The 288,358-nt window shown below is 42.5% G+C and overlaps 3 protein-coding genes across 4 annotated transcripts; 1 reads left to right on the forward strand and 2 right to left on the reverse strand.

The window, feature by feature from the left end:
• Nucleotides 1-18,148: 18,148 nt before the first annotated feature.
• NOB1 (NIN1 (RPN12) binding protein 1 homolog) lies at nucleotides 18,149-27,404 on the reverse strand. Its single transcript, XM_043599550.1, has 9 exons — nucleotides 27,204-27,404; nucleotides 26,950-27,082; nucleotides 25,602-25,732; nucleotides 23,830-23,901; nucleotides 23,504-23,632; nucleotides 23,208-23,411; nucleotides 22,567-22,664; nucleotides 19,702-19,846; nucleotides 18,149-18,903 (listed from the first exon to the last, which is right to left on the reverse strand). Exons 1-9 carry the CDS (start codon nucleotides 27,264-27,266, stop codon nucleotides 18,634-18,636), a joined length of 1,245 nt encoding a protein of 414 aa, XP_043455485.1. The 5' UTR covers nucleotides 27,267-27,404; the 3' UTR covers nucleotides 18,149-18,633.
• A 4,452-nt stretch (nucleotides 27,405-31,856) lies between these two features.
• WWP2 (WW domain containing E3 ubiquitin protein ligase 2) lies at nucleotides 31,857-180,107 on the forward strand. 2 transcript variants are annotated; one of them, XM_043599552.1, is made up of 24 exons: nucleotides 31,857-31,952; nucleotides 56,587-56,671; nucleotides 63,449-63,596; nucleotides 63,941-64,062; nucleotides 96,220-96,357; nucleotides 98,189-98,285; nucleotides 122,264-122,391; nucleotides 134,215-134,425; nucleotides 147,983-148,072; nucleotides 158,989-159,163; nucleotides 165,838-165,892; nucleotides 169,388-169,469; nucleotides 170,016-170,144; nucleotides 170,568-170,643; nucleotides 170,955-171,026; nucleotides 171,248-171,336; nucleotides 173,179-173,338; nucleotides 174,591-174,724; nucleotides 175,051-175,191; nucleotides 175,786-175,906; nucleotides 176,253-176,357; nucleotides 177,277-177,373; nucleotides 177,566-177,638; nucleotides 178,127-180,107. In XM_043599552.1, exons 2-24 carry the CDS (start codon nucleotides 56,602-56,604, stop codon nucleotides 178,224-178,226), a joined length of 2,613 nt encoding a protein of 870 aa, XP_043455487.1. In that variant the 5' UTR covers nucleotides 31,857-31,952; nucleotides 56,587-56,601; the 3' UTR covers nucleotides 178,227-180,107. The 2 variants fall into 2 exon arrangements, with proteins under 2 accessions (XP_043455487.1, XP_043455488.1); XM_043599553.1 differs by lacking the exons at nucleotides 31,857-31,952; nucleotides 56,587-56,671; nucleotides 63,449-63,596; nucleotides 63,941-64,062 and adding an exon at nucleotides 96,022-96,130.
• A 12,946-nt stretch (nucleotides 180,108-193,053) lies between these two features.
• PSMD7 (proteasome 26S subunit, non-ATPase 7) lies at nucleotides 193,054-202,073 on the reverse strand. Its single transcript, XM_043599554.1, has 7 exons — nucleotides 201,851-202,073; nucleotides 199,431-199,522; nucleotides 198,274-198,366; nucleotides 197,448-197,545; nucleotides 196,630-196,710; nucleotides 194,706-194,797; nucleotides 193,054-194,018 (listed from the first exon to the last, which is right to left on the reverse strand). Exons 1-7 carry the CDS (start codon nucleotides 201,922-201,924, stop codon nucleotides 193,574-193,576), a joined length of 975 nt encoding a protein of 324 aa, XP_043455489.1. The 5' UTR covers nucleotides 201,925-202,073; the 3' UTR covers nucleotides 193,054-193,573.
• Between the last annotated feature and the right edge of the window lie 86,285 nt (nucleotides 202,074-288,358).

The following is a 288,358-nucleotide window of genomic DNA, read 5'->3' on the forward strand; positions in this document are numbered from 1 at the left end:
CACTGTGTTTTACAGGTACTGCATTTTTTTATACATTGAAAGTTTGTATAAACTTTGAACAAATCCACATCATCCCCTTTCCCACAGCATTTGCCCATGTTGTGTCTCTGTCACGTGTTGGCAATTTCCTGAAATGTTTGGAACCTTTTCATTAAATTTGGTATGATGATCTGTGATTAGTGATTATAACTCACTGAAAATTCGGATGATGAGCATTTTTTTTTTAACGTTTATTCATTTTTGAGCCAGAGAGAGACAGAGCATGAATGGGGGAGGGTCAGAAAGAGAGGGAGGCACAGAATCTGAAACAGGCTCCAGGCTCTGAGCTGTCAGCACAGAGCCCTACGCGGGGCTGGAACTCGCGGACCACGAGATCATGACCTGAGCCGAAGTCAGACGCCCAACCGACTGAGCCACCCAGGCGCCCCTGATGAGCATTTTTAAACAAGGAAGTATTTTTATTAAAAAATTTTTTAGGGGCGCCTGGGTGGCGCAGTCGGATAAGCGTCCGACTTCAGCCAGGTCACGATCTCGCGGTCCGTGAGTTCGAGCCCCGCATCGGGCTCTGGGCTGATGGCTCAGAGCCTGGAGCCTGTTTCCGATTCTGTGTCTCCCTCTCTCTCTGCCCCTCCCCCGTTCATGCTCTGTCTCTCTCTGTCCCAAAAATAAATAAACGTTGAAAAAAAAAACTTAAAAAAAAATTTTTTTTTTAATGTTTATTCATTTTTGAGAGAGAGAGAGAGGGCACGCAAACAGGGAAAGGGCAAAGAGGGAGGGAGACACAGAACCCAAAGCAGGCTCCAGGCCCTGAGCTGTCAGCACAGAACCCAATGCAGGGCTCGAACCCATGAGCTGTGAGATCATGACCTGAGCCCAAGTCAGATGCTTACCCAACTGAGCCACCTGGGCACGCCAACAATGAAGTATTTTTAAATTAAGGTATGTACATTGTTAGTGCTATTGCGCACTTAATAGACTAAGTATGGCGTAAACATAATTTTTATATGTGTGGGGAAACCAAAAAATTAATTTGACTTGCTTTATTGCATTTTTTGCTCCCAGACCTGTCAAATCTCTGAGATATGCCCTTGCTGTCAAAGGGGAAGGAAAAAGAAAAAGAAGTTTAAAGTGTAACCGTCAAAAAAATTAGAAATGGTAACTAAGAAAATTTAGAAGGTGGGAAGTACACTCTTAAAGTGAGGTTTGCAAAATTTAAGGGATTGCAAAAAACCCCAACAACTCAGTAATCAAGATAAATAACTGTTAAGTCATTATTTTTAAAGATTTGGGGGGGTGGTTAGGCAAAGAATTCTTACTATGATACCAAAAGCATAATTATTAATTGAACTTGATCAAAATTACATAACTTTGCTCTGTAAAGATAGCGTTAAGACAATAAAAAGACAAGGCAAAGACTGGGGAAAATACTTAAAAATCCTATATCCAATGAAAACTATATGCAGAATGCATAAAGAACTCTAAAAACTCAACACTGGAAAACAAACAGACAAAAAATTCGGAAGGATTTTAACAGACACTTTACCAGAGAGGATATACAGGAGACAGGTGCATGAAATAACGTGCATTGTCATTAGGAACATGCAAAGTAAAACCACGATGAGATAACACTAAGACATTAGAACAGCTAAGACATTTTTCAAATGACAATACCAAGCATGTTGGCAGGGATTCTGAGAAATGGAAACTCTTAAATCATTGCCAGTGGGAATGCAAAAGGGTACAGTGACTCTGAGGACAGTTTATTAATCTTTTGTAAAGTTAAACATGGACCGACCAGGTGACCAAAAATTCCAACAACCCAACAACACCCAGCAATAAAAAGGAATTACTCTTTTTTTTAATTTAATTTATTTTTTTAATTTACATCCAAGTGAGTTAGCATATAGTGCAACAGTGATTTCAAGAGTAGATTCCTTAATGTCCATTATCCCTTTGGCCCATCCCCCCTCCCACAACCCCTCCAGTAACCCTCTGTTTGTTCTCCATATTTAAGAGTCTGCTTGTTTTTATATTATTTTTGCTTCCCTTGTGTTCATCTGTTCTGTATCTTAAAGTCTTCATGTGAGTGAAGTCATATGATATTTGTCTTTCTCTGACTGACTAATTTCGCTTGGCATAATACCCTCTAGTTCCATTCATGTAGTTGCATATGGCAAGATTTTATTCTTTTTGAGTGCCGAGTAACACTCCATTGTCTATACACACCACATCTTCTTTATCCATTCATCCATCGATGGACACTTGGGCTCTTTCCATACTTTGGCTATCGTTGATGGTGCTTCTATAAACGTTGGGGTGCATGTGTCCCTTCGAAACAGCATACCTGCATCCCTTGGATACATGCCTAGTAGTGCAATTGCTGGGTCATAGGGTAGTTCTATTTTTAATTTTTTGAGGCGTCTCCATACTTTTTCCAGAGTGGCTGCCCCAGTTTGCATTCCCACCAGTAGGGCAAAAGAGATCCTCTTTCCCCGCATCGTCACCAACATCTGTGGTTGCCTGAGTTGTTCATGTTAGCCATTCTAACAAGTGTGACGTGGTATCTCATTGTGGTTTTGATTTGTATTTCCCTGATAATGAGTGACATTGAGCATTTTTTCATGTGTCTGTCGGCCATCTGGATGTCTTCTTTGGAGAAGTGTCTATTCATGTCTTTTGCCCCTTTCTTCACTGAATTATTTGTTTTTTGGGTGTTGAGTTTGATAAATTCTTTATAGATTTTGGATACTAGCCCTTTATCTGATATGTCGTTTGCAAATATGCTTTTCCCATTCCGTTGGTTGTCTTTTAGTTTTGCTGATTGTTTCCTTTGCTGTGCAGAAGCTTTTTATTTTGATGAGGTCCCAGTAGTTCATTTTTGCTTTTGTTTCCCTTGCCTCCAAAGACATGTTGAGTAAGAAGTTGCTGCAGCCAAGGTCAAAGAGGTTTTTGTCTGCTTTCTCCTCTAGGATTTTTATGGCTTCCTGTCTTACATTTAAGTCTTTGATCCATTTTGAGTTTATTTTTGTGTGTGGTATAAGAAAGTGGTCCAGGTTCATTTTTCTGCATGTCACTGTCCAGTTTTCCCAGCACTACTTGCTGAAGAGACTGTCTTTATTCCGTTGGATGCTCTTTCCTGCTTTGTCAAAGATTAGTTGGCCATATGTTTGTGGGTCCATTTCTGGGTTCTCTATTCTGTTCCATTGATCTGAGCATCTTTTTATGCCAGTACCATACTGTCTTGATGATTACAGCTTTGTAATACAGCTTGAAGTCCGAAAAGGAATTACTCTTGATGCACATAGCAACAGGGATGAATTTCTAAAGCATTTTGCTATGTGAAAGAAACCAGAGTCAAAGCTATATGACTTTATGTATATGACATTCTGAAGAAGGCAAAACTATAGATTGGAGAATAGACCAGTGGTCGCTGAGGGTTAAGATCTTATTTTTTTAAGATTTTTAAAAAAGTAATCTCTACCCCCAATGTGGGGTTCAAATTCCCAACCCCAAGATCAAGAGTCACATGCTCTACAGACTAAGCCAGCCAGATGCCCCCATAAATAACTGTTTAACAGAATATTTTTGAAAATCAATTTGCAGAAAGGAAAGTCATGATAAACAAAATATAAAAATGTTAAGATCAGTACCAGTGCCAAACCAAGCCATATTGAGCCTAAAGAAAAATGAGGACTCACTTAATACTGATTCATTCTTTATGTTGTTAAAAAAACAAAATTCAACTAAGTACATTTTAAAGATCTTATTGACTTTATTCAATGATTGACGAATCAGGCAGCATCTGATCTAGCAGGTAGAACAGAGCTCTGAGGAGCTATGCAAAATGAAAAGAATTTTATAGACAGAAAGGAATGGGAAGTTAAATTTGGTGAAAACTGAATTTTTTTTTAATTTTTAATTTATTTTGAGAGCGAGAGCATAGGAGGGGCAGAGAGAGAGAACCCCAAGCAGGCTCTGTGATGTCAGCACAGAACCCAACACGAGGCTCCATCCCACATACCATGAGATCATGACCTGAGCTGAAATCAAGAGTTCGACACTTAACTGACTGAGCCACCCAGGCACCCCTGTTTGTTTTGTTTTGTTTTGTTTTATTTTGGTTTTTTTGAGGTTTCTTTCCTTTAGGGAATGGTGGGAGTCTATCAGGTAGATTACCTACCTAGTGCTGATCAGGCCATTCCTGACTGATTCATTTAAGATTCCAGTTCAAGGTGAGCTGAAACTGTAATTAAGTCTGTTTGGTGACATTGAGGCTAAGCATAAGTGACTCCATTTTGGGCCAGTTGTCTTTTTATTATTATTATCATTTTTTTTAATGCTTGTTTATTTTTGAGAGAGAAAGAGAGAGAGAGAGACAGAGCACAAGTAGAGGAGGGGCAGAGAGAGATGGAGACATAGAATCTGAAGCAGGCTCTAGGCTCTAAGCTGTCAGCACAGAGCCTGACGCAGGGCTGGAACCCACGAACCGTGAAATCATGACCTGAGCCCAAGTAGGTCACTTAACAGACTGAGCCACCCAGGTGTTCCCCGGTTGTCTTTTAATCATTTATACCCTTTAACAGTTATACCCTTTGGTCAGACTCAGCCTGAGTGATAGGGTAAAAAATGCAAAAATTGCTGAATCTGTGCGATTCACAGGTCCTACAGCAGTGGGTTCACATTCTTTAAGTTAGTCATGCTCTTGGATTCTTTTCTGATACTCTAGTCTTAAGGAGATCATTTGCTCGGTGATAGATGACGGCAAGTGTACATTTAAAGCTTTCGAGAGAGGGGCACCTGGGTGGCTCAGTCCATTAACTGTCGGACTTTGGCTCAGGTCATGATCTCATGGCTCCTGAGTTCGAGCCCCACATTGGGCTCTGTGCTACCAGCTCAGAGCCTCGACCCTGCTTCGGATTCTGTGTGTGTCTCTCTCTCTGCCCTTCTCCCACGCATGCTCTGTCTCTCTCTAAAAGATAAATAAAAGAACATTAAAAAATTAACAACAACAACAACCAAAAAAACCCAACTTTGTCCAGAGAGTCTAGGGATTTTTACTGGGCAGCTTATGCTTCAGCAGCAGACTGTGCAATGCCTTCAAGAGTTAAGGGCAGGTTCCAAACCATACCCTTAACCAAGGCAGTAGGGATCTGTCAAAGGAAGTGAATTTTTAAAAAATGTTTATTTTGAGAGAGAGCACACACAAGTGGGGGAGGGGCAGTGAGCGAGAGAGAGAAAAAGAATCCCAAGCAGGCTCTGCGATTTCAGCACAAAGCCCGACTCAGGGCTGGCTCTCATGAACCTCCACATGGTGACCTGAGCTGAAATCAATACTTGGATGCCTAAGCAACTGAGTCACGTAGGTGCCCCTTATGTCTGAATAATAGTCTATTGTGTATGTGTTTATCTTCTTCATCTACTCATCTGTTGACAGACACATTGTTTGCATATCTTAGCTACTGTGAATACTGCAATGAACATGGGTGTGCAGAGATCCCTTTGAGAAACTGGGTTCAAATCCTTCAGATATATACCTAGAAGTGGGATTGCCAGATTATATGGTGGTTCCATTTTTTTTTTTAATTTTTTTTAACGTTTATTTATTTTTGAGACAGAGACAGAGCATGAACGGGGGAGGGTCAGAGAGAGAGGGAGACACAGAATCTGAAACAGGCTCCAGGCTCTGAGCGGTCAGCACAGAGCCCGGCGTGGGGCTCAAACTCACAGACCGCGAGATCATGACCTGAGCCAAAGTCGGACGCTTAACCAACTGAGCCACCCAGGCGCCCCTATGGTGGTTCCGTTTTTAATTTTTTGAGCAATCACCATACTGTTTGCCATAACAGCTATAGTAAACGGTTTTAATTACATAAATTACATAATTTATTTAATACATATTTCATTTATGTATATATTTAATACATATTTAATTCCATAAACCTATTTTATAAATCTATTACATACATTTGTGTAGTAAATTTTATTACATAAATTACATAAATTAGAATTCTTTATTCCTAGTGAAAACTAAGAAGGAAGCAACCATGGACTTATCTGTTACACTAGCATCCAGTGTATCTTCATGAATAAACATGAAGATCCAGTGATTGGATTGGTACATTTGTACATGCATTTTACAATTTCTAATAGTAGATTCTTCCTCACAGTAAAGTTTTCAATGTGGCACAAAACATAGCTACTATTAGATGTAAATATCTTCAGTTCATCTGTAAAAGGAAGCCAAAAGTCAATAAACTTAAATTGAGTAATTCATGTTTGCGTATTTTATCCTACTTGAAAATGATTTAGATGCTTGATAAATATCCATCATTTAACTTATCTCCGGGTTGGGGATTTGAAGTGTTTTACAGCGTAGGGCACCTGGATGACTCAGTCGGTTAAGCGTCCAACTCTCAATTTCTGCTCAGGTCATGGTCTCACTGTGCATGAGATCGAGCCCTGTGTCAGGCTCTGTGGGGACAGTGTGGAGCCTACTTAGGATTCTCTCTCTCCTTCTATCTGCCCCTCCCCCACCCATTCTCTCCACCCCCCCCAAATAAATATTTTTTTTTTAAATTTTTTTTTTCAACGTTTATTTATTTTTGGGACAGAGAGAGACAGAGCATGAACGGGGGAGGGGCAGAGAGAGAGGGAGACACAGAGTCGGAAACAGGCTCCAGGCTCTGAGCCATCAGCCCAGAGCCCGACGCGGGGCTCGAACTCACAGACTGCGAGATCGTGACCTGGCTGAAGTTAGACGCTTAACCGACTGCGCCACCCAGGCGCCCCCCAAATAAATATTTTTAAAAAACATTTACAGTGTGTGTTGTCACCAGGAAATTTTCTTGAGGTTGGTGGATGACCTAGTGTCAATCCAACCAATTCCATGACCACCTTGTCCTAGCACAGGATTCTTACAGTTAGGGAAAGAGTACTCCAGGTGCTTTTCAGCGCTCCACCCATGGCCAACAATTCTGTGGCTTTCGCTTCCAAGGTTCCCACGACAGAGCTGTTTTTCTTTTACCCCATCTGTACATGAACAGAAGCCAACAAGAACCACAGAAATGGAAGTGTGGACTCCAGCAGTAACCAGAAACTCTGCTTTCCACAGTACCAGTTTCTGGACTCCACAGTTCCAGAAAAAGATGGTACTGTAGACTGGCCAAGAGAAGACCTTAAGTACACACCACCAGCAGCTTCCTGAGTGGAACTCTGGACTGAACCAGCAGACCCCAATACATAGGGACTGAACTCACCGGGCTAGGGACTCAGATTCTGGGTGGAATCATCTGCCTGCTCAAGCTGACCTGCCATGGACTGGGACCATGAGCTACCCAAGAGCTAAGGACTGGCATTTTGCAAGAACTGCCTCTCTGACCTGTTAACCCCGGACTGGAAAGCCACTCAGATCAGGAATTCAGGGCAAAGAGAGCGGAACTCAGATCCAAGAGGAACTTGGTCATGAACCTCAGAAATGGCAAGAAAGAAGACTCCCAGAGTTGGCAGGTACCAACACCTGTGTTTCTTGTTCCTGAAGATGTCAGCAGATTCCCTTTGTTCCCACCACTACCACCAAAACTGTCAAAAAAAACAAAATTCAGGGGCACCTGGGTGGCTCCGTCGGTTGAGCGTCCGACTTCGGCTAAGGTCATGATCTCATGGTTTGTGGGTTCGGGCCCTGCATCGGGCTCTATGCTGTCAGCTCGGAGCCTGGAGCCTGCTTCAGATTCTGTGTCTTCCTCTCTCTCTCTGCCCCTCCCCTGCTCACACTCTGTCGATCTCTCTCTCAGAAAATAAATAAACATTAAAAAATTTTTTTTTATAAAATTCAGGGGCACGTGGGTAGCTCAGTTGGTTAAGTGTCCAGTTTTGGCTCAGGTCATGATCTCGCGGTTTGTGGGTTAGAGCCCCATGTAGGGCTCTGTGCTGACAGTGTGGAGCCTGAAGCCTGCCTCCAGTTCTGTGTCTCCCTCTCTCTCTGCCTCTCCTCAACTCATGCTCTGTCTCTGTCTCTCTCTTAAAAATGAATAAACATTTTTTTAAAAGTTTCCTTTTTTAATTTTTAAAAAATGTTTGTTTACTTTTGAGAGAGAGACAAAGTGCAAATGGAGGAGGATCAGAGAGAGGGAGACACAGAATCCAAATCAGGCTCTGGCCTCCAAGCTGCCAGCACAGAGCCCGATGTGGGGCTAGAACTCATGGATCTTGAGATCATGACCTGAGCCAAAGTCAGATGCTTAACTGACTGAGCCACCCAGGTGTCCCCCACCCCCCCCAAAAAAAAGAGTTCAGAAAACAAAATTCAGCTGGGGATGCTTTAAAGCGCTTACTGGCTTTATTCACCTGGATTTATTCATGAATTGGGCACCATCCAAGCTAGCAGATAAAAGCTCTGAAGAACTGTATAAAATGAAAGACTTTTGTGGGCAGAAGGGAGCAGGAACCAGGAAGTTATATGAAGCAAATACTGCACAGGATATTAACAAACTAAAATTTAAATAAAAAACAAAGTGGGTTGGTTATTGTTAGGCAACTTTCCTTCAGGCTCTAACAGGCAGATCATCTTAGAAGCGCTAACATGGCATTTCCTGATTGTCTGGTTTAAGATTTCATTTCCGGGATAAATAATGAATTAAGTCTAGGTTTAGAGGCAAGGAACTTAGCATAAACCATTCCATTTGGGGCCTGTTGTCTTATTTTTAACATTTTAATGTATTTTTTTTCATCGTAGACATTTTTCATTAATTTGACCTCTAAAATGTTGTATTGAAACCTTTTGATTCCTGAGTTTTCTGGCATTTTAAATTTTGTGCCAGAGGCAAGTGCTTCTGGTCCTTGCCTTGACTGTAAATAAACCAGATTTTCTATTATTTTAAAATACAAAGTGTACGGATACTGTGTAAAGTTGATAAATGAAGAAATAGGCAAAAGCATATAATTAGAAGGTAATAGTAGCCCCTGGAACCATGACACATAATGGTTTTAAGCATTTTTTTCTAGGAATGGAAAATGACAGGAGAGGACTAGTGTTTAATATATGTTTAAGAGTTAAGGGAGGCTTGGGGGCTCAGTTGATTAAGCTTCCAACTCGTGATTTCACCTCAGGTCATGATCGCACGGCACGGTTCGTGGGATCCGGCACAGAGCCTGCTTGGGATTCTCTCTCCTCTCCCTCTCAATAAATAAATCAACTTTAAGGAAAAAAGACAAAAGGATTGCTGATGACGTTATGTTTAACACATGAGAAACTGCCAAAGTGCTTTCCAAGGTGGCTGCACTCTTCTATGCTGCTCCCAGCGAAGTGTGAGTGTTAGAATTTCTCCTCACCAACATTTGTATTGTCTCATTCATTGTAGCTGTGTGTGTGTGTGTGTGTGTGTGTGTGTGTGTGTGAAATGGTAACTCATTGTGGTTTTGAGTTAGGTTTTCCCAATGACTAATGACACTGCACATCTTTTCTTATTGTTGGACATTTATATATCTTCTTTGGAGAAATGTTTAATTGCTTTGCACATTTTTATTTTTAAAAATTTTTTTTAACGTTTATTTATTTTTGAGACAGAGAGAGACAGAGCATGAATAGGGGAGGGGCAGAGAGAGAGGGAGACACATAATCTGAAGCAGGCTCCAGGCTCTGCGCTGTCAGCACAGAGCCTGACGCGGGGCTCAAACTCAAGGACTGCGAGATGAAGACCTGAGCGGAAGTCGGATGCTCAACCGACTGAGCCACCCAGGCGCCCCGGTTTGCACATTTTTAAATTGGGGTGTCTTTTTTATTGGGTTGTAAGGGTTCTTTATACAAGTTCCTTTTTTTTTTTAAAGTAATCTCTGCACGCAACGTGGGGCTTGAATTCACCCTGAGATCAAAAGTCGCATGATCAAAAGAGATCAAAAAGACAGACTGAGGCAGACAGGTGTCCCTTTATACAAGTTCCTGATCAGATACGTGATTTGCAAATATGTTCTCCCATTGTTTGGATTGTCTTTTTATTTTCTCAGTGGTGTCTTTTAATTCGATGACGTCTAACTTAGGATCCTTTTAGCACATGTTCTTTGTGTCTTATCTAAGAAATCATTGCCTAACCGAAGATTTATACCTATGGGTTTTTGTTTTTTTCTGTGAGTTTTATAATTTTAGCCCTTCTATTTAAATCAGTGATCTAGGGGCGCCTGGGTGGCGCAGTCGGTTAAGCGTCCGACTTCAGCCAGGTCACGATCTCGCAGTCCGGGAGTTCGAGCCCTGCCCCGTGTCAGGCTCTGGGCTGATGGCTCAGAGCCTGGAGCCTGTTTCTGATTCTGTGTCTCCCTCTCTCTCTGCCCCTCCCCCGTTCATGCTCTGTCTCTCTCTGTCCAAAAAATAAATAAACGTTGAAAAAAAAATAAATCTGTGATCTACTTTGCAGTAATTTTTGTGTATGATGTCAGGGAATAAAACCCCCGTTTTGGGGATAAGAGATAAGGGAACTAATGTACCAAGTGCTAATATGGCGTGTCTGCGGCCATACAGCTGCTCAGTGGTGCCTTGCAGAATTTGAGCTCAGGGCGCTCCGACTCAGAGTCAGGATTCTTGAGTGTAACTCAAGCCCCATATACTCTTCTAGGTGAGCTCTGGTTGCAACTGAAACAATATAGGATTCAGCTGCATTACCTAAAAGGTCCCTCCAGCTTTAATTGGCTGTCGGTTCAGAATTGTGCAATTCCCATGCAGTTCTCTGAGCAGGCTTGTCCCTGGAGGCTTGTGTGTCTACTGAAAACCATGTCCTCAAGGTCTCTGCCACATCATCAGGGAGCAGCCGGCACCCTGGAGCTGTAGAAAGCTTTGTGATGGTCTTCATTATCTAGAGATAAAAAGCAGAGGTAGGAGAAACCTCAGGAGTCCCTCATTTTCCTCCTGATGAAAGAACACAAACAGCCTAATTAGTTACCTGCTAAGGCACTGCCTCTGCACTTGGGTGCCTCGTTTTTTGCAAAATAAATCCCCAAAGCCCCCTTGCTGTGGATGATGGACTTTGTGCAATAGCTCAGAGCCACATGGGCCTTTCTGGACACCTGGGCATCTGTTGTCCTCAGTGGTTCCCGTGGCTACTGCCAAGCATCCCTGGAGGGAACAGGTCTTTGGTATTAGGGGAGAAATAATTCTTCTTCTGTAAACATCATCCCTTCCTGCTCTCCTGTCTCACTGCCAGGATCACTGTTGTACAGGACACGCACTGTTAGGATGGACTTCTGTGTCCCCGTGTGCTCTGCCAGAACTCTGTCCGGTTATATATTGTGTCAAATAGGTCATATTCTGTTGGGCTTTGACAACTCTGGTTAGACTGACATTTCTCTTGAGATGACATGCATCATGCACTTGTGAAGAGATTTCATCTGATACAGTAAACTGAGCTCTGGGATCCGATCACAGAATTTGAGTGCTTGATCCTTTTTGTCCCACGTCCCATTAGTAATTCTTCAGCTTGTGCACAAACACCTTCGGGGATAGGGGACTCACTTGTAATTTCCAAGAGCAAACTACAGCAGAAGTTAGGGGAAAGCATTCCCTGTCTCTTGATTCTTTATTTTGTCTAGATTGGTCTGAGTCAAGCATTCAGTCCCACAAGCATTTATTAAACATCATTCAAGATCCAGGCAATGAGCTTCGTGAAGGGTGTAGAAAGACAAATGTCACCTAGTTCCCAAGACATCTGAGCAGTTACTAGGAAATGTGCGCCACACTTCCTTGTCATCATAGATCTCAGAATTACAGTCTCAATAATGTCTTAGGAGCACCTGGATGGCTCAGTCAGTTAGGCATCCGACTGCGGCTCAGGTCATGATCTTGCGGTTCATGAGTTCAAACCCCGCATCAGGCTCTGTGCTGACAGCTTAGAGCCTGGAGCCTGATTCAGATTCTGTATCTCCCTGTCTCTCCGCCCCTCCCCTGCTTGCTCTCTGTCTCTAGAAAATAAATAAATATTAACATATTTTAAAAAATAATGTCTTAATAAGGCAAAACGGTTGCATTTATGACAACTGACCTCCATACATGTGAACACACAAACACAGTGATCTAAACACAGCATATGTTTCCACTCTCTCTCTGTCTGTGCATACTGGGGTAAAAATAACAAGTAAATTTGGGGATCCTCTTCGTGATGTGCCAGAGTTAACGCATATACTGCTTGATTGTGGATTACAGGGGTACTGCTTCCCTGGGGGATGTTTTGGAAATGTCACTAACAACGTACTATTAACTATATCTTGTTACTAAAGAAGACGGTAATAGAGAATGATGCTGGTGAACTGGGTCCAGGGACCCGGAGGGAATCCCACAGGATCAGCCAAGAGGGTCCTTGGCTTCATGCAGGATGGAAATGAAAGGTGAGCCAGCACAGCTTAAAGATCTAGAGAGAACAGATACAGACGGAGCATCTGGGAGACTCAGAAAAGAAAGGAGCATGAGTCTCAGGTTTGTTCGGAGCCTGGGGGTTTTTATTGAGGATTGTGGTCTGGTGTACGTGTCCTCTCCGACATCGCTGAATCAGGTAGAACAAAGAGCAGGGGAGGAGGCTGGGTGGTTCTGTTGGTTGAGTGTCCAACTTCAGCTCAGGTCACGATCTCAAGGTTTGTGAGTTGGGCTCCACATCAGACTCTCCACTGTCATCGCAGAGCCTGGTTCGGATCCTTTGTGCCCCCACTCTCTCTACCCTTCCCCTGCTTGCACGCACTTTCTCTCTCTCTCTCTCTCTCTCTCTCTCTCTCTCTCTCTCTCTCTCCAAAAATGAACATTAAAACAAATGTATTGAAAGACCAGTGGGGCGCCTGGGTGGCTCAGTTGGCTAAACATCCCACTTCTGCTCAGGTCATGATCACATGGTTCACGAGTTTGAGCCCCATATCATGCTCTGAGCTGAAGCTTAGAGCCTGCTTCAGATTCTGTGTCTCCCTCTCTCTCTGCCCCTCCCCTGCTCATACTCTGTCTCTATCTCAGAAATGAAACATTAAAAAAAAAAAAAAAAAAAAAAAGGACCAGGTCCCAGGTTTTATTCCTTGGAACCAGAGGGTGTTTGTTGGCTTTGAGATATCTAGAGTCTGGATCTGGAATGCACATATGCTGGCTTCCTCATGTCCTTCTCACCTGGCCCTTCCTTAGGTGTCATCTATTCTAGAGGAATCATGAACTCCTTGACCCTTACCATGAGCACATTCTGAGGCATATGTAAAGTGGGGTGGGGGCACAGGTCCTGGCAAGAACAGAACCAGGGACAGGAAGAAAACTCAGATTTTTATGGAGTCCTTCAGTTTTCCTATCTCTAACTTATCACCTTATTAAAAGTGTCAGTCAAGGATGCCAGTAGGATTTCGGTTAAATACAAGTTTCAAATGTTCTGAACTAGCAGTCAAGATTACCAGATACAACTTCTATAAACAAGCATTCCCTACGTTGATATTCTGGAAATCAAATAAAATATAGAATCTGATTGGAGTTTCATTCTTTGTACTCTTAAACTCCAAACCAAAGATTTCATTTCAGCCGAGTAATATCATTTCAGCCAAATATCTATCATTTGATTATTGTAATATCACATTTAATTATTGTGTGTTAGAATTGTGAACTTTTTAGTCAAAAGGTTATATAAACAATCCATTTATTTCTATGTGGTCATTCCTTTTAGGTGTTTTTTCGTTTGTTGGTTTGTTTGTTTGGTGGGGACAGGCAGATTAGCATCCCTTATGATGCAAAATTTACCTTCTTACCATTTGTTCTCATTTTGTGTCTCATGTAGGCCAGAGGACTTGAATCTGCCTGTGTCCTTTGGTATTAAGGCTAGCTCAGTTTCAGCATATGTATAAACAAAACTTCCTGTAGTTTGCCTTTTTTTTTTTTTTTAATCCTCTTGCGGGGCTCGAACTCATAACCCAAGATTAAGAGTCACATGCTCCATCAAATGAGCCATGCGGGTGCCCCCAAACTTTGCTTTTTAACAATATTTACTCCATTCTAGCGTGAGTTTGGTTTCTCTGTATGTAAGTGAAGTGGATGAGTTGTCTGGGGGAACTGACTTCAAGTGAATGAGTTTGGGGATATGTGGATCATTGGTCTCTTCTGTGACTATTCTACTATTGTATGATGTTGCCATCATTGGGGAGTTTCTGATTTCCTTGTGTTCCTGAGGCAGACTCCAGAGGCCACTTCGTTCCTCGCATCTTTTTAAAAATTCTCTTCTGTGTTTCTTTTGTTTCGGGGGCTCTTATTCTTTCTGTGCTAGATTTGCTTTGCCTTAGAGCTCATTCCCAATGAGTAAAAATGAACCCTGCATCCTGGTTCTGGGTTACAGTTGTGGGGGACTAGGAGGCCACTCCTTCCCATCTGCAAATGAGAAGCTATCAGTGGTGAAAGAAAGCAGTTATTTAGATGTTCTTTAGTTTTTAAAACTTGTAGTCCTAAGGGCCTAACTGCTGGGGTTAACAATTTGCTGTGCATGCATTTACAACCCCTTTAATCATATTTTTTTCTACTCAAAAATTTATTTCAAAGCCATTGGTATGCATCTCTAAATTGTGGTTGTAACGAATGCCATTTACCAAGTATTTCTAGCATCCTACCTTCCAGACACTGATTGGGATGGCATTTCGTGGTCCTATCTGGTTGGGTGGGACCACAGGACTGGCTCTGGCCACGGAACTAAGAGAAGCATCCTTTTGAGATTTGCTTTGTTGAGTGGGACTAGAGCAGTCTTTGGTTCTAGAGAGAAGTTTCTGGCTCCTGAGTGCCCACAGATCATGAAGTTTTCCACTCTGCGTGGTGAGTAGATGGCTAGTCCTCATCTTTGGGTGCTCCGGAGATTATTTCTTGTGCTTCTTTTCTGGTAAGTCTCTCCCTTGCCTCAGGAAGCTCTTCACACCATGTGCTGATTGATACTTAGTTGACTTAGCAGGGCCCTCGGTAGATCTCTGGAGCTCCTTTCACAATACTCTATCTTGCTGGATGGTTCCAACAAATTTTTGTCTTAGAAATCAGAAGTTTTTTGTGACATGAGATTTTTTTTTTGTTTTTTTAAGTATTTTTTATTTTGAGAGAGCACACACACACAAACACACATATGTACACGTGTGCATGCACTGGGGAGGGATAGACAGAGAGGGAGAGAGGGAGAATCTCAAGTAGGCTCCCCACTCTCAGCACTGAGCCTGACTCGGGGCTCGAACTCACAAACTGTGAGACCATGACCTGAGCCAAAATCAAGAGCTGGATGCTTCACTGACTGAGCCACCCGGGCGCCCCTGAAATGTTTTCTTAATTGGAAGGAATAGAGTGAAAAGTTAAGACTTGACAAGGCTGGCTGTTGGGGGTGGGGGTAATGTGGGGCCACTGGATTGGGTGCAGGCCGTGAAAGAATTCACCAAGGGCAGAACAAAGGAGGTAGTTAACTGAATACACCGCAAGGGGAGGCAGGCTGGACAGCAAATGAGAGACTGCTAAGAAGCCATGGTTAGGGACTTAGTTCAAGCTTATTTATTTATTTTGAGAGAGAGAGAGATAGAAAAAGAGAGAGTGTGTGCGAGTAAACACGTGGGGCAGAGAGAGAGGGAGAGATAGAATCCCAAGCAGGCTCCATGCTGTCAGTGCAGAGCCCAGCTCAGGGCTAGATCTCACAAACCTCAAGATCATGACCTGAACTGAAATCAAGAGTCAGACGCTTAACCAACTGAGCAACCCAGGCACCCCGGTGGGGGCTGTAGTTAAAGGGGGAAGGTGGGGAGGTAAGGGAACATAAGGAATTTTCCTTTTTTGGTACTTGTGTCTGTGTAAATAACTCATTGGTCAGCTAGGGCTTAGGGATATTTTGAGTTCGGTCATCTCATGGGCCTGTTTGTATTCAGCCAGGCTGGTACTGTGGGCCCTTTTACCTTACTCAGGTTTCCATTGTCCAAGTTGGTTGACTAAAAGTGCCATCTATATTGGGTACATGGGTGTTATATCATCCCCTACTTTTCTGGAACTTTGACAGTGTGAGGAGGAGAAAGAGAAAAGGATTCTTACAGGCCCTTGCCCCTACTCACCTCTCCTCCCGCACCCCCAGACTCCTGTTGTGTCAGCCAGCCCATCAGCTTGCACCCAGTTTCACACAGATGGAGGGCAAGGGAGCCAGTATTCGCCCTGTTTCCTATGGACTCCACTGGTCTATTTGTTGCAGAAAGGTAGATGGACTAAGCTGAAACCTTGACCTGGACACTCAGAAGCTACGTGACTTTAAGTCACGTAACCTCTCATAGATGGGGACCGCTGGAGATAATAGCACCCATACCTTGTTAAGTGTCCTGCTGATTAAATGGACTAACATAGATGATGTACTTAACACAGCCTGTAACATGAAATAAATCCTCGGATTGGTAGCTTTTCACCACCGATGAAAATAAGGAAGATCTCTTTGAACTGATATGGAGTGATTTCCAGTAAGGAAAGATATATATACTACTATACTGCTTAAAAAGAATTTTAAGTAGTATACTAATTTAACTTTTTAAAAAATGTGTATTTATTTATTTTGAGAGAGAGTGGGGGGGTGGGTAGAGAGGGAGAGAGAGAGAATTCCAAGCAGGCTCCACACTGTCAGCACAGAGCCTGACACAGGGCTACATCTCACGAACCAGGAGATCATGACCCGAGCCGAAGTCAAATGCTTAAGTGACTGAGCCACCCAGGCACCCCTACCTTTTATTTAAAAAGATTAAAAAAAAATTTTTTTACATTTATTTATTTTTGGCAGGCAGAGAGAGATAGAGCGTGAGCAGGGGAGGGGAAGAGTGAGGAGATACAGAACCTGAAGCAGGCTCCGGGCTCTGAGCGGTCAGCACAGAACGCGATGTGGGGCTTGAACCCATGAACCATGAGATCATGACCTGAGCTGAACTCAGATGCTTAACCAACTGAGCCACCCAGGAGCCCTAGGCGCCCCTACCTTTTAAATTTTTTTAATATTTTATTTGTAAGTAATCTCTACATCCAAGGTTAGGCTCAAACCTACAACCTTGAGATTGAGTCCCACGCCTCACTGACCCAGGTAGCCAGGCGCCCCTACTAGTTGTAGTGTAAGAAAAACGTTGGGGCACCTGGATGTCTTGGTTGGTAGAGTATGCAATTCTTGGAGTTGTGAGTTTGAGTTGGGTGTAGAGATTACTTAAAATCTTTTTAAAAAAATGTAAAACATATGCTCTTATTTTGCTATTTTGCAGAATAAAACAAGGGTAAATTAGGAACACATGAAACTGATGCTCTATATGGAGTAAGATGAAACAGAAGGGGAGAAAATGGCATCTAGCTGGAAGTATACTTTTATTATTAAAAAAAAATTTTTTTTTTGAATGTTTATTTTTGAGAGAGCGCGAACAAGGGAGACACAGAGGGAGACACAGAATCCAAATCAGGCTCCAGCTTCTGAGCTGTCAGCACAGAGCCTGACACAGGGCTTGAACCCACGAACTGTGAGATCATGACCTGAGCCGAAGTTGGACACTTAACTGACTGAGCCACCCAGGCGCCCCTTTTTATTTTAGAACTGTGTTTACTTATTTAAAAAAATTAGGGTGGGAAAAACTTTAGTTAATGTTTTTGGTTTGAATTCAATTTAACTATATGCCAAATGGGTAAGTTAACCATACAAGAAAAAACCTAAGTAAGGAGCTTTTAAAGATAGTACTTTGCACATACACTGTCAATATAAAGAACTTGGAAAACATCTTATATTCAGTACCAAGTAATCAAAGTGAACGTGATTTAGCATGATGCCCTGGGTACCTATTGCTCGTGGAACATTCCTGCCCAAAGTGCATCCCCTCAGACAAATTTAGGAGACGACAATCTGTCCAACTCAAATGGAGGGACATTTTAAAACCTAGTTTGTATTATTAAAAATGTCAACAACTGGGGAGAAATGATATGGACAGTGGGACAATTGGAAAAATGTGAGTTATGTTTCACATCAGTAATAGTAATTTATCAGTGGTAAAGTTCTTGAATTTATGCAAAAGAACATCCTTTCCCTGGGAGATACTCGGTGTACTCGAAGAGCAAAAGTAAACAAGGCAAAGTAAGTGAATGTGGGTGTTAGCTTCTAGCAGCTCACTGTACTGAATTTTCTTGAATGACTACAGTGCTTCCGAGTAAGAGAAAGCTCTTAGTTTTATTGTAGCAAATTTAGTACATTTTCTTGCAAAAAAATAAATCTAAATGTTTGATACTGGGTATACAGCTTAAGTGTTAGCCTTCAAATTACCTAAGAAGCAAACATTTGGCCTACTTAATCAAAGGCACCAAAGCTTGTAACCATGTTTATTAGAGAAATACTTTCACTTGGAAGTTCCTTTCTTTGGAAGTTGAAGATGTGCTCCATGGCACCGTTGCTTGTGTTTTCATCAAACTCCCCTCAGCACAGCAGGAATCCCAGCTCTCCGGATGCTCACAGGCCAAGGGACAGCCCAGTGTCACCACAAACCCGACCCATCCCCGAGGGTCAGGAAACAACACTGTGGAGGTCAGTCCCGCTGTTTGCATCCAGATGGTTCTGGAGCTGGACAGCCAGGGAAATGAGGCACCTGAGCGCCTCAGCAGCTGCAGCGGCGATCCTGTTTGCCCCAGGAACTTGCACTTCACCTCTTCTTCACAAACTTCTTTCTGGAAGCATTGGGATTTAACCGTCTCCTCCCGGCTCCCAAGGTGCTGTCTCGGATCTGCAGGGTCGCTGACCGGCTGGAGATGTCATTTTCTGCAAAGGGAGATACCCCAGCTACGTAGTCAGGGGCAAACACGTCGGTTTTCTGCCTGGCCTTTCGGGAGAGTCTCAGCTGAGGGAAGCGCTGGTCCTCGGTCAGATGGGGGTTGACGGCGTATTTGCCCCCTTTGGGCATGGGAAGTGAATACTGTGAACAAGAAGAGGAAAGGCCATTAGAAGGACAGGGAACCATATGCAAACACGTCTGATCCTGTTAAGGTCAAGTTTACTGACAGCTCTGGAGTGTACCGTTCACTGCTACTATGTACTATGCACATGACCTGAATCTTCCCACCTCACCCCGACCTCAACTCCCAGGGGGAAAAACCCAATGCAGTATTTGGACTACATACCCTCCGCTAGTGACGGGAAGAACTGCCTATAAACACAGAACTCTAGTTAGCAGCTACCATTTTCCTAGTGGTGTGGGTTAGTAATTCTGAAACCGTATTTTAGAATTGAGCAAATAAATTATTATACTAAAATGGTGTAAGGATAAGAGGGAGGGCTAGAATGAACTCTGTGGGGTTGAAACTGAAGTTTATAAACTTATTTTATAATACAGACAGGTAATAGTAAATACTCATGTGTACCTTTATATACACATATGGAGACCTACAATCTCGGTCCAGTGTGGGCTGAGAAATCTATGATCCCCTAGCGCAATGAGCCCGCCCCGTGCTCGGTCAGCTCTTTGTCTCTAAAAACCATCCTTCAACAAGAATCAGAGTTCCGTAGAGAAATGGCTGACTCCGGAGCAGGGACAGCATGAGACAAGGGCCAGAGCATCTTATGCCAAAAAGTAACAAAGTGGTCAGAGAATAATTGGGACACTGAAATGCTGAGGTTTTCTTGGTCTTCTCTGTTCATTTGGATCCTCGTGCTTAAGAGATCTTGGTTTTCCAACCGCAGGCCCTGCTGCTGGGGGAGGAGACAGGCCACTCACCCGGAGGCCCCGAGGATTCAGCACCTTGGGGTTGCGGGAAAAATGCATATGCAGGGTTCCATCGTCGCTGACGGTCACAGACACCTTCTTCAGGGTCTTGTTTCCACAATGTGAACAGAACACTCGGCTCATGTCAGACGTCGTCCTGAAGACATAAAAGGAAAGGCTGCGTGCTAAAGCCACAAGCAGCAAACCCCTTCCCCAGAGCACAAGGTGAGTCACGGGGGTCAGAGGAGGAGGAAACAAAAAAACATGGGGCAAAGCTGAGCAGCACCCTATACACCACAGCCCATGGCCGCTTGGCCTCCTGCTGCTGCTGCCAGTAGACTGCTGCTGCACGACCCGAGGAAAAGGGAATGAAAGGACACACGCAGCAAGTGAGTAAACACGGAAAGGGACAGAATGTTTTTATGTTTCTACATTAATACTGAAGTCTTACTCAACTGCCAGGCGTTATTCTACAAGTTGAACTTCACAACAATCCTATGAAGTTGACATTCTCTCCATTTTATAGATGGGGAAACTGAAGCAAGATAAGGAGCTTGCTCAAGGTCAGAGCTAGTAAGTGGCAGATAGTAAGCCCAGGGAACCTGGCTTCACAATCAGTGCTCTTAATATCACCACACTTAGGTTTGTTTAAGTTTATGTAGAGAGACAGAGAGAGAGCATGTGAGTTGGGGGAGGGGGCAGAGAAAGGGAATCCCAAGCAGGCCCTGCACGGTGAGCATGGAGCCTGATGTGGGGCTTGAACACATGAACCTGTGAGATCAGGACCTGATCCCAAACCAAGAGCTGGATCCTTGGGACTGAGCCACCCAGGCTCCTATTTTTTAATGTTTATTTTTGAGAGAGAGAATGCATGCAATAGGGGCAGAAAAGGAGACAGAGAATCCAAAGCAGGCTCCGCACTAACAGTGCAAAGCCGGACGTGGGGCTTGAACCCACGAACCATGAGACCATGACCTGAGATGAAGTCAGATGCTCAGCAGACTGAAGCACCCAGGCACCCCCACATCAGCGTACTTTGTAAAGGGGTGAGTTGCCGCAGCTCTTTGTACCTTGCCCCGAAGTGTTAGCCTGGGTTTTAAGCCAGGAAGTGGCTCCAGAGGTGCCAAGGACGTATTAATGAATTCCACAGGAAACCCTGGAAAGCTGCTACAGTTGGTTAGGTGTGGATGGCAGACCCTGAGGCCCTGCCTCTCCCCTATCCACTCACGCCCCAACAGGGGACCTTGGCAAGAGAAGTTGATGCTGTCAAGGACCAGATGGCAGTGCTCGTACCTGTCCTTGAGGAATTCCCCCTCAGTTCCCCAAGGTCAGGAGACAAACTGTGTGACTCTCCTGAGACACCGAATCCCTTACCTGCAAGTCTCCGAGAGTAAACCAAGTACCTCTCAACAGGTGCTGGGAACTAATTATTCTGAGTAAGAAACTATCCAGTCACTGGGGCTAACCTCACAAGAATGGAGAACATTTCTAAAAGCTGCTAAGAATTCACCTGGAGGAACATGGGGTTTTGTAACAAAGGGCAATGGGAGAAATAAGGTTTCATGAAGCAACGAGCTTTACCCTGTCCTGAGCCTGGTACGTCTTCAAACTAAAGATTCAGAAGAATACACAAGCAGCTTTGAGGAGTAGCTCACCACGCCATAGGCAAGCCTACACACAGTGGTGGCAGGGCAGGGCCCCTAAGCCATGAGTTTTGAAGCCTGCAGGCGAGCAAGGGTCTCTCCAGGTAACTTTACTCTCAGCTGAACAGCACTAGGGACCCAATGAGACACCCGGCTGCTTCAGAAACCTTCCATGCAGGCCTCAGCACTGAAGGGCTCCAGCAGATGATGGCCACCACATCTAAGTGAATCTATGAAAGGGCTGTAAGAAACCACAGTGTAAGATCCCAGGGCCACACTTCTCCAGCCAGGCTGCAGTACAGTCTCTTCCACTCCAACCAGGTCTCTGGGATCCTGAGAGAGAACACTGGCCACCCCACCACCCCCAAGAGCCAAATCAAGAGCCAGAAAAGAAATGGAGAGAAGAGCATGGCCAGTGAACTAACAGCTCACCCGAGTGGACTTCCTCACACGTTCTAGATACCACACTCTTACATGACAATCAGCTTTTTCAATGTTATGTAAGAATCTGAAGCATCAACTTTTACAAAGCTAGTGCGAGATAAAACCTGGATCTGAACCTGTATAATCTTAGTCTATTCCCTTTTTAAAAACAGAATATCTAAAGTAGACCAAAAAGTACAATGACCCTCCCCCCCATGTACCCCTCACCCAGCTTCAACAACTATCAGTTCATGGCCATCCTGTCCCATTCTACCCCCAGCCACTCTTCCACTTGTGTATTATTTTAAGGCAAATCCCAAACATCCTTCCATCCATAAACATTTTAGTACTTATTATAAAAGAAGGAGAGCTCTTTGCTCCAGAATCCACACCCTTAATCCTACGACTAAAATATTAAAATGGGAGGTCACAGGTGCCCTCTGTCCCATGGGTGCTCTGATGGAGACTGAACCAAGCCCACATAGGAATGACAAGGTAGAGGAAAAACCTATACACAAGGGTGTCCTTCAGAAAATCAGTAGAAAGGACAGGAAGAGGGGTGCTTGGATGGCTTAGTAGGTTAAGCATCCGACCCTTCATTTCAGCTCAGGTCATGATCTTGCGGCTGTGCGACGGAGCGCAAAGTCAGCACTGAGCCTGGAGCCTGCCTGGAAGTCTCTCTCCGCCCCGCCCCCACTCACGTAGGTACACACCTGTGTGCGTGTTCTCTGTCTCAAATGTTAGAAAAAAAGAAAAAAAAAGGGCAGGAAGAAAAGAGTTCAGGCAGTGGGTCCAGGTTCTCAGCACGTACTTGAAACAGCCATGGCAGCGTAAGATGTAGCTCCGGGCCTCGCGGACCAGCATGCCGTTCACCGCCAGCACGTGCAGCCCCATCTGAAGCAGGACGTTCTGCAACCAACAAGTTAGAGCAGCACTCAACTCTGCAAAGCCAAATTTTCTTTTAACTTGTGTATAATTACAGTTACAGTCTGGTTTGGTTCACAAAGGGCTTTTGCTAAGGAAAAGCAAGCTTAGAATGCCTCTCAAGACATAGAAACTAGGACAAAGATTTAGATTTCTCTTGTACGTCAATGGCCCCTCATTAGCAATCGCTCTTAACAGAGGCATTTATCTTGTCAAAGGCAAATATACCCTCTTTTCATAGCTGGAAATCTCTTTTTCCAAGTACCTAACTGAATGTGTAATATTTAACATACTGGAAGAGAGCCATCAACATATCATGAATAGTAAACACTAAAAAAACTTTGTTGTTATACTGATTCTCTAGCCTCCAAACAAAACTAAATAATTAAAGAGCACAGGTAACGTTTCTAGAACCAGGAAAAGAAGCATTACAGACTAGATGTGTACATGTCCCCGAACCTCCAGAGACCCCTGCCCAAATCAGGTTATGCAGTAAAGCCTAGGGCCAGCCAACGCCCATCCACCCACCTGCATGGCAAAGTCTGTAGTGACACAGCCGACCCGCACGTCCTTGGGGACAGCACACTGCTCCAACTCCCGCTGGATCTGCTTGATGTTGCTGGGAGTTATCCATCCACCCCCATCGTCATCACTGTCCTCGTCTTTCCTTTCTTCAAATCCATTCGCTTCCTCCTCGTCCTCCTCACTCGGAACATTATCACCTTTGTCAATCTGAAACAAAAGAATTCACAAATTCCCAGTTCATGGGAGCAGCAGGGAGGAGTTGGCAGGTTGTCATCAGAGATCATAAATCGGGGTCTTACCAGGAGCTCCTGCAGTTCACGATCGATATTAGGCAAAGGGTTTCTCCAGAACATGAAGGAAGTGAATTCCAGGTTCTCAGGCTCACCGGCTGTGTGTCCATGTTGGAGTGTTTCTCGTGGGGGTTTAGGCTGAGGTTAAAGAGTAATAATGTTAAAACCTGAAAACTGAGAAGTTTACAGATGAAATGACAGATGACTCAAATCAGATAAGGCAGGGCCGGACAAACCAGGATATTAGTCTAGGGAAGTCTGGCTCACTGTAAACGATTTGTGGAAATAGGACATGTAGAGGAGGGCACGAGAAGGTGGCCTGTCTAAGGAATCACCTTTGAGGGCAGATGGAAACCAGAAATGTGTAGAGGAGTTTCTGGGTGCTGACTCGATGAGCTCACTTTAACCTTTAAAAAGAAAAGAAATTAAGTGACAGCTCTAAGCAGAGAAATACAGTTTGAAAATTCAACATGGAAGAGAAGGTAAAATAAACAGAACAAAATATTTTTCCCCATAATTATTGAAAAATTGGAAAACAAAATAATTATTCAGCGATCCCACTAGTACCAAATAATCACTTTAGAACATTTCTTTTTTATCCTTATAAAAAGAGCTGTAATGAACACCATTATTTAAAAAAAAACTTGCATGTATCTTTAGTTATATACTTATGAGAAATGCCTAAGAGTAGAATTGCTGGGTCAAAATATACTGTTTTACTTTTTTAAAGAGACACGGTTTTAAAGCTTCTGATACAAAATATCTAACTCTTGGGGCACCTGGCTGGCTCAGTCAGCAGAGCATGAGATTTGATCTCAGGGCTGTGAGTTCAAGCCCCCACATTGGGCACAGAGCTTACTTTAAAAAAAAAAAAAAAAAAAATCTAACTCCTGCTGAAGGTTGCAGGAAAAGAACAATTTTTATGAATCATGAATTGATGGATGCCACATGGAAACCCAGCTAACACATCACACTGTGCTCAGTTACAAAGTCAAGCTTTATGTAAAACTATTCCCTTCACCCCCATCTTCCCCAAACATCCTGGTGACATACACAAATCTGTTTTACACATCATTTTTAGACTTTGGATTAGAGGACTCTAAACCTGGTTGAAAACAAGTGACGGCAGTTCTAACTAGTACAGTAATAGGAGTTCAAAGCAGCTCTGATGATTTTAGGCACAGAATACCAAGAAATTCTTAGGGGTGCCTGCTGGCTCAGTTGGTGGAGCATGTGACTCTTGATATCAGGGTCGTGAGTTCGAGCCCCACGTTGGGAAGAGAGTTTACTTAAAAATTAAAAAACAAAGAAACAAAAAAAAAAAAAACAAAAAAAAAACCAAAGAAACAATTCGTAGTCAACACTACATGAAATTAATTATTATAGTATTCTTTAGCTTCTAAAATCTTCTGGTCTGGGAAAAGCAAATAGGGCCCAGGCACAAATCCATTAGTCTCTTCAACCTTAACCAATGCAAATTAAGTCCCTAAAAGCACAACAGGAACCTAGAATTTGAAGGTGGCAAGAGCTTAAAAAAAAAAAAAAAAAAAAAAAAAAAAGGCAAGCACACTACTTCTTTCTTGCTTCTGGAAAGAAATCTATTTAAAACAACAGCAAGAATACAGTTGACTTTCACTCTATTCCTGCATTTTTCAAATTTAACCATCCCTCGCTAAAAACTACAGGTAAAAGAAACTGAGATAGATTTGCTAACTGTAATACAGGAATCTTATTTGGATCCTAAGCCAAACAAACTTTGAAAAAAAATTATAAAATAATTGGGAAATGTAAACACTATTAATTTCGTGTAGGTGTAAGGATTTTGTAGGGTTTTTTTGTTTCTTTGTTTTTAAATAGACACACTTTATATTTATCTTTAAAGACACACCGTGAAATGTCTATTGATAAATACAATGTCTGAGTTCAAAATACTCAGGCCTGGGGGTCAGTAGAAATGAAATGATAGATCATGACTTGGTTAAGTGCAGAGACAACTGATGGGGACACTGGGTCCACCATACTATTCCCTCTACTTCTGTTATATGGGATAGTTCCCAGAATAAAATTTAAAATAAAAGGAATAAAACCAATAATCCTTCTGATTTACCTTTTCTGGTTCTTGTTTTAGGTGAGATACCCCAACAAATTCTGCTTCTAACTGATAGGTGAGTGCCAGCACTTGGATATCTGTGGCAGAAAGGCTGGGATAGTCTCCGGTTTTCTTTGAAAACTCAGTCACTGTAAAGAGAGTCCCAACTTGCATTAGAAGCAACAAGCCATATGACCTTGAATAACAATACTGAAAGTAAGAAAAGAACTCAGAATCAGCATCCCAAGGAAACCCTCTTAGTACTTTCATCCATTTTCTTGTCTTATTCTACTCATTGTTGAGACATGTGTTCTCTATCACTAAAATTCATGCCAGTTAGATTTACTGTGACATCCTTATCTCATGCAGATGAAGGAACAGGAGAACAAAGTTAATACAAAGTCACTGAAAGCATAATGTTTGTAAATGATGAGTTCCCTCTCTAAACTTTATTATGTTGGAAGAGAGGATCTCTTCACTCTCAGCTCAAAAATTCTTTGATTCTAAGTATAACAATCCAGATTAATAGAGCAGGCATTCAGATTCCAAAATGGGATGAAAAATTAATTCAATCAACAACTGTTGTGGTCTATGAGGACACAAAATTATTGGATTGCTTTGTGACAACTCTGCTTTATAACAATACTGCTCATGTTTCCTAAAAAGCAGGTATTAACAGCAGCTAAAATTCACTGGGTACCTACTATGTAAGAGGCACTGTGCTAAAGGCTTTTCATTTCATTCTTAAGCGAAATCCTATGAAGTACTTCCTCAGAGAGACTAAGTAACTTATAAGGATTCCTATTTTGGGGGGCGTCTGGGTGGCTCAGTCCTTAAGCCTGAGACTTTGGCTCAGGTCATGATCTCACGATTGGGGAGTTGGAGCCCCAGCCCGCACAATCTCTGTGCTAACAGTTCAGAGCCTGAAGCCTGTTTCAGATTCCGTGGCTCCCTCTCTCTGCCCCTCCCCCACGTGCGCTCTCCCAAAAATGGATGTTAGAAAAAATTCTGATTTTTTAATCCAAACAAATTTGAATGTTTACAAAGTGTCAGATACGAAGTGACATATTCCTCACTGAATGCTCCCAGCACCCTCTGAGGTTGGTGCTATTATTTTCCCCATTTTACAGAGCAAGCAACTGAGGCCTAGACAGTCTGAGTGATACCAAGAGGTATATAGCTAGAAACTGGCAAGGCCTGACTGACTCTTGACCCAGAGAACCGCTCTCCCCCCATAATCCCCCCAAAAGTGCAATTCCTGAATCAAATGCTGATAAAACAGCCAGAGCTCAACTGGCACCTGAGTCGGTCCAGACTGTAGAGTGGGACCCAGCTTCGCTATCAACAGCGGGGCAGAGGCACTCACCCAGCCGCACGTATTCCGGGAAGGGCTCCTTGAAACGCAGCTCGTAGGGCAAGACGGCGAGCCGCCTGCGTGTGGCCTTGTCCCGAATCTCGTTCACTACATCCCGAATAGTGTAGATGTTCTTCCCGATGTCCTGCGGAGAGACAGGCCCAGCTCGCACGCGTCCACACCACGCAACGCGTCGCCCGGGTTCCCGCACTACTTTAGGGGCCGCCAGCCCCAAACCCCTTCGTCTCCTCTGTATCTCCCCGTACCTGCAGAGCCGCGTCGCGAAGGAAGGCCCCGGCGTCGGCCACAACGTGCTCCACGGGCGCCATTTTGACCGAAGGCGGCCTAAGCGCGCCTGCGCACGGAGCCTGCTCCACCCCTACATCCGTCAGGGCCTCTGGGAGCCCGGGGGAGCGGTTATGATTTAGCGGCGCCTCCTGGCTGCGGCATAGGAATACCCTGGGCTCAAGGCTACCCGCACGCAGGCGCGACGTCGCCAGCGGCCCAGCCAGGTGTGGGCGGGGTCAAACTTCGAGAGACCCCCCCCCCCCCCAGGAGATAGGTTTCTGCGTCCACCCTTTAGCGCCTCCTTTACTCTTAAATGGAAAACCTGTATATAGTCTCGTTGTTACAAGTAAGTCAATACAGATAAACTACAGATTATTTAATGATTACAACAAGCCTAAGAGATAGGTACTATTTTACAGCTAGGTCCACCTAACACGTCTAGTATTTGGTAACACCCGGGGCTGACTCTAGATCTCAGGGTTCTGAGCGTGGAGGCTACTTACCAAAAAACAAACGGACGAAAAACTACCACCACAACAAAAAGGACACCTGGACAAACCGACCCTGAGCCACTTTCTTATCCATTATGCTCTACTGACTGCTACTTACCTACCCCTGCTTCATTAGAGGGGTCTTTGCTGTCCTTGTCCACTTCCCTAAGTAAGGCATGTAATTTACTAGCGAAAAATTCCTTGCTGGACGGAACTGAAAGGGAGTATTAGATGACTTCTAAATTCCTTTTTAAATCGGAGATTGCATAATTAGGATATCTGGCCTGTTATAAATTCATGCTGGAGAATTTTGGCAGAATGTTGAAGTGGGACAGAAATGTCATTCATCTTCAGCGACATTGATTTATTCTAAGCTTTCTCTGTCAAGTCTTAAATCTTATTCCTTTTTTATAATTTATCCATCCTACCTCCGAAAATCCTTCAGTGCCCTGGAGGTCCCCTTCCTCAGGTGCCCAAATCCTCTTTCTTTCCCCAAACATCTGTCTCAATGTTTCTTAACATAAGTTCTCTTCAGTCTCCAGAGCCAGTGGCTTTTGTCCTACTTGCCCTGCCTGAAATAACATCGTGGAAGGCTGTTTCTAATGTTCATAAAAAAAGTTTGGTTTTATTTCTCAGCTTTCTATTTCTTTGCAGAATTTGACATCGCTGACCATCTTTTTCTGAATTGTCTCTCCTTCCCTGACTTTGGTGATACTTTAGTATCCTAGAGTTCCTTTGAACACTCTTGGCAGTGTCTCACAGACTTTTTGTCTCTGTCTTTGCTCATGTTTTGTCTTCTTCCAGAAAATTGTGCTGACCAATCATTACTTACTTAGTCTCTAAGAAGCAGGTCAGTGGACCCCTCTATAAAGCAGTCTCTGATCACTCAAATCAGATTTTTCCTCAAGGACAGATTTGAGCTTTTCTTTCTGATCACACTTAAGACATTTTATTTTGTATTTTTAAATTTTTTTTAAATTTTTTTTTCAAACGTTTATTTATTTTTGGGACAGAGAGAGACAGAGCATGAACGGGCGAGGGGCAGAGAGAGAGGGAGACACAGAATCGGAAACAGGCTCCAGGCTCTGAGCCATCAGCCCAGAGCCTGACGCGGGGCTGGAACTCACGGACTGCGAGATCGTGACCTGGCTGAAGTCGGACGCTTAACCGACTGCGCCACCCAGGCGCCCCTATTTTTTAATTTTTTTAATGTTTATTCATTTTTTGAGAGAAAGAGAGAGCGACAGAGTGCAAGTAGGGGAGCAGCAGAGTGGGAGGGAGACACAGCATCCAAAGCGGCTCCAGGCTTTGAGCTGTCAGCACAGAGCCCGACACAGGGCTTGAACCCACTAGGCGAGAAATCGTGACCTGAGCCAAAGTCGGCTGCTTAACTAACGGAGCCACCCGGGCACCCTTACACTTCAGGACGTTTTAGTTCTGTTGCTCCATAAGCAGTTGTTATTTCTCCTTTGCACTGTAATTAATTGTGTGTCTTTTTAATGTAGGTTGGAAGTCAGGGACTGTGTTTTGGGGTCTTTTTCCTCAAATGACCATTTCAATTCAATTTGTAACTTTTGAGGGACACTTTTATGAAAACATTTCAGAATTTATTGTATGTCTTTTCAAAAAAATCTCCTATACTGTAGGATCTACAGCAATGTGTTCAACAGCTCAATAAATGTTGATGAAATCTATTCATTCAGCAGTTTACTTAAAGAGACCTTCTGTGGGCCGAGCACTGCTTTAGGAGCTGGGATATGGCTCCTATCTTCACAATTCTTGTAGTAGGAAACATGGTACATACACACATATGCATATATTCATATATGTCAGATAGTGATAAGTATGGAGAAATATGAAGAAAAAAATAAAGCAGGAAGGAGGCTGGTAGGAGGGGGAGTAAGAGATGGGTTGCATATTTAAATAGGGTGATCAGGAAAGGCTTCACTGTGATAGTTGAGCAAACATTTGATGAGAGACGAAGGGGTCAGCCATCTGACTACCTGGGGAAAGAGCTTTCCAGGCAAAGGGAAAATCCAGTCCTAAAGCCCCAAGCCAGAGTGGGTGAAGCAGAGTACCGAGGGGAAGAGTAATTGGAGATGAGGTGAGGAGGGATCATGTAGGGCCCCATAGATCACCATACACTCATTAGGTTTTACTCCTTTAATTAAAAAAATTTTTTTTAACATTTATTTATTTTTGAGACAGAGAGAGACAGAGCATGAGCAGAGGAGGGTCAGAGAGAGAGGGAGACACAGAATCCGAAACAGGTTCCAGGCTCTGAGCTGTCAGCCCAGAGCCTGATGCGGGGCTTGAACTCACAGAGTGCGAGGTCATGACCTGAGCCGAAGTCGGACGCCCAACCGACTGAGCCACCCAGGCACCCCAGGTTTTACTCCTTTAATGCACAATTGTGAGCATGCTTGCCTGGTCTTTTCTGTCTTTTAGTGAACATCTACTCAAATACCACCAAGTCAAGGAATCCTTTCCCAATTCCTCTGGAATACAATTAGTATAACTCCCTTCAGTGGAACTAGAGAAGTTTTAAATAGTTTTATAGTTTTAATAGGAATTAATGTAGGGCTCAAGATAGGATGAGAGTGTTGGAGAACAAGAAGCCGGAGGCACCCTAAGAATGTCTTGAAGGAAAGAGAGAGAGAGCACCAAGAAACTGAAAGCAGTTTCATTACCAGGACAGAAGGTGGCCGGGACTGCTCGTTCTCTCTAGAAGGACACCATACAGGCGCCAGGCCTGGGATAAGAATGTTTTGTCTGGCACCAGATGTACTCATGACCCGGTATGGAATACACTGCAGGTGTAGGACCTGTCAGGATGTCAAATACTACGTTGTATGTGCTTGCTGTTATAAGACAATTTGCAAAAATAAAAGAGGCTTGAGCCAGGGGACCAATGCTTTGGCCCCTGGAGAATGTCAGCCCCCTGCTTTCCAATTCTCTCATCATCGCACCTTTAGAACCTGTGTCTCTACAAGAGAGGCCTGTATCTCCTTGAAATGCCATCTCCTGGATTTGGAATGGGAATAGGAACAGTAGAGACTAAGTACTCAACGAATTTAATGTGCATGCATAATAGGATCCATCTAAACTCAAAAACTCCAAAATAACAGGATAGTTTGCAGTGCTTAAGGCTAATTATGTGATTAGTATTTCATTTATTTATTTAAAGGTTTTTTTTTAAGTTTATTTATACACTTTGAGAGAGACAGAGACAGAGTGAATGAGGGAGGGGCAGAGAGCAAGGGAGAGAGAGAGAGAATCTCAAGCAGGCTCTGTACTGCCTGATGTGGGGCTGGAACTCACGAAACTCTAAGATCATGACCTGAACTGAAATCAAGAGTCAGACACTTAACTGACTGAGCCACCCAGGCACTCCAAATAGTATTAATTTTAAATAAATAGTGATTAAAAGTGAAGAATTAGAGTCTTCGTTAGTACAGACTGTTGATTTGAAATGTTCTTTATAATTAATAACATTCTATCTGTTTTGTAGATTAAGGAAACGGGGGCTCGTTTGGTGTGGTGAGGCACTTTATGGACCCAGCCTGGGGTTTTTGAAGCTTTCCTACCTTTGCTTTATGTCACAAAAATAGATGCTCCATAAAGACTACTTCTGTGTTTCTAGAGTCCAGAATGGTGCCTGGTACCTGGTAGGCATAGGGTTGCCAGATACAGCAAGTAAAAATACAAAATGCCCAACTAAAATTGTCAGATAAACAACAAATACTTTTTTGCTTTTTTAGTATAAATATGTCCCGTGGAGTATTTAGGGGATATCTATATATTGCATAGCAGTTTATCTGAAATTCAAATTTAACTGGGCGTCTGTATTTACTGCATAACCTTAAGGAGCTCAGTAAATATTTGTTGACTTGATTGGCCTCCTCTCACCTGTAAAATGGAACTAACGATAGACCCGCCTCCGAGGTTGACGGGAGTGAATGAAGCGCCTGGCACACAGTGAGCCTTCAACTTATTTGTTTGCTCCAGGATCAGCTAGCGAGTGGAAAGCCCTTCCACTTTCCAACACAGTAATGATAAGAAGGCCGACTCCGGGACAAATGTACCCAGGCCCTGCCTAGGTTGCCCACACCTGCAGCTCTGGCCAGCCTCTTCCGGGTCAGGTGACCGCGCGCGGTCACGTGACCCGGCCCGAGTGCGGGCGGTGGAAGGCGGAAGTGGGAGCGGAGTTGGGCGCCGCTTCTGTGGCCGCGGCAGGTAGCGAGCGCCGGCGCGATGGGCGCGGGGGGCTCGGCGCGCGGGCGGGCCGGGGGCGCGGGGTGGGCGGCGGGCGGCGGGCCGCGCGTGGTGGGCCGGGGCGGTGCAGCCCGGGCGCCGGGGGGCGGCGGCTTCCTGTGGGAGGGGCCTGGCGCGGCGGTTCCGGCCTCCGAGGAGGGGTGTCCCGGCTCCCGCCCGAGCGGGGTGGGCGCACCGCGGGCCGCGCGCGGGGGTTCTTAGAAGTGGACGCGGAGGCGGCCAGGGTTGCGGCGGGCGTCAGGTCCTGCCGGAAGGGGGAAAGGAGCTTTGGTGCCAGGGATGAAGAGGCGTGACCTTTGTGGAGGGATCGGGACTGGAGGAAGGGGCGACTTGGGACCGAGCTGGAAGGGGGCTCCTGAGAATATGACAAGGAGGGAAAGGAGAAATCAGGAAGAAGATGCGGTGTGAACCCCATCTGAGAGTCTCTTCCTTCCTTCTTCTTTGGGAATGATTGTTACACCAGACTTTGATTTGGGTCCCATTCAGTTTTTAAACTTCAGGAAGGATCACAGAATCTTGATCATTTTGCTTTCGTCACACCCACTTTGTCCTGGTTGGGTAGGGTTCCACTTCTTGGGAACCTAGCCCTTCAGATCATCTTTCTTTGAGATTTTCCCAGATCTGATCAACTTCGAGGCTTAAAAAAGGAGTGTGGGCACTTTACTCTGGCCATAAAATGGCTTTTAGCCTAAATTGTTGACCACGACCTAGCCCAGTATTACCTCAGCAACACTGCAGAAATCTTGGACACAGTGTCTCTACTGCTTTATGACTTTTCCTCTTTCTTCAGTTTAAATTATTCAGTTTCCCTTACCCTATGATTGCTTATCTTGACACACTGTAAGTAGGTAGGGTAACTGAGAGGTCTGGGTTGTGTTCCTTTGAATTGTGACCTGGATCATTATTTCGGTATTAAATACCTGTGTTAAAGCTGCTCATCCTTTTTTTCTGCATGCTTACTAAAATTTGCCGAAGTGAAATGAATTTCATGGATGTGATATAACTGGAGTGAATGTTCAAACTGGACAGTCACAGGAGCCAGAGTCGTTTTGGATTACAAGTAGGGGGAAAAAAATGACTATGCTTAACAGTTAAAGGGGTGCCTGGGTGACCCCATTGAGTGCCCGACTTCAGCTCAGGTCACAATCTTAGAGTTCTGAGTTCAAGCCTCCATCTGGCTCTCTGCTGTCAGTGCAGAGCCTGCTTTGGATCCTCTGGCTCTGTCTCTCTGCCCTTACCCTGCTAGCACTCTCACTCTCTCTCTCAAAAATAAGTAAACATTTACAAAATTATAAAAAAACAAAAAACGTGAGTTAAAGTTTTTGAAGTATTTGACAAACATTTACAGATTAATTTCTGTAGCAGCCTTTTGGGTTATGTTGGGAAGGTATTATTCCCATTTCATAATGAGCAAACAGACCTAAGAGAGAGTGGCTTGATTTTTAAAAACAATTTATTGTTTTCTTGTTTCCTCATCTCTTTCTTCCTCCTAGACTGCACATCCTTCAAGGGTAGGGTTCATATCTTGTTTGGCTGCTACCCTAGTGCCTGGCATGTTGTAGTCACTTGGTAAACGTTTGGTGAATGCATGACTTTCTAAAGGTCACATAGCTATAAGTGGAGGACAAGGCTTTTGAACTTGAGACCTAGCTCTTTTGTCAGACTGCCTTGCCATTTTTTGTATTATTGGTCTGTGTGGAAATGATAGGCATAGGAAAAAAGCTTGGGTTGGCTTTTTAGTCTCTTTTACTTAATGATGACTTTCTCAGTTACAAACAGGTTATATCAACATCTCATTTAATTTTCACCACGATCCTGTGAAGGTCAGTATTGTCCCTGTTCCACAGATGAAGAAACAGTTTTGGTGGAGTCCACAATTTAGATTCATCCCAGACTAGTGAATGAATGACTGAGCAGGGACTGAAGCCCAGGCCTGTTAGCTTTAGACCCATTCTCTCTCATTTATAGAAGCAATATCAAGTTGTATTTTAAAAGTATTTTTTCAAGTGTAAAAAGTATAATATTTTAAGGAAAAAATAGTATATATATCACACCAAAGATTGTGAATGTAGAATGCAGTTGACGTTTAAAAAACTATACCATAGATGCCTCTTCCTGGGAAAACTGTCTTTCATTCAAGGAATATGTGTGAGTGCTGCTCTGGGCCAGGCACTGTGCTACAGTTGTACTGTCCAATATAGTTGAGTACTAGAGAGATGCTATGAGTACAAAATACACACCAGATTTTCAAGAGTCAGTATGAAAAAAAAAAAAGGGTAAAAGATGTCATTGATTTTTTTTTAATGTTATAACAAGCATACTATTAATATAGTATCAATATGTACTATACGCAAAAACATTTTAAGTTTATTGGGTTAAATATAATAATGTAATTGGATTAATTTCACCTGTTTCTTTTTCTTTTTTTTTAATGCTTATTCTTGAGACAGAGACAGAGAGACAGAGAGACAGAGCATGAGCGGGGGAGGGGCAGAAAGAGAGGGAGACACAACCTGAAGCAGGCTCCAGGCTCTGAGCTGTCAGCACAGAGCCCAATGTGGGGCTGGAACTCACAAGCCACGAGATCATGGTCTGGGCTGAAGTTGGACGCTCAACCGACTGAGCCACCCAGGTGCCCCTCACCTGTTTCTTCTTACTTTTTAAAATGTGTTTCCTTGTGGGTCACCTGGATGGCTCAGTTGGTCTCACAGTTTGTGAGTTCAAGCCCCGTGTCGGGCTCTTTGCTGTGAGCGCAGAGCCTGCTTCGGATCCTCTGTCTCCCTCTCTTTCTGCACCTCCCCTGTGCTCTCTTGCTCTTTCTCTCTCTCTCTCAAAAGTAAATAAAAACTAAAAAAAAAAACCACCAAACCTTAAAAATGTGTTTTCTTGAAAATTAAAGATTATACTGGACAGTACTATTCTAAACACTGGGAATATAATACACAAGAAAAGCAAAAATCTGTGCCCTTGTGGATCTTACATTTTAGTGGGGGAAGGAACAATAAACAAGATAACCACATGAAGTGCATATTATATTGTAATGAAGGAGGGAAGTGGCATGTGGTGTGGAGTGTTGGCTGGGGTTGCAGTTTCCCTTAGAGTCTTTAGAGAGAAGCCTTCCTGGGAAGGTGACTGTTGGGAGCTGTGTCAGTGCTTCAGGCAGAGTTGAGTTGCCCTAAGAAGGAGCACCGCTGGTAGGTTTGTGGGCCAGCTAGGAGGCTACGGTGGCTGGAGGGGTGTGGGTGAGGGGGAGTAGAAGAGTGAGGTCAAAGAGGTGTTGGGGACAATGGGAGAGATGAGCAGGTCACGGAGGGCCTTTTGGCCTATTGTAAGGATGGTGGCTTTTACTCAGTGAGTTGGGGTCACTGGAGGGTTTTGAGCAGTGGAGTGCAGAAGACATATCTTGCTTTTTATCTCAGTCTGGTTATGGTGCAGAGAAAGCACAGAGGGGCAAAGCTAGAAGCGGGGAATCAAGTTCCGAGGCTATCACCATGATCCAAGCGAAGGAGGGCGGGGTGGGAGAGATGGAGGTGGTAGAGATGGTCAGGCCCTGGGTATATTTTGAAGTATAGTCCACAAGGGTTGTGGATATAGAATGTGGAATTATCATTAAACTGAAAAGGGGAAGACTGTAGGAGGAACAGGGGTTGGAGCTCAATTTTGTTGACATCGATTTTAACATGTCTAATAGAAATCCAGTGGAAAGTGTGTGGGGCAGTTAGGGCATTCTGGAGACAGGCCTGGGTGAAAGAGGTACTTGTGGAAGTGGTTAGCAGGTGGACAGTGTTGAGAATTAAGAGACTAGGCGAAGTCACTTATGGAGTAGTGTTGATACATATCCAAGAGGAGTGCTTCGTGCAGGAAGTTAAATTTTGTAATAAAATCTCAGGTTATACTGTTACACTACTAGGAATTTTAAACAGCAAAGCATTGTAGTATATCTTGGTGAACTTGATTTTCCTTCCTTTTCACTTTTCGTTTAAAGATCCTTTTGAAAACAACAAGCTATTTTCAAAAAATTATTATTATTATTTTTTTACATAGGCTCCATGCCCAAAGTGGGGCTTGAAGTCATGACCCTAAGATCAAGAATTGCAGGCTCTACATTTTGTCAGTAAAATACTTAAAGAGGGTTCTGAAAAAAAAAAAAAAAAAAAAAAAAAAAAAAAAGAATCGCATGCTTTACTGACTGAGCCAGCCAGGTGCCCCACTAATTTGTTTTTTTTTTTCCTTGAGGAGCCTACTCTTCAAGGCGTACATCTTTGTGGTGCCCCTGAAATCAATTTGAGTGCTAATTTCTGGAGTTAGTCTGCCTTTCTGGGTTGGTAACCAATTTAGAGACCTCCAAGAACGATGGGAAAGACACAGCCTGGAAGGATGGGTAATGAGTTTTTAATGTTTAAATATTAGTCTTAACTGACATGTATCGAATGCCTATTGTTTGTTGGCTATTCTGTTTTATAGATTTAAAATGGGACCCCACTGAGGTGAAGTGATGTGCGTGAGGTCTTGTAGCCAAGACATGAAAGAGCTGGGATTTGAATCTTGGTCTTCTGAGTTTAGATCTCATGCTTTCATTAGGAGATGTGTGGTAGTGGTTACACGACCATGAACTCCCATTGGAATCAAATTAGTGAGCTGGTTTGGAGTGATTTTGAGTCACTTTGGACTGTTACAGATTCTGGAATTTCTGAGAGGTGGGAATGAAAGGGAAGATCTTGTTTTCCTTAAAAAGAACTAACTGAATCTTTTTTAGAAAGTTCCTGTCCTAGGGCGTCTGGGTGGCTCAGTCCATTAAGTGTCCAACTTCGGCTCAGGTCATGATCTTACAGTTCGTAGGTTTGAGCCCCGGATCAGGCTCTATGCTGACAGCTTGGAGCCTGGAGCCTGCTTCAGATTCTGTCTCCCTCTCTCTCTGCCCCTCCCCGGCTTGCACTCTGTCTCTCAAAAATAAATAAACATTAAAAAAAATTGAGACAAAAGTTCTAGTCCCTTACCTTTCCCCACAAGCTTGTAAACACTCAATGATTTAAGTCAAGTGTTAATAACTACTTCTAGGAAAATGCCAAACACTAAGACTCAGCAGTCCTGACCTGGGGCAGGTGTCCCCTTCCTCTGGGTCACTCATGCCTTTTGCTTCCCGTTTTGTTGTGAGATCTGCTTTCCAGTGTCTTTTATTATTAGCCTATAATTCCACTGTTCTCCCAAAGATAGGCCCTCCCCTGTCTTTCCCTCTCTCTTTTTATGTACTTGGTCTTTGTACGGATGTCATTTGGCAAAGTTCCGTTCTGTTTGATTGTTTTTCAATATGGACCTTTGGAGAGTGGAAGGTAACTCAATGCTGGCTGCAGGAGAGAGGCCAAGAAAGAAGAATTAGTGTTGGAAATAACTGGAAAAGCATGAGAATGTGAAGGAAAGGAGGAATTGTTTTGAACAGACCCTTTTCTTCCACATTTTTCAAGAAGTGAATACCATGGGTGGATCTATAATTATAAATGAGAAGCTCTGCCTGTTTCCACAACTGGCTAATTAGAATTAAAATCTTGGTGCTGGTGAGTAGTTTTTGCTCTTCCCTGGCTCATCTGCTACCTTGAGATCAGTGTTCAGTGGTTTCTTCACTCAAGGCTGAGTCAAGAATTTGAGGAATTGCAGAGCTTAGAATTTTAGCATCAGGAACCAGCTTAGCGTGGGGGCGCCTGGGTGGCTCGGTCGGTTAAGTGTCCGACTTTGGCTCAGGTTCGTGGGTTCAAACCCCACATCGGGCTCTGTGCTGACGACTCAGAGCCTGGAGCCTGCTTCGGATTCTGTCTCCATCTCTCTCTCTGCTCCTCCCCCATTCACACTGTCTCTCTCTCTCTCTCTCATATAAATAAACATTAAAAAAAAAAATAAAAAAAAAAGGACTAGCTTAGTTTGTAGTCAATACTTGAAGCACTTACTGTGTGCTGTTTTACTTGACTGAGCTCATTTAATCCTTACAGTAATCTTATAAGGTAAGTAACATTATTAGCTTCATCTCACAGATAAAGAATTGAGATTTAGAGAGGGTAAGTAACTTGTCCAGTATCACTCAAAAGCTAGGGAGTGGTTAAACCTATTTACCTCTTCAAGATTGGCTGAAAGGCTTTTGTTGAAGTTGGGTGATAAAAAGGACCAGGTGCTTCAGATGTTCTAAGAGCTGTCGTTTGCTTGCTAAACCTGACGTGTGGTTGCTTTCTTTTGCCAAAAGCTTTTGGAAGACTTATTTCACGGGGGTCTCTCAGAGCAAGAAATCCGAGGTCCCAGAGGGACCCTGTGACATTCACCTTTGTATTTCCAGGACTTGGCACAGAGTGGGGTCTTAAGTATTATTGAAACAGTTACTGTGGCTCTGAACTGGGCAGGGTGAGTAAGAGGGTCTGGAAGAGGCTCAGTCAGAGGCTGGCTGCCTTCCTGCAGAAGGTGACCTTGACCATTATACTCTCCTGGCTTCAAGAATCAACCCATCCTAACAACCTAAATGTTGAGTTGTCCATCAACTGATGAAGGGGTAAACAAAATGTCATATATCCACATATTGTATAATTCCATGTATTGGAAATGTCCAGAATAGACATTGGAATAGACAATAGAGTCAGAAAGTCAGTCAGTGGTTGCCAGAGGCTCCGTGCAGAGATGAATGAGGGGTGACCGCTAACGGGTATGGAGTTTCTTTTGGGGTGATGAAAATGTTATGGAATTAGATAGTGGTGATGGTTGCACTACTTTGAATATACTAAATTGTATGCTTTAAAAGGGTGAATTTATGGTATGTGAATTATATTTCAACAATATTAAAAATAAAGAACCACCCAGTCCTGTTTTCATTGTACCGTCTCTGTTCTGTGGAGATCAAGTGACGATTTCAGTGCAGGTGACAGCAGCTACTGTCCTCCCATCTTCTGGTGTCACGGCACCACATGTTATTCAGCTCCCTCTGTTCCCAGGAGAATACATTGAAACATGTTCTCCCTGCTTTTTTGATCTCAGGTATTTCAAATATTTTAACTTAAAAGGACTATGATAGATCTTTGTTGTCTTTCTGGATATCTCTGGCAACTATGAACCTGTTGGTGGACCCTTGACGTGTTTAATTTTGCTAATGAGAAGAACTAAGCAGTTACTACCTTAACCAAGAGTTTCTTGTCTTTTAAACACTTGTGGATTATAGGCAAAGAAAGCTGGCTTTTTATTTATTTATTATCTTTTTTTTTTTAAGATTTTATTTTTAAGTAATCTTTATACCCGACGTGGGACTCGAACTTTCAACCCAAGATCAAGAGTCGCATGCTCTCTGGACTGAGCCAGCCAGGCACCCCTACTTATTTATTTAGTTTCTTATTTAAAATGGAAGGTGTAAGGGCTTTATTTGTTACCTTCAGTGTGGAGCTGATAACCCCCCCTGCAAGCTGGTAGTTCAGGTTGTACCACAGTCTAACTCTGAGCTGGAGTCCAGCCTCCTTTTTGGTTGTGAGCCCTCCAGAGATACCCTTGCAGGGCCTGAGGCGTGCCCCTGTCATTGCAGGGAAGAGGAAGAAATTGGCCGGTGGGGGAGGGGGGAGGGGCCTAGCCAAGCAGAAAAGGAAAGAGGTGGAAAGGAGGAGGGAGATCATAAAGCTTTCCTGGGAAGACTGGAGATAGGCTGTCTGCTACTCTTCCAGTGTAGCTCTCTTTGCTTCATCCTCTGACTTTTCATTAAAATAGTTAACCTTATTCTTTTTTTTTTTAATTTTTTTTAACGTTTATTTATTTTTGAGACAGAGAGAGGCAGAGCATGAACAGGGGAGGGGCAGAGAGAGAGAGAGGGAGACACAGAACCTGAAGCAGGCTCCAGGCTCTGAGCTGTCAGCACAGAGCCCGATGCGGGGCTCGAACTCACAGACTGTGAGATCATGACCTGAGCCGAAGTCGGACGCTTAACCGACCGAGCCACCCAGGCGCCCCTTAACCTTATTCTTAATTCTCTAAAGCTAATCAATCGCTGTGTCAGTAGTGGGATCAAAAATTGTTTTGAGACAGAGCGTGAAAAATACTCATTTTTTAAAAATAATGAGATAAAGCATAATATATTTAGGATTCTCTTTTGTGTCTGGAATCACAACAAAGAAACAGTTTGAGGAAGACCATGGCCCCTGTGACTATAGGGGCTTATTTTTGGGAGGAAGTTACTGTGGTCCTGGGGGAGTTGGGCCTCCAAAGGATGTGTTCTTAGAGGAGGACTTGCAGTTTCAGCTTGATGGCAGTTGAAGTTAACATCTTCCAAAGCCTTTGTTGCTAATTGTGTTAGTTTCCTTCTTATCTGTGTAACAAATTGCCACAAGCCTGATGGTTTAAAACTAAGTGAATGTATTTCTCTACAGTTCTGGAGGCCACAAGTTTGAAATTAAGGGGTCAGGATCAACAGTGCTTCATCCCTCTAGGCTGGGGTGGAGGTGGGGAGGTTGAGGGAAATTCTTTTTTTGCCTCTTTTAGTGGCTCCAGGTGTTTGTTAGCTTGGAGTTGTAGGATTCTGATTTCTGCTCAGTCTTCACATGGCCTCCTGTCCTGTGTCTATGTCTTTCCCCCTCTGTCTCTTAAAAGGATGCTGGACCCACTCTAAATGCAAGGTGATCTTATCTTGAGATCTGTAACTTAATTGCATCTGCAAAACCCTGTTTTCAAGCGAGGTCGCCTTCACAGGTTCCAGGGGGTTAGTGCTTAGACATGCCTTTTCGGGTGCTACAATTCAACCCACTACTCTAATTGAATGTAGACGGGATGTTCTTATTAAAATTAAACAAGGACATCATCCTATGACCTGATTTGAAGAGAAGTCTTTTCCTTTTCTGAATTTAAATTTTATTTATGACCAAAATAATACACGCACATAGTTTAAAAAGCCAAATAGTATTACAAGACTTGTAACGCAACAGCATTTCCTAGCTTCACCCCTCTTTGTTCTTGATTCTTGCTCTATAGAGTTCATGACTTTCAACGGGTTTTTGTTTTTTTTTTTATGGTATTCTGCATTTTTTTGTTTTGTTTTGTTTTGTTTTGGTTTTTAAGTAGCTCCACTCCCAACATGAGGCTTGAACTCATGACCCCAAGATCAAGAGTCACATGCTCTATTGACTGGGTCAGCCAGGCACCCCAACTTCTGCCTTTCTGAGTGACATCCTTATACTGTTATTTTTTAGCTTGTCAGTTTTATTTACTGTCTTTTAACTTACCGAAGGTGAGGATTTAGCTCTCTTTCTGGCCAGTCTCCACAAACACGTATTCTACCCTGATCTCCTGAGTATTCCCACATCACAAGTTTTGATTAAATGGTTTATGCTATTATAATTATAAATTTTATTCACAGCTGAGCCACATAGTTTATTAGGATTACATTTCCTTTCATACAACTTTTGTTGTTACTACTTCCTTATTTCCTGATTTTTTCATTTGCATAGTTTTCTGTGTTCCTGTCACTAATTCTGCACCAAACTTTTTCTTTTTAATGTTTGTTTATTTATTTACTTTGAGAGGGAGCGTGAGAGAGACAGAAAGAGAGAGAGAATGCAGGGCGCCTGGATGGCTCAGTTTGTTAAGCATCTGACTTTGGCTTGATCTCATGGTTTGTAAATTCCAGCCCCATGTCGCACTCTGTGCTGTCAGAGCCTGGAGCCTGCTTCGGATTCTGTGTCTCCCTCTCTCTCTGTCCCTCCCTGGTTCTCACTGTATCTCTCTCAAAAAAATAAACATTTAAAAAAAAAAAAAAAAAGAGACCCTTTCAACTCAGAGTCCTTTATAAGAAAGAGAGTGCCCAGCTGTGCACTTGCAGGTGGGGAGGGGCAGAGAGAGAGAGAGAGAGAGAGAGAGAGAGAGAGAGAATCCCAAGTAGGCGAGCCCATTGTGGGGCTCAAACTCATGAACTGTGAGATCATGACCTGAGAGAGAGAGAGAGAATCCCAAGTAGGCGAGCCCATTGTGGGGCTCAAACTCATGAACTGTGAGATCATGACCTGAGCTGAAATCAAGGATGCTTAACTGACTGAGCCACTCAGGCACCCCTGCAGCAAACATTGTGATAGAGCTAAAGTTCTCCTTTTTTAAGTGCATCAGATGCATCGTGTAATTTTTCTTCCGTTTTCATTCTTTCATCTAGAGATAACACTTCGTATAAACTCTCTGGTCTGGACTGATTGCTTTCTGGGCTGTTACACTGTAATACCTTGGGGTTTTTTCATCATTCATCTCAGAATTCCTTTTGTCTTTCCCCTGTGAATCCCCACTATCCATCCTCTTTCTTCTTTACTCTCCTGGAGCACATCTTTCAGTAGCTTCCTGAGGAAAGCAGTTTGGGAGGAATTTTTTTGAGATTACAAATCTGAAAACACCATTATTTTCCAGCCATATTTGACTGATGCCTTTTTTTGGTCATAGAATTCTAGATTGAAAATAATTTTATCTAAAATCTGAAAGCATTGCATTGGCTTCTTGCATTTAGTATTACTGTCTGGAAGTCTGATGCTGCTCCGATTCCTCTTGTTTGTAAATGTGACAGGAAGCTTGTTTACCCTTTGTTCTCCTGTTCTGAAATTTCATGGCATTGTGCATTAGAGTGGTTTGTTTTCTCATGCATTGTTCTGTGCACTCCTTGGGTTCTTTCTGTCTGGAACTGTATGTACTTCAACTTAAAAATCTTCTGTAACATTTCTGTGCTGATTTCTTTCCCCCTTTTCCCCCTTTTCTATTTCTGAACTTACTCTAAGTTGGACAGTGGACATTTAAAATAAATTCTCTATTTTAAAAAAGTTGTTTTTCTCCTCTTCTTTTTCTTTTGGTTCTACTTTTTAGCGTGTGTCTTCACTTTATCAGCTTTGTTTTTTTCTGTCAGCACTGTCCTTTCTAAGAGCAGTTTCTTATTCTCTGAATCAACCACCCAGCCAGCTTGTCTTCCCACCTTCCTGCCTGCTTGCCTTCCTTCCTTCCTTTATTTATTTATTTTTTTAATGTTTATTTATTTTTAAGACAGAGAGAGACAGAGCATGAACGGGGGAGGGTCAGAGAGAGGGAGACACAGAATCTGAAACAGGCTCCAGGCTCTGAGCTGTCAGCACAGAGCCTGACGCGGGGCTCGAACTCACGGACCGCGAAATCATGACCCGAGCCAAAGCTGGACGCTTAACCAACTGAGCCACCCAGGCACCCCTTCCTTCCTTCCTTCCTTTAAAATTACATTCTGTTCTTGTTTCCTAGGTGCAATATTTTATCTCTGAATTGTTTTGAGGCTATTTTTGATCTCTGTTTCATTTAACTATAAGCTTTTTAAAAAGAGATATAATTCATATACTTTACAATTCACCACTTTGAAGTGTTATTTCAGCGAATGTTAGCCTTTTCACAAAGTTTGTGTAGTTGTTACTTACTACTGTCTATTTGCAGAACATTTCATCACCTCAAGAGAAACTTTTTACCCATTAACAGTCACTCCACCCCCCTGACCCTCTCAGCCCTAGGCAACCACTGATCTCCTTTCTCTTTCCCCAGATTTGCCTATTCTAAGTATTTTGTATAAATGAAATCATATAATAATCGGGCCTTTTTGCCTGCTTCCTTTTTTTTTCTTTTCTTTTTTACTTAGTGTCAAGTTTTCATAGGTCATCCATATTGCAGAATGAAACAGCACTTCGTTCCTTTTTTCACCAAAGAATATTCTATTGTAAGGATATACTGCATTTTCTTATCCATTTCTCAGTTCATGAACATTTGGGTTGTTTCCCCTTTTTTAATTCTGAATAATCCTGCTGTGCACATTTGTTCTTTTGGGCATACACCTAGAAATGGAATTGCAGGGTCTTAAAATTCTGTTCAACTTTTTAAAAAATATTTTATCTTCGAGTAATCTTTAACCCAACGTGGGGCTCGAACTCACAATCCTGAGACCAAGAGTTACGTGCTCCACCGACTGAGCCAGCCAGGCGCCCTGATTCTGTTTCATTTTTTGAGGAACTGCCAAGATGTTTTCCAAAGTTGTTCACCATTTTTCATTTCTTGCTAGCATTATTTGAGGATTCTGATTTCTCCAAGTTCTTGCTGTCGTTTGTTCTTGTATACTTTCTGATTTTGGCCATTTTAGTTTGTGTGAAGGGGTATCTCAGTATGGTTTTAAAATGTTTGCGTTTCACTAGTGACCAGTGAGCTTGTGCATCCTTTCATATATTGTTTTTTTTTTAATCTCTTCTTTAGAGAAATGTCTGTTTAGATCCTTTGCCCATTAAAAAAAAAAGTTTGAGAGTGAGAGAGAGAGGGAAAGAGAGAGAGAATCCCAAGCAATCTCCACAGTCCGTGCAGAGCGGAATGTGGGCTCGAACTCACGAATTGTGACATCCTGACCTGAGCTGAAACCAAGAGGTGGACGCTTAACCAGCTGAGCCACCCATGTGCCCCTGCGCATTTCTTTTTAAGTTGTATTATTTGGCTTTTTATTACTGAGTTGTAAAAGTTCTTTATTCTAGATACGAGTCTTATCAGATACATGCTTTGCAAATATTTTCTCTCATTCTTTGGGTTGTCTTTTCACTTCCTTGATGGTCTGCTCTAAAACACAGAAAATTTTAATTTTGATGAAGACAAATTTATCTTGTTTTTATTTATTTGTGCTTTTCATAGCATGTCCAAGGAACCATTTCCTGACTTAAAGTCATGAAGATTTATGCCTTTCGTTTTTGTCTGAGTTTTAGAGTTTTTGCTCTTATATTTTGGTCTTTGATCCATTTTGAGTTCATTTTTGTATCAGGTGTGAGGCACAGGCCCACCTTCATTCGCGCACGCATACCCAGTTGTGCTAGCACCATTCGCTGAAAAGACTATTGCTCTTATTTCTGCTGAATTGTCTCGGCACCCTTGTCTAAAATCAATTGGACAAAAAAGTATGGGTTTGTCTGTGGATTCTCAATTTTCTTTACTTGCTCTGTAGGTCTGTCTTTATGCCTGTACTCCATGGTCTTGATTACTGTGGCTTGGTGGTAAGTTTAGAAATCAGGAAACGTGAATCCTCCAACTTTGTTTTTCTTTTTTTTTTTTTTCAGGATTATTTTGGCTATTCTGGATCCCTTGCATTTTCTTATGCATTTTAGGATCAGCTTGTCAGTTATTTTTTTTTCTCTGCCTGTTTTGATATCTGGCTTTTCTGTCTGAGGCTCTCCTCAAATTGTGTTCCTTTCTGCACGAAGTACCAGCAGGCTTAGCTGTGTGCTAGGACTCAAATGAGGGAAGGTGAGTGGGGTGGGGGGCCAGTGACTTGTCACAGTTCCTGATGTAGACTTCCACTTATCTTCCTGGATCCGCATGGTGCCTTATCACTACCCTCAGCTGTGCCTGAAATCCTCAGGTGTAGTCGAATCTATCCAGAGTCTAAAAATTAACTCTCCTGTTCAGGTTTAGGGAGGGTGACTGCCTAGCTGAATTGGTGGGGAAGGGGGTCCGGGAACTCTGTTTTCCATACACGCTTTCACTGGTCTCTCCTGTTTTTAGGCTCACTTAGGTTCTCACTTTCGGAGGTACCTGGTGACCCGGTTATTGACCCTCAGCGCCATCAGCCTGCTTCTCGGCAGCTCTGCCTCCCCAGCCGGTTCAGGCAGTTAGGCTTCAGTTTCAACTCGCTTTCCAGAATGTTGCCTCCCTCTTTAACTGTTGTTTCGTTTTCTATTCATTTTTAGTGGGTTTGTATTTTTGTATTTCTTTTTGTTTTAAATCTTATTTTTTTTTTTTTTTGAGAGAGAGACAGAGAGAGAGCGAACAGGGGAGGGGCAGAGAGAGGGAGAAAGAATCCCAAGCAGGATCCGTGCTGTCAGCACAGAGCTCCACGCGGGGCTCAAACTCACAAACCCGGAGATTGTGACGAGATTGTGATCGGAGCCGAGATCAAAGGTCACTTAACCGACTGAGCCACCCAGGTGCCCCTGTTTTTGTATTTCTTTTCTGTCTTTCTGATGGAGTTTGAGAAGGGGACAGACAGAGATAAATATACGTGTTTAATCTGTCATGTTTATTGAGAGCCCCTGGCAGGCTCTCCGGGGAAAAGTTGATATCATGGAAGGTGGTGTAATATGTGGTCTCCTTGGAACCACTACTGACACAGAGCTCCTTCGCCAGATTCTGTTCCTAGAGTTTTATATTCCCCCATTTTTTTCATCTGCATATTTTTCTGTGCAATTTTTCTGCATAATTTTAATAATTTTACTTACGAAGAATTTTTCAAATTCCACTGAATCTCTTACCGCTGTCATTTTCTTCCTCCTTCACTGCCCTTGACATGCGCTGGCCCCTTTTTGTTGTTTATCCTCCCAAGACTCACCAGCACCTCAAGAGCTTCTGCCCTTGCTCTTTTATCTGCCTGGAATGTTCTTCCACTGATATTCTCTATTCCGTCCGCCATCTTCAGGTCTTTGCTCAGAAGTCACCTTCCCAGCAAGACTTTCCTTGTCCACAATTTTCTCTGCTTTCGACTGCCGTCTCAAATTCCTGTCCTCCTAAACTGCTTTGTTTTCCTCCGACTGCTGGTCACCTCCACACATCTCTCATTTGGTTTCTGTCTGACATCCCTTGGGGCACATGTCCTCTCCCTAGGTTATCAGTCTTTTAGTGTTTGAAGAAGCCAATGGATGGAGCCTCATTTATTCTTAATCTCATGCTCTTCTTTTCTGTGGGTAGATATGAGTGACCTGTTTCATTTCTTTCTCCTGGAAAAACTTCTTTTAAAAATTTCTTTCAGAGCGTGTTTTTGTTTGAGGAAGTCTTTTGTTTATTCCTTTACTTTTGAAGAATAACTCCACTGGCCCCAAAATTCTAGGTTAGTGTGTTTTTTCTTTAAATACTTTAACGATTTCATTCTGCTATCTTGTTGCTTGTATCGTTTCCGGTAAGAAGCCTGCTGTAATTCTCATCCTTAATCCTGTATAGGTTTGCTGGTTTTTTTTTTCTCCTTTGGCTTCTTTCAAGATTTTCTCTTTGTTTTTGGCTTTGTCTAGATTAAATAAGGTAATGTTGTGTGTCCAGTTGTTTGTTTTGTTCTTGTTTTTGGTATTTATCCTACTTGATGTTCTCTGAGCTTCCTGGATTTGGGGCTTGTTCTTGGTTTTTAATTTTGGAAAATTCTTGGCCATTATTACCTAAGGTATTTCTTTTGCTCTGTTCTCTCTTCTTCTGCTATTCCAATTATGCATATTTTGCACATTTTGAAATCACCTCACAGTTCTTGGACATTTAAAAACATTCTTTCTTCTCTTTGCATTTTCATTTGGGAAGTTGCATCTGACGTATCTTCAAGCTCTGAGTCCACGGCCACGTTGTCTACCGATGAGCCCATCAAGGCATTCTACGTTTGTGTTACACTGTTTTAGATTTCTAGCATTTTCTTTTTTCTTTCTTGGAGTTTCCACATCTCTACTTACATTGTCCATCTGTTCTTGGGTGTTTTCTACTCTTTCCAGTAGAATCATTAACATATTCATCCATAGTTATTTTTGAGAGAGAGAGAGAGAGAGAGACAGAGTGTGAGCAGGGGAGGGGCAGAGGGAGAGGGAAACACAGAATCCTAGAATCCAGGCTCCGAGCTGTCAGCACAGAGCCTGACGGACATGGGGCTCGAAACCACGAACCATGGGACCATCACCTGAGCAGAACTCAGACCCTTAACCAAAGTCAGACATTCAGCTGATTGAGCCAGCCAGGCACCCCCAAAGTTATTTTAAATTCTGTCTGATAGTTTTAAAATCTCTGTTATCTCTGAGTCTGGTTCTGAGACTGCTTTGTCTCTTCACACTGTTATTCTTGCCTTTAGGCATTGCTTATAATTTTTTTTAAAGTTTACTTATTTATTTTTGAGACAGACAGAGAAAGCATGAGCCAGGGAGAGAGAGAGAGAGAGAGAGAGAGAGAGAGAGAGAGAGAGGAGAGGAAATCCCTAGCAGGCTCTGCAGGGTTAACATAGAACCCGAAGTGGGGCTTGAACTCATGAAACTGTGAGATCGTGACCTGAGCTGAAACCAAGAGTTGGATGCTTAACTGACTGAGCCACCAGGAGCCCCTAATTGTAATTTCTTTAAAAGTTTATTTATTTAGGGGCATCTGGGTGGCTCAGTCAGTTGGGCGTCTGACTTCAGCTCAGGTCATGATCTCACAGTCCGTGAGTTCAGACCCCGCATCAGGCTCTGTGCTTACAGCTCAGAGCCTGGAGCCTTCTTCGGATTCTGTGTCTCCCTCTCTCCCTCTGTGCCCCTCCCTTGCTCATGCTCTGTCTCTTGCTGTCTCAAAAATAAATAAAAATATTAAAAAATTTTTTAAAAAGTTTGAGACAGAGAGAGAGAGAGAGAGAGAGAGAGAGAGACAGCATGTGTGTGCATGCGTACTTGCAAGTGGGGGAGGGGCAGAGAGAAAAGGAAAGAGAATCTCAAGTAGGCTCCATACCGTCAGTGCAGAGCCTGATGTGGGGCTAGAACTCATGAACCATGAGATCAGAGCTGAAGTCAGCTGCTTAACCAACTAAGTCACCCAAGTGCCCCTTTCTTATAATAATTTTTAATTGAAGGCTGGACATGATGCATTGGGTAATAGGAACTGAGGTTAATAGGCCTTTCGTTTGGGATTTTATGTTAATCTGGCTAGGAGTTGGTTTGTATTTAATGATCACTAAAACTGTAAGTACCAGAAACTTCAAATTCATCTAGTGTTCTTGTTTTGGTCTCTTGGTTATCTTTGGTCTTCCCTAAGAAGTCCTTTTTTTTTTTTTTTTAAATAAAAAAATTTTAAATAAATTTATTTTAGAAAGAGAAAGAGAGCATGAGTGGGGGAGAGGAGCAGAGGGAGAGAGAGATACTCAAGCAAGCTCCATGCTCTTTGTGGAGCTGGACATGGGGCTCGATCCCACGAACCTGGGATTGTGACCTGAGCGAAATCAAGAGTCAGACTTTCTTTCTTTCTTTCTTTTTAATTAAAAAAAATATTTATTCATTTTTGAGAGAGAGAGTGAGAGCACGCGCAAGCTGGAGAGGTGCAAAGAAAGAGGGAAGGATACCAGATTCTGAAGCAGGCTCCAGGCTCTGAGCTGTCGCGGGACTCGAACCCGCAAACCGTGAGATCATGACCTGAGCTGGAGTCGGATGTGTAACCGATTGAGCCTCCCAGGCACGTCCCCCAGGAGCTCAAAGTGTGCACCTTTCATCTCTTTTAGGTGTAACCCACTCTTATGACCCATGATATGATAGGAAAGTATGGGGGAGGGGGAGTATTTTGCAATCTTATTAAATCTCAGTCTTTTAATGGGTCTTTGTCTCTTGGTTGTCACCTTCACAAGTGTTTATTAACTGTTTTCTCCCCCTTAGGTGAAACAAGAAGGCTAGAAAGGCCTTAGGGAAATTTCCTCCCCCTAGTTAGGATAAAGCTCTGGGTAAAGTCTTTTTCCCTAGAGATGGGCCATTCTTATGGAGAACATTTGGCGTATTTCACGGTGGTTACTTCTTCCATTTCTGAGCCAGGGCCAGGAGGGGATCTTTCTAGGTTCTTTACCAGGATTTTTTTTTTTTTTTCCTGTTTTATTCACTGATGTATCGCTAGCACCCAAAACAGTGCTTGGTGTATAAAAGATGCTCAGTAAATATTCGTTGAATGAGTAAATGAAAGCTTTCACCCAGGCCCGTGAGGTTCTTTTATGTAGATGTGGAAGAATTTCTCAGACCTAAAATGACAATAAACTGATGACATTTCTCTGAATGAGTAGTCCTCAAACCTAGTGTTTACTTATTGGGTTTTGTGGTGTTTGTGAGCGTCTCTCTAATCTGAACCCTGCATAAAATGGGTTTGTTTTAGAGCGGTTTTTTTTTTCATTTTTTTTTGACTGCACCCTTTAGAAAAAAAATGTATTTGATATGACCCAGTATGCATGTACATATAGTATACATTTATCTGAACAGACTTCTCAGGAAATAATACTTTTCCTTATGTTTGATGTACTCATATTTTCTACTCTGTTCTATTTCATTTTTAAAACATACTTTTCAAGATTTACATAGAGGATAGGTTCAGAGGACAATATATGTTTCATTTTTTAAAACAAATTTGGGTAAATCTACCAGAGTTAGTTTTGGCTTCCCCCTTCCCCTCCCAATAAATCCGTTACGTTCTCCAATAATGAAATTCTTTGTGTGTCTGTAATCTTTGGTGCTATTTTAAACATTGTTCTCTTTCTTCCTCCTTCCTGGCCCAGGCTTATGCTAAGTCAGTTTTTTTGGGGAGCAATTTGGATGCAAGCATTTCCAATTGCTTTTAGCAAGGGAAACAATTCCTTGAGTTCACCACAGTGTTGCTGAGACCGGTGGGCCTCAGGTTTCATGAGATTCCTGTAGTGCGTAGTGGGGATTTGAGACTCATGCCCATTAGGGGCCCTGAGGCAGAAGCTAATAGATTAAAAGTGCTTTTGGGATGGGATCTGACTTCTCTTCTCTAGGAATGGTTACTTTTTAAAATACATGGTTGGAAAGGTTTTACAGTTCAAAATACCTACCTACCTTGCGATGTCAAGGTGGTATTTTCCCTATTGGATCTGGAAAGACAGGCAGAGCCCTGCAGAATAACACTGATTATTGTTAAGAAACAATGGACTGTAATCACGAAAGACATTGGAGAAAGAAAATGTCTTGTCTGCTCTGTTTCTCCTCCTTTCCCGGTTGGCTTTCTTCCTTCTAAGCCTTCTTTGAAATTTATCTGACTGATTTTGTTTTGGGGCCACGAAGTATATAGAGGTTTGGGCTTCTTCCCATTTAACAGGCCGTGTGGAAGCTTCCAGTTTCATTCTCTCGAAGTCTCTGGAGTTCAAGCCACGGGCTAAAAAATACTAAAGCTAGTTTAAAACTACCCTATGTCGAGTTGCCTTAGGAAAGAGAGAGTCCCAATAGATGTAAAGATTTTTAAAATGTTCTTTTATTTTTAAAGTCTATGAATAATGGATTTCCAGCTTATAGTGTTTTAACCCCTGTTAGTGAAAGCCCTGAGGCTTAATTTATAATCATTAATCTTTCCTTCATTATTCAAGATACGATCTTTCCTCCCCCCTTAAAATTATCGTTAAACTACGGGAAAGATCAAACATGTAAAATGGTTCAGAGAATTAGATAAAAAATAGTCATAAAAACCACCATCTGGATTTAATGAATATTAACATTTTGCCATATTTGCTTCAGAACTTTTTCTTTAAAAGATAAAATGTTGCGGATACATTTGAAGTTCCCTTGGCCTCGCTCCTCACTCCAGTTCCCCTGCTGCCTTCTGTGCTACCCCAGGGGTAACTTCTGTTCTCACCTCTGTGTGGTTACTTTCCATCCACGTTTTTATGCTTTTATTCCATTTACGTTTGGCCGCAGCAATGTACAAGTGTTTTGTGTAAGTTCAAGTATACACCAATTGCATTATGCTACACTTAGGTTTCCCCTGGCTTTTTTTTTTTTTTCCTTTTAGCATTATAATTTGGGATTTGTACATGAAGATTGAATTCATATATTTCAAGCACTACATAGTATTCCATTTTATAAATGTATCACAGTTTACTCATTCCCCCATTGATGGACATTGTTTACAAATTTTTACTACTAGAAACGTTGTTGTGACGAATGTCTTTGAATATGGCTTCTTCAGCGTGTGTTAGAAGATTTTCTCTTGGCAGATAATGTAGGAATGGAATCTTGGGAGGTGCACTATATACGCATCTTTAACTTTATGGAGCTGGCAGGTACCATCTAATATGCCCCCCAAAGTGTATAAGGCTTCTCACCAGCACTTATTGTCAGACTTCCAATCTCTTGCTAATCTGCTAGGTAGAAAGAGACTTGATTTTTTTTTTTAAGTTTACTAATTTATTTTGAGAGAGAGAGAGAGAGAGCACACGCGCTAGCGAGCAGCAGAGGGACAGAGAGAGGAGAGATTCCCAAGCAGGCTCCACACTGTCAGTACAGAGCCCTGTGTGGGGCTCCAACTCACGAACTGTGAGATTGTGACTCCCGAACTGAAATCAAGAGTTGGAAGCTTAACCCACTGAGCCACTCAGCGCCCCAAAGAGTTGATCTTTTTATTGCTTTTCCCAAACAAATTCAGACTGGGGAATCACAACATCATCCTTTTAAATTTCAGAAAATGATGTTCAAATTCATTGATTCAGGAAACATTTCTGGAGTTCCAGTTATGGGGCAGGCACCATTCTGGATAGTCGGGCTACAGGGCTGACAGATGGGACACACATCTCAGCCTTCACGCAGCTTACATTCTGGGGTGGAGGGGGGCTGGGTAGAGAGAGACAATAAATACGATAAATCAATACGATATTAATCATGTCAGTGATAAATGCTAGGGAGGAAGAGTAAAATAAGGAAGGATGGGCCCAAATGTGTGTGGAGAGGTAGGGTTAATAGGGTGGTCTGGGAACACCTCTTAAGAAAGTAACATTTGAGGGCACCCGGTGGCGCAGTTGATTAAGCGTCCAACGTCAGCTCAGGTCATGATCTCACGGATCATGAGTTTGAGGCCCGCATTGAGCTCTCTGCTGTCAGCGCAGAACCCGCCTCTGATTTCTGTCTCGGTCCCTCTCTCTCCCCTCCCTGCTCGTGTGTGTGTGTGTGTGTGTGTGTGTGTGTGTGTGTGTGTGTGTGTGCTGTCTCTCAAAAAGAAATACTAAAAAAAAAAGTGACATTTGAGTAAATGCCTGAGGTAATGAAGGAATAAACCACGTATGTGGACTACTGGGGAAAGAACATTCTAGATGGAAAAGGTGGAAGTCTAAGAGGGGAGCATATCTGGCATGTTCAAGGAACAGTGAGGAGGCTTGTGTAGTAGCTTGAGAGGAGGGAATAAGTGGGGAGAGAAAAGGGATGAGGTCAGAGAGGGGTCTGGACTGTAGCACACAGGACCTCCATTTTCAGGACTTTGGCTTTTGCTCTGAGGTGGATGAGAAGCCGCTGGGTGGTTTTGAATAGCAGAGCGATATAATCTGACGTACATATTAAAAAAAAAAATCAATCTGCTGAGTGTAGAGATTAGATTGAAGGGGGTGAAGGGAGAAACAACAATCTGGGTAAGAGATCACCGGGCGGAGAGAAATATTTGAACCTGGGAATATTTTAATGGTAGAACCAACAGGCATTATTGACGGATTGATGTGGGGTGGGAGGGAGAAAGGAGAAGGAGGGATGAGCCCCAGGATTTTGGCCTGAGCCACTGGTTGGAAGGAGTTGTCATTAACTGAGATGCGAAAGGCTGAGAAGCACATTCGTGGGGGAAGGGGGGATATCAGAAGATCGGTTTTGCCAGTAGACAGAGGGTCTGAGGTTCGAGGGTCTGAGGTTTGTAGCAGACATACCGATATGGGACGCTCAACAAATAGATGGTATTTAAAGCCATGAGACCAGTGAAATAACCAGCAGATGGGTAACGCCTGAGCCATGGGACACCCTTATGTTAGAGGGTGAGGAGGGGAAAAGGAGCCTGCAAAGGGGCTGAGCAGGAGCAGCAAGCCAGGCGGGTGGAAAATCAGGCAGGTGTGACTTCTGGAACCAAGGGAAGGAAGCATGTCAAGGAAGAGAATGATGGATCCATCAGGTCACGTGAGACGAGGACTGAGAATTCACTACCAGATTTAATAACATGGAGCTCTTTTTTTTTTTTTTTTTAAATTTTTTTTTTCAACGTTTATTTATTTTTGGGACAGAGAGAGACAGAGCATGAACGGGGGAGGGGCAGAGAGAGGGAGACACAGAATCGGAAACAGGCTCCAGGCTCTGAGCCATCAGTCCAGAGCCCGACGCGGGGCTCGAACTCACGGACCGCGAGATCGTGACCTGGCTGAAGTCGGACGCTTAACCGACTGCGCCACCCAGGCGCCCCAACATGGAGCTCTAGTCTTGAGAACTCGATAAGGGTAGTTTCAGTATTGTATTCCCGTATTCCACCATTCCAGTATCATATTGCCATATGCTCCCTGGAACTTTTCAGGGGATTCCACTGCTGTTCCATATGTAAGATTGAAGTAAAATGCTTGTTACAGACCAGTCCAGAAAAAAAAACCCAAAAACAGAAAACTAATCACTTACAAATTTTTTGGACTAGATGTATCTTACAAATAAGGCAGATTATTTTGTTTTGGGCTAACATCTTGAGGCACAAAATGATTTGACCTTAGCTATGGAAAATGTCAAAATCATTGTGACTTCACAGTGGCCACATTCCATCCTCACGTAAAGGGCTTCCATTCTTGGAGTCATGCACTGTTTTAAGGCTGAAGAGCTCTTCAGGATTGGAAGTTCGGAGGAGAGATCAGAAACAAAAAAAATGAGAGAAGGTATTAATGATGTTGAATAGAATAGGAATTTCAGTGTTTTTGCAGTAGCAGTTCTCAGGGGTGGTCCTTCTACCTCTGGCGGCCCCTTGAGAGTTACAGGGTTTTGCAAGATCAAAATTGTTTTCATTGCAACTTTCTTTGCCTTTTTCCTCTGTGATCACATACGCACGGATGGTGCAAAAGCAAAGGTGGGTAGAGCTGTTGTTGCCGTAGCTTGAATCCGGGCAGTGGCAGGCCTCTCAGCTGTTGTCACCGTATTCCTCAGTGGGGCATACTGGGTGAAAGAGAAGAAAAAACAGTTAGTTGCACTTAAGAATGTACTTGATGGAGCAGTAAAAGTTACTAATTTTATTAAGTCTTGACTCGTATGCGTGTCTTTTTAAATATTCTCTTTGATGAAATGGAAACTATGCTCAAGGCGCTTCTGCGTTCTGAACCATAATGGTTGCCTTGAGAAAAAGCACTTTTGTGAGTGTTTGAATTGAGAGCTGAGTTCGTTGCTTTTTTTGTGAAATACTATTTTCACTTAACTGAAGTTACTAGATTTGGGTGTTTGGCAGACATTTTTGTGAAGATGAATGAAGTGAGCCTGTCACTTGAAGGAAAACAGCTCACAGCATTTGTTGCCAATGATAAAATATGAGTTTTGAAGTGAAAAGTAGAATTTTGGAACACATATCTACCACTAAGAGCTTGACAGTTTCCCAATACTTAAAGATCTGTCTGATGATATCACTGGTGACATTTCACAAATGTGCTGTTTTTGGATAGTGTATAATGAAATGTGTCAACATTTGGAATCTCTACATAGCTCAGTGAACCAATATTTTTCAAATGACAAAGGACGCTATTACAAAATCGTATACGATTAAGAGATCCATTCCAAATGCAAGATAGACTTATACCTCTAGCCAAGATGGAGTGAGGTAGTGAAGCACACCCCACATGTGCTTTTTGGCCATTTGTATATCCTTTTTTTTGAACACTTTTTTTTTTAATTGAAAATTTTTTTGATGTTTATTTTTGAGAGAGAGAGACATACAGTGCAAGTGGAGGAGGGGCAGAGAGAGGGAGACACAGAATCCGAAACAGGCTCCGGGCTCTGAGCTGTCAGCCCAGAGCCTGATGTGGGGCTCAGACTCACGAACCGTGAGATCATGACCCGAGCCAAAGCCGGACGCTCAACCAACTGAGCCACCCAGGCGCCCCAGGAGCCCCCTTTTTTGAACACTTTTAATGTTTATTTTTGAGCGAGCGAGAGAGAGCATGAACGGGTGCGTGTGTGCACGTGGGGGAGGGGCAGAGAGAGAGGGAGACCAAGGATCCAAAGTGGGCTCCTCGCTGACAGCAGAGACCCCCATGTGGGGCTTGAACTCAAGAACCATGAGATCATAACCTGAGCCAAAATTGGATACTCAACCGACTGAGCCACCCAGGTGCCCCTGTATATCTTTTTTGAAGAAATGTCTATTCACATCTTTTGCTGATTTAAAAAATTGGTTTACTTTGGGGCACCTCAGTTGGTTGAGCGTCTGACTTTGACTCAGGTCATGATCTTATGGTTTGTGAGTTTGAGCTCTGCATGGGGCTCTCTGCTGTCAGCACAGAGCCCACTTTGGATCCTTTATCCCCCCCTCTCTCTGCCCCTCACCTGCTTGTGCTCTCCCTCTCTCAAGAAATGAATAAACATTAAAAAATTAAAAATGGGTTAAAAAATTGGATTTTTAGAAAAACGTATTTATTGTGAAAGAGAGCGAGCATCCGTATGCACTTGTGAGTGAGTGGGAAAGGGGCAGAGGGAGAGGGAGAGAGAATCCCAAGTGGGCTCCACACTTGGCACATGAGCCCAGTGCGGGGCTCAATCCCACGATCCTGGGACCATGGTCTGAGCTGATGTTAAGAGTTGGATGCTCAACTGACTGAGCCACCCAGCCCCCCCCCCCCCCTTTTTTTTTATATTGCTGAACTGTGACTCTTTTTTTGAAGGTGTTACTTAGGCTGTCTCCTGTACGTGTTGGTTTAGTAGTCCTGTGTCCTTCCTGGGCTAGCCAAGATCCATCTAGGCCCGTAGTCGTTACAAGCCAAATGCCACCGTGACAGAAGTAACACCAAGTTGCTTGGATATTTATATTTTCTGGACTTCATATCTTTACATTCACATATTACAATTAATACAGTTCCCCAGTGTCTTACCAGGTACTCTGCAAACCTACTGCTGTGCTTGCCTTGCAGTTTTCTGGTGATGACATGGCATCTGCCAGTTCCAGCCGCGCAGGAGTGGCTCTGCCTTTTGAGAAGTCTCAACTTACTCTGAAAGGTGAGTGGCGCCGTGCGAGGGGTTTGCCCTTTGAGGTCTTAAACACGTCCGGGGCTCTCCATCTTGCCCGGTGGGAGCTGAAGACCCCTCATGATATGACCCCACCCCCACTCCCACTCCTCATCTCTTGTTACTTTTCCACATGTGCTCGGCTATAGCCACACGGGCCTCTTTGCTCTCTGTTGAAGGTGCTGGGCATGCTACCCCCTCTGAGTGTTTGTACCTGCTGTTCCCTCTGAGTGAAATACTTTGGGGCCAGATGTCTACCTGCTTTGCTTCCTTACTTTCTAGAGGTCTTTTTTTTGTTCTTAATGGGCCAAGTTCTTTTTTTTTTTTTTTTTTTTTAAGTTTATTTTTGAGAGAGACAGAGACAGCGCGCCTGGGGGAGGGGCAGAGAGAGATTGGAAGACAGAGAATCCCAAGCAGGCTCCACACTGTCAGCATGGAGCCTGATGCAGGGCTCGAGCCCATGAAACCGTGAGGTCAAGACCTGAGCCGAAAACCAGGAGTCAGACGCTTAACCATCTGAGCCACCCAAGTGCCCCTGTAGGTCTTTACTCAAAAGTCACCTTCTTCAAAAGGCCTTCCTGATTCCCCCAGATGCAGCCTCCCCCTCCCCCACCTCCCTCATATCTGTCCTCTTCACTACTGTAGATTTGTCTTCTTAGCTTTGTCACCATTTAACACAGTACATATATTTATTTCCTTCGTTAACTGTCTCCTTCAATAGAATATAAACACCACAAACACAGGGATATTTGTCTGTCTTGGTTACTTCTGATACCGCAGTGATTGGAACAGTGCTGGAAACATATTGGGTTGCCAGTGAATATTGCTTGAATGACAGAATGTAGCTTTGGTAGCCTTAGGTCTGCAGAAGAGCCCTGGGAGATGCCTGGGGACGGGGGAAACAGCACTTGGTATCAGCACTCAGGCCTCTCAGAGGCACAGTCATTTGGAGGCAAAATTGTGTCATCTTTTTTTTTTTTTTTTAATTTTTTTTTCAACGTTTATTTATTTGTGGGACAGAGAGAGACAGAGCATGAACGGGGGAGGGGCAGAGAGAGAGGGAGACACAGAATCGGAAACAGGCTCCAGGCTCTGAGCCATCAGCCCAGAGCCTCACGCGGGGCTCGAACCCACGGACCGCGAGATCGTGACCTGGCTGAAGTCGGACGCTTAACCGACTGCGCCACCCAGGCGCCCCATTGTGTCATCTTTTTTTTAATGATTATTTTTGAAATGTAAGTGTCACTCATTTATTTAATCTATTCACATACTTTAAAATTGTTTCCTTTCCTCCGGCTCCTCAGTGCCCCTGATTGGAGGAAACTAACATTACCAGTTTCTTGTGGTAGTATTACACATACAGACATATCAAAGGGGATGTAGTTTTGTGATTTTGAGAGCCGTGTTGCCTTCCTTGGAAGGAGTATTCTTCTCGCAGTGGATGAGAGTGGCTATTTCCCTACATCTTTACCAACACAATGTGTTGTCAGACCTTTTTTCTCTTTGCCAGTCTGATTGGTAAAGATAACTTTGTCAGCATAGTTTTATTTCACATTTCTTTAAGTTATAAATGATGTTTAGCATCTTACCATATATTTAAGGGAAACTTGTATTTCCTTTTCTGTGGATTGTGTGTTCATGTCCTCTGCCTGTTTCTTATTTACTTATGGATTAAAAAAAAAGTCTTGGGGCGCCTGGGTGGCGCAGTCGGTTGAGCGTCCGACTTCAGCCAGGTCACGATCTCGCGGTCTGTGAGTTCGAGCCCCGCGTCGGGCTCTGGGCTGATGGCTCAGAGCCTGGAGCCTGTTTCTGATTCTGTGTCTCCCTCTCTCTCTGCCCCTCCCCCGTTCACGCTCTGTCTCTCTCTGTCCGAAAAATAAATAAACATTGAAAAAAAAAATTAAAAAAAAAAAAAAAAAGTCTTGATACATTTTCATCATTTTTCTTGATGTCTCCATGGCTGTTCTAGGTCTTTGGAGGGGGGAGAAGCGATAGAGTGAACTTGATAGAGCTTTGAACTTGCGACTTTAGCTTTTACTACCTTGTCTAGTAATTAGCAAGCCTAGATTAAAACAGAAGTATGTCCATGGAGCCTGGTGACATAATGAAGTCCCTGTTTTGGGGCCTTATTATTCAGGAACACATAGTGACTTGTAAAGGTTTCTCTGTTTGCCTTTCCTCATTGTGAAATTTTTTGCTCGCGTGGAAAGAGCTAACTTGATAATACAGGTGCATCTCATTATATGTGCATTTAACCTATAGGGAGTCTATAATGCCACTTAGGCAAATGGTTAGGGAGAAAGAAAAAAAGAGAAATGACAAAATAAATGGTGTGGGTGGTTCCTCCTCTGTTGTGTTTCACTGATAGAGCCTCTAGTGTAATTTGGGAGATGTGACTATGCTGTTCCCTCCCTTGTGCATCTCTGTAATGCAGTCCTAGAGTTTTAAGATACATTTTAAAAATATATCAAGGCCCTTAACCATAAGCGACCTATTTTATCTGATATTTAACTTAAGAAGCACTGAGAAACTAAATACTAAAAAACAGCACAACATGGCTTCAACTGGCCTTTGGGAATCTACAGAAAGACCATCTATCACACTCTATTTTGTGCCTTCCTGAGAGCTTTTCAAGGGTATAATTTTGGCCACGTGTGATTTTCCCCCCTTGTTTGTTAACTTTAAAGGCTAAATCCCATGTGAAGATGTGAAATTGGCATTTATATTTCATCGAACAGTAAATAAATTTTCCAGATAAACCTGCTTGTATGTTGAGACCTTTATTTTGGCTTGTGTTTTAAGAACAAGAGACATTCAGAGGCACCTGGGTGGCTCAGTTGGTTGAGTGCCCAACTTTGGCATAGGTCATGATCTCGTGGTTGGTGAGTTCGAGCGCCACGTCAGGCTCACTGCTATCAGCATTGAGCCTGCTTTGGATCCTCTGTCCCCCTCTCTCTGCCCCTCCTCGGTTCATTCTCTCTCTCTCTCAAAAATAAAAATAAACATTAAAAAAAGAAACATTCAGGGGCGCCTGGGTGGTGCAGTCGGTTAGGCGTCTGACTTCAGCCAGGTCACCATCTCGCGGTCCGTGGGTTCGAGCCCCGCGTCGGGCTCTGGGCTGATGGCTCAGAGCCTGGAGCCTGTTTCCGATTCTGTGTCTCCCTCTCTCTCTGCCCCTCCCCCGTTCATGCTCTGTCTCTCTCTGTCCCACAAATAAATAAACGTTGAAAAAAAATTAAAAAAAAAAAAAAAAGAAACATTCAAAATATCACCCCCCTGATTAATTGTATGTTACAAAGGGGAAAATGTATCTTTACAGTGGAGTCACCTGACAGACCCCACATTAACCAAGGGATCAAACTTAGCATCCACAATAGGAGGACAACCTAGTGTGCATGGTGAGAAGTTTGCAATGTAACCTGTGTAGTATTCTTGACAAAAATGTTCAATGTGAATCTCACCACGAGGAAAACAATTTAAGAAATACAGGCTTTGGTGCATTCAATGAGAGAGCTGGTGGAAGTCTTTAAAAAGCATTGTCATGGACAAAGAAGGGGGAGCACTGTAGATTGTAAAAGATTAAGGAGCCAGCGACCAAATGCAATTTGCTCATCTCAGTTGGATCCTGGATTGGGGGAAACCAGCTATAACAACATGTTTGGAACAGTTGGGGAAATTTGGATATGTGACGAGTATCAAATGATAGGAGTGACTAAATTTGTTAAGGTATAATAATGGTGGTGTGGTTAGGTGGGAGAATGTCTTTTTCTCTTTCCTATGCCCAGCATGGGGCTCAAACTCATGACCTTGAGGTCAGGGGTTGCATGTTCTACCAACTGAGCCAGCCAGGAGACCCTCCTTATTATTGTTATTTTTTTAATTGAAGTATAGTTAACCTACTGTGTTCTGTTCGTTTCAGGTGTACAGCATATAGAACATCCTTACTTGTATGAATTGCGTTCTGGAAGTATTTAGGGCTGATCAGTCTTGATGTCTACAACTTACTTTCAAGTGGTTTACCAAAAAAGTTTGTGGATATATGCCCACTCATGCACATATATAGACATAGACGTCACATGTCTGTATCCCGTGCTGTCCAATGAGATAGCCACTACAGCCACATAGAAATTTTTACATTGATTAAAGTTAAATTTAAAATGCAAATCCTCAGTCATACTAGCCATGTTAATGGCTTTGTAGCCACATGTATCTCATGGCATTGCATTGGACTGTGCTGGCATAGAACTTTTTGCTTATCATTGAAGATTTTTTTTTTTTTAATGTTTATTTATTTAGTTTTGAGAGAGAGAGAGCAAGCACGAGTGGGGGAGGAGCAGAGAGAGAGGGAGACAGAGGATCTGAAGCAGGCTCTGCACTAACAGCAGAGAGCCCCATGTGGGGCTTGAACTCCTAAACCATGAGATCGTGACCTGAGCCGAAGTTGGACACTCAACCCACTGGGTCACCCAGGTGCCCCTTATCACTGATATTTTCTTGAATAGCACTGACACAGGCACACACATAGAAAGAGAAAGAAGCAAAGGTGGCCAGTTGGCAGTTGATGCACAGTATACAAGTATTAGTTGTCCTATTCTTTCACCTTTTCTGGAAACTGAAAACTTCAAGATAAAACTACCAATATGTGATCCGAGATTGGGTCCTGGACAGACCAGGGGGGAAAAAAAGTTTCTTTTCTCTTTTGCTATAATGGACACTGATAGGACATTTAACAAAATTTAAATAAGGTCTGTACATTAGATCCTAGTTTTAAAGGATGTTAAATTTCGCTATGTTGATAATTATACTGTGGTATTGTCAGAAAATGTCTTTGTTCTTGGAAATATGCACTGAAGTATTTAGAAGAAAGGGGGCACAGCATCTGAAACTCACTCTCAAAGTTTCAAAAACAAATGTGAATGTGTACGAGAGGGAGTCGGGGTAGAGAAAGAATAATAAATCAAATATAGTGAAAAGTTAATATTTGGTGACCCTTAGGTGAAGGGTTTATAGGAATTCTTGGTATTTTTGAAGACCAAAAACAAAACAAAAACAAAACAAACAAACAAAAATACTTAGGGAAAAAACTAGAGGGGCAAAAAAGGAAACACCATGGCAGAGTTCAGAGAATTGGCCGGGAGCTGGGAGACTTGGTTCCCAGCTTAGCTTTTGCCTCAGACTCCGTGATTTTGGATACGTTATTTCCCCTCTCTGAACCTTAGTTGCCCAACTTTTAAATGAAGGGCTTGAACTTGTTGATTTCAAAGAAACTGTCCAGCTCAAAATGATAGGACTAGAATTATAACTAGTCGGCCCCCTGCTCCACCACCTTAAGGGTCTGGGTGCAGAGCTATGCTCACACCACTAGGTGGCCTCAGTTAACCTTGGTCTGTGTGAAAAGTATTTCGGTTTTCTACTCTGGACCACATTTCCCGCCACCACAACCTGTTTTTTCCCAGTACCATCCCTTGTTGCTTCTGAATCTTAGCCACAGCTTTTGCTGTTGTTGTTGTTTGCCTTGCTCTCTCCTGTTCTTTTGGGCCGGGAGAAGACAGGCATTGTTAAAAGAATCCAGAGTTAGGTTTGTCCTTTGTCAAGTTGTGGACCCTTACAGGGCTCTGTAAGGGAATCTTGATGGAGGGGAGCTCAGTCTTGCCATCATAGGTAAGAAATGCCAGTCCTATGCTCTGATTTGGGGCATGGGATAGAGGACATCTTGGATGTGTTCCATCCCAGTGACCTGGAGTTTCCATTGTGGCTGATGTGTGCCATAAGAGACACCTGTCTGGCCCTGGGTGTATGGATACTTGTTTAGCCTGGCTTGCTGCTACCAAATAAACATCAGAAATGCTGCCACATCAAGGATACAAATAGAACAGGAAATGCAGATGGCTGACAAGCACATAGAAAAAACATTGACCCTCACTAGTAATCGAAGAACAGCAGTAGAACAGATACGCAGAATCTGGTAACGATGTATAGCATGGTGTGGTGTCAGGTTGCCTGGGTGCACATCCTGGTTTGAAGCTCCCTGGCTATGTTTTCTGGGGCAATGACCTAACTTCCCCAAGCCTGCTTCCTCTTGGTTGAGATGGGGGTGGTGATATATTCCCTGCCCCATGGGTTTGTTTAAAGGATGGAGTTAGATGATGTGTGCACAGCATCGTGTCTGTAACAAGTGCTCATTAAATTTTACGTAATTTATATGTTTTTTTTAATCTATCTGATTTGCAAAAAGCAAAAAAAAAAAAAAAACCTTAATACTCAATGCTATGGTGGTGAAATGAATATATTCATCTACGTGGGTTTATCCTTTTGGCAAAGGAATTAAACTGTTTTGGGAACTTTAAAAAATATTCAGATCATTTGGAGGAAATGCATGCAAATCTATATATTCATGATGATTTTTCCAGAGTGAAAAATTGAAAGCAGTCTTTTCAGCATTGAAAGAATAGTTAACTAAATTGTGGCATGTCTGTACAATGGGCTCGTATTGCAGCCATTTAAAATTGAGAAGAATTCTTAAAGAATTGGGGGCGTAAGAGATGAAAGTCTGGATTTGCCAACATCTTAATGATAATTATCCCAGAGTTTTCAGGTTAGGAGTGCTTCTTTTCTTAAGCTTCATTTTTAAAAAAAAAATTTGTTGAGCATCAGAAAGAAACCAAAACTTACTTTTTAAACGTAACAGCAGAAAAGAGCAAGAACATCTGCCACAGGGGGGCAGCTGGGAGCCCTCTGACTCATCTTTGACTTTTCTTTCCTGTCCAGTGGTGTCAGCAAAGCCCAAGGTGCATAATCGTCAACCTCGAATTAACTCATTTGTGGAGGTGGCAGTGGATGGACTCCCCAGTGAGACCAAGAAGACTGGGAAGCGAATTGGGAGCTCGGAGCTTCTCTGGAATGAGATCATCATTTTGTAAGAGAAAGTCCCTTCTCTTCTCAGTAACATGGGAGAAAGAGAGAAGGCTCTCCAAGGGGGTTGTGGGAGATCCAGGTTTCCTGTGAGGCCTCAAACTCTTCTGCCTTTGGTACCCAAGGCGCCTCTCTTCAGGTGTTTCTACATCATTGAGCTCACAGAGCACTCATTATTAGCTAGATGGTTACAGGGCCAGCTTTGTGGGGGAAAGGGTGTACGTGAACATCTTCCTGTTTGAGGTCCCCCCCCGCCAAGATGTCAGCAGTATAGTTGATCTGTTTTCTTCTCAGCTGTAGGAGTGACCAGTATGCTTGGATGTGATGAATCAAGTATTTGTTTTCCAGGAATGTCACGGCCCAGAGTCATTTAGATTTGAAGGTTTGGAGCTGCCATACTTTGAGAAATGAGCTGCTAGGCACCGCCTCTGTCAACCTCTCCAATGTCCTGAAGAACAATGGGGGCAAAAGTACGTATGATGACGGGGTGGCCGACATGATTCATCTGTGGGGGGTGGGAGAAGAATTCAGAAGGCTTGGATTTCTCTCACACACCACGGACAGACCCGGTGATGCGGTTTCCTCCAGGACCAGGGGCTGTGGGGACTCTGTTCCCCATAGACGCTGCCCGTGGAGTTTTAGGAAGGCGAGAGCTCTTCTCTGCCTTCACTGTGGGATTCAGCCTTTTTTGTCCTCGGGCTCTAGCGCTGGGATACAGTGATGTGTCGCCTTGATCCTTTCTCAAGGATGAATGCTTTCCCTCTGCCTCTGCCTCTCTTTTCCCAATCCCGGAGACATGTGACATTTTGAATCAAACTGTCAAATGCCTGCACCCCAAATCATTACTTTCCTAGTCTGAGTCCTTGAATGGAACAAAGAAGCTGCGTGTGTTTGTGTGTTTGTGTGTTTGTGTGGAGGGGGGAATGGTGTTACACGTAGTGCCTTGTGCTTAGTAGGCACTCAGTGAACGTTTACTGGATGTTGAAATGTGCTGGAAGCTGTGTCTTAATTATTCAGGGTGCCTCTGCTGCATGGAAATCTAAACCCTAACGTCTATTTATTGCTGCTTGTGGTCAGTGGCATAACCCGTGGCTGTGGTATCTGGACCCTCCCTCATAAAGGCCTCTATTGAGAGCGGTACCATATGTGGGGAGGGAACGCCATGGAAAGAAAGGCTCCTTTTTCTCTTGATGTCTGCTGTCTAGAAAATATTTTCTGAAAGTGGAGTTAGCTTAAGAGGGATGTGGGGGTGGGGAGTGTTGAGTCCCGGGTGAGCGCTGCGTGGATTCAAAAGTCTTTTCTTTCTGACAGGCCGCTCGAGTGGTGTTTGAGGTTCCCCTGGTCTTTCCCTTTCTGCCAGGCACCCAGAGATGTGGGGAGCCTGCCGCAGCTTCAGAAATTGCATAAAACCAGGAATACGCCTCTATTTTAGTTCTGCAGGGAGCTCCCTGATGGTTTCTCTTCTGAGTCTGTCTTTATTTTCTCAAACTCTAGCCTGCCTTTTATAATTTGATTATCGAGGAGGGTTATATTTATCATGTCTTTTGGAGATACACTTGTGGACATTGTCACGTTAGGATCAGCAGCCAATGAGTGTCCTTTCTTTTCTTCTTCGTTTGTTCTGTCAACATACCTTTGCTTTTGATTGTAAAAGTAATTGTAGCCAAACTGGAAATTACACACAAGCGCACAGACGTACAAAGAAAATAAAATTCTCCTGTAAACCACAGTGCTTAGTGATAATTGCTAACATTTTGATATGTATTTTTCTGAGCCTTTTTTTCCTGTTGCACATGTATATCTTTAAGGCATCCGTGAAACAAAATCGTGACCATACAACAGCATATTATTTTACAACATATTATTTTAGATTTTTTCTCTTTAAAATGTATTAGTATATCTTTTTTTATTTAAACATTTTTTTAATGTTTGTTTTTGAGAGAGGAAGAGAGCATGTGTGTGCTAGCAGGGGAGGGGGACAGAGAGAGGTAGAGAGAGGATCCCAAGCAGTTTCCGTGCTATCAGCGCAGAGCCGGACGTGGGGCTCGAACTCAAGAACCATGAAATCATGACCTGAGCCAAAGTCAGACACCCAACTGACTGAGCCACCCAGGTGCCCCTCTTTTTTTTGTTCTAAAGTTGTTTATTATTATTATTTTTTGGTAATCTCTATACTCAATGTGGGGCTCAAACCTATGACCACAGGATCAAGAGCCGCATGCTCTTCTGACTGAGCCAGTCAGGTGCCCCTCAGTAGATCTTTATTTACTTACTTATTTTTTTCTAATTGTGATAAAAGGCACGTAACATAAAATTTACCGTCTTAACCATTCGTAAGTGTGCCGTGTAGTGGCAATTGAGTACACGCTTGTTGTGCAAGCATCACTGCCATTCATTTTCAGAACTTTGTTTATAAATGTTTATTTTTGACAGAGAGCGAGTGCATACATGCACGCATGAGCAGCGGAGGGGCAGAGAGAGAGAGGGAGACAGAGGATCTGAAGCAGGCTCTGCGCTGAGAGCAGAGAGCCCACTAAGGGGCTTGAACCCCTGAACTGTGAAATCATGACCTGAGCCGAAGTCAGACACTTAACCTACTGAGCCACCCAGGTGCCTCATCTTCAGAACTTTAAACTCAAACTCTCTACCCACTGCACAGTTCATTTCTCCTCTTCCCTCCACCCCACCCACAGTTCTACTTTTTCTATGCATCTGACTAGCTACCTCAATTGGGTGAAAGCATACAGTATTTGCCCTTTTATATCTGGCTTACTGTACTCGGCATAAGGTCCTCAAGGCACCTCCAAGCTGTAGCATGTATTGGAATCTCGCTTCTTATTAAGGCCAAATAATATTCTGTCCTATGTGCATACCTCGTTTTGTTATCCATCCACCTGTCCAGAAACACTTGGGCTGCTCCCACCTTTTGCCTGTTGTAAATGGTGCTGTTATGAATCCGAGTGTACAAATACCTGTTCAAGTTCCTGCTTTCAGTTCTTTTGGATCTGTGCCTGAGAAGCAGAATTGATGTGTCATATGGTAATTCTTTGTTTAATTTTTTGAGGAACCGGTATACTGTTTTCCATAGCTGCTATACCGTAAAATATATTGATACGGCTTTAATTATTCTTCCAAAATGTACTTTTTTTTTTTTTTTAATTTTTTTTTTTTTTCCAACGTTTATTTATTTTTGGGACAGAGAGAGACAGAGCATGAACGGGGGAGGGGCAGAGAGAGAGGGAGACACAGAATCGGAAACAGGCTCCAGGCTCTGAGCCATCAGCCCAGAGCCTGACGCGGGGCTCGAACTCATGGACCGCGAGATCGTGACCTGGCTGAAGTCGGACGCTTAACTGACTGCGCCACCCAGGCGCCCCTCAAAATGTACTTTTTGATGACTGCCTAGTAGTAGTTTCTCAGGTGTTTGTGTGGAAATTTAGGTTTGGATACTGGGGTAGTTTTAAGTATCTTACAGTCATAAATAATGCTATGGTAAATATATGTAAGTATATATATATATATATATATATATGTAAGTGTACATATGTGTGTGTGTGTGTGTGTATATATATATATATATATATATATATATAAATCTTTGTGTCCATTGCTGATAGTTTACTTGTCATAAATTACTGAAGATGAGAGTGGCTGGGTGGTTCATTTCATTGAGCGTCCGACTCTTGATTTTGGCTCAGGTCATGATCCCAGGGTCACGGGATCGAGTCCCGCATTGGACTCTGCACGGAGCGTGGAGTCTGCTTAAGATTCTTTCTTTGTCTCCCTCTGTCCTTCTCCCTGGCTCTCTCTCACTCTGTCTGTTAAAAAAAAAATTATTAAAGATGGATTTGCAGGGTTTAAACATTTTTCACATATTTGTGACATTTGACACATTGCAAAATTACTCTTCAGAAAAGTTCTGCCAGTTTACCCTTCCATCAGCGGTGGCCAAGATTGCTAGTTTCTGTTGCATCTTGGCCTTTATTGGCTTGATTAAAAAAATATATATACACGCATGCACACACACACACACACACACACACGTATATTGTTTTCGCCTGTTTGATAATTAACGGTATGCCACATTTGCTTCATCTATTTCTCTTTTTGGTTGTAGTATTTCAAAGTAAATTACAGATGTTCCAGCGTTATCTTTTAGATTCTTCAGCCTGCCTCTCGTAAAACACGAGGATATTTTCCTTGTTTGTTATTCTATCGTGTTACATACGTGAACCCATTTATCGTAGACTAGTAGTGTTTGAAGAGGTGGAGCTTCTACTGCTCTTTCAGCTCCTTCAGGCTTCTGACGACCGACTCTGCTGTGACGGTGGAAGCCCTCTTGCAAGTCACCGGCTTCCGTTTTCATGTACGAACCACAGTGCCAGATCCCCACAGCTCATCTTTTCATCTTGGTTTTGCCACAGCACTCGGCGTGCTGGCTTATTTCAATCTTCTTCACCCTTTTCCTGTGGGAGGCACCATCACGGGTCCTCCATTTACTGAGGATTCTGACCTTCTTCGTGCGTTTAGCCGTGACTCTGCAAATTAGGGCTGAGCCCAGAGAGGAAACAGAAAGGATATTTTTGTCTGTGATTACCATACTATTATCACACCTTTCAATGTTGTCATGAATTCCTTATGATTGATCACCTGATGCGCAGTACCTGTTCAGTTTCACCTGTTTATCTCTAAGTGTCATTTGCTTTTTTCTTTTCTTTTTTTTTTAATGTTTTTATTTTCTTTTTGAGAGAGAGGGACAGAGTGCTAGTGGGGGAGGGTTAGAGAGAGAGGGAGACACAGAATCTGAAGCAGGCTCTGGGCTCTGAGCTGTCAGCACAGAGCCTGACGTGGGGCTCAAACCCACAGATCGTGAGATCATGACCTGAGCCAAAGTCAGAAATTCAACCGACTGAGCCACCCAGACGCCCCTCTAAGTGTCATTTTCAAGTTGGTTTGCTTGAACCTGAATTCGGACGAGGTCTCCTCATTGAATTTGGTTGTTATGTCTCTGAAGTTCCCCCAATATCACTCTACCTATATGATTCTGTGATTTATTGAAGGAGATTGAATATCTTTAGAGTGTGTTTATTGCCTTAGTAACGTCCTTTGTTCATTTTTATATCAAAGGGTGCATTTTTGTCTTTTAGTTTTGAAGGTGTTTTATATGTTAAGGCTGTTACTCTTTGTCTTATAATTTGTAAATATCTTTCCAGTTTTTCATTTGCATTTTAGTTTTGTAGATTTTTTTTTCCCTATTTTCCAAAGAGATGTTTTAAACTTGTAGTTGAATCTGTCACCCTTTTTATTTGTAGCCTTTTCCTTTATGAAAGGCTTTCTCCCATTCTGAGATCAGGTAAATAGTCACCTCTAGTTTTTACTAGTTCATTGTGATTTGTTTTTTACATTTAATTCTTTAAGTGATTTTATTTTTGTGTGCAGTGTGAATAGGGATCTAATTTTATTTTACTTTTTGAGTGTTTATTTTTGAGAGAAACAGATATTGTGAGTGGGGGAGGGGCAGAGAGAGAGAGGGGGAGAGAGAGAGAAGACAAGAGGGGAGGGGAGGGGAGGGGAGGGGAGGGGAGGGGAGGGAAGAGAAGAGAAGAGAAGAGAAGAGATATTGAGAAAATCCCAAGCAGGCTCCACGCTGCCAGCCTGACTTGGGGCTTGAACGCAGGAGATCATGACCTGAGCTGAAACCAAGAGTCAGATCCCAACTAACTGAGCCACCCAGGTGCCCCAGGATCTAATTTAATTTTTCCCAAATAGTTAACTGATTGATTTAGCACTACTTATTGAATAACCCATTTGTGATTATTATCCCCAATGATTTGGGTTGTTTATCTTCAGCTTATATTAAAACATGTCTACATATATATACATACACACTTGGGCCTCTTGGGGGATTTTCCATTTCATCTGTTGTTTTATTAGCCTTTTACAATCACTGTCTTAACTGTTGTAATATTACCATGTTTTAATATCTGACTATTTGAGTTTCTCTCCTTTTCAAAATCTTCCTCCCTCTTTTCTTTGCATATATGACAGTACCACCTGAAATTTATTTATTTATTTTTAAAGTTTATTTATTTAATTTGAGAGCAAGCGAGAGAGGAAAGGGCGGAGGGAGAGAGAGAGAGAGAGAGAGAGAGAGAGAGGAGGGAGAGAGAATCCCAAGTAGGCTCTGCACTGTCAGTGCAGAGCCTGACCAGGGGCTCGAACTCATGAACCATGAGATCACGATCTGAGCCAAAACCAAGAGGGGGACACTTAACCAAATGAGCCACCCAGGTGCCCCAGCACTACCTGAACTTTAATTATTTTGTCAGGTTCTCCTCTTCTTCCTACTTTCTTCCCCTCAAATCCCTTCAGATTTTATTGGAATTCCATCCTATGTAAAGTTCCTTTGTGGAGAATTTCTGTACCAATAATTCCTACCCAGGAACATAGAGTGTCTCTAAATTCACTCAGATCATTTTGAAGTTATCTTTAGATAGACTCTTCTAAATTAAAAAAAAAATTTTTTTTAATGTTTATCTTTGGGAGACAAAGACAGAGTGCGAGTGGGGGAGGGGCAGAAAGAGAGGGAGACCTAGAATCTGAAGCAAGCTGCAGGTTCTGAGCTGTCAGTGCAGGGCCAGATGCAGGGCTCGAGCTCACAAACCGTGAGATCGTGACCTGAGCCGAAGTCAGAAGCTTAACTGACTGAGCCATCCAGGCTCCCCAGACTTCTAAATTTAAAAAACCCTTTTGATTTTATTTTCAGTGGGATCTTTTCCTATTAGGTTTCCTAACTTAGTGTTGTTTGTATACGACTATTAGTTTCTGCATGTGTGGGTTTTGTTTTGTTTTGTTTTGTTTTTCATAATCATTCAATAGCTGAATTCTTAGTATATGTTTTCAATAGCTTCTTTTGGGTTTTCTTGGTAGACTTTGATGTGATTTCTAAGATTGATAATTTTGCTCATATTAGGAGATAATTATGCTTTTTTTTTTCTTGTTAGTTGCTTTGCATACAGCTTCCTCTTTTAGTGGTGATGGAGTGGACATCTTGCCTTTTCATAACCATGCTTCTAATGACTCTTCTCTGGATGTAAAGTTGGGTGTTAGTAAGCTCTTTTTCTTTTTTTTTTTTCCTCAGTTTAATTAATAATTAATCATTGTTTTTTTTGTTGTTGAATTGTTGTTGTCAGATATCTTTTAGGTAACTATTGGGATAGTTAAATGATTTTTCTTCTTTCTATTTCTTATATTGATTTCCTAATAGTAACAATCTTAAAATTTCTTGAATACACCCTGTTGCTCATGTTTGATTATTTTTTGAAACTTTTGTTAAGAATTGTTTGTTAGTATTTTATTTGGGGGTTTTCCACTTATATTCACAAGTGGCATTTGTCTGTAGTTTGTACTATTTTTGTCAGCTTTGGAATTGAGGCTTAGCTAATTTTATAAAGTAAATTAAAGCTCTTTCCAACTTCGGGAACAGACTCTATAACTTGGGAATTATCTGTTCCATGAATGCAGGAAAGAGCTCACCCGTAAAACCAACTAGGTCTGGCTGCTTTCTCTGAAATAATTCTTTGATGACTTTTTCAGTTTCTTACCCCATAATGATTGGTTTGTTCAGCTTTTCTGGTTCATCTTGCATCAGTTTTGTTAATTCATTATTTTCTGAGAAAAATTGTTTCATGAGATTTTTCAGATTTATTAGTGTAAAGATTTTAAGTAGCGTCCTCATTTTATTATTTATTTATTAAAATTTTTTTTTAATGTTTATTTTTGAGAGAGAGAGAGAGACAGCACGAGCGGGAGAGGGGCAGAGAGAGAGGGAGACACAGAATCTGAAGCAGGCTCCAGGCTCTGAGCTGTCAGCACAGAGCCCGATGTGGGGCTCAAACTCATGGACTGCAATATCATGACCTGAGCTGAAGTCAGATGCTCAACTGACTGAGCCACCCAGGTGCCCCAGTAGCATTCTCATTTTAAAAATGTTTCTAGGTGGGGTGCCTGGGTGGCTCAGTCGGTTGAGTGTCTGACTTTGGCTCAGGTCATGATCTCACGGTTCGTGGGTTCAAGCCCTGCATCAGGCTCTGTGCTGACAGCTTGGAGCCTGGAGCCTGCTTCGGATTCTGGGTCTCCCTCTCTTTCTGCCCCTCCCCCGCTTGTACACTGTCTCTCTCTGTCTCTCAAAACGGAATAAATGTAAAAAAAAAAAAATGTTTCTAGGGGCGCCTGGGTGGCTCAGTTGGTTAAGCGTCCAACTTCGGCTCAGGTCATGGGCTCACGGTTCGTGGGTTCGAGCCTGCATTGGGCTCTGTGCTGACAGCTCGGAGCCTAGAGCCTGCTTCAGATTCTGTGTCTCCCTCTCTCTGCCCCTCCCCTGTTTGCATTGTCTCTCAAAAATAAATGTGAAAAAAAAAATTAAAAGAAAAATGTTTCTAATTTTTCTCCCTTAAAAGTTTTTTCAAATTTGTTCCCAATTTTTTCTTGACTAGCATAAAAATTTTTGTTTTAACTTCTGTTTTTTAATTTATTTTTCATAGGACTACTTGGATTTTCAGTTATACCATGTTTTCTAATATTTTGAAAAGTTTACCTATTTATTTTGAGAGAGAACAGGCAAGGGGAGGTGCAGAGAGAGAGAGGGAGAGGGAGAGAATCTAGCAAGTTCCGCATTGCCAGCGCAGAGCTCGACACAGGGCTCAATCCCACAAACCGTGACATCATGACCTTAGCCGAAATCAGGAGTTGAATGGTCAACCAACGAAGCCACCCAGGCACCCCTAATTTCCATTTTTAAAAAATGTTTACTTTATTTTTGAGAGAGAGAGAGAGATAGAGAGAGAGAGAACAGGGGAGGGGCAGAGAGAGGGAGACACAGGATCTGAAGCAGGCTCCGTGCTGACAGCAGCAAGCCAATGTGAGGCTCGAGCTCATGAACCGTGAGATCATGACCTGAGCTGAAGTTGGACACTCAACCGACAGCCACCCAGGCATCCCTTTTTGTTTTTGTGTTTTTCATTTTTCACTTTAACTTTTTTCAACTAGTTGCCATAGATTTTTTTTTTTTTTAGTTCAGTCAGTGAGTTGGTCATTTATGGCTTTTTGAGTTGAAAGCTTATAGGGCATTTATTTTTGTCTTGTTGAATGATGAAAACATTCGTGCTTTAAACTTGGTTTTGATTTTTTTCCCGTGGGTATTCACATTTTTTTCTTTTAAGGAAAAGTGCACATACCTTAAGTGGTATAGTTCAGTGGATGTTTACATCTGTTCACATCTGTGTAATTGCTACTCAGATCAAGATACAGAACATTTCTAGGGCCCCAGGAGATTCCTGTGTCCCTGTCAATCAATAACCCTTTGCCTGAGATAACCACTATTCTGACTTCTGTCACTACTCGTTAGTTTTGCCTATTCTTGAATTTTTATCAGTGCAATCATACAGTACATTTTCTTGTGCCCGGCTCATTGTATCTGTGAGAGTCACACATGCTTTTGCAGGTAATACTAGTTTGGGTTTTTTTTATTGGGGTGAAGGTTCCTATTATATGACTGTACCACAGTTTATTTGGTTATTCTCCTGCTGGCAGACATTTGGGCTCTTTCCAATGTTGGACCATCATGAACAAAGCTGCTATGAACGTTCTTATACATGTATTTTGCAAGGCACATATATGCATGTATTGAGTGTGTGTGTGTGTGTGTGTGTGTGTGTGTATCTCTTAGCTCACCAAGTAGATGTATTTCAGCTTTAGTAGACACTGCCCAACAGTTTTCTACTGGTAAACCCATACCTGTTGCTGCGTTCTGCTCCTTGTTTGTAACTGCTGTTGTGATTTTTCTCTTTGAGCCCAGGGTGATTCAGGAGGGTGTTTTCTCTGTTGCCCAGGGCTTAGGTCATTCATGACGGTCACTGCCGTGCAGCCGCTTTTGCCAGCATCAACCTTAGCACCTCGAGTGTGTGGCTAGGTTGATGAGCAGTGAGGCACGTCAGATCCACATCTGATGGAAAATGTGGATTGTAGGAGGGCGGTGAGCTGTTTTTTTCTTAGGAAAACAAATCTGGAATGACAGTGGCTTAGACGAGTCACAAAACAAGGGCTGTGTTCATAAAGCCCTTTGTTTACAGCAACTCTTTTTCTGGTGATTCCAAATCTGTTGAATAGAGAAGTGGTTAAGAATATGTAGCCTCTGGAGTCCAACCACCTGGGTTTGAGTTCTGATTCCATTAGTTTTGTGATGTCGGACAGTCACTTCTCTGTGTGTGTGTTTCCTCACCTGTAAAACATTATTTTGAGATTCAGTAAGCTAACAGTAGTACCTTACACATGTAAGTACTCTATAAGTCATGGTAACAGCAGCAGTAGTAGTGGTAGTAATTCTGGCTCTCTGATACTTTTTTTTTTTAAGTTTATTCATTTATTTTGAGAGAGCGAGACAGAGTGAGCAGGGGAGGGCCAGAGAGAGAGAGCATCCCAAGCAGGCTCTGCGCTGTCAGTGTGGAGCCCGACGTGGGGCTCGAGCCCACGAACCACAAGATCATGACCTAATCCGAATCAAGAGCTGGATGCTCAACGGACCGAGTCACCCATGCGCCCCTCCTCTGCTACTTTTCTTCCCAAAGATTGGGAGGTTCAAGTCCTCAAGATGGTGACAGAGACCCTATTTCCTGGTGTAGGACCCCCTTGCCTAAATGCGAGGCAGCCCTGAGGTGGTTCCCAGGGGGAGTTCTAAGGTTCTAAGACTGAACAAGTATGAAAGCCCTGAGGGTGTGGAGCGGGGAGGCTGTCATTAGCATGAGACATTTTCAGCACCGGGGTCTTGGTGCCTGCATTCCTTGGGGAGCCGCTAGGCTGGGGACATGTCCAGATTGGTGTGATACTATGAACACGATTGCGTAGGGTGGTAGGTCACAGTATGTTAGGTGACTCCTCTTACTGTGGCCTAGTCTTCCCGAAACAGCTTTTTCTGGGAAAGGGCCTTGATGGGTAGCTCTTGTCCTGCCTGGTGTTTTTTTCCTCCACCAGACGCAGTTCCTTCCTCCATTCGTTGCCTGTTGTCCTCTGGGTGGATTTGGAAGTTGACTAGGAAACCTAGCTGGTGTTTTATGCCTCCCTCTGGCAGAAGGATGCTGTGGTCGAGGGCTTTACTCAAGTCCTGCAGTTGCATAAGGGTCAGCCTTGGCTGACTTTCTGCCAGGACGTTGACCTGGCTGTGGCTGCAGGGAGGACTTGACGCGAAGTACCGGTTTGGCTCGAAAGGACAGCTCTAGTCATCTCTGTGTGGAAGCCGGATGCTGGGGTTGAATAATGATTTTTAAAAACCTTTTTGTTAGAGGAATTTTCAAACATGATCCCCATCACCCAGCTTCGGTGGTTATTGGCATATGTTTCTTCTGCCCCTGTCCACTGGATGATCTCGATTTCTTTCCAAGTTGGTAGCAGGTAGTACATAAGACTCCATTTTCTCTTGTAGCTCTCCTGTCCCTCAGCTGGCCTTGTTAACACTGCAGAACTTGTCACTACCAGATTGTTCTCCTTTCAAGGAGGGAAATGTACTTTGAAGTAGAATTAAAAAAAAAACAAACTTGTTATTTTAAAATAATTTCAGGGGCACGTGGGTGGCTCAGTCGGTTAAGCGTCCAACTCTTGACTTCAACTCTGGTCATGATCTCGTGGTTCATGGGTTCGAGCCCTGCATTGGGCTCCGTGCTGGCAGTGTGGAGCCTGCTTGGGATTCTGTCTCCCTCTCTCTCTCTGCCCCTCCCCTGCTTGCTCTCTGTCTCCCTCAAAATAAATAAAACTCAAAAAAAAAAAAAAGTGAAAAATAATTTCAAATTCAGAGACAAGTTACAAGAATGGGACAAGGAATTCCCCTGTACTCTGCAGCCAGCTGTTAATATTTTGATACATTTGCTCTAACGTTGTCTCTGTCTATACATATGTCTATAATAATTTTGTGACTCATTTTAAATTATGAACCTCGTTGGTCCCTAAATACTTAGGTGTCTGTTTTTTTTTTAAATATTTTATTTTTAAAATTATTTTTAATGTTTTATTAATTTTTGAGACAGAGAGAGATAGAGCGTGAGCAGGGGAGGGGCAGAGAGAGAGCGAGACACAGAATCCGAAGCAGGCTCCAGGCTCTGAGCTGTCAGCACAGAGCCCGACGCGGGGCTCGAACTCACGAACCACGAGATCATGACCTGAGCCGAAGTCGGACGCTCAACCGACTGAGCCACCCAGGCGCCCCTAGGTGTCTGTTTTTTAAGAAGATGCTTTCTTACATTATCACTGTACAATTAAATCAAGAAAATAACATTTTTGCACTGCTGTCACCTAATTCATCTTTTCTAGTTGTTGCAAAAATGCACTTACAGTGACTTCCCCATGATCTGGGATCCCATGCAAAATTATACATTGCATTTGTTTGTCATGTCTCCTTAAATCTGGGATTAGTTCCCCAGCCTATTTTTGTCTCTCATGACACTGACATTGTTGAAGAGTTCAAACCAGTCTTTTTGTAGAATCCTCTCAACTTGGCTCTGTCTGGTTTTTCCTCAGGATTAGATTCAGGGTATGTATTTTTGGCAGGAACACTCCAGAAAAGATATCGTGTCCTTCTCAATGCATCATACCAGGAGGCTCATGACTCAGCTTGTTTCACTGTTAATGATGTTAACTGTGATCATTTGGTTGAAGTGGTGTCTGCCAGGTTCTCCACTGTAAAATTACTGTTTTCTTTTTATAACTAGAAAGTAATTTATGGGGAGATACGATACTTCGAGACTATGTAAATATCTGTCCTTTTTGCACCTTCACTTATTACTTTTTGCTTTCATTAATGATTTTTTTTTCTGAATCAGTTATTACTGTGATGGTTGCAAAAATCTTTTCCCCCAGTTTTTTTATTCCTTGTATATTTATTAGTTGGCATACTAGCGCAAAGAAGAGCGTTTCCTTTTCTTTTAGGCATGTAGGTATGTATTATCAGTCTTATGGATTCTTATTTCATTCAGTGGGTCATAATTTATTTCTGCCATTGTTTTGATGCTCACATTATCCCTGGTTTGGCCAGTGGGTGCCTTCTGTATCCTTTTGATGTGTCCTCCATCATATATTATTTCCCAGACATGATCCAGTGTAGATAGAATATACTGTATGATAAAGGTGGCGCTGAAAATCAGAATAGATGAACCAATGGCATTAGGACCATCAGCTAACCAAGTGGTTTTCAAAGTGTGGTCCCCAGATGAGCAACATGGGTGTATCGCCTGGAAACATGTTAGAAATGCAAATTCTGAGGCCCTATCCCAGACCTGCAGAACCAGAAACTCTGAGGGTGGGGCCCAGCAATCTGTTTTAACAGATTTTCTAGGGAATTCTGATGCACGCTCAAGTCTGAGGAACATAAAGGTAACCACTGGGGGGAAAGAAAATACAGCTAGATACCTTCCTTGTACCGATACTTGTGATAGTTTTCTTCCTTCCTTCCTCACTCCCTCTCTCCCTCTCTCTCTCTCTCTCTTTCTTTTTAGATTTTATTTTTAAGTAATCTCTGTACCCAACATGGGGCTCGAACTTACAACCTCGAGATCAAGAGCCACATGCTCCACCGACTGAGCCAGCCAGGCGCCCCGTGATAGTTTTCTTTATTTAGTTTTTTAAACATTTAGCTCTGTAATCAGTCTAGAGTTTATTTTGATAACAGGATGGGGGATAAGGATCTAGTTGTATTTTTTCCTAACTGGATTTACACGGTCTCACTGTTTTCTTCGGAGGGGATGTCAGAACAAGGTTGGACGTAGCTCTTATCACTGGTCTTCTTCTTCAAAACTTTTCTTGGCTCTTGAGCCTTCATTTTTTCTGACACACTTTATATTTATCTAGCTAGCTATCTAGGCAGCTGTCTGGCGCATGTATGTATACACACACACACACAGACACATCACATCACATATACACACAGATGTGTGGATATCTATTTCTGTGACTTTATATTGAGTTCATAATGAAACCTCTGTTTCTCGTTCAGTCCCATAGGGTTCCTTCCTAACCTTCCTTTCCATACGAGAGCTCTGGCTCTCCATGTCATCCGTATATTTACATGTTCCCTCTTTTCTCTAATGTGCACAAAGTTTGAGAATTGTCGAGAATTGTCGCACCCATGGAAGTAGACTTTGAAAAGCCCTTTGCTTATGTTCTCCATTTTCTTTGTCGGTCTCTTTGCCCATGTGTAGCTAAAAAAAAAAAAAGGAAGCAAACAGCTCCCTATTTATTTAAAAATCTTATAAGCAGAGGGTTGTTTCGGAACTTTACATTTTCAGAACAGATAGGCCAGTCATGAGGGGTACACCACCTCCCTCCCTGTTCCGTAGGGATGGAGCATTCTGGTGGGTGGGCTGCATGTCTCAAGGAAGCATGCCTGACAGACAGTGAATGCATTTATTTTAAAGTAAACACAGTGCTGTTTTTCCAGTTTTTCAACGGGAAGATAAATAAAACTACTGATCTTTGGAATCTACATCACGGGGAGAAGAGAGAAAATGAGAAGAAAAAAAAAATTTTTTTTTTTTTTTGCTCTACAGTTAAAAACAATTTTATATTTATCTTTTAAATTAATTTCTTGTTTTGTTTTGGTTCCCAAGTTTTATTCAAGAACTCGTACAGAATATTCCAGGTAAATGAGTTTTAATCCTCATCTTCCTCCTCTTCCTCGTCCTGGTTAATCTGGAGGTAACGCAGTTCCTAATTCTCTTTGCTGTTAGCAGCTATGTGCTGACAGTCACATAGATTATTCTTCTTCAAATATTTTTTGGCGAGATATTTCAAATACTTTTAGTAAAAGGCACCTCAGAAGTTACAGTAACCTTGCTCTCGCCCCTTTCAGTAGGTACGACCCTTCCATTGAGATTCCCACCTTTGCCACTCACTTCCATTCTGTCTTGAAGAAACTGCTCAAAAGTGGCAGCATCCATGATTCTGTCTTCTATGGGGGTGGGGTGTGTGCAGTCAAGTGTAAACTTCAGAACTCGCTTCTTTTTTGCTCCACTCTGCCACAAGCTTTCTCGTGGACTTGTTTCACAATTTCCGAGAAATTGCGTCTTGCTCCCCAGATTGAAAATGTTATTCATTTCTCTGCTTATAAAAATAATGCATGCCTCTAAACCTGAAAACATTATTGTTGTTTTTCCGATTATTATTATTTTCATGCTGATTGAAAAGAAAGCCAAAAACCATTCTGAATTGCTTTAGTATATATGAGGCATTGTTTTGAATTTGTGAGATATATATGGTAAAACTTAGTCCTCCTGCATGCCTGTGAGGTAGAGTGTATTGCCATCCCCTTAGCTGAGGAAGTAGGCACATGTTACATAACCTGCCCAAGGCCCCGCAGTGGATTTAACCCAGGCCTTTTGCTCCCACAGCCTCTCTGCATCTACTGCCTTCCAAGGTTAAATTCACTTAAAATTTTATTATTTAGAGCTAACCCCATAAATCGTTTGTTATATATCCACTAACCTTTTTTAGGGGGGGAGGTATGTATAACTTTTTTTTCCTGAAATGGGAACTCACTCTGCATATTCCTTTGTAACTTGCTTTTTTTCACCCATTTTTTTTTTTTAACCTTAATGAAACTGGACCATTTTTAATGACTATAGTATCAGTTTTTTGGGATGAACGCACCATAATTTAACCAATCTCCTATTGTTAGCCTTTTCTGTTCTTTTACTGGTACAAGCAAGAGGTTTTTTGGGGTCAATTCTTGTAAAGAGATCTCTGTGCTCCTGTCCTTTTTTTTTTTTTTTTTTTTTCTTCCCCTTAAGTCAGTAAGTTCCTAGGCATGCAATTGCTGGGCCTAAGGGCGGGCATGTTTCAAGGTTTTTGATGCTTGAAGCCTGGGCCTGCTGCAAAGCCTTGGCCATTTCACATGCTTGCTGAGCGTGTGCACCTGTACCTGGTTCCTGTCTCATGAGTGGTGCTGGGGCCTGTGAACGTTTTTAACTTCTGCCAGGTCTCTTAAGTGAAAAACAATTACCTTTCATCATTTTAATTTGTGTCTCTTTTCTTTCCTCCTCTCCCCTTTTCTTCTTGAGAAACTTCCAGGAAGTCTTTTGCCCTCCTTGCCCTGCTTCACACTGCTTCATTCACCTCCCAGGTGTGAAATCTGATGATCATTTCGCATCCTCATCTCACTTGCCCGACAGATTGGATGCAACGAGTCGATCCCTCCTCGGGACCTATGGCTTCTACTTGGTTTTCAGGACACCACACCTGACTGCTCTTCTGTCTTTCTGGCCACTCCTCTTCATTGATCTTTGTTGGTTTACTCGTCGCCAGTCTGGAAACATTGGGATACTCCAGGATGGCTTAGTCCTGCATCCATTTGTTTGTTCACACCACTGCCTTTCGTGATTTCACGTGGCATCGTGGCTTTAAATTCTGTCTGGACACCTGTGTTGTGCCGCTTGGGCCTCTCCCTTGCCACCCAAAGACTGTGTTTTCCAGATGTCTAATTAACATCTTCAAATTAATATGTTAAAAGCCAAGCTACTCACTTGCCCACAGCTTCCTCCAGCTCAGGCAATGGTGATTCGGTCTCACTCGGGCTAAGAACCTTGTGTCTTCCTTGATGTTACTCTTTCTGTTTCAACCCGCATCCGGTCAGTGTGTCCCGTCTGCATTACCCTTGAGATATGTTTGAGGACCTGGCCATTTCTCACCCTGAATGCTGCCATCACCCATGTCCAGATCCCTCTTTTCAGCTGTCAGGAGGCCTGTGTTTGTCTCCCCACATCTGCGTTTGTCTCCCTACAGTACACTTTTGAACCCAGCAGCCAGAACAACCCAGACTCAAGCCACATCATATCCCTCCTGCAGTGGTTGTCCCATGCACTACAAGTACAAACTAAAATCTTCCCCAGGTGACCTAAAAGGCCGTCCCTGATCCTCCTGTTAACTCTTCTGTTATCTCATTTCAACCATTCTCCCCTCTGCAAAGCCTCCTCCTGGTCCCCAAGCCTCCTCGCTCTTCTTCTAACCCATTGCTGTTCTTGCCCTAGGGCCTTGGCGCTGGCCTTCCCTTCTTCCTGGACTGCGCTTCCTCGTGTGGCCTCATGGCTTTACTCCCTCACCCGCTTCCAGTCTACTCACCTCAGTGAGGCTTTCCCTGGCCATTCTTTCTTTTTCGGAAGCATACAATTCAGTGCTTTTAAAAAATTTTACCAAGCTGTGCAACGTTACCATGAACTTTTCCATCACCCCAATAAGATTCCTTGTGCCCACTTACCATTAGTTTTTGTTCCCACCCCCTGGCCTCTGGCAACCATGAATCTACCTTCCGTGTCTGTAGATGTGCCTTTTCTGGACCTTTTGTAAAAATGGCATCGTACAATATGTGGTCTTCGCCAAACTGTCTTAGTTGCGATTCCTCTCTACCCAACATTCCCTGTTCCTTTCCCTGCTTTATTTTATTTTTAGCCACATCCCTGTATAATACTGTGTATTTGATCTCACTTCTTGTCCTCTATAGCTGCAGTGTAAGCTTCATGGGGCAGGCGTTGTTAGATTTTTGTTCACTATCTGTAGATAGATAGATCGACAGACAAAATATTATATGTACCCAGTTTGGTTAGTGAGGATATACGCCTTTTATTGTGACTTAGGTTTTTTGTGGTCAGCGTCATGGCTCCCCTCTGAGGGACCTGGGTCATACCGGGTGCCTGCTCTGGGGAGGCGTCAGGCTGAGTCCGCCTCCAGCCTCCAAATGCAAGCCTTTGTTTGATTTTGCCCCGATCTGCTTGCAGTTGCATCAGTGACTGACTACTGTTTTCCTGATTGGCACCAGATGCCAGGCACCGGGATTTAAAACCGCCTTTAATAGTCTCTGAAAAGCTCTCTGTATGTTGCTTTCCATCATCTGCACCTCGGGCAGATACGGCCAAGCCAGAACCTCAAGGAATTCCCGAAGAAGCCAGAAGCACCCCCCTCCCTCACCCCCACGTCCCTAGCTTCTCAAAGTTACAGCCGGGCCTAGTTCGTGGCTTTGGTGTCCGCGGAGAGCTGTTTGGAAGAAAAGGTCCTTTTAGCCAGGAGTCTCAAAAGTAAACACACAGGCCCCGGCAGTGAATGTTAAAACAGACCTGCTTTCTGTGTCACCGGCATTGAGGTTGCCTTGTGAAACCTCACTTGAAGAAAGAAGAAAAGCTTTCTGTCAGGAATCCCTTCCCCTGTACGTGGCTGCCTCGGCGTAGCCTGGGGTTTATTGCTGCATCTAGAGTGTTCTGTAAGCCTATCGGTTTTGGAAGTCGGTCAGTCTCCTGGGAACATGTATTTGAGCAAAGAGTGATTTTTTTTTTTTTTTCCCTTCGAAACATGAATGATGGCCAAGGCTGGTTCCCCCCCACCCCCCTTTTTTTTCCTGGAGGTATATTTGTGACCTTTTGCATTTTAGTCTGTAGTAGGTGGTCAGGACATTTTTTCCCCCCATTTTCGTTTTTTCCTTTTAGATATAACGATTTCTCAGTGTTGGAACAGGGGTTTGGAGGAGAGGAAATCTCTATAGGCATTTTCTTACGTTTGTGAGACCTGCTGGGAGCAGGGGGTGGGTATGAAGTTTACTTACAAGCATTCACATAGTCAATATTATTTAAAGTTTATTTATTTTTGAGGAGAGAGAGAGAGGAGACAGAGAATCCCAAGCAGGCTCTGTGCTGTCAGCACAGAGCCCAATGTGGGGCTCAAACTCATAAATGATGAGATAATGCCCTGAGCTGAAATTAAGAGTCCATTGCTTACAACTGAGCCACCCAGATGCCCCTCATATAGTAAATTTTATTTTTATTTTTATTTTTTTTTCACATAGTAAATTTTAAAAAAATATTTATTTTGAGAGAGCGAGTGAGCAAAAGAGGTGCAGAGAGAGGGAGAGAGAGAGAGAATCCCAAGCAGGTTCTGTGCTGTCAGGGCAGAGCGTAATACGGGGCTCAAGCCCATGAGCCGCAAGATCATTACCCGAACTGAAACCAAGAGTTGGACGCAAAACCGACTGGGCCACCTGGGTGCCCCTCACATAGTAAATTTTTACCTTGAGCTCTGGGCTGGATGCTAGAGATGTGGCAGTGAACAAGGCACGGTCCTGGAATTTAGGGTCTGGGGAGGAAAACAGACAGATGTTAAACAAGTACGGGTGCACACTAGCCCCGTTGTGGTGGACACGATGGAGGGAAATACAAGATGCTCTGGGACTGTTCCACTGAGCACTTAACCTGTCCTGGGAGAGGGGGTGTCAAGGAAGACTTCCCTGAGGAGGCAGCACTAGGACTCCAGAGGCTGAGAAGAGATGCCTCTGAGCATTCCAGGCTGAGGGAACAGCAAATGGGAAGCTTTGAGACAACAATGAACTTGGTGCAGTCGGGTCACACAGAGATGGCCCTTGGGGCCAGCAGGTCTGGTCACTGAGAGCTGCTCAAGGTTATGACCAAAAAATGGCAGGGAGGAGACACAGGAGCAGCTCTGGAAATACAATGTGAGCCGTGTATGGAATTTAACATTGTCTAGTAGCCACATTAAAAAAAGTGAAAACAGGGGTGCCTGGGTAAATCAATCTATTAAGTGTGCGATTCTTGATACTGGCTCAAGATGTGATCTCAAGGTTGTGAGATCGAGCCCCGAGGCGGGCTCTACGCTGAATGGGATTCCTGCTTGCGATTCTCTCTCCCTCTCTCTCTCTGCCCCTCACGTGCTTGCACTCTTTCTCTCAAAATAAATAAATTAAAAAAAAAATTAAAAAGTAAAAATGAGGGGTGCCTGGGTGGCTCAGTCGGTTAAGCGTCCGACTTCAGCTCAGGTCACGATCTCACGGTCTGTGAGTTCGAGCCCTGCATCAGGCTCTGGGCTGATGGCTCAGAGCCTGGAGCCTGCTTCCGGTACTGTGTCTCCCTCTCTCTCTGCCCTTCCCCGGCTCATGCTCTGTCTCTCTCTGTCTCAAAAATAAATAAACGTTAAAAAAAATTAAAAAAAAAATAAAAAGTAAAAATGAGAACAAATGTGAAATTAATTTTAATAATGTATCTTATTTAGTCCACTTGTCAACTGGGTGGCTCAATCGGTTAAGCATCCAACTTTGACTCAGGTCATGACCTTGCAATTTGTGGATTCGAGCCTCACGTGGGGGGCTCTGTGCTGACAGCTCTGAGCCTGGAGCCTCCTTTGGATTCTGTGTGTGTGTGTCTCTCTCTCTCTGCCCCTCCCCTGCTTGCACTCTGTCTCTGTCTCTGTCTCTGTCTCTCTCAAAAATAAATAAGCATTAAAAAAATATTTACCCTAATATATCCTTAATATTATCATTTTACTATATAATCAATATAAAGAAAGCTATTATTATTTACTATATAATCAATATAAAGAAAGCTATTATTATTGAGAAAGAAATCAATATAAAGAAAGACTATTTTGCATTGTGTGTGTGTGTGTGTGTGTGTGTGTGTGTGTGTGTGGTGTGTTTGAAATCTGGTGTGTTGTTTTACACTCCCAGCACATCTCAGTCTGGACTGGCCACATTTATAGTGCTCTGTGGCCACATGTGGCTCAGGGCTCTCCCCTTGGACAATGCAGGTCTAGAGGTTGTTACTCAAGGAAGACTTGAGAAACTTTTCTCCTAAATCAGGTTGTTGGTATAGGACTGTACTATTTGTACAGTTCTAGAAATGTCTCTCATTCCTCTTAAGCCTGCTCCACAGAGGCATAGTGCCACGTCCTAGAGGACCCACGCTGTTTCTCATCAGCCACGTAGCATTCCGCTCCTAAACTGACAGCTGTTATAGGCATGAAATGGTGGCCTTGCAGAGAGCCCAGAATCGATGATAGGAAAATGAGACTGTTGCCTCGATATGAGCTGTTTCCTTCCCCTTGCAAAAACAAACAAACAAACAAACAAACAAACAAACAAAAAACCCCTGAAACATTTCTTCTAGTGTTCAAGCCTCTACTTTGCAGTTATTTGAGAGCGGCTCCCGCCTGATTGTCCGTTCCGGTCTCCTAGGTTCTCCCAGGGGAGATGGTGTGGCTGCTGCAGCAGTGTTAGGGTTGAACCTCATTCATCTCGTTTGAGTGTATTATTTTCCCTTTTCCTTAAGTGTTCCAGGGCGCTACGAGTACTTTTCTTAGAGTGGGACGCTTATTCTTGTCGCAGAGTGGTATGTTGGAGGGGCAAATGATCCTGCACCAGAGCACAGATGGCACGGTTAGATGGGTGGCAGTCAGTGCCACTGTTAGGTACAGGGTGGGCACTTTCACACTGCTGTCAGGCCAGCACGGCACACATTTCTCAGATGATGTCTGTGCCTACCCTCCTTCCCTTTCTCCCTTCCTCCCTTCCTCCCTGCTTCCCTTAATTAATTAGTGTTTATGCATACATTACATACATTCACTTTCGTGGAGGGGGGCATTCCAGTCAAGGCTGAATTCACCTTGAACATGCCCCTCCCACATTCCTGAAACCCCACTGTGTGGATAGACTGCTTCTGTATACGTTTTTAAAGATTCACAGAACACATTAAGAGAAATCAAAGGGTACAACTTTTCTAGGATGAAGTCAGTTTTGCACATGTGGTTGTTATATGTATTTGTGCCGGTGTTTGCACGTACAGTGACTTCACACAAGGTTGACAATCATGAGTTATATCCTGGGGAAGCGATTTGGAATGTGCGTACTTATGGGGCAGGTGTCATATTTTGCCTGTCTGTATTGTTTTCAGGTTTTCATAGTAAGCATGCTGTTGTTATTTTTTATTTTTTAAGTTAATATTATTTATTGTGAAGGCAATATTACATAGTATACATGGGACTTTTAAAAACTTTTTATTATGGGAGGTTTCAAACATAAATGAAATAGGCAGAATAGTATAATTAAGTATCTTGTACTTGTTACCCACTTTTAAGAAGGATCAGCATGTCAGATTGCCTTTTGCCTCCAGACCCCACTTTTTGGGGGAATATTTGAAAGCAAATAATAGATAACATGTCATTTCATTTGTAAATACTTCCTGTATACATGTCTAAGTGATGTGGAAATTAAGAAAAAAATATATCCACTATGCAGATAATGGAAATTAAAAAATAAAACCTGTGTTTCATAATCTTACTCTTGAAGCACAACTTACAGTTTTTCTCTGCTTAATTTATTTCTTTGTCCCTTTACATATTTATTTTTATGGGATTTTAATAATAGGGTGCATTCTATAACATCATGTTCTTTTTTTTTTTTTTTTTTTCTTAAGTTTATTTATTTTGGGAGCGCCTAGGTGGCTCAGTTGGTTAAGCGCTGACTTCGGTTCAGGTCATGATCTCACGGTTCATGAGTTCCAGCCCCGCATTGGGCTCTCTGCTGTCAGGACGGAGTCCGCTTTGGATTGACTTAATTTTGAGAGAGAGTGAGAGCAAGCCAGAGAGAGAGAGAGGCAGAGAGAGAGGGAGAAAGAGAATCCCAAGCAGCCTCTGCACTGTCAGCACGGAGCCTGATGAGGGGTTGGAACTCAATGAATCGTAAGATTATGACCTGAGCTGAAACCAGGAGTTGGACACTTAAGCGACTGAACCCCCCATCATGTTCTTTCTTTGACTTAACATATGTAGTATGAATAATTTTCCAGGTTCTTGTACACTCTCGATCATCATTAATCCATATCTTCATTGTGGCATATTTCACTCATCTGAAATTATAATTTTTATTTATTTCATTATATTTTAAAGTTTTATTTATTTTGAGAGTGAGAGAGACATAGGGTGGAGGGGCAGAGAGAGAGAGAGAGACATAGAGACAGAGAGAATCCCAAGCAAGCTTTCTGCTGTCAGCACAGAGCCTGATGTGGGAGTTGAACCCACGAACTGTCAGATCATAACCTGAGCTGAAACCAAGAGTCAGACACTTAACTGACTGAACCACCCAGGCACCCAGAAATTGTAATTTTTAAAAAGCAGTTTTTTAAAAAGGAGATTTTTTAATTGTGAAGTGATTACCTCAAGTTTAGTTAACATACATCATCTCAGATACAGAAAGAAAAAAGAAAACATGTTTTTCTCCTTTTGATGAGAACTTTTAAGATTTACTGTCCTAGTAACTTTCAAATAGATCAGTATCAAGTATAGTCACCATGTTGTACATTACATCCCCAGTCCTTACTTATCTTGTAACTGGAAGTTTATAACTGCTGCATTTTTAAAAGCAGAATCTTAACCGTAAAAGTTCTCTTCTGGCCAGGCTCCTACATTTTGTATTTAAAGACCATTGAAAAGGAGGTTTGTTCACTGGAAGCCTGCCCCTGCCATGTTTATAAACATGGTTTTGATCCCGTGCCACAGGGAGAGGTGGTGTGGCTGCTGAGGTTCCTTGAGGGCACGGAGAATGGATGAGCTGTTAGGGTGGCTCCGATCTAGGAATCTAGGAATTGCCGTTCGTGGGTGTGAGGACTCTCCTTCCCGTTGGGGATGAGGAGCTCTGATGACAAAGCAGCAGTAACTCATGGATTGACAGTTTATTCTAAAGACTTTACTTCCCCATATCTGTATTTATTGCCCCTGAATCACTTAAAAAATTAAAGCATATGCTACAGCTTGACACATGGTGAGGTTTACCAAGACAGATGTATTCTGTGTTAAAAGGACCCTCAGTTGGTTCAAGAAAGACTCTGGCTCTAATGTACCTTACTCAGTGGATGGCTGTGATGAATAGCTCGTTCTGAAAAGTACATGCCGTGCGCTTTTTTTTTTTTTTTTTTTTGGTAAGTAAAGGAAAATGTCTGTTCCTGCATGGGCTTTGGCTTTTGGCATGAATCAAAAGAAATAAAGATGATCATGATCGATGGATCTGTCGTGTACCGAAATGAGGATGCGTGTGCCTAATGCCTCCTCTCTCTTTCCTCTGGTGGGGGAGCTGTCACTCTTCCTACTGTCTAAGGACGGATTCTCCATCCATGCTTCGGAGCCCATTTTTCCTGCCTTCTCAGGAATCCTTCCTTATTTTCCTGCTGCCTCTCTTGAGTGTTCTCTGTCTTTGCAAGGTCATCTTCATCTGTTTGACTGTTAACTGTTCCCTATCATTCCGTCTTCTGTGATCACATTCCCACCCATACCTCTTCTTTATGCATAACCACCACGTGCAGATGACCCATAGGTTTGAATCTCCAACTCAGATCTCTCCTCTGAGCTCCCTATTTATGTACCTGCCCACTTTCCTGCTGTCTCCTTGTGGATATGCCAGAAACATGTCCAAATCTGACCTCATCGCCACTTCCCCAGACTTGATCCCCTTCCATTGTTCCATATTTCAATATGTAGACCCACCATTTGTCCAGTTAGGTGACCTAGAAGCTTATGAGTCATCTTTGATACCTCTATCCTCCTTGCCCACTTACTTTGCTAATCTGTTTTCAGGTTCTCTTGGTTTTTACCTTTGCAAGTCTGCAAGTCTGCCTACCTCTTTTGTCTCCACCTCTGCTGTTTTCCTTTGGCCTCCTTACTTCTGTCCTTCTTCCAGTTTGTGTGCAGACAGAATGATTTTTGAAATCACAAAGCTGATCTTGTCACACCTTGATGAAAAACCCTTAAGTAACTTGCTGCTGCTCTTAAGGTAGAGAAGAACTTTTCAACATGGCGGACCCACAAGGCACTGCAGTGTATGGCCACCATCTGGATCTTCTACCCCATTTGGGTCACAATTCCATCTCTGTTTAGTTTCCTAAATTCATCCAGCTCATTGTGCCACAAGGCCTTTGCACCTGGTGTTTCCTCTGCCTGAAATGGTCTTCCTCTTCACTCCACCCCACCCTTCAACACGCTAATTGTATGCTTGAAACTTCAGAGCACAGTTGAGTTGTCAGTTCCTCAGGAAACTTCCTGATGCACTGATGAGGCCAGCTATCCAGTGCTCATGGGACACTGATGTCTTGCATGGAATCTGCTAATACAGTTGCAACTTTATATTTCTCTGCTAGATTATTTATTTGTTTCTCTCAACTGACTTGTGAGGTTCCTAAATGCAGAGACTTAGTCTATTTTCATTCTTCATTATAACCCAGCTTCTAGCACAGTGTCAGGCAGATAGTGGATGCCCAGAAAATGCTTCTTGAGTGAATGAACAAGAAAGAAAGAGAGAAAATAAAAATTAACAAATTGGCTTCGTAAAATGAAGCTAATTTCATTTCTAAAGGAGTTAATGGAACCCCCAGTAGACCAAAACTTTTACTTCGAGATCGTTGAGGGACTCCCAGCAGCAGCATACAGAAGAGTCTCAAGGCCAAAGTAGACTCTTCCTTGCACCCTGTGTTCTGGGAAGAGCCTGCCAAATCATCAGTGATGGGGGCCGAGGAGAGGTGGGGTGAAGCAGAGTCAACATTGTCACCCCAATAAGAATTCCAGTGTTTATGATCTGATGCTAGCTTGCTAGAAAAGACTTTCTCTTGTTAGGCTCTGGCTAAGTTTGGAAGCCAAAGAGACATCATAACAGTAAATCCTGGAAGCCTCTGGCTTCCTTTACTGCAAAGGGAATGTGAAAGAGTGTTCTCTTTAAATCTGGGGTACACTCCATCCTGTGTGTGTCTGAGTTACAGGGAGGCGGGGAATGGAAAGGAGACTATTTACTCTCTGCCCTTCTGGAATTTCCTCCTGTTCCGTTCCTCTGTGCACCAGTGTTTCACAGCTATGTGTAGAATGAACACTGACCTGTTAATGAATGCCCTGCTTATTTTCACTTTCTTTTGATGGGCCTATGGGATTGGGGGGCAGGAGGAGACAGGAAGAAGGTTGTTTGTTCCACTGAGCAGCTCTGTTAAGGCCAAATCAATCACATCTTCATCGGGCTTCCGAGATGCTTGACCTGAGAGTACTTAGCCTTCCTTAAAGGTATCCTACTTTTGTGTCTGGTTTTATTTTTCTCAAATTTCCAGGTAAATCCTTACATTTGTATTCAGTGTTAGGAGGAAAACAAAAAAACAAGATTCTTCCTTTTAAAAGATAATGTGTGTACGTGCACATAAGTTTTGGTGGTGTGGGAGCAGGAGGGAGCAGTGATGACAGAAGATTCTAAAGTAGAACGCTCCTTCATACACTGCAGTGAAACTGTCCAGGCAGGAGTTCTGGATTTCATAACTGAATCGCATTAATAGTGGCACATTTTGGCAGTTCTGGTTTACATAGTTTTTTCTTTTGTTGGAAAAAGGAAGGCAACTTCCATGCCCTATTTACCTATACTTATTGGTACCATATGCAAAAAGCATATTAACAAGTCCAAGTCAAGAAAGGGAAAAAGTCACTCTTAGAAAAATATTACTCATCTTTATTGCACATAACTGCTCTTCCCAGTAGGAAATTATTAACCTGAAGCCACTTGCAAATCTGAGGCTTTGAAGTAAAGGAAAAATAAAAGTTGGAGTTACTCCTGAAGCAGCTTGTTTGTACATTCCCTACCTTTTTGTATTTCAAACTGCACATGTGATATTGAATTCTTATAAGAATTTTAGTTGGTTTCATTCACTGTTTGTGCCTGAGGTATGCTGGCTTGAAAATAAAAACTGTTCTGGAAAGTGTCAGGCATACGTGAAAGTGGAAAGAACAGCCCGTGGACCCCTGTGAGCCTGTCAGTCAGCTCCACAGCCGCCTACCGACAGCCATCCCTGTTTCATCTTACTCCTTACCCCAGTCCCCGCTGGGTTGTTTTTCCTTAAACCCCAGGTGTGTTTCATCCGTAAGTATTTTACTTTGTAGTTCTAAAAGATAAGGGCTCCCGTAACCACAATGCCAATTTCATACCTAAAAAGCATACTGATAGTTATTGAAATATCATCAGATATCTAGCCCGGCTTTATGTTTCCCCAGTTGTCTTACAAAGTTTCTTTGCTACCATGGGTTTGTTTGAATCGGGATACAAGTAATGCTGATAGGTCTCTTCAGTCCCTTTTAACCAATATGTTCTCCTTCCTCTTTTTACCCCTCAGAGTTGATTGTTGAAGACAATTTTAAGGATTGTGCTGTTTATGTTCCTGAAGTGTGTTTTGACATGTTCCTCTGTCCCCCTGTGTCTCCTGTAAACTCATAGGCAGATCAAAATGCTTGATCTGGTTGGGTTCTTCTTTTTCCTTTCTGATGAGGTGGTGGTGCCCAATGTCTGCTGGTCTCCATTGGCATGCTAGCTTGCCCAGTGTTCTCCTGGCATGGTCCTTGAGAGTTTGCAAGTTCTCGTCCCCTAGATTCTAATGTCCGGCTCTCCTGCGGTCTGTTGACCTTCATAACACAGCATTATGTGGTATGGATAGCCAGTTAGTACTTAGAACGGAACAGAAGGGCACAGTCCCATAACCGAAGAAGTACATTTGCTGATTGCTGAAGTTATTAGCACGCGCTAACTGGGACCTTGGCTTTCTCAGAGAACTGAAGTCTCCTGCCAGCGGAATATTTTCATTATATATGTTCCATTTGGCCGTAACTGAATCAGACTTCCTCCGGCCATGCTCTCAGTTGGCGCTTTTTGCAGTGCCTGCCCATCCTCTTGCCCAAAGCTTTCATTCCAAGGGTCTGGGGGCCCCATGTGCTTGGTGGGAGTCATGGGTCTTTCCTAACACGAGCTAGGGAGGAGGCCAGGGTAGAGTCTTCGTTAACCACTGTGTTCCCAGAAGGTGTTGCCATGGCCTTGGCCCAACCCATCATCTGCTCCGGCCCAGAATATTGTACTGACTTCCTACCAGGTCTCATGTGCTTCTGCCCTTGCTCCTCCCGTGGCCTGAGTGATAGCACTACAGCACCAGTCACGTCCCTTCCTTGCTCACGATCCCCTAATGGCTCCCAATCTCACACGGAGTAAACTCCAGAGACCTTGCAAGAGCTCCAAGGGTCTCCTTGTGGCCTCTGGTTACCTACCTACTGCCCTCATGTCCTGCTCTTGTCTTCCCTCGGCCATTCCAGGCATACCAGCCTCCTTGCCATTCCTCACACATGCCAGGCATGCTCCCACGTGGGGCCTCTGCACTTCCTTTTCTCTCCACCTAGAAGATTCTTCCCCGGATACCTACGTGGCCTCCCCTGCCCCATCCTTCTTTTGGTCTCTGCTTAGTTGTTGCCTTCCCAGGGACACTTCCTCACGACTGCAGGGCCTCCTCCCGCCTCCAGCGCTCACCACCCGCTTTCCTCACTGGTGTTTCTCCTGCACTTGCCACCTTCTAACAGATTATGCAATTTTCTTAAAAAACAAAAAACAAAAAGCCTGCTTATTGTGCCTCCCAACTAGAATAGAAACAGCCAGGCACGGTGTTTTTGTCTGTTTTGTTTCTGTTTAATCTCAGGGACGAGACTAGGAGGTGCTCGCTCCACGTCCGTGAACTGCGTGACCACAGGTGGAGGGGGCCTGACGAGGTGCGCTTCCTAGGCGAAATCACTGTACCGTACCCGTTCTTCCATCAGTTTCCTGGTTTTTGAGCAGCGCCTCACAAGGCAGCAGGACGACATGCTGCAGGAGAAAGGCCCTTTGTGGAGTCGTCAGTGTGGCTGTAGTGAAACCCGAGGGCCCCGGAGACCAAGTGGCTAATGCTGCTATTTATAGCTGGGATTCCAGTATATGTTTTCCAGCCACACTTACTCCTTTCAGCCTCCCCGGTATGCTCAGGTCTGTCACTCAATTAACTAATGGTTTCTTTAGTCCCATTATGCATTGTAGGGCTCCCCTGGCTCAGGTATTTTTTTCAAAGAGAATAATGGGGAGTTCTGTTCTCAGAGGCTTAATTTTTTAATAGCCGTGCCAATTTAAAAAAGCCCTTTTCCAACTTTTTTATTATGAAAATTTCAAACCTACAGGAGAATGGAAAGAGTAATACAGCGCACACCCAGAGGCCCTCCACCTAGACCTTGCTAGCACGCTGCTGCCTTTGTTTTGCCGACACGTGTGAGCTTGTGGGTGTGTGCATTCTTTTTCCTGACCATTTGAAGGTAAACTGCAGATGCCATGGCACCTCATTCCTAAAAACTTCAGCGTATTCTCCTATAAAACCATCTGAGAATACTTGCATAATTTGCATCTCCCGAGAATGACATTCACGTTGAACCTCGGAAAATTAGCAGTCGTTTCATACATCATTTAATATCTAGTCTGGATGTAAATTTCTCCAGTTGCCCCAGGAATACTTTTCAAGCCGATGTTTGGTAAAACATTGCATGGCGTTTGGTGGTTATATTTCTTTAAATCTAGAAGAGTCTCCTTGCCTTTTTTTTTTTTTTTTTGTAAGTTTTTAAAGATTTTAGTTATTTTGAGAGACAGTGCATGGACCGGGGTGGGGCAGAGAGAGAGGGAGAGAGAGAGAATCCCAGGCTCCTCTGCGCTGTTAGCACAGAGCCCCACACGGGTCTCAATCCCATGAACCATGAGATCATGACCTGAGCCAAAATCAAGAGTTGGGTGCTTAACTGACTGAGCCACCTAGGTGTCCTTTTGCCCCTCTTTTTAGAAAAGAAGCAGTGTAATGACATTGTCTTTTTGAAGAGTCCAGGATATTATATATGTGTCCCATATTCTGGATTTGTCTGATTGCTTCCTCGTGGTATTGTGAATTTGTTTCTCTGTCCCTATATTTCCTGCAAATTGGGAAGGAGATTTAGTGGGTTAGTTGGATTCAGGCTAAATGCTTTTAGAAAGAAGACTTGAAAAATGATGTTGCGAGGTGCATGAGTGGCCCAGTCGGTTAGGTGTCTGACTCTTGACTTCAGCTCAGGTCACTATCTCACAGTTGGTGAGTTGGAGCCTCTCGTCAGGCTCTGCGCTGACAGCTTGGGGCCTGCTTGGGATTCTGTCTCCCTCTCTCTCTGCCCCTCCCCTGCTTGGTCTCTATCTCTCTCTCTCAAAATAAATAATAAACTTAAAAAAGTTACCTAAAAAAAGCGATGTTGTGTACCTCATCCTGTGTCACGTCATGAAGTTTGTGTGTCGGGTGGTCTTGCTGTTAGTGATGCTTCATTTGATCACTTGGCTCTGACAGTGATGGCCAGAGGTATCTCCGACTCTGTCTCTCTTTTTAGCGAATAGAACAGTGGAGCATTATCGTCTCCCAAGTTTTGTTGAAGGGGGAAAGACGTCCCTTCCCACTGGCTTTTTTTGAAGATAAAATGTATTTCAGGGCATCGCAAGGTAGCTTCTGAGCCTACTGGTATATAATGACTCTACTGGACATGATGAATGGGTAAACAGAAGAGAAGAGCTAAGTTGGAGCCTTGAGATGAGACCATGTAGAGAAAAAGTCAAGTTACGCCTGTGGCTTCTGTCAGAGGACCATGGCAGTGTGACTGTCAGGAGTTTGAAATCAGCAACAAGAGGCCTGGGCCGCCTCTGCCTTCCCGTTGAGCATTACCATCCCTCCAGAAAGGAGGGGAAGACATGCCCACACTACATTTGTAAAATAATGGCCTTTGAGGCACTAAGAAAGGAATCACGGAACCCTTCTGGAATACTCATCCCAGCACATTTCCAAGGCTGGTGTGCTGAATCCAAAAGGATGGGCATCTTTAGGAAGTGTCCTGGAAACAAGATGAGAAAACAGTTCATCTTCTAAGTAGCTCACCTTAGAAGACTTTTTGGAGTTTGTTGCTGCAACCCAGAAAAGGCTCCAAAAGGTCAAGAGAGGCGCAACTTTGCAGTGAACAAGGTAGACCAAGAGAACTGGGACTCTTCAGCCTAGAAACAGGAAAGTCAACAGGGAGATAATAAAAATGACAGCTTATTAGGAGCCCATGGGGTGCTCCTGTTTTCCAGATGGGGAGACTGGTGCTCATGTTAAGTAATTTGCACAACGCTACAAGCACCACGTAGTAAAAGTGAGATTTGAACCCAGTCTCCCTGGCACACGCCCCTCCTGAACTCTGTGCTCCACTTGGGCCCTGGATCTAGGCATAATAAGTAGGCAGACACCCTTGACTTTTCTTTTAAACAACAATAATAAACGTTTGTTTTCTCCTGGTTTCAGTGGGTCAAGATTTGTGAGTGGCTGAGCTGGGAAATCTGGCCAGGGATCTCTCATGAGGCTGTAGTCCATACATTGGCTGGACCATAGTCATCTGAAAGCAAGACTAGGGCTGGAGGCTTGACTTCCGAGGTGGCTCATTTGCATGGCTGGCAAAGGGTGCTGGTTGTCAATAGGCCTCAGTTCTTTCCTGACTGCTGGACTTTTGAAGAAACTAGTTTTCAGATTACAAGTGTTATTTTATATAAATATTTGGAACTCACCAAGTTCCTGAGTGAAAGTGACCGAAAATAGCAACAGACTCCAAAGGATTTGGAGAGATCCATTTCAGGGAAGAGAGATTAAGGTAAGGGAGAGATGCTTAGGAGAACTTGAAAACCCAAAGGGTAACTGGTTCCCACATTATTATAGTAGATCCTGATTTGATCCAGACTTTTCCTAAGTTCTTAAAGGACTGCGTCTGTATTTTGATTTGGGACAGGCTTTTTTAGTTGGGGGGAGAGGTGGTTTCTAGAAAGTGCTCACAGAGATACTTATTTATGCATACCCTGCCTTGTTCTAGAGGACCAGGGAGATAGCTTATAATAATCTAGTGGCAACTCAGAGATAAAATAAAGTGGCGGTTTGGTGGGCGGTGGGTGGGGAAGGAGGTTGGAGTATGTGGCTCTTTTGTAGTCTGGTTTTGTAAGATGTGGGAAGGCCCTTTGGAAATCCTCATAAACGCTGCTCTCTTGGTAATTACCGAATGGCTCCCGAGCAGTAACTGGGTGGAAGCTGTTCTGTGTGGCCGGGCCTGCTGGTGGGGAGTCGGGGGGCGCTTATGCCGCAGTTTCTAGCCCACGTAGGCTTTGGGGCATCTGCCTCGTGTCAGTTTGTTCCTTTTTTCTGCTGTGGTTCCGCGATTCTTCTTGTTTGCCCACAGGGCTGACTTTGCCTGGTGTCCCAGGGGCTGGGTGACTCCGAGGTGCCTTCCCACCTCGGTTGTAGACCCCCTTTTTGGCTGGTTTATCCTTACGGACTAACCCAGGGCCACGGGACGATTGTGGAGCTGACTCACCTTTATTAAACTTTCATTGCTTAACGTTTTTTCCTCATTTCAAAGTGAGACCTCCTCAGGAGTGAAAATTCAAAACAAGTAATACTTTCTAACACAAATAAGAGAAGAAGCCCCTGCAAATCCTTCATCTAGAGATGTCTCCTGGTGACACTGCCTCAGGGTCTCCTGACCTGTTTCTCTTTTTTTTTGCCACCATTGTCTGTCTATATGGGCAGGGGGGTTGCTGGCTTGTGACTCCTTCCTCCGGATGCCACAATTTCTCTTTGCTCTTCTCATGGTCCTTCGAGTACAAGCAGACAAAGAAGTCATGGAGAAATTAGGTAGCTAACCCAATGATACAAAATGTTTTGAAAAATAGGAGTACAGCCTTTTCCCACCCATCTAATACAACAGTGATGACGATTAGATTAGACCTCTTCCTTCCCATTCTTCTTTCCACGCCCCGAGGCAGATTTGAAGATGCAGGAACATGTTGCCGGGGACACCAGAGTAGGTTAAATGAGGGCTTACAACTTACCCAGTCTTAACGTGGGGTGCATTTGCTTTACTCCATCCCTGTTGCTTTTTGTGTTCAACAGTGGAGAACACGCAGCTGACCCTGAACCTGCAGACGGAGAACAAAGGCGGTGTTGTCTCGGGCGGTGAGCTGACAATTTTCCTGGACGGGCCAACTGTTGATCTGGGAAGCGTGCCTAATGGCAGTGCCGTGACAGACGGTGAGTGCCGCCCTGCTCCCCAGGGTTGTGCCGGGATGGGGCGGGGCAGGCCTGGGTGGGAGTAGGAGGAGGTGCCCGGGGCTTGGTTCTCTACCAGGTACCTGGGTTTGGGTGCCGCTCAGCCAGTCCTGGCCCCCTGATTCCTCTTAAGCAGTTCTTCGCATGATCAAAACTGTGACATGATTTTTTAAGGACAGCTTTCTGATAAAGGACCAAAATAAATGCCAGGTCTTTGTAAGTGTGTTGTACTTTGCTTTGAGAGCAGAGAAAATATCTTTTCATCCCACACGGGCTCTCGAAAATAAGATGTTTTTATTAAATGTTACTTGGGGCCCCTTTTTCTTCCCAATACAGTTAAACTTCCTGGAGGAGCTTGAAGGTGTCTTTTATAAGACAGTATTGGGTGAGAAAGGGGGCTGTGTGTCTTAGAGATTCACACTAGCAAAATAGAGACAGAGGCAGGAAAATTGGAGTATCTCCCACTCTGTCCTGAATGAGGGCAGTTTGTTTCTTTTGATCTACTCTGAAATTAGTCACCTTTGGATCTAGCAGGAAATTATTTCATGAAGTCTGAGGTCTGAGATGGGCTGGGTTTCTCCATAATTTTTCTCGTTAAATGTGATGTAACTGTGGCACTTTCCAGGCCCCAAACAGGCTTTCTGTAGCTTTGAGGGAGTGAGATTTGAATTCTAATGCAAGGGCAGTAGGATGGAATCTCAGTGATTGGATGGGCCTTGACTTGAGAAACCTCCCTGGACTGAGTGGTGCTTTGGGTACTTTTGGTGCATGGAGGAAACATGAATTATTCGCTCATTCTGCACGTATATCTGTAATTGAGCACCTGGTACGTACTAGGTCTTGGACCAGGTGCTAGCCAGATGGTGGGGGCAAAATTCATATGGTCTCTACTCCTAGGAGCTTCTGATTTACTTGGTGGAGGTGGGAATGTTAGACATGAAACAAGGAGGTGCAGAAATAATTGTGTAACTGTAATTGTGACCAAAGCGATGAAGGAAAAGTACTGGGTGATATGAGAGTCCCATACTTTCGGGAAGTCTCACTTCAGCTGGGGACCAGGGAGGGTTTCTTTGAGGAAGCTGAGACCCGCCAGAGCTGAAGAGATTAGACGGGCCGAGGGGGAGGTGTGGGGAGGTGCAGGAGTGGGGTAGCTGAGTGAGAGGTCGAGGGGTCCCTTGTGCAGAGGCTTCAAGGTGGGAGAGAGCTCGGCCTGCAGTGGGAACAGAGGCGGCCAGGTGGAACGTGGAGAGCAGGAAGGAGAGTGGTGGCTGGCGGGGCTGCAAGGGCAGCTCGGCTCAGACCACCCAGCCTCGAAGGCCTTGGTGAGGACTTTGGACCTCGTCCTAAGAAGCAGAAAGCTGTTGAGGGGGTTTTTAGCAAAACGGTGTCATAATTTGATTTGAATTGAATCTGATTTGGCTTTTTAAGAGCTTTCTGGTTGTGATATGGACGAGTGCAGTGCCCTAATTACTTGCTCCCACTTTGCACGGTCAGCATGGGTTCTGCGTCTCGTGTGGTGCAGCTGAAGTTTATTCAGTGCACAAGGCAAGTTGCTTGGAAGTGCTTGAGGTGTTCTTGAAGGTCTTGGAGAAGAAGAGCTGTTTCCCAGGTTTGAGCGCCTCTGTGTGGGGGCCCCAGTCAGATCTCATCTGGCTGTCCCTCTGCCTGTTCGAGCTGGAGGCTGTGGCTTGCTAGGTGTGGTGGATAACCCGAACGCATGGAGTGAACTTTGTTCCTGAGCCACAATCTCAAACAAACCAGGGCTGAGCTTCTCAATGTTTCTGTCTTTTCTTGTGATGGGTCCCCTGTCTAGGATCCCAGCCACCTTCAAGAGAATCCAGCGGGACAGCTGTCGCTCCAGACAACCGACACCAGCCCCCCAGCACAAACTGCTTTGGTGGGAGATCTCGGTAAGACAACCTCCCCTAACCCCCGCCCCCCCCCCCCCCCCCGCCCCGTTTGTGGACAAGGAGGAGCTGGGAAGGTGCTCAGAGCTATTGGAAAACATGTTGGGAGGTGGCGAGGAACAGTTTATGTTAGAAACTGTTGGAAATTTCCAGAGGGCTTATCCCTGACTCAGTGTGTTAAGGAGGTGCTGAGGGGGGAGTACAGAACTCAGGATTCTCAGAATGGTCATGGGTTCCTTGTCAGAGATTGGGACTGGCTAAACTGGTTATTTGGTTAAGAGCCACCAAACAGAGCTTGGCTAGTGTTTTGTGATTCAGGGTCAGCGACCATAGTTATCCTTTTAGGATGTACATGCAAATGTTTAGAGCAATGGTTCTTTGTATGTGAGATTTTCTGTCTGTGCATTTCTGTTTTTGGGGGGTGATCCATGGTTCCCTTTGGGCTATTGATTAAGACCTCCTGAACTGGAAGTCTGAATTATATTATACTTATTATACATATCGAGAGTGACTTAATTTACTGCATGCCTGTCTCATACCTGTATTAATGGTGCAAACTCATTTCCTTGGCAACTGAATTCCCAGACAGGAGAATAGTTTTAGGTATATTAGAGAGGTGGGGAGGAGGGAGTTGGGAACCTGTTTTTATTATTTATCACAGTGTATAAAACCCCCAAACACTTTAAGGAAATTATAAGGAAAAGAATCATATGAGTGCAGTTTGTAAATCGTTATTACCTGCAGAGAGTAGATAAAAAACTAGTAAAAATCTTCTGGAACAAATCCCAGGGATTGGGAATAATGCTTTGAGAAACACAGTATGATTTCAGCCAGTACCCACAGCGTCTCAAATGATCCCTCTTATGACAGCCATCAGCCTCACTGGATGTGGTGGTTTTGAGGGTCTGTACAGTTTCGGTGCCAGGCAGGTGTCAGGAGCAAGAGAGGGTCAGATGTTTAGATCTTTTGTCTGTGGCGTCACTACAAGCCAGGGTGCCATTTTCCTGTTCTCTTTTCTCCAAGCCTCTGCAAAGGTGTTACCTCCCACCCTGGAGACCATTCACTTTTTCTCGACTCACTAGATGAGTTATAAGTTGGGATAAACAGGCAAGTGTCACAGGGTAAAGACCAGTGATATAATTGGCAAATTTTGTGTCAACAGAGGCCTGAGGAGCACCCAGAACTAGAGAGAACAGAATCTCTTTGGTAGTGAGCAGCTGGCGGAGAAGAACACCTCAGCACATCACCCGCTGAGAGCGATGCCTTCTTAGCTTTGGCACTAGGAGCTGCCATCTTGGTCTTTCAGCTGACTCGGAAAGTTTGTGTCATATGTGACTGATGTCACTTATTTGGGGGCTGGAAGGCAGAGTCTGGCTCTTAGTAACTTTGGAATTAAGTTCTTGACCTATTTATTGCTCTCTGAAGTTCTCTAGTTAATCTTGAAATTCACATGTCCTAGTAGCCCTTCTTTGTCATTGTTAGTGCTGAGGATTACTGTCTTTTAAGGCAGCAAGCAGACTTCCAACAGAAAATTGGATGCATTTTTGCCCATCACACATGATAGACATTCTATTCTGGTTAATTATTGGTGGGCAGAGTGCCTTCCAAGTAGCTGGGGCCGTGTGGGCATCCACATTGGCCTGCTAAGCTCCTGTAGCCTTTTCTACACATGGCCTCTGAGTTTTCACAGGCCTCTGCCTTCTAAGTATTTATTCTGTGTTCACATGGAGCCTGCTGCCGTTCAATAGCAAACACTTGTGAAAGGATCATCTGAAGGCAGTGTCTTCTGTGTCCCTGAGAACTCCTTTCCCCCGTTGCTGCCGCACTTCAGGAGATGGTGTGCACGAGCAATGGTAGCGGGGTAGTTGACTGGACAAGGGTGCGGGGCTTTGAAATCAGAAAATACAGATTGAATCCTGGCCTCTCATTTACTTGCTGTGTGATATCGGACGAGCCGCTAAACCTCTCAGCACCTCAGTTTTTTTCACATGTGAAATGGGGATATCGCCTGCCTCAGAAGGTCATTGTAGGAAATAACGGAGATGGGCTATGTCAGTGTGAGGGCTTGCCTATGGGGCGTGCTCAGGGAGAGTGGTGGGAGGTTCCTTTGCTCTGGAGAGTCTGTTGTATGCCCCTCCTGACCCCCAAAGCTGGGAAGTGTGGCATGGCTGATTATTTTTGCATCAAGGACTGTAGTTAGGAGGGTGATGAATGAAACCTTCAGGATTCAAGGACAATCCTCCGCTGTCCTTGGTTTCCTGGGGCAGGGAGGATGGGCTTCTCCCTGCTGCCTCTGGACTAAATGTTTAGCCTTTGCTGTCTGATGGGTAGGTTTTTCCTGGACTTAGGGGCCACTCACCATGATCAAGGATGCTCTGATGTGCCCAGAAAGGTTAAGACTGCAGTGTCAAACAGCTGTTTCCTCTCCTTTCTCCTACTTTATTAAGGTTTAGAACCAGAACCATGTAAGGGTTTTACTTAGAGGTTCATCTACCCAAGTTCATCCAGCAAAGGGACCATTTGCTTGCCAAGCATGACCTCCAAGCTCTTTGAGTGGGATTTATCCACTCTTTAAGAATAATTGGGTGAAACATCTCTAGTTATTTTACCATCTGGTCTGCCACATGGCAGCCAGCATGGGATTGCCACCAACGACCCATGTGGCATAACTTGATTTATAGACACACCATATTAGTGTGCAGCGCGTGGGTCTGGTTGAATAAAGAATGCATTAATGTCATAAATTGTGTGTAGTCTTAGAATGAAATATTATCCCATAGTAAAAATGGGGTGAAAGATAGTTGCTTCAATATGGGGGAATCTCAGAAACATAGTGTTGAACAAGAGGAGCAGGCCACTGGGGGGCAAAATATAGTATGATGTAATTTATATAAAGTTAAAAAATGTCAAACTAAACCACATATATTTTTTAATGGATACCTCCATGGGGAGTAAAGCAATAAAAAAATGAAAAGGAATAATTAGCCCTGAATTCAGTAGAATGGTTATCGTTGTAGGGGCGGAGATGGGTAAAGTAAGGAAACTTGGAAACTTCATGGCACTGTGAATGTGGGGGGTGGGTCCTCGAGTGTTCATCTTCCTTTTCTTCTTAGAACCAAACATATATTTAATATATTCCTTTGTTTACCTGGCATATTTCACAATAAAAAAGTAAAAAGCAGCCTCTGTCACCCTGAGAAAACTGACCAGCGATGGTATTAGGTTGGAGAAACTGTTGTTTGCTGTTGAGGCAGACAGATTTCAGAATTTAGGATTTCTCCAGGCTCAGTAATGACCACTTACTTCTTCCGTGCAGTCTGGCTTTGTAACATTGGCCAATGATTCTAAGTCAGTGATCCACATTGGCCTCAGAGGTTATGCTCCTGTCCTGTTCCAACTCTCCCCCAGGCTTGAGAGCTGAGTTTGGGAGTTGGGGGAGTGGGTTCCAGATGAAGGCTGGCCACTGCCAGGTAACGTGTCAGAACGGCACTAATCTTGGTGGGCTGAGAGGGCTGGTCTAACACTCCTCGGCGTTTGACTGGAGTGGGGGTGATTACGTGGCTTACCCCGGATTCTGTCAGCGTGCCATGCTGCGCTGCATCCTCAGCCAGTGTTCCTCATTCCAGTCCGACAGTGGCGAGCGCCTGGTGTGCAAAGGAGCCCCCTGGGAGAGTGTGTGCTGGCTGGCACAGGGAGGGCCTACCACACCCTTTAATAATCCCCCAGCGTTTATTTTATTTTGCTGGAATGAGGGCTGGCTTTGGGAGCCATGCCTAAGTCAATTCAGGTTTTGAAGATGTGAGATGTGCCTGGTGCTGTGCACACATTGCACGCGACACGGCTTCTACTTTCCACGGCAAGGTCACAGTCTTTGTGATATACGTACGGGTTGTGTGGGAAACAAATAAACCATGAGCATCACGGGAAGTTCAGAGAGAGAGGTCCGTGTGTGGAGAGGGAAAGACCGAGGACCGAGTGGAGGGGGCATCTGCAGAGAGACTGTCATCTGTTGTCCGATGGTCCCGTGCAGTGTCTTGGGAACTATGGAAGGGGCGAACAGTGAACCACAGAAGCCAGCAGCGGGGCATACGTGCAGGGAAAGAAGGGGGTCCGCACCGGTAGTGGCAGCTGTCGTCAGAGTCACTGTTCGGTTAGAAATGGGCGTGAGATTCGAGACTGGAGGATAGACAGTCAGGATGTTTGAGTCCCTCCGTACTTGGCTAATGCGTCATCACCTGTGAGTTTTTCCCCGTGCCGCGGTTATATGAAGTCAGGGAGTTGAGGTGCATCCAGCTCCCGGATGACCCGCAGAGTGGTGTGTGAGCAATGCTGCTCCTCTAAGCACAGCCTGAGATTTCCTCCGACTTGGGTACCTAGCCAGGAGCCCCTCTAGATTTGCCACAGTTATGTAGGGAAATGGGGAGACCAAAAGGGAAGAATGCACTGAACTTTTTCATTAATAGGTCTGAAGACCGAAAGAGATCTTGTTGAAGGAGCTGTAAGGGGGCTTCGGCAATTAATTTTCCTTCATTCCGTGTGTACATGTCTGTTTTGTGTAAGAGCATGTGTGATCATGCACGAATGTATATGCATATGTGTGTTTGGCGTGAAGGGATAGAAGCCTTGAATTTGCTTATGTCCATCATCAGCTGTGAGTGTTGGCCAGCGTCGGTCAGAACCTGCATTTTAACGTGCTCCCCTGTGATTCTCTTACGTGCAAAAGTTTCAGAACCTCTTGTGATAGAATTTTAATCCTCCCTCCTTTCCTCTTTCTCTTTTTATCCTGCTTTGATAAAAATATATCAAATTTATGGATTCCCGTGCCTTGGCATTAATGACCTCTGAAGATTTAAAAGAGCTGTAGTCTCAGAGACTTACAAAGCCCCAAGGTCTCTGGTGAGCTCTAAATAGCTCATCAGCTGTGTCTGCAGACAGCCTAGCCCAGAAAGGAAAGAAAAATAAACTCAAGCAGGCGTGCATCTGCTGGGAACGCTGCTGGGAGTCCTGGGAGGACCAGGAGGGTTTGGGAAGCAAAGCTAATGGGGACAGAAGGATGGACAGGATGAGAGTTGAGTCTTTGGGCACTGGGCCATTCTCTCAGTTATCACTGGCCACTGTTAACCTCCCCTTCAGTTGAGATGACTAAAGGCTACTTGATTTGAAACCACGGTTATTTAGAGATGTCACCTTGTCGGCATGAAGCTCAACTGAACACCTTTACAATTTTCATTCAAGCCTCCCGCCCAACAGCTTTTACTTCCAATCCTCAGGATTGCTGAGGAAGCAAAAGGATTAAGCAGAGAAGTTAAGTGTGGGGCACCTGGGTGGTTCAGTTGGTTGAGAGTCCAATTCTTGATTTCGGCTCAGGTCATGATCTCACAGTTTATGAGATTGAGCCCTGCGTCGGGCTCTGCTCTCACAGCATGGAGCCTGCTTGGGGTTCTCTCTGTCTCTCCCTCTCTCTGTTCCTCCCCTGCTCCTACTCTCTCTCTCAAAATAAATAAATAAACATTAAAAAAAAAGAGAAATTAGTGTAATTCATTTATTCCTTCAGTGATAACTAAGACACAGTCCCTGCTTACAAGGGACTCTCTTCTGAGTAGTTGGTTTAGATAGAATAGGATTGAGACTGTGGACAGTAGTCTTACTGCATCGTCAAAGCAAGGCATTGAAAAGTAGTCATGGAGATTAATTACATTCATTTATACATTAATTTATTAATTTTATACCAATTAAAATTATGCACTATACAGTACTATATACTTATCTCTTCATTTTATAGCTAGTTATTGGGCATTTCTTTTCTGTGAGCCTAGAGAGGTGTGGTGTGTGCCAGAAAGCTGGTTGGGAACTTTTCGTGAGCTAGGAGAAAGTAAGGCAGCTATCTGCAATTAAAGGCAGTATTTGTTCCACACACAGGAATGCCAGGCTCTGAGCTATGTTGTGGTGATACAAAGATAGAAAGCCGTGGTCCCTGTCATCAAGGACTGTGGCATCTAGCAGGAGACAGACACATAGGTGATAATTAGGATAGGGCGATGGACCCCACCATGGTGGTGAGTTCACATGCAAGAGGAGGATAGTGGACGGTGTATCCAAATCCACCTGGGGGATTTAGGGGACACCTCCCACGTTGGAGCTGTACTTTGAAAGGAGCTTGCAGACCAGCGACATCAGGGAAAGGGAAGTCATTCCAGGAAGAGAGTGCAGCAGGGCAGAGACAAGGCGGAATAAAGAGAACTTAGCATATCCGAGGAAATGTTAGCTAGTTGGTAATGTCCATAGGTAAGATATTTGGGCTGATAGCTATAGCAAACTATGGTTCACAGGGCAGATCCAGGATGCCACCTGTTTTTTTGTTTTTGTTTTTTTACTTTTTTTTTTAATGTTTATTTTTGAGAGAGACACACACAGTGCGGGTCGGGAGGGGCAGAGAGAGGGGGAGACACAGAATCCAAAGCAGGCTCCAGGCTCGAGCTGTCAGCATAGAGCTCGATGTGGGGCTCAAACTCATGAACCGCAAGACCGTGACCTGAGCCAAAGCCAGACGCTTAAGGAACTGAGGCACCCAGGCGCCCCTATTTTTCTTTTTTTTTAAAGAGCGGTGTGAGGTTCACTGCAAAATTGAGCAGAAGGTACAGAGATTTCGATTTCCCATATGCCCTCAGCCCCCACATACACATGTCTCCCCTACTTTTAACATCCCGAACTAGCACAACACATTAAAAAAAAAATTTATTTTTGAGAGCGAGAGAGAGAGAGTGCGAGCAGGGAAGGGGTAGAAAGAGCGGGAGACACAGAATCTGAAGCAGGCTCCAGGCTCCAGGCTCTGAGCTGTCAGTACAGAGATCATTACCTGAGCTGAAGTCAGACACTTAACCGACTGAGCCACCTGGGTGCCCTTAGTGCGGCACATTTGTTAAACAGTCGATGAACCTACACTGACACATCTTCATCCCCCAAATCCGTGGTTTGCATTACATTTCACCCTCATTGTTGTACATTCTCTGGGTTTTGATGAATTTGTAGGGACGCTTATCCCCCATTATACTGTCATACAGAATAGTTCTACTGCCCTAAAAATCCTCTGTGCTCTACCTGTTCATCTTTCCCTCCCCCTCAACTCCTGCAACCAGTGATTCTTTTATAGTTTCCGAAAGACTCTCTGCCTTTTCTAGAATGTCATATCATTGGAATCATCAAGTATGTAGCTCAGATTGGCTTCTTTCGCTTAGTAGTAATGCATTTAGGTTTCCTCCATGTTATTTTATGGCTTGATAGTGCATTTCTTTTTAGTGCTGAATAGTATTCCATTGGATGTACACAGTTTATTCATCCATTCACCAACTGTAGGACAGGCTTGATTCTGTCCAAGTTTTGACAGTCATGAGTAAGGCTGCTAGAAACATCCGTGTGCAGGTTTTTTTGTAGACGTACTTTCAGCTCTTTGAGGTAAATGCCAAGGAGAGTGATTGCTGGAACATATGGTAAAAGTATGTGTAGTTTTTTTTTGTTTTTTTTTTTAAGTTTATTTACTTTGAGAGAAAGAGAGAGAGAGAGAGAAGAGAGAAAGAGAATGCACGTGAGCCGGGGAGGGGTAGAGAGAGAATCCCAAGCAGGCTCTGCTCTGTCAGCACTGAGCCCAATGCGGAGCTCGAAGTCAGAAACCATGACATCATTGACTTGAGCTGTAATCAAGAGTTGGATGCTTAACCGACTGAGCCACCCAGGCATCCCAAAGTATGTTTAGTTTTGTAAAAAATTACCAGGTTGTCTTCCATAGTAGCTGTACTATTTTATGTTCCCACCAACAATGAATGATAGTTCCTCTTGTTCTGTATCCTCACCAACATTTGGTGTTATCAGTGTTCTAGATTTTGGCCATTCTAATAACTTTGAAGTAGTATCTCATTGCTGTTTTAATTTGCATTTTCCTGATGATAGATGACATGGAGCATGTTTTCATAGCTTTATTTGTCACCTATGTTGTTGTTGTTTGGTGAAGTGTCTTTTCAGTTCCTTGGCCTATTTTTTAGTCGGGTGGTTTCTTTTCTTTTTTTAAAATATTTATTTATTTATTTATTTTGAGAGGGAGAGAGAGAGTGAACAAGAGTAGAGGAGAGGGCCAGAGGGAGATATATAGAGAGAAACCCAAGCAGACCCAATGTCCAACACAGAGCTTAATGTGGGGCTCAGTCTCACAATCGTGAGATCATGACCTGAGTGAAAATCGAGTCAGACGCTTAACCAACAGAGCCACCCAGACGCCCCTGAGCGGTTTCTGATGGTTGAGTTTTGTTTTTTTTTTTAATTTTTTTTTCAACGTTTATTTATTTTTGGGACAGAGAGAGACAGAGCATGAACGGGGGAGGGGCAGAGAGAGAGGGAGACACAGAATCGGAAACAGGCTCCAGGCTCTGAGCCATCAGCCCAGAGCCCGACGCGGGGCTCGAACTCACGGACCGCGAGATCGTGACCTGGCTGAAGTCGGATGCTTAACCGACTGCGCCACCCAGGCGCCCCGCTGATGGTTGAGTTTTAAGAGTTGTTTGTATATTTTGGGTATCAGTTCCTTATCAGATATGTCCTTGGCAAACATTTTCTTTTAGTCTGTGGCTTATCTTTATGGTCTTGATAACCTGTTTTTGTAAATAATATTTTATTTATTTATTTAGTAAGTAATGTTTTATTTGAATACAGCTATACTTGTTCATTTACATATTGTCTATGGCCACTTTTATGCTCCAGTGGCAGAGTTAAGTAGTTGTGACAGAGATTGGATGGTCTGCAAAGCATAAAATATTTGCTGTTTGGCCTTGTATAGGCAGTTTGCTGATCCCTGCTATAGGAGATGGTAAGAAGGTGAGACCAATTCATAAAGGGCCTTTATGCTTTATTGAGGACTTTTTTTTTAAAATAATTTTTTAATGTTTTTTTATTTTTCAGAGAGAGAGAGAGAGAGAGAATGAGTGGGGCAGGGGCAGAGAGAGAGGGAGACATGGAATCCAAAGTAGGCTCCAAGCTCCAAGTGGTCAGCACAGAGCCCGATGTGGGGGCGGGGGACTGGAACTCACAAACCATGAAACATGACCTGAGCCAGAATTGAACGCTTAACCGACTGAACCACCCAGGTGCCCCAAAACTTTAGATTTTTAAATTCTTTGGAGATAGTGAACCACTGAATTTTGAGAAAGGGCATGATGTGCTATTTCTGTAATACATTATTCAGGAAAATATCAAATGGATACATTTGAAGTTGTATCAGTTAAGGTTCATTGCAGGAAATAGAAGTCACTCAAATAGAAGCCACTCGAGGTATCTTGAGCAGAAAGGGATTAAATGTGTGGAATTAAGTGTTTACAGAAGTCTTTGTATGGGCTGGAAGAACAGAAGCATGACCTTCCCCATCCTTGGTTTTAAGGTCACAGCCCTGCATCTGCAATCCACGTGTTGGGAAACTGTTGCTGCCCCTACAGCTGCCTCACACACAGGAAGCTGGTGGCCAGGGTATAAAGACTGGGGGCTGCCAGAGCCCCTGCCAGTCATCAGGACCACAAGAGGAATGGCCTCTGCTTTCTTTCTGCTTTCCAAATCTGCAAGAACTTCTCATTTGTATAATCTGCATTGCTTCCAGAACTTAGCTGCAAGGAAACTTAAGGGTCTTCTGGCCCCTGAGCAAGTAGGCAGAAGCAGGGATACTTGTAGAATAGAGGAGATTGGGGATGTCTGCCACAGTGGAGGTTGAAATTAGAACCAGGGACCAAGAGGAGGACTGTTGTAGGGAACTGGTGAGTAAGGAATTGATGACTGGCCTTGGGCAGTGGGCAGAATGGAGAGAAGTCAAGAGAAATACCTAGAAATACCTAGGAGGTGTAATCACTGAGCAGGACTGGGTGACTGACTAATGAGACGGGGTGAAGGATGAACAGGAATAGAGAGGACTCACTGCTTAGATTGTGATGTTATTCAAGGAAATAAGAAATGCAGGAGGGGAGGAGCTTATGAAGCTGTCACTTTAAAATGGCATCCCCCATAATGGTCGAGATTGGTGTTAGCAGCGTCTGTGAAAAGGTAGTACCGTGTGGCCCTGGGGCAGTCACACTCTGAAAGTGTATCCTTAGGGGCAGGAATGAAAACCAAACTTGAAGAGATACAGAGCAAAACAAAGTGTATTTCTGATATTGGACTATGGGGCCAGTATAAGGGTCACCACAATGAGGGCACAGCAGTGGTATTTCTACTTTAATTTTATCTGTATCTGGATTCTGGGATTTCTTAGTTCTAGAAAATTGTGATTGAAAGGGACAGGATATACAGAGAAGCAAATAAAGAGAGTATGGGTTTTGGAGAAATGACTTTTTAGTCCTGGGAGCTTAGGCAGCTTGGGTATGTGGTGATTAAGAAGCAGAACAGAACTGATGGCAGATGCTTTGGACAGATGGGGATGGCAGGGAGAGGGGGGCTTAAGCCATTTGGTGGCATAGTGTGGCATGATGAGGTTAGACTTTTCCTTTAGGATTCTGTGGGCACTCAGTGACTCCTTTTGAAATTGCCAAGCTCTATGGAAGTGGAGATTTGGAGTTTAGTGTTTTTTTTTTTTTGTTTTTTTTTTTAACGTTTATTATTGAGAGACAGAGAGAGACAGAGCATGAGCATGGGATGGGAGGAGAGAGGAGGAGACACAGAATCTGAAGCGGGCTCCAGGCTCTGAGCTGTCAGCACAGAGCCTGATGCGAGGCTTGAACTCCAAACCGCAAGATCATGACCTGAGCCTAAGTTGGCCACTTAACTGACTGACCCATCCAGCCGCCCCTGGGATTTAGTTTAGTGCGTGTCTTTACAATGGCATACTCCGTAGCCTTGATAGAATGATGCATTTCAAACAATGAAAGGATTCTATATTTAAGTTTTGTGTTAGATAAAAATATTTACTGAACTGAAATACAGAGTTTATATAGCATTATGCTTTATGTGTCACAGTGTTTCTGAAGTTATCATGTACCCTTAACTTATTAAAAATATAGAGGCACCTGGGTGGCTCTGTTGGTTAAGCGTCTGGCTCTTGACTTTGGCTTGGGTCATGATCTCACAGTTTGAGTTCGAGCCCTGCATCTGGCTCTGCACTGACAGCACAGAGCTTTCTTGGGATTCTCAATCCTCCCTCTCTCTCTGCCCCTGTCCTGCTCCTGTGCTCTGTTTCTCTCTCTCTCAGGATGAATAAATAGACTTAAAAAAAAAAAAACTTATTAAAAATATAGTGAAGATATTGGTCTCAATATTCTTTGGGTCTCCCATCTTTGTTTCCCTTTATGTGTTAGTTCACTTCATTCTTGCATCTGGTTCTATCTTTCCCCCAAAATTACAGCCACAGAGGCTCACCTGACCTTTCTGCAGGTTTACCTTGTGGACTAGTTCTTTCTGGAAACATTCTGTGCCTTGGCTTCTATAATAATGGAGAATATTAGAGTGATCCTCTTTTTTGTTTTTTGTTTTTTGATCTTTATTGATTAAAAAATAAATCTGATCCATGGAAATATACATATATATATATATGTATATATATATTACACATATACATGCATATATACGACTGTATTATAGAACAACGGGATGCAGTAGTAAATGGGGCAGTCAAGTGAGTCATCGTTAAGAACGTGACCTTTCTGCAAAGATTTGAAGAAGATGAGGGCTGGCCGTGAGGATATGTGAGAGGAAGACTATTGGGGCAGAGGAATGGCTTCTGCAGAGCCCCATGGAGCTGGAAGAGTGGTGGGGAGGCTGGTTTGGCTGGTGTGGAGGGAGTAGTGGGAAAATAGGAGAGGGGGGCAGCACTAGATGGGGCCAGATCGTGTCTATGAACTTCTGTTTTATGCATTTTAAGGTCATTTTATTGGCTCATACTATGAATTTGAAATATGACTTATGGCGAATTGAACTTTGTCCTGATCTCATGATCCTCTGTTTTTTTAGTACTTTTTCTCTTAAAATTTATTTGGTCTGCACAGTGAAAAGGAACAATCTACAACAACGTACACGATACTCAAAAGCATCAGGTGGAGTGCAAGAAGCCAGACACAAAAGGCTGCATTGTAGCCTATAGTATTCTGGAAAAGGCAAAATTACAGGGATAGACATCTAATCAGCAGTTTCTAGGAACTGATGGGAGGGATTAACTGCAAAAGGGCACCGAGAATGGAAATGTCCTGTGTCTTGATTATGGTGGTGGTAACACGATTGTATACATTTGTTACAACTCATTAGACAGTACCCTTAAAAGGTGAATTTTACTCTGTGTAAACTACACCCGATTTGTAAAAATTATTTTTAAAAATCTGTTTGGTTTGACGTTAGCATAGCTGTCCCAGCTTCCTTTTTGTTTCATACTTGCTTGGCATGTATTTTTCCCTGCCCATTTATTTATTTATTTGTTTTTGAGGAGGAGTAAGACCCAAGTGAATAAGGAGGGGTGTAGAGAGAGGGAGAAGGAGAGGGGAGAGAGAGAGAGAGGGAGGGAAGGAGAGGGAGAAGGAGAGGAAGAGGGAGAGGGAGAGAAAACAGGGCTCACCCCAAGGAGGGGGGGGTGGGCTGGTGCTCATCCCATGCGGGACTCAAACTCGAGAACTGTCAGATCATGACATCAGTGGAAAGTCAGATTCTTAACTCACTGAGCCACTCAGGTGCCCCTCCCTGCCCATTTAGTTTCAACCTTTTTGGTCCTTGTATGTTAGGTAGCATTATTTGCGATGGCATTCAGGTGAATTTTTATTTTTATTTTTTAAAAAAAAATTTTTTTTTCTTTTTTCAACGTTTTATTTTATTTTTGGGACAGAGAGAGACAGAGCATGAACGGGGGAGGGGCAGAGAGAGAGGGAGACACAGAATCGGAAACAGGCTCCAGGCTCTGAGCCATCAGCCCAGAGCCCGACGCGGGGCTCGAACTCACGGACCACGAGATCGTGACCTGGCTGAAGTCGGACGCTTAACCGACTGCGCCACCCAGGAGCCCCTCAGGTGAATTTTTAAAACACCAGGATGATAGCATCTACCTTTAAAGTGTCCCAGGCCATATACATTTCTTTGATTCGTGATGTCCTTGGAGTTGTTTTCATCATCCTCTCGCCTTTTCATTTCTGTGTGTCCTGCCTTCTTTATTTCCTATCCCTAGACTGACTTGCCACGTTAAACCTGCCTTAGGTGTGCTTTTCTTTGTCTTGATGAGTGGAAGTCATCTTTGGTTTGCTCATTATTTGATAATGGAGTGTGAAAGTCTACATCCAGCAGTGTGAAGGGTGTGGAGAGACCAAGGACTTGCTCCCTCTGTGAAGATTTTGTTTGGCTTTACTTTTTAGCATGTCTCTGTGTTGGGTCTATTGTATAGATAGATGGCCTTTGAAGGTTTAAGTTCTAATGACAAAATGACTATGGTTTTTGAATGTTTATTTATTTTTGAGAGAGAGAGACACACACAGAGAAAGCGTGCAAGTGCACACATGAGTAGGGGAGCAGCAGAGAGGGAGACACAGAATCTAAAGCAGGTTCTAGGCTCTGAGCTGTCAGCACAGAGCCCGACACGGGGCTCGAAGTTAAAAACTGTGAGATTATGACCTGAGCTGAAATCAGACGTTTAACTGACCAAACCACCCAGGCACGCCTAAAATGACACAAATTAAAAAAAAAAAAGAGATTAGTGAAAACATTGAGTAGGATGTAGTACAAATAATTGTTATTTTGTGAAGGAGACGGGGGAAGTAAGACCAGGTTGGTTTGTTGTTCCTTTTTTTTTTTTAAATTTAATTTTTTTTAATTTTACCTTTAAAAACGGTTTAAAAAAGTTTTATTTTAAATCACATCGTTTGGTTTTGCTTTACACTTAGGAAAGAATGAATTGCAGACTACTGAGGAGTTACTTCTCCATTTATTTCTTCTTGGAGGGGCAGAGGGTGCAGGGGGAGTGGTGCCAGACCCTCAGCCAAATGCCATGCTAAAGGCACGTGTGCGTTATCCCTCTGCCTGTCCCTAGCGGAGCCTAGAATAGCGCCTTGCTGCACGTAGCGGCAGCTCAATAAATATTTGTTGAATTGAAAGAGTCTTGTGTTCTTGCTCCTTATTTGCCGAAACTTCGGGGTGGGTCTTGCTACTAGTTTACATTCCTTGGTGCCACAACTCCTGAGAAGTGATGATCTCAGGGGCCCAGGGTATAGGGGAGACTTTTTATCAGGACTGCCTTGTGCTTTCTAAGGCTTAGCCTAACCGCCAAGAGCGTGGTGGGTTGCCACTGCTCTCTCAGTCTCTCCTGTGTCCTCTGTTTTTTCTTCATGACTGATAGTTCTGTATTGAACCCTTCGCATGAACTATTCTTTCCAAATCCTTGCAACTTCTGCGGTTAGCACTGGAATCAGACATAGCTTGACATATAATTATGTCCTTTTGGGGAAAAAGAATGTATAAAGTCCCTGTACCTGGATTCTACCAGAAGAGAATGTTACTTACCCACTAAGAATAGTAACAATTCACTTATATATCGTTTGTTCAAATTTACAAGCAATTGTTGAATCTTAAGAACGTGTATCTCACAAAGGACGCTGCATCACAGAAATGCTGTTCCTCGGAGATGAGCCCTGATTGCATAGAGCTAAGCCATACCTGCATAAGGTCTTCTGAAATCAGAGTGAAACAGGGTGGTCAGCAAGAATTTGGGCCAAGGCTATTACCTAGCCATATCTTTAAAAATTAGTATCGTCTTCTGTGGAAATTGACATTTATTTGTTTGGGAGGATGTATTGATTTTCTATTGCTGTGTAATAAATCACCACAAACTTAGGGCTTAAAACAGTAACATTTTTTAGCTCACCCTTCTGTAACAGCACAGGCTGGCTGGCTGGATTGTCTCCTCGGGGTCCCACAGGGTCAAAATCAAGGTGTTGGCCAGGCTGTGTTCTTTTTTTATTTTTTTAAACTTTTTTTTTAATGTTTATTATTTATTTTTGAGATAGACAGAGCATGAGTGGGAAAGAGGCAGAGAGGGAGAAGACACAGAATCTGAAGCAGGCTCCAGCTCTGAGCTGTCAGCACAGAGCCCGATGCAGGGCTCAAACCCATGGACCGCAAGATCATGACCTGAGCTGAGGTTGGGCACTTAACCAACTGAGCCACCCAGGTGCCCCTGCATTCTTTTGTTTTCAAAGATATTTTTTTAATGTTTATTTTTGAGAGAGAGAGAGAGAGAGAGAGAGAGAGAGCAAGAGTGCTGATGTGGGGCTGGAACCCACAAAACGTGAGATCGTGACCTGAGCCAAGATCAAGAGTCAGACACTCAACTTACTGAGCCACTAGGCCTGGCTAGCCCTGGCCTGGCTGCATTCTTATCAGGAAAGTCTAAGAAGTATTTGCTTCAAAATTCTTTCAGGTTGTCGATAGACTTCAGTTACTTGTGGGTGTAGGACTCAGGTCCTTGTTTCCTTACTGGCTATTAAACTGGGGCCTCTCTCAGGTCTGTAAGGCCGCCTGCGTGTTCCCCACTCCCATGTTCACGCCAGCAAGGGTGTGTCAAATCCCCCTTGAACTTTGAATTGCTCTGATGTTCTTTTTTGCTCCCCACTTCTCACACCTGCCAGAGAAAAAATGCTGCTTTTAGGAGATCAGGCCTGCTTGTGTGATCTCCCTTTATTAAGGTCAGCTGCCATATAATATTATCAAGGGTGTGAAGTTTTGTTGCATTCACTGGTTTTAGGCATTAGGGTGGGGTGTCTTTTGGAGGCGGGGTCGTTTTAGAAATTCTGCCTACCATAGGGGCGCCTGGGTGGCTTGGTCGGTTAAGCGTCCTACTTGGGCTCAGGTCATGATCTCACGGTCCGTGAGTTCGAGCCCCACGTCGGGCTCTGTGCTGACCGCTCGGAGCCTGGAGCCTGTTTCAGATTCTGTGTCTCCCTCTCTCTCTGCCCCTCCCCTGTTCATTCTCTGTCTCCCTCTCTGTCTCAAAAATAAATAAACGTTAAAAAAAGAAAAAAAAAGAAATTCTGCCTACCACAGAAGGTATTTCTCTTAACTGTCATGTTATTCACTTGCCTAGTCTTTACCTGTTGGTGTGTGCTTGAAAATTACAGCTGGGACACATAAAAACCCACGTAGAATCTGGTTGGATTTGAAGATTGTCTCACAATTTTAGTATATGTATGTGGGCATAAAATGGGTCTGGTGAAATCATTTTTATTTTTAGACGCTGATATTAGAGAACGTTTTTACATGATGCTTAGAGTTAGTCTTTCTAGAAGGCAGTAGCTCTGATACTTCTCAATTATCTGCTAGACTTTGGATTCCATCCCCTGGCATGGATTCCATTCTCTAAAGGGATGGCGGGAGATGAGGAGGTGATGAGTGGATTGCAAAGAACTTTGGTGGTACTAGAGATTACAGGCCCAAGAGTGCTTTTGAACTTGAATGCCTGCTTCTTTTATTCATTCAGCAAATATTTTTATGCACCTTCTTGTAAGGCCAGGCACATGCTGGGTGCTGGTTATGCAAAGGTATACAAAAGAGACATGGTTCCTGACCTCATGGACCTTACTGGAGATAGACATTGAACAAATAAACAAACGAATATACAATCACAAATACAAGTGCCAAAAAGGGAAAATTAGAATACCTTGTGAGAGAATGCAAGAGAACTTACTCTAGCCTGGGAGATGAGGGACGTTTAGACCAAGATTTGGATCGGGCTTCTAGAGAAGAGTGTGCCAGCTGAACAGATCAGCAGAGCCTCTGAATTTTCCTCAGGAGCAATTTGGCGCATTGTGTTGAGGAATGTCCAAGGAACATACTCTTTTTGGAGCTTACCTCACTCCTGCTGGATTTCTGCCTTTGTGATATGCTGTGTCAGAACACTTAGAAATAACACCCGAGTGTGTCATTGACCCTGGTACCTCAGGGTCCTACGTAGTCCTTTTTGGTCTGAGGCTGTAGCACAGGGGACACTCAAACAAATGATTTCAGTAGACAGAAGGTGGAGACGCTCTTCTGGCTTACCTGCACAAGCCGGGGCTCCACATCCCTTTCTCAGGGTCCCCCCATGCAGATTCCAACTGCGTGTCCATGGGGGTCGGCGGCCCACAGCGCTGGCTGCCTGAGCGTCCTACATCCTTGTGCCGTCTCAGGCCGTGGGACACATCAGTCACCCGCTGCAGCACCGAACGGGGCGGAATGGGGAGTGACTACTTCCCGTGAGCTTTAGCTCTCTTTCAAGTGTGGGAGGGTGTTTGAGCATTCTCTTTTAGTGTTCCCAACCTGCAATCTGGAATTCGGTTAGATGAATCAAAACGTATCCTACGTTCTCTTGCAAGATGCATCTTTTAGTCTCCTAGAGCTGCCACTTTGGGGAGACTGCTCTGTACTCCAGGCTGGGCAGAAGTAAATCATTTGTCTTTCCGGGAGGGACGTAGAATGGACTTGGCAGCAGTTTTATTTTTACCTTTCCTGTCATTTCAGAGGCTGGCAGCCTAGAGGTAGGGTGTGGAACAGAGCCGTAAATTACCCTTGGAATGACTGGAAGGGTCCCATTTTAACTCTTAATTGCGCCTTTCCCTTTTAACCTCCCCTTCTTATCCCCTTCCCTATGGCCGCCCTCCCCCCACCCCCCCCTCGAATCCACATTTGAACAGGGAGGAAGAATTGAGGGGGTAGGTCGGTGCAGGTTTGCTTGTCGATGCCTCTCTCCATGGTGGAAACAGTTTCTTTTCCCATCACCAATTCCCCTGTTTTTTTTTTTTTTTTTTTTTCCTGTGCTTCTATTTTAAGAGCCTGTTTTTTTGCTGGTTGTCTTACTGGAAACTGGCCCAGCCTCACTCAGTTTTGTTTCCATGCTGCTATTAAAAGACAATGCCCAGTTAAGAGGCCTTGGAAGAGGGGCAGGACAGACACCATCTTGGGTCAGGTCATCCAGGCATATATCGATTCCTTGGATTGGAATGTGAAAAGGGTTTATTGGGTGCTTTTAATGTCTATACATTGTTTTTTGATTTGTTTTTTTGATTTATTTTATTTATTTATCAAAAAAAATTTTTTAATGTTTATTTTTGAGAGAGAGAGAGACAGAGCACGAGTGGGGGAGGAGCAGAGAGAGAGAGAGAGGGAGACACAGAATCCAAAGCAGGCTTCAGTCTCTGAGCTGTCAGCATAGAGCCCGGCCCCGGGCTTGAACTCACAGACTGTGAGATCATGACCTGAGCTGAAGTTAGACGCTTAACTGACAGCCACCCAGGCGCCCATTGATTTGTCTTTTTAAGTGGAGGTTAGCTCACTATTAGTTGTTATACCTTGAAACTTCTCTTGTGTGGAGCTCAAATACTGATGGGCCTGAATCGGAGGTCAAAGAACCCCTGTTTTGTGTCTTGGCATCTTTTACCAAGATAGAAAATTATGCTCGGTGCTTGGTATCCAGTCAGCCGGGACTTCTTGACATTTGGGAGAGATGTGTCCCTATGCTTTGAAGAATTTTCACATTTACTAATACAGAGTGTTTGGAGAGTCCTGAATGTTGCCTGACGTACATTCTTATCAAGATTCTTGCTTTCTGTATTTTTTTGAGCATATCCTCACACTATAGTTACCTGTGTTTTAAAACTTTTGCTCACTTTTATTTTTTCTCATGTGATGAACTGTTTTTATTTACATTGGCTGCAATATACAGATTGATTTTTTAAAAAAATTATTAAGTTAGGTTTGCTGAGATATAATTTGTACACGGTAAAATTCATCCTTTGCAGTATACAGTTCTGTGGGTTTTGACAAAAGCATATAATCTGGTAACAACTACCATACTCAAGACGTACACAGTTTTATCTCCCTGAAAAGTTCCTTCGTGCCTCTTTGTCGTCAGCCTCTCCTACTACCTCCAGCCACTGCCAAACACCAAATCTGTTTTCTTTGCCTATAGTTTGCCTTGCTTCTTCCCAAATGTTATAAAAATGGAATGACAAACTGTAGCCTTTAAAGTCCTCCTTCTTCTGGGTAGTGTAGTGCATTTGAGATAAATCCATGTTGTCTCATGTATTAGTAGTTCGTTTGCTTTTATTTGCTAAGTAGTATTCCCTTGTATGGATGTACCACAGTCTGTCGATTTCACCAGTTGAAGGACTTTGGGTTGTTTACAAGTTTGGAAATAAGGAAGAAAGTCACTGTAAACATTTGCCTAGAGGTTTTGGGGAAGCCTGTATTTTCCTTTCTTTTGGGTAAATATGTAGGAGTAGGATTGTGGTTTGTATGCTAAATGCATTATTTAACTTCATGAGAAACTGCCAAACCGTTTTCTAAAGTGGCTATACCATGTTGCATTCCCTCCAGCAGTGTTTGAGAGGTTCAGTTTGCTTGCATCCATCCTCCTCAGCACTTTTTACTGGCAGTTTTTTGTCTGTTTAGTGTCCGTTCCGACACGCATGTGATGGTGGCTCATTCTGATTTTAATTCGTATTTCCCTAATGACTAATGATGTTGAACATCTTTCATGTGCTTGTTTGCCATTTGTAGATCATCTCTGGTGAAACGTTTGTTAAAATCTTTTGATTATTTTTTATATTGGTTTCTTGTTACTGAGTTTTGAGAGTTCGTTATATATTGTGGATCTAAGTCCTTTATCAGATATGTATTTTGCACATATTTTTCCCCAGTCTCTGGATTGTCTTTTTGTTTTCTGGCCAATGTTTTTAGAAGGGTAGGCATGTTGAATTTTGATGAAGTCACTAACTGTTTTTAAAAATCCATTTCCATGTGAAGGATATGATAGACTTAATAATCTCAAATTGTGGGCCACTACCAAATTTGGATTCCACTTTTAACTTGGCCAAAAATGTTGTGTTCTGGCTTGTAAGGCATCACTTTTTTGGACTCTTCGTTTTCACTCATGGTACCAATGCTAGGGCTGCCCTCCTTATTTTTTAACCAAGGAAACAAAGTTTTATATAAGTACTCCACATCAACTATTGCCATGTGATGATGGTCAACAAAGCTGCACTGGAAGGACAGTGCCAGGTTGTCAGCCAGGCTCACTCACTGGCCAAGTGGCTCTCACATGTCAGCATTGTAGGGTGTGATGCAAGTTTGTGTCTGAGCAAAATTACAAATCGCCGCATTTCCACTAAGATGTAAGCTCCTTGAGATCAGGGACTCTTTCTGGTTTTGTTTCTTAGGGCTCACCGGTTTACTGAAGAGTACGATACAGGATATGACTCAACAGCCAGATGGAAGAGATGCATAGGGTGGGGTGTGGGGGCAGGTGCCGAGCGTCCGTGCGCTTTCCAGGCACGCCGCTCTACCCACATCTCCACGTGTTCACTGATCCGGAAGCTCCAGGCACCCTTTCTGTTTTGTTGCTAGTCCTAGAATAGGGCTTAGTGCTCAGAAAACAATAGATGAAGGGTACCTGGGTGGCTCAGTAGGTTGAGCGTCCTACTCTTGGTTTCACCTCAGGTCATGATCTTGCTGTTTGTGGGATCAAACCCTGCGTCTGGCTCCATGCTGATGGTGCGGAGCCTGCTTGGGGTTCTCTCTCTCCCTCTCTCTCTGCCCCTCCCCTGCTTGAGTGTATGCCTGTGTGTGCTCTCTCTCTCAAAATAAATCAATAAAACTTAAAAGGAAAATAATAATTGATTGCTTTTCAGTGGACTTCATGAAAAGCGATACAAGATGTCCCAAAGCAACCAAGGCTGTGACTCTCAGGGTGCAGCTGAGGACCGAGGCCAACTCTGTGAATGGCAAGGCCTGAGTGCCAGGGGACAGCCCAGAGCCCTGTCTGGGGGACCTCATGTGCCACAAATCTGTTTCTAGGAGTGTGGAGAGAGATTTCCAGGGCCCTGGCCCTGACTGGATTTCTTAGGGAGGCTTCAGTTTCTGAGAGAGGAACTTAGGTGAGGACATGCCAGCATTCTGAGAAGGGCATGCTGTGAAGAAAACTCAGTCTCTGTAACTAGGTGACTTGAAACTACTTGTGGAGTTTTGCTGTTCCATCTTCTTCTGACTACCACAGGAGCTGCATAACCCCCCACCCGACCCCTGCTGCCCACCCGCCCTCAAAATGGTGGCAGGATCGGGCCAAAGTTGAAGTCACTGGCAGAGCTGAAGCCAGGCTGCCTGTGGTGGAGCCCAGCTCATCTCCACCCCATCGTCCCGCGTTTGTCCTGATACTATTTTGGCTTATGGTGTGTGGTTTCAACATTTGGGCCAGCTTTTAATCACGACACAGTCCCATCTTGTAAGGGCTGAGTGAATCCTCCAAGAGAGGAAACTGCTGAAGGGAAGATTTTCCTTAAATGTTGAGACCTTCTCTTCTTTGAGACTCTTCTATTAAAGGTAATTCAAGGTGAAAAAGGTAGTAACTCCCGATTTGGGGCAAGAGAAGAATCTGGGCAATGGGTGTGTGTGTGTGTGTGTGTGTGTGTGTGTGTGTGTGTGTGTGTGTGTGTGTGTTGAGGGTGTGTGTGTGGGAGTTTGTGTGTGTGTGTGTTGAGGGGAGGGGGGAAGGGTGTGTGTGTGTGTGTGTGTGTGTGTGTGTGTGTGTGTGTGTGTGTGTGTGGGCAGGGGAGGGCGGGGGTGGCAGTGAGCTGCGGCCAGGGAGGCAGCACTTCACGCCAAGTGGTCCCAGCTGCCCCTGGTTTCCAGGCTAATCCCAGCCCTGCTGCAGCCCATCATTCAGGGCAAGCTGCTATCATTAGTGGTTAAACATTTCTGAAACTATTCTCTCTCAACTCTGACCGCATGCCCTTTCGGGGAAGGGAGGGAGGAGTCAGGGGGAGTTAGTGGGGCCCACCCTGCTGTCATGCCCAGCTGCTCTGCAGAGGGACAAGGAGCCCTCGACTGGACGTGCTCATGGGCTTTTTGGAGCCTGTGTGTGAGACAGGACTGAGGTCGCATTTTCTATGCTGCCCACACAGCCTGCTGCCTCTTGAGTGATACAGCCCTCTGCTGTGGGCTGTGAGTACCAAATCAGAGAGGATTTTTTGTCCTTTTAAGGGGATTCTTGGCTGAAATAAACTTTCTGTTAACCAGTTTTATCTCTCTTGAGCTCTCTGTCTTAAACACATATACACACATTTGCCAGTGGCTGAAGACCGGTCTTTCCCTTTGGAACTAATCTCTACTCCTCCTGCTTTCGATGAGGGCTTGTGGTAAAATGTTCAGTACTAACATTTCTTCCCGTGATGTGGGAGTTTGAAATATTTTTCTTGACTGAGGTGTGGTTGACAGCTTTTGATTTATGAAATTAGCTCAGGGAAAAATAAGGTGGAAAAAGAGAGTCCAAATTAAATCCTTATTTCCATAGCTCATTTGTGCCCTCTCTATCCATTTTTAACTGTCGTGCAGTCTTTAGGTATGAACTCCAAGGTTTGCAAGGTTTCTTCTTTCCTTCCTTCCTCCCTTCTATCCTTCCTTCCTTCCTTCCTTCCTTCCTTCCTTGCTTCTAGTTTTGGTCCAAGAAAAGACTTTTTTCCTTACTCAAAGGTGTACAAACTCAATGAAGAAAACTAGAAAAGCATAAAAGGAAAAGCTAAGGGAATTCGTGTTCACAACAAAGATAATCACTATTAATACATATTTTTTAATCACTATTGATATTTTGGCTTATTGGAAAAAGTCTGTTTCTTGTGCTAGAGTAGGTGGTTGGTGGGGGCACCTGTCCCCCCCCCCCCCCCCCCGAGAACCTACAGGTTTGTTGTGCTGCAGGCTTGTTCCAACACGCTGATTGAGGGGGGTCTCACCAGCAGAGGTGTTGTGGTAGGTATGGAACCTTCCAGCCCAGCAGGGACCTTTCCGTTAGAGCTCTTTAGCTTTCTATTGGCCGAGTGACCCGTGAAAGAATAGCCTGGGAGGGATTCAGTTCAAGTCCAGGCTTCCCACCCCCAGCCTCCAACCAAAGAGCATGGGCTCTTGACCTTAGACTGCTTGGATTTGAGTCTTGCTCCATTGCTTACTTTCTCTGTCTTTTTTCTTATCTGTAAAATGGGCATAATAATAATAAGCTCCTTCCAGGGTTGCCCTGTTAAATGAGATACAATACGTGAAGTGCACAGTGCATCATGGATATCTGTTACATAATGTTCAGGCTCAGCACATATTATATACTTGTATAGTAATTATTCCTTTCATTGTTGATAGTAACCTCACTGCCCCATGTCACATGAGATAGATTGGTCTTTCTTCAATGGATAATATTTAAATGCTCTCACTGCTGAAAACTAGTAGATAATGACTAAGTAGTAGAATAGTCTCCTTTGACAAAACAGCTGGACTGAAGGGCAGGGAGGCTTAGATATTTTCACTAGTGAACAAAGTCAGGCTACAGCAGGATCATGAGAATACATACTGCCTACTATCTGTTGTTCTGAAGTTGTCAGATAGATTCTCTGCTCCTGGATCCCACCGTTTTCCTTGTGATATAGATCCCAGTATGCATTGTTCCTCATTTGTTGGGATGGACCACGGAGTCATCTTTTCTACATAAAACATGTCAACCTGTGCATTGGCTGAGGCTGTCTGGTGCCTCTTGACTTCCTTTCCCAAGGGCAGTATGTTTCTAGCTATAGAGAAAATGGATTTGGATAAGTTTTGGGCTCTTTTTGCCTAATGGGAGAAATATGTCATCTGTAGCCTGTCCAGTGATTCTTGTTTATTTCTTACATTTGAGCCCAATAAAAATAATGTGATGGTCACAGGATATTTTGCCAGTTATTTCAGATGTGGGGGCAATTCACTCTGGATTTGTTTACTTCAAGTGGAAAAGTTTACCCAAAGTTGCCTTCTGGGTTATTACCAAGAAGGAACCTTACCTGGGTCTCTCTGTTTGGAGCCAGCTTCTGTTGAGTCAAAGACCAGAGGGGCTATTAAAGGTCTTATTTCCAATAAATAGTGAGAGAGGGAATGCGGTGACTTAGATGGGACATACTGCTGTCTTTTTCACAGTGACTTATGTCTGTCTGCTTTATACTTTGAATTTCCAGGACGCACAGACATTCAGGTGGTTCAGCCAGAACAACCACAGCAACCGGCGAGCAAAGCCCCGGTACTAGCAACCGGCACCGCCAGCCCGTCAAGAACCCAACCCACAATGGCTTGGCCAATGGCACAGGTGAGTGACAACACAAAATACCAGCCTGAATGAAAGCAGCGGCTTCCAACTTGTGCTCACATGGAGCCAGGACTCTGCTGTGTCAGGATGTAGGGTGGGCGAGAGAAGACTCCAATACTGAAATGAACTTGAACCCATCACCCTTTCCATTGGCCCATCTTCTTTTGTCTCTGGCCAAGGTTATTCTCCATATGACTTCATACACTCTTCTAAAATATTACTTTGCACAAAAATAAAGAGTACTGATTTTTTAAATTCATTTCTTATCAGTATTGGGGGCAAGGGGTATCTTATTTCTATATGATACATTTTTTATTCCCTTAATTTAAGGAAATGATCAGACTAGGGAGAAAGAAGACTAAGTATTGTTGCTCCGAGCTGGGTTTGAGAAGATGGCGGCACCGTTGGATCGGTTGGGATGCTGACTAGGGGCAGAGCCAGGTGCCATGGGATTGGGGTGGGGAGGGCACATTCTGTGGCTGTGAGAGTATTTGTCCCATTTGAGAATAGGTGCCCCTTCTGTGTCCACAGAGAACTTTCCTGCCCTTGATTCTACTTCTCTGTAAGTGGGAAGGGAAGGACCTATTTCAAAACAAATCATTTTTTGTCATGCTTTCCTTCTGTCTCATCAGGACGGTGTCGAATTAGAAAGGAAAAAGAAGTCCAGTTTTCTAAATGTCTTGAAAATTGTCAAAGCTTTAGTATGGCTGATCGTTTGCTCATTTGTTTTAATTTGAAGCAGTTGGGAATGGACTTGGGTGTTTGCTTCAATAAACTGTAGAAATGTAAGTGTTTAAATCAGTATGTGACATCGAATTTTGTAGATGCTTGTGATAGCAGAGGTGTGGCCCAAAGAGCAGAGATCTGGAGCAGCAAGCCTGTTCATAGCATTCCCGTGGTATTGTTACTCCTCTTTGCGAGACCAGCATACTGAGTAGCACAAATCGGTTAGCGTTCCTTTCTAGTGACTTTCCTATAGATGTGAGCTGCAGAGCCCGTCTGATGGTTTATGGTGTTTAGTTATACCATTATGTGCACCGGGCTGCAGGATGCAGTGGCCTGTCCTTGTTTCAGTGTATCTGTGGTGGCCTGACTTACTCCTTGGAGTTTGGGACCTGCTTGAAGACATCGAGTTAGCTGGCTCACCCTGAGCCTTAAGGATAAGGATGAGCTGGAGGTGGGGAGTACAGGCGGCTACCATCTCATCCTCCCGGTGTCCCTGTGCCAGCCACCATATCCAAGTGCTGGAACATCCAGTCGTAGCAGCCACGGGGGGCGGTGGGGCGGGGGCCTGGCCTCCAGTCTGTGTGAAGAGGGTGGCCAGGTGGTGGCTGTGGACTGTGTTAGAGAAAACCTGATGCGGCTCCGTGAACACCAGTAAACATGCTTCCCTTAGAGAAAGAAGTCGCTTGTGGAGGAGGGCCAGCCCTTACAAATGGGGAAGGGGAACTGGTTTTTTTAGAACCACTTGTTTCCTGGAGGCTGTGGGCAGGCTACCAACCCCTTCGTTTCTCAGGGGTCTATATTCCTTGACATTGGTTTCCTTCAGTCATCTCTGCTTTTCTTATAAAAAACTATTGGTAAATTGACTTTATATGGTGATGGTCTTTGAGTCACTTTCCTTGATACCAGAAGAGATCTGTGTTTCCCCTATGTTTATTTTTAGGTACCTTTGTGTGTTATCCTTATCTCCAGGAACATTATGTTTCAGCAGACAAGGCAGGTGCCAGCCGTGTCCTCAGAAAGCCAAAGCTGCATTGGGCATGTTTTATGGTGGTGTATCTGAATGCCTAGACTGTTCCCAGAACCCGTCTGTGAGGGACGGTTGTTGCGTTTTGGGGATTTCTGCCTGTTAAAATACTAAGGCCTTGGCCTCCGTCTCGTCTCTCTCCTTTCTGCTGTGATGACGGTTCACCTTTGCCTCACAGCCAGTCTGGACTTTGTAGGCTCTTTCGCGTCTACCCAAGGGGTACAGAAAGATCTTACCTTCCCTTTGGGGAGCAGACAGAAGCCCACTCTTTGGCAGCACAAGACAAGAAGGGAGTTTGCAGCTGTGAATGAGGACATCTTCATCCTTCAATACTCTGCTCTTAGAGCTGTGAGGACCAGTTCCAAAATGGTGGTGGCAGCGAGCTGTGCCTCCAGGAAATATTTCCACAGACACACAAGATTGATTTAGCAAGCCTTTCTGGCTGTGCTCTGCAGTTATGCATGAAAAAGACATTTGGGGCAAAAACAGAACCGAGTTCCAGGTGTTTTTTTTCATGTTGTCACAACTGTAAAGTATCCATTTTTATAAAATGAAAGTGAATGGCAGCCCGTCTGTATAAACCTAATATTACCAAGGTTTGGAAGTGGTGCATTTGAGAAGTAGACGAATGGTATATAGCACTTCATTGAGGCTTGTGTGCCATGAGTGACTTTGTGACTTTTTATTGAAAACTTTACCAAGAAAATTACATCTCTTACTCGTCTCTTAAATGTGATTTCCATGCACATGAAGTCTGGAGTCACGCTGGCCGCGGTCAGTGGTGGGCCTTAGTTTTCTCATCAATAAAATTAGGACAAGAGTCTGTATCTCGGAAAGTTGTTATAAGGAATAAATTATATAAAGCATGTAGAGTGCCTAAGACCTCAAAGTTAGCTTTTGTCTTGATGAATAATTTCATACAATTATAGTTATGTAGCATGGGTATGTGGGATTTTTTGTCTCTTATTTTTTATACACGCTTCTATGTATCTGTTGTCTTGTTTATTTTTTTTTTAGTGGCCTCATACTACTTCACAGTTAATATTCATTTACCTGTTCTTCAATTCTTACGTATTTCTCTGTTGTAAAACAAAATCCTAATGCAAATGTCTTTGCACACAGCTTTGTTTCTTCCTGAATAAAGTTCTTGAGTCAGAGGATACAAATGTTTAGAAATGAGATCAGATGTATGTTACCAGATTGCCTTCCAAAGGGATTGAAGCAATCATATATTCCAAAGCAGTATGAATTTTCCATTAGATGGTATATGAGGTTTATTTTTTTCCTGAAACCTTATAAATACTGGTTTATCATTTTGCTAGTAGCTCTTAAGTGTCGCTTCATTGTGGAACCTAATTGCATGTTTTTAGTTATTAGTTGCTCCACCGTTTCCTCTTGTGTGATTTTTTTTCATAGAATTTGATTTTTTTTCTTGATATTTGGAAGTTTATTTTAGAGATTTATATATTAGAGATTGCTTTTTTTTTTAAATTGTGGCAGAATATACATAGGCATTAAACATTTGAAGTATGTAATTTAGTGGCATTAATTACATTCTCAATGTTGTGCAACTGTCACCACCCCTATGCACTTCTAGAACTTTTTCATCTTCCCAAACTGAAACTCTGTACCATCTATCTATCCATCCATCTGTAGCTTATTTATTTATTTATTTTGAGAGAGAGAGAGAGAGAGAACACGAGAGTGTGGGGGAGGGGCAGAGAGAAAAGGAGAGAGAGAATCCCAAGCTGTGTGGGCTTGATCCTCATGAACCATGTGATCATGACCTGAGACGAAATCAAGAATTGGCTCCTTACTAGACCAAACCACCCAAGAGCCCCTGAAACTTTGTACCCTTTAAACAGTATTTTTTTCCTTTCCATCTGCCCTCCAACACCAGTCCTTGGTAACGTCTCTTCTACTCTCTTTAACAGTTTATTTATTCTAGGTACCTCATAGAAGTGGAACAATTTTTCCTTTTGTCTCTGGCTTATTTCACTTGTCATGTTTTCCAGATTCATCCATGTTGTAGCCATGTATCAGAATCTCATTCCTTTTTAAGGCTGAATAACATTCCACCGTATGTGAATGTCACATTTTATGTATCCATTCAGCTGTTGATGGACATACAATTGTGCCTACCCTTGGGCTAGTTTGAATAATATTGAATAATGCTGTTGTGAATAGGGGTGTACATGTATCTGTTTGAGTCCCGGCTTTCAATTCTTTTGGCCATAAACCTAGGAGTAGAGTTGATGGGTTTTATGTATGATAATTCTGTGTATCTTTTTGAGCATTCCTCAAACTATTTCCATGGCAGATGCACCATTTTACATTTCCTCTAGCAATGAATGAGTGTTCCAGTTTTTCCATATCCTTGCCAACACTTGTTTCCTGATTTTTTTTTTAATAGCCATCTTAATATATACGAAGTACTTAGGTATAAGTTTTATCTGTTACATTTATGATTGTAAGTTTACCCCCATGTATGGTTTTACATTTTTCTCTCATTTTCTGTGGCTTTTATAGAAAAGGAGATAGAAAACTTAAAAATAATTATGCCTGAACATTTTTTTTTTTTTGAGAGAGAGAGCACGAGCGTGCGCGTGAACACACAAGTGAACAAGGGGCAGAGAAAGAGAGAACGCACAGCGGGGCTCACCCAAAGTGGGGCTTATGTTCTACCTGAAGCAGGGCTTATGTTCACCTGAAGTGGGACTCCAGCTCATGAACCGTGAGATCATGGTGAGATCATGACCTGAGCCGAAGTCAGAGCTTAACTGACCGAGCCACCCAGGTGCGCCATGTTTTTCTAATGTCTCAAAGGGCTAGTCCTGCCCTATAACTGTTCCTCCATGATATTCTTTGGTAGTTTATACATTTTCAAAACAAATTTCAGACTTTGAGTTTTTAGAAGCGTGGTGGGATGTAAATGGAAATTGGGTGAATTAGCCAGGAAAGGACTAAATTTTCCGATCAGGTAACATGGTATGGCTTTGTCCATTTACAAGTTTCTCTTCTTGTTTTTCATCTAATTTTTCTTCTTTTTTTCCACCTAATTTAGTTTTTCTTTCTATAAGCCTCACCCACCCTATGTCATGCTAATTATGAAAGGTTTTTCTAGTTTGGGTGCTCTTTTTTTATTTTATTTTTAATGTTTATTTAATGTTTGAGAGAAAGAGACAGAGTGCAAGTAGGGGAGAGGCAAAGAGAGAAGGAGACACAGAATCTGAAGCAGGCTCCAGGCTCTGAGCTGTCAGCACAGAGCCCAACGCGAGGCTTGAACTCACTAACCATGAGATCATGACTTGAACCAAAGTCGGACACTCAACTGACTGCACCACCCAGGCGCCCCTTGGTTGCTCTTAGGAAGAACTGAGTAGTCCATTGCCTTGGAAATACATTGCTTGTGTTTCATGGACAAGAGGTAGTGACTGCTTTACTGTGCATTGTATATTACGAGCTGATCTTCAGTTTAAAAAGTTTCCATTGTTGGCAGTTGCTTTCGCCATTCCTGGATGTGGGGGCTTTGTATACCAAGAACCCCGCACTACTCTGCACACACCTGAAGATCTTGGAACACACAGTGAGCTGGCAGCATGTCCGGAATTAAGAACAAGAATTTACAAATCCTGATCTTTTTTTGGCTAACTGTGACAAGTATGTCTCAGCCCTGAATGAATATCTGATTCATAAAGTTAGAGTGTTTAACCAACATCACAGAGGGAACCTTGTGAAATACTCCTTGTTGCGGAAACCAGAGACCATTCAACTGCCATTTTACCTACTTGCCCCATTTACCCTGTCGTCTTGGTACAGGAAAGCCGTCAAAGCAATCTTCATTTCTCCTCCTGTCCCTCCGTTGTTTTTACTTAATGGTATTCTGGATTTGAATACTGGTTTTGCTGTTTGCTACCTGCGTGGCGCTGTCTGGGTGGAACCTCTGTGAGCTTCAGTTTTGTCTTAAATACGATGGGAATAGCATCTTCCTCACAGAGCTATTGGGCAGATAAATGGGCTAATGAAAAAAAATTTGCTAAAGACACTGCAGGATCCTGGATTGGTTCTTGTAACATAAAAAGGACCTTAGTGGAGAAGCTGGCGAATCCAAATAAAGTCGTAAGTTTAATTAATAGTAATACATTGGTGTTCATTTTTTAGCTTTTGACAAATGTGCTATGCTTATATAAGATAATATGCCCTTGACTCAGTTTCCCGTAATATTGCTATCTTTGTACTATCTTTCCAACTTTTGTTTTTTGAAAACTTAGATATTCTATTTTTTTAATTTATTTTTTAATTTACATCCAAGTTGGTTAGCACATAGTGCAACAATAATTTCAGGAGTAGATTCCAGTGATTGATCCCTTGTGTATAACACCCAGTGCTTATCCCAACAAGTGTCTTCCTTAATGCCCCTTACCCATTTAGCCCCTCCCCCTCCCACAACCCCTCCAGCAACCCTCAGTTTGTTCTCCGTATTTAAGAGTCTCCCTGTTTTTATATTTTTGCTTCCCTTCTCTTTGCAACTTTTCTAGAAGTCTAAAATTATTCCAAAATAAAAATGAAAAGGAAAGAAACTGCTTTGCAATTGATAGTGTTACATAAATATCAGGTGGTTTTATTTCAGATTTCTTTCCCTAGATTATTAGATTTAGTCCAGCAAATATTTAGTGAACAAATATTTGTCAAATGCCATTTTGCTAAGCACCATGGATGGTGTAAAGAATTACAAAATAAGGTTTCTGCCTTATAATCTCTTTTAAAAAAAAGAAGCTCAAGACACTGTTTCCTAAGTACCAGCACAGCAGATGTCACAGGGGCTGTGTGTTTGAGTAGCTGGGACCCCAGGTGTTGTGGGATCCACAAAGGGGATCAGTCTCGTCTAAGTAGTGGAGAGTGGGGCTGAAATGAGCAAGGGGGTGTAGGCAAGGTCATAGGAGACAGAGAGTGGAAGTAGTGAAAAATGAAGGAAACAAATTTTCCCTTGTTCTCAAGAAGGATGCAGTCTTTGAGGGGAGGTAAGTTGTGTATATCACATCATTAGGATTAATAGAGAACATTGACAATATGGTTTGAATAGAGCTAAAATGTAAAATACAGCAATTCTGTAAGGCATGACTAAATTCTAACTTCTTGTCTTTCTCAGTCCAGTTTTTTTCCTCTAATTGAAGCCACTTCATGGCTTGATTAGGGGACTCTCACTGGTTTATCATTGTGACTGTAGGCCAGTGACTTCATTGTTGATTGTCTGAACTTCAGTGTCTTCTGGGTATAAGCTGTGATGGGTGGATTTATTTCTGAGGTTCTTTCAAGCTCTCACATTCTAAGAATGTGTGTACATGTGTACACACACATAACACTTTTTGAGAACAGAAGAGTATAAGCATGGACACAAAGTTGTCAGCTCGAGGATACCTGGCTCTCATACTCTATTTCCAAATCAAAGCATAGCACAAAGCTTCAAAACAGATGAGCTACTGTGGTGGATCCCAGGCTCTCGGGTGGGTCTGTGGACAGATACAATCCTGGTGGGAACCCCCCCCCCTTTTTTTTTGAAATGGATTTCTTTATTTTTTTTATATTTATTTATTTATTTTGAGAGAGAGAGAGAGAGAACCCAAGAAAAAAGGAAAGAGAGAATCCCAAGCAGGCTTTAGCTCAGAGTCGGATGGTGATCCCATGAGCCGTGAGATCATGCCCCGAGTGGAAATCAAGAGTCAGCGCTTAACTGCTTAACTCATTGAGCTACCCAGGCGCCCTGGTGGGAACCCTTCTAACTAGATCGGAGGGTCTTTTCCATTGGCATGGAAAATGGGCCTCTGCTTTTGTTCTTTTCCTGGTCAACAGTCTCATAATAATTATTTTTAACAGGTAGTACATGTACATTCTGAAAATTTTAAAAGTATAAGTAGCTCAAACAGTGTAAAGTGTCCTTCCTGTTCCAGTCCTGTAGCCTCCAGTTTCCTCCCCGGAGGCAGTCACTGTTGTGTTCCTTATGATTCTTTCAAAGCTATTCTTTGACTGTACAAGCATATGCACACATATTCTTTGAAAACACACACCCACACGGTAGCACAATATATATGCTGTTCTGCACCTTCGCATTTAATAATTATCTTAGAAATGTTCGCATAGAATCTGAAGCAGACTTGAAGAGCTTTGCCTCTTTCCTTCTCTGCTAAACCCAGGCAGAGATGGGGACAATTTTAGTCTCATAAAAAAACAGTAATCACCGTGGATTCGACTATTTTAAATATGTTTAAATCCAAGAGCTCATAATGAGTGATCTTTACACAAAACAGAATTTCACTGTTAATTTTTGGAGACCAGTGAGTAAAAGGAAAGACTCAAGCATTTCTCCTGCCTTTTCTTTACAAACTGAACCTCAAGGTAGCCGAAGAGTTGATGAGGGACAGTTTCTCTTACAGGCAATGATAGAATTAGAATATAACTGTTTTGCAGTCCACAGCCAATTTAGGTTTAGGTAATAATCACCAGCGGCTGCTAGCATTGCCAAAGGGTGATAACCAGATGTTCTGTGCCTCCTGATGGAGGTATGCAAAGTCCATCTGTGTCACAAACATTGAGTTTATAAAAGTAAAAATAATATTATAATGAATCTAACCCCGGTCTTTAAATATTATTGGCTCATGGCTGTTTTAATTTCATCTACAGGCCTCCCCCACCTTTGTTCTCCACACCCGTCCCCACTTCCCTCCCCCCCCCACCTCCCTATGAATGCATTTAAATTTCTCATTATCGCTGGAGTGCTTGAGTGGCTCAGTTGGTTAAGCGCCTGACTTTTGCTCAGCTCATGATCTCACCATTCCTGAGTTTGAGCCTCGAGTTGGGCTCTGTGCTGGCAACTCAGGGCCTGGAGCCTGCTTCCGATTCTGTGTCTCTCTTTCTCTCTGCCTGCCTACCCCCCCCCCCCCCCGCCCCGCCTTGCATCTTTCTCTCTCTCAAAATTAAATAATAAAAAAATTAAATTTTTTAATATTGCCAACTGTTCTCCAGAGATGTTCTAATAATTTCTACTCCTACCAGTGATAGGTGAAAATGCCAGTTCTTCCTACACCCTTATGAGCGTGCGATTAACTATTTTTGTTCTTACCAATCTGATAGGTTAAACAATGGTATTTCATCATAGTCTTCAATTACATTTCTCATCTTGTAATTGAAATTGAGCATCTTTTAATACGTTTAGAGGTAATTTGTATTTCCTCTACTCTGAAGTGTCTGTGCATGTTTTTGGTCTTTTCTAATTGATTTGTAGAGGTTCTTTTCATATCAAAGAAATTAGCCATTAGTCTGTAATATGGGTTGGTAATAATTTTCCCCAACTGGTTTTTCTTTGATTTTGATTTTGCTTGTGATTTTTTTTTTTTTGCCACTTAAATTAAAAAAAACTTTAATGTAGTTGAATTCATCCATCTTTTATGTCTTCTCGATTTTGTGTGATACTTCAAAAAGTCTTTTACACTTTGAGATAAAAGTAACCTCCTCTGTTTACTTCCTTTTAAGTTTCATTTCTTATGTCAAAATTTTGGATTCATGTGGAATTCATTTTCATAAAACGAGTAAGGTAGGGATAAAACTCATTTTTTCCCCCAGTATATTACCCAGTCATCACAGCAATATTTATTGAATAATCTCTTTACTGCAGTCATTTAAAATGCCACCTTTGTCATATACTAAATTCTTATGTGTATTTAATTCTGTTTCTGGAGTTCCTTATTAATTTCATCACCATCTGCTTATTCGTGTACCACATTGTTTTAATTGTTGTGGCCTGATGGTGTGTTAAAACTTTAGAGAATTACCCGTCCCTCTACAACACTCTTCTTTAGAATTTTGGTGGCTGTTCTTCTGCATTTAGTTTTTCTTAAAACTTTTAAAATTAAAAAAAAAATTTTTTTAATGTTAATTTTGAGAGAGAGAGAGAAACTGAGTGTGAGCTGGGGAAGGACACAGAGAGGGGGAGGCACAGAATCCGAAGCAGGCTCCAGGCTCTGAGCTGTCAGCACAGAGCCTGATGTGGGGCTCAAACCCGCAAACTGAGAGATCATGACCTAAGCCAAAGCTTAACCAGCTGAGCCACTCAGGAGCCCCTAGTTTTTCTTATAACTTTTAGAGTGAATTTATTTAGTTCTCAAAAATGTGATGGTTTTTTTTTGTATTGGAATTGAGTAAAATTTATAGATTTGCATGAAGAGAATTGTCATCTGCTGTGTTTTACTAATTCGGCTGAGATAGAATAGGAAATAGAAGTATGAAGTCTTGCATTTGTGTTGGGGAAACACCAGTTGCATGAGATGGAGCCATTTATTAAACAACTAATTTAGCTGATGTGTGCCAGACCGTATTTCATACACTGGGGAGAAAGCAAATGGATTGATCACAGGTAGTCCCTAGGCTCTTTTCCATTTCTTAAGATCAAGTGGCATCACAGCCTGTGAAGAAATTTTGGTTTCAGCTGGTTACCAGTCTCAGGTTAGCCAAGAAGATTATATGGTTGCTTCAGAGTTGTTACAATCTTGGCTTGCTTTAGAGGATGTGCCAAGAGGGAGAAGCAGAGCATGGTAAATGAGTAGTTCAGGCTCTGGAGGCAGGCAGTCGGGGTGTGAATTAGGTGCCCGGCAACCTCAGCAGGTTATTTAACCTCTTTGAGCCTCAGTTGCCACAACTGTAAACTGGGGGTGTTAATTGTACCGAATGTGTACGGTTGTATGTGAGGCTGACATGAGAGAATCCAAAATGCTTTGCACTTTGCCTGGCATACACTGGGGTTCTGTACAAGTTAACTAATACCACTTCCATCAGAAAGCTGACTGCGCTGGTCTGATGGGATCTGATTTATTTTGTTCCGTTCCTGCTGTCATTATTGAGGAGAGGCAGTAGAAGAAGATACCTAGAAGAAAGCAGCCTGGTGATAAGAAGGGAAGGGCCTAGAAACATTAAAGCAAGAGCAGGCCTTCTAACTGGAGAAGGTGGATGAGAAAGGGGGTGGCCGGGTACTTAGTCTGCACTGCGTGGGGCTGGGGGCTAAGATCAGTTAATGGAATCCACTTACTTAACATGAGGAAAACCTGCCGGCAGGTACATCTGTTCAACAATGGAATGGCTCTGTAGCAAGCTCCTGTCAGACGAAGTGTGTAAGAAGAATCTAGATAGTACGTTTGTTACATTTGAAACTGCAAAAAGAATTTCTGAATTAGGCAGATGAGCTGAAATCACACCTAAGAGGTTTTCCTACAAAATTCTAGTACAAATGTGCATATGTGCAATCACATATAGAAAATTCTCTGCCTGTGGCTTATCTACTTTCGCAGAATTTTTCGGAAACTTTGATCCCTTTTGGAGTGGGAGGATATTGCAGTGTCTTGGAGTCCTTGTGAACATGAGTGGTCATCAAAGAAATAAAGAAATGGAGAAATAAGGAGTCTCGGAACAGGCTTATTTGACTTCTGTCTCTTTGTCTATTGTTACCTTGAAGACAAGTCCTTTATCTTTAGAGCCCATCTTTTTCATCTGCAGCATTCATCTTTGTTCCGTACTTTGAGCATGAGTCTTTGAAAGAACAAACACATTGTTGGAAATTTTGGCCTCTGCGAGTAGAGAGAGCTTTTTGAAGGAAGTTACCATTTGTACCCAGCAGACAAATGACAAGTTTAAAGAGAGGAATATGACCCTATAAACGTGGCATTGGCTTGCTTCATTTAGCACCAACACACCTCCCTGTTACCCTCCTTCCTGCTACTCTTTTATTGCAATATGTGATCATAATATGTTAGAAAAATTCAATGAACGTATAAAAAAGAGGTAACACTTAATATATTTATTTCAGATCCATCTCCCGATTTTTTTTGGCGGGGGTGGGGAGGAAGTGGGGACAGGCCATTACTGACTTGCTCTCATTTCCAAAGTTATGTTTTGTAGAACTTTTTGCTGTCACCAGATACATGCATGGTAAAATTATAAGGTACTGTGTTACCACTTTAAGTGAAAAATCTAGTAAACGTGAAAACAAGTCTGAGTCGATCTCTTGAATATGATTTCTGTACTTCCAGTGAATGATGAACCCGCTGCAGCCACTGATCCCGAAGAGTCCTCTGTTGTTGGTGTGGCACCCTCGCCTGCTGCGGTGTCGAGTGTGACCCCGAACCCCACTGCAGTGTCTCTCCCTGTTCCAGCCACACCGGCAGAAGGCGAGGAGCCCAGCACTTCAGGCACACAGCAGCTCCCGGCGTCTGCTCAGGCCCTCGATGCTCTGCCTGCTGGGTGAGTAGCCTTCCAGCAGTGCTACCCCCACTCAAATCTGAGGCTCCTTCGCTAGGACAGAAACAACGTGGTTATTTATTACCTCGTGGCTCGTGGTCTCTGGGGACGCTGCCATGCATAGGAGCGAGGGAGGTGTAGAAGACCTGCTCGTTCTCCATAAATCTTAAAAAGAATCTAAATCATCGGGGGCAGAATCAATGCTACCTTATACCACGACTTGGAAAAAAGAGTGTAGCTTTTATGGAACAAGGAGCTCATTTTGCCTTCCTTAGTCTTTGGAGGGTGTTTGCCTAGATCCTGCTTAGAAAACAGCTTTTCTCTCTTTATCTTAACAGTCTATAGAGGGCTTTAGGCTCTGAATATTACTGTATATTACTCCTATAGCCGGGGCTGATGGTAATTAACATGGACTACTAGTTTTCTTGCCATCCTATGGTTTAGAAAGTAAAGACCTTGGATGATAAGAAGATGGCTCCACTAAGACCAAGGGAAGTTCCAGTTTGACTAGGTAGCAAATAGAGATTAAAGCATGGACCTGGGAATCAAATCAATCTGGCTTCAAATCCCCACTGGACCCTATGTGACCTTGCTCAAATGGCTTACCGTCTGTGTAAGGGGGGATTAACAATCATGCATAGCTCTCCAGGAAGTTAAGGGCATGTGTGAAGCGCCCACCCAATGGAGGATGTTCCAATTGGTGAATATTTTTGAATTGACTGTGAAAGAGCCATAAAGGAAGGGAATGGTTCTGAACTGAGAAATGAAGTCTTATCTCAGCAACTACCAGTCATAGTCAGGGCCCGTCCTATTGTGGTCCCAGGGTCCATCCTAGTTATCAGTTTGGTACTGAGGAAACCTGTGTCCTTATCACCACAGTCGCTGTGGTCTGGCTGCTGCTGGTGGTGGTGGTGGTGGTGGTCGTGGCATGTAGGTGGGTCCTCTGTACCCTTGTAATTAATTCATAAGGGAAAGGGGAAGGACGCATGGTCTCTAGCTTGATGAATAATCTGCCATGTGTTCTTAAGCCTCTTTAGAAAACCCACTTGTTAGAAACAAAAATCGTAAATCTGAAGGCAGATGTGATTTTTACCACATACATATCACATTCTTAGCATTTGGCATACTACCTAACATATTTCTTAATAAAGTATGATGAATAAATGAAGAGTATTGCAAATAGTTTCTAATACCTCAAACCTGGAGAGAATTGGGGTATTGAGAGGTGCCTCTGAAAAGTTTTTGTGAAGTTTTTGATTTTGCGAGAAGATTAATAACCAATTGCTTGTGTCCAGCTCTTCCCTACAGAGATTTATTTTCTCTTTTATATGTGGTAAAGGATACTAGAAAGACCTTTGTTTGGTTTGTAATTTCAAATCTGTATGCTGTAATTTGGGGGGAACAGAGCAGAATCATTTTGGCAGAAAGGAGAGAAAATGGCTGCTCGTGTCCCCTGTGAGCTGTTTGTTTTCTTTTCGCTGAGCAAATGCCTGGAAGGCCGGCTTCACTCCTGTGTCAGTCACAGGCAATTAGGGCTAATGGCTCAACATGTCTTTATGTAGGGTGTGTGTGAGGGTTACTGTTCTCTGGGATTGGGCTCTTCCTGTTTCCAGGCAGCTGGAAAACTCCAGGCTCTGAAAACACTCTTTATTCTGAGTTTGGCAGATGGAGCAGCCCAGGGAAGCCGATTCCCCACCCCCACCTTTGCCAGAGGCTGAACACTTTTCTGAGGTAGAGTTTGAACACTCTCTTTTCCTTAGAGCATTTAGAATGTGATGAGATCCGTGTGTGGGTCCCCTGTGTGGGACATGTATGACAGTCTGGAGAAGGGTATTGAGACCCAGTTTTCCATCCTAAGGCAGCAACCCCTAAGACAGTAGGGAGCTCGGTACTTTGCAGGCTGGCTCAGGCCCAGGAGATTGGAGATTGCCACCAGGACTGCTGGGTGTGTGGCATGAGGATGGCGCGTTTCCGGTTCACTGCTCTGTGATGGCAAGTCGGAGAGGACATGCCTCCTGCAGTGACCCTTCCAAGCCACAGACCTACCATCACCACACCAGCTTCTTTACAAGTTCAGGAGATCCAGACAAGAGCGGTTATTCCTTTACCCCTGGTATCTTGGCTTTAGGAGTCAGGAGACCAATTTTAACCATTTTATTTTATTTTATTTTATTTATTTTATTTTATTTTATTTATTTTTATTTATTTTTATTTTTAAACGTTTATTTATTTTTGAGACAGAGAGAGACAGAGCATGAACAGGGGAGGGGCAGAGAGAGAGTGAGACACAGAATCTGAAACAGGCTCCAGGCTCTGAGTGGTCAGCACAGAGCCCGATGCAGGGCTCGAACTAACGGACCGTGAGATCATGACCTGAGCCGAAGTCGGACGCTCAACCAACCGAGCCATTCAGGCGCCCCCCCCCCTTTTTTTTTTTTCTTAAACGTGATTTTAACCTTTTTAAATCAACCTCTGAATAATGACATTTCACACCGAGAATGCTACCACGGCTGCCTACTGTTGTTGGGGATAAATTCTCAAATCCTTAATCAGGCCTAAAAAGCCCCACACCATATGACCCCACCTACCCCTCCGACCTTCCATGGAAGACTCTCTCTGCCTTGCTCTCTAAGCTCCAGCCTTAATAACTTAGGTTGGTTTGACAGATGGACCTCCCTTTCTCTGGACTTAGGACCCTTCACCATGCAGGTCGCTCTTTCCTAACACTCACTGTTTTTTCCATTAATCAGTCAGCACTTCCCCTGGGAATCCTTCCTTGATCCCTGGCAGACAAGGTCGAACTGCCGTGCCTACTGTAACTCTTCTCACAAAGTGTATTTGCTTCTTTCGCATCTCTCTGCCCCGGTGGGCTATAAAAGTCATGGTGACAGGAGCCTGACACAAAGTAGGCCCCCCAGATGTATTTGTAATGAATAAATTTAAGTGCCATCTTTTTTTTTTCTTCCACCTGCATGAATGTGTTCTGCTTCTTTGATGCTTCAAATAGCAACTGTGACAGGAATATTGCACTTTCTTCCCAGAGGCAACAGTGGAAGGCTGTCATCCACTGGGTTTGACTGGCTTTGGGTTGAAATATGTCTCTCGCAGGGTGGGGGACGCTCTTCCCTGCTCACTAGGGTTCCTTGTGCACCGGCAGATACGGCGGGGCGTGTGTCCTCTTTGCTAAGGCATTTCTGAGCCACGCAGCCCTGCTTTATCAAGGCATCCAGCCGACTGTCTCTTCCCAACCTCATCTGCTCAACTGAGCGATAGAGCAGGTTCACTTGGGGATCCCAAGGGCCCATCTTCCTGGTTGCTGTGTTGCCTTTCTGCAATAGTTGCGACTCTGGTCTTGAAGAGGTTACACACGTCTGCGTGTTTTAAGGACTGAAGGCTCCTGGAGGCTGGGCTGTGGAAGCCCACAAACAGGGCACCCCTCGTCCCTTTTCTCTCCCCCTGCGCCCAAACCCTCCATCTTTCTGTACTTTGAAATTTAATTAACATGAAAGAAGCCAACTGGAAGGGTGTGGCATTTTCAGGTTGCAAATGTGCATCAAAGAAGGGGGTGCCAGGAAGGCTCAGGAGACATGGTGAGATAGTGGTCCAGGCAGTGGGCGGTGGGGAGTGAGGCCACTTTGATCAGCTGGCCCTGCATCTGTTTTTTATCAGCACCGAGCCCACTTTGGGAACCAAACGCTCATTAACAGAGCGTGCGTACATGGCTTAGATAAACTCTAAGTGCATCCTGGGCTCTGCAGCTCGCTCAGTCCCTCGCGCACAGAGGCACATTATTTTCCTCTGGCGGCCTGCACTCTGCTGTGGTTTCTTACATAAGGGAGGCCGTTGTGTTTGGACTGCCGACTTACCTCAGCACTGCCATTTCACACCGTCCTTTTTCTCCCGCAGTCATTGGCTGGCCTGTCTGTTTCCTGCCTCAAAGTAGAATTAATTGAGGAGGGGTGTTTTCTAGATCTTTTGGGTTTGCCATCTCCCCTGCCTCCACACCCGGTTATGGAGACCCAGAGGCCCTTTTCTCCAGGTGCTCCTTCAGACACTGTCAAGGATGATAATCTGCTAAGAGCTCTCGGACGTTTTGTTTGTAGAGAGCTTTAAGAGACGTCGGAATTTGGAGCTTCTCTGCTAAGTTATAAACCAGCCGCTGCCATTGCATTTCATTCCAAACTCATTTTTGGCACTCGCCAAAGATCCTTACCCAAGGAGTTTTAAAACAGTACTTCTTACACTATGTGGAACCAGTCCCCCCCACCCCTGCCTTTTTTGTTTTATTTTCTTATTTTCAATCCGTTAAGAATCCTTATACTTTTGTTCTCTACTTATCCACCGATCACATAAATTTAGATGTTGTGGCAATGCCAGATTGGTACAAAAGTTTCTAAATGCTTGGAAACTTCTGTACTTTTTTTGCTAAACAGTAACTGGGCCACGGACTATGCTTTGAGTAGCACCAGATTAAAGGATTATACTGGGAGACTCGGTGCCTTTTTTGCTGAATATGGTTTAGTTCTTGGCTGTGCAAGGATTATTACATGCTTAGGTAATGCTGAATAGTGCATGCTTCTGGCTTCCTCCTCATCATCTCAGAAGGAAACCTTACTTCCGAAGACTCTTCTGTTGTCCAAGGCTGGCCCGTGAGATGTTCTCACACTATTATGTGTATCTCTTCATGTGTAATTACGAATATCCATTTTTACTACACTTTCTGGAGAGTTCCACAAGAGCAGAGAATGTTACGTCCATCTTTGTATCCCCAGCTCCTAGCACAGGACCTGGCTTCTAGGGAGACGGAGTGAGAAGTGTTTGTTAATGACTAGGTAAATGATTTCACATTCTCAGTAGCATTTAAAATTAAAAAAGATTCTAAGTAGAAAAAGAAAACGGAGAAGAAAGAAGAACAACAATAACAAACACCCAGATTTAAGCATTGGTGCTTTGCAGACTGTGTGTGTTTTTTCCTGACCATTAGTAATAGCTAACATGTGTTCGGCGTTTACAGTGTGTAGGGGCTGCTAAGTTTTGCCCGTGGATTATTTGGTGCAGTTTTCACAACTCTCTGTGTGGTAGCTGCTTTTATCCTCATTTGCAGAATGGGAGACCTTTTAAGCAATTTGCCCAGGACCATATATACAGACACATACACATAAAAACATGCCTACCAAAATCTGATCGTCTTACAGCTTGTGCTTTTAAAATTTATTTTTTTTATCATAAAATGTTTTAAGCATGCAGGTAAGAGTGGAGTGTAATGTAAGAAATACTTATCACCACCCAGCTGTATCAGATTTTAGCATTATGCTATATTTACTACAGACTTCCCTTTTTTAACCTCTTGATGAAGAAATTACAAATACATTAGAAAGTCTCCGTGAGCCTCTTCCCGATTCCTTTCCCTGTATACAGAGATAAGGTGGAACTTGGTACATTCATTGAAAGTGCTACAAGGTATTCTATAGTATGAATAGATAGCATTTTATTTATAATTCACATTTATTTATACTTACCCTATATCTGATATATAAATATAAAATATAAAAATTTATGTAAACATATATTTACACATCTATATTATTTTAACAAACATATTTAGTAATATTTTATATGTAATTTATATCTTCCATTTGTAAATTTAATGATATAACAATAAATAAATGTTTTCATATTTTATATTATTATCTCTTCACAATTATAAACAACGCTACAATGAAGTTTTTCTGTGCATGTCTTTTTGTCTGTGTGTCTGTTCTTTTAAGGCATATGCTGGACCTGGAATGTCACTGTAGGGATTGAAGATCTTCAATTTTAATAGATACTATCAAATTGCTCACCGATTCTTACATTCCCACGAGCATACATACTAAGCATTCCTGCTAAAACTTAAAATTGTGAAATTTTTTTGTTTTTTTCATTTTGGCCAGCTTAATGTCTGTGAGTGGTTTATCTCTTTGTGGTTTTAATTTGAATGTCCTTGATTACCACTGACATTGAACCTCTTCTCACATGTTTTTATTTGGTTCTTTGATTTCCTTCTTCGTGAGTTGCCTGTTCATACATTTTTGTTCATTCTTCTATTTAACCGTTTGTCTTGTTTTTCTTTAATCTGTGAGGTTTCTTAATATAAGCTGGGGACTCCTTGCTTTTCAATTACATGCATTGCAGATATTTTCTTCCAGTCTGTGGCTTGTCTTTTCACTTTTTAACGTTATCTTTCATTGTACAGGAGTTCAAAATTTAAAGTGGCCAAGTTTGTTAATCTTCATGTACAATTTGGGTCTTGTCTAAAATTCTTCCCTACACTGACGTCGCAAAAATTTTCACACACCCTCTACATTTTGTTGATTTTGATATGCTTGTTATTTCACATTTAAACTTTAAAATCAAAATGTAATATACAAGCTTAATTGGCAGTATTTTTTTCTTTCTCAGTGATATGTTAAATCATATAATTGATAGCATTTTAGATTTAATGAAAAATAGCATATTTATATAAGTTTTTAATCAAAAATTTGTAGTATGCCTGTTATTTTAGCTTGCAATGTATTATATAATTATATATAATTATATTATATTATATATATCATATTATGTTATATATGGCAACATATTATAAATATCTGGACAAGTTAATATCATCTATAATGTTATTTTCTTAAAAAAAATTTTTTTTTAATATTTATTTATTTTGAGAGAGAGAGAGAGAGAGAGAGAGCGCGCGCACGCGAGGAGGGGAGGGGCAGAGAGAGAAAGCATCCACGTTGCCAGCGCAGAGCCCGATGCGGGGCTTGGACCCATGAACCGATCATGACCTGAGCTGAAATCAAGAGTCAGATGCTCAACTGACTGAGCCGCCCAGGCGTCCCTATCATATAATGTTATTTTCGATGAGTGAATACTTATTATAGAAATAACATAATTTATTTTACTAATCGTCCATTTAGAGGCATTGAGGTTGTTTCCATTTTTTGTAGAACATGTCACATACTGTGACAGATGCGCTTATAGCTAAATCTTTGACACATACTTATTTCCTCAGCATCCATCCTAGAAGCAGAGCTGCTGAGTTAAAGGATATTCACAGAGGAAAAGTTTTCGACCAAGTTGCCAAATTGCCCTTTTGAAAGAGTATACCCATTTTTGCTCCCACCAACTATGTTTTAAAGGGTGACTGTTTTTCTCTGCCTTGCCAAATTTATTTGCAAAATTATTTGTCAACGAACATGTTAAACTTTTTTTTTTTTTTTGCATGCATACCATCTCCAGGAATTCCCTTGCTCTCAGTAAAACCATACATTTTAATGTTTCCATCTTTCATTGAGGAGCCTTGGAAACTTTTCCAATGCAAAGGAATTAGAAGGTTGAAGAAGAAGGAAAAAAAAGACTTAATTCAGAAGCCTTGATTGAGGCTCAACTGTGCCATTCTCTGCTTACAGGGCATAAAGTACTGGTTGTTGGTAGTTTTAAAGAAGGGGTTAGTGTGCTTAGATTGAACGGAAAGCCCAGTATCTCAAGAAGGTTTCTTGGGGGAAGACCGAGTTTAACACATTTCCTACCCAGTTTACAAAGGATCTACTGAAGCAGTGAAAACAGTGAATGGGAAATTTGTTCCATTGCACCAGATTTCTGCCTCATAAAAGTCTGAAAATGTCCCTAACAGAGGAAATAAATCTTACGGTTCACCCAGGAAGTGGCTAAAGTTTGGGGAATAAGATTTTATTAGAAAAGCATAAAATAAGAAGCTGTAAATCCCATGAGGTTTTTGCCTGTGGGGAGTTGAACTGCCGCATACGCAGCTTTAAGAATACTTGAATACTTTTATGAGAGGACTGGGTGGCCCAGTAGGTTCAGCATGCGACTTTGGCTCAGGTCATGATCTCACAGTTCATGAGTTCAAGCCGTGCGTCGGGCTCTGTGCTAACAGCTCAGAGCCTGGAGCCTGCTTCCGATTTTGTGTCTCCCTCTCTCTGCCCCTTCCCCACTTGCTCTCTGTCTCTGTCTTTCTCTCTCAAAAATAAATGAACATTAAAAAAAAATTTAAAAGAAGAAAGAATACTTGGGTACTTTCAGTGTCTTTTTTTGCAGTTTAGTTTTTGTCTATGTAACCAGGAGGGCATCTTTATTTTGTGGAGTGTGTAGAGTTCTGGCTTGACTTTGTTTTCTAACATTGTGTATTTTGAGTGAGATCAACTTTACTATTGCCCACTGACTCTATTAGTCAAAGGCAGCAAATTAATAAATAATAAAAATTAGTAATACTTTTACTAAGATTGAATTTTTGAGCACATTGGTAGGTAAATCTGTAAGGGCCTCTTATTTTTTTTTTTAATGTTTATTTATTTTTGAAAGAGAGGGAGAGAGAGAGAGACAGAGTACGAGCAGGGGTAGGGCAGAGAGAGGGAGACACAGAATCCAAAGCAGGCTCCGGGCTCTGAGCTGTCAGCACAGAGCCCGACGCAGGGCTCAAACTCAAAGACTGCAAGATCGTGACCTGAGCTGAAGTCGGGCGGCTTAACCAGCGAGCCACCCAGGCGCCCCTGTAAGGGCCTTTTAAAGAGAATGTCTCTGACACTAACCTGAACTACTCCTGTAGCTGTTAGCCCTTTCCATCTTAATCCTACTGTTGGTGAAAATGTGATTCTGTCCACACAATCAGGGAAGTCTGCCCAGTAGGTATGTTGATCAGGGTTGGCTGAATGGCAGAATAATCGAGAATTTTCTGAAGACCTTTTAGGAAACCTTCCACAGGAGTGTAGTGACTACGTTTAGGGGACCAGACAGTTTCTTTCAGATAACACAGGAGAGAACGGATAGGGTGTCATCCTCACGATGGGATTTTTACCCTTTTAATGACGGTGAGGGGTGTGATTGGGGCATGGGCATGGAAGATAACTGAATAAAAGGCATAGGAGCAAAGGTAGCATAGGTTAAAAAAATTACCTAAAATTAATTGCAATTGGAGGCTACTTTTCAAGTGCCTTCAAATACAAAGACTCTGTGTAGTCCATGGTTGAACTGAATGTTTCTCGTTGAAGGCCAAGGAGCAATGTGTTGGGAAGGGACCTGAATCAAGCTTGATGCTTTGAACACTGTTTCTGAGAACATCAAAGGAAGCTATTCAGTGGGAGAGGATATGGCCATGTGACCAGGATGCAGTATTGAGACCCATGGGTAGTTGGATTGAAAAGCCTTTTTATCTCAGTGTGAAGAAGATGCTTATAAGGGACAGAAACCTCACCCTGACAGGGACGTGCCAATGAAAGGTCGCTGCCAGTATCACTTTCTTGGCCTGGGGAGACCGAACCAAGACAGTGGGAAGGCTTAATCTATGTGGGTCAGCAGTTACCGAGGAGAGCTGAGAATTGGGAGGTTCTTTTGATTGTGGACAGAATTGACCGACTGTGCTGCAGTGAATGAAGGGAAGAGATTTGTGTGAATTCTGAGGAGCCATGCAGGTAAGGGAGGAGTTGCGAGTTCTCTAAGAAAAGCAGTTAGGCCAGGTCATGGATCAGGGAGGACCCATATGGACATTTAATCTGAGCAGGAGTCCAATTTCAAAAGGAAAAATGTAGATATCAAAAAAGGCAATGCAAGAAAGGTCTTGTTCCTCTGGTAACTATTTTTCCAGTGAAGCCAGTTGAGAGGGTTCATACAAGAACATTGAAATTTGCTGGACAATAACAGCCCTTGAAAGAGAGTCTTTCATTTCTAGGATCAGGTGGGATCAAAGATGGGATGGACAGATCTTATCTGGGCTTGGAAAGAGCTGCTGTACCTCTTGAATATAAGCGAGGAGGTCTTCGCACTGATTTTCTGCCAGCGTGTGGGAATACCCCTGTGTCAATTAAAGACATTTACTTCATGGAATTTTTTTTTTTTAATGTTTATTTATTTTTGAGACAGAGAGAGAGCATGAACGGGGGAGGGTCAGAGAGAGAGGGAGACACAGAATCTGACGCAGGCTCCAGGCTCCGAGCTGTCAGCACAGAGCCTGACGCGGGGCTCGAACTCACAGACCGTGAGATCATGACCTGAGCCGAAGTCGGAAGCCCAACCGACTGAGCCACCCAGGTGCCCCTACTTCATGGAATTTTAAGTATTATCCCATCTTCAAATTAAAAGATGAGCCAAAGTATAATATAACCAAAGTTTTCTCTTTGTCTAAAATGAATTCTAAAAGTAGAGACTACTTATGAAAGTTGTAACACAATTTTTGGAATAAAGAAAAATGTGTTTTGGCACCTTTCATCTGCAATTGCTACAACAAATATTTTGTCTTTTTAAAAGGTGCGGCCTCACCCACATATTATGGATAGGTTTCCAAATAGTGACTGCACAATGAGCCAGACTCATTTTGTTGGTGTTTTGTGCCAGAAATTGCCAAGGAAGGGAAGGACATAGCTAACTTCTTAGAGGATGCTGAGGAGTTACCAGCTACTTAAGGCTTACTGGGAGCAGATGTTATGAAAGAGTGGTTTGCTGCCATTTCCTTGAGGAGCTTCCATATTTCAGTACTCACTCGTAAGCCAAGTATCTTTTTCAAGACTCCTCATTTCCAAATTCAGATGAATAAAGAGGGTATCAGATTTGCTACTCTATTACTGAGCAGACGGGAGGAGTTTGAGGATCTGGTGTGAAGCCATAGTATGTTAGCCTCGCTTTTTTTTTTCTCTGCAAGATCCCTACAAGAAAGGTTTTCCGTGGATGGGACAACAGCCTCTCGAGCTGATAATATTTGTTATTCTTTTGTCTTTAATTCAGAAGGGCATCTAGAGGGAGAAGATCTTTAACTTTACCCAGGGTACATTTTTATCTGGTCACTTTTGGCAGAACTGTTTGCCCTTTTAATAAAATAATGAAGTGTAAAGATCTTTTTGCAGCGGGAGGAATCAGAGCACCTGGACCAAGTCACCCATATCCATTTTGACCAGAACATTGAGCAAGAATACCCAGGAGAGAAGATGTTCTCGAGCACGTGTTAATGGTTGTTGGTAGCACTCTGATCCTCAAGCCAGTGGCTGATCCCTTTTGAGAGGTGGGACTCGAACCATTGGACCTCACTGCTCCCAGGGCTAACCCTCCCAGTGGTGCAAAATGTGCAGTCTCTTCTGGTAGATCACGTCTAAGCAGAAGCTTCTGATTAAAACGGAGCCTAGAGATGAACACGGTGGACCTTTGTAGTTACCCTCCAGTTGTCTTGATTCTCCAGGACCCCCTACCTGGACTCCAGTGCTGGGGAAGGCTGTTTACTTTGAGATGGGGATTGAGAAGGCACCTGGCACCTTGTTTTCTGGGTAGTAGGTTCCCTATAAATTCTAGTCGACCTTCTTTTTCCTCATTTCTTCCTTTCAGCATGGTGTGGTAAAACTCAATGGCTAGGAAGTCAGAGCTGAGTTGGAATGACACATAAAAGTTACTTAGCTTCTCTGATCCTCTGTTTCGTCCATGGTGATGGCACTTGCGACCTTAAAGGTTGGAGGCAAGGACTTCATGAGGTAAAACATGAGCCCATAGCTCATTATAGATGATCAGTGGGTAATGATGACCCCCTTCCTTTCCTTGCCATAAAAACCTCACATATATCTTTATCTGACCTAGCTAGCATCTGAGGTGTCGGTCAGTGCAGTCTGCTGATCAGGCATTTTACTATTTTCTAAAAATTTTTGAAGTTTATTTATTTTGAGAGAGCACGAGATGGGGGAGGGGCAGAGAGAGAGGAGGACAGAGAATCTGAAGCGGGCTCTGTGCTGACAGCAGAGAGCCCGATGCGGGGCTCAAACTTACAAACAGTGAGATCATGACCTGAGCCAAAGTCAGACCCTCAACTGACCGAACCACCCAGGCGCCCCCAGACATTTTAGTTTAAATGAGAAATGGTATTAAATAAAGCTAACATCCATTGGAATAGATGCACTAGGCCTTTAGTAATAGAAATTGGGACATTATTTCAGTATTCAATCAGCTCTGCTATTATGTATGTATTCCTAAAAATCATCATGCTATGCAAAAAAAATCATGCCATGAAAACCACAGGGTTTACAGGAAAAAAAATGGGTTAGGGGCATAACATTCAAAAATGTGTCAGAGGCACACACAAAAAATAGGAAGCTAATAATGATGGTAGCACAGTTTTTCACATGTTAAATGGTTGAGGTGCATAACACTACAATGAGTGTGTGTTCCCATGAAAAGATCTGGAGTTTACTTGTGGAAGCAGGTGTCAGAAGTGTTTGAGCTTGTGAGTGTTGTCATAAAGTGGTTGCAAGGAGGATCATCTGAAATCAGACGGGAGTTGTAAGGCCAGATGTGGATGAATATGGCGTACAACACGTAGTAAACTGAGGCAGCTGTAGATGCATATGGGCTTCGTGTGTTCCTACGTGACTGGGTTCAGCTGGGGGACGTCATCTGTGTGCATTTAGTGTTTCTAAAAGGAAAAGCCATGCTTAAGCAAACACAAAATTCACATGCTCACATTGTTCCCTCGTGTATCAGTCACATTGGGATAGATTTATGTTTTCAAAACAAGCATTTCAGCAGAACTGACTGTACTAGCTTCCTGGAAAAGGTCACCTTCTCTTAGGCAGTACCCACAAGTAGCAGATGAAATCATTTTAAAACATAAAGGCTCATGGGACCATTAACATCCTTTATGAAGTGGTGGCCATTTTATAAATATAAAATTTTGTATCCTTCATATATGGATTACCATATTCTGGGTAAAGAGGAGTTATTGTCAGACTGCATTGAGTATGGGACTAGCAGGAGTTGGGTGGGTGGCCCTTGGCTGTATTCTGTAGTGATTTTGCTTGTAGATTATCTCTTTGGATCATCTACTGCCTTGTTATTCTTCCACTAGCACAGAATGGCCACTTTCGGCACCCCATATCTCATGTTACCTTACACACAGACTCATGAGAAGTCAGTAAATAATAAGAGGAGAGCAGTCCATAAATAACAGTATGCTGTTTGTTCATTCACCCGGATCTCTGTTAAAGATCCTCTGTAAATGAATCTTGTATTTTAAAAAGAAATGCGGTCATGAATATCTGTGATGTTAGGAGAACAGGGATAGTCATATGATTTGTGACTTTAAAACGTAGTGTAGACTGAAAAGGCTGAAGGTAAACTTTAGGTGACGTCTGTGAAGCCCAGAAATTGCATACAAATTTTCGTTGGTAAGTACACTTTGGAAAGAAAGTGTCCTTGGCTTCTATCACATTCCTAAAAGGGTCTTTGATCCTGAAATGACCACGTCACACTTTTAGAAAAGTCCATAGATAGAGACTCGTATGGGTCATTTAGGGGAAGCTAGGGTGATCTGTGCACATCCTAGCCCATTGACTTCATAGAGGGGAGCTTTGGACTCAAGAAGTGCTCCTGGCTGCCGCCGCAGTGATAGTATGAAGCAGGTTTGACCCCTGGGCTGAGCTCGCATGTCGTCTTTGTCCTCTCATCAGTCATCACATCAGTAATGAAGGACTCCTTTTCACACAAGGGCTTACGCCTTTTAAGTGTGTATCTCATGCTTCCCTTGACTTTGTTTTGCAGATGGGAACAACGAGAGCTGCCTAATGGGCGTGTGTATTATGTTGACCATAATACCAAGACCACCACCTGGGAGCGGCCTCTTCCTCCAGGGTAAGGCAAGGCTGGCAAGCCCCGAGACTCTAGAACCGGCACCCCGGAGTCACCGAATGGCTTCTCCACCATTCACTGCCATCACTGTCCTTAGTTTCCCCTACCCTCTGCTCCTTGCCCTCTCTTTTATCTGCCTCCCGTTGTCTTCTCCTTCTACACTATTTCTTCTCTTTATTTCCCTTCTCCCCACATTCATTGTGTTGGCAGTGGGCTGTATTATGGGCTTTATTATGTGCCATGGCTGTTGGGTCCTGGAGGGAGGAGGGCTAGGAATCCTGCCTCCTGGGCCATTGATGCCTTGATGCCCTCAGTTATTTCACCTACAGAGATATCCCATCAGGGCCAGGTTCTCAGTCATTTTCTGCAGAGGTTGCAAAGTACAGGGATATTTATTCCTGGTCACTTGATTGCTTTTCCTAAGAAAGAGAAAAGGCACGAGGAAGCCAAGATACAAAGGGTGTTGATGCATTTCAAAGCACCGTATGCCCGAATGGCCCCTGAAGGGTGCTTCTCCTTGAGCTGGGCTTTGTGAGAACACAGCTAAGTTCTCTAAAACCAGAGGATAAGTGAGGCTTCCAAGTGAGGGAAGACTGTCCAAGTTCAAGGAGAAGGGGTTTGGTTCCCTGCTTGCCAGGGACAGAAAGTTCTTTCCACATGTGCCTTTTGGTCCACAGAGCTTTCAAAAGAGAATGTATTCTGCTCAAAGGAGAGAATCACCTCCCAGTAAGGCAGTCATGAAGGGCTCCAGCATAAAATATGAACACCTCCCCATCAAGCTTGTAGAGGGAGAGGATGTCAGAGGTGGGGAGTATTAGGAAAAACCCTTGTACTCTGGTTCACTGGTGATACACATGCCAGGCAAATACCACCTCACCTTCTGGTCCTGCAAATTTCCATGGATAGGCTGTTTTTAGTTTCGATTTTCCGGTAGAATGCTTGTGTTTTCCTTTTGTTCCTTACCCTTTTGGAAATGAAACTATAATCCGTCATCATGAGTCCTCATTCTGTTTTCTACTTTAAGTTCAGATTATTTATTTATACATTTAACCAAAGTTAAATATTGATGTCTTGGGGAAAAAATCACACTTTTTACTTTGGAAATTATGGAAATTTTCATATTCATATGAATAGTCTCCAATGTGCACTAAGTAGAGAGAATGCCCACATACTCAACACTTGGCTTCAGTAATCTTCAAGTCATGGTCAGTCTTGTTTCATCTATACCAGGGGTTGGCAAACTATGGGCCTGTGGTTGAAATCCAGCCTCCACCTGTTTTTGTAAATAAAGTTTTGAAGAAAATCCTATGTAATCATCATATAACTTTATCCATATTTTGGTATATATTTCTAAAAAATGTTCTTACTAAAAACAAAACCACTCTATTGTTAACAGTGTTTTCTTTTCTTTATTATTATTATTATTATTATTATTACTATTATTATTTTAAATTTACATTCGAATTAGCATATAGTGCAGCAATGATTTCGGGAGTAGATTCCTTAGTGCCCCTTACCCATTTAGCCCATCCCCCCTCCCACAACCCCTCCAGTAACCCTCTGTTTGTTCTCCATATTTATGAGTCTCTTATGTTTTGTCCCCCTCCCTGTTTTTATATTATTTTTGCTTCCCTTCCCTTGTGTTCATCTGTTCTGTGTCTTAAAGTCCTCGTATGAGTGAAGTCATATGATATTTGTCTTTCTCTGACTGACTAATTTCGCTTAGCATAATACCCTCCAGTTCCATCCACATAGTTGCAAATGACAAGATTTCATTCTTTTTGATTGCCGAGTAATACTCCATTGTATGTATATGTATGTATGTATATATATATATACACCACATTTTCTTTATCCATGCATCCATCACTGGACATTTGGGCTCTTTCCATACTTTGGCTATTGTTGATAGTGCTGCTATAAACATTGGGGTACATGTGCCCCTTCAAAACCACAATGAGATACCACCTTACACTTGTCAGAATGGCTAACATTAACAACTCAGGCAACAACAGATGTTGGCGAGGATGCAGAGAAAGAAGGTCTCTGGAGGAGACCTCTGAAGGATTGTTTGTTCTACTCTGTGGTGAATGCTGGTGTTATTTTGATAGGGATTTCATTGAATACGTAGATTGCTTTGGGTAGTATTGACATTGTAACAATATTTGTTCTTCCTATCCAGGAGCATGGAATCTTTTTCCATTTTTTGCGTCTTCTTCAATTTGTTTCATAAGCTTTCTATAGTTTTCAGTGTATAGATTCTTCACGTCTTTGGTTAGATTTATTCCTAGGTATTTTATGGGTTTTGGTACTGTTAACCGTATTTTCATGCTGTCATCAAATACTGAGTGAGTAGCCAAATTTCTCCAATTGTCTTGCAAAATAATCATTGATTTTTAACAGGATGTGTTTTACACTTGTACTTTGTGTGTTGACAGCCCTTATACTTAAAAGCAGCATTAACTCTAGAAATGTGCTAGTTGCTGCCTCTTATCCTCTCTGGTCTATAAGTTATGTAGGCCTTGACCTGATGAGCATTTGGATAGCATCTAAATTAAGATTTTAATGGTGTCTTCTAAGGATGGCCAAAAATTGTTTCTTCTTTAAGTTTTGAGGTGGGACAACAGATCCAGATTTCTTTCTTGCTTGCTTTCTTTCTCTTGCTTTCTTTCTTTTCTTTTTTTTCTTCCTTTCTTCCTTCCTCCCTCCCTTCTTTCCTTTTCTTCTTTTCTCTTCTTTCCTTTATTTCTTTCTCTTCAGTCAACAAATATTTATTGAGCCCTGCTCTATACCAGGCACTATGCCCTGGGAGTACATCAGTACACCAAAGGAGAAAACCCCTGATCTCACAGTAGTGTGAGACACACAATTAATGAGTTAATAAATTTATACAGTGTCAGGTGGTGATATGTAATTTGAGGTAAAATAAAGCAGAGGAAGGGGTTGAGGTAAACAAAGTAGCACACACACATTTTTCTATGCACATAAAATCAATATATAACCGTTAGAATAAAAATGTCTCCCTGCATGTACCATCTACATTTGCCTAATGATACCAGGTCCACCACCTCTGAGAGGTGCAGGCTCACACGACCAGAATGTGCTAGAATAATCCCTCTGGTTCCATTTCTTTCCTCCATCATTTTTCAAATTGGATACAGATTGTACCCTGAGAAAGACTTTGAACCTGCAGCTCCCCTGATTTCCCTAAGGGGCTGGGCTGCTCCTCCACACCTGACTAGGTACTCGGCCCCTCCAGGTGTGGGCTGGGGATGCCTCTAGCATCACTGGAGAGCAGAAAGCATTGTAATTACAGATCCAGATTTCTTATTGTCAGGACACTTTTAATGCTTTATTGGACGGTGGCTCAGCTCTACACCCCACGTAGCCTATTAGTTCTTCAGGGTTTTAATCTCAGACCTCAGTACCTCTGAGCCCCTGGCAGGTACTTCTGCACCATAACTGGGAGCCCAGACAGATTAAGAGTGCTTAAGCTTTCATCGCTAACAAGGGGAGAAGTTCCACCCCAGGAAGTATTATCATGCCGAGAGCAAACCTGAAACTACAGGCAGAGCCGTTGTCTCAGCAGACCCAGTCACTCCAGAGTAAGATTGAGTCAAAGGATTCAGTCTGTCTTGGCCACCCCCTTCTGTTAGACCCAGGGGACGCTTGTATGAGGAATGGTCATTTTTTTATCCAGGAACAAAAAGTATTGGCCCTGGTAACTAAGGATGGATGCAGTAATTTGCTCTTAGGTGGCGTTTAGACCAGAGGTGAGCAGGGAGAGGGGTCTCGATAGACCACGGTGTAGGGGAGGCCTCACAGAGGGAGCGGGATCAGATGCGATCTTGGAGGAGGGGCTGGAGTTGGACTTAAAATGACAAGAGGAAGTTGATCCAGGTTGGGGGAAAGGCGTGAAAGTAAAAGATATCGTTAGGGAATGATTAATGAGGCAGTTTGGCTGGAGTGGAAGGTTTACGTGAAACAGAGATGCCCAGAGAGTGTCTAGCAAGGCAGCTGGGTTTGGTGGACATGCCTGCTGGAACATGAGAGAGCGCAGGGCCGACTGGGCCTCAACCACTGTGCTGTTTTTATAGATTGCGATTCTTGGTGAGATTTCACCCACAATCAAGGGTGGGGTTATGCTGTTTAGAAGTTTGAAATTTACCAGTCCAGGAGACTTTTAGTTAAACGTGTGGATTAAACATGTATTTATTTCCATTCCTTCCTGAAAACCCCTAAGTGGCAGTAAAAGTATAAAGAAGTATAATGATAAAGGATTGGAAGAGGAGAAGCAGCATATGGGAGAAGGTAATAAAACTTTGGTTGCTGATAGATAAATGGCAGAGCTGAGAAAGCTGAAACCCCAACTTACAGTGTGGGTGCCCACCAGGAAGTCAGCCAGTTAGCACCACGGAGCCCTGGAAAGCTCAGCAATCAGACATGGTAGGGGGAGGTGCTATGAAATGAGACTAAAAAGCTGAAGTCAAGTTAAAAATTGGTGCAGGGAGTCGTTAGAGTCTCAGGTTGTCAACCATGACATCCAGCCCTGTGCTGCACGCCTGCATGCACACGTGTTTATCTCACACACGCATGCGCACATGCAGCCAGCCTGGAGGATGAAGCCAGAGCTGAAGGCAAGGATGAGCTCAGAAAAAAATGGATTGAGTGAGGACGCTGTCCCCAAGTTAAAGATTGGGACTTTTTTTTGCTAGATAAAGGGATCAGTCGAAGGGAAGAGAACTACAGATTGTGATGTTTGTGCGTCGTCTAGTGAAACAGCTGAATGAAGCCACCAGTCAGTTTTCCCCACCTGGATACCCAGAGCGTCCATTCAGTGTTTTAGTGACTCACTTTTAAATATGAAAGAACAGCCTGTGGCCAGCAGACAGAAAGGGGACTTGGTGAAAACAATGTGGAATGTAAAACCAAATTGTGATTCGTAATCTCAAAAATTTGGGAGGAAATACAGCATCTGTGCAAGAAGAACAGGAGACCGTGAAATGAACCATGCAGAAAACAAGAACATTCATTCGTTTATTAATGTTTATTTATTTTGAGAGAGAGAGAACGCGCACATGTGTGCATGCGTACCCGCAAGTGGGAGAGGGGCAGAGAGAGAGAATCCCAAGTAGGCTCTGTACTGGCTGTGTGAGATTATGACCTGAGCCGAAATCAGGAGTCGGGCCCTTAACTGACTGAGCCACCCAGGCACCCCAAGAAGACCTTTTAGAAATTAATATATAACTGACTGTGGAACAACCCGGGGGTTAAGAGTGCATGCTGACCCCTGCACAGTTGAAAATGTGCATGCAAATGACTTCCCCAGAGCTTAACTACTAATAGCTTACTGTTGACCAGAAGCCTTACCGATAACATAAACAATTGATTAACACATATTTTGTATGTTATATATATTATATACTGTATTCTTTCAATAAAGTAAGCCAGAGAAAAGAAAGTATTATTAAGAAAATCATAAGGAAGAGAAAATACATTTACAGTACTGAACTGTATTTATTGAAAAAAAAATCCATGTATAAACGGAGCACCACAGTTTAAATCCTTGCTGTTCAAGGGGTCAACTGTATATAACAGCAGAAACAGGGGTGCCTGGGTGGCTCAGTTGGTTAAGCATCCGACTCGATTTCGGCTCTGGTTGTGATCTCACAGTTGGTGGGATCGAACCTCAGAATGGGGTCTGCATTGACAGTGTGGAGCCTGCTTGGGGTTCTCTCTCCCTCTCTCTCTCTGCCCCTCCCCTGCTCTTGCACATGCTCTCTCTCTCAAGATAAATATTTTTTAAAAAATTAAAAAAAAAATTTTGTAAACATTTGTTTATTTTTGAGAGAGAAAGAGACAGAGTGTGAGCAGGAGAGGGGAAGAGAGAGGGAGACAGAGAATCCGAAGCAGGCTCCAGGCTCTGAGTACGGAGCCTGACACGGGGCTTGAATCCACAAACCGTGAGATCTGAGCTGAGGTTGGAGGCTTAACCAACTGAGTCACCCAGGTGCCCCTAAAAAAAATTTTTTTTAATGTTCACAAATTTTTGAGAGAGAGAGAGAGAGAGAGAGAGTGCAGTGCGGGAGGGGCAGAGAGACAGGGAGACATAGAATCTGAAGCAGGCTCTAGGCTCTGAGCTGTCAGCGCAGAGCCCCATGTGGGGCTTGAACTCACGAACTACAAGATCATAACCTGAGTGGAAGTTGTATGCTTAACCGACTGAACCACCCAGGTGCCCCTCCCTCTGTCAAAATAAATAAACTTAAAAAGAAGAGCTCTTTAAAAAAATAAAAATTGCAAGAATGGAAAGGTAATGTTGGAGATTAGAAAATTAGAAGATGAGCCCAGGAGATTCAACATCTGAACAGTAGTTCTAGCAAGAAAGAACTTGCTAGAAGAACTTTCTATAATCAAAGAAAAAAAAAATAGAAGCCTATTGCTAGAATTGAGTGGTAATGTATTCAAATTCAAAGGGCCCTACCAAATGCCCAACCCAGAGAATGAGAAAAGACTGACCTCATGGAACATCCAAATGGAATTTGGGGATGGCAAGAGAATGTCTCAGAAGCCTCCGGAGGGTAAAAATAGGCTAGCTATCGAGAATTAGGAATCAAGAATGCCATCTTTCTTCTCAACAGCAACTGTGGAGCTGGACCCTTAAAATTCTGATGGAAAGTTATTTCCTGTCTAGAAATCAACTTTTAGTCACCTTAACACTCAACTCTGAGACTTGAATAAAGGCATCTTCAGTGTTTCAAACAATTAACTTTGGTGCATCCTTTCTCAGAAGCTACTAGATGATTTGTTCCACCAGATGAGAGGAAACCAAGAAAGAAGTCATGAGATGCAGTACACAGGGGACTCCATTCAGAGGCCAAAGACAGTCCCAAGAGGAAGATGAGGGAAGGTGACTCAGGACAGTAACATAGAGCAGATCTGGAGGACAGGTGTCCACATAGGGCAACAGGGGCCTGGAGCTGTGTGGCTAAGGCATATCTGACTGACACTGAGAGGCCACGTGCGCCATCAGAATCTGGGGGTGCACTGGTAAGAGATTCTGGAAAAACAGGCAGAATGAAACACACTCTAGTTCTTTTCACTCCAGAAAAAAAAAAAGTCGTACAAGCAAGGAAACATATGTGTAGTATTCTATGAAATCATAATACAAACTCTGAATATGGATTTAATGACGGTTTTCTAAATTGGGAGGAGGGGGCCTATGTGTGTTGTGGGTGGGATGCAATAACTAAACGCTCAGCTTTGATAGCAGAAGGTTCACAAGTAACGTCTAATATGACAGAAATCAAGAAACAGTAGAAGGAGCATGCTGTTTAGAAATATGGCTGTAAATAGAAAGAGCAGTTGAGAATTCAAAGTTGTTGCTTCTGAGAGGTAGGAATCAGCGATGGGGAGAGGTAGGGAAGGAGACACTGTTTTTTATTGTGTCTCCTGTAGTACCATTTGCATTTTTTTAATGTTTATTTTTGAGACACACACACACACACGCACACACGCACACACAGCATGAGCTGGGGAGAGGCAGAGAGAGAGAGGACGACAGAAGATCCAAAGCAGGTTCTGTGCTGACAGCAGAGAGCCCGATGTGGGGCTTGAACTCAGGAACCATGAGATCGTGACCTGAGCTGAAGTTAGACACTTAACTGACTGAGCCACCCAGGTGTCCCAAGAAGCTGTTTTTAGAGACGCTGTGAGTTAAAAGAATCATTGAAGGGGTGGCCAAAAAAAGTCAGTTAGGATGCTAACCCTGAAAATTGAGAAAGATACCGGACTGAAGCATGATAGTTATGTGAGTAAGGTAAGGATGCAGACAAGATGAAATGAGAAGGTAGTTAGAATAAAGCCTTTCCAGCCCATATAGTGTAATCCATATTGGGTTCCCTTTGCATTGAGCTAATGCTATTTTCTTCAGTGGTATCACTTTCTTATCTTTTTAAGGCCCCTTTATCCCTCTTCCCCTTTCAAACTTATAGTGGAAAAATCAGGCATGTACCAAATTTGAGAGAATAGTACAATGAATCCCTGCTAACTACCACCTGGTTGTAACAATTGATAACATTTTGTTTCATCTGACCTCCTACTTTTCAGGGGAGGGGACTGATGAATTTTAGAGCAAGTCCTAGATGTCATATCTTTTGAACCATAAATATATCATATACATCTCTAACAGGTAAGGGTTTAAGAAAAAAAAAAAAAAAACTAGGGGTACCTGGCTGGCTCAGTCCATAGAGCATGTGATTCTTGATCTCATTTTCGTGAGTTTGAGCCCCACGTTGTGCATAGAGATTCCTTAAAAAAACAACAAACTAAAATACCATTATCCCACCCAACAAAATTAACGACATTTCTTTGCTTCATGTCACCCAGTCCTTGTTCCATTCTCCCCAATTGTCTTAAAAATATTTTTACAGTTGATTTGGGTCAGATTCAAACTCAAGATCATCACATTGGTTTTGGCTGATATGTCTCATAAGGCTCTTTTATTATTTTTTATTTTTTAAAATTTACATCCAAATTAGCATATAGTGCAACAATGATTTCGGGAGTAGATTCCTTAGTGCCCCTTACCCATTTAGCCCATCCCCCCTCCCACAACCCCTCCAGCAACCCTCAGTTTATTCTCCATATTTATGTGTCTGTTTTGTTTTGTCCCCCTCCCTGTTTTTATATTATTTTTTTTCCCTTCCCTTATGTTCATCTGTTTTGTCTGTTAAAGTCAGATGAGTGAAGTCATATGATTTTTGTCTTTCTCTGACTAATTTCACTTAGCATAATACCCTCCAGTTCCATCCATGTAGTTGCAAATGGCAAGATTTCATTCTTTTTGATTGCCAAGTAATACTCCATTGTGTGTGTGTGTGTGTGTGTGTGTGTGTGTGTGTGTATATATATATATATATATATATATATATATATATATATATATATATATATACCACATTTCCTGTATCCATTCATTCATCCATGGATGGACATTTGGGCTCTTTCCATACTTTGGCTATTGTGGATAGTGCTGCTATAAACATGGGGGTGCATGTGTCCCTTCAAAACAGCACACCTGGATCCCGTGGATAAATGCCTAGTAGTGCAATTGGTGGGTCGTAGGGTAGTTCTATTTTTAGTTTTTTGAGGAACCTCCATACTATTTTCCAGAGTGGCCGCACCAGCTTGCATTCCCATCATAAGTCTCTTTTAACCTGTAAGTTTCCCCACTCTTTCTTTCTTCCTTTCTTCCTTTCTTCCTTCCTTCCTTTCTTTCTTTCTCTTTCTTTCTTTCTTTCTTTCTTTCTTTCTTTCTTTCTTTCTTTCTTTCTTTCTTTCTTCCTTCCTTCCTTCCTTCCTTCCTTCCTTCCTTCCTTCCTTCCTTCTTTTTCTTTCTTTCTTCCTTCCCTCCTTCCTTCCTTCCTTCTTTCCTTCTTTCTCTTTCTTTCTTTTTTCTTTTCTTTTCTTTTCTTTTCTTTTCTTTTCTTTTCTTTTCTTTTCTTTTCTTTTCTTTTCTTTCCATTTACTCTTTGAAGATCCTGGGCATTTGTTCTGTAGAATTTCTCATATTCTGGATGTGACCTTGGAATGTTGGGTGATATGCTTCTCTATCCATTGTCTTTCCTACCAACTGGTAGTTAGATATGGAGGCTTGATTAGATTGAAATTCACTTTTTAAAATTGAGGTATAACTTACACCCAATGAGATACCCAGATCTCAGGTTCATAGTTAGATGAGTTTTGACAAATGCATACATTTTTTTTCAATATATGAAATTTATTGTCAAATTGGTTTCCATACAACACTCAGTGCTCATCCCAAAAGGTGCCCTCCTCAATACCGTCACCCACCCTCCCCTCCCTTCCACCCCCCACCAACCCTCAGTTTGTTCTCAGTTTTAAGAGTCTTTTATGGCAAATGCATACATTTATGTAACCTATACTCCCTCGAAATATAAAGCATTTCCATCATTCCACAAAGCTCCCTCTCTTACTTTCTCTTGATCACTTCTTCCTTCCTTGTGTACAAATCGAGTTATAGCTGCCAAGCACAGATAAAGATTTTTGCCATCTGTTTTAGCCTTGCCTTGCCTGTGGGTAATTTAGGACCCCTTTGGAAAGGTTGCTTTCTCCCTAAAAATAATGTAGAGAATCCTGCTGTTGTTTGTACGAACTCTCCTTCTCATGACCACGCAACATGTTTTCACTGGCAGTTTATATCAGGATGATTTCTGTTGCAGGTAGCAAAAATTGGGTTCCAAATTGACTTAAGTAATAAAGAGAGTAAACTGGCTCATTTAACTGAATATTCTAGATGTAGATCCTGGTTTCAAGTAAAGCCTCATCTAGTGACTCGACAATTTCACCAAGGGGCTGGCTTTTCGTTTTGTTTTGTTTTTCTACTCTGTCATCTCTTGGGTCAACTTCATAATGTATTTGGGTCCTAGATGGCAGCCAGTGGTTCCTAGGACTGCATGCTTTCTCTGTCATTATCTGGCAAGGAAGAGAGAGATTTTTCCCAGAATTCCTGGAAAAAGTCATGAGATTGGCCCTGATTAGGCTCAGTGTAGGTCGCATGCTTACCCCTAATCCCAGTCGGCTGTTCAACTCTGGACTTGGTAGTAGAGTCTCCTCCTTCCCCAGAACAACCTGGATCTCCTAAATGGAAATCAGGAGCTAACAGTGAGGAAGGATTGGCTGCTGTAGAGCAATGACTGCTATAATCACGAAAGCCCCAGTAGCCTCCGTCATTGGGACTTGCCTGGCTGTGCTTCCCTGGAGCAGCCCAGCTTCTGCACCAGACACCTTGCTTAACCCTCCCTCAGCCCCTCCTCGCCAGCCATCCAGAGGTTTCTCTAGAATTTGAGGGTAGGGGTGGGTGGTCACTACATTCATTCTGACCTTAATGTTTCCAGCTGGGAAAAACGCACAGACCCCCGAGGCAGGTTTTACTATGTGGATCACAACACGCGGACCACCACCTGGCAGCGCCCCACAGCCGAGTACGTGCGGAACTACGAGCAGTGGCAATCACAGCGGAATCAGCTTCAGGGTGCCATGCAGCACTTCAGCCAAAGATTCCTCTACCAGGTGAGAGGGCAGGGGCTTGCCACGAGGGAGGGGAGCCTCCTGGCCCTGGAGAATGTGCTGCCTCGCACACTATTTGTTGACCTGTTTGGTGAGCGGGAAGACGGTAGCTGGAAATATCAGTGCTCTGGAGATTTTACTCATCACGGTGAAATTCCTCAAATTCCGTCATTTCTAATTTAGTAACTCAGTGTCCAGCTTCTGTGTTTCAGGACTCAATATACCTGAAACTGACTCAGTATATCTGAGATATATACTATCTTTCTGCCAAGACTGGATTTCTCTTCTGGCCCCTCCATCCAAGTCCATTTATTCTAGTTTGAAACCTGAAGGTCAGCTGTGACTTCTTCCGTACCTCAACTTTTGAGAACAAAACAGCCACCTACTCAGTTCGTTAAGCATCCAACTTCAGCTCAGGTCATGATCTCACAGTTCATGGGCTTGAGCCCCACATCTGGCTCTGCACTGACAGTGCACAGCCTGCTTGGGTCCTGTCTCCCTTTTCTCTGTGCCCCTCCCCTGCTTGCTTGCACTGTCTCTCTCAAAAATTAATACACATTAAAAAAAGCCATCGAAATCTTTTCCTTTCTGCTATTGTTTTTCTTTAAATCTTTTTTATTTGACACATTCTTAAGGATGGAAGGACCTCTAAAGTTGTTGTGGATCAGGGCTTCGCAAACTATGGCCCATGGGCCAAAGTGGCCTACACCTGGTTTTGTAAATAAAGTTTTATTGGTACAGAAGCACTCCAAGTAGTTTAGGTATTGACTCTGGCTACTTACTTACACTGTAACAACAGAGTTGAGTAGTTTCAACAGAGACCATATAGCTTATAAAGCCTGAAATATTTGCTGTCTAGCCCTTTACAGAAAAAGTTTATTGACCTCTAGTGCAACTTCGTTCTGATTCCTGGTTTTCCTTCATCCCTCCCAACTGAATGGTTAGGGCAGCCTTTCACTTGTTCTCTCTGTTGGCATTGTTCTCTCTTCCAATCTGTACTGCCTATTCCCAGCAGAGCAGTCTTCACATATTACTGTCATTTGATCACTTTTGCTCAACATTTATCACTGTTTTTTTTTTTTTTCTTTTTTCTTTCTTCTTTTTTTTTTTTTTTTTTTTTTTTTTTTTTTAAGTAGTCTCCATGTCCAGCTTGGAGCCCAGCTTGAATTCATGACCCTGAGATCAAGACCTGATCTGAGACCAAGAGTCGGACCCTCAACCAACTGAGCCACCCAGACGCCCCTATCACTGTCATTTTAATCACTGGCTCAAAGCCTTCTGTGGTCATTACCTACAGAACAGCATTCAAATTTCCTACTCCAGAATTCAGAGTGCTATGATCCCAAATTAACTGTCTAATGGCCTCCTGTACTGTGTCCCTTCAGGAACCCTCCCAACCCCTCCTTCCATCCCATTAGAGCCTCTACCAGTGACCTTGTTCCCCCCAGCCACACAGCTGTCTTTGGCAGGACAGGTAGCATTACCAAGTTGGAACTCTGCATATTCTCAGGGGGCCTTGAACATGAAGCTCGGGATCTGTAGTAGAGTCTCTACAGAAGGTGGTGGATTAGAGGCTGGAAACCTTTTGAGCTGGTCCACAGCATTTAATCACCGAGTTTAGTCAGCACTGTTTCTGTTTGAAATGAGCTCTAACCCCACAACCCATTTCTAAATTAGATACTTTCCTAGTTCGATGCTTACGATAGCTTTAATTCTGTTTAGCTAAGTACTGTTCATTATCAACTTTGCCTTTGTTTGCAGTTTTTTCCTCTGCTCACCTGAAGCAGGAGCTACCACCTCCCTGGGCCAGCCGATCTCCTCTTCTGTCTGTCAGGGCCGGTGCTCCTTGTAGAGTGAGAGAACCGTAGAAACCTCCATCTCTTTAGTACGGATGGACAGAAAGCACAGTGTTTATCACATCGACTTGTCTCCCAAGGTCAACTGTCATGCCTGTCTGTGATTCGTGCCCCGGTGCAGCCCTTGCGTAGGTTCTCATGCCAGGCCTTGTACTCCACAGCCCCTTTCACACATGCCTGGCGTCCAGTTCTGGCATGTTTCGAAATTGGATGGGATGTGATCATTCTCTGCATTTCAGAAATTGTTCCTCCAGAGCTAGGCCCCAAAGACTTTCTCTGCCATTTTTCTTGGGTGGTCGTGGCTACAAAACTAGGAAGGTCTGGGTGTTTCTATCCTTCGTGTTAGAGACAGGGACACGTTTTAGGAGTCTCACACTGGTTTTGTCTCCCTGCTTATTTGGCTTCTCTAAGTATTGAAAAAAAAAAAGTCTCTTGAAGGAATCTTTTTTTCTGTATAATGCACCAAATATGTTCTGTCGGTTGACTGAAATGTTTGGTGGGTAAGAGGGAAGGTTCTAGAGGTCACTTCCACTTGGTCTTTTGGAACCTTCATTTCTCTTGCCCACCCTCTCTCATTTTAGCAATGCCATTCCAGGCATGCAGAGGTAGAACTTTGCCTTGGAGAGTCCCCTATTACTTTTTTGAGTACTCTAAAAACGATTTTCCCCACTCTGCTGGGGTCTTAGGAGGGTTCTAGATAGAGGTGATGGTTCCCTTTTCTCTGTGAAACAAGATTCATATTGAAAAACGTGTTAAGAATCTTTTATGGGTCAGCTTTCAATGTCTCTCTGTTGATTTCCCTCTTCCCTGGATTTGCTTTGCCTCTCGCTTGCTCTGGAGCCATGTCCTGGTTACAAGTAAGAAGAGTTGCTTTCATACAGTTATTTTGGGGTTTGGCCTTGGCCCAGGGTTTGACTCGGAAGACTTAAGAGCTGATACTGTACCAATGGGCTCTCTTCTTCCTCCTCCTCCTCCTCCTCCTTCTGCTGGGCTGAAACCAAGACCTCGTTCTTCTTTACTTGCTCTAGAGAGAACACAAAATGCAGTGCAAGATAGAAGACGAAGGAGCCCCACGTCGCGGGCTCCCACAGCTCCTTCCTGCTTTCTGCCCCATCACACACATTTTTCAGTTTCTCTTCTCATTCCCCTTATTTCTGATACACTCCCCTTTCCTGATGCCCCAGCGTGCCTTTGTTTGTTGTGACCGTCATGCACATACTTGTGTATTGCCCTTACAATTTCTCTTTGCCCTTTCTTCTGTGACCCTGCTGCATTCCACCAGGGATGCCCACCTAGTCGCATGCATTGTGCAGTGTGACAGGACCCATCTCACAACCTGCTACTATTTTTGTGGCATTCCCTTTACCCCCACTTTGGTCCTCCCTTAATGACTAAAGGATGTAGCCAGTGTCTACAGGACTGAAACAGATCATTCTGTGGCTCCGGATGTGTGGATGCCAAATTGCATTATCCAGAAACAGACAACTCCTTTCTTACTCTGCAGAGAGCCCCTTGGATTGAACTCTCAAACACCTGGGTTTTGTTCTGCACCCCGTGGGTGGATACTTAAAAAAAGGAGCCGGCCTTCCATATGTAACCTTTAATGCCCTTCCCAGAGCCTTTATTGCCCTCGGCTCTATTTGCTAGACATTCTTTATTTCTGAGTTTGTATCTTAAAATATTACTGGAACTTAGTGCTTAGTCCCTGAGGGACTTGAACTCAACGTGAGCTGTCTGGCTCACGGCCTGCACCTCAGATGTCCCAACCCAGGGACAGTTACCAGGCAAGTGATTCAACAGTGTTACTTTCTGTTCCTACTAGTAAAGGAAATTGTCTTGTCGCTTAAAGTCACCTGCAGATCCAAGGATCTTTCTTCTGACTCTAATCCCTCCAGGCCCCTTTCTCTGTGGTTTTCTGCCTGTGCTCCAAGTGACACTTGGGATCTCTCCTTTTGGGGGAATTGGCGGAGAAGAGAAGGGGCAGTCGGTTGACTTACTGGAGATGTGGGGTTTTGGGGTTTTGGTTTTCAAGCCATGATGTGTGGCTCTTATTTTTTGTTTCTCTTTGGCTTCTTTCTGTCCACTTCCTTTTCTTATTTTTCAAGTTGTACTATGTACATTGAGGGAGAAATGTCCAAAATAGTTAAGTGCTTTTCTTTAACTGAAAGAGGTAAAATTGTTGCAGGTGTCGGCTTTCATGGACTCCATCTCATAAGTTGTTCACGTTTATCAGCCTCTGGCCTCTCTCCCTTCCCTATTGCTTCCTTTTCTGTCCCCTGTTCATAGGTTTTGGGGAGTGTGGATCTGATAAGATGAGAATCGGACGATGGCGAAGGAACGAAACAAAATGCCATAACTAAAGAGAGCCAACATTGTATGAAGTTTTAAAAAAGGCAAGGATTAAGAAAAGGGTTGATGATTCTTTTTAAAATTCTCCTCCCTGTGCTCTGTATACTAGTCACAGTTGATTTTGGTGAATAATAGAAATCCACTTGGTTCAACTTAAACAGAAAAGGAATTTCTCAAATGGGAATGGGGTAGTTGATAGAATTAGCAGAATGACGAAGAACCAAGCTCTGGCAGAATCCAGGGGCAGGCGAGGCAAAGGAATAGCTCGTGTAGGACATTGTCCTCTTGTGCTGCCATTAAACACTCGTTGCTCCAGTGGATTGTGGACTCTATCACAGTAGTAATTTCCAACAGACCCCATGCCATTCCCGGAAGTCCTGAGTGGGAGCATCGGATTGGCTGGTCTTTAAGTCATGTGCCTGCACCGGAGGTGCCATGGTGTTGGGAAGGGAAATATTTGCTAGCTGATAAATATTTTTGGTCTCTAGTTCAGTGCAGGTCATGGAGGCTGTCAGTAAAAGTTGTTTGGTCTATTGAGCTGCAGGGTTGTGCAAAAGATGACTGTCAGCCCCCTGACGCCCACTGGGTACCAGTTGGGAGCTAATTTCCCATTGGCGCGTGAATGCTATGTGGATTATCCACTCATTCCAAAAAAAAAGACTTGAAGCAGCAGACAGTTTTGCTCTGAATGCTTCTTTACTTTCTTAAAATGACCTTTCCTGCGTTTCTTCCCTTTTGCTACAGCTCATTCCCCACCGAGTTCTCTTTGGCTTCATTATCTGAAATGCATGCGTATTTCACAAGTTCGTTCCGTTCCTTCTGTGACCAAATGCTTTTATAGCCACTGCTCTTCTGTGTTAACTGGAAAACAAAGCTGGAGGAACTTGGGTTTCATGAGATGTTGCACCCCACCCCCACCCTGCTCCCACCAAAATGACCTCGGGAGATGTCACATTTGGGAGATCTTTTTCAGGAACCATCAGCTAAGTCTGAATTGTGGTGGAAACGTGAGCACGTCCTCCAGGATGACGGTAACGGGCCCAAAATCGAGCACAGCCCAGCTTCCCACACCTCCGTGCAATCTCACTGTGCTGGGTAGGAGGCCCTTTGCTGAAAGGCGGCTCTGTCCCACCAGGGAACCTATGGTTTCAAGACTTAAACATCTTTTTTGGAACTTGCTTTGGAAGAGTTGCCTGAACTGCCACCTTGGAAAGAAAGTTTCTCTGTCCTTTCAGCCGGGGGTGGAGGGCCGGCTGTGAAGGGTGCGGGGGTTCTTTGGCAGTTGAGCTCCACCAATGTTTTCTCAAGCTGAGACTGAGCTCCATTCATCCTCCTGCCCGTGTGTGGCTCCGTCGCCCCCAGACAGAGCCAGCCGGCAGCCCAAAGTCTGCGTTGAGAACTTGATCCCCTCGTGCGACGATTAAGTTTTAGTAAGTGAAATAAAAATGCTTCAGCAAAAAAGAAAAGAAAAGGAAAAAGAAAAGCAAGCAAGCAAGCGCGTGCGGAACGACGGAACAATACTTGTTTTATTTAACTCTGAAGAGTTTTTGACAGCGCCCCCCTTCTCTGCAGGATATGAGAACTCTGGGTCCACCGCAGCCCTGCCCCAGGGATCTCACGGCAGAATTAGGCTGGGGGGTAGGGGGTTTGAACGTAAACAGTGACCCTCAAGGCCTGGAGTCTGCTCCCCTTTCTTTCTCCTGTCTCTCCTGCTCGCTTGCCACCTCGCCCCCAGCCCCACCTTCCCAGACAGGCACACACAGAACACTGAGCAACTTCAGGTTCGGGCCGGAGGAGAATAAAGGTGCTTTGTGAAGGGAAGCAAAACATTCCTGGGGGAGGTGAGGGGCCTGGGGCATGAATGTGCCCTCAGTCTGGGCTGGTTTTGCACACCACGGCTGCTCCCTCTCCCTCTCAGGCGCACCCAGGAGGGAGTTGGAGGGAGGAGGGCCCAGCCCCCAGCCAGGAAGCTCTGGGCGTGGGCAGGGCTTGTGGGAATGATTTCATTGGAAAGGCCTGCGATATTTTTTCCCCTCCCGTGTGTGGTTCTTGGAGAAAGTTGGAGGTGGTGGTGATTTCAGTCGCCCTGGCCGCCGCGAGCAGGAGCTCCTGCCGCAGGAAGGCACTGGCCGGGCCTGCCCGGCGGTCCGCTCCGGGCCCTCCCGCCACGCCTGGGGCCGGCTCTCTGCCTCCACAGCCCAGGCCCACCTTCTTCTGCACCCATCGTCCTCCCCCTTGCTCCCCCCTCTCCAAAGCCCGTCGGGGCCCTCTGTGTGCGGGGTTCTTTTTGGGTTTCTCTCTTTTGAAGAAAACTTTTGAGAGATGCAGATGTCACTTAAGGCCTCACGGTATCCTGTACAAAGTGCTCAAATGTGGAAATGAGTCCTTGGCATTTTTATTTTTATCGATCGATTTATTTTTAACCGGCGGCTTTTTTTAATCTCTGTGTTCTGCTGTGTTTCTTGTGTTTAGTCTTCAAGTGCTTCGACTGACCATGACCCACTGGGCCCCCTCCCTCCTGGCTGGGGTAAGTACCGAGTTCTACTTCCATGTCCTCAGCTGTCTGTAGGCTGATGCTCTGTCTTCTTCCCGTGCGAGTCTTTCTCACTCCCATCCCTCAGTTCTCCATTTTGCTTTTCTCCAGCACATGCTGTGGGGATGCCCTAGTGGGAGGTTACAGGCGATGGAGCTGGAAGGTTGGGAAAGTAATTGAGTTCCCTGCACCCCTGTAGCATTCACTTGCCATGACTGAAGGGTTATGACCCTACGGACAGAGTCCCTTAGCAGCCATGAGACTGTTGGGTTTTGGTCCTGATTTTGAATGGTCTACCCAGCCATCCATCCTGTCATTGACTAAGACATTTTGACGCTGACTTACCCGCAGGTGCACTGGTTTCAGGTCTGTGGCTGTGCCATTGGAAGGAGCCACCTTACCAAACCTTTTTTTGCAGCCAGGATGTTGGAGGACTTCAGCCTAATTTTGACTAAAGAAAGCCACCTTTTTATTTGTGACCCAGTTGTGAAAGAGACCAGAGGGAAGCAGATGAGAGAGTTGAGCACTGGGCGGCAACTCTGTGGAGGCGCGTCATTGCTGATTAATAACGCCATGCTGGATTCTCCTTGTCATTGGAGAATTTTAAGTCCTGGGCGTGATTTGCCAATAATGAGTTAGAGGGATGGACGTCCTTGACTTGGGAGAGATTATGGGCTTTATGGCTATTCTGGGAAGGAGTAGCCATGCAAAAAGGGGTCATGAGAGATGGTGAGATTCCATGCATTCTGCAGCTCTGAACCGGGTCAGGGTTTTGTTCAATACGGGAAGAGTCCCTGCGTTCTGAAGAGGGCAGTTTTTGCAAGAATCAGCATGTGCCGGCTTTAGTGTATTGGTGAGGCCAGTAGCAGACAGTAAATGCTAGTTTGATGGTGGTCACAGATGGTTATTAAATTGGGCAGGGGCATGCTCCCCAGTAAAGACGGAGAAGGTGACAATGATAGGATGAACATGACCTGGGAAAGTACAGCTTTTGAGCTGGATCCTCTTAGTGTAGACATATTACTCCCTGCTAGTAATTTACCAGATTCCATCACCTCCCTGGGACCCATAGTGTGTCACTTAGGGAATTACCACTGTATTCCAGAGCACTGGAAGGACCTTGTAGACCTTCTAGGGGGATGTGTTGGTTAGTGAGGCCTCCAGACAGTTCTTGAAAATCACCGATGACCCATCTGGCTCTTTGAACTGATGAAAGGTCACAAGTATCTCAGAGATCAGCAGCAAGTCAAATGTGAGGAGTCAAACACAGGGTCCCTGGCTAGGCAGGGAAAATGCATCAGATTAAACAAGAATGTATGATGTTTGGCAGCCAGTAGACACTCTGACCCAGAGCCAGGGGCCCGGAGTCGTTCCTGGGTCTGCAGAGTCCAGTGATTTCTTTCTGCTACATGGTCACCAAGTAAATCTGCTACATGATTTGGTTCTGCTACATGATGGTCACCAAGTAAGAGCATCTGCAGCGACTCAAAAATAGCTCCCAGAAGCCAAGTGTGAAATATCTGAGATGGGATTAGGAGCCATGGTCAGAGTCAGTGGTGTTTACATGCGATCAGGAAAACACACAAGATTATATTGGTATGAAACTGAGAAAAAAGAACATCTGGCCGAGGGCCAGGGAACCTTCCTAATCACATCCTTTGGGCTTTGTGTGGCTTTTCCAGGGCTGTGACAGGGCCACCTCCCCAAGAAGAGTTGAGAGTGAACAGAAAGAGCAGCAGAACCAAGTGAGAATTGTGTTTAGTGGGAGCCTGCTATGAAAGCTGTGCTCTCCTGCTGTCAGTCCTAGGTCCCGTTCTGCTCCTCTAGGAGAGACCCCCCCCATTCTCCCTGCACCCTGGCCCATGGGTTAGGATGCCTCAGGTTTAGATCCACATGTCTTCAGCTACCCTGACCTTGGCCATGTGACTACATGCTTCCAGGTCTACTTCTTCCTGAAGGAAGCAAACTAGATGCTAGGGTTAGGGCTTTCCCAGCCCCTAAACTATGAAATTGTATGTGGTGAGGCAGTTCCAGGAGGCCCCCTGGCAGCAATGAGGGCATAGGCCCCAGACCGGCTGGACAGATCCCCCACCCTGAGGATCAGCATGGGCTCTGGCCCGTGGCAGAGCAGACACAAAGGATCTAGTTTAAAGCAGAAGCTTCTGGAATGGAAGGGGCCTCTCCTTTTTTTTAGAACCTTCTCAGGAAGCCTGCCTTCTGTGGGACAGTCCCATAAGCTTTTCTGAGGTGATGGTGAGTTCTGTAATAATCTTGGACATCTTTTCTTTCTTTCCTTTTGTCTGTGTTTTTAAAATTTCTGTCAGGAAATGGATACCATGTAAGACAGAGAGACCAAGGCACCTAGGGTGATACTGAGAACACTGCAGCCTGATGCTTGAGGGGAGAGGTGCGAGTTCCTCAGTTCTAGGCCTTTCTTAGCTTTTGGTTTGCCTGTACCTTCTGGAACTGGTTCTTTTTATTTTTTTAATTTCACCCTGTCATTGTAAAAGAGGGAGGGTCATTAGCATCTGCTATTTGGGGGACAGAAGCAGAATTGAAGGCTCACGAACTTCACGGGAAAGGTGACCTCTCTTGGGTTCGAAGCCTTGCCCCTCGTCTCCCTTGTCATCCACTTGGAGCTGACGGAGTGCCTCTTTCACTGCCTCTCACAGCCTGGAATCAGTAGCTAGTGTGGGTCTGCCTGGATCCCTCCCATGAGCACCCGTCATCAGTGCCCCAGGAGAGGGCGAGATAGGAAAGATTGTCCAGAGGCCAGAGACCATGTGTCTGAGCACCCCCAAACACTGGCCTGGCTCGAAGCACACACTAAGGTGTAAGAACAAGGTGGGCATTGTAAGTGCCCGCAGCCCCAGGCATTTATCGCACATGTGCAACACGACATTTTGCTGGGCTATGAGAGTTTTAGAACAAAGCTTTGCCTTCACGCAGGGGGAAAGAGAGAAGGCAGACGGGAGTAGGCCCTGTGGTACCGAGTACTGATCAAGAAGGTACGAAGGAAAATGCAGCCACCCCACAATGACCCTGCCTGGATGGAGCAGTTGCAGGACCAGAGACCGGCCCGTGAGGGACTGGGGACGGGACCAGGGTTGAAGGGAGGCTGGCCGTGCCTCCACTTTGCGCGCAGCTGGATGCAATTATGCCTCTGGTTTCAGCTGGGGCTGCTCCCCCTCCGTGTTGCCACACCGCCCCCTTTCCTCCAACAAATCGACCAACCAAAGACAGTGCTGGATCTTGAGTTGGAAATGTGTTTGACCCTCCCCCACTCCCCAGTAGGGAAAGATTCTCTTTGTCCTTTTTACCAGTGACAGATGTGAGTGAGCCAGGCTTTCATCGGTTAAACTTCTCTAACAGGTCTGGAACAGGGGCAGAAATTGAGACCGCTGGCACTCAGGACGTGGGAGCCAGAGGGGAGTGGAACTCAAGGTCTTGCAAGCTGATTGTCGTCTTTTCTTTATTCTCCCATGGCAGAGAAGAGACAGGACAACGGACGGGTGTATTACGTGAACCATAACACACGCACCACGCAGTGGGAGGACCCTCGGACCCAGGGGTAAGGACATGGGCCAGGTCGGCCAGGTGTAGCTCCAGCGTTGGCCAAGTGCCTCGGAATGCATGGTCCTCCATGGCCAGTGTTCAGGGATATCTTCAGCCAAACACGAATGCCCCAAGACCCTTACCATGTGGTGTCGACCTAATGAGACTTGAAAGTGGCTCCTTGAATTGACTTTCTCGATGGATAGAGAGTGGTGTCTGGGCCAGTTGTGCATATTGCCAATAGCGTGATCTCGAATGGCTCGAGGGAACCCCTCTAGAAGCTAGTCTGGGATGGGGCCTGTGGTGTCTCAGGATCGCTGGCTCAGGCCATGGCCATCCACCCAGAGCTGGTTCTTTGGCCTTGGGACAGTACGTGACCTCTCTTTGCTACAGAACCGTCCTCATGACTTGGGTGGTACCAGGTGTGTTTCCTCCAGACGCGTCTTCAAGGGCTGTGCAGGGCCTGGGTGAAAGCGGAGAGAAAGCAGCACTCCGGGAACCCCATCCTCCTAGGCCCAGAAGGAGACACCACCCCTTACCTCCTCTCTTCCCGTGCTTCCAGGATGATCCAGGAACCAGCTCTGCCCCCAGGGTGGGAGATGAAGTACACCAGTGAAGGGGTACGCTATTTTGTGGACCACAATACACGCACCACCACCTTTAAGGATCCTCGCCCAGGGTTTGAGTCTGGGTAAGGACTTTCCACAGGCAGTGTTGGTATCTGTTCACACCGTCCGGGTTCATCCTCGTCTCGATCCTCTTACTGCCCTCTGGTGGCCAGTTTTAATGTCACATTAATGGGGTCGGGGGTGGGGGGAGTGGGGGGGTGGGGGGGGTGGGGGGTGGGGGTGGGGGGTGGGGGGGTGGGGGGGTGGGGAGGGGCTATCCTGTTTATTCCGAATAACACTAGTGGTCTTTCTGTAAAAGCAAGAAGTCTGGCCTTATTTCTGGTTTTTCTTTTTACTCCTCAAATGTGTCTACAGGAGACCTAATGACGGTCACTTCTTTTCCTTTCTTGTCTCTAACACAGCATCAGCTTTCCTCAGGGCTAACAAAATACATTGCTAATTTTTGAGAAATCACATGGGTTCTATAACATCTTTGCTCTTCCCAGGACGAAGCAGGGTTCTCCTGGTGCCTATGACCGAAGTTTTCGGTGGAAGTATCACCAGTTCCGGTTCCTCTGCCACGTGAGTTCTGGGACTGGACCTCCCGCAGAGGTTGGGTGATTGAGTTCACTTAGCATGATTTCCCAGCCTAGCAGAGGTAGTGACACACGTGCGTCTTAGGGAGGGTCGCCAGTCACTTGTCTTACCCCAAGCGACTGTCTGACATCATCTCCAGGAAACCAGCTCCCATTCCTACGGTACCAGGCTCTCCGCCACTGGTCCAGGGAGACGGGGAAGCCTGTTTGTACAGACGAGAGACTTGACCGGATGGTTATGACTGAGGTCCTGACTTGGGGTTTGTTTTCTTTCTTTGTTTCTTTCTTTCTTTTCAGTCGAATGCCCTCCCCAGCCATGTGAAGATCAGCGTTTCCAGGCAGACGCTTTTTGAGGATTCTTTCCAGCAGGTTAGAGAATAATCATGGTGCCTGAGACCAACGAACAGGAGGCCCCTCTCACCACCCCGTCTCCTGTCACGTGGCCTGTTGAATCCATGTGGTAGCGTTTCCAAGGTGTGGGCCTTGGTGACAAGTCTCTGCTGAACAGCAGGCCTTAGAATTCCCTGCCCCACCCCAGCCTGCCACGGAGGCAGGCGTGGCACTCTGGCCACGATGCTCTGTCTCCCCAGATCATGAACATGAAGCCGTATGACCTGCGCCGCCGGCTCTACATCATCATGCGCGGCGAGGAGGGCCTGGACTACGGAGGCATTGCCAGGTAAGCTCATCACCTCTGGAAGGCTGTGCGGCACCCCGTTGCCCCAGAAATGCCTCCAGCCAGAACGCTGCCTCCCCCTTGCTCACATTGGCTCCCCAAACTCCTGCACCTTCAGGAGTAGGCATGGGTGTGGCTGGTCCACATGGGCGCAGGAGCAGGGTCCCAGGGTGCCCTTCGGGGCTGGGAATTGACCCTTTAGTTATTGGCCTGTGGGGAGGCTGGGAGCTCCCAAGGGAAGAGCTGAGGACAGTGGCTCATGATTTCTGTACTTGAACCATTCGGCAGTGGCTAAATAGTGATGTCCTGTGGTTTCAATTAAAATCGGCCCCGGGCTTCTCTTCTTGGGCAGCTGGGGCAGGTCAAATCTGGTGTGTCCCTGTGTGCCTGACATATATAAGCTCTGTCCCAACCGGGAGGGCCTTGATCAGGGCTCAGCTACACATCATGTGCAGAGGGTCAAAAATTAAAATGGCTGATGTGCCCATAAGAAGAGCCTAAAGCATTGGCCTGCCTTCACCCAGTCTGCCTGCAAAAGTTAACAGACTCTCTGACAAAACGTTGCCTTGGATAATGGGGCTGAAGGTCCCCTGGCAGGGAGAAGGAGCATCCTGGCCTACGGTGACCGCTCAGCTCGCTGACCTCTCACGGTGTGGGGACGTCTTCTCTCTTGGTGTTGGGTTCACTTGCTTCTGGTCCTCTGTTTGCCGGTGGTGCTGCCTTCTGTGTTGGCCCCTGTGGATCAATTGCTCTTTGTTCTGTGGTGACCATGGTGACCTTCTCTCCAGGCTCTGCTTGGTGGTGTGGCTCCCACCCCGTGTGTGTCTGTCTCTCTGTGTCCTGCCAGTGGTTTTACCCTATGGTAGGTTACGTCATGCTGTTCTACCACAGGGTAGAACCACGGACGGGATACCGAGGCACCCTCTGCATCGAAGGAACTCCTCGTCTGCCCGGCCACAAGCAGCCGGGGACTGGCCCCCTTGGGATGTCCCCTTGCTGGTTGAGCTCAAGCCTGAAAGGACCCTGAATTCTGGCTTGCGGCTTGTATCTAGGCCACAAAGAGATGCCAAGTCATGGGTGTTGGTTCAGAAAAATGCGTGGAAGTGTGGGAAAGGGTATGGTGATGGGGTCTGGGTGAGGGGAGGGGAAAGAGCAAGGGAAGCGAGATACCTGTTGTATAGCTGCTGGGAATGAGGTTTATAATCTAGAGGCAGCATGGATTACAGAGTTTTCATGCATCAGGGCTTAGGAACCTATTGCTGTGTATTCATATTATGCTGCCAACTCAGGGTAAAAACAGGCTAGCTATTTCTTACAGCACCTGTGCAAGATTTAGAAAAAGATGCCCTTTCTCAAGACACTTCCATGTTAGAAAATGGTCATGATATCTTCGTTTTATTGGGAAAAATACCAGCTTGACTGCTACATGCAGAAAAATTATCGTAATAAATGTGCAAACCTATGCTATTTTAACATAGTGCCTTTGTACAGTGCACAGCCTGCACAGCTGTGCATGGTGGCCTCAGGGTACAAAGAGCTCCTTTGCCATCAGACATACTGGATATCGGATGTAAAGTCCTGGAATGCATCACCTCGGAGCCCAGAGACATGCACGCAGGCTTTCCTGAGCACTGTCCACAAGTGCAATTGTTGTCCTGGTTCACCCTCGCTCACTGACCAGCTGTTAATACAGATTATACCAGGTGTTAATCCCAGTGGGGCTCGGCAACCAGGGATGCGTGTCTCCAAACTAGCCAAGACAAGACGACAGAGGAGGGTCACATCTCTGGTGCAGGTTGCAGGAAGGGATCCATTACCCTTGTTTTTCTCTGTCTTCTCTCACAGGGAGTGGTTTTTCCTCCTGTCTCATGAGGTGCTCAACCCCATGTATTGTTTATTTGAATACGCCGGGAAGAACAATTACTGCCTGCAGATCAACCCTGCCTCCTCCATCAACCCCGACCACCTCACCTATTTCCGCTTTATTGGCAGATTCATCGCTATGGTAAGATGCATTGCTGCGAGATCTCTAGAGAGGGCGGCTGCCGGGGAGCCAGGCATGCCAACAGCCGCCTGCAGTGGGTGCCCCATCTCTGAGCCCCATGCGCCTCCTCACACAGCTCCTAACAAGACATGCAAAAAGCTAGCATTCTGGAGGTAGTTCAGAGCTCTGTCAGCGGTGCCCCCAGGGGCTATGAGAGGGTTTTCATGTTTGATTTGTGTAGGACTGGTCAAGCGATCGCTCACTTGACATTCAGTGTGCACCCCGCTGAGGGTGTTGGCATGACACACGCTGCCCACCTGCTGCCTGTCTCACGGGGGGAGAGGAGATGTCGGGGAGGTGCGTACCACGGTCTGTCACGAGCCTCGGGTGGGAGTGTTTGGGAGTATCTGACTGAGACGCTCACTTCTGGAAGGGGATTTGGAATCAACACTAGCTTAGAACAGAGTCCTAGTAGACTGTTGGTCAGGATGTAGGAGGCATCGTCAGGGAGTGGGTGAACAGTAGGAAAAAGGGAGTCATGGTACCCGTATTTATCTAGAAATAGGAACACGGTGTGAATAGAGAAGGGAGTCATGTCATGTGTATCCTGTCGAGTGTCTCGTGAGGGCAGAGAACCGGGATTGAGAAGGGGGAGCCTGTGAGAGTCATATAGTCCTTCTGCCATTTTTGGTAGTTGGAGATGTTTCATCGCTCACTTTCCTTTGCTTCTTCCTGACTTCCTGAATGCTCTGCCTGTGGGAACCCCAGAGCCCATGACTAAATATGTCCCTTCCCCTTGTCTGGAAGTTCTTGGCTAAGGTGCTGGGCTCAGGAAGTGGGCACATTCTTCCCAGGTCTAGAGACCCGCCTGGCCCCGCAGCCGACAGGACAGACCAGTAAAACCCTAGACTATTACTCACCACTGGCCCGCCAGCTCTTGCCATTGACAGCGTCTGCATTATTTTTGGCTGCCTCTGTGGCCCAGCTCTGAGTGTCAGTGAGTCAGGGCCGCCGCCTGGGGCTGTGCTGGGAGTGCGGGCAGATCTCTGTTAGAACAGGGAGCTGGCGGGTGAGCGTGCTGGGCAGGCAGTGGGCTCCTAAGCAGGCTGGCTCTGCTTGTCCCTGTGGTCTGCAGGTGTCCCAAGGTCATAGGCGCTCTTGGGGAGAGAGGGCAGGTAGCAGTAGTTGGACTTTGGTGAGGAGCATCCGAGAGCCTGACTTGGGCAGGGTCCTCTGAAGACCGAACCCCTTTGGCATGTCTCTTCTTCCTCAGGCTCTGTATCATGGGAAGTTCATTGACACAGGCTTCACCCTCCCTTTCTATAAGCGGATGCTCAACAAGAGACCAACCCTGAAAGACCTGGAATCTATTGACCCTGAATTCTACAACTCTATCGTCTGGATCAAGTGAGTCCTCTCCCTTGCACCGTGCTGGGAGGAGACGGGTCTCTGGGTAGGGGAGTAGCACGGTTGGCCTGTATGTTCTCCGCCAGAGTGGCCTTGCACTCTTATAGGCTGTGTAAATGCTTGTGGAGATGCACGGCTCCCAGGTTTCCCTGGAGGGCAGCTCTGGAATTCACTCTGTGCCTCAGGGAGAGGTCCCGGGCGCTGTTCTGGACTTCAGCTACCTGTGAGTCCTTGCATCCCACGAACACTAATGTGAGTGACGGAGCAGGATAAGGGAAGACCCTTCTGAGATAGACCTCTTCCCTCTTGGTGTCTCGTGCCCCCAGAGAGAACAACCTGGAAGAGTGTGGTCTAGAGCTGTACTTCATCCAGGACATGGAGATCCTGGGCAAGGTGACAACCCATGAGCTAAAGGAAGGTGGTGAGAGCATCCGAGTGACAGAGGAGAACAAGGAAGAGTACATCATGTGAGTCTCAAGCACTGGGGAGCCAGTGGCGGGGGGAAGGGCAGAGCCCCCTCGTCTCTGGGGCACCCTCCAGCCAGGCGCCCGGGTATTTCACCGGGGATCGCAGCCTCCCATTTGGCATTGGCCTGTGATGGCTACCCAGGGCCATCACACGCTGACCAGAGCTGAGGAAACCGGAGCCCAAGGTCATGTTAGAGCTCCTGTTTGCGCTTTTTTCCCCACATGGTAGCCTTCGAGACTGCAGGGCTTTGAAGAGGCATGAAACTTGGACATCTCTCTCTTCCTTCTCCTAACTGGCAGGATTTCTGTGTCCCGGGTGCCTACCCAAGTCCATCCTCTGACGTGCGTCTGTGCGCGACTTCACCCGTGTGCCTTCTTCAGGTCTCTCGGTCTAGCGTCTTCACCTCCACACACCTGAAGTTCAGCCAGTGACGGTGGGAGGTAGAGGAGGTGGTGGAATGTCCCAGACTCCAGTGTCTCCTGGTTACCGTCAGCTGATCCCTTGCTGCCGTGTGACAACAGCCTCGTGGCAGACCCCGAGCTGCACCTGAGGAGCGGGTCTCGGCGCCACTGATGGCTGATCTTCTGTTTCAGGCTCCTAACCGACTGGCGTTTCACCCGGGGCGTGGAAGAGCAGACCAAAGCCTTCCTGGACGGCTTCAATGAGGTGGCCCCCCTGGAGTGGCTGCGCTACTTTGATGAGAAAGAGCTGGAGGTGAGAACTGAGGTTGCCTCCACCCTGCGCCTCTGCCTCTGGGGCCGTTCTGCCCTCTGTTGGCCAACTGCATCCCCCGGAGGGACTCACCAGTAAAACCTCACACTCCCTCCGGCCCGAGGCCGCGGGGCGGATGGGTGTGATCTGGTTTCTCACACCTGTTCCTCCCCTGGCCCTCGTTTTGAGGGGTTCCACGTTCAGGGCTGTATCGCCCAGATCATTACCACCGCCAGCAGAAACAGATGAAAACGTTCAGGATGGTTTCACCTGCTAGTGGTGGATGAGGCACTGTGCACCTGTGGGGAGGGGGCTGGCGCCGGCCCGCTGACACCTGTCCCCTCTACAGCTGATGCTGTGTGGCATGCAGGAGATAGACATGAGCGACTGGCAGAAGAACACCATCTACCGGCACTACACCAAGAACAGCAAGCAGATCCAGTGGTTCTGGCAGGTAGGCCCGGGACCCACCCCACCGGAGTCGGGTGCGGGTCTCGGCTGGGGTGTTTCAGCAGTCAGCCACAGGAATGAGACCTGATGAGATCTTAAGCTCGAGGACCCTTGTTGTGTGGTCACCTCCCTCCTCCTTGACGCCCTCCCCAAGGAGAAACCCGACCTGGGGCCGAACAGCGCGGTTGCAGCTGGCTTGTGGCCGGTGCACTTGACAGGACATGGTGGTGGTCAGCCTTGGGCCAGCTGAAAACACTGGGGTGCAGGAGCGCCAGCCTGCGGGCAGGAAGGGAAGCTCCTGCAGGGCGCGGCTGCCCTCCACCCGGGTGGGACGGGACTGCGTGTGCTGGGCTCCAGAGAAACCGAATGAGCTTGGAGTCCTGGATCTGATGAATTGGTTCTTTCCTGGGTGTAGTCTTGTCGTTGTCATCATGAAGCGTAGCACCCCTGGAGAAAAGGACGTATATGAACATGTCGTCATGACAGTGCAATTCCCATCTCATAAAATTCACCATGTTAAGGTGTACAGTTCACTGGCCTTTCACGGTGTGATGCGATCATTACCACCATCTAATTCCAGAACACTTCACCCCCAAGAAGAAACCCCATACCCCTTAAGCAATCACTCCCATCCTTGGTATGTTCTTAAAAGTACAACTTGGATGGGAAAAGAAAATCCAGCTCGAGGTGCCCCTGAGACCGAGACATGTCCCGTGAACTGGTGGGGTTGTCCTACGGACACAGCCCCTCAGAGGTGGCGGCTTGGGGGTTTCTGAGGTTGGTGGCTGTAACCCCCCCCCACCGACCCCGGGCTTTGTGTTCTCAGCCCCAAAGAGGGGTCCTGGCTGCCTGGAGTCACAGGTTAGGGTGAGGTTCTGGGTCAGGTGGCTTGTCTGGCTCTGCGCTGACTGGTGGAGTTCCAGGTGGTGAAGGAGATGGACAATGAGAAGAGGATCCGCCTGCTGCAGTTCGTCACCGGGACTTGCCGCCTGCCTGTTGGAGGATTTGCCGAACTCATTGGTGTGTCTCCCCTTGCCCTGCTGGTGCCCTGGGGCTGGTGTGAGGGCAGCTCGGAAAGGCGGGCGGGGCTTAAAATCTTCTTGGAAGCAAGTCACTGGGCCTGAGCCCTCCCTCCACTGTGGGTGCAGCCAGGGTCCTGCTGTGGGAGGGGATGGTTCGGTTGTACCTGATGTGGTGTTCTTTGGATAACAGGTAGCAATGGACCGCAGAAGTTTTGCGTCGACAAGGTTGGCAAGGAAACCTGGCTGCCCAGAAGCCACACGTGGTGAGCATTTTGGTGTTAATGGGCGGTGGCTAGAACCTCAAAGACCGGATGAGCTCCTGAGGGCAGTCCAGTGAGTGGGGCTGCTTTGGGACTTGACTCTGGCAACTTCCGTGTGGCTCTGGGGTTCGAGAGGAGGGGCCTCTGATCTTTTGGGAGTTACGGCAGCAGTCCTCATGGCCTTACCGGCTATTAAATACTCAAACACTTCTCTTCCAGTAGACAGAGAGCTGCCTCCCCGTGTGCCCTGCTGCCCAGTTCCCCCTTTCTCCAGTGGCCCTGCCCTGTCTCCTAACCCTCCCATGGTCCGGGGACCAGAAGCATTAAGGCCTCACACAGCGGGGCCCTCAAGGACTCTCTTCTGGCGTCTGGCCACTTGGCATGTTTGAGCCACAGTCACATGAACTCTTCTGACCGCCCCCTGGCCAGGCTGGAGCAGGGCCATGGAACCCTGACCTCTGTGCTGACTCTTCTGTTCCCTCTTTCAACAGTTTCAACCGTCTTGATCTCCCCCCATACAAGAGCTATGAACAGCTGAAAGAGAAGCTGCTGTATGCCATCGAGGAGACTGAAGGCTTTGGACAGGAGTGACCGAGGCCACCCCCTCCCACGACCCCCAGCGCACACATAGTCCCGAGTTCTTCCTGCCCAAGAGGCCAGAGGCCACGCAGCACTCGGGAGGCCCCCCCAAGCAGTGGCCGTGCGTGGGACCACACTGTCATCAGGCTGGTGGTGGCAGAGTCTGACCTCTGGAGGCCCTGCCTGTCTCCCTCCCTTCCCTCCTACCCACTGGTGGCAGTCTGGAATAAAGCCCCCATGTCACCTTGGCCCCGTCACCCGTTTCAGAGTCTGGAGGCCTGACCCTCTCTGTAAGCTCTCCCTCCTTTTCCCCGAAGACCAGCCGTAGGTATGCATGAGCATGCAGGGAGGGTGCCTTCTGCTGAAGAGCTATGGCGGAAGCCCTGGGTCCGACGGGCCAGTCAGGCGAGAAGGAGACCGGCGACTCGCTTGGGGTAGCTGTTCTGGGCCGACAAGGCCCAGAGTCTTTGCCAGTAAAAGAGGTTCTGTTTTAAATAGAACTTTCCCAGTGATCTGTGTAAGATGGAGGTCTGGGCAAGAGGAACTCCTCCCACACCCGGAGAGAGCTGGGCCTGCCGCCTCCTCTCCCTGCAGGCTCCCGTCACCGAGGCTGAGCAGCAAGGCCCGCCTCTGCACTCAGTGCTGGCCAGTTTGTTCTTTCCCGCAAACAAAGGGTGGTACCAGCTGCTTGGGTGTCAGTGGGGTGGAAACCACAGACTCCCTCAGACTTTCTTCTCCCTTTGACATCCACTTGAAGCGTTTTGTGTGCAGGATTGCTCTGTGTTTCGATGTTGGTGTGCTGCTGGCACTTTCTGTCAAGGAGCTGGGACGCCAGGTGTTGCTGGGACCTTGAGGGATCCGGCACCACTGGTCCAGGGATTCCCCAAACTCATCTTAGAACCCGCTTAGCAGTTCTGTGAGCTCAGGCAGGCCTGACCCGGTGACTCCGCTTCCGCGCGGCCTAGTCCCCAAGCCTTGACAGAGAGGCGGAGGGGGCGGTGTCCTGAGTGTCACCCAACCTTGCCACCTTTGACAGAGAACTCCCTTTGCTAGATGTAGTTGTCCAAGCAGCCCCAAGTGCTGGAGCATGTGGGCATGGGTGACCGTGTTGTCCCCCGCCAGCCCCTGAGGCTACAGGCTGGTCCATTAGTCTCCCATTGAGAATGCAGTGTGTCCCAGCCACCCTAGAGCGTGTTCATTCTGCCTAGAAGTGAGGCTTTATCCGCACGTGGAAAACGATGCTCTTGGAGACCAGTGGAAGGGCTTCGAGCTGCTGCACACTGTCTGACTTGGTTTCCGGAGCTCCCGCCAGCCTCTGACGTGCGCATTCCGCCACGTGTGGAGAACCGCAAGGCGTACCTGCTCCTCTGGGATGCTGATGGTTGTCGTGAGCTCCCTGGTGCGGGCCCCTGGGGCTCTAGCACTGAGCACCAGCTGTAGACTAGCTTGACCTTCCTGGGACCCCAGGCAGATCCACTGATCAGTCACGGGGCCTCCTGGGGACAGCCTCACACCCCCAGGTCCTTTTCCTTCCCCCTGGCCTGCGGAAGGACGGCCTGTGTCCACTGTGTTGTGTGTGCTGATCTGAGTGGCTCAGCTCCCTGGAGCTCAACTTTTTTTCTTTCCTTGAGTCATTTGCTGTGCTTCCCTGCAGTGTCCTGCTCTACTGGGGGTTGGGGGTGTAAGCTGCCGTTGGGGGCTTGGAAGGCTGAGGCTCACAGGTGTTCCGAGTGTGTTCATGTGTGTGCGTGCGTGTACATACGTGTATATAACCGAGGTGTTGTGTAGAATGTCCTTCGGTAGCTCTGGGTTGGTCACCAGATTGTTTTGTAATGCCTACCCCCTTGCCTTGGTATTGCCAGTTTCTCGTGCAATAAACAATCAGCAGCTGTAGGTGGTGTTGGCGTGGATGTCTACAGAATCGCTGTCCTCCAGACAAGAGGCCTCTGGGCCCCATACACCCTCCAGGCCCACATAGGGGTGGAAGTGCCATAACCTTGCTGGTTTTAGGAATGTGCGTGTTATTAACCAAGACTGTCAGGCTTCTGATGGGTGGCTGAGTCCCTGTGCAGGGGTCACTGTTATAGCCGTTGGGCACAGTTACTTCACTGCACCCGTTGGACGCCGTCAGCCTCTCCCTGCCAGGCCTGGGTTTCTGTGAGCAGTTCTTGTGGGGCTAGAACATGAACAGCTGTGGCTGCAGGTTGGGTGGGTTTTGGAAACCAGTTCTTGGGGACAGTGTCCGGGCAGTCATTCATTCGAGAAACATTTACTGAGTCCCACGATGATAGAGGGATGTCGTCATCTTGAGCGAATGGTCACACGAAGTCTTGCCACCCTTAAGGATTCACATGGGACAGATCATCATGTTGCTGTGTCTCGATGCGTTTGGCGTGGAAATGACGTTGATCAAGAACTTGCCCTGATTGTGCCTCTTCTCAGGAGAGGCAGAGAGATGTTCAGAGTGGCTCCTTCCTGGAATTTATAGGTGAATTCATTGCCCCACCCCAGAGCCTTTTTTTTACTTAACCAGAGCAATGCTGTGCTTTGAGAAAATTATTGAAAAAAACTCTGCACATTGTGCAGACATCTCACAATAAATTCAAATAAGGCATGTTCAGATGGAAACTCTTCTCGTCTTACCTCAGAAAGAACTGTTAAGTTTGCCGTGGCCCTTCCATGTTACCTAGTGTGCATATGAAAATCAAATATACGTGTGATTTTTAAATATACCAAAGATGGGATCTTCTATATGTTGAGCAACTCACTTGTCTCATTCGGCAGGGTGTTAGGGATACCTTTCCATGGTCGTCAACGTAGGTCTAAATGATTCTTTACTGTTAATATTCCGCAGTATGACTCCTGTAATACACCCATCTCCATCCTAAGGGTCATTATAGTTGTGGCCAATGGTTTGCTCATGGCGGCAAAGCTTCAGCGAGTGCGCTTGGGCAGGTCTTGGCCACCCACACTGTTCTTCAAGGAGGGGGCAGTCCTGCAAGTTGGATTGTTGATGATGTACCTTTATTTTTATTTAACGTTTTTATATATGTATTTAATTATTTATTTATAAAGAATGTTTATTTTGAGAGAGAGCGAGTGAGCAGGGGAGGGGCAGAGAGAGACAGAGAGACAGAGAATCCCAAGCAGTCTCTGCACTTTCAACACAGGACTCGATCTCACGAACCATGAGATCACAACCTGAGCCGAAATCATGAGTTGGACGCTTAACCAATTGAGTCCCCCAGGTGCCCCGAAAAAAATTAAAAAAAATTTTTTTTTAACGTTTATTTATTTTTGAGACAGAGAGAGACAGAACATGAACGGGGGAGGGTCAGAGAGAGAGGGAGATACAGAATCTGAAACAGGCTCCAGGCTCTGAGCAGTCAGCACAGAGCCCGACGCGGGGCTCGAACTCACGGACAGTGAGATCGTGACCTGAGCCGAAGTCGGACGCTTAACCGACTGAGCCACCCAGGGACCCCCCGAAAAATTTTTAAAAAGGTTTAAAATTCAAAGATACAAAGGGTCGACAGTGAAAGCCCCGCCCCTTACTTTTTTATTCCTCAGCCACCCTGATCCCCTGCCAAAGGCCACTATTAATGCTAGTTTCTTTTGAATCCTTCCAGATAGAGTTTTAAACTCCCAACATAGTCTCCCCCATGCCCCTCAGAAAGGTTCTTGTTTTACTGGCCTTCACAGTGGGCAGGGTCCCTTGCCACCCCACTTTGTGGACTGCATTCTTGCCCCGCCCACCGGCTGCCCTTCCAGCTCTCTGTTCCCATTTCCCTCCCCTAACTCTGGGCAGCTGTCCTTTTACTTTTATGCAATCAAATTTTTTTTTTTGATATTTACATTCTATTATTTAATCATAAGGAAATCATCTGTACTTTTTCTAAAGGTTTATTCAAAAAGCTGAAAAGCAACAAAAACCATCTATATTACCATGATTATACAAATAAATATTGTTTGCTCCAGAACTAAATAGTAGAATATAACAAAACTGTTTCTTCCTCATACAGTCTTTCACCCTGGGGGGGGGGGGTTCTAATTACTTTTCTTTGCTTTTATTATATCCTCAATTATTAAAAAATGTTTATTTTTGGAAGAGAGAGCAGGGGAGGGGCAGAGAGAGAGGGAGACAGAGGATCTGAAGCAGGTTCCACAGCTGGAGCTGACAGCACGGAGCCCGACACAGGGCTCAAACTCAACTCTGACATCATGACCTGAGCCAAAGTTGGACGCTTAACTGAACCACCCAGGCACCCCTCATTTTTTTTCTTACTCTGAAGTGTTTCAAGGAGAATTAGATAGGCAGAGAGGCTCCCCTACTCCTATGCACTGTAATAAGTTCCTGATATAATTGTCCAAAACTGTAAGAATTTTTTGGAAGTGAAGCGCTGGTAGGACTTCCTTTGTCACCCAAGATCTCCAGTGATCTTTTGTCATCCTTTGTCATCCTTGTCTTGTGATCCTTTGTCACCCTTTGTCTTGTGATCCTTTGTCACCCAAGATCTCCGGTGAGTCTCCCAGGTGTCACTGGGACCTCATTGGATATGGGATCTCAGTTCTTGCTACCTTACTGGCCTTCTATACTGGAGCTCTCATCACTCTTCTAGAAAAACCCTAAAGAGCTGTATGTCTCTACAAGAATGCCGACAGATAGCAAGCTCTCCTGCTTCTTCAGCCAAACTTGGCATCAACAAGGCTCTAGCCTCATCCTGGGAAGAAAATCGAGTTAATGCCCAAAGTTATTACCCCAGCTCATTTCCCTGTAGTCCTACCCTGTAAACCTAGTTTTCAATATCCTTTTATCAGGTCCTCTGAGTCTGAGGTTGGTTCAAGTACCACAGTCCAGTTCACTTTTCTATAGTCCATACTTTATGAATCAAGCATCAATAGACTCAGATCAGAGCATGTCACTTCTTTGGCACACTTTATTATTTGTACCATTTGAACATCATGGACTCAGGGTCTAACTTGAATTCAAAGGGTCCTGATGACAGTAATTATTTTCTTATGATGCTTTTCAGTTTGGGCCCCTTCAGTTTGACTCTGCCGTCACTCTTTTGGATATCTTTGATGGCCTATATGATAATCTGTTCCCAGCTTTAGTACTGTTGCCCCAAACACATAATCACCTCTTCTAGGAGCCCTGCTGCTTTTGCGAGTAAAATCGTGTTAGAAACCACAGGGAGTTCCGTCAAGATGGCACAGTGAATTCATGACTTGGCCAACCTTTCTGTTCCAAACATATAATAAAGACACATAAAATATAAAAAGAGAAAGCCAAAAAGGCCTGTTCAAAAACAAGATAAAGATTTCCAAGGGTCAGAAATAGAACAAAATGCAAATGGAACAAGATTGCAAGTGGGTGTGCCACGCCCAGGGCCTGGCAGTGGTGGCTGGGAGTGAGCCGCAGTGGGGTAAAGGGGTCTAAGTAAGCTCTGGTACAGACAGGGCTTGGGCACCAGCCCACTGCTCCCTCCTGTTTCATGCAAGCAGGCCAACCAGCAAACTGCAACAAAACCGGACTGCCTGTGCTCTGCACCTGGCTGTGGCTTTGAAAAACACGGAGGCAGAAACTCATCCAGACAAACCGTCCCTGGATCTGGCCTGGATCTGTGATACTCCTAGGTCACCCCAGGCCGGGGCCCAAACTGCCACTCAAAAGATAAGGTTCTAGAATGGATGTCCCAACAGGGCAGGTGGAGACAGCTACAAAACCGTTCGGAAACGGCACAGAGTGAGAAAACAACTCCTTCCTTAAACTCGGTGGCTCTCCATATTTCAGAAGAAAACACTCCGGGGTGGTCTCTTGCCTGCTGGTCTTTGCTGGAAGAGGATTAGGTGGCAAGCGGACCTTTTCAGTGGGAACTGAATGTCGCTGTTCACATGTTTTTTTCTCTGGGGTGACCATTTTCTCCAGAGATGAATCCTCTATTCCCTGCCTGAGGGGAAGGATGTACCTGAGTTGGAGTACCTGCCCGTGGGCTTCTTGGGAGTAAGGAGAAGGAAGGAACCTAGGTTCTTAGAGTCCCGGCCACTGACTTGACCTTTTCTTTCTTCAGCCCTGCACCTCCCGCCTCAGCCTGGTCTGCAGCTGGCAGAGGGGCGGTAGTTAGGCTCTGTGGCTGGGGCCGGGGTGCTGGTCGGGGGGACCTGGGTGCCCCACCCTTCCAAACAGAAACTAATTTTAATTACCCGGGTTGTAATCAGCTCTCTTCCTGCCCTCCTGCTGCCCCAGGTACTGAGTCTCTCGGGGGGCTCACTCATTTCTCCCCTGCATCTCCCTCTGCAGTGTTTTAGGGTAAGGCTTCTGCATGGCCAGTTAGACGCCTCCACCTGCTTTCCACCTTTTAACACTGTGTTGAACATCACTGAAGTGGAGTAAGACTTCTATAAAGCTTTCTTTACTGTCATTTTAGCTAGGCTGGAGAGGGCTAACACATGGTTAATCTGCCATCTCCATTAACTTCTTTTCCTTCGATAGATCTCCCGGGGCAGGGGGTGTGAGGAGGGGGCAGCTTGCAACTGGCCATCTGTGCATAGGGGTCCCAAAGGGGACTTGACTTTCACCTAATCTGCCTGTGTTTACTCCTGTGGCACTAACTCCGACCTCTTTCGGGTCCGAGTCTTTCCTGGCTCACCAGAACTCTCCTTGGCTAAACTTCTTCCACACTAATCTTGGCTGGGGATCCTGCTGCTGGCCACTTCTGCTTTCCGCCTAAAAATTTGTTGAACTCTCTTTTCTACCTCTCAGGTGCTCTCTCTCAAATTGGGCCAAGTGGCCAGGGAAAAGTGGGAAATCTTTTACATTCATTCACTATCATTTTAATGGAGTCTTGGCTGGGAGCAAAGATGAATTCATGTCATTATTCAAGTTTTGCTAATTGGCCATGATTAAGCCCATCATGCCTCACTTCTCTCAGAGCTCTGATTTAGTTCATCGGGGTTTGCTTTGCTTTGTTTTGCTTTTCTCTCTCCAAAGCCAATAGGTAGTCCTGTTTATAAACATGAGAATGTTTTATTTCTGCATTTTTTATTAATATTATCTTCATTCTAACATATTAATTAGGCACTGAAGTTTTAAAAAAGGAAAACCCACAGTAGCCTGTTGTGGATTACTCTGGTGAATCCTTGTTCGTTATCAGTGGAAGTCTCACTTCTTAGGTGGCCCCCTTATGACTCCCTCCCAGTGTTCACATGCTAGTGGGCTAATAATCCCTCCACTTGAGTGGTGCTAGGCTTGTGATTTGCTTCTTACCAATGGCACATGGCATAGGTGATGAGTGTCCCTTCTGTGACTGAATTACAAAGGATTGTGACCCCCTCCTTGCTAGTTGGTTCTCCACTGCCCTCTCTGCTCGTGCACTTTGACGCAGTAAGTTTTTGTGTTGGAGACGCCCATGTGGCAAAGGACTAAGGGCAGATCCGTGTCAATAGCAGCAAGAGACTGAGATCCTCAGTCCAGTAGCCCATGAGGAATTGAATCCTGCCAATAACCACATGTGCATGGAACCTTAAGATGACTGCAGCCCGGCTGATAGCATGATTATCACCTGTGAGCATCCTGGAGCAGAGAACCCAGCCAGGCTGTGCTGGGGCTCCTGACCTGCAGGAACCGTGAGATCATAGTGTGTGTTGTTCTAGCTGCTGAATCTTACGGCGATTCATTACACAGCAAGAGCTAACTAATATACCATTCCTAGGTCAGATTAAGTGTCCTTGGATTAGCGTCTCTTCCATGTCCTGGGTCCTGGATGTGGCTATGATTTTTAGTAAATGAAAGAGCCAGAGCATGGAAATTATTATCTGTAGATGAAAAACCTCACACTAACCAGGAATATAGGCAGGAAGGTACCATTACTGCTCTTCTTCCTGTACTTGGGGAAAGCAAATACTGGGAAGGGGAGTAATTTCAGTCCCTGCCCCCCGTCCACAGCCTGACATCATTTGCCCAGCAGCACTGATGGGCTCAGAGACCTTGCATCTGGCCCAGCCTGTGACTAGCACGCTGCCCAGGGATGTCATTAATGTTTATCTGGGCCTCTGGCCAAACCCAATTGGCCAGAGTCATGTCCAGTCTCTCAAGGACAATTTTGGGTCTGTTTCCTTTGTAATTACAGGGTGAGCAGCAAGATAGGTGGTACCATTACAGCAGTGAACTAGCCTGAAGGATGGCCTCTGCAGCTCCAGGACTCCCGCTGACATCAGCCCAAGGGGCACATCTCCCTCCTCAATAGTGGCCTTTTGCATGAGCATCTGGGCCCTGCTGGGCCGTCCATGTGGACGCATTGTTTGTTCTGGGAGGGAATTCATTTCACCCTTGAACTTTTGGATTCTGTAGTCATGATTGTTTGCCAACTCCTTGGAATTGTTTCACACTGGCTAAAATATAGGGTATACGGGTGGGGAGAAGCAGCTCATGCATTGAACTTTGACTCTTATCCTGTCCCTGCTCTCCCACAGGGCACGAACCCTGGGTGCATCAGCTGTCTGCTGTGGGGCATGGGAAGCCCCTTGATAGGTATTTTTTCCAGCTTTATTGATACATGATTGACATAGAATATTGTGTAAGTTCAAAGTGTACAAGATGATGATTTGATACATGTATATATTGCAAAATGAGTACCACAATAAGGTTAGTTAACACATCCATCACCTCACATAATTACCATTTTGTTGTTGTCATTGAGAACATTTAAGGCTGTGTTGTGATGAGAACACTTAAGATCTCCTCTCGTAGCAACTTTCAAGTATACAATACAGTATTATTAACTATAGTCGCAATGCTGTACCCTGGATAAATAGGATAGAGAATAGTGTGGGCAATCGGGACAGGGGAGAAAGGATCTAGTTTAGACTGGACCTTAGGGAGAGCATTTCAAAACAGGAGTTTCGGCCTGGAGATCTGGAAACTAGGAAGGAGCCAGTCAAGCAAAGAGCTACATCTGGGGTTGGGCCCATCAGGTACAGTGGCCTGATTTGGGAGACTGGCATGTTCCAGAAATGGGTAGAGGGCTGGTGTGGCTGAGCACTGATAGAGGGTAAGCAGGCATGGTGTGAATGAGATTGGCAGGTCAGGGTTAATCTCAACATGTTTCTCCTCTATTGCCAAGGGGAGGGGGGAGGGAGATGCAGAAGCGGCTTTATGATGCCTGTACTCACATCTCCTCATTGTCTGGGCTGCCCTGTGGCTGTCTCTAGCAGCAAAAGGGATGGGAAGTATTATTTTTGGTAGGTCAGGAACAAGGAATATGAACTAGGATTTGAGGACCACAGAATATTATCTTTGTTACAAGCAATGAAGAGCTATGAAGGGTATGTGTCTATCCATAAAACAATGAAGACATGTCTTATCTTTAAAATATTTTGAATTTTAAAAGGGTAGGGAAGAATGAGATCAAAAAGAAAATATCATAAATGTAAATTTAAATGCATGCACATACAAAATTATACTGTAGATTCTTCCAGGACTCATCCATATCTAAGGACATTTACTAAACACATTTAAGCATCTATCACTTGTGTATGTGTGAGTGTGTGTGTGGGGGGGCGGTTAAAATTATAGTGGAAGTCACAAGAAAGGTAAAAAAAAGTTCAAGCAAGAGGGGTCTTAAAAGTGATGATAATGATGATGATGATGATAGTCATGAGCTGAGGAGTGAGATTCATGCAATCCTCTCCATCAGAGATTCATCTTCCAGGCAGGTTGATTCTGTTGTGAGGATAAAATATGGAAAAGGAAGGTGAGAAAGTATGCAGAAATTGCAGGTAAGCAACCGCATCAACAGAGATGAATGTTTGAACAGGGTCAGAGAAATGCAGAGGGCACCTGTCACATGCAGTCCCCGTGGTAGGACCAGCAGGTGGCTGAATGCAGAGGCTGGCCAGTATGACTCCTAAATTCTGGGTCAGTGGGTGACTTGCCAGATATGGCATGAAGAAGAGGAATGAGTACTGGAATTAGAAGCATCATATAGATCAAGACTTTAAAACATTTGTAAATGATCGGTTAAGTAAGATGAAGCTTTAGAGGAGCCCCGGGGTCCCAGAGAAGCAGGACTGGTACCAGGAGAGAAGCCTTCAGAGGTCAGGTCAAGAGAGGTCAGGGCTGACAGGGGTCAACTGGATGAGCAAAATGGAAGCCACTGGTGACTTTGGTGCAGGCTGTTAGTGGTCTGGTGGGGACAAAAGATGGACTGCCTAAGAATTTTTAAAAAATGCCCAGAAGATAAAGAAGAGAAGGCAGCAAACATAAATGGCTATTTGCTGAAATTAACCAGGACAGAGGGTGTGTGTGTGTGTGTGTGTGTGGTGTGTATGTGAGAAATGGGAGAAAATTGAGTGTTTATATGCTGAGGGGTATGAGTAGGGATAAAGCCAGGGTTGAAAATCTAGAAAGAAGGGATAATAGATCACGTAAGGACCTAAGTTGGTTTATTTTGGTTAAAAGAGTAGCCACACTATGTTATTAGTGATCAGACTTTAGCTGTAGTGTGTCGATAGAGGTTGACATGGGAGCTAATCTGCGAAGGGAGACACTTTGTAGAGTGTGATAGACGTGGGTAGGAGAAGAGGTCTTGAGCTGGGAAGGGACTTCTTAAATAGGATCCACAGAATGCCACCTATAGGCAAGAAATGGATAGATTTGTCTATATCAAAATAAAGGTTCTCTCACTTCCATGTGTACAGGAACCACTCGGAGGGCCCCTTAAAAACAGATTCCCAGAGACAGTAATGCAGTAGGTAAGTTGTATAAATTTACATTGAAATAAATTATTCTCTATAAAGGTCATACTCAAAATACATCTTATCCTAATTACCTTAGTGCATTTTACTTTCATGTGTGTTATTTCTGTCTGTTGTATCTGTACTTAGGTAATATTCTGTGATACTGTGCTACCATGCATCCCTCCCCAACTAATGTTGGTGTCTTGCAATCAAGCCATGGTGAGAATATTTACACCAGGGAAGTGGGCAAGAGGCCACAAATCAAACTACATCTCTCCCCCCTCGCTGCTCCCCTTTTGGAGAACTACTCGTTTCACATTCACCAGCACACTACTGAATACGGTCTTTAAATAAATCAAGAGTGGTATCAGCAGCGAGGAAAATCAAAGCGTGAGCTATCTGAAGGGCAGAGGGAAAACTTTGTTTATTCATTGCCCTAGGAGTACTGGGGGTGGAGAACAGCAAGGGTGGAGGTATGGCAACTTGACCCAATCTTTTTGCACCCGTACACTCTCCACATTCCTTTGAAATCTTGTCTGGATAGTTGCAGCGAAAAGCAAAAGTGATGGGAAGCAAGTCTAGGGAAGGCTCCCAATTCTGTGCTGAACTAGCAAGCAAAGGATTCTCTGGCCACAAGAGGTGAACCTAGTCAATGGTGCCCTCTAGTGTCAAAGAACAGATTGGCTCCGAAGAGGAAAGCTGAGAAAGATTTCTCGTGATTTAGGCCCTGGAAACATTAACTTGCCTGGTCTTCCCTTCCTTTCTTTTCCTCTATTTTCTTTCCCCACTTACATTTCTCTGCCATCTGAGTCACTTTATACCACTCCCCCAACAAAAATATCCATTATTTTTTGAAAGATCTGAACTCTGTGTTGCTCCCAGGCAAACATCGATAATACAGAGTTGAATAGCATAAGGATATGCAAATCGGTACTTCCTTATCTTATATATAATAATTTGGAATGAATTTGTTTAGAAAAGCTGTGGCTCACATAAATCAAATGATTCCTTGCTTTTGAAGCATGCCCCAACTAATTTCATTTCTGGGGACGGGGCAGATGAAATAGTTTTCTTAGTGTGTTATAGTTTAACAATGCTAACTTATTCTCAAGTCTTATTATTATTATTTTATAAAGCTTCACCCAATGTGGGGCTTGAATTCATGATCCTGAGATCAAGAGTTGCACACTTTACCAGCTACCAGACAGGTGTTCCATTCCAAGTCTTACTTATGCTGTGCAGATATTTTTGTAAGGAAATGGTAGAAGAAATATCCTGCTCATAATTTCCTGGTGAGTAGAGTATCTCATTCTTTTATGAGGGCCTGTGTTCTGTCTTTTGTTTGAAGTGAAAGCAGTTGTACATGGCTGTGTTCTCATAGTTGCAGGGTCCTCCAGAAATTGGAGTGTGATTCTGAGGTTGCTGTTTTCCTGCTGGAAAGGTTTACTTTGCATCTAGCACTTTGGAGACATAATATGGTAGCTCCTCAACAGGATTACTTTTCTTTTGTCCCTTTAGTGATTGGTGGGCTGAGCAGAATTAACATTGAATTCACTGGCCCAAAGTTGTTCCATTCTGGTAGTTTCCATCTTTACATTGAGGACAACTAACTTCTGGGGTGCATGGGTGGCTCAGTCAGTGGACTAACTTTGGTGTCCGACTTTGGCTCAGGTCATGATCTCATGGTTCAGGAGGTCTAGCCCGCATCGGGCCCTGTGCTGACAGCTTGGAGCCTGGAGCCTGCTTCGAATTCTGTGTCTCCCTCTCTCTCGGCCCCTTCCCCGCTTGCGCTTTCACTCTCTCTCACTAAAAAATGAATAAACATTAAAAAGACAAAAGGATAACTAACTTCTAAGTTCAGGGATATTTCAGATGTTATTTATCACACAAAATCAGTCAGTCTGCAGCGTTTGTTCAAAGTGGAAGTGAAAGCATTGTTAACAACTATGGATGCAGGATCCAGACTTTGGATCAGACCTGTTCCAGGACATATCTTGTCAGTAATTTTAAAAATGGAGGTAGTTTAGAAATCTGATCTTGAGAAGGCCACGCTATACAAACACAAGGCTTTATTCCAGGTGAGGGTCATGGGTTTTGTAGTCATTTCAGCTGCTATCTGTATAAGCAAGACTCCATCAATAACCTTATGAGGGTCACTCTTTTATATAGGATGTCAATTTTGCCTTAGAAAATGAGCCTAAGTGACTCTAGAGGCTACAAACTGTTTTTGGTAGAAATAGAAGATCCTGTTAGAATGGTAGAAGTTAATTGAGGGCACCTGGCTGGCTCAGTTGGTAGAGCATGGGACTCTTGATCTCAGGGTTGTGAGTTCAAGCCCCATGTTGGGTGTAGAGATTACTAAAAAAAAAAAAAAAAAAAAAAGAAAAGAAAAGAAAAAGTTAATTCTGCCCATTTGTGGCCCAAAATATTAAATATATTAAGGAACAAGTATTAAATACAACAAGGAATGAGGCCTAGGTATTTCCATGGTCTTAGATGTTCAACAAACTTTCCAATTTATGAAATGGTGACAAACTTAAAAGCCTGTGGCATTGTGTTGTTACAAGACCCTGGAAAGCTTTTTGAGTACAGATTATACTACTTATCTGGGCTGAATCCTGTGTGGTCTTTAACTGCCCCCTGAACCTTACATAAGTAACACTCTTTGGGATGACCTCTTCATTCCCCAGCTAGCCTCAGAAACATACTGGCTCGTTCCTGCCCATTTGCCAGGCAAAGTTAATGTTCCAGGTTCCTCAATTCTGTTTGAAACCTGGTAACCAAATCTCAAAAGCTTCTTCACCACTTGTGTGGTTTGAAATATATCTCAGGCTTTGACTTATTTCAAATTTCTTTTATTCGGTTAAGGTACAACAACCCTGACTTTTGCCTGCTGAAATAGACAAGCAAAGTTGGTTCTCCATAGTTCCTTCCTTGACCATCCGTTTTGTCTCCAAATCTTAATGAACCTTGAAGTCAGCCCTTACGTGGGTATGCTTCTATTGAGTAGAATAAAAGTTTATCTACATATTATACTGTCAACTCCTGATTTCTACTAATTAGCTCTTTGTTAAAAATTTTTCTTTTACACTTACTTTTGAGAAACAGAGTGAGACAAAGCGTGAGTGGAGGAGGGGCAGAGAGAGAAGGAGTCACAGAATCTGAAGCAGGCTCCAGGCTCTGAGCAAGCGGTCAGCACAGAGCCTGTTGAGGGGCTCAAACCCACAAACTGTGAGATCATGACCTGAGCCGAAGTCGGACACTCAACCGACTGAGCCACCCAGGCACCCCATAGCTCTTTAGAATAAAGATGGAGGTTTCTGGTAACTTTTTGAGACATTAGAACACCGGAAAGTGGTTTCTGAGATTCAGTTGACTTAGTTTTAGTGCCATTTTATTATATTCTTAAATCTTTGAACATTGACAGTCCATTTAGCAATTAGAGAACCCCTAAGTTCTAAGTGCTTAAGAAAGGAAATTAATATGAAAGGACCTACTGTAGGTCTAATGATTAAGTACCTTATTTGTTCTGAGCCCTGAGCACTTGTTTTGGGGAAACTGTTCCATCCTCAGTAACCTCCTCCCACCCCTAATCTTGTGGTCTAATGTACCTGCACCTACTGCAGTAACCATGCCCCTTATGAAGAACTGCTCTAGAGACTTGACAGATGACAAACCTGAGGCACAAACTAGGACACAGGTCTTCTGGGCTGTTGAGAGCTCTTCACACCATTAGGATGTTTTTAAACAAATGAGACTCTCTTTCATGAAAGATTCCAAGTCTTAAATAACTTAATAAAATTTTTTTTTTGAGGTTTATTCATTTTTGAGACAGAAAACAAGCAGGGGAGGGGCAGAGAGAGAGGAAGACACAGAATTGAAGCAGGCTCCAGACTCGGAGCTGTCAGCATAGAGTCCGACACAGGGCTTGAACCCAGGAACCACGAGATCATGACCTAAGCTGAGGTCGGATGCTCAAATGTTTGAGCCACCCAGGCATCCCTAAAATAACTCTTTAAGGCAACTTCAATGAAAAAGGAAGTCTTGGCTGCTTGTAAGAACAACTGCCACTCCCAGAATCAAAAACAACTAGAACACAGACTTAAAAACCAAGTCATTTAATTGTGTCTTCAAAGGTAAACAATATTCGGGGCTGGATCCCAAGCCCTGAGAATGCCAGAGCTGAGGGTACAGAGTTCAGAGGGTCAGGACTCAGGGTGTTCTAAGGCAGAGCACTTCTGGAATTCATGCATTCCGTTTTGCAATTTTGCAAACTGCCAGAAACAGACCCCAAGAGTCTTTTAAGATGGGGAAAATTCAACTTCCACTTTTATAGGTAAGAGTGAAGAGTACCAATAATGTTCCGTTTACCTCTCCTCACTTTTCTCACATGACCGGAAGCCTGAGCTAGCGTGTCCCACACACACGGCAGCCTAAGCTGCGGTTCAGGTGTGAGCTCAGTGCCTCTGTGCACTTCCTTCCACGCTGCAGCAAGAGTGACCCGGGGCAGAGAGCTCTCAGCAGTACAGCTTTTAACAAGCACGTAAAGTAAAAAGAACCCTCTAGTGGCACACTGAGTTAGTTTATAAGATTTTAATTTACAAATTAAAAAGCTACATGTTTTATTTTTTCTCCTTTTTCTCTTCTTTCTTTCCGTCACTCTTTTCCTTCTCTTTTTCTTTCTCTTTGTCATCTTTCCTATCCTTTTTGCTTTCTTCTTTTTCCTGCCCTTCTTTCTTCTCTGCATCCCGGTTGGCAATTTTGTTGTTGATGAGGTTGTGCAGGGCAACCACAGAACGGATCAACGAGGCCAAATACACCACTACCATCTGGTCGTTGGTCTTCAGGTAAAAGGCCTTGACAAACTCCTGGAGGCTGACATCCGGCAGCAGGTTGAAGACGTCCTGTAGCTGGTAGATGATCTGGTGGTTGATGGGCAGCTTGCCCGTGGCCACTTTCTCCAGGTAGCTCCTGATATCCAGAAGCTTGGAGTTCAGTCCCTTCAAACCATGGACCTGGTTTGTGATCCGCTGGGAAAGAGTGCCCACTGTAGTGTCTTTGATGTCTCTGTAACAAGAAGGCAGGCAAAAGCATCAGTGCATTGTATTATCACACAGGGTCTCAGAATCCAGGCAAACACCCAGCTTCGCGGGGAGGGGCAGGTTTTCAAAAGAAAAATGTTACTTCATCATTCTATCAAGATAAAGTGCCTTAATTTTGTTTTTATTTGGAGGCATACATTTTATCTTTCTCATCGCAAGGTATTTCTCAAAAAACAGGAGAGAACTAAAAATGAAACCATTTCACTTAAAAAAAAAACACAAAACTATCTATTTCAACTTCCATGAAAAGGGTGCCATTTTCTCCATCCTCATCTGTATGATGTTGTGAGGAGCCTAAATCAGTCAGGACTAAATTTTGAACTGGAAGGAATCTTATTTGAGAAAAACTATGACCCTTTTGAATTAAGTGAGGGTTACAGTATCTTAAAATAAAAATCCATCCTCACACATAGATTGTCGGCAGGCTACCTTCCCCGAGAACCACACGCACAGCAAGAGCACACATCTGCACATCTTCACACATCTGTTCCTGTCACGTCAATACTGCGTTGCCCAACAAGATGTATTACCCACAATCATAAATCGTGACTCAAGACACCCTAGAAATGTTCCGGGCCTACAGCCCAGATGTCTCTACTCCTGACAGAGCCTCTTGGGCCGCTTATGACTCTGACGCCATCCTGAGGCTCACCGTAACAAGTGCTCCACTCCGACTTCCTCAGCTTCCTCTGCTCCAATTTCACTGGTCACGTGCTCAAATGTTTTTGAGGTTGGAGTTCCATCCTAGGAGAGGAGGCTTAACCTTGGTTATTTGCTTACAAGCACAATGACACCCATTCCTTCTCACACCTTGGTTCCTCTGCTTTCAGTCAAATCACCTCACGGGTACAGTACTAACTAGGTTTCCATGTGCTGGCAGAAATGGGGGAGTTTGCTTTGAAAGCTTCATCTTCTAAGCTGACATTACAAATGGCCCTGCCCAGTGTTTCCGCAGAAAATCTTGACAATCCCTTAAGACTACTGTGGGGATCCCTTAAGACTACTAGAGGAAGTCTTGATTAACTTGATTCTTAAAGCATATAATCCTTTCTAGAATAGGCAGTATACACAATACCTGTACTGGAAACAAGCTCATGTCAGATAATCTTTTAACGTTCTAGTGTCCCTCAGATCCAGTGATGCCAGAGCACCAAAACAATGCAGTCAGAACCAGCTTTCCGGTGGCCTGAATTAATCAAAGATCTGTCCAGGGATGTGGTTCACTGTATCACCTGGGGACCTCCTGATGGGGCTGCGGAGCAACTTTCCACAGACCCTGTGCCAGAGAAGAGGCTGTACATCTTCTGTAAAGGCTATGAAGTGTCTGCCAAGGCAGGAGGGCATAGCAGTGAGGGCACATTCTGCAGCCAGACAGCCTGGGTTCTATGGGAGCTGTGGGACCTTGGGAAAGTCACTTAACTTATATTAAGTGGTGTAAATGTTAGCAGTAATTATTTTATCCAGGACAGTGTGAATCCTGCAAATGCCATTTATGTCTTTACTTTGGAAGCTAGAATGGCCAGGACTTCATGGCACGGCTTTCCAGGTGCTCATTTTCCCTTGGCTTCATCTTCTGTTATGGCCTTCATGTCCCTTCCATCCCTTATTGAAAAATCTTGCTTTTGTGTGTGTGTATGGGTGTAAGAACTTCTAATTCTTTTTGGAAAGGACAGGGTAAAATTAACTTAAAAATCGTATCAGACAAAGGATGAAAGCCTTATTTCAACAAGGCAATAAATCTTCACCTAAGCTCCCTAGTGGCAAGGCAAAAAGAGAAACAGGCGGATAGAGCTCAGTGCAAGGAACATTTGCAGGGAGTTAACCTAAAATCTTTTTCCTGATTTAATAGCTGGACATAAGGATAAAGACTACCTACCTAAATCCAGACTTTATCCTTTAGATTTTTGACTTTGGAAATTCAAGATTGAGTTCAAGTGCAAAACTTTACGCTCACAACAAAACACATATATTTTCACACCACGTGCTACCCTAGAATCAGAGTTTAGTTTTCTTGGAAATAGGGAAAAGCTATCTTCTGGTACCTCTTCGTGTCTACACCTGAAGCGCAAGCTAATGGACCATACAGCAGGTATTGGATGCTGTGGAGTGGAACATTCAGGCGTCAAATCACACAGATGGGTCCTGCCATCTAGCTCCAGGCAGCTCTGACTCACTCTATTAGAAAACCTCTATCTTGTCCGCAGGGAAGGAAAATCCTCAAGGAGAAAGCAATGCTGGCCCAGGGGGAGCAGAACAGTGGAAACTACATTAGATTAAGACGAAACTCACCAGGCTTTGCACTTAACCGTGCTGTCAACATCTCTGGACAAATGTATGAGGAGGACTCTGGGCCTCAATTTCATTTGTAAAAGGGGATTTTAGATTTGTATGGTCCTGTCAATTTCTAAAAATCTGCCGATTCAAAAACTCAAGGGGGAAAGAAACATAGTATCAAACTGTTGACAGAAATCAACAAACTACTCCTTGTTAGAGAGAAAGGATTAAAACAACAAAAAATCTGAATAGTCCAATAAGCAAAAAATCTAATCTCTGAGGCTCATAGCCAGATGACTTACATCGTGAACTTCTTCCACTGAAATATATGCTTCTGTGGGCAGTCCCAGGTCCTTTGGCTTCACGTCAATAATGACCAGTACCTGGCAGAAAAACACACTTTAGCAAACCAGCTCACACCAAGCATAAGGAATAATCACAGCCATCCTTCTGATGAGGATTACTAAAGCTCTTCATTCATTCAACCAGACAGGAGCTGGAATTTTCAGCAGAAATGAGTCTACATTTCACATGATCCCACCATTTTCTCTGCTCTTCGCCCCCACCCATTAACAAGCTGAGAGGTAGTACAGTGCGGTTATCAAGTCTAAGAAAGTCCGAATCAAGACAGGCAACATTTTGGTCCCATCCCCAACATGTATGAGACCTTACTAACCACTATGAACCTCACTTTTCTTGTTGTAAAGAGGGTAACAACCCCATATAGCTATTGGGAGGATTAAGCACTTAGCACACGTTTACTGTTACTTATAAGTATCTTGGATTAGTGTAAACTGTAGAAAACAGTACCAATTCGGGATGCCTGGGTGGCTTAGTTCATTTAAGTGTCCAACTCTTGATTTTGGCTCAGGTCATGATCTCACCCTCCCACCCCATCCATCCCCAGCTGAGTCAGGCTCTGCACTGACAGTGTTTATCAAAATAAATTAATTAACAAACCAAAAAAAAAAAAAAGAAAGAAAAGAAAATGCTACCAATCAACACAAGCAGTTTATAGAGAAAAAAGCAGTGAAATGATTTGCTATCCAAATCCAAATGCTTACATAAGTTAGCAGGCAAGGAATATCACTCAAGAGTTTTAAAGACAGAGCGAACTTACTGAGTTAGGGCAGTATCTCTTCATAAGTTCATTAATGGCGATGTCATTCTTGTGTAGTTTAGGGCCTGTGTGGTACCACCCAACGATTCTTTCTCTGGCTGGGAAGGAAAACATTAATGGTTTTGAACTGTTACATGAAGATCTATATAGAGTTCCCTCCAAAAGGATGGTAAGATCTCTAGTTCTTATGTTCTCTATCTTTTTCAAAATTCCAGACACCTATTTTAAGCCTTGACATACTTGTGAAATCTAAAAGGAATAGAATTCTCAGAAAATAAGCAGTGAGGGAAATCCAGAGACACCCACATCTCAGACTAGTTGAGGCCAGTCACACATGAAACTCGAAAACAATTCCAAGGCAATATGTAAACAAACACAAGTCTCTGTCACACAGAACCGTGAGCCGTGGGGGGAGCTCTAAGAGCTTATGTGGTTGCTCTAAGGAAATAAAACAAAGACGACACGTGACAGAGAGAGATTTACCGTGGTGGTACTTAAGCTCTAGGGGCAGGTGGATTTCATTTGATAGTGCTTCACTTTTCTGCTGCAGAGGGCTAGATCTCTTACCCAAAACCTAGGCCTGTCTATCTGGTCTTAAATTGCTACTCTAATTTCTCATTTATTCCACCTCATTCCTTTACTACCACTAGTCTTACTTAAGACTAGCCAAGTGAAAGAGCCCTTGACATTAAACAAAGAGAAGGGAATACGTAGAAAAGGAAAAAAACCCACAGCACACCAGGGGCATGTAGCTGGGCATGCATACACAAATACACACAGATATAAATCAACACCTTCTTTAAAAAATCAATCAATCAAGACATACCATTGACCTTCTTAAACATTCCATACATGTTTTCCAAATAATCATGGTCTAAAAACCAGACAGAATCATCTTTGTCATCTTCATCAAAAGGTACTATGGAGAAAAAATAAGTAAGACGTAGTTTAGGGTGCTAGACAGAACTCTAGGGCATATGTTACAGCTGGAGACCCAAGGCCACATCTGATCGATATGTTTGGCTTGTTCAACACAGCATTAAAATTAGTTTTTAAGTTGCTGTCATTAAAAACTGGGAGATTTCATATATAAATCCAGACTTCCACTTCTCTTGAAACTGAAAGACCTGGCAATAACTGGCTAGAGTCAGACAGAGGACCCTCCTGTCCCCACCTTAACAGGGACACAAGGTCATCGGTCTGCTAAAAGCCCTATCACTTCCCAATATTTCCCTTTAACAAATAACATTACTGCTCAGTCCTTTCAGATACTGGAGATTGTGACCTCAGGTCTACAGTTTATTCCAGACCAATTATTTTGTTCTTTGTTGTTAATCATAAAATACATGGATACATTCTTTTTTTTTTAATTTTAGAGAGAGTGCACACATGGATGCCAGCAGGGGAGAGGGGCCCAGGGAGAGAGAGAGAGAATCTTCAGCAGGCTCCAGGCTCAGCCCAGAGCCAGATGTGGGGATAGATCCCATGACCTTGGGATTATGACCTGACTTGAAATCAGAGTCAGACACTCAACTAACTGGGCCAGCCAGAAGCCCCTGGATACATTCTTGTAAAGATTCATGATGCTGAGTAAAAGGTAATATTCTCCATCTTCCCCTTGCCAACCCATGACCATGGTTAACAGTTTACAGGGATTGCAAGGTTACAACATCAGAGCTGCCTACTTTTATAAAGTTTTGCTAGAATATAGCTACCCCTTTGTCAACATACTGTCTACAGTTGCTTTTCTGCTACAGTAGCAGCGCTGAGCAGTTGCAATGGAGACTCTCTGGTCAGGAAATTTAAAATATTTACTATTCAGTTTAGTGAGTACTCTTTAGCCTCCCTTTTCTATACTTTAGCAATTCTGCCATTGAATTTCTGGGTTGTAGTAAAAATGGAAACCATGAGGGTTTCTTTTTTTATTTTAAAGCTGTTTGACATTTTAACCACGCTCAGAAAAATGTAAAAGTTGTCTTGTACCTGCAAAACTGTTGGATACATCAAGTACTTTCTTTTGCCATGACCCCAAAAGCACACCAACGACACGCTTCTGGTTTCCAACCTTGCCTATTCTGAGGGAGAAAGCAGAAGGTCAGTCTGACAGGCACACAGAGAGGTGAAGCCAACAATCAGATACTCAACAGGAAATATCAATGGTATAGATACAAGTTAGTTTACCTGCGATCTAATCCCAGTAAACAAATGTGTTAGGTTAGTCCCTAATATTAAAACTTAATAAATCTAATAGGTAATTCACAAACTTTGTACACTGGCATTTTTTACCCACTTGTTATTTCTAAGAAATAACATGCTTGTTAACATTTCAAACTTTATAAAGTTTGCAGTTATTCATCTTAAATGGAGAAATGAAAATGGAGAAAATAAAAACTCCCCAGATCGTTAAGAGTTTTAAAATGTTATTTGGTTGGTGTTTGAAAAATACATTTCAGTTATGCTACCACCTTTCACTTTTTCTTTTGCAGCTTTCTCCTTTAAACTTTTCCCATCTTCTCTATCCTCAAATATTTTCAGAGATAAAGATGCTAATGTAGAACCACTTTTATGGTCTGGTGCCCCAACTGTTCTCTGGATTATCTAGCCCACGAGGACAAGCCCCACTAGAAGTTACAATTCTTTGTACCATCTAGGGGCTCAGACACTGGGTCCTGACCCTGAGTTAATGCGTGTGCCATCTGGTCTCTGTGAATGGCTTAATCAGGCAGAGGTCAGATGTGAGCTGGTGACGTAATTACACTGAGAGGAGGGCTGAACAAGTCAGAAAGATTTTACTTCAGCATTTCTATCTACCTGTCAAACCTCCTCAGTGATTTTTGTCTTCAGGAGCTACAAGTGTTTCACTTATACAATCTCATTTCAATGAGATCTTCACATAGGATTCTCCTTTAACCGCTAGCAAATGTGAGGCACAGACACAAAACAACTTCATGTTCAAGGAAAGACAAAGGTCACGCCAATGTGAAACGAACCACAATTCCTTAACAGTCACTGTATTTAATGTATTAATTTTTCTAAACATACAACTTGGAAAAAAATCTTTTATTTTTTATTATTTTTGAGAGAGACAGAGAGACACAGTGTGAGCGGAGGAGGGGTAGAGAGGGAGACACAGAATCCAAAGCAGGCTCCAGGCTCTGAGCTCTCAGGACAGAGCCCGACACGGGGTTCAAACTCACAGACTGTGAGATCATGACCTGAGGTGTGGTCGGTGCCGCCCAACTGACTGGGCCACCCAGGTGCCCCACGGCTCCGCAACTTTATAAATGCTTACTAAATTTGGGATTTGGGTCAAACCAAGTTAAGGATTCTATATCCCTGGTGATTCTGAATTTTTGGGAAATCTCAGGCACTGATTTTCCACACTTGCAAGGAAACTTCCACACCGTGTGCTTTTCTTTTGGTCTACAAAAACCCATGGTTTTTAAAACCCTACATCTGTTATGACAGCAGCCAGTAGTGTCTGCACCATGTCATCTGAACAGAACTGAAATTAGCACCCCCTTAGCACCTCTAGTTCCTATGGAAGAAAAATAGTAACTACTGTACAGTGGGAATGCCCTCATATCCATTTAGACTGAGGGCTCTCCAAAGCAGTGGAACTGGGGACCCCGAGCCTTAAGGAGTCTTGAGGGTTTTGTTTGTTTTGTTTTAGCTCTGGCTGAATGAGGAGTTGTACAAGGCAAGTTGCAGGAGAATAGGTGCTTCAACAACTGACTTTGTCTTTACACTTGCCAATTCAAGTAATTATCTTGTAAAAGTTATGAACACGTGTAACAGGTCCAGCGGGACGAACAGCTCCAAAACAAGCAAAGCGAAGGCGGAAGAAACATTTGTGGAATGTTTTATCTTTATTCATTAATGCCCAAATCTCCTAATGCTCTTATTTTTAAAAGAAACACTTGACAACTAATCTACATTTTAAGTTCCCATCAAAACAGATTCCTGCTTAGAAACCACAGCTCTCCCCGGGAGCCCTTCAGGGTACTGAGACCAGAATTTTGGTGACAGCCTTCAGAGGCACAGAAGCACAAATCTGCAGCGTTTTCCTACGAGGCACCGAGTCTTTCTGGTGAAAAGGGGCGGGCGAAGTGACAGATGGGCACGAGGCCTGGGGGATCAGGGCCAATTGAAGCTTGCCCCCATATTCTGGCAGCGTACGGAGTTGGGTAAAAGGAAGGGGCAGTCCGGACCGCGGAGTGCCGGTTGGGGACGGGGGGACGATGCTGGGTGATTTAGGCTTCGTGATCCGAGGGTGGTCCGGGCCCCTGGGCGAGTCAGTGCCACCCCCGTACCATCAGCACCCCCGCGGCCGCCGCGCCGTCCCAGCGTGCCAGTGACTCAGCAGCGGCGATCCCGATAGGCCGCCCCGCGCACCCGCTCACCGGTTGAAATGATCCACCACACTGAGCAGCACCAAGGGGTGAACTACCACCTTCTGCACAGCCAGCTCCGGCATCGCGACACACGCCGCCCGGCAGGCCCCGCTCCTCGCGACCCGCAAACACCGGCAGCCTTAGGGACTCTTCGCGGATCCTCCAGGCCCGGCTCCTCCTCTTCCGGCTCGGCCGCCGCCACGGTTCCCTTTTTCCGCTCCCAGAGTGCCCCGCGCGCCGCCCGGGGTTTTCGCGCCAGCTGCCATCTTGAGGACGGGAAAGACCGGGGGCAGGTGGGGCCCGCCTTGGGTGACTCGCTGGGAGATTTCCTGGTCTTCGAAGCTAAAGGCACACTGGAAACTGAGAAAAAGGTTGACCTCCTGGTATTGGGCCTGTGCTGTCACTTGCAGCGGCCTTTCGCTTTAGTTCCTTCGCAGTTCACACCCTCCCCCAACCCTTACGCTGTGTGAAGACTGCAGAAAAAAATACTAGAAAAAAATAGTAATTCATGTCTCCACCGCCCAGAAAATGTTCACCTTTGTTTCATGTCAGAATTCTCCAGAATTTAACTCTAAATCTCTAGGGATGCCTGGCAGGCTCAGTTGGTAGAGCCTGCAACTCTTGATCTAAGGGTGGGAATTCAAGTCCTACATTGGGTGTAGAGCTTATTTCAAAACAAAACAAAACCTCAGAAGGGATGAATCTCTAACATTAGGGCACATTCTTAAAGTGGGTTTGGTAAATTTATCTCATTTTTATTGTTGGGGAATTTCCCCTTAATATTTACTGTGGGCACTTTGCCGATAATCAACCTGTTTTTATTTTTCCACCTGTTTATATTATGTACCATTTAACTGGGGCTAGAAAAGTTCAATTTGTGCCTTGAGTCAGACCATTCGGGTTGTTTTTCACATAAAAGCTTAGGTAAGGGTTGAAGTAACTGAAAAGTAATACGAAATATGTTTTGATATTTAGCTCGGAAAGAAAAAAAGACTAAGGATAATGTAGCAGGTGAAGACACGCATATTTGCAGAAAGGCAAATTATTTAAATTTCGTGCAAGTTTACGTTTCTAATTCTGAGTTGTATGTGTAAACAAAAACAATACCTAAGCGACTTGAATGCTTTGCTTATTGTTTGCCCTGTTTTTAAACAACTTTTACCTTCCCCATAGCGCTAGAGGATCTGACCTCTCTGAAGAATAACCCGGAGCCTTTTGCTCTGAATCTTGGCCTCCTTCCAGTATAATCAGGGAGCTTTGAGTATTCTTTTCTGGGTCCTACCCATTAAATTCATTAAATGCACTCTTCCTACTTTTGGGAACATTGCTTTGCATTTTCATTTGTTTTAATATTTGTGATTTGGTTAGTAGTAATTGCTACTACTTGAGAAAACAGAACTTTAAGATTAAGAAAATGTAAGTCAGTCCCCATTGTGTGATGTGGTAAAGCATGCTTGAGGGGTTTTAGTGCCTGTTTTAAAGTAGATATTCTTGGGATTCCTGAGTGGCTTAGTGGATTAAGCAGCCAACTGTTTGGTATCTGCCGAAGTCATATCTGGAGCCCCATGTCGTGCTCTGTGCTCACCGCACGGAGACTGCTTCGGGTCCTATGTCTCTCTTTCTGGCCCTTTCCCACTTGCTCTCTCTCTCAAAAATAAATAAACATTAAAAAAAATTACAAAGTAGATATTCTTGTTTCATCTCTTCTATGATGTTGTTCAACACAGGATAGACATGTATCTGTTATGGAAAGAACTTGGCAAGATTCCTTCCCCCCAATTTTGTAATTAAAAATATAATAGTGGGGTGTATGGGTGACTCAGTCAGTTGAGCGTCTGACTCTTGGTTGGGCTCAGGTCGTGAGCTCGTGGTTCATAAGTTCGAGCCCCATGTGGGGCTCTGTGCTGGCAGTTCAGAGTCTGCTTGGGGTTCTGTCTTTCTCCCTCTCTCTGCCCCTCCTCTCTCTCTCTCTCTCTCTTTCTCTCAAAAACAAATAAGTAAACTTTAAAAAATAAAAAAAATTAATAGATATCAGAAGATCAAAGATTGATTTTGATTTTTCTCGTGTCAAGTAAGGCTTAAGAATTGGAGCCTCAAAGTGTGCCTGGGTGGCTCAATTGTTTAAGTGTCTGGCTTTGGCTCAGGTCATGGTCTCACGTGCATTCAAGTCAGGGCTCTGTGCTGACAGCTTGGAGCCTGGAGCCTGCTTTGAATTCTGTCTCTGCCTCTCTGCGCCTCCCCTACTCACACTCTGTCTCTCTCTAAGATAAACATTAAAAAAAATAATAAAAGTCCTTAAGAAAAAAAAAAAGAATTGGAGACTTAAGAAAGCTTTTTTTTATATATAAAAAAACTGAAATATGTAGAATTTAAAGAAGATGCCTTGAAATCATAAGGAAGGTAGTTTCTGTGTTGCTCTCCCCCCTCCTTTTTTTAAAAATGGAACTGACTTGAAATATTTGATACTGTAGCCACTACTGGGTGCTGAATTCATTCAGAGGTATGCAGAATGTTCACTAAATTCTAGACTTAACCTGATGAGAGCTTAAGGATAATACATTTTCCTCTCCTTTGATCCTCTTTGTTTTTCTTTTTTAAAAAAATGTTAAATTCTTCTTTTTCCATATTGATTGAAACATAATTAACATATAACATTGTGTAATTGTAAGGTGTACAACATGATTTGATACACATATATATGCAAAATGATCACCACAATAAAGTTAGTTAAGACCTGCATCACCTCACATAATTCTCTTTTGTGTGTGGGGGGCAGTGGAGAGAACATTTCTGATTTACTCTCTTAGCAACTTTCAAATACTTAAGCCAGTACTGTTAACTATAGTCACCATAGTGTACATTAGATCCCTATCTTACAGTTGGAAGTTTTCCCTTTTTTCACCAACATCTTGTTTCTCCAGCCCTTTCTATCTCTGGCAACCACTATTCTACTCACTCTTCCTGTAAGTTCAACCATTGAAGATTCCACATATAAGCGAGATCATACAGTATTTGTCTTCTTGATATATTTCACTTAGCATAATGCCCTCATGGTCCATACATGTTGCAAATGGCAGAATTGAAATATATATGACTGAAATATATATATATATATGTGTGTGTGTATGAATGAATATATATATGACTGAAATATATATATGTGTATATGTATACATATATATAAACACATATATACATATACACATACATGTATATGTGTATATATATGTAAATCTATATACATAGACATATATATGGCATTTTCTTTATCCATTCATCCATTAATGAACACTTCTGTTGTTTCTATATCTTGCTGTTGTGAATAATGCTACAGTGAACATAGGGGTACAGGCATCTCTTTGAAATAGTGATTTCATTTCTTCTGTATCCATATCAGAAGTGGGTTGCTGAATCATATTGTAGTTCTATTAGTTATTTGAGGTATCTTCATATTTTTTTCCATAGTGGTTTTACCTATTTACATTCCCATCAACAGTGCACAAATGTTCCCTTTTCTCCTCATCCTTGCCAACACTTGTTATCTCATGTCTTTTTTTTTTTTTTTTTTTTTTCAACGTTTATTTATTTTTGGGACAGAGAGAGACAGAGCATGAACGGGGGAGGGGCAGAGAGAGAGGGAGACACAGAATCGGAAACAGGCTCCAGACTCTGAGCCATCAGCCCAGAGCCTGACGCGGGGCTCGAACTCACGGACCGCGAGATCGTGACCTGGCTGAAGTCGGACGCTTAACCGACTGCGCCACCCAGGCGCCCCTCATGTCTTTTTAATAATAGCCATTTTATTATGGTGTGAGGTGATACCTCATTGTTTTGATTTGCATTTCCCTGATAACTAATGATGTTGAGCTGAGCATCTTTTTATGTATCTGTTGGCCATTTGTATCTCTGGAAAAATGTGTATCCTGATCTGCCCATTAAAAAAATACTTATTATTATTTGTTATTGAGTTGTATGAGTTCTTCATATATTTTGGATATTAACCCGTTATTAGATATAGGGTGTGAGAATATTTTTTTCCATTCCCTAGGTTGCTTATTTTGCTGTACAGATGGTTTTCAGTTTCATATAGTCACACATTTATTTTTGCTTTTGTTGCTTATGCTTTTGGTGTCATGTACAAAATAGTGTTAAGATCAATGTCAAGGATCTATTTCTCCTATGTTTTCTTCTAGGAATTTTACATCTTAAGGTCTTACATGAAAATCTTTAACCCATTTCAAGTTAATTTTTGTTAGTGGTGTAAGATAGGGGTCCAGTTTCATTCTTCTGCATGTGAATATCTGGTTTTCTCGGCACCATTTAATAAAGAGACTATCTTTTCCCTATTGAGTATTCTTACTCTCAGACTATTCTGGCTCTCATTCTCTTCTTTTGGTGTGTGTGTCTGTGTTTATGCCAGTACCATACTGGCATATGGTAGCTTTATAATAAATTGTGATAGCTTTATAATAAAGTTTGAAATCAGTAGATAGGGTGGCTCCAGCTCCCCCCACCCCCAAGATTGCTTTGGCTATTTGGGGTCTTTTGTGGTTCCATACAAATTATAGGATTGTTTTTCCTATTTCTGTGAGAAATGTCATTGGAATTTTGGTAGGGATTGCAAAGAATCTATAGATGGCTTTGGTAGTATGGACATTTTAACAGTATTGATTCTTCTGATCCATGAGCATGGGATAACTTTCCATTTATTTGTTTCATCTTTAATCTTTCATCAGGGTCATAATTTTCAGTGTATAGATCTTTTGCCTTTGGTTAAATTTATTCCTAAGTATATTATAGTTTTTGATGCTATTGTAAATGGGATTTTTTTAAACATTTATTTTCCAGATATTTTGTGGTTAGTGTATAGAATCCCAACTGATTTTTTAAAATAAGTGTGTTTTTATTTATTTATTTTTTTGAAATAGGCTCCACCCAACATGGGGCTTGAATTCACAACCCTGAGGTCAAGAGTCACATGCTCTACCAGCTAAGCCAGCCAGGAGCCCCAGAATCCCAACTGATTTTGTATCTTGCAACTTTACTGAATTTTTTATTGGTTCTAACAATCTTTTGGTGGTCTTTAGGATTTTCTCTATATAAGATCGTCTGCAAACAGAGACAGTTTTCTTTCTTTCTGATTTGGATGCAATTTCTTTCTTTTTCTTGCCTAATTATTCTGGCCAGGACTTCCAGTATTGTGTGAATAGGATGCTGAGAGTGGCCACCTTTGTCTTGTTCCTGATCTTAGAAGGAAAGCTTTTAACTTTTCACCATTGAGTATGATGTTTGCTGTGGGCATGTCATGTACGGCAGTTATTATGTTGATGTATGTTCCTTCTATACTGAATTTGTTGAGAGTTTCAGTCATGAAATGGTGTTGAATCTTGTCAAATGCTTTTTCTGATTTATTGAGATGATCATATATATATATATTTTAAAGTTATTTGTCTATTTTGGGGGGAGGAGGGGCAGAGAGAGACAGAGACAGAGGATCCCAAGCAGGCTCTGCACCGTCAGTGCAGAGCCTGATGCAGGGTTCAGACCCACAAACTGTGAGATCATAACCTGAGCCAAAACCAAGAGTCAGATGCTTAACTGACTGAGTCACCCAGGCGTCCCTGGGATGATCATGTGGTTTTAATTTATTAATGTGGTGTATCACATTTATTCGTTTGTGTGTGTTGAAACATCTTTGCATCTCATGTATGAATCTCACTTGATTGTGGTGTCTGATACTTTTAATGTGCCATTGAATTCAGTTTGTTATATTTTTGCTGAGAATTTTTGCATCTATATCTATCAGGGATATTGACCTATAGTTTTCTTGTATTATTCTTGTCTGGGTTTGATATCAGGGTAATGCTGGCCTAATAAAATTAAAAGTGTTCCCTCTTCAGTTTTTGGATGAGGGTGAGAAAGATTGGCATTAATATTTCTTTAAATGTTTGGTAGAATTCAGTGATGGTATCAGTGAAACCATCTGGTCTTGAACTTTTCTTTGTTGGGAGGTTTTTGATTACTGCATCAATCTTCTTATTTGTTATTACTCTGTTCAGATTTTCTCTTTCTTCATGATGCAGTCTTTTTTTTCCTTTATATATACAATAAGACCTTAGATTGCACATAACTTGTTCTGAGTGTTCTGCAAGATGAGCAAGCATTTCTAATACATTTTAAGTTGATAAATGAACAATGTCTTGCAATATGAGTAGTATGTGACACTGAATGCCACGTGATCACAACTGAGCCAATGGTTCTCCTCTCTTTCTTGCTCGCTGGCTGTGGGATTGTGGGTGATTGTTTCTCATGCTTGGATGCTCAGTCTCAGGCCATGGTATTTGGCAGAAATCAGTGATTTTTCAGAATGTTGGAAGGTGTCCACAACTGGCACTAGTATATTTTTTGTTACTTGTAAGCACCTAAGAATAGTCCTTTGCTTTTCCAAACAAGAGTAATCTTAGAAACGTTTTGCTGCATTCTAGGTCAGGCTGCCTGCAGATATAGACCATTTTCTCTGCTGCCTAATTGCCAGTTACATTAAATACAGTATATGACAGGAGTTTATTAATACTGTACTGTTGTCAACATCTGTTAGTGATAGTGAAAGTTGTCCGGCACAGTAACCCTTCTCTCGTCTCCCTCATACCAGCCATGAAGGTTTTCAAAGGTAAGTGCATTGGCACCTCGGTGGTTCAGTGGGTTAAGCATCCACCTTCACCTTAGGTCATGATCTTGTTCGAGTCCTGCATTGGGCCCTGTGCTGACTGCTCAGAGCCTGGAGCCTGCTTTGGATTCTGTATCTCCCTACCTCTCTGTCCCTGCCTCACTTATGCTCTGTCTCTCTCTCAAAAATAAATAAACATTTAAAAAATTTAAAATTAAAAGTAAGTGCAGGTTAATTTCTTTATTTTCCCTTATATTTTGTATTTTCTTTCTTATTTTTATAATATTACAGTATTGTAATCATTTTTATATGAATATACTTGGGTTGTGAAATGGATCATCTGAGCTTCCATTCTTTCTTTCTTTCTTTTTAAATGTTTATTCATGTTTGAAAGACAGAGAGAGACAGAGCACAAGCAGGGGTAGGGCAGAGAGAGAGGGGGACACAGAATCTGAAGCAGGCTCCAGGCTCTGAGTTGTCAGCACAGAGCCCGATGCGGGGCCTGAACTCACGAACCAGGAGATCATGACCTGAGCCGAAGTCAGATGCTCAACTGACTGAGCCACCCAGGTGCCCCTCCATTATTTCTTATGGGGAAATTCGCTTTGATATATGAATGCTTTGGATTACAAGCATGTTCCCGGAATGAATTATACACATAAACCAAAGTTTTACTCTATATTTTAAAGTTCATTTATTTATTTTGAGAGAGAGAGAGAGAGAGAGGGGCACAAATGAAGGAGGGGCAGAGAGAGAGTGAGAGGGGTGGAGAGAGAGAATCCCAAACAGGCTTCACACACTGTCATCATGGGACCTGACACAGGGTTTGAACTCAAGAACTGTGAGATCATGACCTGAGCTGAAATCAAGAGTCAGACACTTAACCAACTGAGCCACCCAGGTGCGTGTACGTGTGTATATTATATATATAATATATATGCACATATACATATATATGTACATATATGTACGTATCTGTGTATGTACATACATATATTTAAGTAAGCTCTATACCCAACTTGGGGCTTGAACTCACAACTCTGAGATCAAGAGTCACATGCTCTACTGACTGAGCCGACCAGGTGCCCCCATGATTCAGTCTTGGTATGTTTCTGGGAATTCATCCGTTTCTTCTAGGTCATCCAATTTGTTGGTATGTAATTGTTCCTATAGCTTCTTATGATGTTTTATATTTCTGTGGTATTAATTGTAACTTCTCCTCTTTCATTTCTGATTTTATTTATTTGACTCTTCTCTATTTTTTCCCTTAGTCCAGTGAATGGTTTGTCAATTTAGTTTATCATTTACAAAATAAGTTAGTTTCAGTGATCTTTTCTATTGTTTTTCTTGTCTCTATTTCTTGTTATTTCTTTTCTTCTGCTAATTTTTGCCTTGGTTTGTTCTTTCTCTAATTTCTTGAGGTGTAAAGTTAGCTTGTTATTTGAGATACTTCTTTTTTCTTAATGTAGGTATTTATCACTATAAATTTCCCTCTTAGAACTGCTTTTGCTACATTGCATAGGTTTTCATACAACACAAGGGATTGTGTTTCTACTTTCATGTATTTCAATATATATTTTGATTTCTTTTTAAAAAATGTTTTCCTTTGAGCCATTGGTTGTTCAGGAGGATGTTGTTTAATTTCAAATGTTGGTGAATTTTCCAGTTTTCTTCCTTTTATTGATTTCTAGTTTTATACTATTGTGTTTGGAAGAGAATCTTGGTATGCTTTCACTGTTCTTAATTTGCTAAGGCTTGTTTTGTGATCTAGCCTATGATCTGTCCTGGAGAATGTTTCCTATGCCCTTGAGAAGAATCTGTATTCTGTTGCTACTAGGTGGAATGTTCTGTATGTGTCTGTTAGGTCCATTTCATCTAGAATATAGATCAAGTTCAGCAGGGGACTGGTGCTGGGATGGGATGGGGACCTGAGTCACAGGAGCTGGTCTTGCTCTGGGATTGGCCAGGAGCCTGGGTTCGTGGAAGTCCTTTTGGAACCTGAGTTCATGGGTGCCCCCTGGGAGCCTGGGGTCATAGGAGCTACCTGGGGCCATGGGAATCAGCTGAAGCCAGGGTGTGTTGGGAGCCTGGGTTTGCAGGATTTGGCCTGTTGGTTCAGGCCTGGTGCTGTGGTCCATGGTGAAATTGAGGGCCTACTCTATTCTTCTTCCCCCACTGGAGGGATGTCTCTTTTCCTTTAAGCTGCCCAGGCTTGGGGGAGAGGTGACAGGAGTCATGTGAAACTTTCCCCTTCTCTTCAATACATTTTTTCTTATTTCTGTGCTCTACCCAAGTGCTGTAATCCTTTACCTTGAATTTTTGTCTCTTGTGAAGGTATTTTTTTTTTTTTTTTTTTACATGTGGATAGTTATTCAAGTTGATGTTTCTGGGAGGTAATGAGTGCTAGAAATTTTTATACTGCCATCTTGTTCACATCTTTTCTTTCAATTTTGGGGGATAGCTCCCACAGACCCTAGTATTTTGAAAGAGATTTTATTTTTGTTAATTCCAGATCATGGAACAATGGTCCTGCAAACATGGCAGCAATACTTTGAACTTTACGGTCTCTATCATCTTACTAGGTTTGGAAGAAAAAAAAATATATATAGTAGACTTACCACCTTCAGCCTAAGCTATATTCATTACTGGGGTTTAGACACATTTGGGAATGTATGGCAAACCTGGGGAGGTCCACTGAACTCTACTTGCATATGTCACTGAGAAACCTGCAATGGTAAGTTTCTTTTTTTTTAATGTTTATTTTTGAGAGAGAGTAAGAGTGGGGAAGGGCAGAAAGAGATGGGGACAGAGGATCTAAAAGCAGGCTCTGCGCTGACAGCAGCAAGCCTGATGCAGGGCTCGAACTCATGAACTGCAAGATCATGACATGAGCCAAAGTAGGATTTGCAAGTTAATGAGCCACCCAGGTGCCCCTGCAGTGGGATTCTTCTTAAGAGTCGGATAGACCAGTTCAACCCAAGTACTAAGACTTAGTCTTTGGAGAAAGACCAGTGATTCTTGAGATAGTATGAATCTGCCACTCAGATTTGACTCTCAGTTCAGCCCTCATTGGACTCATATCTGAGGCCAAAAAGCCATGTTGGATAAATTTTATGAGAAAATTGGAAGAGTTGTTTCATAAAAGCTCTGTGAGACATTTATGCACAAGTAGTGGTACTGCTTACAGTATTTCTCTAACAGAGTGTGACCCCAAAACATCAAGAGAACCCTTCCACCCACTTTTCAGGTTTGGCCCTGTGAGACACCGATATTTGAGCAATGGTGTCAGCAGGGCACTGGAGTCTCTGGAAGATGGTGGTATCAGCAGTGTCAGCAGACCTAGTGGATGTGGAGATACACAACAGACGGGTCAGAGCAGGAAGAAATAAAACCAAGGATACTACAGGCTTACTGTGTGCATATACAACATCCCTGGGGTCCTGAGAAATACTTGGGGTGGGAGAAACATAGTAAAGTCCTGGGTTCCTGCAATAAGAAGTAGAATTCAATGGTCAATGAGCAGTAATTATATGTGTGTACAGGATGGTATTATGTATTCAGCAAATACTGCCTAAAAATAGCTCTCTTTTTGTTACAAATTAGATACATAGCTCAAGGCCTCTGTTGGTCATTTGAAAAAAAATTGTGATATTTTCCTAAGAGGAGGACTTTAGGTTTTTCTGTCATCCCATAATAAAAGAAAGAAAATAATTTAAAAATTCTAGTACTTTATTAATCAAAGTTGACGACAAACAAGAAAACCGGGAATGAAAAAGTAAGACTTTTAGAAATAATATATACAAAGGCAGAAAGCGTTGGAGGGGCATGTACGTGCGTGTGTCTATGTGCATTGGACTGTGATTATGTTATAATGAACTTGTCTATTCTAATGGAGGCCATTGTGTGTGTGCAATGGAGGTAGTCTTTGGAAAATTATTAATGTCCTTTCTGTCTTTGCCTTTTCCATACAAAACATTTGCTCTAGATTTTAGGAAGCGTCCATCTGTGGAGAGGGTGTGGATCAAGGAGAAGTAAGTCAGAGAACAAGAGGTAATATTTAGCTTCTGACACATACACAGTTGGGTTATTCAATAAGTTAATTGCTTCTCAAGCCAGAGCATTGTCTTGAGAGATAATTTTTCTAAATTTTTTACTCTTTGTTTCAGACTAGGTTGGAGATCTCAGTTCACAGAGCCATAGGTCCTCTGGTAGTATAAGGAAATGCTCTGCTTGCCATTAAGATATATCCAGAGACAGGAAGAATGAAGGTATGATGTAAAGGAGGTAAAAGAAAACCCCAGTCATTTTCCTGCCAAGGGAAGTGAAGGAAGAACATGGACAAGGTGGTTAGATGCTTTTCAGTTTTCCCTTCTTTGGGCTTTGTCTCATTGTCTTTCAGAGTGGGAGGTGTTTTGGATGAGTGAGAGTACAAGAGGGCAAGGAAGATTTCCTATCTTGTGTCTTTTTGGGACGCAGGGAGATCGTAGATTGCCCTGCATCTAGCTGTGTGTAACTACATTGATTTGGTAGCAAAGGTGAAGGCAGTGGAATGAAGGCTTTCAGGTTTGGCTGCCTGTGCTACTCTTGGTTCTGGTGAGGCATGGACAGAGGACCCACAAGTAGCAAAAGGAGATGGCTATAATGGGGGGATATTTCTGCTATGCACTAAATCCCACAGCACAGAATACCTGAGCCAGCCCTAACCATAGTCACAGAAATACCTCAGGGGCACTGAGGTGAGGCTAGTTGGCTTGGGAGCACTCCCAGGGCAGCCCAGCCACAAGAAAGGGTCCCAAATATATCAGCCGTGGAATGGCTGTGAAGGCCACCATGGCCCTCAGTGACACAGCTATAAGAAACATTGTACCAGAGGCCAGCAGACACTGGCCAGGATACATCCAAGGACACCGTAAGGACTAGCCCCCTTTCTTCCATTGCCCCAAAGTCACATGTACCCTGCACCTCCATTCATATGCCAGCCTTCTTAGGGGGAGAAGGGAGGCTAAGGAGAACACTGGCTACAAGATGGAAACTATTCCAAAGGGATTGTTTAACTTAAACCAGTTTGGACATTTAATTTTTAAAAAGTTATTTTTTTCCATGTTAACCAGCGTGTGGAGGCTTGTGAAGGAAGGCTCATTAGGGACAAAAATAAGAGTACGGGTTTCCTGAACATTTGAGCATCGAGTTAAATGTGGGTTAAGTTTGTGACCCCCATGTTAGTAGCAATTGTATTCCCCAAGCGCTACACTTTCTTTTCCTTATTGAAAGCAGTATGTAGAAACTGAGTGTAGTGTATCTTGGGTGAGAGGGAAAAAGTCTAATTGCTATGGAAAACTTAGGTGAGGCACCCTGTTGCTAAGAATTTTGTATGAATTTCCTACAGTCTTGCATAATCTGGTTGATGATGGTAGGCAGTTTATTAAAATACTTTAAGCTTAAAACTCTTTGCTAAATTCCAGATCAGGACAGCTTCTATCTATGGGATCTCTCCATCCAGGTGTTTTATGTCCCATAACATCTCAAGTTGAACAGGATGGAATTGAATTTGACATTTTTCTTCTCAGATTTTCTTCTTTTGTAGGAGTTTAGCAGATGCTCCCATCGTCCCAGTGGCCTAGTCATAAACTTGGGTGTCATCCAGATCATCCATTCTTTTTTCAAAGAAATCTAATTGGTTAGTCAGTTTTGCAAATGGCCTAAGAGGCTCATTAGTTTCTGGTCACCTTTCCAGCTTCTTTGCATACCACCTGATCACTAGCCAGAGTGATGATTCCCCTGCTGTGCCATCCTTACTCATGCCTTGCTACCTGCATATATTTTCTCTCTGCTTGCTGTGTCCTTCCCTCTGTTGTCTGCATCATCCTTTGGGTCTCAGTGCAGGAGCTTTTGAGAGGACCTTGACCCTCAGGGCAGTTATTCTCAAGGGTTTGACACGTGGTCTATTCTTGTACTTAATGTATCATTTAGTCTCTGTTTATTTTCAGGCTCCCACAGTTGAAGGAAGGTTCCTAGAGGGCAGAGGTTTTGTACTGTTCCTCTTTGGATTCCAAGGCACCTGAGTGCCAGAATAGCACTCAATAATGAGCACTTATTGCCTGAGTAAAATTTGCAAAGCCGTGTTTTGGAAACTTCTAATAATTTTGTGTTTTACTTAAGATTCTTTCCAGGAATGCAGGTAACTTCAGATTTGTTTTGCTGAGAGATCTTATGCAAACTGTGCTGACCTTTTGTTGATTCTGAATGTTTTTAAAATTTCTGTATTTTGAGTAACTTCTGTATTTGGTGTAAATATAGGCTGGTTTGCAAATGAGTCCCTCAATTTGTGTATTACCCTCTCCTTACAGTTTAACCTTTTCAGGGGTGGGTTTTGTTTTGCTATATATTGAACAGTGATGTGTGGTTTTTAATAAGAAATACCAAATACTAGTTTAAGTATTAAAATGAAATACTTAAGTATTAATCTGAAATGTTACTAGATAATGCTTCAGAAAAAAAACTTGGAAAGAAATACCCCAAATTATTAACAGTGGTTGTCCCTGAATAATGATAATGAGTAGTATATTGCATTTTCTTGTTATGGTTTTCAGTTTTTCCATAATCACATATTATTGTTGTTATTATTGTTGTTGTTGTCATATTTGTAGAAACCACTGGAAATATGTTGTCATGTTGTCATATTAGCAGGGCAGAAGAGCATAGTGTTTTAATAGTGCAGCCTGTACAATCAGACAGACCTGGTTACTTTAACATCCTCTCTTTCCTCATCTGCAAAAGTGGACGATAATATACTTGCTGATGTACCCATTTTAGTCAGATAATTCTTTGATTTCCTTCTCTTTATCTTTTGTGTATCTTTTTTAGATTTTTACTTTGTGGTTACCATGAGACTTATGTAAAATTTAATAGTCTATTTTACTTTACAACTTCATTTGCTTAAACCACCCTTGCACTCCCCCTCCAACATTTTATGTTTTTAGTGTTACGCTTTACATCTTTTGCCTGAGTTAAATAATTAATACTCACATTACAGTGTTAGAGTATTTCTGAATTTGACTATATCCTCATCTTCACTGGTGTGTTTTCTGTTTTCTCATGTTTTCATGTTACTTTCATTTCAGCTTCAAGAACTCCTCTCAGCACCACCCGCCCTGTCCACCTGCTCCCCTGTACCCAGGTTCTTCCTCCCCACCCCTCCAGTGAAATAAAGCCTCCTCTCCTGCAAAAAAAAGAGAACTCTTCTCAGCCTGCATTTCCTGTAAGGCAGATCTACTGGTTGTTACAGTCCCTCAGCTTTTGTTTGTTTGGGAAAGTCTTTACCTATCATTCATTTTTGAAGGACATCTTTACTGGGTAAAGTATTCTTGGCTGGCAGCTTTTGTCTTTTAGAACACTGAATGTATCATCCTGCTCTTTCTTGACTTGCAGAGTTTCTGCTGAGAAACCCACTGATAGCCTTATGGGGGGGGGTTTCCCTTTTATGTGAAGTATTTTTTTGTTTCTTGCTGCTTTAAAATTCACTCTTTGTCTTTTAGACAGTTTATGATAATGTGTGTTGGGAAAGACCTCTTTAGGTTGAATTTGTTTGGGGACCTATGATCTTCATGAACTTGGATGCCCAGATCTCTCCCTGGATTTGGGAAGTTCTCAGCCATTATTTCTTTAAATAAGCTTTTCACCCCTTTATCTCTTTCTTCTTCTGGGCCTCCCATAATACATAGGTTGTTTCTTTTAATCGTATCCTGTAAATCCCTTAGGCTTTCTTCATTCCTTTTCATTCTTTTTTCTTTTTGCTCCTTTGACTGGATAATTTCAAATGATCTGTCTTCAAGTTAACTGATTCCTTCTTATGTTTGATTGTGTCTGCTGCTGAAAACTCTCTATCAAAATCTTTATTCATTGTATTCTTCAGCTCCAAAAGTTGTATTTTTTAAAAATGTTTTCTATATTTTTGTTGAACCTTTATTTTGTTCTTGTATTGTATTCTTGATTTTGTTAAATTATTTATCTGTATTCTCTTAAAGCTCTCTGAACATCTTAGAACAATTATTTTGAATTATTTATCAGGCAGTTAGTGTATATCCATTTTTGGGGGGTCAGGTACTAGAAATTTACTGTTTCATTTATTGGTGTCATGTTTCCCTGATTCTTTTTGATCCCCATAGCCTGGCATAGGTGTCTTCACATTTGAAGAAGCAGCCACGTCTTTTAGACTTTATGGACTTTAAGGAAAGACCTTCACCTGTAGGTGGAAGGCCCTGGGTCTGGTGGTGACAAGGTACTCAGTGTGGGGGTGAGTGGTTGCCCTGGGTCCAGGGGTATGTGGTATCTCATTGGCTCAGGCACTGGAGTCCTCCACATCAACTGCATGATCCTTGGTGAGAGCTATGAGGGGTCTGCAGTGGTCCCAAGGGATATTGAGGTCCTCAGCGGTGCCTCCAATTCCAGTGGCTAAGACCAGGGTGGCAGCGGTGGTGGTCACAGTTGGTGGTATGCACACAGTGATGGGAACTAGCTGTAGAGACCTGGATGTGTCAGGGGCCTGTTGCAGACACACACTCAATGGTGAGGGCTAGAGCCAGCAGTAGGGGTTGGGGCCGACCTTGGGCATGTGAGCAGCTGTGGGGATCCTGGCTGTCAGTGTGCACTTGTGTGACTGTGGAGGCTAACCATAGGCATGTGCAATAACCAGACCTTTTTATTTTATTTTATTTTATTTTATTTTATTTTATTTTATTATTTTTTTAAGTAAACTCTGTGCTCAATGTGGGGCTCAAGCTCATGACCCTGAGATCATGTTATTTATTTATTTTTTAATGCTTTATTTTTTACTTATTTTTTATTTCTATTAAAAATTTTTTTAAAACATTTGTTTATTTTTGAGAGACAGAGTGAGATAGAACATGAGTGGGGAGGGGCAGAGAAAGAGGGGGTACATAGAATCCAAAGCAGGCTCCAGGCTCTGAGCTGTCAGCGCAGAGCCTGATGCGGCACTTGAACTCACAAACCCTGAAATCATGACCTGGGCTGAAGTCGGACTCTTAACTTACTGAGCCAGCAGGCGCCCCTGTATTTTACTTTTTATTTTTTAATTTATATCCAAATTAGTTAGCATATAGTACAATAATGCTTCAGGAGTAGAATCCAGTGATTCATCCCCTACATGTAACACCCAGTGCTCATCCCACCAAGTGTCTTTCTTAATGCCCCTTGTCCATTTAGCCACCCCCCCCCCCACATCCCCTCCAGCAACCCTTAGTTTGTTCTCTATATTTAAGAGTCTCTTATTTTTGATCTCCCTCCCTATTTTTATATTATTTTTGCTTCCCTTCCCCTATGTTCATCTATTTTGTATGTTAAATTCCACCTATGAGTGAAGTCATATGATATTTGTCTTTCTTTGACTAATTTCGATTAGCATAGTATCATCTTGTTCCATCCACATTGTTGCAAATGGCAAGATTTCATTCTTTTTGATTGCTGAGTAATACTCCATTGTGTATATATATATATATATATATATATATATATATATATACCACATCACCTTTATCCATTCATCTGTTGATGGACATTGGGCTCTTTCCATACTTTGGCTATTGTTGATAGTGCTGCTATAAACCTTGGGGTGCATGTGTCCCTTCACAGCAGCACACCTGTATTCTTTGCATAAATACCTAGTAGTGCAATTGCTGGATCATAGGGTAGTTCTATTCTTAATTTTTTGAGGAACCTCCATACTGTTTTCCAGAGTGGCTGCACCAGTTTGCATTCCCACCAGCAGTACAAGAGTTTCCCTTTCTCTGCATCCTCGCCAACATCTGTTGTTGCCTGAGCTGTTAATGTTAGCCATTCTGACAGGTGTAAGGTGGTATCTCATTGTGGTTTTTATTTGAATGTTTTATTTATTTTTGAGAGAGTGAACGTGAGTGGGGGAGGGGCAGGAAGAGGGGGGCAGAGGATACGAAGCAGACTGTACTGACAGCAGCAAGCCTGATGAGGGGCTCAAACTCATGAACCATGAAATCATGATCTGAGTGGAAGTCGGATGCTCAACTGACTGAGCCACCCAGGGTGCTCCAAGAATTTTATTCTTTTTAATTAAAAAAAAAAATTTTAATGTTTATTTATTCTTGAGAGAGACAGAGTATGAGTGGGGGAGGGGCAGAGAGAGGGAGGCATAGAATCTGAAGCAGGCTCCAGTCTCTGAGCTGTTAGCACAGAGCCCAATGCAGAGCTTGAACTCAAGAACCATGAGATCATGACCTGAGCTGAAGTCGGAGGCTTAACCAACTGAGCCACCCAGCCGCCCCAAGAGTTTATTTTATTTTATTTTATTTTATTTTATTTTATTTTATTTTATTTTGTTTTATTTTATTTTTTTATTAATCAGATTATTCTTGATTGCTAGTAGTGTAACCCTATTCTAACTAGCTGAAGTTCAAAGGGAAATTTATTATCGTATGTACCAGGCAAGTCCAGAGGCCCTCCTTGTGCCAGGGGCTCAAATAATTTTTTTTTTTTTAATTCATATCTTTCAGCATCTTTCAGTGTTTTAGCTCCATTTTCAGGCCAGTTTCCTACCAGTAACAAGGAAACATGTGGATGGCCACAGACAGTCACAGGTTTAAATCTTTAAATGAAGGGAGACCTTGGACTCCAAACCTTTATTTATGGAATTTGATTAGCCTTTCCAGGACTAAGGGCTTTCCCTGAACTAAGCACTGTGCTCAGAGGAATAGAGTTCTCTAAATGTCCACTTTGGGATCATTTTGAGCATGGGGCTCCTGTGATGGGTCAGCTCACCAGGACCACATGCAGTGGAGAAGGATAAGGGAAGGTTGTAAACAGAAGAGGGGAATGATTGCTGGGCAGGCAAAACAGCAAGTCTGTCCTGTGACTTCAAGAGCTTAGCACAGTTTGGCAGCTTAGGAAGAGTTCAGAGACGTTAGACCTCGTTCTCACTGCAGCATAGAGTCGTCATCATCATTATACGTTATGACAGATTATGAGAATTTTTTATTTTGATTACTTAGTGTTTATGTTTTAAGTAATCCAGCAGAACAAGAGTTAAAATTCATCTTTTGTAGTTACTGAATATTTCTTTATTCTTATGTTTTGCCTCAGGTATTTTTAGTTTATGAAAATGTGTTTTTTAAAATTCCCATTTCATAATGTATTTTTGATCATTTTAATTTTTCAGATGGCTAATCGTTACAGAAAGTCCTGATTAGTTTAAAGAGGTTTTCCTTGTCTTATGTTTTATACAAGTGATGGTCCTGTGTGTTAGCCCTGGATGGTTGTTATTATTCTTGTTGTCCTATTTCATTTAACTAAAAATTAAAAAAAGAACTAAAAAAATTACAGCAATTTGTAGTTTATATCCAGGAAACAGAACTCTCCACAGGACCCCTTGCCTGGTAGAAATATGTTAGAAAACTATTTTCCATTGTGCTTTGAAAGCCTGTAAGAAGGCCACAATGGCACACAGTTCACCAATCTTGGATGAAGCCCAGAGAGACTGCGGTGCATAGACTGTAGGAAATCTCCCATCTGAAGAGTTAATTTTCTTTCAGGATCGGTGTTAGGGGCTGCTGTGATTACAACAAGACACTTTAAGATTGGTACAGGAACACTTATAACAGTTGAGTATAAAAGAAAACCCAGGAGGCCAGATTCAGCCCTGGGAGCTCCTTTGGTTTGAGTCTCAAAGACCTTTATTTTGAATTTACCTCTTCCTTCGATTACACATGCTGTCAGCTTTAATAAAAAGAATTCATTACATTAACATAAATAAGCAAACAACTAGTTTAATTTCTTTAATGTTTTAAAATGTCTCAAACCTTTGGTCTTTTGTTTCCATTCTGATTCTTTTCAGAGCACTCTTAATGGCTGTGTAAAATTAAACATTTCTTCTTGGTTTTATCTGGATCTTAGATGCAGATTTATGAATTTAGTATCAAAACAGTTACAAGGTTTGAAGACAGATGAAGCTTTTCATCTTTTTAAGGAGAGAGATATTATTTCTTTTTTTCTTCAAGTTAGTAAATCAAAGAAGCATTTATTTTTAATTTGAAAAGCTGGGGCAGCAATATTAAATAACTGCTGTGGAAGAACAAAAATCAACGATAATCCTAATTTCAAATGTAGCAGCTAGTTTTGGTTTTTATGTACCTTCCAGTTTTGGATACATGCACACATACTTTATCAAGTTGAAGCTCAAGTTTTAATGCACCTAGAGGAACTATGGAGATGGACTTTAAAGCAAATTAAATCAATGTGAAGTTGGTATACATTATATTTTAAGTACGGAACAAGGCTTGTCAATAGTAAACTGTAATTTTTTGCTTTCTGTAAGAAAAGGAAGGGGAAAAATCTTTAAAAAATCAGTGCATTGCTCATGTAACATATGAAATTTTCTTCTCTTTGACACAGAAGTCAAAAGAGAAGTAGGAGCTAACCTGGGTTTGTGGTAATGCTTCTTATTGCTGGCATCCTTTCAGGTCTTCTAGACTTCTGCAGTTTGTTCCTTATCTCACTAGTCACGTGCTGTGCTTTCTTTTGGGTCTCATAAAGATGACTGCAGACACCTTTTACCTGCCTCTAGCCAGGACCTTTAGGCCATCTTCTACATTGCTGGTATCCCACCATCCTTCAGGCCCCCGACCCCTCAAAGTGCTGATGTTATTTCCTTAGAATCCTTCCAAACATTTCCAATGCCTATGGGACAAAATCTGAACTCCAGGAAGGTATCCAAGACTCTTCCCAAGCCCTCATTGCTCTTGACTTCTGCCAAACCAACCTGAAACTCCAGCCATTTTAGCTATTTCCAGCCACTTGCTTTTCTCTGTGCTTTATCCGATTCTCACTCTTTGAATTGCCCTTGACCCCCTTGTATACCAGGAGAATTTCTAGGTCTTTCTCAAGGATCCTACTCAGAAAGGCCATCCCTTCTGTTGGAGTTTTCCTTGCCTCCCCAGGTAGCCTTCGTTCCTCTGTCCTCTGTGTCCCCACAGTACTTTGTGCCTATTTCTACTTTAGTGCGCATGGTGCTGCACAGTAATGGTCCATTTGACATGTGTCTCTTCTGTCTTAGGGTATGTGTAAAGAAAGGCTAGCTTAGTTGATTTTTTAGCATCTGCACCTAGCAAGAATCAAACATGTATTAACTGTATTGTGAAACCTGGGTGATATGTTACACAGTGCGTCCATAACATGTTGGTGAAGGATCTTTCAGCCTGCAAAAACGATACTCTCTGTAGTTTCCTCTTTAGTCTCCCTGCACGCAAAGACAAAGCAACACAAAACCAAACCAAATGCAGAATGAGCAAAAGCCTTTGATTACAAATTTCCTGTCAATGCATGTAATTTTATATATGTCTGTTGTTTAGAATGTAAATGGAATGTGTTGAAATGTGAGTGAAAAATATATGGACTATTATTGAAGAAATTCCAAACCAAAATGTTATATTCTGGGTAGCAGTAATTTTTGAAAGGTGCTGTATACAATTTTAGGTTAGTGTCAGATAACCTCTTCACCTTCATTTCTCTCTTAACACCTTTTATCATAATTTCTGAAGCTCCCCTTTGTAGTTTCAGTTAAAAGTCCTGAGGCAAGCTCTTCAGAACTCTAACACCTGCTTAGGGCTGAACTGGCAGGGGGAGAAATTGAAAAGCACTGAAGAGTCTTTTCAATAAAGTACTTAGCATTTTAAATAGTAGATGTTTGGGGGAAGAAAATAATGGTAATAATAGTATTGGAAACTCTCCTACCACTTCATGCAGGGAGAGGAATGTGAAGCTGTTTAGCGGATTCATACTTTGAGTTCTCAAAAATCATCATTTGCAAAGATAGTTCAAATTTGATTTTGAGCAAATTAAATTACTAAGAATGTAGACTTTTCCTTGAGCACAGATTTATACTTTCTCTTTTAAAATTCAAACCCTTTTCCTTCCTGACATCAAAGAGAAAGGATTCAAGGCTTTTAGACTATTACTCTAAGATGCCAAAAAACCCTAGGAGAATGGTTAGAAAATTAGGAAGATAGTTCTGAAATAATGAAATGTTGGTTCTCATTTGCTATTGTATATTGAATATAAATTCCCATAGTCCAGATTAATGACAAAGTTTTAAAAAGGTGCATATGTTTTTTTTTAACCCTTAATGTTTTTATATTATTCCTAAGAATTTCTGGAGCCATTTAAGATTCAGAGGCCTGTGGTGAACTTTTTGAGGTTATATCTTTTAATTTTTTTATCTTTTTGTTTTGGAACTAAAGAAAATTGTTTAATTTGTTTTTCCAGCAGAGGGAGACATCTGACCATGAACATGGTATTGCTACTTGCCAGGAGTATTCTGTAGCCCATTTTATCAATATACATAAAAAACTCAATGTTCAAATTAACTAGTTCAATAAGTAATTTAGTTCATTGATTTTTGGGCATATCCTAAGTGCCATTACAAGCTACGGATATTTTAAATGCCATTACCTAATAGAAGGAATGTTTTAAGCACCTTTTATTGATTTTATTACTGCTTTATTTTGCTGTCTTGGTTTAAAATCATTTTAACCACTCCGTAATCAAGAAGAAATATATCGTTGGTGAAATACAGTCAATTTCCTAAAAACCTTTGACATCGTTAAATAAGGAATTACAGTTGTTAAATCATGTCAGGCAATAACTGAGGGACAGAAGAGATATAAAATTTGGAGCAGTGGGCCAGCATACCAGTAAGCCATGCTGACCTCTCATATTCAGATTCTGCATGTGACAGTCACACTTCAGGTGTGCCAGTGGTTTTTATATGAGCAAGAAAGATTTAAAATCTCAGGAAGGAGGGTGGAAGAATGATAGCAAAGTGTGATCCAGGGACAATTCTAGTGTTTTTTAATTACTTCATGTGATATTTGGTTAAAACGATTCTCTAAGCAATTTTTGAATTCATTTGCTTTTCTTGCTAGATAGTATATTAATATTCTGCATGTGAAGGAACCACAGCATTCATAGGGGCTTTTGCTACTTCTTTCTTTTGCTCATTTGATTTTATATCAGCAGTATTACTGAACTGACCAGCTGGTAGACAGACAAGGAATGTAGTCCATATACTGCTTAATCAAAGAGGTACAGAAGTGGGTAGTGAGCACTGAAGCTCGATATAAGCTTGCTAATGAGTTGATTGCATTGACATTTGATGTAATTTAACTGTAGAGTGGCAAATATCAATACCTGTATATGATTTGGCAGATGGTTGTTGAACTGTGATTAGAAGTTTAGAATGATTCCCGGTAAAAGACCACCTGGCAGTAACCCAAGAGCAGAGAACGGAGTTTTCTCCATTAAATGGAATAGGTCCAGAAAGTCAAGTGTTTTGATCATTAATAGAATCTTTCCTTTTCTTTTAGCAAATGTTAGCTTCAGGAGGAAATTGATAATTATGCATAGGTCTATTAAATGATCTTTGGGATAGCTCTTTTCGTTCCCTCAAATGAGCTCATATCTATAGTAGTGGCAGTTACTCGCCAGCAAGGAAAGAAAACTAGTTAAAATGCTGATGGGTGTCATTTCAGTATATCGGGGATGTTGGAAGCATCTTTGTAGATTTAATTTGTTTGAGGCAAAAAATCAGATTTGGTTGTAACATTATTGATTATTCTATATTATTTTATAAATTATAGAAATATGTTATGACATAATTTAAGTTACATTGAGTATCTATCATATGCAAGATATTCTTGTAGATGTTTGAAATATAAAGAACACCAAGATGATACCTTCTTTTCCCTCAGTGGACATGCAGTGCACATCCCATGGAAGAGTTGGAATAAAGGTCAGGAACAACGGTAGCATAGAGAGGAGTAATGGGCTCCTCTGTGGGAAGAGGAAGTGTCAGGGAAGGCCTTATGGAGGTGTCATTTAAAATAGATTTCAAACAGTTGGAGGTGAACATTCAGGAGAGACCAGCAATACAAGTGTGTGTGTGTGTGTGTGTGTGTGTGTGTGTGTGTGTGTGTGTGTTTTAATGTAGGCTTCATTTTTTAGAGCATTTTTGGGTTCATAGCAGAATTGAGGAGGAAGTAAGACGAGTTCCCATATGCCCTCTAACCCCACACGTGCACAGCTTCCCCCACTATCAACATCCTGCATCAGAGTGGCACATTTGTTATATTTGATGAACCTACATTGACACGTGTTGTTATCACCTGAAGTCCATGGTTTACATTAGTGTTCACTCTTGGCGTTGTAGTTCTGTGGGTCTGACAAATGCATAAGGGCATATATTCACCATTACGCTATCATACGGAATAGTTTCACTGCCCTAAAAACCCTCTGTGCTCCACCTATTTATCTATCCCTCCCTCTTTCCCAACCCCTGTCAACCACTGATATGTTTACAGTCTCCATACATAGAAAAGCTTTTGAAAATTTTGAAATGTTTGCTATACACATTTTATAAATGTATATGTGATGTATAAAGAACAATGAAATAAAATGTGTTTGCCTTCCAGCTGAGATATTAAAGTATTACCAATATTTTTGAAGCCCTGAGGTGTTCTTCCCCAACTGCACGCTTCCACCCTGCCAATACTTCAAATTTATAATATTTTTATACCTAGTTGCAAAGCACACAAAAACCTGGATCTGTCAAGTCCCACCACCGCCTTATTCTTTGGTTAGATCCACGCAAGATGAAGTGAAGGAATAGGTGGATATTTGTCTAGTGAATTCAGATGGTGTAGTAGCTAGGAGGTGGGAGTTCTAGATAACCTAAATGACTATCAATATCCTTTGAAATAGGAAATAGTCTGATTTAGTCAAATTATAGCTCTGCTTCACTTTGAGCTTTATAGGTGTTTCTCTTCTTGCTCGGTATATTCACCCTGAATGACTAAACTAATCTCAGTGCAATATGATAGAGACACACATTTGATTATGGAGACTCATTCAGATTTTCATGCATATAGACTTTCATGGCAGCATGGAATGCTTATCTTTAAATCTAGAAACAAGGAGTTTCAGAAGTAATTTTTAGGGGTGCCTGGGTGGCTCAGTCAGTTATGCATCTGACTCTTGATTTTGGCTCAGGTCAGTATCTCATGGTTTGTGAAATCGAGCCCCGCCCTGGCGTCTGCCTCGGTGCTGTCAGAGGGAGCCTGCTAGGGGTTCTCTTTTTCTGCCTCCCCACCCCCGCATCCCACATACTCTCTCTCTCTCAGAATAAATAAACTGTTTAAAAAAGTATTTTTTATTTGGCTAATGGCCATGAAACTATTTTGATTTTGTAGTTTCATAGGACTTACAGGTGAACATATATTAAATTTTTAAAAAATGTTTATTTGTTTATTTATTTATTTTGAGAGAGAGAGCGTGAGTGAGAGGAGCAGAGAGACAGAGAGGGAGACACAGAATCTGAAGCAGGCTCCCGGCTCTGAGCAGTCAGCACAGAGTCCGACGCGGGACTTGAACTCACAAGCTGTGAGATCATGACCTGAGCCGAAGTTGGATGCTTAACTGACTGAGCCACCCCGGTGCCCCTATAGGTGAACATATTTTATATTAAAAGCAATGGGATATTGGAAAGTAGACCTCTAGGATACAAACTGTGTTCTTTCCCCCACCCTTCAAACCCATTTTGTGCCAGTTCTTTGCCTGCATCTGTATGAAGTCTCAGACACATCTAGCTTTTTCAGCTACTCTTAGATTTAAGAAAATATCTTCTGGTTACTTCTAGTCATAAGAACAGTCTAATTTCAGTAAAAACATGACCAGTTCTATGTAACATTCTGACCTTTACTGAAAGTTCAAGCCACTCTTTTTTGCCTAGCATGGTGTTGTTTTAGGTTGAGAAGCCCACAGTAGGAGGTGGGGATGAATTGACTTCTCTGTTTCTTTGCTGGAGGAGCTTCACCCGTGAATGGCCCTCAGATGGGGGCTGGAAGGGCTGAGGAGGAGGAGGAGGAGGAGGAGGAGGAGGAGGAGGAGGGAAGATTTTGGCAGTCCTGCACTGATCTCCTGGTGGTGTCCTTGCTTGGTAGATGCTCAGTGCTGACTCTCAAGATGCACTCTCCTGGGCCCCCCCTCTCTGGAAATGGCAGACTGCAGGTGTCTATCCTCTGGCTGCATTCCAGGGTTTATCTCCAGTCTCTTTATCCTGAGGTACATTGACCCATTTGGATTGGGATCTATTTTAAAATGATCTCCTGATGGCCTCTCTTTTATATAAGGGCCACTCATATAGTTGTGTGGGGATCAAATGGAGTAATGTATATAAAGCTCTTTTCTTGGCACACAGATATTGAGTAAATTAATGAGTGATTTACTGGGTGCCTTCCCTGTGGAGCACATTCCAAGTACTTGGTATACTTTTACACATACTAGTCCTATGAAATATGTTTAAAGGGACCCTCAGACACATTAGGTTATTTGCAAGGTCACACAACTGGAGAGTGACTGGTCTTGGATTAGCTCTGTCTAATGCTGGAGTCTCTCATCCTTTGGACTATGGTCCACTGCTTTCTGAAACAGGCTTGCATGGGTCTTAATGTTCTAAACCCTGGGATATCTGGTTAATGCCATGGATGTCAGTGCCCATTCTATCTTATCAGTTTCTTAAATGTCAAGGGTGCTATAAATCGATATGGATGCTCTCTTGGATACTTTGACTTGACCACGTGTCATATAGATGACAATGGGACAATCTGACTTTCTCAACATGAGTCCTTTACCTCCAGAGTTTTGGACCAGATTTCTACTGGTGAACTCAAGCAGAGATTCAAGGAAATTCATCATAATAATCCAGACAGAACCTGGATTCCAGAGAAACACCTCAGTATTTCATAGAAGTTCATAACACATGTGGAGTTCTGAGCTTCATGGAATAATCTCTGAAAGCAGACAGAGAATACAGTGTGGTAGATGTACCGTGGAGAGGTAATGATGCATCCTTTTTTGCCTCCAGTGGTTCAAGGACTGATGACAAGTCTGAGCTATTAAAGATCTGCTGTGCCAACTGCCCCAAACAACTCCCAGGGTGACCTGTGAAAATTGGAAATCTCAATGGAGAGGCCTGGAAGAACATGGATCTTGTTCATTCCCATTCACTTGGGATGGTGGGTTAAGAAAACTTACTTTGGAAAGAATTGGCCAGAGAGAGACTAGGATTAAGCAAACCAGAGAAAGGAAACAAAACCTCAGGAACATTCATTCTATTTTGTTTCAGTAAAATGTTACTAATCACATGCTAATGATAAAGTGAGGTCCTGGATATACGGTGCTGTGAAATATGTACTTAATCAGAATGCTCTAAAAAACCTATATTAAAATGCTAGTTCCCTTTAACTTTATGCCTACCAAGCTGCAAACCGCCTCAACTAGATAATTTGAAAGTCTGATTTTTATTTGTTGCTTGGATCAAAGTGAAGTTGAACCCCAGGTTGTAAACTGGACAGTTTCTGGTTTACAGATAGTTATTCAATCAATTTATAGGGATTACTAACCTTCTTTGCTCTGGAGATATTGTCGGTGGAACATGCATTCAAAATTCTTATTTTGTGTACTGTAAAATAAGTGAGGTCTTATGAGAACACCAGCTCTAACTAGTCCTGTTTTAGCTCTGTAGAGAACTTAGCAATAATCAGGAAAATGCATTTTTTGCTTTTTGTGCCTCAGCTTCCTTTGTAAGAAAGTACAACTAATAAAACCTGCCCTTTAGGACTTTGTAAGGCTGTTGTGGCAAAGTATTTTGAGCTCTGTGGAGAAAAAGTCTACTCAGTGAGGTAGCTTTGTTATTCCTTTTAGAATCAATTATATTCTGAAATTTGATTTCAGAATTTCAGGATCTTAGGACCTATGATTGAACTGGCAGCTGATCGATTCAATGGAATTTAGAGTTCTCTTTCTTGACACTGAACCGAAATTTGCTTTGGCTAAAAGAGGTAAAGCATACAATTATGTTCAGAAATGTTATAATAAATCTACTGTAACAACCTTCTTTCCACCACATACCTTTTCTGGTATTTATCTGAATATCCAGGGTATAAAAACTAGAAACGATTGTAATTTCAGTAGCAACTCACCAGCAACTCTGTGAGTATACGAAACCATTTAATCTGTGATCTGCTTTTATTTTTCCAGTGTGCATGTCTGAAAGGTTTTCTTTCTTTTGGTTTTTGAAAATTAAAAAAAAAGGAGACAAACAGTTAAAAGTACAGAAGTTCTCCCCGTGCTGCTTTTTCTACACCTTGAGGACTAGCAAAATCTTTAATATGAGACTTTATTTGTACAAAGCAAAACTTCAAAACCACTCAAAAGCTTTTCTTATTAACTGCTGTCAGTCCTGTGATTTACAGAGGCAATAAAGAACTAGAGGGGGCACATTTATCATGGAGTTCAGCACACCAGGAGCCATTTTCTCCAGCGGTAAAGGCAAGTGATAAAACGAATTCTTTTGTTCTATAACCAAGACACACTCTCTGTTCCCTGTTCTCTAAACTTGGGCACGCCAGGCTTCTCTCATGGCAACTTGGCATCGCCTCATCTACACTCAATGATCAATTGTTAACATGAAAACACTGATGATGCACCTGGAGCACCTGGCTGCGAATGGTGATACATGTTTACTTTCAACACGCGGTAGTTAGCTGCCAACATATTTGTAGTATTAATTCCCAGCTTACTCTGAACAGTACTTTGTGCATGTGTGCTTTCTCTCATTTCAGAAGGGAGAAGGTGGGAATGTTAGCGTGTGGGATTTCCTTGTTTCATAAAGAGCATAAAGATTGGGATTATGAATCTCACTTGTCTTGTATCAAAGAATGGGTCATCTGAGTTTTGATGCTGAGAAGCATAACAGTTTCAGTACACATATTTTCAACTTACTTTGTATTTAATTTTGATTTTTGTGTTTTGCGTTCCAGGCAAGCAGGTGTGATACATAGAGACGCTTTTAAGCTGTCTCTTGGCATTGATTACACATTTTTGAGGTTTTGAAATGAATTCATCAGACTCTGAGCTGAGCTGGACATAAAGGCAACAGCAGTTTTGCTGTTTGGGAGACTTACAAAAAGGAGTGTTTTTGAATATTTTATAATTGAGTACATCCATCATCCAATAGTATTTATTAGGCACTCACCTGTGCATGACAGTGTGTTGGGCACAAAGATTACTGGGGAAAAGGTCAATGATTTGGAACCAGAGACAGTGGTAGTGTTTATACTTACGGGAAATGAACACAAATGTTAAATCATGAATGTTATTTCTAATAGAGCAAGTTACGCAGTTAATTTAGTTTCTGAAGAAGACAAGGACACTCAAGTAAAATCTCCTGGCATTTCCTAATTATACAATCACTAACTATGCTCCTTATTCATGGTATCAGTGAAAATAATATTTTCAAAAGGCAGTAGTAAGCTAGAGGCCGTGAAAAATCCAGGAAGAAAAAAAAATCAGGTCAGGTGCTTTTGTGACTTCTTGGCCATTCTTATAAATTTTTAGCTGGGAAGAAATTTAGAATGGAATTATGTGGGAGTTCTATTTATCCACCCGTTCTTTGCAACGTGTAATGTAGTGGTTAAAGTTATTCTCTGGCTTCTGTCACTATCAGTTTCTTTTCATAGGAAGGGGAAAATAAGTCCTTCTGTCAGTAATTTGGCAAAAGTGCTGAAAAGCCCATTATCCCTGTTGGAAAGAAAGCAAACCACCTCTGGTATGTGAGGACCTGGCGGGCTTCATAGAGGGAGATGAGCCCAACAAGAGTCTCCAGTGAGAGATGGTGTTTTATTCTTTCAGAGATACTAACCATTAGACATTCTTCTTGAATCCATCTAACTTTTCTCGGAACAAAGTTATCTGACCCTCACCCCCAAAACAAATTAATTGGTCTAAAAGATATGAGATAGAGCAGAAAAAAAAAAAAAGGAATCATGTGAATAAAGAAGTCCCATCTTTTATGTACTTTATGTTGTATTCTGTGCACTTGGGAAGGGACCACATCTGTATGGAGGATGGTGGGAAATCGAACGCTACAATTCATGGTGCTTTTTGTATAGTATTTCCTTAACCGAAAGGGAGCAGCTGTTGGGTAGCAGAGAAAGCATTGTTACCAACCTGAGCATATGGAAGCCTGAAGCTTTGGCTAATTTGGATGTCTGGGCACCATTGTAGAAAGACCGTCATAATTATTTGCTGTGAATTTAGGTCCACACTTCACTGTTGGAAGGAAAAACTTTTTACAGAGGCTTACTCTTTTATATGGCTTTGAAGGGAATTGCATTTTATTTCTGACACTTATTGTATTGTAAAATCTCTAGTCTCTTATATTTAAAGGTGGAAACTTTTAACTTTCTCTCTTAAAAAAAAAACAACTCTAGGGACTTTTTAGTACTATAGCCTCTCAAATAATCCTAAAGCTTTGAAAAATGAAATACTTTATTTTATGAAGCAGTTTTGGGGTCAATTTTTTTTCCTAAAATGTATGCTTTTATGTTGGGTAGTTTAAAGACCAGCTGTTAACTGAAACCAACCGTCAACGAAGTTGCGTAAAGTTGTGTTTCCTATTAGTCCTGTATCTTTCCTATTAGTCATTTATGAAAGGATACAGGAACATCTAAGAGAACTCCAAGCAAAATGGAAAAAACAGATGTTGAAACCATATTGGCTTGATGGTTTGCTATTTTTTTTTAAATAAAAAAGGAGATTAGTAATTATTAATGGATTATGAAATAAGGCTTGTGTTGCTAAGTTATCACAAAATTATTTGTACTTTGTAGTTGTACTTATTTGTAGTTTGCAATTGAAAATTGGTGTTTTAGTGAAATCTCAGAAAATCAGAAAAAATGAGTGAAAGTTTCTGCCTGGGAGCACCAGGAAGGAGGAACGATGACATTTTCAATAGGTGGTCACATATGAGCCTCTAAAGGTGTGTTTATTATGTTGTCATGTTGAGCAGCGAATTAAAAAAATAACAAGACTGTTCCTTGGGTAGTTGTGACTTATTGGTGGTTATCTTTACAAGAGTTCCATGCTGACTTAAGTAAAGATCTTCAGGGAAAAAAAAAAACAAACTTTATTTTTCAAATAAATTCAGTTAAGAGCCTACAGGCTTCCATGACACTGCACTAAATTATTATTAATGTGCACTGCTGTGAGGCTAATGCTTACTGCTGTTTAACAATAACCCCGTCCTCTGGAATTTCAGGAAAGTGGTAGGAAAATGAGAGGCAGATTTAAGTGCTGCTGCTGAATTAAACGTGCTAGTTGATGGGCACAACATTTTTATCATTACTTGTGCAAGGGAGCGTCGAAAAGAGACCGTTATTCAGGGCAGGTCACACGTGGGACTTGCGATGTTGTTTGAGCAGCATAGTTGGCAAGCAAGGTCCTTGCTTCTGGCCCAGAGGAGGTTTGTTCCACCTGTTGCCTTCACCTGGATAACCCGTTTTCATTCTCCGGAGAGTTACTTGTGGTATTTCTTGAAGGCAGGGATATGATCTTTGAAGGTTCTTCCTTGTTGACTTTAAGAGTCTGTTATTAAAATAAAATATTGGGCACATCATTTCTCATTAGCACTTTTTAATTTGGATGTTTAGTATAGTTGCTTTGCTGTTCATTATTATCATGATAGATGCCTTTTTCATTTGGAATTATCTTTAAGTCAAGATCTCCCAGCCTACATTTTGAAATGTATAGTCTGCTATTCTCAATAGTCTTTTCTCCTCCATCTTTCCTCTCTCTACACCCCCATCCTTTAGCCCATGCCAGAGTATTTGCTCTTCCCCAAATATGCCACCTAATATCTTGCCTCTTGAGTCTCTAATATGTTAGGTGGATTTGCTTGTGCTTTTCTTGTGGAGTACTCCTGTACCAACTCCTGTGCATTCTAGAAGGTCTAGATCACAGAGAATATGCAGGGAATGTTTCCCAAATTCTTACATATACTTTTGTGGAATAAAGTTTTCTCTTTCCTCCTCTCCTTCTGCACTCTATTTGCCACAGAGTAGTCTTTTTTTTTTTTTAAGTGTTTATTTAGTTTTAAGAGAGAGAGAGAAAGAGACAGAGTGCTAGCCAGGGAGGAGCAGAGAGAGAGGGAGACACAGAATCCGAAATAGGCTCCAGGCTCTGAGCTGTCAGCACAGAGCCCAATGTGGGCCTTGAACCCATGAACTGTGAGATTATGACCTGAGCTGAAGTCCCATGCTCAACTGACTGAGCCACCCAGGTGCCCTGCCACAGAGTATTCTTTATTATGTTATTTATGACTGTGTTTCCCTCCTTCCCTGGATAGTGGGCCCTTGAAATTAGGGACAGTATCCCTAATTAGGAAATTAGCTTTGTATCCTGCATCTGGTCAGGTAGAGCACCTCACGCTGTTGTGCAGGGAAAGTCATAGATAAATCTTCAGCTATTAAAATTCACTCATAGGTGATAGCAGATTCCATATAACATGGGACATTCAAGGAGTCCAGAAACTATTAACTAGTCATTTAATTGTAATTCTGGTGGGTGGAGTTTAATTTTATTAGGAGAGGACCCAGGGCCATTAGGGTGACAGGTGCTGCTGAAGGGGTGGAGTTGGTGAAGCTCCTTCCTCTGTGCGGTGTTTCTTCCTGCCTCTTGTGCCTTTACACGTGCCGTCTAAGTGCAACCTCCTGAAAGGGTGGAGAAAATTCAACGGACAATCTGAAAGTTGGTATTTTGGAGAACATTTAAAATATTTATCTAAGGTGTATTTGGTACATTTTTCAACGAATACTGAATTGTCCACAAATTCATAGAGACCTTAGAGATCACCTATAGCCTTGCCTCACCTGGGCAGAAATCTCTTCCTAGACCTTCCTCATTGTGTCTGCTTCAACACATCAGTGATATGGAGATTGCCACTGTGACCATTAAAAGAAAGTTGGGAGGAGGTAAAAAGTTTGTTCCCGTGATAGTTTGTCCATAGTTTAGGTCACTTTTTCTTTTACATTTTCTCTTTTCTATGCTGAATATTTCTGATTTCCTCTACCATGTGAATCTAGCTTCCCATCCAGTGTAGCTAATGGAGATGGACACCTCATCTAGATCAGCCGTCCCACTGGCTGGCCAGTGACCAGTCCACTGACTGTCTCTGACTCAGAGACAGAAACTGTAGCCAGTTAGCTGTAGGGCGCTGGGATAATGGGTCATGTGGGGTAGAGGACTGAGTCAGCACCAGGGCAAGCCAAAGTCAGATGAAAGCTAAAATTGTGTTGTAACTGAAACCACAAGTAAGAAGCTGGGTGTAGAAGGGATGGAGCAGAGCCGCATGGAATCAGTGACAAGATTCATGTAATCCCAGAGAGAGATGGAGAGGCTGTGTCAGTTCCCCACAGGTGGGGCCTCATGGGTACTGGAACTGGGAAATCTTCCAATGGCATCTGCAATACTGGTGTGTGGCATAGGAGAGGGAATGCTCACAGTTAGTCAAGAGATAGTTTAGTGTTCATCTCTTGAGGCATCAGTCATTGAGATCATGGATGCTGGTGTGAGACTGCCAGGGTTGGGTCCTATCTCTGCTACTTATGACTGTGTAACTTTGGGTTACTTACTGTTTCTCTGGGTGTTGGTCTCCTCATAGGTAGAGTGGGTACAATGCCAAGACCTGCATTACAGGGTTATTGAGGGATCAAACAAATTAATGTGTGGAAAGCATTTCATTTTAAAGAATATCTGGCCCCCAAAATGTTAGCCATTAGTATTAAAAATAATAATTGATGTGCTTGTTTTAATGTCTGAGAAATTATTCAGGCCTTATTTATTAAAAATTTTTTTAAAAACATTTATTTATTTTTAAAAAACAGAGACAGAGTGTTAGTGGGAGTAGGGCAGAGAGAGAGAGGGAGAGACAGAATCTGAAGCAGGCTCCAGGCTCTGAGCTGTCAGCACAGACCCCGATGCAGGGCTGGAATCCATGAACCGTGAGATCATGACCTGAGCTGAAGTTGGATGCTTAGCCAACTGAGCCACCCAGGAGCCCCATCAGGTCTTATTTTTGAGAGAAAGTGAAATATAGTGGTTAAAATGGTAGACTCCAGAGTTTGCCTGCCTGCCTGGTTTCTGATTACACCATTTCCAGCTGTATGACACAGGTTATATAAGCTCCTTGTGCCTTGGTTTTTTCATTTTTTGAAAAGAGGTAATAGTAGTACCTACCACACAGCAATTCTATGAAGATTAAAAGACTTAATATGTGTAAAATATTTAGAGAAGAACTTTCTTAGAAAGGATCTCAATAGATAATAATTTATATTAATATAATTATTATTATTACCTCCTGTGACTTTAGCATGCCTTTGGGTTCTCATTAAGACGCATTATCTTTATGAAGCTATACGACACACACACACACACACACACACACACACACACACATATAGTCTCTCTGATGATCATCTCCAACTGATGTAGGGCTTCACCAGAAGGCTTCAAGGTAAAGCCTGGAGATGTCTGGTAGGCAGTAGAAAATGTGGTTTTGGAGTTCAGAAAGAGGTCTAGAATAAAGATACAGATTTGAGTAGGTATAGTATAAGTTATAGGAATAGACCAGATCACCTTGGGAGAATGTCTAGAATGAGAAGAGAAAAGTCTTGGGACAGATCCCTGGAAGGGGTTTTGGGGATGGGGAAGATTTTGGTGTTAAGTAGAGGGTGACAGAGGGACATGAGCAAGCAGATAATCCTCAGTGTAGTCAGACAGTGATACCTACAGTGAATATGAGTGAAAATGTAGTGTCATACATTGCTCCAAGCTCTTTTATTCATTCATTTAATCTTCTCAACTCTTAGGTAGATATTATTATATTTTCACTTTGTAGATGGCAAAAGTGAGATACAGAGAAATTAAGTAATTTGCCTAAGACTGGAAAAGCTAGCAAATGATAAAGCCAGAAGAATTTGAACCTAGATAATCTGATTCTAGATCTTATAATCTCAGTGACTATGAAATAGTCTTCAAGGGCAAGTAGAAGGAAAATCAGAATAAATAAAGACAAAGGAATTGTCTGTCTCTTTAGGTTGTTGATGTTTTTGGTTTTTGGTTTATTTCTTTTATTAACTGTTTCAAACCAGCAGCACAGGATGTTATTTAGCAATAACACCTCATGGCATATTTAGAAGCTAAATGGTTTTGAATTAGGAAATCAAAGTGTATTGGGCAGTTTTTGCTGTAATAATAATGCATAACAAACAACCCCAAGATGTTGGTCATTTACAGCCATAAATGCTGTTTCTTGCTCATGGATCTGTAGTTTGGCTCTGGTTCAGTCTACAAGATGAGTTAAGTCTGTTCCATGTGTGTATTAATTTGCTATGGCTACCTTAACTAAATAGCAAAGACTGTGTGGCCTAAACAACAGAAATTAATTTTCCCACAGTTGTGGAAGCTAGAAATTCAAGATTAAGGTATCAGCAAGTTTAGTTTCTTCTGAAGCCCTTCTCCTGGCCTGCTGATGGCCGTGTCTCACTGTGTCCTTACTGTGTTCTTTCCTTTGTATGCAAACGGTGCTGGTATCTCCTTGTATGTTCAAATTTCCTTTTCTTATAAGGACACCAGTCATATTAGATCAGGGACCTCTTTAGTGGCCTCATTTTAACTTACCTGTTTTAAAACCCCATATCCAAATATAATCACATTCTGAGATTCTGGGGGTTAAATTCTGGGGGTTCATATGATTTTTTGGAAGACACAGTTCAGCCCATGTCAGTATGTCTCCTCATTCTGGGACCTACAGCTAAGTGGGGCCACAATACAGGATGCCTCCTAAGGCCTCCGCTATAGAACTGGCACAGTGTCCTTTCTGTTTACAATTCCATGGTTTGAAACACATCACGTGACCAAGCCCAACATACATGAGGTGGGGAACTCTACTCCATCCACAAGAGGATAATGGGAGGGAAGGTACCATGAAGGACAAACAACACATTCAACTAGAGTCTTTCTCAAGGAGTTTTGTTAAGTAGGAAGTAAGAAGTAGGAGGATGGGGTAGTAGGTAGATGGGGACACCTGTTCCCACAAACACATAAGTGGTGTAAAACTGACAGATTTCACTGACAGTCTTTCAGGACAGACCTGCTGACAGACCTGCATGGAATGGAACAGGAATGCCCTTCTTCTCCAGCCACACTTGGCTCCTGGTAATCCCCAAATGCCCCCTCTTTGTTCACACCCTTAGCTCTGCTGAATGCCTTTCCCCATTTTTCTTCTTCTGGAGAACTGCTATTCATCCTTCAGGACTCAGTTCAAAAGTCACTTTCTCCATGATGCTTCTGTTTCCCTGAGGCAAAGCAGGTGCTTCCTTTTTTGTTCTCTCACTGAACCTCTGTTTTAGCTTTTATTACTTTTTAAATTATAACTTTGTGTAACTCTGATATCAACTTTTCTCCTGCCCTTTGGGTCCAGCATCATCATGATCGGTGTATGCTGTGGGCCCATGAGGATGCAAGGTCAAGACCTGCTTTGAGCTCACAAACTGAAGGCCTGCACCACAACAGAGCCCCAAGTGACAACTGCCACCATCATCTACTATATGGAAACAAAAACCAATAGTAAAAATTCAAGTTCACTTTATAAACGTCTTAAGAGAAAAGTTGATTTTGGAGAGGAAGTGGGAAAAGGGTTTATGTCATACTCCAAGGCAAATAACTACAAAAATCCCTTGTAGATGTTTCTGCTCTTGGCTCAAATTTCTTCTTGGCCTTTGGGGATTCTTATACTGCCCAGCACTGCCCAAGTCCCTCTGGCTTTTGCAAGGCTGTTGGCTTATACAATGCCATTCACATTGAATATAATATTGTGGTTCTCCCTGGGGTTGTGAGTTGTGGCTCTGGGCCAGTTCTGTGCTCTCCCTTGCACATCTGTCTGCACCCTTGTGACCTTCGGTTGCTTTTCTCTCTTATGCAGGACAAATTCAGCTTGTTTATTTATTCATCTTGCTATTTAGTCCTCTAACTACATATTGAGGCTCAGCCTAGAAGAGAGAAAACAGGATCTGCTGACTTTAGAAGGAAATTTGGTGACCATTTTTGGTTATTTTAGGTTACCCTTTGGTGGATCCATACTCTTAGGGGCTCATCAAGACATTTGCCAAACCAAAGTGAGGCACTCTTTAAGAAATTCTTATTACAGCTCTTAGGATACTATAGTTCCCCCCATGTTATTACCCCTATTTGCTTGACTGTTTCCTATTCAGACTATATGATTATTCTTTAAGGCAGGAGTTTAGCTGTATTCATTTTTGTATTGCAACATCCACAACAATCCCTGAAACATAGTAAGGACTTCAAAAATGTTGCCTGAATACCTAAATGAGTACAATCCAATGTTCTTTATTTTAAATTATATTCAGGAAGCCAATGGAATGTGAATCAGAAACTAGTAAATATGTTTCCACATTCCCAGAACTGCGCTAGAACTATTATTGTATTGAACCTGAACCTGAACTAAATTGAAACAAAGCTTCTTGATATTTTCATTGTAAATCAGTTAGAATTGCTTACTGGCTTGAACCAGAGCAAAACTGCTTCACTGCTGAACTCAAAGTGGAACTAATCTGAAAAACGTACTGGTTTATTCTTAGTTACTTAGTAAGGTACTTGGACATTCTATGAATATGAAATTGCCATTTCGTAGACAGTAGCTCTGAATGTATTAACTCATAAGTGAGTTCTTTTCCTCTTTCTTCTAGTGAGATCACAGGATTGCTTATAAGATCCTTTGACCTAAGTGGGATTATTCTAGGGCTTGCCAAAATATTGGGGATAGTTTTATCTCTCTCTTTCAATTATTAATTAATTAATTAATTCCATGATTCCTTGCCTTATTGTCAAAAGCCCATTTTAGAATAAGATGAAAGTTAATTAGGGGCACCTGGCTGGCTCAGTCAGTAGAGCATGCAACTCTTGATATTGGGGTTGTGAATTGGAGCCCCACACTGGGTGTAGAGGTTACTTAAAATTAAAAAAATTTTTTTCATTAAAAAAAATTAAAAAAAATTTTTTAAAGATGAAATTTAATTAGGAAATCAGGAGATGGGAGTAAGGGATATATGGGGGGAAGGGTAGGAAAGCAAGGAAAAATAGGAAAAATAAAATGAAGTTAGGAAAAACTTTATATCTACATATGTGCCCAAAGATCTTACTTGTTTTGCTAAATGATAGTATAAACTTTAGTAAAATTAAAATAGAGTATTTGGGAACATTGACAATAATATACAGTTAAATTGGATCTGATAGAAGAAAGTTGGATGAATTATGAGGGGAAAATCTTTGCATTTAAATTTTACCAGTTTTCTTTTTCCTTCCTGATTTGTGCAGAATTTACATTGATTTACCATTCAAAAACACCATTTCCCCCTCTTCAGTTATTTGAATGTGCTTGCAAGGCAAACTAAAGTCCAATGGATAATTTCAGAGTTTGTGCTTTAATTTGGCTATATGGATCAGTCTATAGAAAATATTTCTTAAAAGTGTTTTTCTTTTACTAAAAATAATATGTATGGCTCCAAATATTCTTACTTTATGATGAAATGCCACACCGTCTCACCTGTTTTCACAATCTGGGGATAACCCCTTTAATTTCCCCATGATTTTATTAGAAATTAGAAAAGGTTAATTAGTTTTCCACTGATCTTAGTGGAAGAAGATTTTTAAAAAATATAATATTACAAAACGTCCTAGTAGGGTATGAAGGTAACACCACAAGGGGGTACTATAATTTTATCAAATTTGTCCTGGTAACTTGGCTCAGAAGGTGAAATGATTAGAGCCCGCAGAGTTAATTTTAATATGCTAATACATCACAGCAAGTTGGGAACTTAAATAAAATTATACAATTAATATACTTTTATGGGATGTAGAAAGACTTAGTAAGGTCATTTGTAGATTATATTAGAGCTACATTTAGACTTGCTGGGTTTAAAATTCAGCATTCTTAAAAGAAAGCAGCAGATGTCTGACGTATGCATTTTAGTGACCTTTGAATGAAGAAGTGAATGTCGAATTGTGTGGATCTAGATCTGGGTTCTTAAAATAAATTAACTCCCTGGTCTCCCTTCTAAATACAGCTAGGATCAAGCGTTTAGATATTAATTTCCTTAGTGTTGCAACACAGAAAATGTTGCAGTATGTTAATCCTGGAAGGGATTTTTTTTAAAGAATATTTAATCACAGAAGACTTTAGTTTCTTAATGCACCCCTGAAAGTGATTCTGCAGTTTTGCTTGGTCATAAATTTGAGTGCCTTGTAGTCCATCTTGGTTGGATAATTCTTCTCTTTTAAACTGAAAACTTTGAAGGTGGTTATGTGGCCAAAGCAATTTCTGTTTTTAATGTAAATCCTGGTACTCTTTGTGTTTATACACTAATTTTAGCAGGTGTTGTTCATTTGCTGAGCGAGGTGGATCAGGGTATTTGGAATAAGGTAGTGATTCATCTTTGTGGAAGAATAATTACGTGTTTATAGACTACAAATAGAACTGCTGGGTATTCTATCTTTTGTCACATACTTACCCAGTGGCTCTTTGGACAAATATTTAGTATCATGCTAAGATTAAATGAGATAACGTGTATAAATTTCATACCATAGTAGCTGGGGCAAGGAGGAGGCGATCCATAGCCTTAGGGCTGCTGGAGGCCTCGGCTCTGCCGTGCAGCATTCAATCTCCCCGCAAAATGCAAGATTAGAAAAACGCCTCTGTCTCCAATTCTCCGATAGGCACACATTAGAATTTTGTGGCCACAAAACATAGTCATTTTTGTTGACCTTCTTCTTTTCAATAATACAAGCAATCTAAATTTTAAGAATTGTGCCATATTCCCCCACAGGACTAAATGCAGCTATTTTTATTTTGTACTTTTTTTTTTTTAAATGGCAACCCATAAACCTTTTGAGTGCTCTTAAATTATCCTAGCCTATAAAAGCTTTCTCATGACTGTCCAAGGACATAATTTGGTAAAGGATTTTTTCTTTCTTTTTCCCTTCTTGTTGCCAACAAGGCACCGCTATTTACCTGAAAGCCCTGACTTGCCTCCACCCGTAGAATGATTCTGATCTTGAGTGGCAACAGCTGTTTCTTAAAGATGTTTTTATAGGTATCACATTCTCTTCTTGGCTGTTAAGTCCTCATGCTTGTTTCTCAAATTCTTTGTGTAAATTCAGTCTCTTGTAGTTCATACTGTCTCACTGGTTTCTCTCTGCTCTCAGTGCTGGATGTCCTGATGCCAATATGTGGCATTTCATATCTAACCTCTACTTGTCTGTCTTTCCCTCTGTTCTGTCTGGTACTGGTCATAGTTGGCTGGAAGTGTTCCTACACTTTGGGCCACTAAGAATCAGTCTCTCTCTCTTTTTTTTCTGGACTTTGATGTCTTAGGCTTAATATAAATATATCTTTATGGCTAATAAAAAATAGATAACAGAACAACATGTACAAGATCAACCCATTTCTACAAAAAAAAAAAAATAATGCCTGTTACTGTCATCAGTACTGGCAGTAAAGAGTGAATCTTAGGAGGAAATTAGCTATTGAGAAATAAATTCCTGCTTCTGATGGAAGAAGGAATAGAAGATAGGGTCCCCTTTGGGGAGCAACCTTTTACTTATGATGGCAGAATTATAAACATTGATGATAGACTAAACCATAAGTACCATCATGGCAGGAATTGGCTGTATTTTGCTCGCTATTGCTTCCCCAGAGCCTAGCACAACACTTGTCACATGATAAGCCCTGAAGAAATACTTTCTGACTGAGTGAAATGAAGAAATGAGCCCTGAGCACACAGTAGGAGTATTGCATGATACATCCAGCCTGTTCAGATGACTCAGCCCTTTGGCTTTACTGGAATAAACACCTTTGACAATGACCTGCAACATCATGTAGTGGCCCCAGAGGATCACTAACATGCCATCTGCTATAAGCAATATCTTTTGCCAGATAGAGTATTCATACAGGCATCCAGCATCGCTATTTCTAAACAAAAAGGCTTTTCTGGAAGGGCCTGATGTTATTTGATCAGTCCTGAAGACGGATGGAGGGTTCTGGGATAAATGATTTCACTTTGCCTTACTCCAGCTTACTCAGGGAGTTACTGCGTAGACCTAAAACCTCTTTGCTTCCCCCCGCATAGTGATTCCCCATTGCCATCTTGACATGATCCCAAAGGCTTAGCCTGGAATCCATGTTTGTTTGTTTGTTTTGTGATCTGGACTATACCTACTTTTTTTTCCTTTAAATTCTAGAATTTTTAATAATTGATGGCTTAATACTCTCTTTTTTATTGAGGTACAGTTGATACACAATGTTACATTACATTCAGGTGTACAACATGTCAATTTGACCAGGACTCTACCTACTTGTTTGGCTTCACTTACTATAAATTCTCCTCTTGTATCCTAGACCCCAGCCACATACCCTGGAACTTATCAGCTCTTTCATCCCTATACCTTTACTTGGGCTGTTCCTTGAACTTGAAATGTCCATTCCATGCCTGTATACTTGGCTGTGGTAATGAGGTCTTGATGGTGAAGCCATCTTTTCCTGGTGCCTGCTTTATATTATATTTATGGTCTCTATTGGTCAGGGGCAGTCTGGCTGCCTCTTTCTGTTTCAAAGCCAATGCCTTGTTATGGGCTATTCATAATATTTCTTGTTTTTTTGTTTTTCTACATTAAAAAGATCACTGATTTTCATAATTCACTTAAGAAGTAATATTCCCAGGGGCACCTTGGTGGCTCAGTCGGTTGAGTGACTGACTTCAGCTCAGGTCATGACCTCACGGTTTGTGAGTTTGAACCCCACGTCGGGCTCTGTGCTGATAGCTCAGAGCCTGGAGCCTGCTTCAGATTCTGTGTCTCCCTCTCTCTCTGCCCCTCCCCCACTTATGCTCTGTCTCTGTCTCAGAAATAAACATTTAAAAAAAAAGAAGTAATATTCCCAAATAAACTGTAATTACATAGTATCAAAAGTCCTAATCATACAGTAAAAATGGCAAAGATAATTTCTACCAAATTAGAGGCTGTTCTCTCATGTTCATTGTCAAGGGATAGCCTATTTTATTTTATTCCTGAGGGTAAAGAGATGAGACTAATGTGGGCTTTTATATTTGATGGAGAAAATGGAAAGAAGGGGGCATCGTTGAAAGAGAGAGGTGATTATTTAAAAACAAGGCAGTATACTCACTGGATAAGTTTTTTGTTCTATTAAAACTTTTCTTTGCGCTTCCTCTGGGAATAGGTATACAAATACCTGTTTGAATTCCTGTGGAGTCTTGATAAGTATCACGGGGTTATTCTTAATTATCTGTGTGAAGAACATAGTAATGCATTTCTGAAGCAGAAAAGACATAGGAATAAAAAAAAATACTTCAAATAATTCTCAATTTCTATTTAGCAAGATCTGATATGAGCAGGAATAATTAGAGTGATAAAGTCTAACCAGCACTAGTAAATTTGACTAAAAGCCAAGAGCAGCACAGCCAGGACATTTATGTTCATGTTTAAATTACTCAAGTGCTTAATTGTTTAATTTCAGTTTCAATTACCAAATGCCCTTACTTCTAAAATTAGTCCTTTGAGTATTAGCTGCATGATGTTGTTATTAAAGTTGAAAATCTGCTATTATGGTTTAGAGGATTATTATGAAGTTGTTGGCATATGTCTTGTTTAATAAATAAGTTTAATTGTGCATGTAATCTGGTAATGTAATAATGATGAATTACATTTTACAGAAATGTAGAATGACTATTTTCTTCTTAGGGTAAAACAAAATTACTTTTTAGGATTTATTTTCCAGAGGAAATATTTTACTATAAAAAATACCTAAGATACCTCTTGCACAGTGTAATTTCCCATAAAGGGTGAGTGAGACTTAATGGAGATTTAATACTAACGGCCCCCCCCCCCATATAAAAGAGGTTAAGTGTAGGGAAAGGGGGTCCAACTAACAGGGGAATGATGTTTATACCTTTAATGAGTTCTTGGTTCATCTTACCCCTAGAATGTCAAGAATATGACAAAGTAGCCCATATAGTAAATTAGTGTATTTTTATTTCATGAGGCACCTTCCCGTTTAGATATGAACTTGAAGCTGCTATTAATGATAATGAGCTTCACTAGTCAAGAAAATCCCTTGAGCTCATCCTGAATTACAGTACCTTGGGCAAAACCATTGGATTGGCATTATATTGTTCATGCTTTCATCAGTTCTAGTTGTCTCTGTTGCATTCTAGGGAGGAAAAACAAATTGTTTTAGACACGTATCTCAGAATACGAAATTTAAAATTTTAGAATTTTAGAATCCAAGCATATACTCTTTTCTAGATGATACTGGGCTCTCAGTTGATTCTTAGATGAAGTCTTTGCATCAAGAAGGGTTGCTTAGGAGCGCCTGGGCGGCTCAGTCAGGTAAGTGTCTGACTTCGGCTCAGGTCATGGTCTCACAATTTGTGAGTTTGAGCCCTGCATCAGGCTCTGTGCTGATAGCTCAGAGCCTGGACCCTGCTTCGGATTCTGTGTCTCCCTCTATCTCTGGTCCTCCCCTGCTTGCACTCTGTCTCTGTCTCTCTCAAAAATAAATAAATTAAAAAAAAAAAAAAGAAGAGTTGCTTAATTGACGTCTGCCTTCCTGTGATCGGTGAAGAAATGGAGGGACAAAATGTTTCTTCATCTTTTGTATAAGATCACATAACTAATGGCAGAGAATGGACTAAAATCCAGCTCCAATAATTAAAAATTCAACTGACAGATTACCTAATTTGTTTCTACATATTGAGAGGAGATTGAATGTTTTCAGAAAATAAGGTTATGATGGGTCTGTAGAATACTAAGCAACTAAAAAATAAGATAATTATTATCTTCAGAAAAACAAGTTGTACTAGAAAAGAAGTTACACCATGAGATTCAGCTGTAAACAGTATTTATGTGATCATGCTACTTTAAACGCTGATTACTGATTTAACACAAAAAGTGATAGAACTGTTGGCAAGATGGGGTAAGTGGAGTTGTGTAGGGGGTGAGGAGGGTGGGGGTAGTGGTTTGTAGTCTGTTGGCAAGGAGTCTGATTTAGGTGGGCCAATGTTTGTAAAACAGGTCTGTAATGAACAGTGGAAAAAGATTACATTCTTGAGGAAGGTCAAGAAAAACTGCTCATAACCAGCTGTGGCAGCACTGTTGCCACCCCCACCCATATTCTATCAGCCCACCTGGATTTGCCACAGCTGCAGTCAGTCCTGCACACGTGGAGCTTCTCACCTTAATATCTGCCATCCAAGGGCTTGCTCTGGTTTTGCTGGTGTTGGGCTGGGCACAGGTGCAGGTTGTAAGAGTGGAGTCGGTTCTGTGCTCACTCATCAGCCAATGAGGGATGGGTATTGGTAGATAAATACCCCGCTTCTTCGTGTTCGGGTATGTAGGTTTTGAGGTATCTGCTCCGGAGCTGTTTAGATGGTTCTGTCAGGACGGTTCTCCGGGTGTTCATCAGGTAACCTGGTCATTGTTACGTCATTACATGCCTCCTTTTCTTTTCCCCATTTCCTCGCTGGTGCTATCTGGGGCTACTTCTCTTATAGACTATCTGCAACTTTATGTCAGGGTCTGCTTTGGGGGGAACCCTAACATGCTATCACGTGAATACATTTTTTTTTTAACTGTATGGTGGAATCTGCCTCCATAGGTTTTTAAGCCTAACAGTCTTCCATGTGAGTTTTCCTTGTTTAAAGTTTATCTTTTTATTTTTTAGAGAGAGAGAAGGAGCAAGAGAGAGAGCGTGCATACAGTGAACATGTGCAGGGGAGGGGTAGAGAGAGAGAGGGAGACAGAGAATCCCAAGCAGGCTCTGTGCTATTAGTACAGACCCCAGTGAGGGGCTGGAACCCATAAACTATGAGATCATGAGCTGAAACCAAGAGTTCGCCACTTAACCACCTGAGTCACTTAGGCACCCCAGAGTTTTCCTTGTTTAAATACAGAAACAACTTCTCTTTGAACTTAGCTTTAAAGAAAAAAAGGTTAATTTTTTGATAACAATTTTTGATTGATGTGTGGAGTGTGGTGTTTTTACAGTTGATCTTGGCCAAAAGGCCGAGAAGCCATGAAGTGTGGTGTTTTTGTGGTCTTTTCTCATATAAAAAACAAAACAAAACAAACCCAAAACACTTCATAGCGGGCAGCTGGCTGGCTCAGTTTGAAAAACCTGCAACTTTTGGGGTTATGAGTTCGAGCCCTACGCTGGGTGTGGAGATTACTTAAATTTAAGTCTCAAAAAAATATTAGAGGAAAAGTGCCGGTAAGTCTACCCTTTGTTTTGTCAGTTTTCTCTGATAATTTAATTCAATTTTGGTTTTTAAAATGTTTTAGAAGTATCTCAAACTTTTCTATTAATTGATGTAGAAAGGAATATATTTTTCTAGAAATTTTCTAAGATGCAGAGTGGTAACATAAGGTGATAACACAGTGATTATTGCCTAAAAAAGGTGAAAACATGAGTAAGAATAGAGTTAATTCAAGTCTGTGAGATAGGGAAGAGGCTACATAACTGGTAAGGATTGCATCTGCTGTGTTTTTCTTCTGTTTAATCTTGTATGCATATTTTGAGATGCAGAACTGTTAGGATTTGCATATTTTGTGTCCTGTGCATGTGTCTGCCCAACCGTTGCAAATTCAAAGTTTTCAGGCATTGAGAGTTGAAATAATTGAGACTGAGTACATAGGCAAATAATTTGAATTTTGTAAGACAGTCAGTGGTGATATGAGATTTCCTTGGTGATACTGGAAGTTTTGACCAGGAAGGAGGGGCAGAATGGCCAAGTGGGAGATCGTGACCTTTGAATTCAAGTCTCCATTCCATCCTGTTCCTAACTGTAAACACCTGGGCAAGGGCGACTTTTCTGATCTGGAAAACCTTTGTGAGGTAGTTGCACGGATGAAATGAGATCATGCATATGAGGTACTAAATAGAGTGACTTATCCCAGAGCTCTGTGAATGCTACTTATTGTGAGGCAGAGATCTTAATGTGAGCAGGATGGTTATCTCCCATTTCTCTTTATGTATAAGTAACTCTAATTTCTGAAAAAATGGGATTTTGAGTTTCTACCTTGGAATGGAAGTTTTAAAACTTGTTCATTTAGTGCACTAACATACTAATACTGTTGTTTGTACAGCTAATATTGTTGTAGTTTAGGACTAGATGTTGCAAGAGGAGAAATGAAGTAAGGATTTTTCCCTCAAATTGTAATTTTAGCTCTGACATGATTTCCAAAAATACTAGGGCTGTTCAGTTGGTATTCCAAGTAACTGTAACTTGTATTTGATCTACCCCATTCTTTTGGCAAATCGACTGTTGGCCCAGCTCCAGGATCAGTATTGTATTTTGGGGTTCTCCTTGGTATTATACTTGACCTCCCAAATTCTTGACAGTGACTGTCAAATCATAACTTAGGCTCCAGTTTGTTTTTTTGAGGTAGTGGCATATTTGTGGAAACCGTTTGGTTACTAACAGTAACAAAGGTATTAAAAATTGATCCCTTTGTAATTAATCCTTCCATAAAGCATATTGATTGATGGCCACCACCTGATAAGTGCTTCCAGCTGGTAAGTTTGATTCATAGGCACTGTAACCCAAAGACCTCCTGCCTAAACCCAAAACTGTCGAGTTAGATGTTTAACATTTGAAAATATAAAAACTTGGGAAGGGTCCTGTTCTTATGTGATGGGCAAGTGTCTTAACGTTCTTGCTGTACTTGGGGCAAACTGAAATCCTAGTCAGTGTATTTTAGGTGCAGCTCATGGAAGAAAACAGTGGTCTACTCCAGTTGGTAGACTTAAATTTAAGTAAAGTCTTACTAGAATTTTCCAGCAAATAGATGGCTTGGATGGTGGGGAAAAAAATGATGATGTCCACATACTAGGCAGTAGCAGGGAGAAAAATATCAATTATGGAACCTGTTGATAAGTAATCCACAGGTGAGTGAATCATTTATAAAATATTGACACCCTGTGGATGTGTATTTTACAATATTGGTAAACTGTTTGACAGTGAAAGGTCTTGCTTATAAAAACAATGACCTGAGAGAAGAGTGTGTGTCCTCAAGATAAAAAGAAACAACAGCAGTGGCCAGCACTGGGAGCTTAAAAATTGTCACTTGAGGTAAATGACTAGCAAACCCTAGAGCGCTTAAAAGTGTGAATCGTTTTTGCTGTGTACTACAGTTCACAAAATAAGGTGTGGATTAACACTGGAAAGAAACTTTTTATGAAGTTGTTTCCTAAAGAAAACCATGTCTGGAAGAAAACTAGCCATCACTCATTTACATTCCAGTTTTTAGCATATACCGTAAGATCATTAGTAAATGATGAGTATTCCTGAAATGTGCATAGAATACAAGTGAATATTTTTGAATTTTATTTTGGAACCAATTGAAGATTAAAATGAAGTAAGACAAAATTAATAGTCAACATAGATGAATTTATCTAATAGTTGAGCTTAGATTACATCTTGGAGAAAACTCTATCTTGTATACAAGATTAAACATGACAATTAGTTGGAAAATGGTGATTGCAGAAATCCTACATGCCAAAACAAAAGATGGAGCTGAATATGAAGGGAAAGATAAAAATGAAGCCAGAGGCAAAAGCTATTGACGTTGTGGCCAGAAAAATGTTTCTTTGCAAGTAAACTGGATCACAGCCTGAGTTGTTAGCAGTCAGTAATACGGTGTCAAGATGATGGAGGAACTACACTGAAAAACAGTATTCTGTTGTTAAATTTCATTAGATGAGTATTTACATTTTAAGGTGAAATAAAATGTTAAATGGCTTTATTAAATTGTGCATTAACCATAGAATTTTTTTGTTAGAAAAAATGCTTTGTGGTGAGGGCCAGAGGGAGGAGGGTGAGCGTGAATGAAAATCTTGAGCAGGCTCCATGCTCAGCCCAGAGACCTATGTGGGGCTCCATCCTACAAACTGCGAGATCATGACCTGAGCCAAAACCAAGTCAGATGCTCAATCGACGGAGCCACCCGGGTGCCCCCATATAAATTTTTTTTTTTTTTTGAAGTTAACCTGTCAACTCTGAATAAAACAGGACTTCTGCTGGATTGTTAAATATCTCCTCTAAATTTCAATTACCATTCCTAGTTAGATTCCTAAATTGTCTGCTAAAGCAGACACTAAAGTATAATCTCAATGTTATGGAACAGTTGAGAAGTGTCGAGAGTCTGGACACCCCATACCACCCCCCCTTGCCCCGCCCACATCTTCCAAATGACACGGCCATGTCTTCATAGTCCGAAAGCAGATCTGGAAAATCTGACTTCTGCACTGGCACCACACTAACTACGCTTGAACCTTCTTGAGCTGCAGCTTTGCTCTGTTACCGGCAGGTGAAGTCAGGAATGGTGGCAATTTTGTGGGCTAATAAAAATTATTACAGGATTATAAAACTCCATCTACATGTGAGGCTTTTATGTGCTGTTGTAGTTACACCTTCCTTTTCCCCCTCCCATCCCCCTTTCCATATAACGGAGTTGAGGGGGGAATCCCTTGTGGACTGTGTGAGTTTCAGAGTAATAAAGCAAACAAAGACAAAAGACTTGGTTTGTTGTTCTTACCTTCTACTTGAACACCCACCCACTGTTTCCTTTTCACAGAAAACAGGTCCTAATATGCATTACATTACAAACTACAGAGCTTCAATTAAGTGATTCAATCACTCTGTTTTAGTCATTATGCAGAATTGACAGAAAGTTTTCCTCCTGCTCCCAGAAATTGCTGATACTCCTTTGGGAGAGCTAAATAAAGACACTGTATTAAGAGGAACGTTAAGAAACCTGACAAATGAGAACATCAGACAGCAGAAGTCAGCACATGTTCAAAGGAAAGCGACTATAACCTCTGTCACTGCATTTTCACGAAATCTTGGATGATTAATAAAATGCTCACGTATTTTCTAATGGGTTTTTCTCATGATATGATGTACTTTGTTAGGCATGCTTGTGGGTGTAGTGGGCTTTTTTAATAAACTATGTGAATCATAAGATGGAATATCTAAGTTTTTTTTAAATGTTATAGTGAAGTATAACTATAGCAAAACCTGTACTGCTAACCTTCATTCTCCCTACCTTTGCATCAGAATAGCAACCTACTTTTTTTTAAGTAATACAGATAGGGAATTCATGCCAGTTGACAATATGGCTGCATCTGTTTGAGGTGGAAGGACTGAGAGTACGAAAACCCAAACCTCTCATTTTTCTATATCCTTGAACATCCCTTTAACATGAAAATCCCTTGTTAATGTCATGGCACTCTTCCTTTGTTTTTAGGATCTTCCATTTCACCCCATGGGAGCCCCAGGCCATCAGGATAACCTCTGGTTCTTGTTTTTCTAAGAAATTTCTCCAGTAGATGAGGATGTTGGTTGGTAGACTCTTGGCAAATGTTGAATAAATACATGGGCTCTCATTCTTCTTACCCTTTCTCACTGCCCATCCTGCCTACCAATCTTGCTTTTTTGCTGCTCCTTAATAGCATCTCCAATCCTAGTCTGCTTTCATCTAATCCACTTGCTAGAATTCTGATGATGCGCCTCAAGGTCCATTCTCCAGCACTTTGGTCTGTTATAGGTACCTCACCATTTGTTATTCAGGCTTTCATGTCTCTGGTACCTCACTCGTTACCCCTACTACCCCTTCCCACACACTTTATCTCCTTACTCTGTAACCTGTAGTCAACAGTAGTATGCACCAAGCCCTGCCCTCTTCCATCTATTATATTTCGTCTCATTGTAAATAACTTATGGTTTCTATTAGCGTAGAAGTTGATCTCCTAATTAAAAGATGAGACTACCCGGTAGGACTACATACACTGTATATGATAAATATTTCATAGACTTTATTACTTCCCTTTCACACTTTTCTAGTAGTCCCCAAAGATACTTCTTCCTGTAAAGCTTGTCCCTGTGTTTTGGGATCCCAGCCCCATTCTCCATTATATTCATGGATTTTTTTGAAATCCTGTTTTGTTTTAGTTGTGTTTCAATTTATGTAGCCTTTGGCTTAATGTTTAATATTTTCCAGTTTGTTTCCTTTGTTAAATTAGTTGGGTTAATTAATTAACTTTTTTTAAGTTGGTTTGAGAGAGAAAATGTCAAGCAGGCTCCACGCTGTCCATGCAGAGCTGAACGTGGTGCTCGATCCCATGGACTGTGAGATCACGACCTGAGCAGAGTTCAGGAGGTTATTGCTTAACTGAGGTACCCAGACTCCCTTAATTGGCTATACATTTTTTAAAAAATTTATTTTTAAATTTACAACCAAGTTAGCATATAGTGCAACAAGGATTTCAGGAGTAGATTCCTTAATGCCCCTTACCCATTTAGCTCATCCCCCCTGCCAGCAACCCTTAGTTCTCCATATTTAAGGCTCTCTTCTGTTTTGTCCTGCTCCCTGTTATATTTTTCCTTCCCTTCCCCTAGGTTCATCTGTTTTGTATCTTAAAGTCCTCATATGAGTGAAGTCATATGCTTGTCTTTCTCTGAGTAATTTCACTTAGCTTAATACCCTCTAGTTCCATCCACATTGTTGAAGACGGCAAGATTTCATTCTTTTTGGTGGCCAAATAATACTCCATTGTACATACATACCACACCTTCTTTATCTGTTCATCCGTTGATGGACGTTTGGGCTCTTTCCATACTGTGGCTATTGTTGATAGTGCTGCTATAAACATTGGGTACACGTGCCCCTTTGAAACAGCATACCTGTATTTGGGTATACATTTTTAAGGAGACACTTTGCCTCATATGTTCAGAGATCCTATCCCCCCATCTGTTGGGTTCAAATAAGATTAAGATGGATTGTACCTGGCAGGCTCAGTCGGCAGAGCATGTAACTCTTGATCTCTGGGTTGTGAGTTCAAGCTACATTTTGGGTATAGAGATTACCTAAAATTAAAATCATAAAAAAGTGTTTAATTCGTTATATATCTTTTTTGAAAAGATAATTTTTATTCTCTGAAGGTGGCTAAATTAAAAAAAATTGTTTTTTAAAATCTTTATTTGAGAGAGGTGGAGTGAGTGCAGGCATAAGTGGAAGAGGAGCATAGAGAGGAGGTCGGAGGATCAGAAGTGACCTCTCTGCTGACAGTAGAGAGCCCGATGGGGGGCTCGAACTCATCCTGAGATGATGACCTGAGCAGAGTTTGGATGCTTGACTGACGGCACCACGCGGGTGCCCCTTTCAAAAATTAGTTTGTCACAAACATATAGATGGGAATATACCTGATAGGTTTCAATCCTTGTTGAAGCTCAGGTTCTCCCAGTTTTGACCAGTGGGAGGCTCTTCACGTTGGCTGCTCAGTCTTTTGGGCAGGGCATCACCCTAGTAGTCCTTGGTAGCTTTCCTGCTGTGTGGAATAATGAAGCATTCAGGTTAATTTTACTCATTGCCTGTCAAAGATTTAGAGTCAATAATTTCTCCAAGAAGCCCTTTTTTCTTTTGGTAGGACATGCTATCTCATCACCATAATCTGGGCACTTAAGAGATTCATTACTATATTTCATTGTATCATTTCTACAAATTGCCTGCTGGAATTTTCATTGGGATTGCATTGACTGTATAACACTTTGGGGATAATTGACCTCTTAATGAGTCTTCTGGTTTATCACTTGACTTATTTAGGCCTTTAATTTTTCTCATCACGTTCTCTTTTATAAGAAACACTGTATCCACTTTCTAAACCTACATGTGTCACTTTTTGATGTTGTGATTGGTATTGTGCTTTAATTTCATTTTCCAGTATTTTCCTTTGTTACTATATAGAAATACAACCTCATTTTGTATATTGAACTTACATTCTGTAACAATACTAAACATATTTATTCTGGTTGCTTTTTTTCTTAAATAGAATCTGTAGGATTTCCTGCGTAAGTGGCAATGTTGCATTTGAGTACAGTTTTACTTATGCTTCCCAATTTGGATGGCTTTTATTATTTTTTCTTTATTCACTGGCTAAAACCCAAAACTATGATGTTGAATATAAGTGATGAGGTTGGGCATCTTCAATTTGGTCTTAGGTCTTAGGGGGAAAGTATTCACCAGATTGTACTACTAACTGTATTGTCAAATAATATGACATGGATGTCTTTTATCAGGCTGGGAAAATTCTCTTCTGTTCTTAGTTGGCTGAGAGGTTTTTATCAGGAGGTTGAGCTTTGTCAAGTGCTTTTTTCCATCTACTGAGATAATCACAGGTCTCTAATTTTGTTACATGATGAATTACATTAGTTGATACGTGAATATTAACCCAACCTTGCATTCCTTGGTGAAAACTCACCTAGTCATGCTATATTACTCACTGCATGTAATTTTGAATTTGTTGATGTATAATCTTATTGAGGATTTTTTTTTTTAATTTTTAATCTATGCTCCGGAAGGATGTTTTACACTTCTTTTCTTGCAATGACTTTGTCATTTTGGTTTCAGAGTAATGTTAGCATCATAAAATATTTTGGAAAAGATTCCTCTTAAGTTTGCTGGAATAATTTTTATAGAATTTATAGTGATTGTAGTTTTTGTGTTTTTTTTTTTGTTGTTTGGTATAATTCAGCTGTAAAACCATCTGGGCCTGGAGTGTTCTTTGTGGGAAAGGTTTTAACTACATAATCAATTTCTTAAATAGACACAGGGTTATTAAAGTTGTCTGATTCTTTTTGAATGAACTTTTATGTCTTTCAAAGAATCTGTCCATCTTGGTGTTGAATTTATGGCCATAACGTTTATATTTTTCTTTACCTATCTGTAGGATCTCTAGTGATGTCACCTCTCTTTCCTGATACTGATAATTGGTATTTTCTTTTTCTGCTAGTCATTCTGGTTAGTAGTTTTGTGAAGAAAAATTCCCAAGATAAAGAACTATTACATAAATAAAATGACCCTTTTATCATCAACAGGATAGAACACTTCTAAATATTTACATACCTAGTAACAAATCTTTAAGGTACATTAAGCAAAAACGGAGACAAAGATAAATAGAACAAGGAAAGAAATTGGGAAGGACAAAGACTTGAATAACCTCAACCAACTTTACCTAATTGACATTTATAGAAAATTCGACCCAACAACAACATAAATGCACATTTTTCTCAGGTGAATATGAAGTATTTGCCAACCTAGGCCTTTTTATGGTCTATAAAATGAGTCTAAAATTTAAAAGGATTCAAATTAGGGGAGACTGGTTGGCTCAGTCGTTGAGTGTCTAATTCTTGATTTTGGCTCGAGTCATAATCCCAGGGTTGTGGGATTGAGCCCTGTGTCAGGCCCTGTGCTGAGCATGGAGTGTGCTTAGGATTCTATCTCTGTCTGCCCCCCCCACCCCCTACCACCACTTGGGCTCCCGTGCTCTCTCTCTCTCTAAAATAGGATTCAGATTATACAAAATGTTCTCTGACTTCATTGGAATTAATTTAAAAATCACTAACGGTAATATGAAAAACCCTCCAATATTCAGAAATGAAACATACTTCTAAGACAGCTGTGTGTTGAAGAAATCAAAGGGAGTTTAGAAAGTAAATTTCACTGAATGAAAACGAAAGCATAAAATAATCTGCAGTGAAGCAGTGCTAGAGGAAATTTATGGCACTAAATACCTGTAATAGAAAAGAAAAATCTCTATTCAAAGATCTTATCTAAAGAAACTTCTACCTTCCAAGTTAGAAACTTGGAAAAGAGAGAAAGTTAAAAGTAAGCCAAAGAAAGGAAATAGTGGAAGTCATTGAATACTGTTTTTCTGTCTTCTAAAGAAAAATAATGAACAAAAATTGGCTTAAGAACTTCCCTTCCTCCTCCAAAAGAGGATGGAAGACACTAAAGGTCCTTGTTCATATGGAGTTTATGTTCCAGTGGGATAAGATTAAGAAAAAAGAAATGGGGAAAAAAGTTTAGGAAGACAATAAAATACATAGGGTTGTATACTTTAGAATTAGTGATCTGAAAGGCCTATCTGAATGGGGATAGTGTCAAATTTTACCCATGTCTTGGATGACCAGAAGGTTGGGCCAAGATCTGGGGAAAAATGAAGGCAGAACTAAAAGACTGATGTAAAGGCCCTGTGGCAGGTAGAATGATAGGAGGTAGAAATACACTTCTATCTTATTTAAGTCACTTGGAATATCTTTTTTTTTTTTTTAATCATTTGTTCCCAAACTTTTCACGGAAAATTTATTTTAGGTATGTCTTATTTAGATGTAACTGGAACTTTAACCTGGTTTGAAATTTTTTGTCTGTTAAAGAAGGCATTTAACTTATAAGTATAATTATAAACAGATCTTAGGCCTGCCATCTTAACTCCCCCTCCCCCCCAATTTATTCTTCCTTGTTTCATTTTTACCTTTTCCTTTGTAGAGTTTTAAACTTTTTTCTTTTACTTTCCCCTGTTCCATTATTTATGATGTTGTGGGAATTATATGTAAACTCTACGGTGTTTTGTTTTTGTTTTTTGTTTTCAATATATGAAGTTTATTGTCAAATTGGTTTCCATGCAACACCCAGTGCTCATCCCAAAAGGTGCCCTCCTCAATACCCATCACCCACCCTCCCCTCCCTCCCACCCCCCATCAACCCTCAGTTTGTTCTCAGTTTTTAAGAGTCTCTTACGCTTTGGTTCTCTCCCACTCTAACCTTCTTTTTTTTTTTTTTTTTTTTTTTTCCCCTTCCCCTCCCCCATGGGTTTCGGTTAAGTGTCTCAGGATCCACATAAGAGTGAAAACATGGTATCTGTCTTTCTCCGAATGGCTTATTTCACTTAGCATAACACTCTCCAATTCCATCCACGTTGCTACAAAGGGCCATATTTCATTCTTTCTCATTGCCACGTAGTACTCCATTGTGTATATAAACCACAATTTCTTTATCCATTCATCAGTTGATGGACATTTAGGCTCTTTCCATAATTTGGCTATAGTTGGAAGTGCTGCTATAAACATTGGGGTACAAGTGCCCCTATGCATCAGTACTCCTGTATCCCTTGGGTAAATTCCTAGCAGTGCTATTGCTGGGTCATAGGGTAGGTCTATTTTTAATTTTCTGAGGAACCTCCACACTGTTTTCCAGAGTGGCTGCACCAATTTGCATTCCCACCAACAGTGCAAGAGGTTTCCCGTTTCTCCACATCCTCTCCAGCATCTATAGTCTCCTGATTTGTTCATTTTGGCCACTCTGACTGGCATGAGGTGATATCTGAGTGTGGTTTTGATTTGTATTTTCCTGATGAGGAGTGACGTTGAGCATCTTTTCATGTGCCTGTTGGCCATCCGGATGTCTTCTTTAGATAAGTGTCTATTCATGTTTTCTGCCCATTTCTTCACTGGGTTATTTGTTTTCCGGGTTTGTTTTTGTTAAGTAAGCTCTACACTCAATGTGGGACTCAAAACCCGGAGAGCGAGTTGTGCACACCACTAACAGAGCCAGCCAGGCATCCCAAGTCTGTAGTGTTTTTTAGTAATAACATTCCAATTTATATTTTTTCAATACCTAGAGTGAACATATACTTATTATGTACAAAACAAGAATCCTAGCCTATTCCTTTATTTATTTTTTTTTGAAGTAGCATATTTCTCACTTTTCCCCATTCTGTCACTTTCTATGTTCAGATTATCTTGGATTTCGGTTCTCAATTGTTATGTATCCTATAATCACTAATTTAAACTAAAACACAAGATTTTAGTTGATTTGCTTAGCATTTTTTTATTTTAATTTTTTTGTCTGCCATACTTTCCACCTGGTCTTTTGTGTTCTTACCTTTATTCCCACATAATCACTTTACATGTTCAGCTAATCTCGTATTGGATGATGATGGGTAAAGACTCAGCCTCAGCATCTCTGGAGCTCTGCCTGTAGTATATACTTTGTAAATATTCACTGAATGATTGGAAGCCCTGTGCTTTGATACTGTTTTTTACCTCATTTTTCTGTGTCTAGCTCCTTATATGGTACTAGAACCACAAGACTGTTAGCTCTGTGTGGGTTGTACCTTCGGGACATCAGAATTAGCAGGAAACAGATGGAGCTCAGTGCTTAAGGAGATATTTTGAGAGGCAGCTTGTTGGTTTTGCCATTTGACCCTTGTTGGATTGCTGAAATTTATTTCCCTAAACACTTACACATGTATGGTGACACAGAAATTTTTTTATGTAGTTGAAATAGTAGAGGGATAGGAACACTAATGGAAGGACAGCTGTGCATTGAGTGTTTACACATCTGATGTGAGAAGAGAGGAAACGTACATCTCAGGTTTTAGATGTGGGAGGAGTCTTAACATGGTGTATGTATTTATCAGGTATGAATATGAGACTTAAGGTAGGATAATTCCATATAATGATCAGCTGATGTGTACTGCCACATTTAAGAAGGAAGAAGCTCTTACTGCATGGGGAGAACATTCTACAAAATCCTAGATGTGTTGACAAGTTTACCCTAGGCCTACATTTTACTTTGATTAAATTTCATTCTATTACTTCATCACTTGGGATACCACACTCAACATTCTTCCTCTTTGGTTTGTACCTTTAAGGCATTCATTGTCTATTATGTTTCCTAGTAATCTCAGTTGTTGTTTGGCGAGACAACTCCTTATTTTCACATATATACTTCTTTAAAATTATTAATATTTTTTAAACATTTATTCATTTTTGAGAGACAGAGACAGTGCAAGTGGGGAAAGGGAGGAGAGAGGGAGACACAGAATCTGAAGCAAGTGTCAGGCTCTGAGCTGTCAGCACAGAGCCTGATGCTGGGCTCAAATTCAGAAACAGTGAGCTCATGACCTGAGCCAAAGTTGGACACTTAACTGACTGAGCCACCCAGGTGCCACCACTTTTACACTCTTTATCTCTTCAATTCTGTCTTTGTTATTTCTTCTCTCCACCCTCTGACCTCCCACCTCAGTTTATGTCTACTTAACTTGAGGCTTTGTTCCACAAGGCTTAAGAGTTCTTTGAGCAGTCCTTTTTGTTTTCCTTTTCTGTGAGGTGGAAGGTACCACTAGGGACCAAGCTCAATGTTGTCACAGAGGAAGATGAGTTAGGACACTCATCTAGAACCTTGGACCATAGGGATGGGGGTGACAATAAAGTGAATCCAATTAGCCCCAGGATGGTCCTAAGTTACCTTTCTACCTACCCACCCCACCCCCAAGATCCTTTTAGCAACAACAGAGAACATGCAGGCATCTGCAGCCTCAGGGAGTAACTGATTTTTTGATCCAAGTGATTAACAACATTGACCTTCATCACCAATAAGAAGAGACCAAGGAAAAAGAAAGCCAAGTTCAGACTTGGGGAAAGTGCATATAAGAATACCGGTGTGTGTCTATAAGAAAAACATTTGTTGGGGCGCCTGGGTGGCTCAGTCGGTTGAGCGTCCGACTCCGGCTCAGGTCGTGATCACGCGGTCCGTGAGTTCGAGTCCCGTGTGGGCTCTGTGCCAACAGCTCGGAGGCTGGAGCCTGTTTTGGATTCTGTGTCTCCTTCTCTCTCTGACCCTCCCCCGTTCATACTCTGTCTCTGTCTCAAAAAAATAAACGTTAAGAAAAAAAACGCAGGGTGGAGCCCTGCGTCTGGCTCTGTGGGTTTTGTGCTGACAGCGCAGAACTGCTAGGGATTCTCCTTTCCTCCCCTCACACTCTTTATCTCTCTCAAATGAATAAACTTAAAGAGAAAAATAGAGAGCCTTTCTCACAGTCACAAATTTAGACTTGCAATTAAGAGCCTGATAGTTGATGGAATTCTTGTCTGTGTCTGTGGAATGCCCAGCCTCTGAACTAAGTAAAATATTCAAGCATTTAAAATCTACACTCACATGAGATTTCACTCAGAATGGGCCTTTATGAATATTCATGTTGAAGTATTTAGCCTCAGGGTGTGAAATATTAATCTCTTACCTGAGTTTTACATCTAATTCTTTTTCAATGACACAGAGAAAAATTAAATGTTACCTGCCACCAGGGGCATCATTAGGATGAGCTCTTTAGGTTAAAGTCTAAAAAACTCAGTCTCAAATAATTTTTTGGTGTTTCTCATGTGACAAGTAAATTTTATGAAATTACCATTGTTTTTGTTCATAGTGACATATCCAGATTTAACAAGCAAATATTAAGTCCATTTCCACTTAGTAAACAGGAGCAATCCAAGTTACTTGTTTTTTTGTTTTTGTATTAGGATTTGTCATGAAGAATGCACGTATTGTGATTGACATGCTTATCAGTAGAAATTATAAAGATAGACTTTGAATGAGCAATAAAAATAAGTACTGTACATTGAGGAGGAGAAATTACAAAATAGCATTGAATTATCTTTCTGCTTGATGCGTTTGTATTTGCATTTCTTGTTCTTTTGTTTTTTGTTTTGGTGGTGTAAGCCTTCAGGTGGATTTATCTGAAGGGGTGGGATCTGTGAGGATTTATCTGAAGGGGTAGGATCAGGTGGATATATTTGAAGGGTGGAAAGAAAAAGACAATTGAAGGGTAGTTTTTGTATTTTTACCATTAAAATAATTACTCATTAAAGAATATTTAGACCCACAAACATTGGGCCAACTAATCTTTGACAAAGCAGTAAAGATTATCCAATGGAATAAAGACAGTCTATTTAGCAAGTGGTGCTGTGAAAACTGGACAGTGACATGCAGAAAAATGAACTTGGACCATTTTCTTACACCATACACAAAAACAAACTCAAAATGGATGAAAGACCTAAATGTAAGACAGGAAGCCATCAAAATCCTCGAGGGGAAAGCAGGCAAAAACCTCTTTGATCTTGGCTGCAGCAACTTCTTACTCAACACATCTCCCAAGGCAAGGGAAACAAAAGCAAAAATGAACTACTGGGACCTCATCAAAATAAAAACTTCTGCACAGCAAAGGAAAAAGCAGCAAAACTAAAAGGCAACTGACAGAATAGGTGAAGATACTTGCAAACGACATATCAGATAAAGGGTTAATATCCAAAATCTAGAAAGAACTTATCAAATTCAACACCCAAAAAACAATCCAGTGAAGAAATGGGCAAAAGACATGAATAGACACTTCTCCAAAGAAGACATCCAGACGGCCACCTGACACATAAAAAAATGCTCAATATCACTCATCATCAGGTAAATACAAATTAAAACCACAATGAGATACCACCTCACACCTGTCAGAATGGTTAACATGAGCAAATCAGGCAACAACAGATATTGGTGAGGATGTGGAGAAAGGGGAACTCTTTTGCACTGCTGGTGGAAATACAAACTGGTGCAGCCACTCTGGAAAACAGTATGGAGGTTCCTCAAAAAATTAAAAATAAAACTACCCTATGACCCAGCAACTGCACTACTAAGTATCCAAGGGATACAGGTATGCTGACTTGAAGCGGCCCATGCACCCCAATGTTGATAGCACTACTGATGATAGCCAAAGTATGGAAAGAGCCCAAATGTACCTCGATGGATGAATGGATAAAGAAGGTGTGGTATACATATACAATGGAGTATTATTTGGCAATCAAAAAGAATGAAATCTTGTCATTTGCAACTACGTGAATGGAACTGGAGGGTATTATCATAAGCGAAATTAGAGAAAGACAAATACCATATGACTTCAGTCATATGAGGACTTTAAGATACCAAACAGATGAACATTAGGGAAGGGAAGCAAAAATGATATAAAAACAGGGAGGGGGACAAAACATAAGGGACTCTTAAATATGGAGAACAAACAGGGTTACTAGAGGGGTTGTGGGAAGGGGGATGGGCTAAATGGGTAAGGGGCCTTAAGGAGTCTACTCCTGAGATCATTGTTGCACTATATGTTAACTAACTTGGATGTAAATTAAAAAAATAATGAAAAAATTATTTAGAAATAAAAGTTAAATAAAATTAAAAATACTTAACGAGTCTACTACCAGGGAAAACCACCACTATAATTGCAGTTTCTTACAGTTTATTCAGTATTTTAAATTAAGTACATTTTTACAAAGGAGTCATACTGTACTGTTTTGTACATATTATACTGTGCTGCATGGTATTATATAGATATTGTAGATATAATTTTTTTAATGTTTCAGAGACAGTGCAAGCTGGGGAGGTGTAGAGGGAGAGAGAGAGATAGTAGGTATTTTTGATATTTATGTAGTTTCCAATTTTATGTTATTATAAATGGCATTACACTGAATATCCTGAAAGCTAAATTTTTGCATGTATTTCTTTATTTATAGGATGAATTTCTAGGTAAGCAACTGCTTAATCAAATAGTAAGCACATTTTAACACTTGAGATTTTATTATCAAATGGCTCTCCAGAAAGTACTGGTTCATACTTGCACACCTTCCTTAAAGCCAGTAATTAACATTAAAATATATATATTTGCTAATTTTGTAGGGAAAAAATAAATGATTCTTCAATTTTAGCTGATCTGAAATTCTACCTTTATCTCCTATGAAGTGTATTTTTTTAAGGGTAATTTCTTTATGAAGAAGAAAAGAGCAAAGGAGAATATTCTTCTCTACTGGGGGGAGATAAAATACTTCCAAAAGAAAGGATTATTTCATGTGCAAGTATAGTAATAATTTCATAGTTGTGGAAATCATGGCATTGGTAAGGCATCCATCCTTCTCTTGAGATACAGATCTTTTCCTATGTCTTTTTATTGCAGTTCAGTTCATTGTGATGAGATTTTATTTGTGTGGAAATTCAGCAAATTCACATTTGAAGAACTAGGCATTTGTAGATTGATACTGCACCACAGGTCTAATGACTGCAGGAGTCTGATTTGGGGTTATAATTAAGAATCAAACTGGTAGGGGCACCTGGGTGTTTCAGTCAGTTAAGTGTGCAACCTCATCTCAGGTCATGATCTCGCGGGGCTCAGGTCGTGATATTGTGGTTCTTGGGTTCAAACCCCACATTGGGTTCTGTGCTGACAGCTCAGGGCCTGGAGCCTGCTTTATATTCTGTGACTCCCTCTTTCTCTGTCCCTCCCCTGCTCATGCTCGGTCTCTGTCTCTCAACAAATAAATGTTAAAAAAAAAAAAAAATGGGTAGCCTTGGACATAAGCTAACCAGAAATAAGTAGATCACTTAGAATAGTTGGGGTTTAATGCTAGGTGTAGAGAAGAATGGTAAATAGCATGAAAGGATAATACTCTAACCAATGTACAGTATTTAAATTCTTCTAGAAAAATTGTTATTATGTTAGTTTGAGCTGAGCTGTGCACTAATGAAAGTTCACTAATATTTTCATGGGTTGACCTCGCTAGCTCAATTTTTGAACTCTACTACAAGGTTACATCCATTTATTTTGGCAGCTTTGTTGGGAGATTAGCCTGGGTATTGGGAATTCCAATGAAAAACTGTAGCCTGGAGGCATCCTGCTCCTGTCTACTTTATTTAAATGCTCCTGGAATTCTGCCTGTCATCACTCATATTTGCTAGATTATGGGAGGTATTTGGTAGAAACATGGTATTAGATTATCCAGTTTATTTTTTCACTGTTGTTCTAAGACTCTGATAATGATTACTTTAGATGATGGTTTTTCTGTTACCCCTTACCTATTGCAATCATTTTTTGTTTCTCCTGTCCCAAGTACATTATTGCCAGATTAAATGTACTAAAGAACATGAATTTCCTGAGTTACAGACAGGTCCTATCCCATCATAGCAAAATTCCATTTGAAATCTTGAGTGGCTGTCCTTGCCTGTGGAATTAGGTAGGAATCATTTATCTGCCAATCAAAGTACATTTCAGTAAAGGTCATTGCCTGCCTTTCCAGTTTCATCTCTCATGATTCATCTATAGTGTTTTGAACCCTGAATAGAACTCTCGATTTCCTACTTTCTTGTCTTTGTAAAGAAACGGTTTTCCCTCTCAACCCTGGAGTAGGTTTTCCTTCATTTGCACAGAAGATCTTGGGATATAGGAATGTTCAATCTTCAACATTCATGCTTTCAGAGTTTCTCGTTCTGGAACATAAATTCCTGTTTGATTTCTAGTTGAAATGGTGTATTTCCTCTGGTTTTCTATGTACTTCATTCGTATTCCCTTTAAGACAACATTATGATCTGCCCTATTTTATGGTTTATGTACCTATTCCAGTTACAGATTAAAAATTGCTTAGGATCAGGGACTGATATCCTTATTTTTGAATTCTTTGTAGTACTGGGGTGCCTGGGTGGCTCAGTCAGTTGAGCGTCTAACTTGGGCTCAGGTCATGATCTCAGGGTTCAGAGGTTAGAGCCCCACATCAGGCTCTGCACTGACATCTTGGAACCTGCAGTCTGCTTGGAATTCTGTGTGTCCATCTCTCTCTGCCCCTCCCTGGCTTGTGCTCTTTCTCTATCAAAAATAAATAACAACATTAAAAAAAAATGGAATTCTTTGTAGTACCTAGTACTGTGCTGGGCATTCATGAAATTGTCAATAAATGCTTAAATGAAGATGTATTGGGAAATTATTGGCATTATTAATGTGATTTTGTGGATATGTAATTATGATAGATGGTAAAATTTTAGGACATCCAAAACCTTAAATTTTGGGGAATAGAAACAAAGACTGTAACTCTGAGGACTTTTTTTTAAAAGGCTTTTTGAAAAACTTAAAAAAAAAACACCTTTATGTTGATTTAAAAAGAAAAGTTGGAGAGAAAATTGCCACTCTTAGATAGCATTGAAAACTTACCTGAAAGATGGCAGTGAACATAAAATACATGAATTTTCTCCTTGCCCAATTTCTTGTTTCTGTTGATGTCATGTTATACCAACCCCATGGGATTTGAACTGCAAGCATTTTTTGGTTTGTTCTTAGGGTCAACCAGTCACTGTATTTAATCTTTTTAGACAATGGCTTGTGGATTCATTGCCTCCTCTGTAGCTCAGCCTGAATCACGTTAACAGCAGCCTGATCGTGTCCCTTCTTAAAACATCCCTAATCTAAGGGCACTGGAAACCATCTTTTCAATCGTCTGGAGAAATGTCATCAATAATCCCCACCCTGACATCACTGGTGGCTTTCCGTTGATGAAATCCAGACTCCAGCGTTGTAGTCCAGGCTCTGGCTAATCAGGTTCCATTCTACCTGTGCGTACAATCTTGCCTTCTGTAGCAACAGGAACTTTTTACTTAGAGAACCGTGCCTGGAGACTTTTTCAGATCCAATATGCTTAATCTTTTTATAAGCCATTCTTAGATTGTGCTGCACGGAGCAGGTTTCTCTCTTCCTCTTCACTCTTTAAACTTTATTTCTCTACCTAGGTCTTATTTTTATTCCTCAGGAATTCCCCGATGCTCAGCTTCCCTTCTCTGGCCCATTTATTATTGTCTGGTTGGCCCATTTTGGGCCGTCTTGCCCAGCTGCTGCATACACATCATTTCCCCAGTAGGCTGAGCCCTTGCCCATGGTTGGCACTTTGGTAAATGTCTAGTGTTGGAAGGTGGGAATCAAGGTTGGTGTTTCTTTTGTGTTGCCTTGGCACTTAGCACTGGGTTAGGGAATGCTCGGTTAATATCTGAGGGTCTGTAACCTGAGAAAAAGGTTCTATCCATGATTGGTCATGTTGCCTTTCAGAAATTTTGACACATTGCCATGATTTTATCTATTAAAATGATTTTTTTTCCTCTCCCCAACTTAAAAAAAATACTTAAAAAGAACTTTGGATTTTACTAAAACCCCTTTCATATGATGACACAACATATGCAATGAAATTTAGCATCTTCTTGTTCATGGCCAGAGGAGATGTCTGCTTAAACCATCATGTAAAGTTGGCTGTTGGTTAGAGCAGGATGGGCATTAAATATGGGGCTGACAACCTCCAGCTCCTATCTCCTTGGGTCAGTTGAAACCAAGTTAGACAATTTTGTTTTAAATTTTTAAATGTTTGTTTTTGAGAGAGAGCATGAGTAGGGGAGGGGCAGAGAGAGAGAGACAGACAGACAGAATCTCACACAGGTTCCAGGCTCTGAGCTGTCAGCACAGAGCCCAATGGGGGCTTGAACTCAGGAACGGCGAGATCATGACCTAGGCTGAAGTTGGATGCTTAACTGAACCACCCAGGCACCCCCTAGACAAGTTTTTGGTTTTTAAAGCAACCTAAGCAACTTGAGAATTCTGATTTTGTAGGAGTTGCTGATGGGATTTAGTATGTTCTGTGTCCCAGGTTGGTCTTGCACAGATGAGTCTATCAAGGCAGTCTCCACAGAGAGATGATGGGCCATTCTCTGAGTTGAAAATTTCAGTAATACCGGATCTTTATTTTTCTTTTAGTTTTTTTTGTAATGTTTATTTTTGAGAGAGACAGAGCACAAGTGGGGGAGGGGCAGAGAGAGCCAGAGACAGAATCCGAAGGTAGGCTCTAAGCTCTGAGCTGTCAGCACAGAGCCAAATGCTAGGCTCAGACTCATGAACCATGAGATCACGACCTGAGCCGAAGTCAGATACTTAACCTACTGACCCACCCAGGCAACCCAGTACCAGAGCTTCTGATGGCCCCTTTAAAAACTGCTCTTTCTCTTCTGTATAAAAATGTATTTATGTATCTAAGTATTAAAAACTAATGATTACACTTTTTCACTTTGTCCCAAATTAGATGGTTTCTTGCAGTCTCGTTTTTTACTTAGATTTTATGTTTTATTTTGGTATAATATTTCACTGCTAGTAAAGCTCTGTGAACATCAGGGGATCCAACCATGCCAGTAAATAAGATCTACCACGGAAAAAGCCAACAAGTTTTAAAAAAGCCATCATGTTTATGGTGATAGCTCTCTATTTTCTCCACAAGGGGGCAGGAAAGTCTGGGCTGTAAATTTAATTTTTCATGAAAGCCTTTATGGGAAGAAGTGCTTTGCTCGACCTTCCATATATACTTTTTAAAACAGAAAAAAATTTCCAGTTCAAGAAAGTTCTGTGAGTGGATGATTTTCAGTGTTTCTCCTATCTTCTGGTTGGTTACCTTTCTGCTCTCCTTATCCCCTTTTCTTTCCTCTAGATTCTAATGCTAGGTTTTAATTGCTTGACTAAGTGTTGTGAGGTGATGGTTACCAGTGACCAAGGCAGCACGTTTTCATTGACTGCTGACTTTGGACCCTTAAATACATGCATGGGAGAAAGGCCTAGACCCACAGTTCCCAGGCTGTTTGTGCCCCTGAAAAACCAACACCTGTGTCAAAGGAAAACAGTCACAAGATAGGTTTGGGATCAGTCTTTATCATCCATACACGTTCATACATTCTGTTGCTCATATTAAATCTTACTCTTCACTGCTTCCCCCTGGCTCCCACTCCCGCACTGCTTTTGTACTTTTTGATATGTGAACTTAAAAATTTTTAATGTTTGCTTATTTTTGAGTGGGAGCGACAGAGAGTGCGGGTGGGGAAGGTGCAGAGAGAGACGGAGACACAGAATCCAAAGCAGGGTCCAGGCTTTGAGCTGTCAGCACAGAGCCTGACGTGGGGCTCGAACTCATAAAGTACAAGATGATGACCTGAGCCGAAGTCAGAAGCTTACCTGACTGAGTCACCCAGGCGCCCCTATGGGAACTTTACATTATAAGCCATGCTACAAAACTCACCTAAATCTGTGGTATCAATAACTAAATGTTTCGCTCTTGGGATCACAAAAGGGTTGGCTTATGTCTCACTGCACTAAGAACAGGCTATACTGTGAAAGGGACCTCTGACAAAATCAGTTTGCTTTCATAAAAATAGGGTTGGGGAAATACTTGAGGAATTCTGATTTGGGGATTGCCCCTACATTTCCTCCCCTGCTATTTGAAAAATAAATTGTGTAAAACAGTAAAGCATTAAAGATTCAGTTTTGTTTAAGGCTGATAGCAACTCTCCCCCATAGGGCATGAAATGAAACTGTGTGCACAGAACCAAATGATTACTTCACGCCCACTTTTTTTCATGGCAGTTGTCCTCTCGAAGTAGTTAGCGCTGCTAAAAGGAAGTGAAGTGGAACAATGCAGGTGGCAAAAGATTTATTCAAAGAGGATGTTGATGAAGAAAAAACTATTGACAGCAACAGACCTAATCGGTTGGCATAGCGCAGTGATACGCATCGCAAAAAGATGTGAGATAGCACAGAAGTAACATGGAAGCTTGATGAACTTGTGAGATGCAATTGTAAGTGTAAGCAACATGGCCACCCACGTGCACAATTTTTTTTTGTGATATGGCTGCTCAGAAACACGTAAGTCATTTGGCACCCCTTCTTTTAAGTTCCATGGCAGTTGGCAGTCTTAGGAAGGTGTTTGCTTGAAAAATCTCTTGTTTAACTCCTAATTGCGGATACAGATGGCCCCTTGGGTTTGGGAGGAAAAAAAAATTAAGCTGTAGAATATTTAGCACTCCATATTAAACAAAACAAAACAAAGTGTTTATTTTGAGAGCAAGCCTGCGCAAGGGAGTGGCAGAGAGTGGGAGAGAGAATTCCAACCAGCCTCCATGCTGTCAACACAGAGCTTGATGCGGGGCTCGATTGATCCCACGAACCATGAGGTCATGATCTGAACCAAAATCAAGAACTGGATGCTTAACAGACCAAGTCACCCAGTCACTTCTTAGTGAATAAAAGTTAATTTCAATCCTGTTGAATGCCTTATGTCTGTCTCCATAGCCTGTCCTCTTCAAAACACAAACAGTGGCAGTTAGCTATTTTTCTTTAAAAGTGGTATATTGGGGAGCCTGGGTGGCGCAGTCGGTTAAGCGTCCGACTTCAGCCAGGTCACGATCTCGCGGTCCCTGAGTTCGAGCCCCGCGTCAGGCTCTGGGCTGATGGCTCAGAGCCTGGAGCCTGTTTCCGATTCTGTGTCTCCCTCTCTCTCTGCCCCTCCCCCGTTCATGCTCTGTCTCTCTCTGTCCCAAAAATAAATAAACGTTGAAAAAAAAATTTTTTTTAAAGTGGTATAATGGATGGTGTGAGCACACACATGCATATATATGTAATTTTTACATGTTTTTTTCTGACTTTTCTTTTGCATTATAATTAATTTTTGCCTGAACTTAACATGGTTAATCTTGATTGAGGAACAATATCATGGCAGTTCTGGCTTCCTTCCAGCAGTCAGTCTTTTGCAACAATTCCATAGCACAACAGTGAAGAAGAATGTACTAAACAGACTACCCAAAGGAAACATGAGGAAAACATCTTATTTAAAGATATATATTTAATATGTTTTTCATATTTGGAAAGAGAAGCTAGTGTCTGGGAATGTCCTTTGATTCACAGGCCAGAAGGATTTTTGTTACTCTGTGTACCAACCCCCAACCCCCAATTCTTTAGATTAGAAATGATTTATTTACAGAGAAAAGAAGAGAACTTTGATATGCTATACTAATGTTAAACATTTATGGAGTTAAAGAATATTTATGAATGTGTAAAACTTATTAAAGCAAATGTGCTTTAGCTTACCTTGTGATCAGGTATAGTATGAATATAAAAACAGGAATTTTTGTAAAAGAAAAAGATGAGAAGATACATGTGAGTAGATTTTTAAAGTTTAATAATCTTAGGGTATGTGCATGGGTCTATTTTGTGTATAATTTGATGCTTAAGCTTGTATAATACAGATTTAATATATATTTGTTGAATCCTGATAAATTTTTGTTAAAGCTCCAAGAAAATTTCCTTACAACCCTTTATTCCTCGTCACTCAAAAATATAATAAGAATTTGTTTTTTAAATAAAAACTTGCACAGTTTACTCTTTATGAAAAAGACGTACTGCTTTATTTTGGGTATTAGAAGAAGAGAATTTTTATTTACTCTGTTAGATTATTTAGGTCTTAAGTTTGTTGATGACAAAAATGTTGAATAAATTTAAATAAAAGTACACATACAAGTAGGATCTAGAGAGGCAGGCCACGGAATATTTCAAGTTAATCTACAAGTAAAAGTTTATGGGCTCCTGGATGTCTTCTTCCTGTTTCCCCTGCTCCCATTGTCCAGGCCGCTTTTGTGGCTTCCTAGCCCACCAGGGTCCAAACAAATTAGAGCCTTAAAGATCTCTCTTCACTGTGGGAAAGTTGGAGATGGTCCCAGTGCAGGCAAGCTTTGTTATTTATATCGGTCTAATTTTACCACCTTAAATTCTTGCTACCTATGGGTAATTGTTGAACCCTGTAGAGAATGTCTATATATATTTACAACTGTCGTGGTTACTTAATTTGTGCAGAAAATGAATATTTTCATCTTGATCCCATTATTGGGGCTGGAACATGAACCAGGGGGTGCCTGTTGTAAAACTGTACCATTTCCATTTTGTTGTAATTTTTTTTTAATGTTTATTTTTGAAGGAGAGAGACACAGAGTGTGAGCGGGTGAGGGGCAGAGAGAGGGAGATACAGAATCCAAAGAGGGCTCTAGGCTCTGAGCTGTAAGCACAGAGCCCGACGTGGGTCTCAAACCACCCATGAGCTGTGAGATCATGACTTGAGCTGACATTGGATGCTTAACCGATGGAGTCATCCAGGCCCATGCCCACCCCACCCCCCGCCATTTCCATTTTTTAAATGTAATTTGTACACCCAACATGGGGCTTGAACTCATGACCTCAAGATCAAGAGTCACCTGTTTGACCAACTAAGCCAGCTAGGCTGCCCAAAGACTCTACAATTTTTTATGCTTTGCTTTGGTGCGATAGCTATGGCTTATAACCATATAAAGAATTACCCACTGCTTAAGCTTTTATTTTAATAGTATAAGTTTAATTTTTTTTATCTTAAGTAGGCTCCACACCCAACGTGGGGCCTGAACTCACAACCCTGAGGCCCAGAGTTGCATGCTTCACAGGGTGAGCCAGCCAGGTGCCCCTAGGAAAACCATTTTTAATTGCAGTTGAAGCCTATCAGAATCTTCAGGGTTTTATACTTAGTGTTAACTGTGGTTTTTCTACCTAGCAAAGTAGGAGATAGAGGTTGTGAGCAGTTTAATTTTTGAAATGGAAACTGTAAGAGTTATCCTTATGAAAACACTATGAGGATGTGTATTTTGTTAGTGGAAACCAACATGGCATGGCTTGTCCCTTTCCTTAAAGCACAGATGTCAGATTAGAACCACCAACTCAAGGCTCAGCTTTGAGCTTCAAATTAAGTTTTTTGTTTTTTGTTTGTTTGTTTGTTTTGGAAGCTGGAGTGAGGCAATCAGTCTTGGCAGGCTTTGTCAAGAGAGAAAAGGGATTCACTCTGACTCCCAAAACTCCTTTTGGATTATCAAGAGACAAGAAGCAAGGACTGAGAGATGAGACCAAAGATGGGGACCAAAGATGAGATGCAAAGATAGGGAAACTTCACTGGGCCCCAACAGTGCCAAGACAGATGACAAGTCCTACTAGCTGAATACTTGAGCAGGGGGCACTTGAGAGTGGCCAAGAGGGAAAGAGAGTTATCTGTGTGGAGGCTACAGGGAAGTGAGGACCTACAGGACAGGTCAAAGTGTGGCCCTTGAGCCCCAAATGTTGCAAGAATAGTACACGGGAACCTGGGTGGCTCAGTCAGTTAAGTGTCTGACCTCGGCTCAGGTCATGATTTCATGGTTCATGGGTTTGAGCCCTGCATTGGGCTTTCTGCTGTCAGTGCCTAGCCCACTTCAGATACTTTGTCTCCTTCTGTCTCTGCCTCTCCTGTACTCTTTCTCTCTTGAAAATAAACATGAAAAAAAAATAGTACCAAGAATTCCCCTATACTCTTGACTTAGAAAGACCACTTAGATAATTTTTCGAAACACTTGATAGATTTCACAAACCATGCTTCTTTATTTCCCAGTCTTTCTTTGTATATTTTTCAAGAACAAGGATACTCTGACATAATCCTATCAAATTTGGAAAATTTAACACTGATACACTATTTCCATCTTGTCTTTGGTGTATATTTCAATTTCATCATTTATTTCTCCCAGTGGTGTCCTTTTGAGCATTTTTTTCCCCACTCTAGGATTCTGTCCAGGATCACCTTTTGAATTAAGTGGTCCTATGAGATGGAGTTATTGTTAATTGACAATTTCTAGTGCAATTTCTTACTCTATAAAACCAACCTCCAACTGTCACAATAGGAGCTTCAGATCAAATTTTATTTTTTTCGTGTTTTTGCATATTTATGTATAGTACGTATTGATTGTGCTATGTATATCTTTTGTGTATCCATTACCGTTTCTGAACACTTTTTTAGGTGAGCCCTGTATGTGCAGTTGAGAAAGTTCATTCTTACCCTGCTTACTCAAATAGACTTCAAGCCTGGTAACAAAGGGAATGATCTCACTTTTATAGCCTAGTGAGTGCCCTAATGAACTTAGACAAAAGTCAGGGTTACATATGTTTAAAAAGTAATTGGTACATTTTATCACACGTAGTAGGCATGTAATATATGCACTCTTACTTAATCTTCAAAACATGACATGGGGCCCCTAGGTGGCTCAGTTGGTTATGATTTGGACTTTGGCTCAGGTCATGATCTCATGGTTCATGAGTTTGAGCCCCATGTAGGGCTCTGTGCTGACAGCTCAGGGCCTGGAGCCTGCTTCAAATTCTGTGTCTTCCTCTCTCTCTGCCCCTCCCCAGCTTGTACGGTCTCTCAAAAATAAACAGTCTTCAAAACAAATCCATGATATAGGCTAAAATCCTTCATGACCCTTAAGGTCAGTGTTACTAAGCTCTTGTCCATCTTTCCACTACTTGCTCATGATTGTCCACCCACCCAGACCTTTACCTTTCTCAAAGGGCCATGATGTTTTCCATCTCCGAGTCTATCACATACTCTGCTGTATGGCTGGAACATTCTTTTCATAATTTTTTGAAGAAGCTTAGCTGTGAAGGGAAGATGCAAGTTAAAAGGGTCAAGGGAGAGTTTGTGTGTGGTTGTTGTTGCTGGTGTTGTATGTGTATTTGAACAACAGCCGTAGGAGCACTTGGGTGGCTCAGTTGGTTAAGTGTCTGACCCTTTGGTGTCTGCTCAGGTCATGATCTCACAGTTAGTGGGTTTGAGCCTTGCATTGGACTCTGCACTGACATCATGGAGCCTGGTTGGGATCCTTTGTCTCCTCTCTCTCTGCCCCTCCCTTGTTCACACACACACACACACACACACACACACACACACACTGTCTCTCTCTAAAAATAAATAAACCATGTGGCTGGGTTTGTTTTTGTTTTTGTTTTTTGTAAGTTCACAAGCAGAGAGGAAAGAGTCAAAGCAGACAGGATGAAGATCAACAGGAGGAAGGCAATTGATTGAGGGAGATTCCTGAAGTGGGTAGAGATGAGATTCTGGATACAAGTGAGGAGATTAACTTTGTACAGCTGGCAAAATATGTTAGACATGCCAGAAGTTGAAGAAGTTTGACTCTGCTAAGGCTCTATTTTTCACTGTGAAAGAGGGAGCTCATTCATCTGCTTGGATGCTCAGTGTGGGGATGCTAGAGGGGGAAGGGAGGATAGAGGGTGAGAGTCAATGGACCAAATCATAAGTGGCAGGAACCTGGGTACCTATGGTCCTTGTGCCCTTGTTCTAATGCTGGAGCCCTGAAAAGCAGTATGATTGTGGGGGGTTCTTTCATGTGGCTTAGTGTAGGGGCAAAAGAAATGTCTACTATGTGTGCCTGAGAGAACCTTAGGGAATCCTGGCCTAAAGGAGAACAGTAGAGTTCTTCTGTGTGGGTAGAGAGGCACAGATACAATACCTGGAGCTTATGGGAATGAAGAGGAAGCAGCGGTGTCCAGATGAGAACGAGCACATTTTAGAGGATGGCATGTTGATGGATAAAACCTATGACCTGGTTGTTTTTTTCCCATGCCCCAGTCCAAACACCCCTAATGGAAGATGGTAAAAATGAGGGCAACGCTGATGGATTTTCTTCGGAACCCAGATGCCCTTTGAAGAAAATGTAATTGGTTTATGAATAACAAAGTATGTTACAAAGCAAACCTTAATTCTGCTATCTTTTAATGGGAGACACTTCTAAATGTTAGTGTTACAAGGACTGAATTCATTGAGGAATTTCCACTGAGAATTGGAACTGAAAGAGATGTGTGATGATAGAAATGGAAATCTTTCTCTTATGAGCCTTTGGAATATAGGCCTTTATATTTTGCAATAATTTTCTGCCCGAAGCAATGACATGTCTAATTAATAATAATATTCTATTAAACAGTATGATTAATCTGAGAGATGATTATGCACAAGTAGATTAAAAAAGCAACCTAAATCCCTTTGGTCTGATGTAAAATAAATCCGAATTTTGTATCCAGAGAGTTTTTTTTTTCTCCTCGTGATATAACTTGAGGGTACATTCTATTTCTGTGATTCTTTAGGTGTCTGTTCTTCAGTATCTGATTAACTTAAAGGAGACTTTTGAATAAATAACACCTATTCACTTGGCCCTAATTTAATTATAATTTTGTATAAGCTATTTGCATGTCAATATTATTTTTGCAGAATATATCAGTTCTATACTCTGTTATTGGCTTCATATGAGGGCAAAGCTGTTAATATTTTACTAATAGAAACACAGATTTGGGAGAATGAGGCAGAGAAGGACCCCACAGGATATTTCAGGGCACGTGTCATGTCTTAAAATTTGGGCCCGATTTCCGAACAGGGGAAGTGGAAGTAGTACTGTCTTATTTTTAAATTTTTTACATGTTAATTTTTGAGAGAGTGCGCATGTTGGGGAGGGGTATAGTGGGGGGGGGTGGAGACAGAGGATCTGACAGCAGTGAGCCTGATGCTGGGCTCGAACTCCCCAACAGTGAGATCATGACCTGAACTTAATTTTTCATTAATTGATGGGAAGATTTTTGCACACATTTTTCCACTGCCAGGCACTGGAGCATGGCAGTTAAAATCGAGGTTTGGGGACTTGTTGCCTGTAGATCTCAGCTTTGCCATGTATCAGCTGTGAGATCTTGAAGAAGTTGGTTAATGCCTCAATTCCTCAGTATCCTCATCTGTAAAATGGGAAAATCTCCCATTTCCTCAGCAGAGCCTCTCTGATTTGTGTGCCTCTCAGATAGTTGATCCTCTTGGCTAGGTCACCTGAAGATTCGAACAGTGGGACAATTTGATTGGTTTCTGTATGTGCTAAGTGGTGGTAAAGTGGAGGAGGCAAAGCTGTGAGAATGGAAAGTATGTATATGCTGAACAGAAAACCTTTAGCTCTGTGCCTGGGACCGACCTCATCATTGTTCATTGAAAGCCAGCTTCTGTCATTACTTAGTGAATCTGAAAATTGATCAGGTTTTCAGATCCAGTCTATTTCTTGAGGTTATCTTACTTTGATTCATTGGTCTTTTTCTCTGGGAGTTTTATTTAACATTACAAAGATTTATCCATCAGATCAAAGTTGGAGCCATACGGTAGCCACCTAAATTTCACAATAGTACTTGGACATATATGTAATATTTTACAATTTACAAAACATTTCTCCCATTATTATCCTTTTAGTATATTGTCAGTACTAATAATGACCAATTTTAACATTTGATTTTGCCTAAACTGATTATTTCCGGACATCTTGGTCATCAATCGAATTTTGAAAGCTCATAAGAATGCCCTTCACGGGGCACCTGGGTGGCGCAGTCGGTTGAGCATCCGACTTCAGCCAGGTCACGATCTCGGGGTCCGGGAGTTCGAGCCCCGCGTCGGGCTCTGGGCTGATGGCTCAGAGCCTGGAGCCTGTTTCCGATTCTGTGTCTCCCTCTCTCTCTGCCCCTCCCCCGTTCATGCTCTGTCTCTCTCTGTCCCAAAAATAAATAAACGTTGAAAAAAAAATTTTTTTAAATAAAAAAAAAAAAGAATGCCCTTCACATGTAAATACACCCCACCTATTCAGCGGTTTACAGACTGCTTACACACTGATATTTATATAAATATTGATATATAATCATTTTTACTGTTGCATAAAAAAGCCCAAAAATAAATAAACGTTGAAAAAAAATTTTTTTTAAATAAAAAAAAAAAAGAATGCCCTTCACATGTAAATACACCCCACCTATTCAGCGGTCACAGACTGCTTACACACTGATATTTATATAAATATTGATATATAATCATTTTTACTGTTGCATAAAAAAGCCACTGGTTGGCATTGGGGATAGTTCTTTGAATTCCCTCCAGTAACTGAATAGGGGTAAAAAAGGAGTAAACAAAAAAGGCAGAAACCTGTCATAGTGTAGTGTGACTTTTTTTTTTTATTCCAGTTAACATACAATGTTATATTAGTTTTAGGTGTACAATATAGTGATCCAACAATTTTTTAAAATTTTAATCATTTTAATTTTCATTATAATAAGTGTACTCTTTAATCCCCATCCCTAATTTCCCTGATTACCACCCCCTACCCTCTAACCTCCCCTCTGGTAACCATCAGTTCTCTATGGTTAAGAATGTGTTTCTTGGTTTGTCTTTTTTTTTTCTTTGCTCATTTGTTATTTAAATTCCATACATGATTGAGATCATATGGTATTTTTCTTCTCTTACTCAGCATTGTACTGTCTAACTCTGCCCGTGGTGTTACAAATGGCAAGATTTCACTCTTTTTTATGGCTCAATAATACTCTTTTGTGTATATGTACCACATATTTTTTATCTATTGATGGATACTTGGGCTGCTTCCATAGTCTGGCCATTATAAATAATGCTGCTATAAACATTGGGGTGCATGTATCCCTTGAAATTAACATTTTTGTATTCTTTGGGTAAATACCTAGTAGTGCAATTGCTAGATCTCAGGATAGTTCCATTTTTAACTTTCTGAGAAACGTCCATACTGTTGTCCAGAGTGGTGCACCAGTTTGCATTCCCACCAGCAGTATAAGAGGGTTCTCCTTTGTCCATATCCTTGCCAACATCTGTGTTTCCTATTATTGTTAATTTTAGCCTTTGTGACAGTGTGAGGTGATAGCTCATTTTAGTTTTGATTTGTATTTCCCTGATGATGAGTGATGTTGAGCATCTTTTTTTGTGTCTGTTGGCCATCTGTATGTCATCTTTGTAGGAATGTCTATTCATGTCTTCCCATTTAAAAAAAATTAAAAAAAATTTTTAATGCTTATTTACTTCTGAGAGAGAGAGCAAGCTCATGCACGCGCATGCCAGAGTGCATGTGTGGGGGTAGGGCAGAGAAAGAAGGAGACACAGAACTCAAATCAGGCTCCAGGCTCCGTGCTGTCAGCACAGAGCCTGATGCAGGACTCAAATCCATGAACTGTGAGATTGTGACCTAAGCTGAAGTTGGACAGTTAACCGACTGAACCAACCAACCAAACACGCTTAAAAAAATTTTTTTTAATGTTCTTTATTTTTTTTGAGAGAGATTAAGTGGGAGAGGGGCAGAGAGAGAGGGAGAGAGAAATCCCATGCAGGCTCCATGCTGTCAGAGGAGAGTCCCGTGCAGAGCTTATACTCACAAACTGTTGATCATAAGTGAGCTGAAACTGAGAGTCGGACACTTAACTGAGGCACCTAGCACCCCTCTGTGTTCTCTTTTTTAAATTGGATTATTTTTTCGGTGTTATCTAAGTTCTTTATATATTTTGGATACTAACGTTTTGTTGGATATGTCATTTGCAAATATCTTGTCCCATTCTGTAGCTTGCTTTTTTGTTGATTATTTCCTTTGCTGTGAAGAAACTTTTTATTTTGATGTAGACCCAACAGTTTACTTTTCCTTCTGTTAACCTTGCCTCAGGAGACATATCTAGGAAGATACTGCTGTAGCCAATGTCAGAGAGATTACTGCCTGTGCTTTCTTCAAGGATGTTTATGGTTTCAGGTCTCATATTTAGGTCTTTAATCCATTTTGAATTTATTTTTGTGTGTGGTGAAAGCAAATGGTCCTCTTTCATTCCTTTGCATGTGGCAGTCCAATTTTCCCAACACCATTTGCTGAAGAGACTGTCTTTTTTCCCATTGTATGTTCATTTGTCCTTTGTTGAAGATTGACCATATAATTGTGGGTTTATTTAGGGGGTTTCTGTTCTATTCCATTGATCAATGTGTCTATTTTTATGCCAGTACCCTACTGTTTTAATTACTACTGCTTTGCAATATAACTTGAAATTTGGAGTTGTGATAGCTCTAGTTGTTTTTCTTTTTCAAGATGGTCTTGGTTATTTGAGGTCTTTTGTGGTTCTGTAGACATTTTAGGATTGCTCTAGTTCTGTGAAACATGCTGTTGGTATTTTCATAGGGATTGCATTAAATCTGTGAATTGCTTTGGGTAGAATAGAACCTTTGACAATATTTGTTATTCCAACCCATTTGCACAGAATGTCTTTCCACTTCTTTGCATCCCGTGGTGAATTTCTTTCACCAATGTTTTATAGCTTTCAGAGTAAGGGTCTTTAACCTCTTTGGTTGAATTTATTCCTAGCTATTTTATTGTTTTTAGTGCAACTGTAAATGGTATTGTTGGCTTAATTTCACTTTCTACTGCTTCATTATTAGTGTATAGGAATGCAACAGACTTCTGTACATTAATTTTGTATCCTGTGACTTTACTGAATTCATTTGTCAGTTCTGGTAGTTCTTTGGCAGAGTCTTTCAGGTTATCTATATATAGTATGTCATCTGCAAATAGGGAAATTTTAACTTCTTCCTTAACTGTTTGGATGCCTTTTATTTTTTGGTTGTCTCACTGTTATGGTTAAGACCCTCAGTACTGTTGTGAATAAAAGTGGTGAGAGTAGACATCCTTACCTTGTTCCTGACCTTTCGGGAAAAGCTCTCAGTTTTTCATCATCAAGTATAATGTTGGCCATGGGTTTTTCATGTAAGGCCTTTATTATGTTGAGGTAAGTTCCCTCTAGACCTATTTCGTTGAGGGCTTTTATCATGAATGGCTATAGTACTTTGTCAATTCTATACTTCTTCAATTCTATACATTACTCTGTGGTTACATGTTACACGTTACATGTACTCTTTACTTCCCATCACATATTTCACCCATCCTCCCACCCACCTCCTCTCTGGTAACCATCAGTTTGTTCTCTGTAGTTAAAAGTCTGTTTCTTGGTTAGTCTCTTTTTTCCCCTTTGTTCATTTGTTTTGTTTCTTATATTCTACATATGACTGAAATCATATAGTGTTTGTCTTTCTCTGATTGACTTATTTTTCATTATACTCTCTAGTTTTATCCTTGTTGCAAATGGCAAGATTTCATTTTTATGTCTGAATAGTCCTTTGTGTATATGTACCACAACTTTATCCATTCATCTATCAGTGGACTCGTGGACTGCTTCCATATCTTGGCTATTATAAACAATGGTGCAATAAACATAGAGTGTATATATCCTTTCAAATTAGTGCTTCTATTTTTTTTTGTTTTTGTAAATATCCAGTACTGTGATTACTGGTTCATAGGATAGTTTCATTTTTAATTTTTTGAGGAACTTCCATACTGTTTTCCATAGTGGCTGCACCAGTATGCGTTGCCACCAGTAGTGTGTTGAGGGTTCCTTTTCCTCCACATCCTCACCAACACTTTTGTTTCTTATGTAACGTGAGTTTTGAAAATACCATTTGGAAAATGAAAAAAAAAATGGAGGCTAAGAATTTGAAGATACAAATTTCAAATGAATATATATTTGAAACTAAACACAATATATTGTCAAGTGGCAGTTGTTATTTAGAAGAGAATAGGATGAAGTAAAAACTTAAGAAATATACATCTTAAAATGTGTTGTGATTGACAGTAACATTTTCCGTGTAAATGCTTATCTGTCCTTAGTGCATACATCTGATGGAAGTGCTCTTCATATGAATGTGCATGAGCACACAGAGATGATCTTGGTCTTAAGAGTAATCAGCTATAATAGAAACCCTTCCCATTATAGATGAAGATAGAGAGCACAGAGAAATGATTGGCCCTAGGTCACACAGTGTATTCGTGATAGAGTTACAGCTAGAGCCCAAGGAACTCTAATGCATTTCCATTTAACACTCCTCCTCTGTGGGTGGTTTCAGGAGCACTTGAGAAAGTCAAATGCCTTCTCATCTAGGTAATTGATTCCAAGAAGGAGGCATTTGACTTTCCCAAGAATCAGAGATTCATACCTTTGATTTTGTCACTGTTGAGTGTAGTCCAAGTAGCTCAAGTGTTAAGCCAGGTGGACTTGAGTTTAAAATCTATCAGTGACACTCAGAGCTGCCATACTGCACAACTGCAAGCTAGTTGATGTGACTGGGATGAGGTTAACAAGAGGCACAGGATGGGTTAGTCCTGCACATCCCTCAATTCCTGAGGCATGATATCAGATGCTGCTTTTTGATTTTGATGGTTGACATGAATAGACTTTTTCCATAGTAAGGACCATGTGCGAAGAGCTATTCTAGATGGGAATGTAACTTTTGTCTATCCCACATATGCTTTAATAGGCTTAATAAATAATCTTAATAGAAATCATGTTAATTCAGGCTCCGCTATTTGGGAGTTCTGGTAATGGCCACAAGAACTAAAGCAGGGGCTCCCATCTTCTATCACTCTGCTTTGGGAAGTCCTGGCCTTACAAGCACTCCTCCCATGCAAGACCCTGGTGGAAGGCCTGGTCACTTCTGCGAAATGGTGATAAACTAATGAACTTTTGCAAAGTTACTGATGGGAAAGAGTTTGGAGGTTATGGCCTCCCTCATCACCCAGAGGGCAGGAATGAGTACAGAAGAGCTACTCCCTACACAAGAAGAGCATCCTTGTTCCAGTTCTCCATTTGTCTGTGGGATTGGTGAGAACTTCCTGAGATTCTAGAACCTCTTGGGTCTTCCCTCAGTTTACAGAACCACTGTGATCTGAATCTGGGACTCTGAGGCTGGGAATCAGTGAGAGAGACTTGTACTAATTACTATGGCCTATTGAGCAAATTGATACCATAATTAAATTGCTAGTTTCTTCCAAATTAAGAAAATGAATTATTTTCAAACAGTTTTAGAAGAACCATTTACATATGGACAGGATAATTATGGTGTAACACAAGCTTGTATTTAAGTTGGGGCTGGTAATATTTAATTTAGCAGGTGTCTGTGGCAGACGATTAAAACAGCCCACAGTGATTCACAGTTGTATGTGCCACGCCCACTTTGTAACTTGATGTTTTTCTTCCCATCAAGAAATGGAATCTCCTTCTCTTCCTCCTTGAATCTGGGCTTGGGTTTGTGACCTGCTTTGATTCATAGAATGTCAGGGAAGTGATGTGTGCCAAGCTTAGGTCTTAGAGCTTCTGGGTACTAGAGGGGGAGTCATCCGTTAGGTAAAGAAGTGCAGGCCATCCTGCTGTAGAGAGGCCATGTGGAGCAGCCTCCGTCCAGGCTCCAGATAGTAAGGCAGTCTTGAATCCTGCAGTCCCAGCAGAGCTACTGCTCTGAGTCCTACCCAGATTCTTGGCCTATAGATTCGTCAGTCTCTCAGTATGTGGAGGCAAAATCATGGGGCTGAATGAGATCATGTGGTGGTGGGTGCTGTCAGTAGATAAGAGATCCCTGGGACTCTCCCACAATAAAGTGGTGGTTGTTGTAAGCCAGTAAGCTTTGAAGTGACTTGTATGCAGCAATAGACAATCACTGTTTAGCTGTTAATTAGCATCATCATAGGAGCTTTCATAAAAAGCAGATTGCTGGGTTCCATCTCTAGGAGGTCTACTGGGGAGAGAGTCATCCCAAGCCTCTGTAGTTCTCCTCCACACAACTGTTGTTTGTAAAAACTTCAAATCAATGGAGGAGTTGAAAGAATAGCACAGCAAACACCTAGCCAAACTTCTCCTAGATTTACTGGTAATTTTACCACATTTGTTTGATCTTTCTATCCATCTCTTTTTTCTAAAATCACTTAAAACTAGATTAGAGATACCATGTTTCTTCATTTTTAAATACTGGAGTATTAATTGCTTATGAAAAGAATATTTTCTTAGAGGACATTATCATTTTCACATCTAAGATAATTGTTTCAATGATGTCATTTAATGTATAATCTGTATTCGAATTTCCTACATATGGAAATGGTCTTCACAGATTTTTAAAAAATTAAATGCCAACTATCAAAGGTTCTGGATCACAACTTCTTTTGCCTGAAGGCTTCTCTGTGTCCTCAGTTTCTGCCTCTTGACAGAATTGTTACTATCAGCACATAAACTCATGCTCTGGCATTCCCCTTCCCTTAACTTCACATGTCCCTACTTCCCAACTCAGCTATGGCCCCTTCTCTTGGCTACCTTTTACAACAAAATTTAAATCCTGAAAGTTGCTGACAATGGTTGTTTCTACTTTCTCATTCTCGTCTTAGAACCGTCCTACGTCTCTTGCCCTCTGAACTCCATCGAATTTTTTTTTTTAAGTTTATTTATTCTGAGAGAGACTGAGAGGGTTGGGAGTGGAGGAGGGGCAGAGAGGGAGAAAGCCAGGGAGAATCCCAAACATGTTCTGCAAGGTCAGTGTTCAGAGCCCGACTTGGGGCTGGAACTCAGAAAACTGTGAGATCATGACCTGAGCTGAAATAAAAAGTTGGACACTTAATTGACTGAGCCACTCAGGCTCCCCAAAACTCTTTTTATGGTCACCAACAATCTTTTTTTTTTCTTCTTCTTCAATCTAGGAGTCACTTCTGTGTCCTCATATGCCTTGGCTTTACTTGACCACAGCCTTTTCAAAATGTTGTTTGTCCCTTTGGCTTTTGTGTCCATATGCTCTTCTGGTTTCCCTTCTATTTCTATGGCTGGGGCTTCTTGTTCTCCTTTGCTGACTTCTTAGTGTGGGAGAGTCTCATAGATCTTTACTCTATTGAATCATACTCTGCCTCCCAACCCTCTGTGATCTCCTTCAGCTCCTTGACGTTGAATCTACATACTGAGACTCTCCCAAATTCATATCCAGCTCTGACCTCTCTGATGAGTTCCAGTCTCCTATAACCAACTGCTTTCTTGATAAGTCCACTTGGATGTCTAAGAGGTTTCTCAAATCTAACATGCCCTAGTTTTTGATTCCCCTCTTCCCTATGGGTTTTCCCTTGTCTCAGTTGCTTTAACCACCCAGTGTCTAAAGCCACAGGCTAGGAATGAAAGTTGGTCACCCTGCAGAACCACCCCATTAATAAGATCTGTCAGTTCTGTCTGTAAAAGGGACCCTGAGACTACCCGACTTTTCTTACCTGCCTTGCTGTCTTTCTGGTCCAAATCGATATCATCTCCAGTCTTGATCACTTCAAAAGCCTTCAAGCTGTTCTCCGTGATTTCTTTTTACTCCTTAATCTACTTCTCTGATGACCTTTCATCATTCCTGTGCTTAAAAGATGCAATTTTTCCCCATTACACTTAAATTGCAAAACGCTTTACCAGCCCATAAATCCTATGTGATCTGGCCCTACATGGCCATCTCTGAGACTGCATCTTTTTTTTCCCCCTCAAGTTTTTATTTAAATTCCAATTAGTTAATATACAGTGTAATACTAGTTTCAGTTTTACGATTTAGTGATTTAAGACTTCTATACAACACCCAGTGCTCACTGCAACAAGTGCCCTCCTTAATCCCCAGGAGATTGCATTTTGATCACCATGCCATAGCTGTCTTGGCCTTCTCTTTATTTTTGGAAACTGCCCTGTTTTATTTTTTCATGGCACTTATATATCCTAATAGTACTTGGTCATTTGTTGACTAGTTTTTCACTTACCATCTTCTTTAATACGGAGTTGTATTCTTCTTTTATGATTTCTTTATTATTGTCTCCAGTATGTACCTGGCACCTATTTGGTAGTAAATGACCATTGAAATAATGAACTGGTGAGTGATGGCAACTTTAGAAATCGGAGATTCATCCTACACTCCTTTCATGCTCTTGCTTTCTTATCAGTAGCCAAGTGTTGCAGGTTTTGTGCTATTGACTTGCTGAAATCTGTCCCCTTTCACCACCACTGCCTTGGTTTATGTCATCAGCAGCAGCCAAATGGTTTCTAAACCTCCGCTTAAAGACTGAGTCCTGGATAGAACTTTTTCTTCTCCTACAGTAGGAACTAGTCCTCCTTCAGCCGGAGGACCTCTAAGACTTGATCACACTTTCCTTTTACTGTGTTCACCTCCTTTTACTGTATTGTAATCCCTTCAGAATCAGGGACTACATCTTTTTTTTTCTTCCCTTTTTTTCTTTTTCCACAGCTAGCACAGTGCCTGGCATGTAGTAGATATTCAGTAAATGTTTGTAATTTTTTTAATGTTTATTTTTTCCCTTTATTTTTTAATTTGTATACAAGTTAGCATATAGTGCAACAATGATTTCAGGAGTAGATTCCTTAATGTCCCTTACCCATTTAGCCAATCCCCCCTCCCACAACCCCTCTAGTAACCCTCTGTTTGTTCTCTATATTTAAGAGTCTCTTCTGTTTTGTCCCCCTTCTTGTTTTTATATTATTTTTGCTTCCCTTCCCTTAGGTTCATCTGTTTTGTATCTTAAAGTCCTCATATGAATGAAGTGATATGATACTTGTTTTCTTCTAATTTTGCTTAGCATAATACCTTCCAGTTCCATCCTCAGAGTTGCAAATGGCAAGATTTCATTCTTTTTGATTGCCGAGTAATACTCCATTGTATATATAGATACCATATCTTCTTTATCCATTCATCCATGGATGGACATTTGGGATCTTTCCATAATTTGGCTATTGTTGATAGTGCTGCTATAAACATTGGGGTGCATATGCCTTTGAAACAGCATACCTGTATCCCTTGGATAAATACCTAGTAGTGCAATTGCTGGGTTGTAGGGTAGTTCTATTTTTAGTTTTTTTTTTTTAAATTCTTTTTTTTTTTTTTTTTACATTTATTTATTTTTGAGAAACAGAGTGAGACAAAGCATGAATGGGGGAGGGACAGAGAGAGTAGGAGACACAGAATCTGAAGCAGGCTCCAGGCTCTGAGCAAGCGGTCAGCACAGAGCCTAATGCGGGGCTTGAACCCATGAACTGTGAGATCATGACCTGAGCCGAAGTCAGACACTCAACCGACTGAGCCACCCAGGCGCCCCTGGGTGGGAACCTCCACACTGTTTTCCAGAGTGGCTGCACCAGCTTGCATTCCCACCAACAATGCAAAAGAGATCTTCTTTCTTCACATCTTCCCCAACATCTGTTGTTGGCTGAGTTGTTAATGTTAGCCATTCTGACAGGTGTGAGGTATCTCACTGTGGTTTTGATTTGTTTTAATGTTTATTTTTGAGAGAGGGAAAGCATGAACAGGGGAGGAGCAGAGAGAGGGAGACACAGAATCTGAAGCAGGCTCCAGTCTCTGAATAGTCAGGAGCCCAATGTGGGGCTTGAACTCATGAATGGTGAGATGATGGGAGCCAAAGTCGGATGCTTAACTGACTGAGCCACTCAGGCACTTCAGATGTTGAATAAATGTTTGAAGGTAGAGTGACTGAATATAAATGAATGAGTCTGGCTAAATGGGGCCAGATAAAAACAACTACAGCAAAACACAGACCTAAAATTTAAATGCTGAACTTTTGAATTTAAAATAAATTTTAAAATAAAGTCTACCTGTTAAACTAATGATCGATGAACTTGATTTTGTGATTACTGTGCTCTCCATCCCACTCTCTTCAGTTCTAGTTCTTAATGTTTTTTTTTCTGTGATAATTTTATACATAAAAACAAATGAGTTATCCCTAAATTTTTCCTTATAGAGAATAACTTAGGGCAAAGAACCCCATGATACATACAAGTTTTAGAAAAAAACTTTTTTTTTTTTTTTTTTTTGCCCTTTGTATCTTTTGGTGTCTTTTAAAATATGCTTCACACATCTAGAACAATTTAGGAGCATGATGAATAAATCTATTCACATATCCTAGGACCCTAATATAACCTTAGGTGGTTTGAATTTCATTCTTATTTTTGCTACAATACGCACTCCATGTGTATCTTTTGTGTTTCCAAATATTGAAATCAGAATATATATGTCCATACTGGTTAGGGAAATATGGGAATCTGTAACTTTATAGTATTTCCAGACAATGAATATACAGTATATTTTGCATGTAATTTTTACCTCCTTCCATCAAGTGTAACAATATGTTGAATTTGCCATGGGCCTTTAAAGCTTCGATGTTGTGAAGAGCTCTGCATGAAATTTTAAAGAGACTGGACCTTTCATCTTCGCAGCAGCAGGGGCACCTCACTATAGGGACAAGAAAGGGAGAGAGAGAGACAGAACATTTCTGAAGCAATAGCAAAAAATAACAGCAGAAGCAATTATTTCATCAAAGGTTGATTTTTTTTATTCCCTCTTTTTTTTTCTTCAAATTTCTTAGCTGGAGATGGTCTGCTGTATTGCCTTCGTCTCCTGGTATATGTTTAATTTGTAGGTTTTACATGGTCAAAATGGGGAAAATTTCATAGATGAAAAGATGTTTGTTTTAGAAGGTGATGTTTTTTGATAATACCATTTAAATGAATATGCAAAGGATCTGCGTGTTAGGAGTGATGCAAAGAACTAAATTCAGCATTCCCTAGAGTTCTTAGTCTATCTCCTTGGGGATGTGAATGATGCAGATGTATTTTCTTTGCCGCTTTTTTCCTTTTTCTCCCATAAACATTAGCACAAACTTTGACTGCTCTGGGAGTGTAAGAGAATTTTCTCTCTTCATCGCTGTGGCTAGTATCAATAATGCTTTTTCCTTATTGGGGGTGGGTCTGGACACTCCTGGATGTGGTGTTAATGGGTCCGAACTTGTGGCCTGGAACATCATTCTGCTATCAGTGAGGATAACCAAACACGGGCCACCATTTTCTTCACTGTCTGGAGAAATCATCACAATGAAATGCCGGGCTTCCCCAAGAGCAGGATCCAAACCTGTCACTCAAATGAAGCTCCCAAGAGCTGCGTTTGGATTTGGGAGGCTCATGTCTCCTTCCAGGTGTTAAATTTGGTCTTGTCTCTGTTCTCTTAATTTGGTTTAGTCTCGCATGACCTGCTCAAACTTCTTTCTCCATTTTGTTTCTCTTCTCTTAGATGTTCTCTCTTCTCTTCTCTTCTCTTCTCTTCTCTTCTGTAGGATGTTGAGAGTATTGATTATTTGCTTGGGTTTTGAGGTCTCTAGAGGAAACCCCTTTCTCCTATGTAAGTTTTCTGTTGCTGCTTTAACAAATTACTACTAACTTACTGGCTTAAAAAACCCAGAGATTTTATTCTTAGAGTTCTGGAGGTCAGGCATCTGAACAGCATCTTGTGGGGGCTAATGGTGTTGACAGGGCTGTGTATCCTTCTGGAGGCTTCTGGAGAGAATCTTTATTTGTGTTTTCCGTATTGTAGTGACTATATTCCTTGGCTCATGGCCCCGTCCTCCATCTTCAAAGTACATCATTGTAACTCTGCTTCCATCATCTTATTTGATTCTGGAGATTTTTTTTTTTTTTTTTTTTTTTTTTTTTTTACTTAACCAGATCTCTGAAGTCTCTGTTACCATGTAAGGTAACCTACTCACAGGTTCTGGGGATTGAGAGATGGACATGTTGAGGAGAGGGATTACTCAGTCCATCCCCTTCCAACATGATGCTACAAAACATTTTTGTAATTTCCACCTGGCTTCTTTCCATTTGTGGGTACACACTTCATTCCATCCTTAGTGGCAACAACTGTGAACTTGTTGAATGCACAAGAGAGAGGAGTTAACTTCTCACCTTTGCCAGAGTTCTTACTAAGTGTCAGAACAGGGATCAGCTTCAGGGAAATAAACTTCTTTCAGAGGTGGCTCCCTAGGCAATTGGAGATGTCCTTTTTTTAAAAAAATTTTTTCTTAACATTTATTCATTTTTGAGAGACAGAGACAGAGTAGGAGTGGGGAAGGGGCAGAGAGAGAGGCAGACACAAAATCTGAAGCAGGCTCCCGGCTCTGAGCTGTCAGCACAGAGCCCGATGTGGGGCTCCAACTCACGAACTGCGAGATCATGACCTGAGCCGAATTCGGATGCTTAACTGACTGAGCCACCCAGGTGCCCTGTCTTGTCCTTGTTTTTTTTTGTTTTTTTTTTTTAATTTTTTTAAATTTTAAAGTCAAATTTTTAAATTTGAAGTTGGACGCTCAACTGACTGTGCCACCCAGGTGCCCCTTGTCCTTGTTTTTAAGAAGATTGTGGATGAGACAGATTTTTAGGGCCCATTGCTTTAGGTTCATCCTGATGTGTGGAAGTACAAGTAGGTTAGAATCCCAGCTATTTTAGACTTTCTGAGTGGGTGGAGATAATGCTTTGATTTTCTAAATATCTCTCGTCATTTTTTGGACAATCCCTTCTCTGACCAACTGTTGATAGTTTTAGGAAGATCTCTCCCTTCTTTGTCAAACATAGTCTATCCTCTGTTCCCCTAGCACTTTGTGTATTCTTCCATTATAACCCCATTCTTAGGACTGTAATTATTTGTCTTTGTTTCCTAACAAATGGACTTGTTTAAAGGAAGGAATTCTGCCCTATCTACCTTTGTATTTCCTCTACTACAGTGGTGCTGGGGACAGAATGAGCTCCTAGTATGTTTTTCTGCTTGAGTAAATTACTGAATAACCCTGTAGAGTGAGGCCCAAACCGAAAGAAAATCACCCAAACCTTCTTTAGTCCCCCCATCTACCCTGTTCACTCTCCTTATTTCCTGCTTGCTTCATGCTTTTCCTCTGTTGTACTGCTTTCTGTTCTGCAAATCACTTCCCATCTCCTCTTCAAATCTGTGTTGCCACTATGATGCTAGGTACACTGACATTTGGCAAGACTTAATCTGTGCTAGCCTCCATACATAGCACTTTACAGACCTTTAATCCTCACAGTATTCCTATGTGATTGTCATTTTACCTAGTAAATCAAAATGGTTAGAGATGGTTAGAGAGGGTATGTAATGCCTGAGACCACAGCTCATGAGTAGCTCTGGACCCCATATTGAAACTACCATGGCCTCTTGATGGAGGCTTCCACTAAAAAGGAGTTGCTTAGTATTTCCAGAAAACTCTGCATTCTCTTTGTGCCCATGATAATGCCTAAAAAATACAACTATTTAAAACCCTCACCCAAACTTCAATCTTAATTATGAGGGCTCTTCTACAATTTTAAGTTAGACCCTTCAGCAAATACTGGATAGAGTCACTCTGGAGAACTCCTTGGAATCCATTGCCAGCCACATACCTCGATCAACCACAGCCATAAATGCCTGTGAACTGATTTCCAAAGAAACAATAGTCATTACTTGACTAAAAGGCATAAATCATCTCTTCCTTCTCTCTCTTTTTTCTTACTGTTTACTTATTTTGAGAGAGAGACAGAACATGAATGGGGGGGGGGGGAGTGGGCAGAGAGAGAGGGAGACACATTATCTGAAGCAGGCTCCAGGCTCTGAGCTGTTAGCGCAGACCCCGACGTGAGGCTTGAACTCAGGAACTGTGAGATCATGACCTGAGCCGAAGTTGTATGCTTAAACAACTGAGCCACCCAGGCGCCCCAATCATGTCTTCCTTCTATGTCACCAGTGGTCACACATTTTGTGTAAAGCAGTGGAATCCATTCTTCAAAAAAAAAAAAAAAAAAAAAAAATCTTTAGACCTCCCCCCCCCCCCCCCCCCCCCAGTATATAAAACTGATAGAAATGTCCATGAGTTTCCTGTGTGTTCTGCCGGAATTGTTTCATGAATCCACTCCTTCGGTTTAAGGACACAGTACTCTTGGCTGCAACTTCTCTTATTTCACTTGCCCCATTTCTTCATTATTTCTGGGTCTGTGGGGAGAATCCAGTTGACCTAGGTTTGTGATAGATTTGTGATGTATCTTCTTCAACAACGCCTGGGTAAATTCAAAATAGGCCTAAAACAGCATGGCAAAAGATGGT

Source organism: Prionailurus bengalensis, chromosome E2 (assembly GCF_016509475.1).
Source record: "Prionailurus bengalensis isolate Pbe53 chromosome E2, Fcat_Pben_1.1_paternal_pri, whole genome shotgun sequence".
Lineage (NCBI taxonomy): Eukaryota > Metazoa > Chordata > Mammalia > Carnivora > Felidae > Prionailurus > Prionailurus bengalensis.

Coding starts and splice junctions, on each gene's coding strand:
- NOB1 (XM_043599550.1), bottom strand. CDS start 27,266: ATGGCGCCCGTGGAGCACGTTGTGGCCGACGCCGGGGCCTTCCTTCGC. Junction 22,665..23,207: donor CTACAGACTTTGCCATGCAG/GTGGGTGGATGG, acceptor TGTTGGTTGCAG/AACGTCCTGCTTCAGATGGG. Junction 19,847..22,566: donor CGCTGCCATGGCTGTTTCAA/GTACGTGCTGAG, acceptor TTATGTCTTCAG/GACGACGTCTGACATGAGCC.
- WWP2 (XM_043599552.1), top strand. CDS start 56,602: ATGGCATCTGCCAGTTCCAGCCGCGCAGGAGTGGCTCTGCCTTTTGAG. Junction 122,392..134,214: donor TGGCTTGGCCAATGGCACAG/GTGAGTGACAAC, acceptor CTGTACTTCCAG/TGAATGATGAACCCGCTGCA. Junction 165,893..169,387: donor CCCCCTCCCTCCTGGCTGGG/GTAAGTACCGAG, acceptor CTCCCATGGCAG/AGAAGAGACAGGACAACGGA.
- PSMD7 (XM_043599554.1), bottom strand. CDS start 201,924: ATGCCGGAGCTGGCTGTGCAGAAGGTGGTAGTTCACCCCTTGGTGCTG. Junction 198,367..199,430: donor TGTATCCAACAGTTTTGCAG/GTACAAGACAAC, acceptor TTTTCTCCATAG/TACCTTTTGATGAAGATGAC. Junction 196,711..197,447: donor AGAGATACTGCCCTAACTCA/GTAAGTTCGCTC, acceptor TTTTTCTGCCAG/GTACTGGTCATTATTGACGT.